At 36.5% G+C, this 266,909-nt stretch overlaps 13 protein-coding genes and 3 long non-coding RNA genes across 29 annotated transcripts; 8 read left to right on the top strand and 8 right to left on the bottom strand.

Annotated features, from left to right (window-relative positions):
* The first annotated feature begins 37,110 nt into the window (after positions 1 to 37,110).
* LOC577302 (speedy protein A-like) lies at positions 37,111 to 41,810 on the top strand. Its single transcript, XM_777538.5, has 6 exons — positions 37,111 to 37,658; positions 37,924 to 37,982; positions 38,775 to 38,860; positions 39,351 to 39,522; positions 39,789 to 40,092; positions 40,508 to 41,810. The coding sequence occupies exons 1-6, from the start codon at positions 37,412 to 37,414 to the stop codon at positions 40,561 to 40,563; spliced, it is 924 nt and encodes a 307-aa protein (XP_782631.5). The 5' UTR covers positions 37,111 to 37,411; the 3' UTR covers positions 40,564 to 41,810.
* A 94-nt stretch (positions 41,811 to 41,904) lies between these two features.
* On the bottom strand, positions 41,905 to 49,503 carry LOC100890528 (tRNA (adenine(58)-N(1))-methyltransferase, mitochondrial). The gene is made up of 8 exons (XM_011684445.2): positions 49,303 to 49,503; positions 46,754 to 47,558; positions 46,425 to 46,527; positions 45,410 to 45,600; positions 44,494 to 44,585; positions 43,449 to 43,645; positions 42,879 to 42,950; positions 41,905 to 42,406 (listed from the first exon to the last, which is right to left on the bottom strand). Exons 2-8 carry the CDS (start codon positions 47,537 to 47,539, stop codon positions 42,351 to 42,353), a joined length of 1,497 nt encoding a protein of 498 aa, XP_011682747.2. The 5' UTR covers positions 47,540 to 47,558; positions 49,303 to 49,503; the 3' UTR covers positions 41,905 to 42,350.
* A 304-nt stretch (positions 49,504 to 49,807) lies between these two features.
* On the top strand, positions 49,808 to 54,272 carry LOC100890657. Of its 2 annotated transcripts, none has more exons than XM_011684446.2 (5): positions 49,808 to 49,925; positions 50,379 to 50,786; positions 51,461 to 51,844; positions 52,280 to 52,452; positions 53,255 to 54,272. In XM_011684446.2, exons 2-5 carry the CDS (start codon positions 50,429 to 50,431, stop codon positions 53,456 to 53,458), a joined length of 1,119 nt encoding a protein of 372 aa, XP_011682748.2. In that variant the 5' UTR covers positions 49,808 to 49,925; positions 50,379 to 50,428; the 3' UTR covers positions 53,459 to 54,272. The 2 variants fall into 2 exon arrangements, with proteins under 2 accessions (XP_011682748.2, XP_003726940.2); XM_003726892.3 differs by having other exon boundaries at positions 49,809 to 49,925; positions 50,427 to 50,786.
* Positions 54,273 to 56,201: 1,929 nt separating this feature from the next.
* On the top strand, positions 56,202 to 64,148 carry LOC763340 (zinc finger FYVE domain-containing protein 21). Of its 2 annotated transcripts, none has more exons than XM_011684447.2 (7): positions 56,202 to 56,435; positions 57,517 to 57,567; positions 59,196 to 59,364; positions 59,890 to 59,962; positions 60,579 to 60,706; positions 62,348 to 62,457; positions 63,436 to 64,148. In XM_011684447.2, exons 1-7 carry the CDS (start codon positions 56,313 to 56,315, stop codon positions 63,487 to 63,489), a joined length of 708 nt encoding a protein of 235 aa, XP_011682749.2. In that variant the 5' UTR covers positions 56,202 to 56,312; the 3' UTR covers positions 63,490 to 64,148. The 2 variants fall into 2 exon arrangements, with proteins under 2 accessions (XP_011682749.2, XP_001199278.3); XM_001199278.4 differs by having other exon boundaries at positions 62,330 to 62,457.
* Positions 64,149 to 68,414: 4,266 nt separating this feature from the next.
* LOC763320 (probable ATP-dependent RNA helicase DDX28) lies at positions 68,415 to 88,748 on the bottom strand. Its single transcript, XM_030999533.1, has 14 exons — positions 88,614 to 88,748; positions 87,110 to 87,213; positions 86,189 to 86,476; positions 85,506 to 85,646; positions 84,650 to 84,853; positions 83,992 to 84,060; positions 83,280 to 83,361; positions 82,304 to 82,410; positions 81,396 to 81,506; positions 80,424 to 80,520; positions 79,911 to 80,062; positions 79,159 to 79,251; positions 78,055 to 78,207; positions 68,415 to 69,911 (listed from the first exon to the last, which is right to left on the bottom strand). Exons 2-14 carry the CDS (start codon positions 87,200 to 87,202, stop codon positions 69,795 to 69,797), a joined length of 1,707 nt encoding a protein of 568 aa, XP_030855393.1. The 5' UTR covers positions 87,203 to 87,213; positions 88,614 to 88,748; the 3' UTR covers positions 68,415 to 69,794.
* A 167-nt stretch (positions 88,749 to 88,915) lies between these two features.
* Positions 88,916 to 91,504, top strand: LOC753740. Of its 2 annotated transcripts, none has more exons than XR_973927.2 (3): positions 88,916 to 88,964; positions 89,705 to 89,830; positions 90,337 to 91,504. XR_973927.2 is itself a non-coding variant. In XM_001178344.4 (3 exons), the coding sequence occupies exons 1-3, from the start codon at positions 89,019 to 89,021 to the stop codon at positions 90,466 to 90,468; spliced, it is 330 nt and encodes a 109-aa protein (XP_001178344.1). In that variant the 5' UTR covers positions 88,971 to 89,018; the 3' UTR covers positions 90,469 to 91,504. The 2 variants fall into 2 exon arrangements, 1 of the variants encoding a protein (XP_001178344.1); XM_001178344.4 differs by lacking the exon at positions 88,916 to 88,964 and adding an exon at positions 88,971 to 89,090.
* Positions 91,505 to 94,234: 2,730 nt separating this feature from the next.
* Positions 94,235 to 128,730, top strand: LOC577114 (probable methyltransferase TARBP1). 2 transcript variants are annotated; one of them, XM_030998739.1, is made up of 27 exons: positions 94,235 to 94,265; positions 105,197 to 105,616; positions 106,012 to 106,753; positions 107,221 to 107,293; positions 108,346 to 108,494; positions 108,913 to 109,066; positions 110,500 to 110,632; positions 111,573 to 111,759; positions 112,611 to 112,843; positions 113,238 to 113,392; positions 113,835 to 113,929; positions 115,414 to 115,602; positions 116,013 to 116,199; positions 116,893 to 117,134; positions 117,472 to 117,654; positions 118,589 to 118,794; positions 119,283 to 119,360; positions 119,937 to 120,060; positions 120,813 to 120,923; positions 121,766 to 121,915; positions 122,438 to 122,521; positions 123,174 to 123,361; positions 123,731 to 123,999; positions 124,533 to 124,715; positions 125,165 to 125,289; positions 126,219 to 126,355; positions 126,744 to 128,730. In XM_030998739.1, exons 2-27 carry the CDS (start codon positions 105,222 to 105,224, stop codon positions 126,901 to 126,903), a joined length of 4,932 nt encoding a protein of 1,643 aa, XP_030854599.1. In that variant the 5' UTR covers positions 94,235 to 94,265; positions 105,197 to 105,221; the 3' UTR covers positions 126,904 to 128,730. The 2 variants fall into 2 exon arrangements, with proteins under 2 accessions (XP_030854599.1, XP_030854600.1); XM_030998740.1 differs by lacking the exon at positions 94,235 to 94,265 and adding an exon at positions 94,285 to 94,470.
* On the bottom strand, positions 95,239 to 97,101 carry LOC115929542. The gene is made up of 2 exons (XR_004066529.1): positions 95,699 to 97,101; positions 95,239 to 95,271 (listed from the first exon to the last, which is right to left on the bottom strand). It is a non-coding gene; the product is annotated as an uncharacterized LOC115929542 (long non-coding RNA).
* Positions 97,523 to 103,700, bottom strand: LOC105438744. The gene is made up of 2 exons (XM_030999122.1): positions 103,512 to 103,700; positions 97,523 to 103,084 (listed from the first exon to the last, which is right to left on the bottom strand). The coding sequence occupies exon 2, from the start codon at positions 102,941 to 102,943 to the stop codon at positions 97,523 to 97,525; it is 5,421 nt and encodes a 1,806-aa protein (XP_030854982.1). The 5' UTR covers positions 102,944 to 103,084; positions 103,512 to 103,700.
* Positions 128,731 to 137,007: 8,277 nt separating the features above from the next.
* LOC576995 (ubiquinone biosynthesis monooxygenase COQ6, mitochondrial) lies at positions 137,008 to 144,982 on the bottom strand. Its single transcript, XM_030999120.1, has 9 exons — positions 144,483 to 144,982; positions 143,906 to 144,043; positions 142,897 to 143,110; positions 141,999 to 142,206; positions 141,112 to 141,174; positions 140,505 to 140,612; positions 139,922 to 140,124; positions 139,230 to 139,345; positions 137,008 to 138,618 (listed from the first exon to the last, which is right to left on the bottom strand). Exons 1-9 carry the CDS (start codon positions 144,871 to 144,873, stop codon positions 138,422 to 138,424), a joined length of 1,638 nt encoding a protein of 545 aa, XP_030854980.1. The 5' UTR covers positions 144,874 to 144,982; the 3' UTR covers positions 137,008 to 138,421.
* Positions 144,983 to 145,201: 219 nt separating this feature from the next.
* LOC100890106 (COMM domain-containing protein 1) lies at positions 145,202 to 149,021 on the top strand. The gene is made up of 4 exons (XM_030999750.1): positions 145,202 to 145,407; positions 146,453 to 146,611; positions 147,503 to 147,637; positions 148,507 to 149,021. The coding sequence occupies exons 1-4, from the start codon at positions 145,231 to 145,233 to the stop codon at positions 148,606 to 148,608; spliced, it is 573 nt and encodes a 190-aa protein (XP_030855610.1). The 5' UTR covers positions 145,202 to 145,230; the 3' UTR covers positions 148,609 to 149,021.
* Positions 149,022 to 151,929: 2,908 nt separating this feature from the next.
* LOC576796 (nucleolar and spindle-associated protein 1-A) lies at positions 151,930 to 162,297 on the top strand. Of its 2 annotated transcripts, none has more exons than XM_011684453.2 (10): positions 151,930 to 152,135; positions 153,386 to 153,514; positions 154,116 to 154,292; positions 154,696 to 154,830; positions 155,277 to 155,410; positions 156,242 to 156,624; positions 157,445 to 157,614; positions 158,084 to 158,468; positions 158,857 to 158,964; positions 159,818 to 162,297. In XM_011684453.2, the coding sequence occupies exons 1-10, from the start codon at positions 152,040 to 152,042 to the stop codon at positions 159,997 to 159,999; spliced, it is 1,899 nt and encodes a 632-aa protein (XP_011682755.2). In that variant the 5' UTR covers positions 151,930 to 152,039; the 3' UTR covers positions 160,000 to 162,297. The 2 variants fall into 2 exon arrangements, with proteins under 2 accessions (XP_011682755.2, XP_782158.4); XM_777065.5 differs by having other exon boundaries at positions 156,239 to 156,624.
* A 2,090-nt stretch (positions 162,298 to 164,387) lies between these two features.
* LOC115929650 lies at positions 164,388 to 172,148 on the bottom strand. Its single transcript, XR_004066633.1, has 2 exons — positions 170,105 to 172,148; positions 164,388 to 168,716 (listed from the first exon to the last, which is right to left on the bottom strand). It is a non-coding gene; the product is annotated as an uncharacterized LOC115929650 (long non-coding RNA).
* A 1,160-nt stretch (positions 172,149 to 173,308) lies between these two features.
* LOC105446971 lies at positions 173,309 to 191,052 on the bottom strand. 3 transcript variants are annotated; one of them, XR_004066643.1, is made up of 3 exons: positions 190,967 to 191,052; positions 189,642 to 189,701; positions 173,309 to 175,422 (listed from the first exon to the last, which is right to left on the bottom strand). It is a non-coding gene; the product is annotated as an uncharacterized LOC105446971 (long non-coding RNA). The 3 variants fall into 3 exon arrangements; XR_973929.2 differs by lacking the exons at positions 189,642 to 189,701; positions 190,967 to 191,052 and adding an exon at positions 180,696 to 180,930; XR_004066644.1 differs by lacking the exons at positions 189,642 to 189,701; positions 190,967 to 191,052 and adding an exon at positions 180,607 to 180,689.
* A 1,500-nt stretch (positions 191,053 to 192,552) lies between these two features.
* On the top strand, positions 192,553 to 243,867 carry LOC576590 (serine/threonine-protein phosphatase 4 regulatory subunit 4). Of its 7 annotated transcripts, XM_011684454.2 has the most exons (30): positions 192,553 to 193,043; positions 196,034 to 196,107; positions 200,619 to 200,721; positions 202,283 to 202,430; positions 203,727 to 203,800; positions 205,351 to 205,457; positions 210,767 to 210,874; positions 211,674 to 211,795; positions 212,914 to 212,931; positions 218,348 to 218,470; positions 219,417 to 219,514; positions 221,056 to 221,094; positions 224,098 to 224,175; positions 224,608 to 224,727; positions 225,448 to 225,525; positions 226,255 to 226,347; positions 226,844 to 226,876; positions 228,647 to 228,829; positions 229,400 to 229,505; positions 229,903 to 230,050; positions 230,995 to 231,139; positions 231,754 to 231,795; positions 232,897 to 233,146; positions 234,335 to 234,787; positions 235,872 to 235,877; positions 237,420 to 237,555; positions 239,038 to 239,094; positions 240,794 to 240,885; positions 241,158 to 241,257; positions 242,001 to 243,867. In XM_011684454.2, the coding sequence occupies exons 1-30, from the start codon at positions 192,954 to 192,956 to the stop codon at positions 242,023 to 242,025; spliced, it is 3,249 nt and encodes a 1,082-aa protein (XP_011682756.2). In that variant the 5' UTR covers positions 192,553 to 192,953; the 3' UTR covers positions 242,026 to 243,867. The 7 variants fall into 7 exon arrangements, with proteins under 7 accessions (XP_011682756.2, XP_011682758.2, XP_011682760.2 ...); XM_011684456.2 differs by lacking the exon at positions 212,914 to 212,931; XM_011684458.2 differs by lacking the exon at positions 221,056 to 221,094.
* Positions 243,868 to 249,316: 5,449 nt separating this feature from the next.
* On the bottom strand, positions 249,317 to 257,945 carry LOC576430. The gene is made up of 8 exons (XM_776738.5): positions 257,803 to 257,945; positions 255,892 to 256,061; positions 255,091 to 255,438; positions 254,541 to 254,709; positions 253,886 to 253,933; positions 251,981 to 253,068; positions 251,499 to 251,628; positions 249,317 to 250,922 (listed from the first exon to the last, which is right to left on the bottom strand). The coding sequence occupies exons 1-8, from the start codon at positions 257,864 to 257,866 to the stop codon at positions 250,606 to 250,608; spliced, it is 2,334 nt and encodes a 777-aa protein (XP_781831.2). The 5' UTR covers positions 257,867 to 257,945; the 3' UTR covers positions 249,317 to 250,605.
* Positions 257,946 to 266,909: the final 8,964 nt, after the last annotated feature.

Below are 266,909 nucleotides of genomic sequence, written 5' to 3'. Positions count from 1 at the left end.
ACACAGGTTCTCGACCGGGGGCGGGTGGGGGCTATTGTTTCTTATACACAGTTTGTATTTTTCCTGTTTCTATACTTGATTTAAAAAAAAAAAAAACTTTGTAATAGTGACATTGTAATAATGTCTTTAAAATGCAATAGATAATAATCAAATGAAAACAATGGATCATCTCTCTACTCGAATATGAGGTAATAGTGAAATATGTCTTCAAAATACCGTAGATAATAATCATATAAGAACAATAGATCATCTCGCGGCCCGAATATGAGGTGATTATTTATGGTAATTTCAAAATTTTCGGGGCTGCGGTCCCAACCTCCACCACCTCATATATTTTATGATCAAAGGATTTGGCTGGAAGTTGTAGCCCCTGCAGATTTTGATTTCATTTTAATCTACAGAAACTTCAATTGGACCAGTTTCCCGCCCAGCAGTCAGACCTGTTAACTAAAGGCATGGGCATGGAATAGGTTTTAAAATCTAAATGGAATGATGACTGTGCAAGAAATTACAGGTCTATGTATTTAAGAGAAATTTCTAATTTTTTTCTGAACAACTTGACTCTCGATATCATAACAACATAAAGCTGCAGTTGTGGTTGTTGCTCAATGGACATAACCATTGCTGTCTGGTTTCGACATTTTCCCTTCATTATAATATTAGAACGCCTTCTCCAAACATTTGGTCAATTCAATACACACACATGCAACCATTCTCCCTCGGTCTAGAATCCGATCCGTATTTTCACTTGGCCGCATTATCCAGGTGATTCGAATTAGACAGTCCCGCGGTCGGTGACGAACATGTTCCAAACTTGAGTTCGCGGGGCATGCATCTGTGGAAGAGTTTGGCTGAAGACCAGGGATCGCGACCCCCCTTGTGATGCGGATTACACCCAAATTGATTCGATTAGCTTTGTTGAAGTCTAGATGCTTTTGTTGGCATTTACAGGGCCAATCAGGGCTAATTTAGGGGTACATGCCGAGGGGGCCAGGGTTAAGGCGTGGGCGTGGCACACTGGCACTACCCCATGAACTTGACGCGGAGAAAAGTTCACAGCTTTGGGCGGCAGAAGAAGAAGAAAAAAAACTTCATAATTTGTCAACGACGCAAAACGACGAACCAGGCAGTGAAAATACACTACTCCTAACCTTGAAAGACAGCGCAATCTTCATTAAAATACAGAGTATATTATATTGGAATTTTGCCATGATACGTATTTGTCAAGATATAGCTATTATTCAGATTAACCACCGGATCAGCGTAAGATATGAAACTACACCAGTCAAAGGTATAGTTGTGAATTTTGAGGGAAAGCAACTTTTAAAAAAAAGGGATAAACTGCAAAATGTGCAAAAGAATGAAGTCATTAGACTAGCATATATACGTTACATCATGGCCTCAATATCATAATGATATTATTATGTTTATTACACATTCTAATAGTATGACTATAGTGTTTGAATATAAAGCATTTTACTTTATTCCAGTTATGTTTCCAATATTATTCCCGACTATAAATAAATATGATTCCATGTACCTTTGTGATCAATATCATGTTATCATTCCAGTAAAAGAAAGAAAAATTTGCAAATTTGGCCAACACGCCGAGAAGGATTTTCTTATCAATTAATAAACCGTGTTGAATAATCAAGAAAGCCTTGCACATTATTCGGATAGTCACGAATAACGTTCGTGATTTCGCATTTTTGTTGTTGTTGATTGATTTATTTATTCATCAGGCATGGGTTGGATTGCCCGTGTAATTGTAAATAAATAAGTTTCTCTAAAAAAATGAGAGTCACTGGCGTGTCGAAGAAGCCAAGACTGATGGCCTTTCAAGTACCAACACAGACATCTTGTTGTATCCATACCTTGGTTCAACGTGCCAGGATCATCTCTAGCTTATACTGTATCCAGGCCTGCGGGTATCCGACGCCGCAGACAAGGGCAGATGGGACAGCTATTTACCGACATTATTTATTTCTTTGTGGGGTCATTTATCTGATTTTGGGATATTAATCAATACCGAGCTTTATTGGTACCAATCAGCTCTTACACGAAAATGATGTGAAAAAAGAACAAATTGATGTAAAATAATAGGCCTACTTGTAGTATTTAAAAAAAAAATGGATTGCAATCAAAGAACATATCGTGCAAATGACTGACCCAATTATAATTACATAATTATAAGAACGGCTACCCGTATAGTTTTCATCTTTTTTAATTTACGCAACTCAATTCAATTTCCATGGAAATCATACATAAGTACAAACATGAAAGTAGCCCACACATGAAGAAAGCTAATACTCCATGTATTGACCATGGCACGTCAATTTACTTTTTCCTCATTTTTTGAAATATAATATAAATCAGAAAACTATTCTAATCAAGACTTATAATATTATGACTCCAGTTGACGCCTACCATTTTTTCTTTATCATTTTTATTTCGTAAAGGAATCTTATTTATCAAAGACGCAAGCCCACAGAGAAAGAGTGACCACGGCATGCCCCATTTCTGGCATACCAGTAAACGACGGGACAGTGCGACATCATTGCACCCGACAGAGACCGTAGACGGATATTTATAGTTCCTGGTAATTTGTATGGATGGCTGGGGTTGAACCGAAAATAGAAATGATTAACCTCGTTAACTTCGACGAATAGTTCGTGCTTGATACAAATGTGTGGCGAGAGCCGATAAATCCAACATGCTCAAGCCGATTTTCCAAGATCGGAACAGATTGTCATAACACATAGATATATTATAAGGTGTAATGAACCCTAGAGTGATGTCCTTCTATTTATGACTGTTTTTATTTGGTATAATTTAGATAACCTCGTCATACGGGCCCCTTGGACCAACAGAGCTGTTTCAGAGAAAAGCCATCCAGCCGATATGATATTAATAGTAGGCTCATGAAATTTTGTTTTCTGCGAATAAGAACAAAACAGTTTGTGAAGGTGTCGTTTCTTTTCTAGTCCATTTTTCAATCCATTCATTTCTCATTTTCCTTGGTTGGCAAGCCGATGATAGGTTGTTTGCTGCCTTTCTTTAATTTTCAATTATCAAAGTATTAAAATATTTGATAAAAAATGGTGACAAGATATACAACTTGACGTGTTATCTTGAGAAAGCTGTCCTATTCTTTCCACTGATCAAATGGGTTTCTATCTAGACGTAGTGCGCTCCTTTCCCATTGTGATCAACGCAATGCTGATAAAGTAATTCGAGATTACCTTGGTCGTGAATTACATTTGCAGTTCTTTAGCGAACCACATCAATCGGCTAAATTGTTTTTACACACCTTCTTTCCTTATTGCGGTCGGTTCATAAGCTACAGTATTTTTCTCGTTCCATTTATATGATGCATGATATGATGGTAATCAAGTAAAAACTCAGCTGTAAAAAAAAAAAATTCCGAACGTAATATATAACCACAAACTGGCGGTAACCTCTGAAAACTATTATTAAACATTCACACCAATATCTTAACAAGTTTCCCGCCACGGAATTGCAAGCGATCATTTTATTTTTCCTTTCTCGACAATCGTTTGCAGGGCTGTATTTATCGTGATTGACTATCAATGTAACGATTAGTGATGGTTGCCGGATATTATTTTCGATTTTACGCTATACTATATGCTTTGACCTTTATTTCATCTCCCTTTGAGTGTTTATCTTAGTGAGAAAAATCTAATCATAAAACTTTCTGAACTGAATCCATTGGCGTATCCAGAGACCGATAAACAGATAAACGGCGGGGAGCGGCGGGGGGGGGGGGGGTGTCGTTGGAGGAGTAAGTGTATTTAAGTTATTATAACCAGAATTCCCTCTCTCCACCAGGGTGGGGGGGGGGGGGCGGGACGCAATGACGAAATCCACCTGGGCAGGGGCGGCGATTTCTCAAGTTCATAACCGGGGGGGGGGGGGGGGACAAAATGCGACGAAAAAAATCTGTATTCCGTTGGTCAGAGTTTCTACAATATTTACAACCGGGAGGTCGTGGGTTCGAACCCCGGCCGCGTCATACCAAAAGACGTTAAAAGACGGGGGTTGCTGCTACCTTGTTTGGCGTTCAACAATAAGGGATAGAGCAACGTCGATCTGGCGCTGCTCAGTGGCTGCCGGGCTCACGATCAATTGGGCAAAAAGAATTTCCATTTTCGGTTTAACTTAATAAGATTTGGAGTGCACTTTAAGAGATTATTATTAGTAGTAGTAGTAGTAGTACATTTCGAAGGATATTATGCGAGGGAGCGTAGCGACCGAACGAGAATTTTTTGCATTTTGATTAGTCTAAACGCTGCATTCTTGGGCCCTCCAGAGCCTAAAAGTGTGTTGCAGTCTTTAGTCAGTATTTGCTATACATTTTTGTTGTTGCACTTTTTCAAATTTTACGGGGGGGGGGGGGGATACGATCCCCCTAAAAAAAAGTTGAGGGGGACGTGACCCGTCCCTCCGTGATCGCCGCCCGTACACCTGGGCATCCCACGTGATGTAGACACACTGTAGTAATATATACTAATATCACAGACCCTATCCGTGCTCTCACAGTGGGGGGGGGGGGGGGGGGGGCTTCCATTACCGGCACTATATTTTGCAGGACACCTCACTGCGATTCACAAGTTCACAAAGAACCAATCCAAATTCCTTCGTTCTTTTATTGACTTGAGTGAAATAGAAAAACGGCCCCCGCTGAGAGGAATTCAATTTCCTGCTTGTTTTTAACTTCTGGAAAACAAAAGAAAATTTTGTCATTACATCAGCGGTGCCAACAAAAATATATTCAGCAGCGTCGGGGATGAAAAGCGAGAAAGTCAATAAGACATAATAAACCGGAATATATTGAGTGAAATGAGTGGTCTTTCTTTTCCTAAAATTTTAGTATTTTTCAACCGAGGGCTGTGTAAGGTAAGCATGCTAGTCGAGATAAAAAAAAATGCTTCATTACGAGGATCCTCCCATGTCTTCTTTACCGTCCTGTAACATCATATTATATATATAGAAAACATATCGCCATGTTTGACAGTGAAAGTGGGAATTTTAGGAGGTGGGGCATAACTGACCCCCTTCAGAAACCCCAATTATACAACAAAGAGTTACCAGCAGGAGCTACTTAAGTCTGGAATTAAAAATAAATAAATTAGTCTTTGTAATACATCTAATTTATGTTCTTGATATAAAAGCTTCAAAATATTGTAGCCAAAATTCAGAGTAGGCCTACGTCAGACCAACGTGATATTTTTAAAGAAAATGAAGAATTTGAAGACCATTTGGACAGCTTATCTAATCTTGTGTGGCGTCTGGTGCTTTTCAAAAGGGACTCTGTAAGTAGGATACGCAGTGCCTTAGTGGTAGACCACCGGCCTCTGGACTGAGGAGTCCTGGGTTCGAACCGAAGTCGAAACACTATAGACTTAGTGCCCTTTAGCATTTATGACTGTTCTTAGTTGACAAGTACCTCGGATAGGACTTAAACTATAGGTCCAGTGGTTGCTAATCTACAACCATTATTGTTTTCGGTGGAGTCAATTAAAGTTATTCATCATCAGATGATTCAAACTCCTCCTTATACCAGTGACGGCATTTAAACCACATCCCCTCATCTAAAACCGATCCTCTATTCCATGCCGACATGGAGTGGGCGGAGAATAATTGAGCAGGCTTGGTCGGGGAACGCAGGCACGCGCGACTCCTTTCCGGTTGTCGTTTATGCCTTACCCATCAAAACTCCATTGAGAGTTCTTTGATCTTCGAGTGGTGTAGATGGGGTGGTCACCATGAGAGAAGTAAGGTGTGTGTGTGAGTGTGTGGGTAGGGGGGGGGGGGGGGAGAGGTTTCGGTCGAACCGGTGTATGTTTCCTATCTTCAGAAGATAACACTGAAATGCTTAAAATCATGCTAAAGATGGCAGATGGCAGAGTTAATTGAAATTTTTGTTTAAATTTGAAACCTGAAACGATTGACTGAAGGTAGGCCAATGCTTGAAGAGGATATATATTTAATGCAAAATACCAGAAATAAAACAATGTAGACTGTATAAATGACGTATGATCTTGAATATGTATAGGCCTAACTGTGAGACCCCCCCCCCCCCCTCCGCGCGCCCACAGAGGCGTATCCTAGCTTGATAGACGAGAGGGGCAGAATACTCCACATGCAGATGGAGCCCCCTCCCCAAGTGCTGACTTTCAACAAAAGCTTCGTAAGAGCAGGGAGGTGAGACTTTAACTCACATGCCCTGGTAAGAGGTCTAATGACATCTCCAGCTTACGCTAGATACGACATTATGCCGCATGCTGAGGTGAGAGGGGGGGGGGGTGTAGTAAATATAGGTATCACATTAGAACATTCGAGTACCACACACGTTTATCAAAAACATTACGAAGACATGGAAATCATATTGAGTAATCAAATCCCAGGTGTTCTCTCAAGGAATTAGCACGATACCAACGGGAAGAAGTTGATTAGAAGTTGATCATACCACTCAAGACCGGAAGAAGCAGGGGAGGAGGAGGAAGAGGAGGGGATAAGAAGAAGAACAAGAACAAAAGTAGAAGAAAAAGAAGAAGAAAAAGGAGATGGTGATGAAGAAAAAAAAGAGGAAGGAGGAGAAGGGAAAAACGATTATGTTGATAATGAAGTAGAAGAAGAAAAATAGAGGACCATCTTAAAAAATATGTTTTTGTGTGCGGTTTTTAGCGTTGGGTCTCGGGGGCAATTTTTCTAGAAATGACGTCTGGTAGTGAATGAGTCGGGTCAAAAGGTTATATCAAGCACTAAACAGCCGTTATGTTGAGCCGCCGTCATTTATCCCGTTCATGTTCATGTTGGCGGATCCAAGAGGGAGGGGGGTAAGGGAACACCCCTCCCTTACAACAAATTTTGGAATGAAAACGTACATGAAATTACTGTGTCACCCTTTAATTTGTTTTTCTTTCTCGCTGCTTATTTGCTTGATTGTCAACGGTTTTTCCCTGACTTGTGCCACCATCCCCTCCCCCCCCCCTCCACGCTCCGTCTCTGCTGAAATTATCCACGAATTTCCTCTCAAAACGGGCCAATTTTACGCCACCTCAATCACGTATACTGTCATAAACACATATGCTCCGAAGTTGCTTCGTGAGAGAATGCAGAGCTCCTCCACACACCGCTTTCTTTCTTTGTTGATTGATGTGCATTTAAACATCGGAAATGAAACAGCCTCGTCAACAACATACCATAATGTTGATCTAAAGGCAGAGGCGGCTCCAGGATTTGTTGGTCAATGGGGGGGGGGGGGAGCATCCTGACGATTCGTTTATCTTCAGGATTTTGGATGTCTGCCCCCAAATCGTTGACTAGCAAGCAAGCAAGCAACAAAAAACAAATAAATACACAAAGAAAAGTAAGGTTCTTGACTCCTCTCTATACGTTCGAATCTACTGACAAATATAATATGAAATCATAAACATGATTTGACATAGCATTTAAAAAAGCGTAAAACAGGACAATTAATATCACGAAACAGTTTTCTCGTATTATCATGGGGACGAAAAATGTGAGTTTTGCGTTTCAAATATAGGCTAACATGCGCAGTTAAAAATAAATATCATTTTCATAAATCATTATCCAGTACAGGAAACCATGACTATTTTGGTTTAATGGTAAAAATATTGCATAATAAAAGAAACTGAATTTAAGGAATAAAGAATTCTGGCTTTACAAGTAGACAAATATAACTCTATTATTATACCGTAGAGTATCAAACCGAAATGACGACAAAAACAGACGTTCTGAAACGCCTACACAAAATGACGACCGCTTTGAATTAAAACCGCAATGAAAGGTCATGTGGAAAATTATCTAAGAACATTAATCATTCACTCCTACTTCAAAGTGAATGATTTCTCTATTTCTAATTTGACGGATAGATCAGAGTACCTGGATAAGTCATTATTTTTCTGATGTGGAACGCTACCACTGACTGAAATATAAAACTTTGTGAGTCATCTGCCTTCAAAAAATTGATGAGCAGCCGAGAGCTTGACTCATTAAGAAGTTGATATTTCTTTAAAAGTAACAAATATTCAAGGTCGTTAATCACTGAGCTTTGATCAAAGAAATATCAGATGATTAAGCTCAAAAGACAGTTGGAGAAATTTGCCTATGATGTGGATATTTTACCTTTACGTTTTCAGTGTATTCCATCAACAAACTTGGGGGGGGGGGTGGGCCTTCACACTATCACAGTACAGATATCTTAATCTTACTTACACCGCATCATTTTGGTGGACGTTGCTCTGCATGATGTAACTAAGTAATTTTGGCATACATTTGCTATGCAACGCATTGTAGCGTGCTTTGGCAAGACCCTAATCTACATTTGCTACTCTTCACCCAGGTACCAGCCGGACAATTTTCTTTCTATGCTGTGAGCACCGAAATCGGTAGCCTAGTTTTAGACGGAGCACCTTGCGTGCATGTAAGTATAATACGCTGTGCAAATGTCTAATAATCTACCTTCCAAGCCATGCCGAGTTTTAATACTTGAATGAATTAAAGTTGAATAAATGGTATAAATAGATTGATCATTCACATTAAGATGGACCGACCATCTTCTTTATGTACAAAATGACTTCATGGGCAGCTATTTCGTCTTACCAATACTTCCATTCTATAGAACGTGACCGCGCTCGCCACGCGTGTCACATATTGTTTACGTGTCGTCTGCATTCGATGGCTAACATTTTGCTTTGTTCCGCGGTCAACCTCCGCTCCGTCCTTCAAGTCATCAACGTGACAAGATACTTGAAGTCGACGATGAGAGAAGATGATGAGGAGGATGTTCGGTGTTTGGATGTGGTCTTGGACTATGCGACACGTGGGTGTTAAATGCCCTTAATGGTTTCCGGTGAAAGTGATTTGCGTTCACTTGGTGTCATGATGATCACGAAGTATGATCGAGACTCCGTCCTCCGAAAATTCTATTTCGGGTTCATGTGGATGATGTGGAAGTCTCCCATCGTAATAGTTAGTGGTATAACATTCACTGCGGTGCACATTTTCCCATCATGATGGTTACATGTGCATTAAAGGTAGTATTATAATTCTTTGGGCAATTACGCAATATCAATTCTATGTTTCATGAACAAGATCCTTCCTTTCAAATTAATGAGACGCAGAGTAAGATATTATATAAAAAGTCAATAGTTCCATTGTAATAAATATTGTAAGATGTATAACATTCAATTTGGTGTGCTTCCTCCCATCACTAAAGGTAGTATTAGAATATTATTCTTTGGGCAATTACGCAATATCAATTATACGCTTCATGAGCAGACCTTCCCATTCAAATTAATGAGACGCCGAGTAAGATATGATATTAAAAAAAAGGGAAATAGGTCCATATTATTCTTTATTATGAAACAAAATTAAGTCAAAATAGAAGTGCATTAACATTTTTAACTGACCATCATAATTATTTGGTAAAAACCTTCAAATCTGTTTTACCGTTCATTCAGGAATATTTATGTACAATTCAAAAGTTTTTTTATTTTTTTATCTATATGCCTGAAAGATGCAGATAAAATATGTCCTTCATATTCTCTGATGACGGACTGATAAAACAGAGAAAGCAAGAGGTTAAGTTTTGTGTGTCAAGTCTTATAATAACTCTTTAATTATTGTCTGCGCTTTGGTACTTTCTGTTGTTTATTACTCGAAAACAGAGCTAATGGTGGCGCCACTATCCAGAGCGTCATGAAATACAAGGCCACGCCAAAGCGTCTTTAATTTCCACGGCGACACTCACAACGAACTAATCATAACTTATCAAAAGGAAAATCACACTTTGCTTCGACACATTCAAACAAAGAATACATGTATATCATTTTTAGCAGTGGAAATAATCAACTAAATGGTGAAACGCATATTAAAGGAAAGGACGTCGTTTTGGGATTTCTAGTTTGACATTGATTTAACCCGTTGAATACTGGATTCTCACATTCACATAGGCTTAATACAGGAGCCACCCGGTTCCAGTAGGAAATGGGTTAAATGCAGGCGAAGACGATTCTGTGCCACTCAATCTAATGCATGCTAATGGTCTGTTTTCACTAAAACTTTCAGATTATCTTTAATTGTAAATGTACCATTAAAGTCACTACCATAGCACCATTTTCTCTCATCTGAACAATGATACCAAGTCCCTGTCACAAATGGTCTCTGTGATATCACTGATATACTATTTCCCATTAAAAATGACATTTTTTTCGTGATTTGAATTTTCAACTCCACTATTCTGAACTACTTCATTCTCATTCCATTAAACCATCTGGTATTCGTGATCTAAAAACGTAATTCATATCAACAGTCTTCTATGTATCGAAAAGACAGAGTATTGCAAAATACCATATTGCAAAGTGCGATATTGCATATGGCTTTTGTTCACGAGGTCAATGCCATAGGTCACTTGAACCACTCGTTCCATAAGGGAAAATGCAATTATTTTCACAGCTTGATTCTAATATGAACATTATTTCAGATCAACCTCAACAAAACTTTAAAGGTACTACTTTGCATTTGAATTCTGGATTGTGCAGCTTGTATGTATGGTGCGTCTTTTCTGTCTGGATACCGAAGCTAAATTACCGCGGATAAAATCAAAGCTGAAAGATTTAGTAAGGGATATAAGGAATATAAAATTATGTTATGTATCTTATAATATAATGTCAGCAAAACTGAAAACCTGAAATAATGAATTCATACACCACATTAATTCCCCCAAAAGTTAAAACAAAATTAATTATCACTGCACGTTTTATTTCGTGACTCTACGTGCAAAACATAAATGTCATTCTGAATATGTTAAAATAATCATTAATAATTATCATCATGCTTGTAACTCACTTTAAATGCCATTTTTCACTGTAAGATTTCATGAACGATAAAAGATCGCAAGGACCTTTAAAGAAATCAACCTAACACAATATGAATAGCCTTGTGCAACGCCATTTGAAATATGTGAACATGCCGATGTCATTTTTACGTATATATTCCGAACGAGAATTTTATAGACAATAATATTAATGATAATTGAAAATAGCCTTTGAGTTGATTTTTTTCTCGAAAGTATTCGTGTTAAACCACCGTCTGACCACTACACACTCCCTGATCTGATCATAGAACACTTAAATAATGTGAGTACCTTTAAAGGGAAAAGGGGAAAAAGGAGGGAATTCTACAACTGGCAGCAAGCCAATTGATATACATTGTGAAACCACTCAGCGCCAAGGCCAAGTTTATGTTCTCAGTCTCTCAAAATTTAAACATTACACACATTATTTTACTACACATTTATGTCATTATTACACATTTCTGATTTTTTGGGGAAAAAAAGAGTATTCGGACTAAGACGACCACCTTTCTCTGTTCATATAACTTCATACGCTATTGCATTTCAAATTTAAATCTCTTAAAATCAAATATATATGTCAAATGTAAAACCGCGATCACTAATCAATGAATTTGGTTACACATGTTTCACAATATGATTTGATTACAAACGCTTGCTAATTACCTTTACCAAAAGCCGAATGCATGTACTAATTTATCCTCATTTCCAAGTCCACCTTTCAATATAAAAAGCAGTATTGGTCAACAATGATGTATAGGCAAAGACAACAACGAAATCTGAAATCATGTATAATTATGCTTAGTATTTTACCATTGAAACGGAGCCATATTGTTTGGGCTCTTCAAGACAGATGCACCATAATATTTATAGATATGCCCGCTAAATCTTACTCCGCTTAAAGATTTACACATACTTTTTAAAAACTACGCCCTTCCTATATATCAAGCATGTTTCTTTTAGCATCTTTATTTTTCATCGCTTCTTAAAATTCCAGTTGATGTATTTCTAAACAAGTTGTAGAGTAATGCATAAACAATATCTACGTTGTGTAGGCTATCATGGTACAGTACCTACATTCATGTTCAAAACAGTACCTTTAAAATTCTAGAATGTTAGCTATGCTATTTATTCTCCCCACAGAGAGTTTGATCTCGTTGAGGGAATGCACGGCGTTGAAACATTCTGTATCAGAAAATTATATTCTAGTTTACATCTGTCTCTGGTTTGAATCTGGGACGTCGACTGACAGCGACATACTCTTACCTGCATTCCTAAAAAAAAAATGTACTGTCTTTTAAACTTTTCATTTTCAGTCTTTTCCCATTATAAGAATAAGGTATAGGAGTTATGGTAGGGGTCGTATCACTTTATTCTTCTTCTCATATTCATTTAACATTGTTATGTCTATCTGTCTGCATGTACATGTCTATCCGTCTCTCCCTGTCTCTCTCTCTCTCTCTCTCTGTCTCTCTCTGTCTCTCTCTGTCTTACACACATAAACACACACACACGCACCCCTTCCCCTCTCTTTTTCATTTTATAATTATTTGGGGATTCGAAATTCAAGGAGGGGGGGGGGGGGGTTCTCGGCACGTGTCAGGATGTTTTTAGACTTTTTCATTTTCTTTCTCTGCTTTTCGCTTTCTTCAATGTCTTCTCCCTCTCTTTCTTTCTCCTCTTTTCTCCATTTCACTCTCCCTATGAAACTACATCAAAGCGTCTCACTCTAATTCATGGTTGTTGATTCGGAAAGATCTATTGTAAGAGGCTGCCAAGTGATTTCATGGTGCATTTCATGCGTAAGTCTTTGCTATCCGACACTCTCTACCGTGTTCTGAGGGAGGTCTATGTGGTGAAGGTACAGGGGGCAAGGGGGCACATGTCCCACAAATCGAGCGGCTGAACAAAAAATAGGGGGAGAGAGGTGAAAATGGGGAAAGGGGGAAGATAAATTAAAAATGAAGGTGATACGACCCCCTCCCACCCCCACCCCGACTCGATGGCCTCGTTTTGTAAATGCATACATAATTATTTACAGAGTCATTTAGGGGTGCGCCCCTTAATGCCCCCGCTACGCCACATATTCTTGTTCAAGTTACTATAGGTTTACTTTTCTTACAATGGTATCGGTTGGCTATCATAATCCATTAATAAGCCTATAATATGGGGGGGGGGGGGGTAACTAAATTGAAATTATTTATACTTAAATTCAACATCTCGAATATCAAACCCATTATGCTGCTAGAGATGCGATCCATCTGAAACACCCTATTCTTCTAAAAAATTATGACCCATCATCATCGCTGTCTTCTTTGACACCAGGTGCCAATTAGATTTTATTATGATAAAGTGACCACGCCCTTCTACCCATCTCTGCATCCATCACTCGTCATGACCTTATAACTCGGAACCACTCAACTTCATCTCCTCCCACTACTTGGAAGGGCGTTAATCCCAAATAAAACCGAGTTTAATATAACTCTTCTAACTTTACTTACGTCACACTGAAACATCATATTGATGCTTGGTATTAATATAGAAAGGGCTAATAACAGCAACAGTGGTTACAATAATTAGGACGAGATGGAGGTATAATCATTATAGCGTAGCCAGTTTTTTGTTTTTAATGGAGGGGGGGGGGGGGCACCCCAATCAAATTTTTAACAGACATAAACTAAAATGTTCGCCCAAAAGTAATAAATACTGACGAAATACATGTAAATAATGTTTTTTTAATTCATTTTATGGAGTCGAATGCCCCTGTCCCTGGATACGCCAATGGTATAAGACCCATACATATACCTGTATGTGCATTTTTCTTAGTTTAACTCCCCCATACTTGTGCTAACCTGCACGTTGTGCTAATCTGCACGTACTGTTAAGAAACACTAACAAAGCCAATGAATGTTTTGCTTAAGATATTATTTTTCGATACTATTTTAAAAGATAAATAAATATAAAACGAAATAAATATATTTTAAAAAAATACAAAATTGAGAGATATAACACGTGCCGTAAAGTATTTTGGCGACAATAGTCAAATTACTGACTAATCGCCAATAAGCCAAAACACAACAACAACCCCAACATGTACATTTCACCGAACACTGAAAGTGTGATAGTTATTAATATAGATGAATATCAAAAAATAAGAAAATTAAAAGAATACGAAATTCATTTGAAGAAGTGAAATATGGGTCAGTCGGGAGAGGGGTTACCACCCACCCCCTCTCGCATTCAGCCCAGCCGATAAGTATTAGCACCACTAATTTTTCGAGTGCTATAAGGGTTGACAACATACATCAACTTTCTTCTGACTAAAATGAAATACAAAGGCCTATCAATAAAGCGCAACATCAGAATCACAAATCGAACTACGATGTAGCGTCACGAACATTAGGAACAATTGCAATGCACAAATCATTTCGCATTCCGAAGTAACATTTTCTATCAATCAGCCCGTGGTGCAAAGTGCGGGCCATCTATAAATCCGTCATCCATAGTTCCACGCTAAACAAACTATGCGTGAAAAATAAACTCATAAAATATTACCGCAAAGCAGAAAATAATGTTGCCATGTTTTTATGTTTCTACCCCCAAAAGACTCACAAAATCGGTCAACGTCCGACTTGCAGAAAGTTTCATAAAAGCATGCACGATTTCATGGCTCTGTTGTTCCCATTTGTCATAATGTGTCTTCTTATCGTCGTGTACATTCTTCTTTTATCGGTTTGCCTCGCTTCATGCAATGTAGAATTTATGACCCTACAAGTGCATCATTCACGAACTGACAAAACATGTTATTCTTTTCACCGGAAAGGCGACTAATTTCTGCTGTATAGACATGTTGATTTTGCAGTCATAATTTCTCCGGATAGGTGATTTCAACATTCATTGAGGTAAATTTTTATATTTGGGTAGGATAACATTCTACATGTCAAACGGAAATTTATTGGACATAAACCTCGAAGTTTCAGATGATGGATAAGGTGGCATCATCATTAACCACAAGCAAATCCTCTTTTCAGCTTAAGCCTCAGTAATCAGCTTTATCGACATGGGTCTCACAACACTGACGAAAACAGGATCAGTTCATTTGGCTGATATAACTTCGTTTGAAAAAATAAATGGTTTGATGGTTTATTTTACCTGACTGCTACATGTAGGAAGGCATGCGTGTGCTCGTAGCTGTCGTAGGTATAATAAGCAACCAGGGGACCGACGGCTCAAAGTTCTCTCCCTTACCAAAGGGCACTTGTGAACCTAATTGGTATCGAATCCGGGTCCTCTGAGCTACGATCTGTCACCACTGAGCAAAACTTTGTAAATTATAATGACTTATATAGTCAACCTTTCTCTGCAAACTGGATGCGTTTTCTTTTTCTACTGTAAGAGGAGGGGGGGGGGGGGTCGGGGCCTTGGATTTAGGGGGCATTAACACAGTGGTCATAAGGAAGCCTTAAAGAATTCCCGGTCCAAGGAAAGTCCCTCCTAGGATTAAGGCCAGGTGAGATTAGGACAGGTGAACAGAATGACGTGATGTGGAAAGTATTCCAAAAAATAAAACCGGATTTGCATACATAAACAGGATAAATTTCACTTCCGAAAGCTAGCTGTTTCAGCGTAGAAAGATTCGACGAGAGTAAGCAGAGAAAGTGCATTCCCACTCATGCACAATGATTGCACAGAAAAAGACGAACAAAATGGATAATATCTCTTAATTTAAATTAAACTAGAAATTCTAAATTCTTGTGTTGAAAACTGGTACCGTCAACTAATCAAGAAAAATATTGCATATCGCATAGTGAAAATTATCCTATTCCAATTTAACTCGGTCGTTTTCGGTAAATTCTTTAACGGAATATATTTTTGGACCATTCATTCCACAACAGTGCTCAAGTGTATCCGTGTTCATGACAGTTCATGACCCGGGTTCATGACTTTATGATATTTCCATTGACCTACCGAAGAAGGTTAGTGACACACAGACATACCTGACTAGCAATGGAATGTCGATATCACCTTCATGAACCGGTACTAGATAATAGACATATTGTCATCACAACAAGATGACAATGCATCAACCTGCGAATTCGATCCTTTTATAAATTCCAGCAAAAAAGGAAAGAAATTGATCGTAGATGGACTTTTGAACCTCACGAAATTCAGTACAGGTGCATTTTTTGAAAATTGTACTAAGTGCTTGAATATACATTCCATTCCATTGTTTACCGGGATTGTTTAGTATTTAGCGATTCTTAACCCTTTTCTGTCTATTCTTAATATCTCATAGTTCTGTAGCTCGAGACAAAGAAAGAAAGCAGAACCAGTTCAAGCGAACCATGATTTGAATGGAGAATGGAATGTGAGAATCATGCCGTGTTTTAGATTTGTGACAATAGAATACATTTTAACAACAAATAGACGATCAACTATCTACATTCGAAGAAGATATGTCGGTAATTGATAAGTTTAGATCTCTTTGTAAACCAACTTGCCTTAAACGACAACAATGGATGATACACAGTTGCCCATAAAGTTGGAATATTTGTTTATTACCTCTTTTCATGAAATGGTTGTGACAATAGTTGTCGTTTATTTTTGGTAGATACATTTTATCTCTTCTCAGGAACTTTATTGATCAATTTAAAGAGTCAACCAGATCGATCAATACAGTTCTTGAGAAGATAATATCATTATAAAAGTTATCTATCAATAACAAACCAGTCTTTCACAATCATTTCAAAAAGAAAAATAACTCAAAGAAAGCTGATCGGCTGTCGGCGGTTCAAAAAATTAAAACACATGCAAAAACAAGAGAGAGAAGTATATCGTGTTCATTATGCTGATTCGCACAAGCAACCTGCTTTTTGCAATGTCTTAGAATGGTGGCATTCCTCTAATACTTTTGATGGTTTTTTTTTTTCTTCCTGGGCTATGTAGTATGTTCTAATATGTTCTAATAGTTAGATACAAGCTCACCAGTAGCTATATAGTTTGTGGTATTTAACACTTGACAGAGACACGACGTACACAAAGAGAAATTGATATGTACAATGTATTTCTAAATAATATCATTGTGCCTACCCGGTAACAATAATAAGACAGCGATATCATGCAATAGTATCATATTGTGTACAGGCTACATCAATACATCGTTTCACCGACAAGGCATATAGGTAAATGGCAGGTGCACAAATTCTCAACATAATTATCCACATACCTGGGAGAGCGACCCCCTGATGACAAATGGAATAAGCTCACCAGATTGCAAATTAGCAATACACATGTAGATCTATACATGACTGTATAGGTTTAAAATCAGAGGGAATTTTTGTTTTTAAAATGTATGTAATGCACACCGTTTGATCCTGCAGCATTGCTATATAGATATAGACCCATACACATTAACTCCTTACACCCTTCTGTAATACAGAGATTATTTTGATACGCTATTGCTAATTACTCCCCCCCCCCCCCCCCCCCATCAACAAATTAATAAATGGTAGCCTATTTTATCCTTTCTGTTTAATATGGTCTCGTTTACTAAGAAAATACTGCATGCTTTCCCGAGGGTTCCATAGTTTTCATTACCCCACCATTGCTTGGTACGCATCTGATGATAGGCCAGGGACGACAGGGACAAATATGGGTTAAATACCTTGTCAAAGGATGTAAGCAGCACACAGAGATATAAAGCAGGACCTCTCCTATGAGAGTCAAAGGCAATTAGACCCCTATTACACTGGGAAAAGCCAGCCCAGCCCCCGGAACAACCCGAGCTAGTGGTAAGTGTAAACGCACAAAACGTGTTTCGGGCATGGGTCCCAGTTACGACGGAAACGGGAGCTCATCTCAAATATGTCATGAGGTCAAAATAATAATATTGATAACCAAAACAGCCCATCGCTGCAGGCAAACAATATATCTAAAATGTACATATTTCTAGTCTTTTTTTCTTTAAAAATTAACACTTTAAGTGAAGTCCAATAGTGGACCAGTGAATGAAACGTTCCACGGTCCAGCGAAGGTCTACAATGCAGATTCCACCGGACCGACCTCTGGATGCCCACCGTCTGGTGTCAACGCTTCCAACACAAATACAGACGTCGCCACAGATGTAGTTGAATATTGATGTGGCAATTGTATTATAGCAGACCCCAAATGGAATTTCCTCTGTTCCGTTCAAAAGAGACATAACTTGTGCACTGATTTCTCATTATATCCAATTTCAAAGACTTCTTCTTTCTTTATTTTTGTTTAAATATTGGATGGGCATGGTGGGAATGGATCTGGTTGATTGTCTACAAGCAATAATTACGACCAATTTGGAGGGGTGCATGGTCAATGGTGTGGGGGAAGGAAGTCAATGAAATATGGGGTCGATTGTTGATGGTGATACGAGTTTGTGAATTATAAATATGGACGTGAAATTAATCAGGAGTTTAGCCTTGAGCGGTGGGAATGCCTAAACAGGTTGAATGAATGGAACTCGGTAATGACATTGGGGCTCTTATTGTGCTTATGTTTTACATCCTGTAAACGAAACGGAAATAGTAGATATAGTAGAAGAAGTCGTAGAAGTCGTAGTTGTAGTTTTTTTGTAGTAGCAGTAGTAGAACCAGTGGTGGTAGTAGTAGTAGTAGTAGTAGTAGTAGTAGTAGTAGTAGAAGTAGTAGAAGAAGCAGTAGTAGAAGCAGTGGTAGTAGTAGCAGTGGTGGTAGTAGTGTAGTAGTTATAGTAGTACTAATAGTGGGGTGGTAGAAGAACGTGGAAGTAGTAAGTAGTAGTGGTGGTGGTGCTATAGTATAGAAAGAATTTGGTAAACGATAAGAAGTAGAAGTAACAGACTATTATAGTCCAAGAATACAAGAAGAAAAAGAAGAAGTCTATACAAGTCAAGTAGCACTATAGTAGTACACTGACCAAGGTGTCAGAAATAAGGTAGGAACAGCAATTAGACAAATTTAATATGGCTTCTTATCTAATAACTTATACCTTAGTCACACCGCCATTGCGACTCCATATCGACTCCAAAAGATTCTTTGCCATTGCAATTGGAGGTATAACGGAATCTTGTCCAGTCGGCATGGTCTGGTATAATTTTTTTTTTATTAGGGCTCTAAATGCGATATTACATTATTCTATGTGTCAAGCCTAATTACTTAGAACTACGTGGTAAAGTGATTTATTGACTTTTTTATATAGAATATTGGCCAAATTGTAATTTCATTTAACAAAGATATATTATCGTGTCGAGATGAGAAGAAACTGCGCTACCCCAGAATTACAAACTAATATACAAGGGTGACAAGTCGACGCATTCGTCACAACGCTAGTTTGCTATGTACACGACGACTCTTACGCGAATTATCTTCTGGAAGACAAAGAAAAAACCTCTCTGCATGATGCATTCCTTCCCGGCCTGTTCCAATGAAGATGAAGACGTGTCTCACTCGTGTATATCTCCTGGCCAAATTTGATTTACGTGTTGTTAAGCTGTGTGAACCCGCCGTGACATTGACCTAGAAAATCCTCCAGGGATGTTCAATGTCAGAGACCACCAAGACGATGGACACTACCCATGGAGCATCATGGTTAAGACCAGGGTCATTGTAAGGAATCAGGGGCCCGTTTTTCGAAACCGTCATTATGCCTAACTTCTTGGACAACTCATTGAAACGTGTGTTATAAGATTAACACGCGTATCTAAGGGATGTCTACGAACTTAGACTTATGGCAGTTTCGAGAAACGCGCCCCACGTCTACATCATATACCTTGAGATAACCTCCAGAATATAATATGTGTGTCTATATAATGTCCACAGACCAGTGACATCCATGACAAAGAGAGGTTACAAAATGAGAACGCTTTATTCCATAACTGTTGTAACGAACAACAATAACAGACCATTTTCAATGCGATCAAATTTAATGCATAAATCTTTGTTAAGAGCCATGCATGTTACAAAATATGATTTCATTCAGCTGTTATGAATAATTGCATTTCAATAGTCAGGATGCAAATTACATGCATAACGAGTTGAAAGGTGAGACGAGTCATAATCCTACCTACTGTAGCAACAATTAATTTATGCAATTCGCATTCTGACTATTCAAATACAATTATTCGAAACAGGTGAATTAATTAATTTGTAACGAGGCACTCAACACGAGCTCTGCATTAAAGGGACAGTTGGGTTCTTGTTTAAAACCACAAATGACTTCAAAGTGCATGGTTATTTCTAGTGCTCTTTTACGTTACCAATCACATCTCAGATTGGTGTATACAATTATCACAATTTCATCTTAAGACAATACTAGTATTTTAAGAGCTTAGATCAGACTTAATATGAGATGAAATGGCACTTTTTATATTTTATAAAGTAACACTATATCGTAACTACATTCGAAAACTCAACCCTAAGGTAATTTCAATGACAACGTGAAATAATATAGGAGCCGAATGGCTATCATCATGATCTTCACAAAACAAATGCCAACGAAAATATTTCGAAACGAATGCCTCTTGTCCATCAAACACACACTTTCAGTTTCGTTAATCCAAATATAAGAATAACAATCACAAGCGTTTGCTGTACCATAAAAGGGCATCACTACGGCATATAAGCAGTGACATTGACACGAAACATTGCGATTCAGAGAAATTTTGGAAATGTCTGAATTTTACAGCTTCGACTGTTCAATCTACATGATCTATCACCTGAGGGTCAGGGGTCATCCGCATTTTGCAAGGGGAATACGCAATTTGTTTGAGGTTGTTATTTTCATTTTTTCTTTTCTTCAAATGTTTCCGGTCTCATAAGTCATTAAGGGACACTTGATCACCGATGTGCAGCGTGCAAACTATGGATGCTTTTTAATGATAGAAATTTTCACATTGTTTGAATTGGTATGTCTCTGCCAAGCCTTTAAACGTATAATACTGAACCAAAATAATAAAACCAGAGTCGTCTAATGTTGCGATCTTCCACGATATTCCTACATCATCGTCGTCGTTGTCGCTGTCATTATCATCATCTTCATCACAATTGTAAATTTGTTTCTTCATCTTTACTATTTCTATCTCACTCTCAGAAGTTTCTTCTGTTTAGCCCCTCCCTTAGATTCCTTCTCAGGCTCCCGCCACGCCCTACCGTCTCCTTGGCACCCTCAACTCCCCAGGCAACCTCTCTCTCACCTACCCTCCCGAATTGCCTTGGTACTGCAGTCTCGTTTGCACTTGATATAAAAAAAAATGACCATGTTTCATGTCAAAATGAGCTTGTCCTGTCGGGTGACGGAGCCGCAGTATGGAGTACTATATCCAAAGCGAGCAAAGGCGAACCGAACTTTTTTTTTGTTAATCAGGCGGCGTCGGAATAAATGATACCATCTGGTGCTTACGTCTACTTGAAAACCATAATGAACAAAACATAGAATAGTGCAATCACTTTAATCGTTTGGCAGGTCTAACCCCCGTCTAACCATTCGTAGTAGGTCCATGGTCTAACCTTCTTGTTTAGACCACAAGTTCATAACCGCTGTTTAATTTTCCGCGGCTTTTACTGCATATCAGACATGCTGAGCTGACAATTCATTATTTTGTTCCACAGTCAAAATAATGTTCTGACGCCGATGATTAATGATTTCCGTCAATTTGAAAATGACAGAGTGTACTGGTAGTACTATCAGCTTCTCTCTATCTCTCTCTCTCTCTCTCTCTCTCTCTCTACATGTCCATTCTTACGCCACCTTCTCATATTTATCAATGACTTCTTACGAGATGAATGTTTAAGGATCATTTTTCGGGTCGATTTTACTAGTCTTGTCTTCAAGACGGCGTCGGCACACCCCAGCCAGGAGACCAACAATTCACGAGACCGATGGCCCACAAAACCTCATTAAAAATGTTGTTTCTGAAGGCCCACGAGGCCGACACACGACGCCCCCCCCCCCCCCCCCCCCCCCACCCAAGACGACATCACATAATACTTCGAAGAAGTTTCGCCTGTGGACAACTGCTACGAGATAATCATGAAAGTATTGCTCTTTCCTGAGGTCCTTACAACCATTATTACTCCAGAATAGCAAGATATCCATTTAATACATCCGGATCGAGAGGAAGGTGGGTAAAACATCTTGTCCAGAGATGTAAATACAGAGCAATGATCGAACCCGCATCCCTTAAACGGGGAGCAAAAGCTTTCTCTGCCAGTATTTCCGCTAACAAAGTTCTAACAAAGATAATCAAAGATGACATATACATTGTCATAAAACTGATAAAAGCCATGTCAATAATGTTCATGGTTGTTCATTGATACCGAAACATGATTGACAAACCTGGTCTATTTTTTATCGGGCATAGTGAACCTGAACAATACAGTTAAGTAAACATCGTCGGTGATAAATCAACGTCCATGTTCGTCAGTCGATTGTACGTCGTGTCAAAATAGCCAAAGAACCTTCATGTTGCAAAGCGAGAAAGAAGAAAGGGATGGGCGTGGCATTCGAGCGAGTTTTCCTTGTAAAAATATTTAGGGATGCAATAAAATAAAAATTCTAGTTAAAGGTAAAGAACGGTCGACGTTTCCAGGTTCCAGTATATTATATGCCTACAGATTCTCTTCATCTGTTTATCACCCTATACGTTCTCTGTCCCTGTCTCCCCAATACCCTTGACTTTTTTTCTCCCAAACCTCTCACTCAATTTTGAGATTGTTATTGAGTAAGAGTGAATTAATTATCCTTATTCATCAATAATCATCTATTCCTTTATATTTAAACCGACCATAATCCACTCAATCTAAGGTTTTATGTAAGCAAAGAGACATTTAAAATTTATTTTTCGTTTCAATAAATGATTGACAGATGGATTGCACTGGATAATTAAAAAAAAATGGATGTCGAACAGTGAACTTGAATTCAAGGCATTTATCATTCCTGATTTCTGCCATCAAAATGTATTCAACATATTTTACGTCAATCTTAATTTCAAATTTAATTTCCAATAATCCAGGTAACGACACGTTTTAGAATGACCTCTCGCTGACTCGCTCAAAAGGGGTACAAGGTTGTATTGAACGAATAAACCTTTCATACTTCATGATCATTGTAACAATTTACCATAAATATTGATCCCGATTCAAGGAATTTCAACACATTGGAACAAAAATGAAAATTAGTCGTCATGGTAACGTACTTTCTGCCACCACCAGTGCACAGCAGGACGCAGACGACACCGTGCTCCAATGTGGCGACCAGATTGCGATCGAAGGCATTGCGGTCGGTAGGGAGTAACGACACACAATTAGTGCGGTTAGCCCACAAGGGTCGAAACGAGGACCCCGTATAATGCAAACACATTCGTCGCAAATTGTATACCTGTTGATAATGAGGAATATTGCAGGTAGCCGATATATAAGGTGCGGTGCACAAGTGGATTTGGCAAAATACTGATGTTGAAAACAATAATAAACAAATGCACGTTCACACTTAAAGGCTCACTGCACTACTTGTAGCTACTTGCGCCCTCTATATAACAAACAATGCTTAATCGGTGACCATTGGTCCCCCATGATCCTCTTTTTCTTATGTTAACTGAGAGCTGAGTTGATGAGATAACCACATGTCCAGTGACCTTGTAGGGCGGTCTAATCCCTCTTGTAAACTATGGCAGATAAGCTTTAATTACGTGAATTATTTAATGCTCATCTCTGACTGCAAGATTACTGCACTATGATTTTTATTTTTTTGTGGAAATTAGGCAGAAGATTATTGTTTTTAAAAAACCAAGACACATCTTTTGAAAATGTGCAAAGTAAAATTGGTGGAATTCATTAATGAATTTCGCTGTTTGCTTGTGTTTTTTCCAGGCACATCCATGTAAACCGTATTCATGCAAACGGGCGTTTTGATCAAATTAATGTCCATTATATCGAAAGGATAACAACATCCAGCGTTATCCACAACATCCATTGATGAAAGAATTTAGGCCTAAATGGTAAAAAAAAAAAAAAAAGTGGCTACGATATCCTTATGCACTTATATTGGAGGTACCCAAAAATAACACTACATAAAAGACCATTTAGGAGACGATTTCGAAGACGTAAAGTGTGATTGGAAAAAGTGGAGTGTAAAAATTCGCATGTTAATAAAAAAAGAAGCGATGAGGCGACACGAAACCTCCGTGGTTTAATAAATCGGATAACGTGTTTTAAATTTTAAGCTGATCTGCATTGATTAACTGCGTGAACGGATTTCAATAATACTGAGGTCCTGCTTTGCTGGTCAATCCGTCTAGCCCAAAGCACCATTAATCTATCCTTGCGACTAAATTCCTTGTCATTATATCGAGTATCCTAACAAATTCTTAAAAAAGCATCAATCAATTTTGTTAATGCTAAGCATTATTGTATATGCGATGTTCGTATAAGAAGTAAAAACGTTTGCATCGCATTCATGGTACGCAGGCAGCGTACAGGTAACCTTTTAGCTTTATCATTTATAACATTGTTGACAGGTATTAATGAGAGTCTATTCTTCGATAATTGACTCGTTGTGCAGATGTTATTTCAAAATCATTCACTTTATAATGATTGCAAGCGTCAAAGAAATACGACAGAAAGGAAAAGGACCCACAAGTTGCTTTTCAAATTACGCTACAAACATTGTGCTGTCCCCCCCCCCCCTCCCGATAAAAGAATCCTGGATCTGCAATCGAGTCATGTTGCGATAATAATAATAATAACAATAATTTGGAAATGTTGGATTTATATAGCGCTTAATATACGGTATCGTCTCGAAGCGCAATACAAATATTATTACCCCGGTCATCGGATTCATTCATGCATAATAATATGGACCATCTCCGCTCCATGGGGAGTATTCCTACCATATTTGGTCACCGTGAGGGCATAGGTAAATTACTAACACAAACGCTGTCGTCATCCTACCGGGTCCCCATTTCTCTCTTGGGTATTGAGTGGCAAACGTAGAATAATGTCTTGCCAAAGGACATTAGTGCCGTGTCGGGGATCGAACCATGACCTTTGAATTTCAAGTCAGATGCTTAAAACACCCGACTACGACACTTCTACGATAATGGTCGATCGGTAAATTCCACTTATCCCTTTATCCACCTGGCTTAAGCGACCTTATGTTGGAGTCCATCAAACAAAAATAACTACGGGATCGGGTATAGCATGGCATTTTAATGCAAGCACGAATAGAAGCACAATAATATAAGGCGAGCAATGAATTTCAATCGCAGTTATGCTTTTGTCCCCGAAATTACCATGTTTGTCGTTGCGTCTCCCCTTCCCATCTCCATCCATACCACCACCACCACCACCAAAACCACCGGTGGCGGATTGTTAGTGTGAACCCAATTGAAATACGAAAATTATGCACCGTTTGCCCCCTTAGGCTTTTTTTTCTGGAATTGTGCCCCCTTTTATTCCACAAAATCCTGGATCCGCCCCTGAACACCACCCCCACCACCATCACCACCCCACTACAACCAACATAAGTTCAGTATTATGAATGCCCCATTCGCAGACTGCAGGTGTATGTATAAAATATAAATGTGTTTATTACAATGTTTTCTTAGCTCAGCTGGTCTATAGGATAATAATATAGAGGACAAGTTTTGGAAAACATTTCAAAAACATAAACACACATAATCACATGGGACTCGTGATTCGGGACCTACATGTAATGGGGGTGGAGGTCACACGCATCAATAAAGTAATATTTTCCCCGCTTTTGCTACAAAAGCGTCTTACTTTACTGTAACCTTGAACATTTTACAATCAATCCAGATGATTCTGTTAGAAATCAGTCGAATCATGGTCGACTTCTAAGTTCTTACGAGAGAAATCCAGCACAGCGACTACCAAAATTAAGTTTATCCAAGCTGAAAGTAATAAGCTCGTAAATATTATGAAAATTTCCTTTAAAATAAAAAACAATCCTTGTAAACAGAAAAGTATCCATGAGTCTTTCGTGGTTATTCCATGGTTATGTTTACATGGGAAGGGGACATTTACCAATTTGTGATTAATAAGAACATCTCTACTCCCTAGGCATAAACATAATTTAAAAATCAATACCAATTTTAGTATACATGTACATACCTTTGCACCTGCCATTGACACAATTTAATTCAAAACCGGCATCACACGGCCTTTTGGGAGTACTGCACATTTCACCAGCCTGTCTCATACACACTGTACAACATCCGCACGGGTCTGCTATGTTCCTCTCGCCCGGGCATCTCTCGGGCAAGTTCGGGCACTCCCAGTTACAACTCTGGTACTCCGCCGGGCAAGTGTCACTGGCCCATGCCTGTTGCCCAGAGCCCGCGAGTAGAGTGGTGAGGAGAACATACACCACCATCACTGACATTGTGTGCAATCTGTAATGACCCGAGAGTTTGGATTTTGATGGAAAATGTGATGGAAAATGTGATTGTTTTCTCCTAAAACTGCAAGGCGAGAAACAACAAAAGGAAGTCATCCTTGATGCGATATCAGTCTCCAACACATGCATTGTTTACACTCTGGCTCTTCAAAAATTCCTAGTTATTTGGAAGAAAAGTTGTCTATACTACACTCGGTCAGTAGCCTATTTTCCCGCTTCACACAAAATTTATCGAACTTGAAACAGAGATTGATGAGCGAGTCAACTTTTCCTCAAACTCTCTCCCATCATCATTGTCAATGGTATTCTCGGATCGCTCAGCGGCTCTTCAAAAGTGATTCCATTTGCTTATTGTCTCCAGGCGTGGTCGTGCCTATACCCACTTCCAAGTCCAAAATGGTTTACGAATGACGAGGACCGGTATATGCGAGAGCGAACGGAGCAGGCTCTCTCGTCGCTGGCTATCCCGTAGTATAATGACTCCACAATCCACACAATCTGACATGAGAGTCTGCAGACCGTAACCAGAGAAAGCTCAGTATCTCGACCGTCTCGCCTACCCGCTCAGCTATGTCAAGTGCGCCTGCGTGTTCAATTATTATACCCTGGCACTATAATCATATTTCTGCATCAAAATATCAACCAAACTTTCACGTGCGCTTAGCGGTCGTGTCGAGATAAATGAATTACCACTACAGTTCACAGCTGATCTGAATAGAGGCTCGTTTTGGTTCTCCGAGTAGACTTGCATGCTTGGCAGCACTGAAGTGTAAATCCTGGCTTCATGCATGCAAACTACATAAGAGAGGTTCTTTGAGCGATTTTGGGAGTCTAGCAGCGTTTGGATAAAAATGGGGACCTGTTCCGCTATTACATGTACAATTACCATAATGCTAACAACTCTTTTTGCCCCCCCCCCCCCATATTAGTTTAAGGCGGTTCATGTATTTTCATGTTTTTTTTACACGCCCTTTCTCCATTGGAATCGTAATCGTTCTGATTTGAGGCTCAATGTCCCTTCGATGGTTAGGGGGTCCCAATTAGAGGCGTAACCAGAAATTCATAAACAACGGGTTCGCTCCTTCTCCGGATAGGAGCCTTGATAAAGAAAGAGCACAATCCTCTTCAAACATGGAGGGGGTTAGAGTGGGGAACCTACAATATTATAGGTAGCCCCAATTCGTTCAGGAGACTCTGTATACACTGGTTTTCTTGTTTCGTTATGGATTTCCAAACGAGAGAGGAAGAGAGAGAGAGAGAGAGGTGGAAACAAAACTGGGGGTCGGGTCAGGAATATACAAAGGTAGCCCCAATTCGTTCAGAAGAATCTGTATACATTGGTTTTCTTTTTTCGGTATGGATTTCCAAACGAGAGAGGAAGAGAGAGAGAGAGAGGTGGAACCAAAAAGGGGGGGGGGGGCGCTGGGCGTCGCCCTTTACAATCTATGCTGGATGCGCCACTGCCAAATCGACATTGTGTGCGTTCGGATTGTGGTTTGAAATTTGATTATCATCTATATTTTACTAATACTATAGTGTGTTTCAATATTGTTTGGCTACATCGTTGTTTACCGAAGCACATGATCCCCCTATTTCTCTTTACGCCTTTCTCTCCCACCCTTCTCTCTCTCTCTCTCTCTCTCTCTCTCTCTCTCTCTCTCACATGTAGGCCCCCTCCCCCTTCCACTATCTCTTCCTCTCACCTGCCTCGGCACCCATCGGAATGGATCATTCTGATTTTTAAAGAATAGGTAAAAGAACATAAAGTTGTTTTTTTTTTTTTCGACAGGAAAGAAAAATCCACTAAAGCAAACAAATCCTACTGAAACTGGCTAAAACATTATAACGAGTAAAAATTATTCCCGCTTTAATGGTGACAGCTAGCCGTAATGGTGACAGCTAGCCATATAGTGGAGTAATCATTTTTTAATTGAAGCGTTTTATTTATTGTTTTATTTTGATTGAAGTGTATTATTAATTGTTTATATAAGGAGATAATCCCATGCGTAAACGATTGAATATTGGATAAGTTATTTTTTCGGGGGGGGGGGGGGGGGGCGGCCCGTCCCTGCCTCGTACGCAAACAAAATGTTTCCACTCACCGATTTATGATCATGAATGATGCCAAATAGTGAGTAGCAGGGGCGGCGAGCCCGGGGGGACACTTCCCCCCTCAATATTAATCGTCCCCCCCCCCCCGGAAAAAAGCAAATACTGAAAAATGCCTGAAACACAATTTTAGGCTCTGGAGGGCCCAGGAGTGCGGCGTTTAGACTATTTCGTCCCAACCCCCCCCCCCCCCCCCCCGGTCATGAAAAGAAATCGCCGCTCCTGTTGAGTAGTAGTTATCCCCCACAACCAGTCATTGATGGCGTCTGTTTCTACTTTCTACCAACGACAATCAGCATGCCGCTCATTGAACTGGTAGAGGGCGCCAATGCAGGTGACTTGCAGGTGACTGGACCGGTTCTGGCTTTGCTAGTACAATAAAAGAGCGCTCGGGTATATAGGAGGGGCAGAGGGTGGTAATAATAAAGCGGTATGCGGGAACATAAAAAAGAACAAAGTTTTCATTGTGGATCGTCGTGTTCTGGTAGCCCCGAAACAAAGAGAAAATCACAAAATATTGGCAAAAATGAATAAGAAGTGTGGGGCAGGTAAACCTCTCTTCACCTCTACCGATCTCGGCCAACATTTTTTACCTCGATTTACAATCAACGACCACATGGCACGTTACACAAAGGCGGCCCTCCGGGGAGGGGGGGGGGGCAGGGGGCACAGTGGGCCCACTTTTTCAAGCACTAAAAAATGCTCCTTTTTACATATAGTGCCCCTTTTACTTTGACAAGTGCCCCTATTTATTTGTATACGTGCCCCTTCCCCTTTTCAACTCTGATAAGTGCCCTTTTATTTGAATTGTAAAACTTCCCCTTTTCAACTCTGATAAGTGCCCTTTTATATGAACACATGCCCATTTTCCTTCGACAAGTTCTCTTTTTCCTTTGCTGAGTAAGTGTCCATTTTCCATTCTCATAAGTGCCCTTTTTAATCTCTGTTAAGTGCCCCATTTCATGTACAAGAAGTGCCTCTTTTCACTTTTGATTAGTGCACCCTTCACCTCTGATAATTGCCCTATTCAAATCTGAGAGGTGCCTCTTTTACTTTCGGACAAGTCCCTCTTTTCCTTTGAAATAAGTGCCCCTTCCCCTTTTAATAACATACCCTCATTTTAACGCGGATAAGCGCACCTTATATGTTCACATGTGCCCCTTTTCATTTTCTAATAAGTGCCCCTTTTCTTAATAATAAGTGCCCCATTAAAAAGAGCCCCTTCCCCTTCTCATAAGTGCACCTTCTCTGGTAAATGACCCTTTACAGGTACGATAAGTTACTTCTTTTCACTTCAGATAAGTGCCCCCTTAACCTCCGATAAATGCCCCTTTAAAATCTGATCGGTGCCCATTTTCTTTCAACTAATGCACATTTTCCTTTATTATAAGTGCCCCCTTTTCATTCACATAAGTGCTCCTTTTCATATCTGGTCATTACCCCTTTTCAGTTGCGATACTAACTGCCTCTTTTCTCAGTCTTCCGTTATGAGAATGTGCTTATAACCCCATCAGGATTGGGTTTTTTCTCTTTATAAGATGTAATTTTTCGCACAGCGATCTCACAAATATTAAAATGTTTCCTTGCTCGCTTCGCTCGCTTGCAAATAATTTTTCAGACCACCATACCCAACTGCAAAGCATGATGCTTAAGCAATATCTTGTATAGTGTATGAAGTGAAACAAATATTTAAATTATTCCTGATAATGTAATCACAATGTAGATATACTCCAATGTCTAAAAGATTGTATATTTTCGATTGGAAATTTCCTTTTGTATCTGCCCTTTTTTTCTTTCTAGAAAGTGCCCATTTTTATTGGTGCCCCCCACTTTGGAAGTCGCTCGGCCGCCCCTGATGTTACATCATGTCATGCACTTCTTCCTTTTCACAGCTGATCGATAACGAGTAGGCCTATAGCATCAGCATGTAACTTTATTTCTTGGAAAGGTATCTGGCGTGTAACTTTATTTCTTGGAAAGGTATCTGGCGTTCAGTTACCATTGTATAACATACGTAAGCGTCGTAACATTGAATTACCTAGGTTTGCAAGTAATCAAGCACGAAATTGCCGGGTGTCATCCGTTTTCTCACTTATAATGTACAAGGTTCGGGGGGGGGGGGCGTTTCATTCCTCTTTTCCGCTTTTTTTCCTCTTGGCCTAATTTCACATGACGAATCATGTAAAATGAAATGAAATAAAAATCAAATACGTAATGTGTTGAATGAGATACAATGTTATATTTATATATCTCGTTGGTTTTTTTTTTTTGGTTTTTTTTTTAAAGTGACGTGTACATAACGGGGACCGTAATTTGAATTCCACATTAGCCTACCGTCAAAGCCTCACTATTAGTATTAACTTCATATCGACATGATCGACATGGCTTGCATTAAGAAAAAGAAATATAATTGTCGAAAAGAAGGCTAGTTAATTGTAAAAACCGTAATCATATGCTTTCCAGCTTGTTCATCGATTACATCATCGACCGAATAAAGGGTTGACCACTTCAAGTTCGGTTATTATCATCGACGACAAGGACCAATATCATGTGTGGTCCTTGGCACTTGAGGATCCCCAAATTCTGCATTCCACCGGCGGCTGTCGATCCGCCCCATCTACTTCAGACTTCCGAGGACGAACCTCTGTGACACAAATAAAACCCAGTGATGTAGGTTGTAGTGACAGTAAGAATGAAAGGCCATACCCATCTCGCATGGGCAACATGGCAAGGCCTCGGACACCGATTGCTTTCTCAACAAGAAGGTACCTGAAGCCATCTATCAGCAACGAGTGCGAATTAGCCTCATGGTCCGATTCAGCAGTAGGTGCGATTCAGGATCATGTCAGAATTCCCGGTCGATTCGCACTGTAGCAGATGATTTTTGTCATAACAACACGAAGTGAGACCCTCAAAACTTTGTCAGCTGATCATGAACACCGATAGATAACTTGCTAAGCCAGCAGGTCGAAAAGGCTCTGGACCATGGCGAATCTACTCCCGATGCAGTCTGCGAGGAAAATTTCACAGAAATTCAAATAGGCAACAAGTTGGCCCAAGAGAAAGATATATCCAAAGAAAGTGACATTGACACAGTCGCTGGTGAAAGTTCGGTTACGTCTTCAAAAGGCGAGCTCCAGGATCCTGTCGACGTCTTCGTCAACACCCCCTCGCCTTCATCGTCTCCCGATAGCGACATTGGAAGCGATGTCGAAATCAGTATTAATGAGAATCGGGTGGAGTTCAAAGCAGATGAGTACATAATCACGACCAAGGCCATTCTCGAGGATGGGATGGGCAAGTGGGGAAGAGCAGATCCAAGAACAGGTGAAGAGAATTTCCCCGAATTAGAAACAAAGGACCTTATTAGCAAGCTCGATAGTAATTATGAAGAAGACATTCCCTGGGTCAAAAATGAAGAAACAACAGTGAAGAACGATCCTGAACTCGCAGAAGAGCTTGACCTTTATGAGAATAATGACAAAGAAGGCGATGACCATCTCGACATGGACACCATCTTGCGAAAGTGTCCACCAACGGAGGTCCTTCAGAATCTGAGAGACATGGTTCAGCTTTCAAAGAACATGAGCAGCCAACTAGAGAGGGCACTCCGACGAGCAGCACGTAACTCTTGTGGTCCTTTTCCTCGACTTCCAGGTTCTTGTCTGACAAAGACGGAGGTCATCAATGTCAAGTGTGAGAGGCTTGTGAATAAACAGAATATTTCCTCAGAGACATGAACAGCAACTTCCTGACCTGGTACACCGTTCTTGAGCAGATGGACAAAGTTAGCACTCAGCAGGACAGCTTTGTGTCCTCCATCTCATGGTGAAGAGAGAACCTCGATCGTGACTGGCGCAAGGGTCATGCTGCCATCTTCAGAAAGGTGAACACGCTTTGGAGCAAAGATTATCCCAAGGTGATCACTTGGAAGCCGAAGAGAAGCATATGGAAACCATTTATGAATTCGATGAAAAATGAAGACATTAAAAACTTCCAGTTCAACGGGAAAACCTGTGTAGTTAGGAGTCCTAATCATGCATGCAGTATAATAACAACCATAAAGACAATGTCGCATCACATGTTGTCTGACCAACAACGAACCAAAATAAGTTCCCTACACAACATTATTCATGGACTCATCTGACTGTTCGAGATGCCCAGAAAAAAAAATTCACTGAAACCATAGTTATACAAAAAATTGGGATGGATTTAAACTTTGAGGGATCATTAAAAAAGCAGTGACAGCCACAGATAACAAAATAGCTTTTCAACATGCATTCCCCACCGGAGCTTGTCATATTACATTTTCTTCTAATCAAACATAAGTTTGACCCTTTTCTCGGGTGGAGGTGCACCATGCAAGTAAAATAGAAAGGAGGGGGGGGGGGGGGTCTGTATATAGGCTCTATAATATTTCTGCAGGGGCACAGATATTTTTGGAGACACATTTATATTGTTTAGGATATGTACAATTCCCTATAGACCCGCAATTTTAAAGGGGAAGTCCACCCTGAAATTAAGTTAGTTTTAATAGTAGTAGAAAAATGAGAGAAACAAGTCAGTGAAAGTTTGAGCAAATTCCGATTAAAAATAAGGAAGTTAGGATTTTTGAAGTTGTGATCAATCAAACACAAATTGGCAACTCTATGACGTATCATGCGAGCTCAACTTCCATTTGCTCAGTACTAAAAAAATCTAAATATTTCATTTTCCCTCAAAAAAATTTCAACCATACATGCACCCTAAATATAATAATTGCAAATATGTTTCTACACTCCCCCTGCAAGGAACAAATATATATTCCGTCATCAATAACGAAGAAAACATGATTTTATGGAATATTATGCACCGTGGCAAATGAAGGAGAGCTCGTATAATAAGTCACAGAGTTGCCAATTTGTATTTCGGATTGATCACAACTTCAATAATTCATAACTTTCTTATTTTCATTCAGAATTTGCTCAAACTTTCACTCACCTGATTTTCTTATTATTCTGCCTCTATCGAAACAAACTTATTTTGGGGGTGGACTTTCCCTTTAAGACATTGGCTAGCAGGTGTCCGCATGATATAGCTGCTATCGAGTTGAACCCCCAGACGCCCCCCTAAAAAAATATTTAAAAAAAGAGGCAAGAGGTATATCAGGCCCCCAACAAAAATGAAGTGTCCTCTGAACAAACTTTGCCCACAAACTTGGTGCTCTGATTGTGCAGAAAGTGTATTTGTCTCATGTATTGCAATTTTCTTGACGGTGAAACTTTGTGTCAAATTACCATTTCGTTCATGAGTTATTTGAACAGAAACTATATATTGTAGAAACCTAAACATGTTAAAGACACTAGTAAAACAATAACCTTCACATATTCGTCGCTGTTTTTACGAAGTGACGGTAGTGAAAAAAAATTGCATTCACTTTGCGTTACGATTTTCCTCACTACCGTCACTTCGTGAAAACAAGGACGAATTATTGTGTGCAGACGACCATCTGTGTTTTGATTGTACTTGCTGAAATCTACTATCAATATGTTAACAAAAGAAATAGACACAACCTTTCTCTTTCTTTATCTAAGGCCTCAAAACCCCCCACCCCCCCCCCCCTCCAAAAAAAAAAAAAAAAAATCATCTAAAACTCTGACGAACTGACCGACCCTCCTGTTTAGTTTTTCACAGATTTTCGGAATGAATATAGTCAACAAATTAGCCTACTCCTTGAAGTCTGGTCTTGTGTGTTGTGGCCTAAGCTAAGCTGGTACATAATATTAACGACATTAACAACAGAAAATACAAAGAAAGAGGAAAACGCATTAAAAATTCCATGCAAGACAGAGAAAAGTTACACATCTTCAAAATTCGATGATGTAGTACTGCAAAAGGCGCGAAAACTCGAATGAAATAAAATTTTGAGCGAACAATACAAACTTATGACGTAATAAAGGGAGTGTCTTCGATTGATGATACGCGCGCGCTGTGGAGTTCAAAGCAGATGAGTACATAATCACGACCAAGGCCATTCTCGAGGATGGGATGGGCAAGTGGGGAAGAGCAGATCCAAGAACAGGTGAAGAGAATTTCCCCGAATTAGAAACAAAGGACCTTATTAGCAAGCTTGATAGTAATTATGAAGAAGACATTCCCTGGGTCAAAAATGAAGAAACAACAGTGAAGAACGATCCTGAACTCGCAGAAGAGCTTGACCTTTATGAGAATAATGACAAAGAAGGCGATGACCATCTCGACATGGACACCATCTTGCGAAAGTGTCCACCAACGGAGGTCCTTCAGAATCTGAGAGACATGGTTCAGCTTTCAAAGAACATGAGCAGCCAACTAGAGAGGGCACTCCGACGAGCAGCACGTAACTCTTGTGGTCCTTTTCCTCGACTTCCAGGTTCTTGTCTGACAAAGACGGAGGTCATCAATGTCAAGTGTGAGAGGCTTGTGAATAAACAGAATATTTCCTCAGAGACATGAACAGCAACTTCCTGACCTGGTACACCGTTCTTGAGCAGATGGACAAAGTTAGCACTCAGCAGGACAGCTTTGTGTCCTCCATCTCATGGTGAAGAGAGAACCTCGATCGTGACTGGCGCAAGGGTCATGCTGCCATCTTCAGAAAGGTGAACACGCTTTGGAGCAAAGATTATCCCAAGGTGATCACTTGGAAGCCGAAGAGAAGCATATGGAAACCATTTATGAATTCGATGAAAAATGAAGACATTAAAAACTTCCAGTTCAACGGGAAAACCTGTGTAGTTAGGAGTCCTAATCATGCATGCAGTATAATAACAACCATAAAGACAATGTCGCATCACATGTTGTCTGACCAACAACGAACCAAAATAAGTTCCCTACACAACATTATTCATGGACTCATCTGACTGTTCGAGATGCCCAGAAAAAAAAATTCACTGAAACCATAGTTATACAAAAAATTGGGATGGATTTAAACTTTGAGGGATCATTAAAAAGCAGTGACAGCCACAGATAACAAAATAGCTTTTCAACATGCATTCCCCACCGGAGCTTGTCATATTACATTTTCTTCTAATCAAACATAAGTTTGACCCTTTTCTCGGGTGGAGGTGCACCATGCAAGTAAAATAGAAAGGAGGGGGGGGGGGGGTCTGTATATAGGCTCTATAATATTTCTGCAGGGGCACAGATATTTTTGGAGACACATTTATATTGTTTAGGATATGTACAATTCCCTATAGACCCGCAATTTTAAAGGGGAAGTCCACCCTGAAATTAAGTTAGTTTTAATAGTAGTAGAAAAATGAGAGAAACAAGTCAGTGAAAGTTTGAGCAAATTCCGATTAAAAATAAGGAAGTTAGGATTTTTGAAGTTGTGATCAATCAAACACAAATTGGCAACTCTATGACGTATCATGCGAGCTCAACTTCCATTTGCTCAGTACTAAAAAAATCTAAATATTTCATTTTCCCTCAAAAAAATTTCAACCATACATGCACCCTAAATATAATAATTGCAAATATGTTTCTACACTCCCCCTGCAAGGAACAAATATATATTCCGTCATCAATAACGAAGAAAACATGATTTTATGGAATATTATGCACCGTGGCAAATGAAGGAGAGCTCGTATAATAAGTCACAGAGTTGCCAATTTGTATTTCGGATTGATCACAACTTCAATAATTCATAACTTTCTTATTTTCATTCAGAATTTGCTCAAACTTTCACTCACCTGATTTTCTTATTATTCTGCCTCTATCGAAACAAACTTATTTTGGGGGTGGACTTTCCCTTTAAGACATTGGCTAGCAGGTGTCCGCATGATATAGCTGCTATCGAGTTGAACCCCCAGACGCCCCCCTAAAAAAATATTTAAAAAAAGAGGCAAGAGGTATATCAGGCCCCCAACAAAAATGAAGTGTCCTCTGAACAAACTTTGCCCACAAACTTGGTGCTCTGATTGTGCAGAAAGTGTATTTGTCTCATGTATTGCAATTTTCTTGACGGTGAAACTTTGTGTCAAATTACCATTTCGTTCATGAGTTATTTGAACAGAAACTATATATTGTAGAAACCTAAACATGTTAAAGACACAAGTAAAACAATAACCTTCACATATTGTGTGCAGACGACCATCTGTGTTTTGATTGTACTTGCTGAAATCTACTATCAATATGTTAACAAAAGAAATAGACACAACCTTTCTCTTTCTTTATCTAAGGCCTCAAAACCCCCACCCCCCCCCCCCCCCTCCAAAAAAAAAAAAAAAATCATCTAAAACTCTGACGAACTGACCGACCCTCCTGTTTAGTTTTTCACAGATTTTCGGAATGAATATAGTCAACAAATTAGCCTACTCCTTGAAGTCTGGTCTTGTGTGTTGTGGCCTAAGCTAAGCTGGTACATAATATTAACGACATTAACAACAGAAAATACAAAGAAAGAGGAAAACGCATTAAAAATTCCATGCAAGACAGAGAAAAGTTACACATCTTCAAAATTCGATGATGTAGTACTGCAAAAGGCGCGAAAACTCGAATGAAATAAAATTTTGAGCGAACAATACAAACTTATGACGTAATAAAGGGAGTGTCTTCGATTGATGATACGCGCGCGCTGTTACGTACATTATATACTGCACGTACTAGCGCGTAGTATACGCGCATTTAAAATTCTACGCACAATTAGCTTCGACGTCACTGATCAGCTGCTGCGATTATGCATGCAACGCATACGAGTAATCGTGAGCCAGGGTACCTGGTTTGACTGTCCTGTGGCCCTAGCTAGCTAGCCCGGCCGCGCCCGCATCTAATCACCCGTCCGTGTGGTTGTTGACGTTGAGAAGCGACAGGATCCAGCTAGTACCTGCCTTGAAAACTGACAAGCCAAGTAACAAAGAAGGAGGAATATTATACAATATAGTGACATCCGGATCAAGCTAGAAGTTGTATGAGGTACCGAGGCATATTGTCGTGAACAGTGTCTCGTAAAGAAGCATGAAAGGCATTCAACAGCCAATTAAAGTACCAGGAATTCTGCAGAAAACTGCCAAAATGTTGTCAGTTCGCGGAGCTGGTGGAAGGTCAGGCACATCCAGAGAAACGGTCTTCCCCGATAAATTAACCGGAGCTGAGAATGATGAAATATCTGCACCTGTGCGTTTTAATTCCTGCTTCAGAAGGAAACAGCCACAAAAGATGATCGTCACATCGGAAGAAATAACTGCGTTTTTCCGGCTTTTTGGTGAGCTACTCGTCTTCGAAAAGGCAATTTCAGGGGTATTTACAGGAGTGGGGAACAAACTTAGATTATTAATATTAAAAATTCAAAGTCTGTAAATAATAGTCTAGATTCTAGTCTAGGCTAATGTTTACTTGTCTCTAGTTAGAGGAGTATTTTGTCCGGACATGTTGGTTATAATCCAGTCAGTTAATTTCAGAGGTCCAACAGTAAATTTGAAGAAATGTAAATGATCCATGCTAATTAATCAGCGTGTTTACAATTGCAGATGATGATGTTATTCAAGATTTTCTCTGGATGGACTGCTGTGCCAAAACAGCAGACAAGGTGGGACACATTTTTATTTACTTGACCATTGTACAATTTATTCTTGTTTTACATAGGTCTATGTAACATAATCATAGATCTACATTACATGAAATATAAAGCTAATTATTTTCAAAGGAGATCTAGGGTCTAGAGTAGACTCTAGATTCTAGAGCCAAGTCTCTGGGAATCCCTAACATATTAATACAAATTGAGACGCGGTACTCTTTGCATGCTTTGTGAACCTCAATATGTCAAGATCTACTGTAGATTTCCATAGCAATTAGCATTAGAATGAAGGGGGGAGGGCAAGAAATACATCAGTCATTGATTTCCGTTATTGATGACTTATGTATTTCTTGCCCTCCCCCTTCATTCTAATGCTAATTGCTATGGAAATCTACAGTAGATCTTGACATATTCTAAATTCACAAAGCACAATGAAGATTTAGAGCTTTCTCTGCACACCTCTTCATGATTGGGATTCAATTCTAAGATGGACATTGAACTGATTAGAAGAATAAGCTTGGACTGGATTATTTTTGTTGGGCCTCCTGCAGCATTGAGGGAATGTTCTGCTGAACCATCCTAACAAAATAAGTGAATGCACACCTTTATCTGTTGTCTGATCAAACAGTTGCAGCATTAATTTTGACTTTAGAAATGTTGAAAATACTTGTCAATATCTATTGAAAAAGAATCCTTCAAGAAATATTTTGAATCAAGTAGAACTTTAACAAGAAGTGTTTTTCCTCACAATGAAGAGCATTGCCCCGCCTAAATCAACTTAGTTTCATTTTGTTTTCATTACAGTATCTCTTGGCCATGGTCTTTGCTTACTTCAAGAGAGCACAGTACACTATCAAGCAATATACAAGAATGAACTTCTTTGTAGCACTGTAAGTATGTCATTTTAAGAGCGATACCATGACATTAATCAATAATATCCTGAAAGTAAAAGGAATGTGAATCTCAATGTGAAATTTACATTATTTTTTTTGAAATTTACATGATATAATTTATTAAAAAAATAATAGGTAATTTTCAAACATAAAGACATTTTTCCAATCCTGTATTAAAAAACAAGTCTCACTTAAGTTTTGATAATTGGGTGGCCAGCTGGGCAATTGCTTAACTTGCTAACCTCAGCTTACTATGGTTATTTACTGTATGTTGAACAGCGCACAATTCATGTGAGACAAGAATTACAGTGAGATTTTTCATTTAGCATCTTGGCAGCATGGGTAGACAGTAACTCACCCTAGGTTTTCCAGGGGGTGACTTGAGTGGCACACATGACACTGCTAATATTTGATTTCTTCATTACATACATATAAGTAGTTCACTATTTACAATGTACTGCTCTGTTCATATAAAACTATCCTTTAGGTATTTGGCAAGCGACATGGAAGAAGATGAAGAGGATGACAAGTACAACATTTTCCCGTGGGCACTGGGGAGAAACTGGAGAAATACTTATCCTGGCCTTCTTCGCAAGCGGGACAGGCTGCTAAGGACTATCCAATACAGAGCTGCAGTCAGTAGGAAGTGCTGTGAAGAGGTATATGAATAAATTATCTTAAAAGTCTTACAGCAGCCATTCCCTCTTTTTTTTTTAAAGCTTTTTTTTTCCCAACATGATCCATAACCCTACATAACTTTTTTGTTATTTTGAAAACAGAATGACATTAACTATAATTTTCATACAAACCAATTAAGCCATACAATATGGAATTATGATGTAATACAGTTGACATATTAGAGCTTGGGGATTAATTTCTAAAAGCTGTAGGTACTCATCATCTTGTTTATGTATTTTCAATGAAGGTCATGAGCTTGGTTCCAGACCACATCATCTGGAAGCGTGACCGTATGCCACACCATGCCGGAGCCGTCAGGAAGTACCCCGACTACGATGATGACAACGAGGCCATACCCATGGGTCCCGATGCAACACCCGTCCATTGCAGAGCGTGTGAGAAGGCAGGGAGCTTTTCCTTTGACGTTGACATCCAGCAGAGTCCAGATAGTGGCTTCCTTTACCTGTCGTCGTGCACAGATAGCTCCACAGAAAGCGTTGAAGAAATGGACAGCTCATCATATTCTAAATTGGAAGTGCTACCCACTAAAGGTACATTTTAAATTCCATTTCATCCTTGCGGAGTCACACATTTCTAACAGATTACCCTCAGTCAGTGATAAAGTGTGGGTCCTACCAAGGAGGGGTACTGGTATTATAAGGGGATAGGGTTGTCTCTTGACTAAATAGGTGGATAAAATGCACAAAATGGGGGTTAAGTAAGGGAATTATATGAAAGGGGGTCATATCATCTTCTTTATCATGCTTCCTTCCTTCCTTATACTTTGTCTTTCCGTCTTCAATCTTTTCCTGAGTGTGCATGTGGGGGATCGGGGACAGCACATGCCTTCCCCAATTTGCTAAAACCTTTCAAAATGTCAACTACATCAATAAGAATTTGTTCTATTGTCTCTAACTCAAGAATTATAAGCTTTTCATTACATGTACTTGTACTTGTTTCTTTCAGGTCTTGGGGGCTTCAACTTTGAGGAAGCTTCCATCTGGGCTGCCAGAGATGAATGACATGGATTACACCAAATCAGTCATCAGTCGGTGTATGGCTAAATTTGATGGAGTACATGTAGATTCAATACCATACTCGTTTTAGACCACAAAGAAAGTAGTCTAAGTTTTGACTACTTAATACAGTTTGTTTGATTAATAGTAAATTTTTGACCAAGGGCGGTATTCTGAAAGCTGTTCATCTTGCTCCATGTACAAACTAAGTACTTAATAATGAAATGGTATAAGATGTGATAGTTGCCAGGCGATGCCAGCTTGGTGACTGGTTGATAGCAAAAAGACTTGCATATGTGCCTATTTTATGTTTTGAATGAGGAGTATTTTTACTAAATGAAACAAAAGTCTTGTTTATATGGAGCTACTTTTGTTGAGCTGCAAGGTAATTTGTAGCCAAAGTCCCATGGAGCTACATAAGAATCCTAAGTGAGGTCACTTTGTGGCTAGCAGTTCTCTGTTCCACCACATTGGTCTTTGTACAATATACATATATGTATATGGTATCGCCTTTATAGCATGTATATTATACCCAAGTAACTTTGTACTTTCTATTTATTCATAGACGACCTAAGGTAGGTTACTGATAGGTACATTCCAAGATGTGGACAGAGATGCTTTTATTTATTGTTTTTGGAGTATCAGTTTGTAAATAAAATTCTAGCATTGACATTGACTGTACAAAAGCATGATATATCCTTAGAAGGAATTATGAAAAATTACATTCTGAATGGTGACATTTAAAAATACTTGCAACTGGAGTTATGTTTTGTAGTAGAGTGGGAATGAGATATTCCGTTTCCACACATTGTTATTTATTCTGTAGTAAGGAAAAGAACTTTTAAATATATTATACATGTACAAAACAATTTAAATTATATTTACTAAGTATTTATGACTTGTGGAGTAATATATTTATGAAATCTTATTTCATGGAACTATTTAAATATTGTTTTACTGAATATTGAAATATTTATATTGTTGTATTTATTATTCATATATATATATATATTGAATGAAGTAAACATGATTGGTTATTGCTTTACAGTGCATCTACATGTATGTGACTAGTCTGTTGTTAAAAAATAGTTTTGCTAAAACAAATACTAAAGTGATTTTGCCAAGACTCGGGTAAAAGAACAATCAGAAAAAATTGGTACATAAATAAATTTATTTTAAAAAGATTTTGATAATGTACATGTATTGTACATATAATGGCTGACCTTTGTTCTTTAGAAAAAAAAGTTTGAAGCTTTCCAAATATTACAAACTCTTTCCTTCAAGATGTATTTTCCATGCGTACATTGAGCTGAGACTTGTAAGAAACCAGAGTGAACAATGAATGAGTATGTTAGTCAAGTTTATTTACTTACAACTTCACAATTATCTTTGAATCCAAATCGTATAGAGAATTAAACTATTAATTACAAAAAAGGAGCTTAGAGATATTTGTAAAGATGATAAATAAAGCAGATAAAATGTTATGCCAAAGTGAATATTATTGTAACTACAAGTTTTTCTCCCTTTTTTAAAGGATTTTAAACTTCATTACTAACTTACCGTAAATTATTCCTCCTGGTAACAATTTTAGTTCATGCTCATAGTAATACATAGACTGTTTCTGTATATACCATTCAGAATGATGTACATTGTGTGCTACAATAATTTATCAAATTTATGAAAGTTTTTAATATTTCTATGTTTATTTATATCAAAGATTAAAATAGATTTATATCTGATATTACAAAATCCATCATAAGCTGCCTGATGTTAATTATTCTTCATCGTAAACATCAAACCTTGAACGTTGATGAAGATTTCCTGATTTTCCTTATTTTCACCAAGAATGCTGTAATGGGGAATAAGTTGTAAAACAAGAAAACAAAGTGTTTACCAGTAGGATTAATAATAATAGTGAACATTTATAATGGGCCATGTCTGTCAAAATTGATACTCCTGGCGTAGTTGTGTGAAAATTGTATAATTGTGGGCATACGACCATCAAGTGATTCAAGAAATAAAGTACAATACACATAATTTGATTGAAAAAAATGTTGTACACTCAGAAATGGGGAGAAACTGCAAGGGAGTAAGATATTCAATTTTAATCATTAGAGTTCAAACTGTTTGCACATGAATTGTCAACTTAAAAACTCCCAGAACAAAATTTAGCCACTCTTACATTCTTTGTGTTTTAAATAGTTGACCTCGGAGCAACCTAGCAGAGAGGCGAAGAAAGCTAACAAATCATAAATATCAAAACTGTCTAAGGGAGACAAGAAATGCAGTCTTTAGGGTCATGCTTCATTGTATTTTCTTACCAGTGTGAGATGACTGAATGTGGTGAGGCCTGGCAAGGTATTTGGGTATTTCATCTGCTATGTACTGCACACCTGGAAGAGTTAAAGGGGAGGAATGCAAAGTATAAAATTAGTCCCCAATGTCAAGTTTTTAGAGAAATACCTAAAAGTGTAATCAGCTAAACTAAAAATATATATATAAATATTCGGCTGGAATACACAAAAGCTTATTCAAGTTGAACATAGTCCACTGATTAATGGAGCAACAAGAGTGTTGAGCTCTTTACTCCATATAAGTGGCTATAATACTGTCACTCGACTAATAATGCAAATGAATCGAGTCAAGAAATCAAATACATTCATTTAGTTTTAAATTGATACTGATGTGATCAACAGGTCAACAATTGGCATTTCATGGATCAGTGCACTAAATATACCCAATTTTATTAATATACCGGTAACCCTTGATTGCACTCAAAATTATATAGTGGCAATACCTGTACTTTACTTTATAGTAAGTCATCAGCTAATACACAACAAAGCAACACTAGCTATTTTACATGTACATCAAGATTTATGCATGCCATGTACCTTTGCCCTTTCCTACCACCCCGTCATCGCCGAACTCCTCTCCGTCTGCTGTCTTGGACTCTTGAAGAACAATCCCAGCATGCCTCCTGGCTGGGTTGACGACCCATTCCTTGTGAGTGACTTCCAGGATGGTCTCCGTGACGAGCGGAAGTCTCTCTTTGCGAATGACCTCGGCTAGGTCAATCACCAGAGTTAGACTGAATGTAGATGAGAAATGACCAGCATTTACTTCATATAACTTGATGAATAAACTGCAGAGCACACATTGTCATCTAAATGCTACTTTTATTGAAGTATTCATGGATATATGTACCCTTCAGTACAAGTCTTTGGTTAATGACATATTTAAATAATGTCTCATGATGTTGCATTGAAGTTAAACAAGATAATCATCATTAATAGCCCAAAGATAAATCTTTAAGTGCAGATTATCAAATGAAAAACTTGTGACTAGACATATTGCCTTGAAGTTAAACAAGTTAATCATCATTAATACTTTATAGCCTAAAGATAATTCTTTGAGTGCAGATTATCAAATGAAAAACTTCTGACTAGACTGGTAAAATATGTAAGCTGATGAAAAATAACCAACATTTACTTCATATAACTTGATGAATAAACTGCAGAGCACACACTGTCATCTAAATGCTACATTTATTGGAAATATTCATGGATATATGTACCCTTCAGTACAAGTCTTCAGTTAATGACATAATTAATGTCTCATAATATTGCATTGAAGTTAAACAAGATAATCATTAATAGCCCAAAGATGAATCTTTAAGTGCAGATCATCCAATGAAAAACTTGTGACTAGACTCATTCTAGTATACACTGTACATTATGTAAGAAGGTGTGTTGCCGCCAGTAGGGGGAACGGGTTACAGCGAAAAGACCCCTCCTCCTTTTTTATTAAAGCTATTTTCGTGTTATAACAAATTTACATTTAAAACATGAACGGCTCCAACAAGCCAATTTAGAATTGGGTTAAAGGGACATTTTGAAGGGTTTGAACTTTTAAGGCATACCAACTAGCAGAACTTACTTTGCAACATATACAGCCATTGCCTTGCCTGACTTGAGTCTCTGAGACATAGTGGTCATCACTGTAGAAGGCGACTCCATGTCAATGATTGCCTGGTTTGAAAATGGATAAACAGCAAAAAGAGTGTTTATTTGGCGACATGTATACACAGAATTTGTTATGGCTCAACCGCAAAATAATAGTAGAGAGTATCTATCGACTTTCCTTAGTTTGTAATTGGCATGATGAAAAAAAAATATTACTTTAAAAATCATGTTTTTTTAATTGGCAAACCACATCTTATTTTGATATATGTTAACATTTGATTATAAAATAGGCTCAAATATCCATTCAAATTTTCCCTGTAATTTCACTACGAATACAGTGTACATTCACTGGTTAGGAAACCTTTTCTTTACAGCCTCATTCACTTTAAAGGCAGGCTTTACTACTTCAACCAGAAGGGATTACACCGCCCAGCGAGCCAGCGAGGTCACTGCAACAGGTGGCTATCTCATTATCTCATTAACTCAGCTCTCATTTAACATAAGAAAAGAGGATCATGGGGGACCAACAGGCACCGATTGGGGAAGTTTTCTATATAGAGGGAGCAAGTAGCTACAAGTAGGACAGTGTGCCTTTGAAAGAGACCTTTTATAATCAATTGAATTCAACCAAAACACAATGTTTTCCAAACTTTTGGCATGATTTGATATGAACATAGGCATAAGTAATAAGCAAGAAACTTCTGTTTTCCCTCTTACCGACGTGGGGAGGCAAGAGCGTATAGTGCTCGTCGCTGAAGTTCGGTGCTCTCCAAAAGTTAATAAAGATTATATGTTTACTAACATAGTTCTAAACACACGGCAGGTTAAATAGGAAAGTATTTATTTCTGTTTGAGCCTGCGAATTAGTAAATAACCATTTTCCCTCTTACCCCATCCACTTGAGCATCTTTGATGTACTCTCCACAGTCCTGTAATCTGCATGGGTAAAATGATACATTTTGAGGCCACTTGACTTGATTACTGATGTCATATGATGTCTGCCAGAGTTTTAAGTTCTTCTCTGCTCTCACCTGATGAGTCGGTAATTTATCAAAGGAGAGAACCTTGCCATGGTGTCCAACTTAAAAAAACAAAAGAAATAGCAATAAAATGTTGATTATTGACATGTCACATGTGTATCCCTTCCTCAAGAGGGGTGAGTATGAACATACCCTGGGGGTGTTTCACAAAGATCTCAAGTCCAACTTAACTCTAAGTTGGTCTTAAACATTATGGAGAGCCATTTGTAGCCTTAAAATAAATTATATTCAAAAGCTAAAATTCAAGTATTTTAGTGGAACACCCCCTGGACTGATATGAGGTACTAACATTGTACGAACACATTAAAGATAATGAATTATGTCAGATAAATCCTAATAGAGAAATAAGAATTATAACATCTAGTGCTCAGTTTAATATTTATGACTGGTAATTATAAACTAACAATGCACCAATAAATTTTCAATGAAGAAATAAGAATTGGAACATCTAGTGCTCAGTTTAATATTTACGACTGGTAATTATAAACTAACAATGTACCAATAATCTTTCAATGAAGAAATAAAAATTGGAACATCTAGTGTTAAGGTTAATATTTATGACTGGTATTTACAACCTAAAACAATGCACCAATAAACTTTTAATGCAAATGAGGTGGTTGTTTACATCCTTCATAAGATAAGCTTCAGTATGAAGAAAAAAAAGCTTTGTACAATAAAGAGCTAAAAAGCCATCATTCTGAATTACCTGATTAGTATTTTTCGGCTCTACAGAATACATACAAAATATATCTATATATTCTTAGGACACATTTATATTAAGATTTCTAATATTTTTAAATCAGCTAAATGTACGGTAATCCTGCATTTTCTTGATATCAGCCAGCATTAACTGAAGTAAACCTACCTGCTCGAGACAAAAACAATGTCATAGATCCGGACCCTGAACCTGCTTCTAGGACCACATCACCAGGACAAGCATCTATCATCATAAGCATCGTACAGCAATCCTATACGTACAAGAACAAGATAGATTTAGTCATTTAGAGTAGAACGTACCATAAACTGGTTAAAATGAAAATTCTAGGACAAAGTAAACAATGTTATGCAATGAAAAAAAAAGATAGAAAATTAGAAATGGCATAATATTGTTGGTCTGTTCAAAGCAATTTGATGTACATAGGTATACTCAGTTTATTATTCATCAACATAAATAATCCTTATGCATGCAATTACCTTTGGATATGCAATGACTGGATTCCTCTTCATGTAGAGCACAAACTCATCCAGACTTGGTCTCCTGATCAACAGCTCAATGTCCATATCAGTGGCAAAGACACTGCCCCCCTGGTGCCCTATGATGTCAGCATGCAGAAGGTTACCAAACTTGCACTTGAATTCCAGCCTGGCATCAAGCTTGATAAGGCGAACCAGTTTCTCCTGCCTCTTCAAGTTCTCTCTAGTGATGATGATGTATTCCCCATCCACAAGTGGTGGTCCCCGATGCTGGGTTTTATCAAAGTGGTTCCCTCCTGTGACACTATCACCATATACTGAGGTTTCAAAGCTTTCCTCATGGTTGTGGTCACTTATCCGAGATGAATCTGTTTCATCATCATCAACTTTTTCTACAACTTTAGCATCTCTGTTGCCAGAAGTTCTGAGATCCCTAGTAAGATCTTGGACTCCAAAATCTGTCTTGGTTTCTAGCATACCACCTACTCTTTCCATCGGGGAGAGTCTTCGTCGACCCATCAGGACACCCTTTCTCCTTGCTTCCAGATAACTCTCTCTTTTTGCAGATGCATCGCTTCTAGCTGCATCTTCCTCACCTGCAGAATCATCTGTAGTACTTTGTCCACGAGCAGTAAAATGGAACTGTCTTGTTCTCTTGCTCAAATCTGGTAATCTTTGATTGGTTTTGGAGAGTCTTGGAATTTGTTCTCCACAGCACATCTTCTGAAGTCTTCCATGATGGAGGGACAGATTCAGGAGACGCATCAAAAGATTTTTGGACTGCATCTTTGCAGATGTTGTTGGTCTGTGGTGTGAGAAAGACAAAGATGTTATTAATGTTAAATGTTATGAACAACTGATATTTCAACAAATATATTTTGTCTTTATAAATATTTAATATTCCAGCAATTTCTCTGCTCATGCTCACTTACCAGTTTATCACTTCATCTACATTGTAGCTACCATTATGATTACATATATGATTGCGGCATACGGGGTATTTTTTAGGAATTGGCCCATCAATTCACAATCAGTGTTAATACACAGGCCTGTGTAAACTGTAATAGTCTAATGGACAGAAATAAACATACAGGTCAAGCTTGCTATCAATGATAAGGACCGCTATTCAAAAGAACCATTATTCATAATGACCGCTATCCATAATGCGCGACACAATTATGAATAGCGATCCTTTATGAATATGGTAGCAGCCCTTATAATTTAAATAACCAGTAATTAAACCACCATAGACAATTTACCTCCCTAGTCATAAGGACCACTAAATGAATAGCAGCCTTTTATAAATAGCAGTCCTTGTGAATAGCGAGCAGATCACCCCCACCCCCCCCCCCCCCATACAGAGTCGGCTCAGTGGAGCCAGACGTAGTCATATCATAACATAAGTCATTATATAGACTGAAGCTTTCAATCTAAATAAATGCGTATTCAACTGTCAAAAAGATATGGACAATTATATTCCACATACTAAGAATCATGCTCTACGATTGGTCAAACGTAAATCATGTGATGAAAGATAATTCGCCCATTATTGATGGGGGAAGCAAAAAGTTTGTTACACTGTGTAGATAGTACTACTATCTACACAGTGCAACGCACTTTCACTGAAGAAAGAGGTACTATCTACAAAGGGCAACGCACTTTCACTGAAGATTATCCAAAAGCGCACTAAAACAGGCGTAATTAAGCGCGCATTACCAATGAGCGCAATTAAAGAAAACACATGCGCGCACCGTACCCTCAAGGGGTTGGATTAAACTTAAACTTTTTTTAATGTAGATCTAGATGCATACACGTCCTTTTTATTTGTGTAGTTAAATTGTTTTAGATGTGGAATATAAAGCAAATAATCACCTTTTGGTTTCAGGCGATGGCAAACTATCACTTCCTCAGCGATCTGAATGTATACGCTATGTCGCTATCTTTCCTCAGCTTCGCTTCGGAAAGATAGCCAGGCGCGTAGCCACGGGGGGGCACGGGGGGGCACGTGCCCCCCCTAAAATTTCCAGGATCGGTTGAAATTTTGTAGACCCCTTTTTTTGACCTCGATCGATTACATGTATGTGCCCCCCCAAACATCAAACTCTGGCTACGCGCCTGAAGATAGCTACATCTAGATCGCCTCGGAAGTGATAGTTTGTCCCATCACCTTCACCAACAGTAGTTATTTGCTTACTATTAAGGGTGGGGGGGGGGGGGGGGGGGGGGGAGGGGAGGTGGGGGGAGGGGGAGGGGAGGTGGGGGGAGGGGGAGGGGAGGTGGGGGGAGGGGGAGGGGAGGTGGGGGGAGGGGAGGTGGGGGGAGGGGAGGACTGTCAATATTGTATCTTTTCAATCATAATTTCATAAACAAAGGTCAGAAAAAAGAAATTGAGCGAAAACTAGCGAAAGCGCGAGGCTGAGCTCTAGCTGCCAGTCGATCATTTTGATAATGATTAGATCTAATGTATTATTGTCATTGATTTTTCAGACTTTATTTAAATCAGGTGCCTGGCCTGAACTAGCTAGATTGTTAGAATGAAAATCACTCACCGCGATAATGAACTTTAAACTGTTCACTTTCAACTTCGAATTCGTCAGTCAGGCAGTCCACGATTGTCTAATTGTCGTTGACATGCATTGTTGATATATATTCATGCCGCACACACGAGTCGTGTACGAATGAATGAAAATGCAGGAACACATGTTCTGTGATCACGTGATATTAGTTACTATGAGTATGCAATGATCACATGACTCATCACAGGCAGATTTCGTCTCTACTCTGTAGACGTAAACATTGGTTTCTTTCCATTTAGTTTATCAAAGCAAATTAAAAGGTTTCATCACAAGCCGGTGGTAATGTAATAGTTCAGGTATTAATCTTCTCAACAAATTTGGGAGACCTGAATGAAGTCAATCGACTAGGTCTAAATTAGTTTTGGTGACTTCGTTGATTATTCCTCAGCGAGCGGTTACCGCGTAGATCTATACCGTGATTCGTGACGGGCGTGTGGTGGGTGTGCTACTGGATGCACTGCACTGGTTGACCGGCTAGTTGAGTCGCTGTACAGCTAGCAAGTACGTTCACTGCGCTGGAGATTGGCAAGAAAGTTTTCTGACCTTTTGTTGTTGTTGTTGCTGTAATTGCTAATTGAGTCTTTGAAAGGCAGAAGGTAAGTTACTCTTAAATGTGTCTAATTTCTATCACTCACTAGTCAACAGAAATTTTATTCATTATTTCATTATATTACTTAAACTAAGTCAAGAATAAAAATTCAAAGCCCAAAAAAATGTGAAATTGTGCATTCAGACTGTAACTTAGTTTAATTATTATGATTTCCATATTGATTTTTTTTGTATAAAACAAGATGTAGGGGTCTAAAATGAGTTCACTTATTTTGTTGAAAAGGAGTAAGATTTATATTTTATACACTTCAAATGACCTCGTCTTTAATTTAATCAAGCAATTAGCCTCATTTTCCTTTTTAGAGTTGTACCCTTAAGTTTTAGACTTTTAGACTATAACCTTTACTTTTGGCAAGAACTTAGATTCAAGAATTTTAAAAATGTTTTCATGATTTATAAATTAATCCAAACACATCACATGTCTCCTTCTTCTTCTTCAGTACGTGTCTCATCTGACTACCTACTTCTCTTCTCAACCCTTCCTCTAGACATGCTTCAATACATCAATCCTCTTCAAATTGCCCTGTTGCTCCTGGCAGTGACGACGGCAAAAGAGTTCACCTCCGAGGAGAAGGGACAGAATGTTGAACTTCAGTCGTTCACCACCAACTCTCCGGAAAGCATCAGTGCAATCTTCAAGTCTGGAGGCTTACTCTTCAACATCAGTTCCTATGTCCAGGATGAAGCACTATCGACATTGTGGAAAGCGGGAGATGAGGAAGCAGGGAACGTTGTTTCACTGATCTCTTTGATTGATTTAGAAGATAGAATTGTAAAGAATGAGCTGCCCTTAGTTCTTTCTAAGCTTGTGATTCCAAAGAAGTACTTGTATGGGCGAAAAATTCCAGGTGATTATTTTTTTTAACTATCATCATTCAAGGAGAGGCCATGCTTTTTTTCAGATAACATTTAAACTTAGACATGTGATATTAAGGGGACTTTGAGAAATAGACGTTAAAAAGTATTCTCTGTAATATTATTGGGAAATAGTCTTGTAAAGATATTCCTGTGAAATATTGGGAGGTGAATAAAAGTTTGTTTACCTCCCTGAATGTGTAAGTTCAGTACCCAAATTCCTTTAAACATATTCCTTTTTTTAAATACAACTTCTGAAGTATTTTACAAAGGACTTTTTCCCCCCATTTAATGTTTGAAAAATCTGCATTGGTTACTTTTTGACCAGTAAAAAAAAAAAGAAGAAGTTCATTGGAGCAGAAAGTAATGTAGCTCTTAAACAGTACCAAAAGAACTTTGAAACATTAAAAAGAAGTCAGGAAAATTTGAAGAAACACATTAATTGCAGGGTGGAAATCTGATGTTTTTTATGATAAGTCCCAAAAGAGCTATTATGAACAAAAAGTTATTTTATATTTGTTATATTTTTGTTTGTATCTGTTTTGTTTTTTACCTCTAAGATACTGTAGTTACGAAATCAAGAAAATTATCTAGGACTTTGCCCTAGTGATAACTGACAAGGTACATTTACATAACAGCAAGTTTGTTTTTATTTTGTTTGTTCAAGATATGGAAGGGAGGATAACCTCTGCAGCAAAGGACATGTTAAAGGCCTCTCAGAAGGTGTCAACATTTACAGTACTTGACCTCTCTGACCTAGTCCACCTTTATGATGTCATGATCAGCTCTCTGGTTCCAATCGCTGATGTGCAACACAAATTCAACCAGGGGAGGGCAGGGTTCATCTACCACGACTCCATCGCCAGGACGGCCCTCCGTCTCTCGAAGGGAGTCTCACCAGAGGGCGCGTGTCCGGCTCACCAAGCTTATGACTTCCAGGGGTTGTTTGCGTGTCAGCAGGAATACAGCCACCATGCAAAGAAGGTCCTTTCATCACAACTCTTCGATTGCAAGGATGTGGAATGTATAAAGAAGATAAAGTGGTATCTAGGTATGTCATAACAAGAGGCTTTAAATGACTTCCCCCATTACAGTTTGCAGTTTTATTCAAATATATGAGAAATTTATGTAAAAGTAGCATTGATCAGCAAAAATCTTGGGTTAGGTGAACATACATGTAATGTAAGATAAGAATTGGATGAGAGAAATGATTATCATAGCTATGAATGTATTATGTAATTACTCTATGAATGTATTACATAATTACTCTATGAATCTTGGTATGTTAATGGTAGCAAGCTTGAGGATTATGTCTTCCTTGATTCTTTCACTGACCTTCCCATTACAGTTTGCAGTTGTATGTTTACAGTTTGAGTATGTACAGTGTAATATATTTTTGTTATTTAAATATATGAGAAATTATGTCAAAATAGTACTTTACATTCTCATTAATAGCTTTCTGTCTTGTATCGTTGCATGGTCTCAGTCCATTTGCTGGACAAGGATACCAGTGGTCTTGATCTGGAGGAAACAACAGAGCTTGTGGAAGATGTCCTAGGTCTAGGGGCTGGAAACAACTCCAAGTTAGCTGAGGAAATAGCAAGACTGATCGCATGTGGCAACATCAGCTGTTTTCAACCAGGATGCAACTCATGGATTGTGAGTGAAATTCTATTTGTAAAGAATTCATTTTCAATGTTGTTTGAAGTATAAAGTGAAGTTTAAAATGAAACTGAAAGTCTTTTTCTTTGTATTGTGACGTAAGGAAATTCCTTTTTTTTAAAAATAATTATTTGATTCATTTACATTATTAAGATATCAAAAGAACACTGGTAAAAAATAAATTAAAGAATTTTAAAAAAATGTGTGACGTCATACTGGCCAAGTTGTCATGGTTGCTGGTTCCAAACAATGGTGATCTCGCGAGCCCCAAACACTGAATTTGCCCTGCTTGTTGCTTGAATGATTTCCCAGTGAACATTGTGCGCAAGCTCCTTAGTTTAGAACCAGTAACCTAGACGATGAGCTAATATGATGCTAGCACCTCTGCATTCTATTCTACCGGAGAAACTTGAGGGTTTATAGTGATTCGATTTGCTTTTCTTCTTCCAGCCACAGATGATACCAAATCATTTATAATTAAGGCCTAAAAAAAAGATGTTGTATTGCTCTTTAGGTGACATAACATGGGTCGGTTGGTCGGAAATCTTTTTTTTAAATAATTTTTTCTTCTTTTTTCTCCCTCTTTGGGCTGATATTTCTCAGTTTTGAATGCTTTAAAAAAAAAATTCAAAAAGAAACAGTAAAAAAAAAAAAAGAAAAGAAAAAATAAAGCTGACCGTAGATTTCAGGATTTTAGGTTCAGTCACAAAGGGCAATACAAAATCTCTTTTTTTTTTTAAGCCTAATGATAAAAAATACTTATCTTTTTTCAAATTCCTATTATCAATACCTCATGCAGTACACTGATGGCTGGTTCATCGATGGGGCTGACTGGGGATGCTGTGGGGACTACAGGGGATGCTGTTTCCTAGCAACGGAAGTGTGTCTCGTCCATGATGCCATCTGTACCTGCTGTTCCTTCCCTGGCTTCTGCTTGGATCCGTTCTGTAAACCCGACGCATGGTGCAGCAATATGACCACGCCTGCCCCACCGTTCCCGTAATGCTCTGTGAGATGCTACTCCAGCTAGCTAATAAGTACCGGTATATTGATTTTACCAGTCAAGGATAATTTTTTTCGGGATTTTGTCTTGATTTATTTCACTTTCAGATGCATTATGTATTCTCCATTTAGAAGACACAGTGATTGTACACTGAAAATAAGTGCAAGTGCAATCACTCTGTTGTTTTCTCTCTATCTCTCTTCTTTCACTCACAATGGTTCTTTATCATGGGCATCTTATGCACTTCAGTTGGTATTAAATTATTCATGCATATTTGCACTAAAAGAATATTCCTCATACCACGGGCCCAGCCCTAGCTCTTTTTTAATCACTATAGGTTGGGTAGCTGTTAGACAGGAGATGATGCCCCGGTGGGGGTGGCATTTGCTCCAGGACTTATTTTGTCATTATTTGAAAAATTGTGATTGTGATTTAGGGTTTAATAGCTTTGTATGACATTTGGTGTTAATTGTGGTGTTGGGTCCTATGATGAAGTTAGGAATTTGACTACCTGGCTAGAACTCTACCTTCGTCTCTGAAACAGCTTTCCTTCCAGGGCATTAAAATAATCATTTTCGTTTGATAATTTAGATCCAAAAAAGATACTGGTGCACAATTTTTGTAAAATCATTTTATTTTGAAAAATTAACCTCACCAGAACAATGACAGCTCAATATATGATTAAGTAAATATCACAGAATATTATAGAAAAACATCATTAAATACCTGTAGACCTGAGAAAAGCTAATGTTAAAGAGGATTGATTGGAACAACAATAATTTGAAATGTTTTTGACTTTGTATTTTCTTCCAGTTGTTCCTATCAACCATGTTTTAATGTATGTTGCATTTTGTGTAATGTAAACTATCTGTGTGTGTAATTTTGCAGTACATTTTTGAATGTGTTTTATTTACTTTGAACAATGAAAAAAAAAAGACTATTTGTCCATAGTTTTAAACATATTAATTTCTGTTAATTAATGAATTATATATGTGCATGTATGATTTAGTTGTAAATGCCCTTAAAAAGGACAATGTAGATTTTAGAATAATGTTTATAAATATAATTTTTTTTTTTTGTGGTGAAAAAAAAAAATTATAGTTAAGTAGTAGCATACTTAAAGTTTAGGATAATTTGTTGTTTGAATATAATTTTTGAGACATGAAAAAGAGTACATATATAAACATTCCAAAATGGAATTATTGTTATCATTGTAATATTGTGCACATTAGTGCCTTGCTGTTCGGGATCAAAGATACCCATTTTTGTTTGATGCATTTCTTTTTGTAATGGTTTCATCATCGTGACTGTCATTATTGTTAAAACAATATTTTGTTCAACTATATACTTTTCTTCCTTTGCAATATGATTCAAATGTGCATTAAAAAAAAAACTGATTAGAAAATTCAATGTAATTGAACATTTGTAAGACAGTTATAGTTAGTTGATACCATTATCTGCCTCATTACATAGTAATGTCTTGTCTTTGTCATCAGAATTATGGTATGCTGAAGCAAATTAAAGATTGTCTAAAATTTAAATATTCTGAATTATGATGGAATTGTATGATTAATTGTGAATGTACCACTGAATAGCGCACTTGGTGCATCTGTGAAATGAGATTGTATATATATTTAACACTGGGATATATTGTTATTTCTAATACACTTGTATTACTATTTGAAAGAATGAATAATAGGAGACATATTTGTATAAATGCAAATTTGATTTATAGACATCAAATGCTATATCAGGGGGTTGTGCATGATAAAATGTGCATAATGTTAAGTTAAGGAATCTGTTTGCCATTTGATAGGGATTATACATCATATCAATTAGCATTGGGGATACAAGATGGTGTATAAAATAAAAGTGAGAAATGAAATTTTGTGTGATGTATATTTCAGAAGAAAATGGCATGGGATTCATATCTATAATACAAGTAAATTGTTATATAAATGATGTACTAATGGGATGAGAGTTTTCATTGCACAACTAAATGTACAGTTATCAAAAATTTGCACTGGGAAGAAAGTGTATGGACTAAAATTAAGGCTAAAGAAAAAAACATTAATTTGTGTTGAATTATTTTTGTAATATGTCATTTGATCTCTCTTTCTCGTTTGTGATATGACTTTTGCAAAGTATATTTTGATTAAAATCTTTTTCATTTTAATCAGAAAACATTTTGATTTAGTGTATGTTTCTCTCTTGCTCTCCCCCCTCTTTATCAGTGGCTATCAGTATCTCTGGAATGGTTTGATATATGTAAGAATTAAGTGATTTGATGAAACATGGATATAAAGCAGGGAGAAATAGTGACAGGTCATAGGATCCATTGAGTGAGTGATGAGTAAGAGAAAAGAGAGAGAGAGAGAGAGAGAGAGAGAGGGAGAGATAGAGGGTGGGGTTTGGGAGAGAATGAAAAAGAGGGGGTGGTATGAAATAAAAATTACTAAGATTTTTTACTAGAAATGGAAAGCCTCTTCAGAAGAAAAAAAATTGGCTACAAGATAAGACAATTTTTTTTTTGGTATAGGGGGCCTTCTTCAATTTTTTTATTGTTGGGGTTAGCCGACTGAAGCAAATGATATATCCAATCTTTTTTTTTCCTTGTTCACATTACAAAAACTAAAGACTGAAAGATCATTAGATGTCTTATCATGAGTGGTTGTACCGTGGACCTATGATTGCACTGTTCTTTTCTGGGTGAAAATCTCGGGACGCGACGCGGCGAGAGAGGGCGACAAATAGAAAAGTAGGAGGTGCAGAAAAATACATCGAGTGCAGTGCGATCATAATCCAAGGTTGTGATTATTTATAAATCTATCTTGAAAGTTGAAATGCCTCTAAAATGATGGCTACGTCAGGCAAACAGTTAATGAGGAGTAAAAGTGGGCTTCGCATGGTCAGTGTGGAGGAGAAAGATACGAGTCCTTTCCAGTTACAAGAGCCTCCTTGGATTCCAGACGAACAGGTAAGTGCAGTGGCCAGTGCCTGGCACAGTGGCAGTGCAAGATCAGTATCTTGTACTTGTGTGTGTAATCAATGCATAATGTCAATAAGACATTTAGCAAAGCCAAAGCCTTGGAAAGGCCCACCCCACCCCCCCCCCCCCCAAAAAAAAAAAACATTGTTAATTTTTCTAAGCCAAGCTAATCAGGCCAGTATAAGTCAATGTCGAGTCATTAACTTTAATTCAATGACAATCATTCGTAACCTTATATTGATTAAATTTAAAGGGCAAGTGACAACGGGCGGATCCAGCCGGCGCCAGGGGAGGGGGCCCAATTCGTGAGAAAATATTTAGCGGCGTAGCAGCCGGCCAATAATTCGCTCAGTGAGGGGAGGGGGGGGGGGGGGTAGTGAGCACTAAATGTTTTTTGGGGGGCCTTTCTGCTCTGTAGTTTTGAAATGTACGTGTAAAATCACCATATTACTGTAACTTATTGCAATGTCCTACGTACTCCATAGTAACAACATTTTTATGCTAAGTGATATTATCACTGTGTCATGATATTGTGTGAATCTTTAAATTTCTATAACTTTCTGTTTTTTAATGAAACTTTTACTGATTTGTTGAATCTTTCTCTAATTGTACAATTCAATTTGTAAATGGGTCAGACGTGCCCTTTGAATTTTTCTACTTATCAGAGTTATCAGACATGCCAGAGTTTTGATAGACCAAAAAGATTTTGTGTGGGGATGGATCTACAGTAGGGTCAAGTCTTTTATGTCTTTGTTCTGCAGAGATTTACGGTACTTCATCTGGTTGCACCAAATTTTGGAGGAGAGCGTCAAAAGATCCTCCCCCCCCCCATAAAGTTTAAAAACTCCTTCCAGCAGACAGACTTTTCTGTCTAGCGCTGTATATTTTTTTTTTATAGTGCTTGTAAATCACTATTATTATTATTATAGATCTATGATATTTTGCTATTTTGTATATTTTATTTGAAGTTAATAAATCATTTATTCTAGAACCTTTTGAGTAACTGATCGCTCAAATTTAAAAAAAATTTGATAACCATATTTGTTATTCTTTAAATTTACATTTACAGTGTCATTATTGCATGAAATGCCAAGCCAAATACGACCTGGTGAAGAGAAGGGTAAGTAAAACAAGAAAATGTTTACTTAGAAGAAATTTAACATAGATTGTATGATTATCTATATGCTAACAAATCATTTCTTACAATTTTGTATGAACAATAAATATTGCAGGGATAGTGACCGATGATTTTAATCAGTGTTGTTTCTAATAATGTTATTGCATTTATTGATAGTATGATTGGATAGTGCATGTTAAATTGTCTGCTAAGTTGGGGGAGTTTATTTATTGTAGGATTCATGTGTGAGTTTACTTAAGAGAATGTACAAATAACAGAATATCTGTGTAATCCTTGCATAAATGTTGCATCTCCACAGAATAAAAGGGAATGTCCAGTTTTTAGTGAATTAAAGTTTGAATTTGAATCTGTATTATACTGCACATGTACATGTTTGTTTGTTTGTTTTGTTTTGTTTTATTTATTCACCATGTAAAATAACTGTTTACAGATAATAAAATACAGTGGGTTACATTGAGATATAATACATAGTAGGAACAATGCATTAACAAAAAATGTTAACATGTAGACATGCTTTTGGGTAATACATTTTTTTTTGTGAGGGGGGGGGGGGGTGGGACATGATGTGTATGACTTGCATTAAAACATATATAGTATACACATTAGCATTAAAAGTGAAAAATATTTAAATACAGCTTTTATTTCTTGTACTGTTTATATCAGTGATTTTGTTTTGATGCAAAGAGCTGTAAGTAAATGTACATCGTGTGTTCACAATTTAAATCATATTTTTCTACCATGTGGATGTGGAATTAGGTCTCATTTCCTATATATTTTTTTTACCCAGAGCTCATGTTGTGTCTTCACAAAAGGGAAGGAAAACATGTCATACTTTCATATCACTAAAGCATAATACTTTCATATCACTAAAGCAACTTGATATGGCATGATTTGCTGCATACTTCCCAATTTTGGACTTTGGACCTGAATCTACAGGCTTCTCAATTTTGATTTGATAAGTGTACTTACATACAAGTACATATATGAAGAAATAAACAAAGGCCACTCATGAACTTGATTTACCAGCAGGTCAAGGCGTTATATATTATTTGCACAATGATATCAGGTGATTTATTAACAGGCTTAACTGTTTCAAGTTCAGTTGACAGTTGACATTTTGGCTTTTTTTTTTGGACTAAAGAACAAATATTTTTAATATTATTATCATAGGTCTGTTTTGAAAAAAGATTGTATTGGCATTACTTAATGTCCATCTCATTTCCAGAAATACTTCTACCTTTATTTTAGATAGCAAAATTTCAACATAACATATTATTGATGATTCTTTTGAATTCAAATTGAAATTTTGACATGTATCATATCATATATCTTAATCTCTGATTTAAATTTATGATTTTAAATTTGTAACAGCTATCGCTGTAATTTGAAATTCACTCATTATGTTGTTTCTAGGCTTTTGTACAGAGAGAGGATGTGTTAGGGTAAAGATATACAAGTGCAGAGAAAAGAAGAGGAAAGCTTCTTATTTGAATACAAATAGTCATCACTTCCTTCATCACTTCCTTATAAGTATTTACAAATATTGTACATGATCATTTTGAAGACAAAAAAATGATGTCCTTTTTACTTGTTATCTCCATCTTCCACAGCATCACTGTCGACGATGCGGTAAATGTTTCTGTGGGCCGTGCTGCTCGACCAAAGTTCTTCTCCCTCGAATGAACTTTGTAGATCCTGTCAGACTATGCGAGGAGTGTGCAACCTTCACAAAGAAAGAAAACGAGTTCTTCAACAAGCACTTAAAAGCACTTATGAATGGTAAGTTGAAAGTTATTTCCTTGTTCCCATTCAGACTATTCAAATATATTGTATAGCTTTATGTATATGAAAACCACAGTTTACTTTGAAAAGACTTGACCTTACATTTCGAAACATTGTGTAGTGAAATAGATCATGTTACAGCATGTTCAGATTGAAAACTTGAAAAGCAATCAAGGTCAATTAATAAGTGAACATTGTCTTAATAAAAAAACATCTAGATAGGCTTTACCATGAGGGAACACTGATTTGATCGTTTTGTACCTTTGAACAATGCACATGATGCAAGTTGACACTAAACATAGTGTAAGCTGACCTCATTAAACCTGACCTCATCAAACCCGATGTCTGTATAGAGTATTCCCACCATTGGTGTGAGTTTTCTTTTATTTCATTTATTAGAATAAAAAAATTGTATGGAAAGGATTTGTAAGATTGAACTTCATGCATTGCATGAATATGTGATACATTTTTATGTGATTTCTGACTCTACTTGTATGTATGTGTATTATCTTTGTATTTCAGGCTGTAATTTCTCAGTTGAGACCCTAGAAGAGGGACAAACCAACAGTTACTGCAAGCTGACATCAAACCACAGGTACAGCATAGGGATTCAAAGTAAAAATTTAATGCTTGTCTCCACTAGGCAACCATTTGACCTTGATTTCCCCAAGTTATATACCTCTAGAATAGATAAGAATTACAGAAGATTGCTTTGCTTGCTCAAGTGAGTAAGAGCATTAATTTTGTGTGCCAAAATATACTTTGCTTTAAAAGTAGCTTACAATGTTTATTTTAAAGCCCCCTCTAAAGTGTTGGGAGCTCTCAAATGACATCCTCTTTCACATTATGATACAATTAAAGTGAAATTTTGCCGTCAAACTTTTGGCGTTTTGGGGGTTTCCAACACTTAAGAGGGGCTTATAATAGGGTTATAATGGCTAGTAAAGTGTGTACAAAAATCCCTGAATTTAACTACCGGTAGTAATAATACTAATGGTAATAGTGATATTATGTAGGATACTATCCAATCCACTCCAATCTGGGAATTATGTAGCGACAATATCTTGTTGCCTAATCAAAGGAGTTGATAAGACTGCAAAACTAATAAATGTAACAAATTTAACTCCCAGAAATGAATCATGAATAGGATATTAATACTGCCATGTGCCACATAGCAAAGTCATTCTCATGATTTTATTCCCGTTTTCTAGGAATATCTTGTTCAACGATGAGAAGCCTGATAAAGACAACACCAAAACAACCATGTGGGTTCATGATCCTGTAGCACTACTCAGTATCCAGAACCTACAGATGATGACCTCTGAAGCAAACGTCAATGGTAAGAGTTAAGCCTCTTTCCAATATGACAGGGCAAAACTGCTGTGGATTTTAAATGATGACGTAAAGTGTAACATGTTTCATATTTTTCTGTATAAGTATAGTTCATAAGTATCAGAACTCAGTGAATACCATACACGCAGGACACTTGTTGTGCACAGTTACCATTCATTTTACACGCAATAAACCTCACATCACCAGCCTGACCGCGCCCGTCATATCTGAATGAGCCTTTATACATGTTTATTTAAAACAGCACCGCAACTGATAAAGTCTAATTCAAGCTTCTACTAAAGCAGTTCATGAAGCTCACAAAAGTAGACTGAAATGTTGTGTTTGTCACTAATTAAAGACTGAAATAAATCACTGTGCACAAAGATATCTGACGTGAAGTGTCTATCTTTATTCACTTGTCTGTCGCCCTCTATCTAAATAGGCAGTACAGTGTTATAAAACAAGATATTGTCATATGATATATACCGGTATATATATATATATATATATATATATTTTTTTTTTTTTTTTTAAGAGAGAGCAGTGGGTTCTTAACCTACACGGGGCCTCCATTTAATGTCGTTTCCGAGGGATGGAGTGTTTTCCACCGTTACATAGCCTGCATCTATGAAACGGGGGAGGGACAAATTTAACTCACAACGCAGGCTTCAGTCATCCACCTGGATTAGAACCCATATTGAATATGTGGAAGCTGTTTACAGGGGCAGATTCGTTGCAAAGTTTTGTCTAATTTGGGGGTCTAGATCTCTTTTTAATTGCATATGTGAATACAATTCAATTTAATTTAAATATATAAAAGTAGATGTATTTACACAAATGTACTGTTAGCACAGTTTCACACAACTAATGCTTTCACATTATTTTCCTCTGCACTCATTGTGAATGACTTCACTGGACATGTGGTGAGTGGAGGAGATGAGTTGATAAGGGTGCATCATATGTTCATAACCTCGGTGTTTGCTGCATTGTGATCTGTCATGCCACCCCCTTGCTTGTTTATATGCCTTGCCTTTGCATTTTATCTCACATACATTGTCACCCTTAGTAAAATCAAATGCTTCTAACATGTATGTTGATTTTTCGATTATTTAGTCTTTTTAAAAATGTAGAAAAAAGACAATCCTCTTTAAAAAAAAAAAAAATTATAGAAAAGAGGAATTGTATTTTATTCATTTGATATTTAGGAATCCATCTTTTCTTGCCATGCCAAATACATGTATCTACTTAAAATTAAATTTGTAAAGAAACAAGAATGGTTGAATGGTCTACTGTAGGATTTCAGAGCCCTCATTTTGATTTGATGTTTCTGTATGTTTTATGTTCATTTATTACATTAACAACAAAATAGTGTTATAAATGTTACTTCCAGTTTTCATGTTATTTTATTTCCCTAGTGTGAATTGTGTTGGTGTTGTCAGTGCATGCAGGGACTTGGGAGTCCCTGGTGCATGTTTTTACCAGTACTGTTTGTATCTTTTCTTGCATTTCACTTGCCCAAGCAACTTTACTTTTTTTAAAATATTAAATAAAAACCGATTTAGCATGATTTTTTAAACATTTTCTCCCTGTATATTAGTCATAATCCAGAAGAATTTAATCTTTTTTGCAGGTCATGTCATCCCTAAAGCTGTGACCATTCTCTACAAGTACATTGATGAGATGAGAGAGGTTACAATGACAGTCCCAGACGATTCATCCAGGAAACAGTCCATCGCTTGGATTGTTGCCTTACAGAAGGTAAATACTTTGTTTATGTTTATACATGTGTTCTTACGTATTCTTTGTCTTTGTTGCTGTTAAGAGTTTATGTTCATGATTTTGTTATTATTATTATTATTATTATTATTTATTTATTTTTTAACTATTGTTCCTTATTATGTGTAACAGGGCCTCATGGAAGACCACCATTATTGGTGATAATATCGTATCGTCTAAATATCAGAAATAAATAAATAAATACGGTACTTGCAGTTTTATGATAAATGCTCCGGCGACAATCGCTCTGCAGTCAGTTCTAGTACTAATTGCATTTGTATCTTCAACCTTTGATTCAAAATTTGTATTGAACAAACTCATGGGATGGTTTAAATTACTAGGGATAAGTTCTATGACACATCCGAAAGGAATTTACATGTACGTGCAAGAGTTTTGATGTCTATGTTTGTGACACCTTTCTCAGACGTGTACTAGCAGTTAAAGGTATAGACCAGTTCTGGTCATGGGACTGCATTGTGAAAGAAACGTGGAATCGATCAGAAAAAAAGGATGATCATCTAGCATATAAGTATCGTTATGTACTGCTAGGTTATGGAGTCATCAAAATCATTATAAATTTGGCCCAGTCTTGGTAAAGTAACAAGAACTGTACACAGAAAGATGTTTATGGGACTACACAAATGGTGTCGGGCCTATTTACCTTGATTTCCTTATCTTTCTGTCCTTGTTACTCAGCCAGTATACATTTTCTACCAAAATTGTTTGGCAAATGACATTTATTTTTAATCTTGAACATTCAGTGTAAGTTTCGTTTGATTCTGTGAGGATTCATTTTCTTTTTTTTAACTTCTTTCTGCCAGTATAATCTGAAAAAGGTGTCTGAACCATAGCCATTGAATTATATCACAGGTAAAAAACCTTTTGGATGTATCGTAGAACTTATTCGGAATACAGTATTGAACGTTTATTTTTTGACTGAATTTGATTTTTGATCAACAGGCTTACAAACTTCTGAATGAAGCCAAGGATCGCCAAGAGCTCCCAAGCCCTTAAGAAGACCAATGGCCGTCGTCCCCAAGTACAGGAACGTTTGTGCCACTCATCCCTGCAAAAACATCAACTGTAAATATAAACTCTATAGATTATTGCAGAGCATTAAGAGGGAGCAGAGAGACATTCTTCATTTTGTAGACCATGTTCACCCCGTGTCATTTTCAGAAACAGAGACCTACGTCAGGAGAATTATTGGACACAGTTCATTGAATGGTGAACCTTTGTTGTACACAGATAGCGGATACTGCAGAGCTGCAAATATGATGATGGTTGTTTGAGAAGTGATTGGACACCATTCCATTCCTGTCTTGCATCATATCCCGATATCCATGTTTCTGAATGGTGAACCCTTTACAAAACACTGATATGGGATATTGCAAAGAGCTGTTCTATTATGATGCAGTTTAGATAAGTGATTGGAAACCATTCTGTTCTTGTTTTTGTCATGAAGGCTTGTGCCTAGTGGGAAGGTAAATATTGACATGGAATATTATTTTGATATCTATACTGTCGATATGTTTTTCTCGATATTCGTCAAAGATAGTAGGATCAAGGTTTTCATTTTGTTCAGGACTCTTTGACACTTGTTGATTCTTGGCACTCAGTAAAAACTGCCAATTATCAGTGTAAACAAAGAGTGAAGAAAATAAATATTTAGGTTAAAGGAAACCAAAACCTTCATACTAAGTTACTTTTATTGTAAATTTTAAAAGATTTGAATAAAATCAGTGAAAATTTGAACAAAATCGGGCAAGGAATAAGGAATTAAGAGCTTTTTGAAATGACTAGTCACTAGAGGGCGGTATTCAATTTGATGACATCATCTGTGAACAACTCTCCATGCCTTTTGTACATCAAATTTCACAATTTTTTTGTTTTCTTCGTATTTATTTGTGTTCTTGATCCGACTTCATAACATGTGAAGTAGAATATCATTTTGCATTCTATATCTTGCTTTCGGGGGAGTACATTATCTCAATCACAAGAAAGAAAGAAAAACATGAAATTTGATGTACAAAAGGCATAGAGAGTTGTTCACAGATGATGTCATCAAATTGAATACCGCCCTCTAGTGACTAGTCATTTCAAAAAGCTCTTACTTCCTTATTCCTTGCCCGTTTTTGTTCAAATTGTCACTGTTATATCAAATATCTTAAACTTTACAATAAAAGTAACTTAGTATGAAGGTTTTGGTTTCCTTTAAACATTGTTACATTAAACAACTCAGTAGATATTTATATATAAGATACCAATGTTACACGACTGAAAGACATAACCGGTACTGGATTGGTGATAAATTGATAAATGTAATTTCCATGTTAATGTAGTACATGTTAATTTTGTCCAACTTTGGCCAGATCTAACAATGCGTATGAATTTGAATGTGAAAGCTCAATGTCCCAGCTTTTTGTAGAGTTCATAAAACAAACAGAATTTATGTTTGTGGCTTTTTATAGGTTTTTGTGCAGTACTTCATGCGATACAGTCCTGATATTAGAGAGAGAGAGAGAGAGGACCTATAGTATACCGGTATTCTAAATTTCATAGTTAAGTACTTTAAATAATACAAGAAGCTGGTTGCTATCGTCTAATCAATATTCTGTGAACAAATACAACGAGTGTAAAATCAAAAGAATTACTTTCTTGACATACTTGTACCTGTGAATCTCTAGTGTAAAATGTAGATTAATATTTAGGCTCTTTCATTTTACATCGGTTGTGAGCAGACTTGATTTTGTTTGTGTAACCTGTGATAGGAGCTTCATACAATCCAAGCTTTTTTAACAGTAAGCCTGTCATGATTATATTTTTCTTTGAATATATTAAAGATGAATTATGATGAACAGGAGCTCTATCGAATCAGAAAAAATGGATTGACTACCATACCATAAGTCTAGGTTTTTTATGACTGAAAATTTGTGATAAGTTGAGTTTCATCACAGTTTTGAAATAGAGATGAAAAGTGGCCGTAGGATTCATCGGTTTGGTAGTCATGTTTCATGTTGATAGATGTCCATGGGTCAGTCATAGCTTTAAGATTTTTCACATTCTTTACTATGCTACTCTCACTTGTTGGTATTAAAAATGATCAAAAGATTATCACACTTTCTTACATTATTAGGGAAGATCATTATGTTACTGAAATTTTATTTGTATACAGATCATCTATGTTATGATACGTATTATAAAGAATATATAATGTAAATAAGAAATATATTATACGGCCTGCTCAGAGTAGAATATGTCTCGTTCTAAAATGCGTCTACCCGTAAAATGTGGACATGATCTTGTCCTACTTTCATGGCATGATTTTCCTTGCAACGAAAGAACACAATGTATTGGATAAATACTTGTTATTGTATGAAATCACTTCATCCTATGGTAAAACAATGTTCCCTTTATATTGATTAAAATAGGCAACCATATGCAGGGTCCTTGGCAGGTGGAATGCACTGACTATGCACAACTCAAGGGATTACTAACAGAAATATGTTTCAGTTTACTGGAATGGTTAATAAAAATTAATTGAAATTGTCATGGACTCAATCAAGAACAAGTTACAATAACTGTTGTAAGCTACTGAAATTGTGGCATCTGATTGGTTGAGAGCTAATTTTTCATAGAATTTTAGCATTTACAAGTTTTGTGAAACAGGGCCCTGATCCGGTAAACTCAGGTTAATACATGTAAATGGGAATAAAAATGTTGATTTTTTATTTTTGACTTCTCCAAGCCTCCCAGCAGAAATAGTTTTGTAGGACCAAATCTTTTTGTAGTGAGAAGTTTGTATTAACATCTTTATTTCCCTTGATGATGAGAAGTTTACTTTAGGTATTTCCTAAATTCCCCCGTTCGTTGCAAGATCAACAACTATACACTGCCAATTGCCCTGTGTAGATCTACCAATTCCGAAAGAACTTGAAATACCGTTTTTTAAAGGAATTATGAAGTCTAGGAAGTTCTAGTTTATTTCCTTTCTCATATTGCTTTTTTAGATACCCTGTAGTTGTATATGTATCTGGCTAAAATGTGTTGTCTTGAATATCACTATTAGTTAAATGTAAATACATGTACATGTAGGTTATAAATATGACTATGAAATATCTGTACATACAATTTATGATATAATTATTATATGCTATTTTGAATGTTTTCAAATTGTCATTATTTTGGTAATGTTTTGAAAAATAGAGCATGCTTTATCACAAAAAGGAAGAAGATGGTGCACAATAATGCCTTATTTTTCAGTTTATTTTGTTCAATCGTGGCAATGTTTCTGTGTGCCTTTATAGAAATCTATAAAGTATAATTTGAATAGTAATCCCACATTTCTAGTTTCTTATTGTATTCACCAATCTATGTGACAACGATGAACTGCTGAATTTCCATTTTAGCTGCTATGCATTTGTTTTTTATATTCCCTGTAAACTGTTAAATGCTGTATCTTGTAAACACAGTGGTTTATATATATGTACACAGTAGTTTTCTTTAAATTTTTTTATTCAAGCTCAGATTGATTTCTGTTTTTAACTTTGTAGTACATGTACATGTAAGATCAAATCAAACACCAGATGGTAAAGGGCAATACATGTATAAGACAAACTCTCTATTATACCGTGCGAGTCAAAAAAAAGTTTACACCTAGAAAATTGCTAATTATTTTAAAAATCATCTATGAACAGTAGAGTATTATACATCTTATGAAAGAGTGTTTTGTCCCAAATCAGTTGGTATAATTTTTGTGTTGTATGTGTTCACGCTTGGATGAACATGAGGCATTGTTTGCGAGAGTGCAAAAATAGACTTGCTCCAAAGTGATGCCTACTTCATGTATTATGTTGGGATTAGTGGAGTGAGAGAATGAATAGAATGTATCAAATGAAATGCATTGGATAGGCTTTTTGCAGAAGCAAATTCACACACACGCACAAAATGTACGTCGATACTTGATATACGATATTTGATTTGTGTCGCATGATTAAATTTGTTAGGGATGTTATTTGGATCTGCAAAGACCAAATTAATACCCAAATCCCAATTGTTTTATTCAAACATCACACCAGCATTCACACCGATTTTGGCACTCTAGCAAACAATGCCTCATGTTTATCCAAGCGTGAACACATAACACACAAAAATGATATCAAATGATTTGGGATAAAACACTCTTTCATAAAATGTATAATCATTTACTGTTCATAGATGATTTTTTTTAAATAAGTAGCAATTTTCTAGATGTAATCTTTTTTTTGACTCACACTGTATATTGGTTTGAAGCTATCATGTATGGAAGTACATGTACATGGATTGGTAAATATTTGAAGCATTGTGACTGCTTGATTGCAGTGTTTGCTGTGTGGTAAACTGATCATCTGATTTGAAATGAGGGTGTTATTGCCTTGGTGTTTTGCCTGAGGAAGCACAAGCGTTTGCCAAGAGATGTTGACAATGTCACCACAACAATGCATTGGTAAACTTCATTTTATATGGATATGGGTAATACATTTTCATAGTCTTGGTTCTTGATGGAAGGAATAGACTGGTTAGAACATATGTGCAATGATTATATCTTGGGTTCATGTATGATTGGAAATTTTCTTTCGAGAAAATAGAAATTTAGTACAGCTCACATGAACTTCTTGTGTTAAATCAACTGCAGCATCAAATTTCACTACTTTCATATATACATGTATAATTGGACTTTGCTCAAACTTTCTGTTTCTCTAATGTTCTGCTTCTACTAAACCTACTTAATGTCAAGGGGGACTTCCCCTTTAAAATATTGAATAGTAATTTTAACTTCGCTAATCCCTTCAAGATGTTACCTGGTACTCGCCTGTTTAAGAAGTGCCATAGACATCAATGTATAATCATTAAAACTCTTGTGTTCATATCAGTAGTATTATTCATGTTTTTATCCACGCTCTAATTGCAATCAAATTGTTGATAGAATGTGTTCATCTCTGGAACCCATATCTTGTGGCTGTAATATAGTCATCATGCAAATTGTAATGTCTCATAGTACTTTAATGTGAAAAATAAAAGTATTGATTGCCAAGCTAAATTAAATGTTGTGTACAGTGTTTTACTTTCTTGATCAGAATGATCATACACAATCTCACATATGTGTTTTTTCAGTCAAAAACTGTCCTAGGTTAATACATTTAAGCCGTTGACTGCTGCATTTTTCAAAGTTCCATAGGCTTAATACAGGGACAACCAGGTTCCAGTAGGCAAGGGTTAATTGGTTGGGATTTGTTCAATTCAGTTGTTGTGTTTGACAACAACTCCATGAATGGAATCCAGCTTACTATATAGTTATTGCTATGTTGGGCAGGTGCTGGGCAAGCTAATGGATTTTAAAGAAAATTTTTCAGATGAACTGATAGCTAATCAGGCTAGTGCACATGCCATCAAGGCCTCTCAAGGAAGTGACAGAAATAAAAAAATACATGTAGATAAAACCAATTCTGCAATACATTGAATTGTATTAAATATTCGATTTAAATCCAGCACATATATACAAGAATAGATGGATCTTTGATAGAGTGATCTTACAAACCAAAACAGGAGCAAAATTCAAGTTTGATTGTAATCCATTAATAGGTTCTCAAAAATATCATGATTACAAGCTATTTTTCATATACATTTATGACCCTTTGATCTTTGGTCTCATGATCCTCAAATCTAATCAATTCATTGGCTCTGCAAGATACATACGGGTACACGACCCAGGTTTGGCAGGAATCCGTCAATCAGTTCTTGAGATAACAAAATCTTGAGAATGGGAAGGACGGACAGACAACCCGAAAAGATACCGCCTCCGGCTACTTCTTTGCGGAGGCATAGAAATGGCAGATACTACTAATTTTCCATTCTCTCCATTACAAAAAGAAATGGTTATGTCCAATGATTAAAGCTATTTTAGAAACGTTACAATTTTTTCGGAGAAATACACTGTCTTCACTCTTTATTTTAACCAAATTCTCAAAATGGCTATACAAAAGAAAAGGTAGAGGGGATCAAATATCAGTAGCGTAGCACAAGAGATTGCGTCTGGTTGATGGAGAGATCCAGAAAGTGGGGGCAGTATAAAACGACATCGGCCTTTAATCTTCAGAAGATATTGTCGATTATAACCTTTTCTTGCCCAAAACATAACATTCATCATGGACAGGATTTTCCGCTTACAGCATGAAAAGGGTTAATGTCTACCAGAATGATGGTATCTCCTAGCCGACATGATTCCGGCATTGTGATCCAGAGGCCTGTAATAGACCAGACAGATCCCTGTTTGACAATCTTCAGCCTTTTAGGGCCTGGTCCGCATCTTGCAGGTCTTGGTCTTCCAGTCTCTTGACATGCTTCTGTTTGATGTTTGCATCCACCCTTGGAAGATCCTCTCTGGTCCTTACTGCTCTCTGTAATGGAAAAAAACAGAACAAAAGTCCTTTTAATTTCCATCCCATCCAAACTTTCTGTTGTGAAATTTCAAATATCATAAATCAGATTTTGTTTGGAAGGGGGCCGTGCTGCTCAAACCTCATAACCCCTTCCCATTTTTTAGGGTCATTTTGGCGGAAAAGGGTACCAATTTTAGGGACTTTTCTTGATGCAAACACCTGAAAATTTTGGAAAAACAAACCTGTGTTTAGTGTTATTTTTGTAAAAATGGGACCCATGTTTAGGGATTTTTTGGTGAAAAAGCGACCCATTAGAGCACATCCCTGTATGTCTTAATATGTGAGTACCCCCCCCCCCCCCCCGGAAGAGAACATGTTGTTTGCTGAGAGCTGAATGGGCATATTTACATAGAGCTAACTTCCTTCTGGCTCTAAACAGACAATACATTAGACTAGTAAGAAGGAAATGGAGGTTTATAAAAAAAAAAATTAAAAAAAATTAAAAAAAAACTTTAAAAAAAAAATCATTTCCCATATGCCTACAAGGCTCTGCCTATTAATAGCCTTCGACCCCTGCCCATGGCAAAGTTTCACCGAATTGGTTCAAACATGTCTGTACATTATTCAACCTTTCAAAACATGTTAACTGAAATTACTATGCCAACATTTTTCTCTTTTCATTCATCACAATTAATTGGTAAGTCAATAAAACATGTGGCACCAACAAGACTGCATGGATGGCTAAATTTGTTAACAATAACAAAAATGAATTGTAATTCTGTAAACAAGAGAACATATTTAACATGATGACATCATCGTTATTGCCTCGCTTGCGTAGCTCTGATTCAAATATCAATATACAAAACCAGGCTACATGGCCTGGGGGTGTTTCATAAAGCTGTTTGTAAGTTACGCACGACTTTACGCACGACTGGTGATATGTTCTTGTGCTACATGTAAATGATTGAGAATCTGTTTAGCACCCAAGAACATGTTCCAGTCGTGCGTAAAGTCGTGCGTAACTTACGAACAGCTTTATGAAACACCCCTAAAAAAAACCTAAAATTAATGACCATGCAACAGATCACTTTAGCACATTGATATACTGTAGATCAAGAAAAAAAAAGGTGTGATTCAGTATTTTGTGATAACTACATGTTATCATTAAGCTTATTAGGTAGAAGAAAAGCAAAAACCCTCACTATATGCCTACAAATTACCATTATATCAACATGCATGGTGTATACTCAAAACAAGGACCTATATTTGCTCTTTACTGTTATGGTGAATTTGTCCTCGAAAAAAAGAAAAATATTTACCAACATCATTTTAGTGGCTAATTGCTTTGTATGATTTTGAAGGCAAAATTTAGCAGTCATTCAGTTTTCAAAGATACATCAATTTAGGTATTTTTTTTTTGGTAATCAAGCAAGTATGATTTCTTTAGAGATAGAATTGATGGGCATTTATATCCAGTAGCATGTATGATAAATTGTCCCTTTGCAGTTCCCATCTGTTCCTGTCTTTTTAAATTAAACGATATGTAGAAATTTAAAAAAAAGTACACTGAGATAACTGTAGCTTTAATTTTCTTGAATAGCCAAAAGCAGGAAATAAGAGCCAGTGTCAATAGAGTCAATAATCACTAACCTAATGTAAACTAAATAAAAACTGGAATGCTAATTGCTAACATTACAAATAAAAAGTATGGTTAACCAAATTGTGTTAAATATTATTTTTTGGGTTAAACTTCACATTGAGAATTTGGAGTTCACTGAACAAACAATTTAAAGTGTTTGCTTTTACACGGACCAGTTCCTTTGCATACTTAAGCATCTCTAAAAAAGTAACTAACAATTCACTGACTCAGCAACCACTTTTGTCAGATTCTAGCAGGATAAAAGCAGCACCTGGTGTGTCACCTCTGTTACCTCTAAAAGTACATCAGTAAAAATTGGTATGTCATCATTCTTTTGTTAATCATTATTGGGTACTTTGAAGAAGTTTTTATACAACCCACATATGTAAACAAATCTATTCCATCACCAATAACTAAGAAAATGACAGTTTATGAAATTGTCTGTAAAGAACAAATTGGAGAGGACCTCTCAGATATCTCACAATGTTGCTAATTTGTGTTTCATTGATATACATATTTTTTTAATGCAAAAAATTAAAAACTTCCTATTTTGTATTGGATATTGCTCAAACTTTCACTTATTTTTTTCTCTTATTTTTCTTCTTTTATCAATACCAGCAAATGAACACGGTGGACTTCCCATTTAATTCACTGTGGCAGGCAACTTGCCGCAACACAGATCTTTTTCAACGAAAGAGACCAGGAGAGCATTTGAAAGAACCCAGAAACTCAAAAACATTTATTTGGATAAATAGCTGAGGGTGATCAACTACTTCTTGCTAAAGACATGAAATAACATCAACAAAAAACATGCATTCTAAGCTTGGAATTTAATATAACACTGAGGTGCTATCTAGACTTTGCTCATATTGTGCACGATTCTGGGCTGTGTGGAAATCTGAGTGTCCATACTATTTGGCAACAGACTTCATCAAGATATGGTTACAGATCAGACAGCGACTCAGCGAGTACACCAGGGATGTTTGCTGTATGTACCAAGCATTTACAAGCAGACTGTTCCAGTAAACGCTTCTTTTTCTGAAACAGCAAATCAAGATTTTTTTTCAGAAAAACTAGCTACCACTTAAACTGGGAGTGATATCTACTCTACTCTACAAGTCCAAGGAGAAGGCAAAAAAGAAGTGATTTTGGTTTCAGGAGGAACATCACAATTTCCATATGAGAAGAGAGCAGAAGTCTTGAAAACATCATAACAGAGCATGAACGAGAACCAACAACATGATCAAAGCTGTAATTCACTCAATAAAGCAGCTAATAACATACCGGTATTAGTTTTGTCTAATTCAAACTACAATAGTTGTTATATGTACCTCTTTTAAAGCTTTTCAGTAGATGATGAGTTGTATGTATTTTTCAACTTGTAAATAGGAAAGGCCACATACAATAGTTTCCCAGTTTCCTGTTCAGATCTGTTTGAAAAGGAGGAGGGGCCCTTTCAATTTATTTTTATTTTGCGTTACACTTATTGGCACATATTTTATTTTAATTTTTTCCCCTCTAATAAAATCAGCAAGATTGAAAATGTGCTCGTTAATCAGCAAGTTACAAGAGCTTTTTTATGAATGTATAAAGGCTAGCACTTTCCTCCTTCTGATTACATTGATTGCATTATCAAAATGTAATTCTACAATACTGCATGTCATGGAGGGGGAAGGGGCTCAATTAAATTTCCCATATCCTTGTGACAGCACAAAAATTACACTGCAACATGGATATACAGCTCCATTTTATACTAATCCAGGAGCCGTGTCGCTCGCTCAGAATCAGCTCCTCGTAAATCAAAACAAGACTGACAATAAAAACTATTCCATCCATCTCACGATTGATCCAGTCTCGAGACATGATCAAGGTACATATATTCTTACTGCTTACAAGAATGGTGATATGATACCAGAGTATCCAAGAATCGGGTTGCGCGTTGACTATCCTCCCGGGAAGCCATCGTGCCACTCGAGTACTGAGTACATTGTCAGGGATTGGGCCACGCTGCAATGTGCAGCTTCAGCAGGTACGCTGCCAGGGCAGATTGTGTGTTACCAAAATGGCAGCAGAGTCCCCCCTTTGACTGTACCCTCGGTAAATACCGGGACGCTGTATCAGAGTATGTTGGTTAAGTTAGCAGGCAGTGTGGTCTGTTGTTCTTCTCTTGCTGAACACACTGTAGATAGGTGTGCGTGCATGGATTGTGGGTGGGACCCAGTTTTTAATGAGGCATTGGTCGACATCCCAGAACCTTGTCCAGTTGGTACACCAACAACAACAACAACACCAACAACAACACCAACACCAACCCATGACCATAAAGAGGAAAATGAAACTCCTATTCCAACATCCAATCTGATTTATACAGAGCCTCAACAGGTCAGTCATTATTATTCAGGGATCTGGGAGCATGTTTTTCTTGATATTATAATTCTAATAAATATTTTTTTCAGTGTACTGAATTTTTGGAAATTTAGGCATGTGAGAATATACTCTCCCTCCAAAAGATTGAATAATGAACAAAATCAGGAAGAATGGCATGGTATGACAGTTTAGAAAGGTTATCACTGATCTGCATTTTGTTGATGAGAAAAAAGGGAGAGAAAAAAGGATGGAAGAGGAGGTTAAGGTCAATGTGAAGACGGCCCTTTTTCACTTGACCTTAACCAACTTTAACCTTGTTCACTGGAATTTCATCCATTAAATAAGAAAGTTTCCCATGCTACATCTCTAGTGTGTGTCATAAATATTACATTTTTGTATCCAGTTCCAATCACATTGTCTCAACTAATACCTCATTCCATTGTTCAGGGAGCTGGGAACTTGTTGTCAATAGGAACTCCTCGTAATAATTTTATTTTGTTATCCTGTCTATTAGCAAGATTACAAAACTGAAACGAGACAGATCCATGTCGATTTAAGTTTGAATAAATGAGCAAGATGCTCAGGCCTAATAATAAAATAGTGATGAGGAAAAGTAATGATGAAGCCATTCTCTCACATATAATGTAGTTCATTATAGCAAAGTTGAGAAATGTAATTATGTGATTTCATCATTTCAGTGATCCACTCATATATGGATTATGATGTGGCTATCCCATGGCAGTTAGGTGGTGTAAAAATCACATAACTCCCACATAAAAACAAATAAATTATGTATTTATTTTAAATAAAAACTAATAGTGTCAGCCCTCTCCATTACTGTGGCATCCTTGTGTCACTATGTGGTGCCAAGTGGCTATCACCTGGAAATAACTTGGTTTTACATAGGGAGTACACAACCATGCTTTTATGAGGTTCAAAAGAGAAATAAAGTGAATAGCTAAACCCTGCTCTACAGGGCAGCTCCATGGCTCCTACCAGAATTTGTCATGCTGACAATTTCATTTATTTATTCATTTATTTATATATTCAAAAGTAGCCTTACATGACACAGAAAGGCTTTAAAGGCAGTGTATGAAATGTAGGAAATCTGTGTGAATATCATTATATGCCAGAGGTTATAGCTTCACGGGTATTTGGCCTGCAATGCCTACCGACCAGACATAATGTATACCGGTATCTTAAAATCTTTGTTAAATATTTACCTAGTAGATTTGAAGTACTAGACTCATTTTATATATTAAAGTTGCCCACAAAAAAAAAGAATTTTCATTAATATTAAACTCGCCATTCACTGTATCTAAGCGGGTATTAGATTTTGCAATATTTTATGTTTGTTGCTAGGTACCATGAGAATGATTAAACCCTATTCAGACAAGATTTAGGAGGATTTGTAACTTTCCGTTTAGGGGGACCATTTTACTCGTTCCCAAGATATTAGTTGTAAACTTAGTCCTGTTTCATAAAACTTTTTATCAATAGCAAGTGTCACATTTCTATAACAAATTTCACAACCAATCAAATGTAAACATTTCAGTAGCTCATAATTAAAGGTAATACAAAGTTTTGGTAAATTTTGAAGATTGGGTGGATAGTGATTCTTTACAATTTTTATATATTTGGATGCCCCTGTGGATGAATTATAAGCACAACAATGTTTAGCCCCTAAAACGCTTCTGCTTTTGAGGAAAATGGAATATAAAAATTTACCGGTGCTCCCGGTAAATTTTAATAAATTTCAAATAGCGCTTACGGCCGTACAATAATAGCTGCGACCATGAAAATCTCAGAATATGTAGTTGTGATATATAATTTCCAAACGGGAATAGCTAATCGGTTGATTTTAGTCAAGAAATATTGTTTTATAGGTTAATTAATATCTTGACCTTGAGAGGGAGCTATACAGCATAAAGAGTTGATTATTGACATTTTCATAACTTTAGACTCGATTGCAACCGCGACAATTATCACTAAATATTGTCGGATCGCACATGCTTCCAATATTTTTATTTGAACCAAATTCATGACCTCATACCAAAACTTTGTATTACCTTTAATATTGTAACTTGTTATTTATAACAATTTTTTGAAACAGGGCAGTGGTAGTGCAATTGGGCATATGTGTATTATTTTCATATTCTATTTTTAAATAGCTATTTCTATATTACTGTTAGTTTATATTAGCTATTTGTTATATTAAAGTTTATAGAGCTAATCATAATCAGTGTACATTGTGATCTTTCAAAAGTCGAGACAGGCAAATTTATGTTCAAGAAATATTCATTAATACTACATTTAAAAAAAAGGAAAAGAAAGCGTATATTAACAGAACCTATCAGCATTAAAAAAGAATGCAATCCATGTACATTGTGAAAGCATTGAAAATGCCCCATAAAATTCTCACCTTTTAATTTATCATTAATATATTAAAAGAACAACATTTTCCTCTTCACATTGCATAATAAAACTACAACTATTATTATGCGATTAGGTTATGCAAATTTTGTTCGGCATATGTCAAATGTATAGATGCTGAAACAAAATATTTGTTGAGAGTCAAGGCGCATGAATTCATTTGGATAGAGTAAATGTCTTTCCGGCTCTTACCATTAATACTTTTCTATTACCAGTACCAAGCACACTATGCAAATAAGGATCTAACTGCAAACCAAAATAAGACATTGTTTTATGATTAAATACAAATATATAAACAAGGAAACCTGACTGAAGTTCTTAAAGGCCCACTGCACTACTTGTAGCTACTTGCGCCCTCTATATAACAAACCATGCCTAATCGGTGACCATTGGTCCCCCATGATCCTCTTTTTCTTATGTTAACTGAGAGCTGAGTTGATGAGATAACCACCTGTCCAGTGACCTTGCAGGGCAGTCTAATCCCTCCTGTAAACTATGGCAGATACGCTTTAAAGGCAATGTGAGTAGTTTGCTTGAAACTGTAGGATATAGTACAGGGCTTTCAGTCATAGAAAAGGCAGAGTCTGCTTAAAATCAGGGACAATCTTGCAGCTGGTCTGACATCATAACCATTAGATAGAAGCCAATCAGCTATGACATTAACAATCAACAAACCCATCAATCTAGAACCTTGTTGATTGGGAATCATTTCTGTCATGTAAATAATATGCATGGTTCATTGGTCCATTGCACATCATGTGATGATTCATGACGGCCTAATGCAAATATGCAAAGTCCCATTAGGGGTAACGTATGACATCATGATCCATGTACAGAGGTTACTAGTCATGAACACTGTATATGGTGTATGACATCACACACAAGTGCGTACATAGATCTAACCAGAGTTACCAGACCCTCTCATGGCAGTATATTATACAGTTATTATTGACTGGCAGGAGGTGTAATTTAACATTTTTGGACCGCTGAAGGGAGTTATATTTCCCAAGTGGTTATATTTTCCCGAAGCGCGCAGCGCTGAGAGAAAATATGGTCACGAGGGGAAATTTAACTCCCTTCAGGTCCAAAGAATGTTATATACCCCCTGCCAGTCAATAACTGTTATATTAGATAGCCTTGGTTTTTTTGTGTGGGGGGGGGGGGGGGCTATATTTTTTTTTGCCCGAAAAAATGTTTCCCCTTTTTTTTCGGGGACAATCAAAATTATGGAAAAAATAATCTGTCGAGATAGTTCAAGAAAGAAAAAAAACCTTACAAAAAAAAAAATATATAAAAAAATTTGGGGAAAAAAAAATTCTTACCCAATAAAGCATTTTTCGGGAAAAAACATATTTAAAAAAAAAAAAAAAAAAAAAATGTGAATAAAATAATTTCAAGGAAAAAAAAAAATTCATGAAAAAAAAATATTGAAGAAATAAAATGACCCTCGGTAACGGTGTAATGTGTGTAATTGGTGACATAGAGTCCTCAAGAGGGCGACATGCATTGATTAAAAATATATTCATTTTCCCAGCCGGTAAAATATAACCAACCAGGAAAATATAACAATTTGGATCTTCGCAATTGATATCACGTGACGAGCTCTGGACCAATCACATCTCGGTATCTGTCTAAGCTATCTAATATATTTGTATACTAACCATCACTTTAGATCACATCAGATAACTCAAACTTGTTTTATGATTTCAGTATGTAACTCACCTCTATCTTATTGACCAGCTCCACATCCCACTTGTGTACCACAAAGTTGGTGACATGACCGCTCCCCTGGCTCCCTACACGCCCCACCCTCCCTGCTCGATGGATGTAGTCCGACATGAAGGGAGGGAAGTCAAAGTTCACCACATGCTGGACCTGTGGGTAAACAAACAACATCAGGGGGGTGTTTCACAAAGATCCTAAGTTAAACTTAACTCTAAGTTGGACTTAATCGTTAAGGAGAGCCACTTGTAGCCTTAAAATAAAATATATTCAAAAGCAAAAACTCTTTAGACTTTTTTTTATAAATTCCACACCAAGAATATGAAATCTCCTCGATAATAGAGTGATTTGAATCACCATTTTATGCCTTTTAAAATAACTTTTACAAAATATTTTCATAGATGCTAACGGCTTTCCATAATTGTTAAGTCCAACTTAGAGATATATTTGGTCTTAGGATCTTTGTGAAACACCCCCCTGTATATGTAAAACAAAGTCATCTTCTGTGAATTAGTATGGAGATTTACTTGTACAGTACAACATGGTTGTCCCATCAAAACAGCCTGAAAGTTTGGAAGTTCCAGAGCTGTTTTTTTTTTTTGGGGGGGGGGGGCAAAGGTCACATAAATCTCTGACAAGTTGGAAAAAGAGAACACTAGCCTAACTTCGCAGATTTTTTTTTAACCAAAAAAATGGATTAGGTCATGGAAATGAAAATGAGAAAAAAATAAGAAATGTGTGTATTTTCATTGTGGTGATTTGTACAGATTAAAGAAGTTGATATTTGGCAGCACATAAGTTGGTGGACAAAATGTATGCACAAAGGCAGTGTTCAGGTTTAACTACACCTTGCCCAAAGCTAGGCAGATTTCAGCATGGCATATCTGCTCACACGAGGCATACATTGCATACAGTTAACTCTGCATAAGTCAAATCTGTTGGGGCCACTAAAGATAGGCTTTAAAATTTGACTTAGCAGTGTAAATAACACACATTTTGCATATAGTTTGGTAAAAAACTTTGATTTGAAAATTTGGCTTGTGCGACTTCAACTTATGCGAAGTTTACCTGCAAAGTTGAATGTGTTTGATTGCCGTGACATACCTGAACTGTATCCACTCCTCTTGAAGCTATATCTGAACAGACCAAGATGTGGGCTTCACCTGATTTGAATGCTTCCATTACTCCACTACGAGACTGGATGAATGATTTAAGAAAATAAAAGACGATTGTAAATTTTTTTAATCAAATCAGTCACTTGGTAGTCCCTGTTCACAGATACTATTCACTCAATGATTTTCATAGTGACTTATCAAATGTTAAAACAACAAAAACATACAAAACAGAGCAAAATTAATGTAAATGTATTCTTCAGTCAGAGTAGCTTCAATAAACACTATATCATGTACTATGACTAACAGAGAATTATGTTTGCAACAGAGTCACTTGGATAGAAAATAAATTGAAGTTCGTATGCAGTTGACATTATTACAAAATGTGTGTTTTGAAGCAGGTCTGTCCCTAAAAATCCGAAATATATTTTGTCATAACCTCTTCATCTATTTCCAGTTAGTGTTTCTGTATATGCATGTGATTTCCCCTATACAGTTGTATTTCCAGATAAAGATGGTTAATGAGATCTATCAATTTGATCTATGAATATATTTATTGTAGATTTAAAATATTTAAAAAAGAGGAAAATATATCAATTTATCAATAAAGACCCTTACTGCAAAAGAACACACTTTGAAATATTCCACCATTTTTCATTGTTCAGGATGAAGTTATATCACAAGGTTAAACTAAAAATGCCTTAGGCACCATCTATGTTGGTCATAAAGTATCGATAACCATACCTTGCCACCCATTTTAGAGTGTAGTCTGAGGGCTGGTATGCCATTCTCTGTGAGGATGTGAGCAAGCCAATCACAAGTGGATGCCATGTTACAGAAAACCATGGTAGGTACACGTCTCTTCTGTTCTCTCTTCACCAGCTCAAGAATCTTGACTGCAGGAATTATGATAAAGAGATAAAAGTATAATCCACTTTTAGCATACATCAGGAATCACATTATGATATATTGCCTCAAATCACTTCCAAAGAGCTTTTAAAATTGATATCCTGGTTTAAGCATCAGTAACTGCAATGGACACAGAGAAAGAGAGAGAGAGAGAGAGAGAGAGAGAGAGAGAGAGAGAGAGAGAGAAAGAGAGAGAGAGAAAATAAAATTGAAAAGAAAAATAAGAATTTAAAAATAATATATTTTTTTCTTCCTTTACTTCAACCCCAAAAAAGTAAATAAATCAAATTCAAACTAAAACTAAAAAAAAATAAAAAATAAATAAATAAAATAAAATCAATGACATACGTGCTTTGTCCTCTGAGTGTAGCCTAAGGAACTTCTGATGTACATGAGGCATGATACGATGAACATGAGGGGTAGAAATCACCTCTAGATTCTCAGGCTATAATAAAAGCATGTTCAATAAATAATATAATCAAATAATCAATATAGTAAATATCAAAATTATATACACAGAAACGAGAATGTATGGCAAAAATATGAAAACAGGAGTTATAGTTAGTTTATAAACACATCTTTCCGCAACTGATGTTTCACAACATTTTATTCAGCTGTTTTATTATAATATTCAGCACAACCAAAATATCTTTTTTTAATTAAACAACATCTGATCTGACACTCTATAAAACTCTACCATGGTATTGTAGTGGTTACACACTGTTTCAACATTCACCAGATTGGAGAAAAACACATATATATATATATATATATTCATTTCAATACCTGGGCACCATCTTACAAAGAGTTGTGATTGATCCAAATCAATCTCAAGTTTACAGTCTCCTATCTCTTTTGTACATAGTTGCGATTGATATCAACTCTTTGTAAGACGGGGCCCTCATCTCCACCCCATTCCCCCCCCCCCCAACATACAAACATTTTTGTAAAAGTTATGTAAAGTCATTAAATAATCATATATTTTAGGGATAGACAGTCACTGGAACAGAGTAAAAACTTCACCAGTGGAGCTATATTCTTTCACAGACTCTGAAAGTGTTTATCATCCTTACTTTGCAACAGCAAGGAATTTAAATTCAATTTCTACCATCACAGAATACAGTAGTGTGAATAATTCCATACAATATTGTCACTTCATCAAACTCAAAGCACATTTTATATTTCAGACCATATCATCTGATATTAAAGAGTCAGAAAGGCATGAACTCAAATCACTTCACACAGAGTCAATGCCCTTCTAGCTCTCCACAAACATTATGTTATGATTTTATCAGCAGACGGATAGAAGTGTCAACTCACAGGAATGATTTCAGCCAGGATGTTGGTAGCCTTGCGTGGCATGGTGGCTCCTACCATCGTCAGTTGAGCCTCTCCTGGAGCCGTCACCTTACAAGCTTTCCCTTCTCCAACCTGACAGTGGGGAGAAGGGGGGGGGGGGAAGAATTTGTAAATTAATAACTCATTAATTAGCGTTTTAACGACAGACATTCATTCATGCTTTCATTTTTGTATTGCTTTCTTTTTTATGTAAATATACACGATTCCTTTGTATTGATGTAATGTGTTCCTTAATATTTTGAAGCCGCTTCAAGCGCCTTGAGCATTTGATTAGAATGGATAATGGCGCTATATAAATCTCAATTATTAATATTATTGACAGTTCTTTGTAGATGCAAAATAAATGCTTTTTAACAGTGGAAGGAAAACAAATGTTTCTGTACACAAAAAGGATCAACCATTATATTAAACAGGCATCATTGGCTAATTTAGGGGAGGGGGGGGGCAGATCCAGCCCATGTCCCTCCCTTTTAAACGAATGAAGCATACCACAAGTACACAACAACAAATGCGCCTTGGACCTGCTCTTGACTCATATTAACCTGTCTGAGAATCTGGAGTATCTGGTGTATTAAGCTATCATTATAAAAGAATAACAATAATTAGATTATAGCGCTTTTCTAGAGGATACAAGGTGTTGTCCCTTACTTTCAGGACGAATTAAGAAGAATCTTACAGGTAATTGTTCAGATTTTTGTAAAAGAAGTAAAATGAAGTATCTAATTCATCAATCACTATGTGAGAAACAGATTCCAGGCTGCTATAACTTGGTACCAAATAGTCATGGAGGAGTCCCGTCCCCCACCCCCACCCATCTTTCAACCTGTCCTACAGAAAATTGAATCAACGACTACTTCATTTACACTCACATTGACCCTTTTGAGAATCTTGAGGGTCTGTTGTATGAAGCTATCATCCAGCATGGTGTCTGATTCATCGATCACTATATGAGATACACAGTCCAAGCTGCCATAACCTAGTGAAGAAACATAATTAAGAACAAAGGTCGTGAATTCACCATCAGTAAACATACCATTCAAAGAGGTGCCTGATTTGGCATAACACACATTTTACAAGCACCCAAACATCACTTTTTTTTTCAATTCAAAATGGTTTTTTTCAAATAAAACTTTCATTGAGGCGTTTAGCCGAATTGCAAAAGTTTATGAACAAAATTAATAACACATAATGTAATATATAACATAACATAACATGATATATTGTGAAAGAAAACTGTCTACAAGATATGAGAAAAGTTAATTGTGTAGTGTATAATACAATTTGGTGATTGTTAGGGCTTGGAACAACCAAATATGAACAAATCATGTTCAAAATTACATACAGTGAAAAGCTCTGCACATGGACCTAAAGCCGTCGGCCGTCTGGTTGCTTACTTACAAGCATTTATGCTTTCTTAGCAGTCAGATAAAATAACTGCCAACACCACCACCACCAATATGGGATTGTACAAACTTTTGGCATGGAAATTTGGCCCAAAGTCAGACCTCTTTCTAGATATATTTGAAAAATATGAATTGCACTTCTTCTTGTTAGTGCAATATTCTTTCACTTGCAAATGAAATGAATGAAAATTCCACTACTTATTATTCATCTTCACAAAGACAGCCTTCTCTTTTACTTGACACATAGTATTCAACAGGCTAATATGTCTTCACAAAAACATATAACGTACAGATATACAAACAGGTATCTTTAGTACATTTTTTTGATGACAAACACTGGAAAATCTACTAAAGGGAAATTGAAGATGTGGTCAGTAAAGACAGGTGGTTTTTCTATTCAGGTGGTGGCTAAAACAGCATGTTTCACTCTTAATGTATTTACCTTGTCTCACAGCATTTATAATGGGTCCAGGCGTAGATATGATGATGTCGGTGGATATACTCAATCTCTTTTCCAGGCTTTTCTGAGGGGAATTAGTATGAGAATCATAAAAAGAATTCAATAGGCTACTCAGTATCAATCATCTAATGGTGAGAGGACAATTGTGTTATTCTCTTGAAAATAACTGCATTTCTTTGTTTAGCTGAGACAATTTAGGCAACTATAGTTGGAAGATAAAAGAATTTATGATTTGTGACTAAGACATAGTCAAGGTAAATCATTGCATGAGGATGTTGAGAATGAAGTTTGATGTATACTTGCTTGACAAGCTTAAGATTGATTTATTGTTACTGATATATACGGATGTTTTAAGATATTTTAAAGTGGAAAAAATTGTATGTAGGCGGCAAATATAGTTATTACAGCATGATACTGGTTTTGCTTTAATAAAATTGAGCAAACAGGCGAATATAGCAATACTGCAACTCAGGGGCTGGTCAAGAAGGTTTTGTAAAATCCAAAATCTGCTCCTGAAAGCACAATTAAAGGGGCTATTTTTGTGTGTTTTCAACTTTAATAACATATAGCTATTGGGGCTCACAGGGGGGGGGGGGGGGGGGGCATGGGCTAGGTGTGCTCCCCTACTATATATTATAAATAAATTGAAAGGAGGTAGATTCAGCTTTTGATCTGTATCTCTATGAATACCTACCAAGCTAGTCTCTCCATCAATGTACTGGACTGATAACCCCACAGAGTCTGCAAGAATCTTGGCAACCTCCTGGTAACACAAGAGAAAGAAAGAGACTGGGTAAAGGCAAGGTTAAGTATGGGTTTCTGATACATTTTGGAGTAAATATTTCAAATTAGGTTCATAGTTTGGTGACCTCTAATGCTACAATGAGCTTTCCCGTGTAGCAATCCAACAACTCAATACTCAAGACTTGGCCACTTAGTGACAAATATTAGGAAAAAATATGGAGTGCCTAGAAAAAAAATCCCTTTATTACTGCAGCCTACATAGAGTAATCTCAAATAGATAGAAATAATGAGTGAGTTAACTCTGGAAAGCTTCATAAGAGCTCTAATAATTCTAAAAGTAGTTCTGAATTTTTTTTTAAAGAGCTCTTGGTATGGACAAAAAAATTGTTTAAAAAATACTGCAGGAAGTTTTTGGCCCCTACATGTGTAACTCTAAAAAAAAAAACTGCTTTTATATACAGGTCCACATCTAGATCTTTAATTGTTACTCTCTTCTAAGAATATGAAGAAAAAAAGTTGAAATGGGTGTGGAGTGTCAATTCTTTCAGCTCTCCTAACTCCTGTCTCTTAAACTCTTAAAACGTGAGATGGCATCATGAGATCCTTACCCAAACTTGATGGACAAGCTCCCCGACAGGCACAAGCACAACACACCTAGGCAGACCAGGCTCTGCAGTGAAGGTGTCTGTCTGCTTAGACTCCTCAACCAGTCTCTGCATCAATGGCAGTAGGTATGTCAGTGTCTTCCCACTACCGGTCTCTGCAGCACATAGTGTGTTCTTACCCCGAAGGATGACTGGTATTGCAGACAACTAAATGGAAAAGGAAGGGAGGGAGAAAAAATTATTGTAAAATCAAATGCTACATGGCAGCCAACTCACTTAAGTTCCATACATGCGTGTGCATGTAATTGTATGTATACTGGGGGTTGTTTCACAAAGCTCCCAGGTTGAACATATATCTAAGTTGGACTTAACAATCATGGAAAGCCGTTAGCATCTTTAAAAATATTTGGTAAAAGTTATTTTAAAATGCATAAAATGTTGATTAAAATCTATTCATATTTTCTTATATCAAGGAGATTTCATGTTCTTGATGTGGAATTTATGACAAATCTAAAATACTTGAATTTTTGCTTTTTATTTTCATTTTATTTTAGAGTTAAATTCGACTGAGGATCTTTGTGAAACACTCCCCTGGTCTACTTTTAGGTTGCAGTATCTCTTATAAACAGAAGTAACATTGAAAGTTGCTATGTAATGTACTATACTGACATGGATATCATGAATGAAAACATTTTGGGGCGACTAGTCCCCTTAAAGTCACTTACAGAAGGTAGAGTCTAAAAAGGCTTTATGATGCAGATGATGACAGTGTGCAGTGAAATTATTGTGATTTGAAATTTCAAGCAGTTTATCACTTGCATATATTACTAGTAAATTATTTGTTTCGAATGGGGGGTACCTGTATACTTGTAGGTGTAACTATATCCATAACATCCAATCCTTTAATGATGGAAGGGTGAAGTTTCAGGTCTTGAAAGGTCTGGGCTTTCGTATCTTGCGTCTCTGCTTCACTGTCTCCTTTCTTGGCAATTGATGGATTCTGAAACAGGGGAAAGGGTGAAGGAAAGAGAATAAGAGGGAAAGAGATAGGGAGAGAGAGAGAGAGAGAGAGAGAGAGAGAGCGAGAGAAAGGGGTAAGAGTCAACAAGAAAACATTTAATCAAATTAGAGACAGAGAAATAAAGGATTGAAGAATGGGAAACAATATTTCTTCCATATTACCTAACTAAACGATGAAAGAAGACCTGTTTTTAACATAAATATTTAGGAACGCTCTGATCCCTATCCTGAATCATCTCACCAAGCGACTGACAAATACACAAGAGGTCAAGAGTGGTAAGCAATTTAGCTCTGGAAAGCTCTGCAAAATAAAAATTGCTGATTCATTGATTTATTTTCTTTACTTGCATGACTGCTTAAATTTAAAAGGAAATTACTGGTATACATTTGTAAATAAGCAACCAGTGGATCAGGTCCATGACATTTTAACCGAGGGATGTTGTAACTGAAGATGATTAAAAGCTTATTATTGCAAACCTAGAAAAAGCTGCATGAACAAAGATACAAAAAATAACCACTCACCCCTTTGTACGCTAAAATTGTGAAGTAGTCCCCCCTAGATCTACTAGACTTCCAGCCCTGCGATGTGAGCTTTGGAGGAGATAACTTCTCATAGGTCTGGTTGAGATAATGGTTGTACTCTTTATTCTTGGAGGAGATGATCTCAGTGCCAGGTCTAGCGGTGAAGATCCTCCCCTTCAACTTTACTGGACCTCTCTTCTGGCCCTGCTGGATAGTTTGGACCTTATTCTGTAAGGCTTTTGGAACCCTGATCACAGGGATGTCGGAGTCGGGGCTTGGCCTTGAACTCTTTGGTGATAAGAATGAAATTTAATTTAAAAGATATTTATTAAAATCAACATAACGGTCCAATGGACGAGTCATATGGATAGAAGCACACAAAAAAAACACATTGGAACATGATATTTGCATTACAGTAACATAGAAACAGGGTGGAGAAGAAGAGAGGAATAGTGAGAGAGGGATAGTGAGAAGAGAGAGGGAGACATGGAGATAGAGGGATGGAGAAAACTGAAAGGGACATGGAAAGTTGAGGGAAGAATTTATGGAGAAATATAATCAAGCAAAGATTCAAGTTTTCAAAAACCACTGAAGACATTAATCAGTGGTAATTCCTTAACTCTAAAATAAAAGGATGATTACAAGGAGCTGATATTGAAACAAGAATGGTTTTGGTAAGTAACTTTAAACTATTATAGGTAACTCCTATCAAATACTCAGCAGGGGTATATATAAAGAGGGAATTCATATTCATATTAAACTTGTTTTTAATATCTTTAGAAGACTACACAGGCAAATCTGGAGAAGAAACTAAACTTACTTGGCCTCAATGCAACTTTTTAGTTTAAGGAAAGAAAAAAAAAACCATGGTTGTTTTTCTATTCAGACCTTTTCATCAATCACAGTGAGTGTTATACTTACCGCGTATCTAATTGGGTAATAGCCTGCATTGTACAGGGCTGGATGGCAAATTAAATTGTGGAATCTCAGAACACATCTATGACACATCTCCATGATGCAAATTCCTGGAAAGATGCAAAAGTACCAAAATATGTCATTTGCACACTTATAGCTACCTTCATGCAGGGAGCTGAGAAATGTCTGAAATATTATATCACATTATTGTTGAGATCCATGACCATGACTAGGTCTAAGGTGGTAAATGCACACTTGAGTGAATGAGCAGCGACTTATTTCAGGAGAAAGCCTTGTTTTACATTGTAGCCAGTGGCTAGCCACACATGACACATGGATCTGGGCTAACTCGGGGACAACTCTGCCCCGCTGCAAATACGAGGCCGAATTGTCCCAGCATACCCTGACATAATGCTAGACCCTACCCTAACCCCAACAACAACGAAGACGAAAGACTTCGTAATCAAGGCTGATCGTCAACGAAACAAAGTTTGTTGTTTGTTGCTACGGCAGGCAGCCAGAGAAAATGAATTTATTTAATACAATTATGGAAATGCAAGCATTACTTAAATTTAAACAAACAGAACTTTGTTATTCCTGGCTCTTTTTTCCTGATTGAGATGTCATATGAAAGGGCAGAAAAAGAACTTTCTGGAAATGTCATTTTCTATTTGAAATTCAGATACCCCTTTGCCAAATGACTTTTTGGTAATTGGTACCCTTTCTTCAAATTGTTTTTAATCTCTCATGCGAGAAATATGGATGATACGAGTTGCAGCAAATGAAAGAGGAGGATCTTCGCTTTACAAATAGTCTATCTGTCATTTAATGATTATAATTGTGATTAAATTATGATAAAACATATATAAAACATAGAGAGTTCTCAGTTTCGTTTTTTCTGGGACACGCTGCATGGCTCCCATGATCTGATTTACATTGTTTTTTTACTGGAAAATGGATATTACCTTGACTTGATCATGACGTTTGTGACAGATTCCCCGCATAGTTACCTGCGGTATAATGCAACACCAACACCAATGCCAAACTTGAATTCATAAATTTCCCTGATGTTGGTGAAAATCGCGATACTCGCCTCGGTTCGACCTGCAGACGACATTTAACACCAGCCCTCAACAAAGATTACCGCCTTACCGGAAATGTGTCATATTTCCAAGGTCAACCTCAACACCAGCATGACTTTAGAGTTCAGGTTCGGTGTTGTATTTGTAGTTGGTGTTGATGTTCTCACAACACCAACATCAGCTTTCAACACCGAACTTCAATCACTCAGTGTGCGTGTAAATATTGCATGCAGTGCAATGCCAATACAGTACAGCCAGTAGGCTAACTCCAGGGAGCTCCGACGCCGACGCGGCCCGCGTCGGAGCTCCCTGGTTAGGCACTACCTCTGCAGAGTAGGCGGTATAGATAATTAAAGACATTTTTAATGATTTCTACGTTTCTATCACCAAAAATTTTGTCTTTCCTAGAATAAAATCATGTGGCGTACCTGTATCTAAAAATTCTGAAGGATCTCCGGGATAAATGTAGCTGTAGCTACCCGTAAACAGTAAGTATATGGTCGATGTAAATACGCATGTGGTTAGAAAATAACTTGCTCATGGGCGCTGCCATGTTGTACTCGCTCATTCATATTTAAAGATTTGTGTCTTTTATCGACGAGTGAATAACATTTTTAATAGTTTGAGTAATAATTAGTATAATATTTTTTATTTAAAAAATAATTAAATTAGATGATGGTATATTCAAGAAGAAATATTGATTAAATTGTTTTTCTTTATGTATGATGTACCGACTCACAAATCTTGATGGAGCTCGAATACTCGCGTATTGATATCGAGTGAGTATTGAATAGAGTCTTTGATTTCTGTCGTCAGAAAATAGTTTGTAAACAATGGCTTACAAACATAATTCAGCCAGTGGAAAAGTGACAAGTGCTGATCCATTATCTGCATATAATCCAGGGGTAAAAATAGCTATCTGTACATTTATTGAAATCTTCAGCAACTCCTTTTTTGTTGTTGTTTTTAATTTGAAATTGTTTTGTTATGGTTGTTGATGTCGACGTGCGCGAGCAGCTAACCAGTGCACATGAATATGCCACAGGCATACCATTCAGGTACAGGTCCGCGCCCCTCGATCTGCTGAGCTGAGCGGGAGCTGAGCTGCTACCTGGCCTGGCCCCAAAATTAAGACAAATATTTTTGGTCTTAAACTCAAAGTATAAGCAAGCTGTTGTTGAATTTGAATACGATGAGCAGATTCCTTGTGAAAAATACCTCATTTTACTGTCTACTTAAAATATTCACCATCTACTTTTGTTTTCATAACTGTTTTTGTTACTATCCATGCATAAAACCAATTGGCCTCCTGACCTCAGCTCATAGAGGCAAAAAGTTGGCTTGGAAATATAGCCTAGTTGTTGGTGTTGTTTCTTTTGTCCTTTTGTTAGCTAAATCTCCAATATGGGAGACAGTTTCTTGAGAAGAAAAGATTCTCCCAAATCGGACATTAGCCTCTACTGATTTAAAGTGTGAATGTTTAAATGTCTGATGATTCTGATCTGTCTTTAAAATTCAGGGCTTGACACAAACCAAAGTCAAAGAGGCATCCCCTATTCAGTTTGCACAGAAACCAACACCTGCAGGAGCTATGGAGAAAACTTTGAAGGATAAGAAGATTGCCCTCAACCAGTTAAGGTTTGGGGTAAGTTGCCTCCATCAGACTCATGCTGTGTGTTTATTGAGAGATGGCTAAAGACGGTGCTAATCAAACCAACTACCAATGGCAAATATATCACTGCAGTATAACATTCCAAAAATCTTAAAATATTGCAGCAAGTAAATGAGAGTGTGCATTGTACAATCACATGTAGGTCAATATCTGTTTGCTTTTCTGAAAAATAAAGCAGCCAATGTAAATAGGATGGATCAAAAGTGTTGCTTAGTTTAAAAATGTTAGTTCAAAAGCATAAAGAAGATTTTAGCTTGTGAAGAACATGACGATGTTGGTGTTGACAATGATATTAGTACATGTAGTTTTGCAGCTGATATATTTTTTTAAACCAGTAGATGCTTAGTAATGATGTTCAAAGAATCATTTGCATATAATTGAGTTAAGAAGTGAAGAAAATAGAATACTTATTATTATTTAAGAAGCTGTTATGATGAAATTAAGAAAACAAATTATGGTGTTTTTTTGTCTTTCCCTAGGCTGCTGATGGATTACCAGTTCACCTTAAGCTTGGACGTGACAGGATAAGCTTCGTCTTCGCTATGGGTCTCACAACTGTAGGGACCATCTGGAGTTGTTACTCGCTTTATAAGCTTTCCTTCAAGGAGTAATAGATTCTATTGCTTTGGCTTTATAGCCTCGATACTGTTCATGATGATAGCAAGTAAAACTTGAAATTGAAATCTAGCATGCTTGTCATGAAATTAAGCTACTGGGTTCTATGGGAAATATATGTTTGATTCAGTCTTATTTTCTGCTGTTTGTCAAAATGCTGCTATCAGATAGGTAGGGTTATAAATGATTTATTGCAAGTTATTGGAAGAATGAACTGATTCAGGCTTTGAGGATGGACTTATCCTAAAGCAGGAGGCGATCCAGCAGTGTGATGTGTTACAAACTGATCCTCTTTCTTTTTTACATAATGGTTTATCTTGATTTAATTTCCCATTGAAACGTTGATGCCTCAATTTATGTGTTTCATCTAATGAACGGGTAAAAAAGTTTGCAACTCACTGTCATAGACATTAAATCCTAACTGTCTTTAATACCATTATATACTAAAGAAAACGTGTATCATTTACTCTTATGGGGCCCAATGACTTACGAATCTCCCTCATTGATGCACTTCATACAAGATGTTGACCAATGTACTTCCCACCTATGGCATTGCATTGATCTCCTCTTTGGTTGACTATTAAATGGAACAAATAGTAGACTGCTGCAAGGGGGAAGTAAATTCTTGTCAATTGAACAAAACTTTACCTGGCAAATATTTGATGCAGTCCTTTTATCTGGGTCAGAAGTCTTTCTTCTTCTTGTTTTAATATTACATACCGGTACCTTCACCAGCATGAAAGTTATCACATTGTGTATAAGATTTATTTGAAAAAATATAATGTAAGACCTGAAATAATAAGTATCACATTATGTATAAAATTTATTTGAAAAAAATGTAACGTAAGACCTGAAATAATAATTTGGCTTTCCTGGTACATTGTAAAACATGGAAGAATATAACGGATTGTTATTTTGATATGTACATTCATAGCAACATCAGTCTGTTTAGTTTATTATTATTTTTATTTTGAACATTTAAATTTTTTACTGATACTTGAAATAAATTACAACAATTTGCCAAATGATTGACGTTTTGTGTTTACGAGTTCATGTATTGTATTTTGAGTTTTATGTTAAACCAGACTTCAATAAATGGAAAAACTCACTTTTTAACAACTTTGAAAGAAAAAAACATAGTAATAACATGTGCTTTGATACAAATTATCTCTTCATGAAAGACTTATGCAGGCAGCTTGTCAGTGAGTGCATTGTTTTGTAGAATAGGTTACTTTCATGTGCTACTTGGGCTGTTGTGCATCTTGTTTGAAATGCCTAATGGAACGGTTTCCTAACGTTCAAATATTATGCATACTTTTAGGTTTATCCTGACAACCTGAAAGATTGTAATGTATGCAGAGTGGATTCCAAGTACCGGTACAGTGGAAACTTGTTCTAACAACGTCATTGGGACCAAGGAAATTACCTTGTTCTATTAGGAATCTTGTTATATCAGGGTAAAAAAAACAAAATAATATAAAGAGCTGGGACCAGCAAAACCATCTTGTTATAACAGATACCTCATAATATCTGAGCTCTTTAAATTGAGTTTCCACTGTGTTGTACTTCATTCATTAATAACAGGTTAATGGAATAACTCGTCACTAGGTCCCCCGGAAAGAAACGTCCATAAATTTGATTATGTTGGTAAACTGGTCTGTTGAGCATTACATTGAATTGAATGTTACCTGTGAATGGGTCATTTCAAATGAAAACAAATTATACATATCATTGCGTTTTTTAAAATTATTTAAAAAACCTTGAATAACATTGCGATTTTATGCTTTGCCATAAAATTCGTAATGTGCACACTGGTATGTGAGGATGAAGGGTGTTTATGAAACGGATGAAGTGAGTTTGACTTTGAAGAGCACCGAACGGATTTGAGGCATGGTTATAAGTCGGTAAGAGACCGTTTTGTAGTAAAAATGTATAAGTCCCAACACCCCTATCTATGTTCACATGTTTTTTTTCTCAGTATATCTCTCCATTGATTATGTTTTCTGTTTTCTTACTAAATACCTCTCTTTATCTTTGTGTACGTCTCGTTTTATTTCCCTCGATGTATTGTCTGTAGATCTCTTCTATTCTCGATATGTCTTGGGTCTTAGTCTTTATATCTCCTTCTGTCTCTTCATCTTTCTCTTTATGATCGTTCTCTGTTTGTCTGTTTCTCTATCTCTCTCTCTCTCTTCTCTCTGTTCATCTTCCATCCCGCCCTATCTCTCTCCTCCCCTTGTCTCTCACCATCTCTAGTTCTTGATTCGTTGCCGTCTTTGCCTCCTCTCTGTTTTTATTTTATTATCTCACTCTCCCCCCCCCCCCCCCACCCCCTCTCTCTCTCTCTCTCTCCCAACCCCCCTCTCTCTCTCTCTCTCTCTCTCTCTCTCCCTCTCTGTATGTATATCTTCCTATCTCCCGATCTTTTTAGAAGAAAAAAGCGTGGTTTATATATATATAGGCCTATATTTATCAAAACTAAATATGATTATGCATACCGAAGTACGTCTTTCCACAATTATTTATCAATAAGGAAAGTATTGAATCATGTTGTGAGAAGGATAAGGAAGAGATATTTGGAGAAATCTACTCGGGGAAACGGAGAGAGAAAAAAATAGGGAGCGCAGAAGACTATAAGTGGGTCATAGGGAGATACAATGGCGAAGCGTGGGCTCAGCCCTGAGGGGGGGGGGGGGGGGGGGGGGAACCAATCTTTAGTTTCCTAGATCAGCGTGTCTGTGTGTGTGTGTTTGTGGGGGGGGGGGGGGTAGCATTAATTGTCGGACCAACTTGACCATCAGGTCCAGCGATTCTGTTATTAAAATGGGGGATCATATTACAGGAAAAATAACGACAAAAAGTGAAGACCCCCTCCCCCTCCCCTATAAAACAAAACAAAACAAAAATGATATAATAATAAATAAATAATAATAGTGTAAACTTATAGAGCGCACACACCTAACAAATAAAAAACAAAAATAACAGAAATATCAAAAAAGCTGAAAATACCCTCATTCGGTGAGAGGCTGAGAGTGCTAATTAAGTATACATTTGTTTTTCAATCATCGTATATGAGGGACGTTTTTTTTAATCCCATGCCAGCATGGATGTCTAGACTCTAGAATATAAAATGAATATACAATGTAGATATTTGGCTATGCTTTTGACGTTACGTATGTTTAAAAGCGCCCATCGGGAGTAGATGTAGACTCATCGAGCAATATATCGGCGTTGAGTCCCCCAAATCATGGACCTATTACGTAATAGGTCCATGCCATGGGTGTCGATCCGTAACTGATACCTATTCATCAGGGGGGGGGATGATCTATTCATTCATCCCCCCTGATGAATAGGTATTACGTAAGTATCGACACCCATGGTCCATGCCCAAATCAAACCAAATCCGCTTTTAGGGGGTGGAGGGGGGGGGGGGGGGGGGGGGGGGGGGGGGGGGAGGAGGAGTTGTCCCGTCATCAATTTTGTTTAGTCTGGTTTCTAGCTAAATTATATTTTAAATACTGGGTAGACTACCTCGCTCGGTCGTTCCTAATGTAAATAGTACCGATTTAGAAATTTATGTCACATAAAATATTCTTAAAATAAAGATTATGATGTTTATTGATGACAATAATGAAAAAATGAAAATCGGAGGCGTAAAAATAATTTATCGCGATAACATTACACTAAAGCGGCTGAACAAATTTCTATGAACTTGTTCACATGTGTTTACGTTTCTTGTCATCTTGACCGCGACCGTCTACGATCTTTTGTTTTAGACACCATCCTCAGCCAGGTAATATCAGAATACTAATCCTTCCCAAGCATTCGCCACCACTATGATTAATAATTATTGTCTATAATATATTCCAGGAGAGATTATAAATAATACACCGATCGTGATCTCCGCTACCGGTATTCGAGTTACCAATACCAGACTCTAGACTCGTGTCCGCCGAATACCCGGGCGGCCAGCGGGGCACGTACGGCCTACGCTACGGGTAAGCATATTGGCAGGTGGAGCTGCAGGTGGCTGATGTTGTTGTCTCCCTGTCGTACAAAATATTATTGGTAAACATTTGAAAATCTGATACCACCAATAGAAAGTTGAACTTTTTTAGTTGCACCAATTTGAATTTTTGTCAAAAACTTGAATGTCCATTTGATTTGTTGATAATGAAACAAGGTCTAAATAATTTTGTGTAGAATAGACCCTCTATGAGAAATCATGGCTCGATCTTGATTGATCGAAAAGCCCATTTCCTAATATTTAAAAAAATCTCTGTAAACTTTGGTCACCCTATATACATGTATCATGTATGTATCTTGTGTTTTTAGCAGGGCTCAAATTAATTGTTTGTCCACGGGGGCTTTCCCCCCCCCCCCCAAAAAAAAAGAGCCCCCATGAGCCTGCTCACGGGTGCTCTTTTATTACTGGTGAAAAGCATTGCTTATTCAAAAAAAATCCTTGCATCAATTTGAATCACAATGATTATTTGTCGCATGGTCCTTTTATTAAATAACCTTGTTTTCTGTTTTGTTTGCAGAGGGAGAAGAAGCTATGTCACGTTAAAAAATCATAAAGATCAGTTGTATTATGCGTATATTATGATACCAGAACAAATGTTGATTATCAGAATGTCATTTTGGAATACCTCTATACAAATACCACATTGTCTTTAGCCCGTATCAGTATTAGTATTGTGGTGGACGATTTGGTGAACTAACTAGTTGCCCAAGACCCATAGTAATGACACCATGCACTGTAATTTGGTTATAGACTGTAGCAGGCAAGGTTCAATCTGCGATTTAATAAAAGGATAAACAATAATAAGTCAACTTGCATAAACAGACATGAAAATAACATATCATGTATCAAATCCTAATAACTATCTGTTATCATAACAAAGGAAAACAAACAATGCTTTCTTCACTATATATCTGACTACGGCAAATACATGCAACAATTAATGACGCACCGACGGTGACTTTGTCATTCTTCAAGGTCATAACATTATACTACTACGTACATGTACATTTAGACGCACTACCGTGCACGACAATTACGTAACCTACATACACGTGTACAATCTTTCACTTGAACGACTCATTCATGTCATATTTCATCATCTCAAAATAGTGTCATAAACATCATATTTCATTAAGCTATCTAGCTGTAAAGACAATATAACTCATAAACTTCAAGATAACATATTCATTTCTACTTACATCATTGGGCTTGTATCACAAAATTAAACGAAAACTTAGGCAACTCTGGGAGGCAACTATCCCATGACGTGGAAAATCAGTAACACACAAAATCCAGTACGCCCTCAAGCGACCTAATCCATACACTTTCTACAAAGCGACGCCTGTGACATCACAAGCATCGGCTTCAAGCCAAAACGTCATCCTGTACTCCACATTCCGGCCCTCTTAAATGAGAAGCATTTCTGAACATTTAACAATACTTTGTTCATTTGAAACATTTCAAAATTAAGTCTATCCACAATTGCTACTTGCAATGAATCATTGTTCCTTTAAATTCTTAAACTTCTTATACTGTTCAAGTGACCTTTTTTTCTTCACACCTTTAAATAACTAATCACCTTTAACTTATTTAATGATCTTGACCATTAATATCAACATAAAATATCTGAAGAGTTTCTTTTCAGCAAACAACTAAGTAATTTCAAAAGCTTTGACATTTGCATAAAATGCACTAAGTCTATATCAAATGCACTACATAAAGCAAATATCCTTCTCAACATCACCATGACAACCATATCAGAACTCCCAACATTCCTTGTCAGAATTTAGAATCATTTTGGAAAACATCGACTCCAAAGATAACTGTAAGCAACCACGCTGCTTCCTCACTATAATTCCAACACCAGGAATGACACTAAAAATGTTTTAATCCAAAACTAAATCCTCCTACTGACTCAGACGATGGGAGATCTGAAAGAGAAGTGTCAAGTTAAACATACAACCAACAACTTGACTGTACCGTAAACACACATTTTATGTTTGTAAGTAACTTTCTACTCGAGCTTCACATGAAGAGCTGAACTCTTGACCTTTCCTATTTTAATACCCTTTGTATTTGTAACACTGTACTAAAAGGCAAACTACATGTATACTACATGTGCCTTGACATGAGGAATGATAAATTTCCAAATATGCTTAATTCCTGATAATCAGGCATACTTTCAAATAAAATTTGCATATATTGCATTAATCAACATGACAACTAGTAGAACCTTTCTACACACAACTCACATTTTCTGTGTCAGAATATGGAACATTCTTTTACCACTTTACCACTATACTTACAAGAAAATGATATGCAAACCAATTCTGAAATAAATTTCATCTTAAATCAGAATGTTAAATGAAGCAATACATTTACATAATTGTATATACAGTAATCTGATAATCACTGAAGCTACAACTGCACATTTACTGCAACTTAAATGCTGCTAAATGCCATGTTTACATTTTACACTGGAAAAATAACAAATCGTGTGAAAATTTGCAAATTACTCCATAATTTCAAGTGTAATACAGTAATGTTTATTAGTTCATGAGTCTTTGAATTGCAAACAGTCATTTTTCTATAAATGTATCAGTTTATGTTTTCTTCTTGTAAGCCGTTCAGTTTCTCAATTCTCAGTTATCAGTTACTGTTGAGTTGCTATGGCGACTAAATCTGAATCGTCGGAGAGTTCCAGATCACTAGACGATTCATAACTCAACAAAAATTCTATCCTCGCGTTGAATACAAATTGTCACATTTTGACACTTTCATGTAAAATAAATGTTGGCGATATCATGACATCACATTTCATGATAATAACATTTCTGCTCTAATTGGATCCTTCTGATTTCCAATCAAAAATCACTGACAAACGATCTTCATATGATCATATCTCTGCGACGACATCCTCTGAGACGCAAATTCTCCTTGATCATGAAATTTATATATCTCAAAAATTTCTCTTTCTTATATGATTAAACATCACGTGATCCATGAATTCCAAATGAGGGCAATTAACAATCTCCTTCCAAAATCAGGCACAATTTCGAGATAGGACGAACAATTACGCTATTCTTTGTCTTGATGTTCGCACTACGGGTGAAGCCTTTCTTGTCTGGGAAAGTTTGAAGTACTCTTCCCAGCAGCCACGAATTCCGCGGAGTGTTTGCATCGGCAACCAGCACCAAGTCACCAATCTGAAGATTGCGATGCGATGGTACCCATCTTTCTCTTCTTTGCAACTGCGGTAAGTACTCTCTAGACCAGCGCCTCCAGAATACGTCGGCGAGATACTGTATTTGACGCCACCTCCTTCTCGAGTAGACATCTGATCTGTCCGTCACTGTTGGTGGCAGTTGCGGCTTCCTGTTCAGCAGAAGTAGGTGATTGGGAGTCAAGGCCTCAAGATCATTGACATCATCTGATACACTTGTTAGAGGCCTGTTGTTGACGATGCTCTCAATTTCGCAGAAGAGAGTTGTCAGACTTTCACCTGAGAGCACCTGTTGCTTAGTTACTGCCAGTATGAGCTTTCTCACAGTCCCAATCTGCCTTTCCCAGACTCCTCCAAAATGGGAAGCAGTGGGTGGGTTGAAAGTCCATTTGATGCCTTTCTGGAGCAGGTCTGCGCTGATTTGAGCTTTGTTCCATCCATCTATTTCTCTTTTCAGCTCTCTCTCAGCGCCCACAAGATTAGTGCCATTATCTGAGAGCATCTCCTTGATATTGCCCCTGCGAGCGATGAAACGACGAATGGCACTGATACAAGAGTCCGTATCCAAAGAATGAGCGACTTCCAAATGAATGGCGCGTGTGGTAAGACATGTAAACATGACTCCATATCTCTTCTCCATGCTGCGACCCCTTTTAACCTCAAAGGGGCCGAAATAGTCAATGCCAACCTTGGAAAATGGAGGCTCGTCAGGTAACAGTCTATTCTCAGGCAGGTCAGCCATCTTCTGACTCATCATCTTCCCTCTTTGCCGCCTGCACATGACACATCTGCTAATCATGCTCCTGATAGCTGCTCCTGCTCCAAGCATCCAATACTTCTCACGAAGCACAGAAAGGACATAATTTCTTCCACTATGCCCTGCCTTTACATGAACATCTCTCAAGATCAGATCTGACACGTGACTTCCCTTGGGTAAGACGACTGGGTGTTTAGCTTCTAATGGTAGAGCTGATCTCTCCAATCTTCCTCCAACTCTAAGAAGATCCTCGTCTATCTTAGGGTCCAGCTTGTAGAGTTGACTTGTCTTTGTCACTTTACCATCTGAATCGGTCAATGATTCAATCTCCTTCTGGAAGAAACATTTTTGCACGTAATGCAAAATTCTCTTCTCTGCTTTCTGCATGTCGTCGTAACTGATCCTTTTGAAGTCCCTCAGCTCTTGCTCTGTCTGGGTTTTTCCTTTGAGTTTCAACCACTGCATGAACTTCAATAGCCAGCTCACTCCCCTCCTCAGCTTATACCAGGAGGAATATGTGTTGATTAGCCTTTCCAATGACTTCTCCTCTGACTGAGTTGTGAATGCACTGGCATTTTCTGTAGGTGGTTTGATTTCTGGATCACTTGGTGGCACTTGCAGATCAGCTGGAGCGATAGGCCATTCCATCTCATCAGCACATAGGAAGGATGGTCCCTTGAGCCATCTGCCATTGAGCTTGTCTGGCGTTAGACCTCTTGATACATCATCAGCTGGATTCTTTTCTGTGTTGACATATCTCCACTGCCTGGGCTCCGAGGCATCACGGATGGTAGATATCCTGTTAGCCACAAATGTCCGAAAGCGCTTGTTGTCACTGCGGATGTAATGGAGGTCTATTGTGCTATCTGTCCAAAAGACAGACTCATTCAAGGGAAAGTCCAGCTCCTTTCTGATCTTTCTATCCATTGTGACTGCAAGTGCTGCCGCCATGAGCTCTAAGCGAGGTATTGTCATCTTCTTCAGAGGTGCTAATTTTGCTTTAGCCAGAATTATGTTGCAATGGACTTGTCCTCCTTCACTGGTCATGCGCAGGTAAGACACTACACCGTACGCCGACTCAGATGCATCACAGAAATGATGCAGTTGGTACTCGTTCACATCATCAAACGGTCTGAAACACCTGCTCACTCTGAAGTTGCTCATTAAGGGAAGCCATTCTTTCCATTTTAGCCATCTGGAATGGTGTTCATCTGGAACTGGGTCATCAAATCCAAGCTTCAGAGCAGTTAGATCCTGGAGGATTCTCTTGGCAACCAAGACGAATGGACTGGCATATCCATAGGGGTCATATATTGATGCTATCTCACTCAGAATTCCCCTCCTCGTTACTGGTTTGCCCTTGGGGGTGATCTTATAGGTGATGCAGTCCAGTTCTACATCCCATGTTACTCCAAGTGCCCTTTCTGCTGGTAAGGCATCCCGATTCAAATCAAGTCCCACAATGTTTTTAGCTCGATCTTCCAAAGGTACAGACTTGATCACAGCTGGGCTGTTGCTTATCCACTTGGTCACTTCGAATCCACCCCTCTTGAGCAGCGTCATGAGTTCAGCTACAAGCTTGATTGCATAATCTTCTGTTTTGCATGAGACGAGACAGTCATCTACATAGAAGTTACGACCGACAGCATCCACTGCTTCTGGAGAATATTCGGTCTTGAATTCTTCAGCTGTATGTCTAAGAGCAAAACTACAAACACTTGGGCTCCATGTCCCACCGAATAGGTGAACACACATCCTGTAAGCCTTAGGATGTTGGATAAGATCTCCTTCTGGCCACCACAGGAAGCGAAGAAAGTCTCTCTGCTCTGGTGGGACTCTAACTTGGTGAAACATTGCCCTTATGTCTCCCATAATGGCTATAGGTTCTTGGCGAAATCTGAGCAAAACACCAAGAAGGTTGTTCGTCAAGTCTGGACCTTGAAGTACCGCATTGTTCAAAGAAGTTCCATTGTACTTGGAAGCACAATCGAAGACAATTCTTGTCTTTTCTGGTTTATTTGGATTGAATACCGGGTGATGCGGTAAGTACCAGACTCCTTCATCCTTCCCAAGATCCTGGTCCTTAACCTCTTCAGCATACCCTTCATCCAACAAAGACCTCATTCCTTCACTGTACTTAGCATGTAGACAATCATCCTTTACCAGTCTTCTCTTCAGTGACTCTAGTCTGGTTAGTGCAACTTGGATGTTATTCGGCAGATCTTCAGGCCTCTTCCGAAATGGAATGGGAAGTTGATAGTGATCACCATCTCTGCAAACTCCTTCCTGCCAGGTCTTCAAGGCTTTCTGATCATTGATGGACATGCTCTTTTCATCATCATGAAGGTATTCTGTCCCTTCTAGCTTCCAAAATTTGTGAACTTGTTCTTCCAGGAGCATGTTACCATCATCAGAGATGAAGCTAGACGAGGCTTGGAAACTCTGCAAACTACTTCCATTTCCAAGTGGACCATTTAACGTCCATCCAAGTATTGTCTTGACAGCATAAACTTCACCAGGTTTACCTGCTTTGATTTCAAGTGGCATCAGGGCTTCAGGCACATCTTGTCCAATCAGTATGGTTACTTGGTTCTTCCCTGTGACTGGAAGATCAATACCACAAAGATGTTGATATTTCGAAATATCTTCCTCCTTGGCCATGTTTGCAGTACTGATGTTAAGGCTCGGACGAGTTAGAAATTCAGCCTCTATCTTCTTGTCTGCAGTGGAACCTTTAACCCTCAACTTCACAGCTTCACATTCCATTGCTCTTTTAGGGCTTTCCAGTGTTGAGACCTGAATGACTTTCTTTTTCCCCTTTGTCTGGAGCACATCTATTAATTCTTGCAGACAGAATGAGTTCGTAGATCCAGGGTCCAGCAAAGCTAAGGTCTCAATGCTTTCTCCACCATCTGCAGCACTGACAGTAACCGGAATTATTGGAAGGGCTACTCTGCAACCTCCGGCCCTCGTGGCATTGGAACTAGCATGAGATGCTACATCATAGTCAGTTTGAGTTGATGAGTCATTCGATTCCCTTCTTGTTCTCCAAGGTGTAGGATTTCCTGAAGATGGTCTCATCCTTCTCCCGGTATGGAGGAACTTGGTATGCCTTTGATTGCACCCCTTGACTGAGCAGGTCCTATTAAGGATGCACTTTGAGGATACATGACCAGGTAACAAGCAATTGAAACAAAGCCTGTTCTTGAAGGCAAAATCAAAGCGTTCATCAGGCTCCATGGCTTTAAATTCCTGGCAACCGAAAAGGTCATGGCTGTCCTGACACATGATGCAGTTCTTGGTCGATGAATTCACAGAGGTAGTAAACATGCTTGCCTGACCTCTACCTGACACAGATCTTTCCTTTACACTCCTTGCATTTCCTAGACTCTTTGGTCCACCCATAAGTAAGGCTCCAAATACAGGATCATTGAGTTCATCAGCTGCACCGGTGATGAATTCAACTGCATGCTGGATGTTAGGCTGTCTGCCACTATCCCTGATGGTCTTTACGAAACGCAACCACCGGCTCTTCAGATGGAATGGCAAACGTTCAATGACCTTCACTAGCTCACTTCTGCTGCTCATCTCGTGAAGCATTCCAAGGGCCATCAAAGTTTCAGCACAGGTCTTTAGCTGATCAGCAAAATCCCTCAGATGTTTAGGATTGCTCTGAATAACTGGACCTTCCGTGACCTTCCTAATCCAGGCGTCACTGATCTTATGGTCACTTCCAAAGCGATCCATCAGAAGCGTTCTGGCATGAAAGTACCCATCATCTTGATGCATCATGAGACAACATTGGATTATGTCTTTGGCAGCTCCAGTACAAAGATGATACAACTTGAGCAGCTTGGCGTTATTGTCCAATGACGAATTTCCAATGACACTATCAAATGATCGTATGAACTCAAAGAAATTCAACGGGTTACCATCAAAAGACATAATGTTGGTACTTGAAATTGTGATGGCTTCCAACAGCTGTTGATGTTGTCTCTGTCCTTGCTGTAGATGATGTAAGATGTCAGAGTCCATCTTTCCAGTTATCTTATCATCTTGACTGGTCAGTATCTGGTTTTCACTTGCTGGCTTCATTCTAGCAGGAGTTGATGAACCTTGTTGTGAAGGTTCAGACTTGGAAGGCTCAGTCTTCTGTTCTATGGACCGAGTACCTCTATATACGGTTTCCTCCGCTTCAGCGATCTTTAATCTAGTCTTCAGAAGAAGCTCAGCTTTCCGTTGTTTAAGCTTCATTTCTTCTATCTCAAGTTCTTGTTGGTCTTTAAGAGCTGCTACTTCTGCGGCTAAGGCAGCTCTCTTAGCCTTCGCCCGTATCCTCCAACTCGCCGAGGTGGTGCTACTCCCCCTTTGGCTAGCTGAGTCCTCAGGTCTAATACTGTCCGACTTGTGGTCCTTGAAGGTAACCTCTGGATCTGTGCTCATATCCATGCCGGTTACACTCATGATGGAGGATATGACAGTCACACAAGTTGATATTGAACTGTTGTGGTGGACGATTTGGCGAACTAACTAGTTGCCCAAGACCCATAGTAATGACACCATGCACTGTAATTTGGTTATAGACTGTAGCAGGCAAGGTTCAATCTGCGATTTAATATAAGGATAAACAATAATAAGTCAACTTGCATAAACAGACATGAAAATAACATATCATGTATCAAATCCTAATAACTATCTGTTATCATAACAAAGGAAAACAAACAATGCTTTCTTCACTATATATCTGACTACGGCAAATACATGCAACAATTAATGACGCACCGACGGTGACTTTGTCATTCTTCAAGGTCATAACATTATACTACTACGTACATGTACATTTAGACGCACTACCGTGCACGACAATTACGTAACCTACATACACGTGTACAATCTTTCACTTGAACGACTCATTCATGTCATATTTCATCATCTCAAAATAGTGTCATAAACATCATATTTCATTAAGCTATCTAGCTGTAAAGACAATATAACTCATAAACTTCAAGATAACATATTCATTTCTACTTACATCATTGGGCTTGTATCACAAAATTAAACGAAAACTTAGGCAACTCTGGGAGGCAACTATCCCATGACGTGGAAAATCAGTAACACACAAAATCCAGTACGCCCTCAAGCGACCTAATCCATACACTTTCTACAAAGCGACGCCTGTGACATCACAAGCATCGGCTTCAAGCCAAAACGTCATCCTGTACTCCACAAGTATGATCCAATATAAAGCTATTATTCTTTATTGAATTCAGTATAATGCTTTTTCTCAAAAATAGTTTTGCTATTTTTTTAGGGTTGAGACGCTAAGAAATGGTTTCAAATGTACATTACACGAACCCTGAACCATTGCAAAATGATTGTGGTTCTCTCTCTCTCTCTATTTTAATCATGCATTATCAACTATTATACAACACCTACATGAATCCCTGTCATTTGATTGGAGGATTGTTGGTCACATGATATTCAATAGATGGTATATTGCACGGTCGTGCATTTTTGGTTATATGCGCCGTGCATTTTTGGTTATATGCAGACTGCGTACCTCTCTGCCGTGCGCGCGCGCGTATCCCTGCGTGTATCTGACGCGAAGGCAATCTGAATGTAATCGAGAAGGCTTGAATCCAACTTTAATTTATCTTTTATAAGGAGTAAAGCATAATTTGTTGATTGACGTTCTATTAGATCTTCTTCGATGTTGTATAAAACAAATAATGAATGTTATTCATTCGTTCAATGGTGCGAATATTTTCATTCGTTGAAAGATTAACATTAATTCTATTCAACTCGGCTGATGCCTCGTTGAATAGAATGTTAATCTTTCAACTCATGAAAATATTCGCACTATTGAACTCATAACCATTCATTATTTGTATACTACATATGAAGCAGCAACCAAAAACTAAGGGTTATCTGAGATAGGTGAAAGTAAGAGTTAAAAAGAAAGTCATGCTAAAACGGCGCTTCGCCCCCTGAAAAAAATAAAATAGATTAGTAGTCCTCCTCTCCAGCATCCCCCCCCCCCCCCCGCTTTAATATCACATTTTCACTTGGCAGCCCAAGGGGGCCGGGGGGGGGGGGGGGGGGGGGGGGTAGGGGGTAAACCCCCTACCCCCCCCCCCCCCCCCCCCCCCCCCCCCCCCCCCCCCCCCCCCCCCCCCCCCCCCCCCCCCCCGTAGATCTGCCCATGTTACCATATCATTCCACAACATTTTGGTCTTCCTCTTCTCCTCAAAAGGGACTTTTAGACTTGCGTGGACGTGGACGTGGACGTGTTACGTCCTTTTAAGGCACTGGCAGTCACACGTGACGTCCTTTTAAGCACTGGCAGTGCCTTAACTCTTAAGATGCCCCCATGCAATTCACCCAGTGCCACAGTGCTAATCCCTATTGTGCCAGCCACTAATCCCCTGTGTGCCAAGTTAATTTAGGGTAGGTTCAATTAGCGTGTGTGCTTATGCACGAAAATGTGTACGTGGCACGCGAGCGAATGAGAGCAAGCAGCTAGTAGAACAATTTCATTATTGTAAAATTGTCGCTTCCTGTTTCTGATTATTTTTCAGGGATTTAAATTTAGTCGGATGAGTAATCTATTATTATTTTTTGTCTGAATATATTAACAACTTACAAGTAGAATTATATTTAACGTGTTATTCTAAATAATTTTGTAATTACTGGTATTTCTTCATATACATAAACCAGATGCAGATCTCGGATTAGTATCATCATGTCATCAAAAATTCTTCGCCTTTTAGAAGGTTTTGGGGATGATGCCCAAGTGGGTGCAATCCTAAGGAAAGCGGTTGCCCAAGCCCAGACAGCACTGGCTTCAAAGGACCATGCACACGCAGTCGACCTCATTGCCTTCTGCTCAGAGAATCTACAGAGCAACCCACATCTCCTGCAGACGGAGGAGGTGGAAGACATCGTCCAACGTCTATGCTTCCCAGTGGCAGCAGCAAGGATGATGGGTGGTAAGGAGGAGGAGACGCAGGGAAGGGAGATCCTCCAGAGAGTTTGTGAGTTTCTTGCAGGTACCATGTCCTCTTCGTTCAGGAAACACCATCCAAAGCCTTGTGAGATTGTAATGAAAGCCTGCACACAGAGCCTCCTCACCTACAGGTATGTGCCACCCTCAGACGAAACAAAGAATCAGAGTATTGAATCTTAAATTGATAGGGATGGTCCAGAGTTTAAAAAACAAAGAATTCTAGATTGTTAGTTTAGAATTAAATCTTATGGTACTTTTTTTAAAAGTTTGTGACCTTAGAAAAACAGTATGGTGTTCTTGTGATATCAAGTTTTTCAAAGTCAATCTGTAATTTCTTAAAGTATGCATTCAGGATGCAGGTATGTTTACAAACTTTTGAAAGGACATTGATAGATCACTTTATAGATGTTCTACTATTTTTCACTATTTCCAGCCTTACTAGATATTTAGGAAAATAGAAAGAATAAGAGAAAGGAAAAAAACATTTTTGAATATACTATATGTATATTTTCATTATTATTGGTAGAGATGAAGTTTACACCAGGGACCAAGGATGCAATGAGTTTGATGAGGATGAAGAACGAAAGAAAGGTGACCTCAGTATATCATCTTCCATAACTGTCCTAAGCATCTATACAAAGAAGCTCAAACAGTCTCCAGAAAAACCTGATAGAAGCGATGAAGCCGAAGATTTGTGGTGGCGTGAACTCACAGAGATAGTGTTGGACATCCTGGAGACGGGTGAAGCCCTCGTTTGTGTGCAACTAGCCCAAATCATGGTCCCCAAAGACAAGGACTTACCCCTGGGTGGAAGAACTAGGAGTGAGATGCTTGAAATGATTTGGGGACGACTAGTAGCGATGCATGAGAGAGGTGTAGTGCGTTTGGAAGGGGTGAATGAGAACATCTACCTCATTCTCTGCGCCCTGTCTGATGCATACTTCCCAACTTCTACAGAGGAGTCAACCGTCAAAGCAAATGATACAGGACTGGATTGTTCTAGAGGCTTGAATCTCCTGGAGCTGGAGTTGTTTTGGAAACTGATTCAGCAAGGGCTTATCCACACCAATCCCCTGACACGCAAGCGTTGCAGCTATCTGATGAAGAGGGCGGTTGATGTGGCTGCAACTTCTGGAAGATCTATAGGTCAGGGGTCACATGGGCTGGACGAGCAGCCATTGTTCTCATGGAATCCAGCGGAGAAAGAGAAATTGCTACGTCTCTGGTTTGAATTTTTCCTCATTTATGAGACTCTGGAGGAAGTTCAGGTGAGTCATGCTTCCTTTTTGTTGTCATTGTACTTTTTTAATGGGAGTTGAGATATACTATTTGTTGTATTCTAGATATTACATTTTAAAAAAAAACATTATTGAAGCTATATCCAAAGAAAGGTTTCCATTAAGTTTTTAGTAATCACACTTACAATGTATCATAATGAGATTGTTGAAAGATGAAGGTCAGATATTTCTATAGCTTACAATTACAATTTGTATCATATTTAGATACAAGTAACCTCTTCCCATCTCTCTCTCTCTCTCTCTCTCTCTCTCTCTCTCTCTCTCTCTCTCTTGAATTTGTGTGTGATCCATCTTCTCATGCTTCCCTGATTGTTTTTACACCTTTCCTCTTAAAATCCTTTTTTTCCCTCTTCTTCTGTCTCCCTTTTTATTTATGATTTTGATTTTACAAGATGACAAATCACATTTTATTCTTTTAATATTTTCTTTCTTTATAGATCCATGTAGTTACTCCTGCAATGCCTCGTCTTGCCCAGCTGACAAAGGCTACATATAGATTGGATGGGGCAGGTATGTATAGTATTTCAATAACTTGTGTTTTAATGATGCCTTTTTTTTGTCCTGCGTAGATTTTTTGTTTACGGATGTTACAGGTACTTTTTAGATGTTTGTTTTATTATTTAACAAAAGAATCAGTTAATTGTCATGTCACTTTTTTTTGTCATGTCTTCTTTAAAATATAGAAGATTTTTATGAATATTTGTATTCTTATACATGTATGTGTTTCTCCATATACTATTTTTCTTTGGTGTAAAGTTTGTTTGCATGATTGGGATTTAGAATGTTTTTTTGGGGGGTTTGTAATCGCTTGATATTGTGCCCAAGATGCACATCTTATCTAGAATATGAATCAAGATAATACTGCAATTATTTACAAGCCAATTCAAAATGAATAGAATTAGATGCAATTAGTTTTTCCACTAAATTAACCATTTCATGATTCTATACCAGGTCAAAATTAATCTTTAAAAAAATATCATGTATTGTTTTTTTTTCATTCATGGTTTTATACATATCGTAATTAGCAGCCAATAGCTGAATTGTGCACAATTTACAAACACATTCAAAAATACATAAAGTACAATGAAGCAAATGGTATACAGAAGTATCATGCTATGTTTTTTAATGTTACACTGAAATGTGACACCACAAGATTGTAAGTGTGAAACAATATGATTATTCATTATTTTTCTGCAAAACAATGTAACACATATTTTGTAAATCATTGTGTTTTCTGACCAATAAAACTTATCAAGATAAAAAAAAATTTAAAAAAGCAAATGGTAAAGATATACAGACAAAACGGTAAATAAATGATAATCAGGGTTCATAGACGATATGCAGGTTAATTATTTCATATTTATTTGAATATCATTTATTCCATTAATAATTTTATTTTTCCATGATAATTGATTGTATAAGTTGAACAATGATTTTACTTGGTAACTTATAACTATAAATAGAAAATGTATTAATGTAAGTATTATTGACTGCATATATTGCATGATAATTATCCATGTACGTTGAGTAATTTATGATTTTACTTTGTTGACTTGTATTAGGTATACCTATAATGCATTCCAGTTGGCTGTGTATACTGTATCAGCGTTGCTTTGTTCACGAGAGTAAGACAATCACAAGACTTGGTGTAACTCAGTGTTTGAATCTTGACCTGGACAAGAGTTCATTTCTTCATCAGAGTGGGCCGAGGGTAAGTCGTTACTTTCTGTAGATTTTGATAATTTAACACTTAATTTGTTGGTAGCCATGTTGTTATTGGTACTGCTCTTCCTGTATATATGTATATTCCTTGTATAGGAAATGTTTGATACAGGAAAAAGAAAAAGAAACATTTTAAATTCCATAAACAAAATATATAGGGAATAATGATGTTACGACATCGGCTTGCTCATTTGCATACAGTCTATTTGATATATATCACTGTATCATAAAAATTATGCGAAACTTTAAGACTTTCTTATTTTCTCGTCCAAGTTTATTTGTTTAATTTTTCTCTATGTATTCAATTCAACTTGAGAATTGGTCAGGCTTGCCCTTTTAGTGTCGATCAGTTGTATGCCAAACCTGTGTTAATGTCATCTTTTTATTTAATTTTTTTTTATTCCTAGTTCATCTTTGGTCCCTTACTGACTGCTCTGCATGAGGAGTATCTGTACACCAAGCCACCTGAGACACCACCCGGCTCACAACCACCCATCGGTCTGGCCTTGAAGAAGTTTATGGTCTTCTGTGTGTCACAACTCAATGATGATACAAGGAAAAGTAAGTTGAGAATATCCACAATAGAGCTTCTTCTACACATGCCATGGTAAATTGCCTGAAAAGAAGTTGTTGCAAGATAATAAAATGACATTTAAAGGTAAAACAAAGTTTTGGTATCGGGTCATGAATTTGGTTCAAATGAACATATTGGAAGCATACGCGATCCTACAATATTCAGTGACCATTGTCGCGGTCGAAATTGAGTCTTCAGTTATTAAATTGTAAATAACATGGTCTTCTTTCTTTATGTTGTATAGTTCCCTCTCAAGGTCAAGATATTAATTAAGCTATGAAACAATGTTTCTTGACTAAAATCAGCCGATTGGCTATTTCCGTTTGGAAATTATATATCACAACTACATATTCTGAGATTTTAATGGTCGCAACTGCAATTGTATGGACATAAGCGCTATTTGAAATTTATCAAAATTTACCGGGAGCACCGGTAATTTTTAATTCAATTTTACTCGAAAGCAGAAATGTGTTAGGGGCTAAATTTTCAAGTGCTTTTAATACATCTACAGGGGCATCCAAAAGTATCAAAATTGTAAAGAATCACTATCCAGTCAATTTTCAAAATTTCCCCAAACTTTGTATTACCTTTAAGCTTTGTATGTATCACAAATCTGTAACCTTGAGCACACAGATGAGTGAGTTTGCCTTAGGGCATGCATTGGTTGCACACAGCTACTGTTTTTTCTGCCTCCACTTCCCAGTCATTCAGACATACAGCAATTTAAGTTTACCGTCGCTTTTTCAAATCTGTATGCTTCTGACAATTTTCCTTGTATAAATTTTGTGTAAAATGTTGGTTATGGGTATGAAAGATTTGTCACAAACTTTCCTATCGTGTTATCACTATCAATATTCCATGGGTGTTTTGTTTAGAGTAATATTGAAAGTTCTTTTAAATGACGTGTTAGGAACAATGCATTACTTTCAAAGCTTTCACCTACACAAACCCACTGCAAACAAATGTTTGGCAGTTACCTCTTTTACCTCATTGTTATCAACACACTACTGTGCACATGTCTAGGCCCCATAGGTTTAGCCTTTTATTACAAAGAAATGAAGGAAGTAAGGAAAGAAAAAGGAAACCATGAAATTGAATACTAATGTTCAAATTAAGATAGAAAAAGAAATGGAGAAAGAAAGGATTACAGTATCTGAGAGAGAAGGAAGGACCTGAAAGAGATGCAAAAGATGGAACTCCCAAATTTGTTTAGCTTTAAGAGCTACAGAGCAATAAGAGTAAATGCAAAAATAAAACAGATCATAACAAATTCCCTCCTCCTCAAACAAAGTATTAAAAAATACAAGGGCATCTTATCATTATCAACAAATTAAGAACTAATCAGAACGACCATGTCAAATTAAAGTATTCCTGTGAAAAATCAAATGTTTCTACTTGTCTCTTTCTACTTGGTAATTAGCATTCTTATCTGATTTGCTGGCATTGATCTGTGAGCAGGCATGGGGACCAGTCACTATCTCCTTTGTCGCTGAGGCCTTGGCGAGTATCCCAGCATTCCCTGCATGGGGGCGTTCATCCTTGTTCCTGCTGAGGTTAGTGTTACATTTGATTGCAGAGTCACATTGCAGACATGTGGTAGCATTGTGTTATCACACTAATGTTTCTTTTCATGCATTGGTATTCATTTTAAAAAATACATGTACATGTGTGTGTGTGGACTGATAAGGATTTGAAAGCTGTCTTTTAAGATAATTCTATACCCTTGCTCTTTTTGTTTGTTAAGGGGGTATTTTGTTGTATTTTCCTTTTGTTTCATCTCTACTATTTGATCATTGCCTTCTCAATCTACTGAGTGGACATGGATAATACATGTGATGGTATTATTTGCCTCTAAATTCTCTCTAAAATCAGAAACATCATTATAATCAGCATCAGTGCCACTACCCCGCACCCCACCACCAATTACCAACATCATGGATATCATTACCCAAACCATCATTACCGAAACCACAGCTACTCACCTCCGTTATTATCATTGCAACCACCATCACCATCACCACAATCATCAACCATCACTATCATCACTATGACCAGGACTACCAACACCCACACACACACACCACCACCACCACCACCACCACCACCATATAACATCTCTATCAGGTTATCATCAACCTCATCTTGATCAACATCATCAACATGAGAGCTACTATCAACTGCATCACAAATCTTGCAATATTGCTCCAATCACCTTGCCCGACTTTGAATAGAGTTTTGATCAATATCATCCTTATCAATATTTTTCTGACTGATTATTGACACCATTGTCAGTGTTCTATTCATATTAATTTGAATTAATATTAATCCTGTCCTATTATGTATTTTGTATTTATGATTTTTAATTTTGTTTAGGATGCCAAATTAACTGAATTCTTTAAAATTACTTCTCATCACACACACAAAAATCTACTACTGTATATAACATGTATATAATGCAAAGTAACATCATGATGTTATTCCTGAAACCTTTAGGGACAAGCTTTCATCTGGTTTCGTGACCTGCCCTCCCGGCTACCGGTCCACCATCCAGTGCTTCTTCCTTAGGGCAGCCCTCCATCTTCTAGACTGGAGTAGTATCTCACTGCACCAGCTCTCCAGTCTTCTGGGTGTGTGCAATGCTGCTGAGGTTCTCAAGAGGGGATCATCACTCTGGGAAGAGGTATGTACCACAATAGACCAGTTCACGGTTAGCACATGTCCCAAATGACCCAGACTATCCACAGATCTTCATAACATATGAAGAGATCCCACTTTGTACGTTTTGAAATAATCAATCCTACAGCAATGGAGGTGCTACATAAATAGCCTTTGTTTCCCCCTTTTCAAAGAATACTTCCACCTGTGTATCATGGAGTGCATTGCTTGTGCATAAATGAATAATGATTACATAACTTTCATGAGCACGAGTACCAGTATTTTGTCTCCGTGTATTTCTCAATTTGGTCTGCAATGACAATTATCTGCTCGTGCTCAGACTGCAACTATGAACTGGCTTATTGTGTACTCTACCTATACAAAAACTCAATAGTTGATATATACACTGCACTGAAGTTTAATGATAATTTTCTGTAGAAAAAACAACTATTAAGGCTTGTTCAGATATGGCTTGGAATATAACCGCCAGAAAGCTTGTCACATTTTTTTTTAACGTGTAAAATGAATGGCAACTGCATGCAACTAAGGACTTGCACATATTCACTGAGCTCTGTATTATAAGATAGAGAAATGTAAAGCATATTACACCTTACGTCATCATTTAAAAAAAGATGATGTTGTGGTTTTGCTGCTTCTTATGTGAACGAGTCTGAAGTTCTTTGATTACCACCTTTTTCTCACTTCCAGAGTATGCATTTTAAAATTTTCATCTGAATTTAAGATTTTCATCTAATTGAATGAAGTTGATTGAAATTGAATAATTCAATCTTTCATGATTAATATAAATTTACCTCATATCTGTTCATATCATTTCAGTTCAGTTAATTGTCTCTTTTCTCATTTTTTGCCCTCCAGGTATGCCAAGCTTTCCATGACAACATGCTCAATCCCACCTCATCAGATCCAGACATCCAGCCCCGGTCACCATGGCAGACATGCATCCAGGAGATCAAAGGTTATCTGCACGTTGACCCGACCAAAGAGGCTCTAGAGAGGGATGATCTACCCAATAGAGAGGAGGCCCAAAGGGTCGTCATAACCATGCTTATGGTGGCTGACTCGCAAGCTCTGGATCATCCTCAAGATAGGTAAACAGGAAGGTTCTGAATAAAAATGTCCATCATTCAAGAAAGCAGACTTAAATTAATGAAACCTTAGTCTGATGCAGATGTGCTCTCAGTAAATGATAGTGCATATGTCATAGGTCGGTGGTCAAAGGTCAAATGTGTATTAAAGGGTTGCAGATAGATACACTGTTAAGTAATCAAGACTTCATCCCAAACTAAATGTTATCTACATTTGAGCTCATCTGTCTATTCTTGATAATTTTAATTTATGCTATTATACTTTTAATTTATTATATATATATTGTGTAAATGTTAACCCTGTGTACTTGTATATTACTGTGTATCTGTGTATTGTACACTCAAATTATTATCTTATCTATTTATTTACTGAACCACTATTGATATTCTTTCTCAGCCATATATCAGACCTGCTGCAACCCCTACATGAGGTGCTAGGTAGAGCAGGGAGCCATGTGTATCTACCTACTCAGAAGGCTGATAAGGCACTGCAGATTCTTTACGCTTTGCTCCAAGAATCACAGACATCATCTCAGGATCAGCGTTACTCAGGTAAATAAAAAGAGAAAATTAAGGGCTTGGTAGTAATAGATGCCGAGTGCACATGATGCCCAAAGATTCAATCAGTTTAAATTTGGCCATTACAAGAAGTGGGTTATTGATGTAGACAAATGCTCATGTACCCTTTACAGCTCATTTTATGTAAGTTATTACCAAAGATGAAAAAAGCCAGTCAGTCACTCAATAGTGTCTGACAGTGAAGTCTAGCAAGTAAACAGGTTTCCTGGCATAATTTGAATATTAGGACACTGCTAACGTTTAAATTTCACATATAGGCATTACATGACATATTTATAATTCCTGCAAAGTTCTACAGAATTTGATGTTGGCTGCAAAAGGGACATAAAAGGTTACTTGTGGACCTGTGCAAAGAGGCATGTACAGTGTAACAGAAGTTTATTCATTTTGACACTAAATTCTTTCTTTCTTAAAGAATTTTGCACATCTCTAACGATCCTGCTCTGCGAGACCCTGGGTGAAATCTTCCAGTACCTCATCCGTCAGTTACTAGGCAACAGGGATGTTCAAGTGAGACCCGGCAAGATTTCTTTAATTTTTATACTGTCATTGTAAATCTTTGTGTTGACTTAATATGCGAAAACCAATGGCAACCGTACCATTTACCCTGCATCTTTAATGAAACAAAACCCTGGGTCAAAGGTCAGCTCATTGTTCCTTCGTGTTCCATTATGTGTTCCTTGGAATAAATATACAGTGATTCTGGTTTCCAGACGTATCGGCATAGGCCAGCTGTATCTTTGCGTAATGTAAAGTAGAAAGTCTGTGAGTTCGTGTCAATGAACAGTTGTTATTTTATTCATGATCAATGATTCAAGGCATTGAAAAATCGATTATTTGGGAATTACATAGCTAGCTAATATCAAATTGTGATTTCTATATACCGTAAATCTCCGTGTATAAGGCGCACTTTTTTGCCGCCGACCAAAATAGGGGTGCGCCTTATACACAGGTGCGCCTTATACACAGAGATTTACGGTACTGATTATATTATATGTATCATTTATGTTTAATTTGAGTTGATATTTTAGACGGTACTGATTATATTATATGTATCATTTATGTTTAATTTGAGTTGATATTTTAGATTGATGCATGTACAATTAAATCAATTTAGAAGATTATGCTGATAAGCAAGCAACATTTTGCTCCATAAAATCGCGTAATGTGAAATGTTAATAGGAATAAGACTTTTAAAAAATTAGTGATGTAATTTTACCCCAGGAACAATGCCGACCCCCTATTCATTGTTTTCTTTATCATGAATACATAGTTGTGATCCAAAAGGATGTACCTCCTGTACTAACTTTAAAGGTACTATGTCCCTTTTGCAGCCAACCTCAAATTCTGTAGAACTTTGCAGGAATTATGAATGTCATGTATGTCCTATCTGAAATTTAAATGTTAGCAGTGTCCTCATATTCAAATTATGCAAGGAAACCCGTTTACTTGCTAGACTTCACTGTCAGACACTATTGAGTAACTGACTGGCATTTTTTCTTCTTTGGTAATAACATACATGAAAAGAGTTGTAAAGGGTACATGAGCATTTGTCTACATCAATAACCCACTTCATGTGATGGCCAAGATTAAACTGATTGAATCTTTGCGCAGCATAAAACGTATGACCATTCGGTACAATTGTCTGAAAATCAAGACTAGTACTTTTGGGCTCTATAGCCCTAAAGTCGATTTGACAACTAATAGTCGTTATTTTCCCACTTGAAGACATTTTCAAGCTCCACCTTTTTTAGGGAAGTTCTAAATTAGTATTATCTTTCAAATGCAGTTGGAATTTAACTTTTTCATTTTTTTGGCCTGCAAATGGGACATAGTACCTTTAAAGTTAATGGCTTTCTGGCTCTCAGCAGAAAAATTAGAATAGTCTGCATCACTGGTGTTAAAAAAAGTTTCTAGATGCCCCTATTCAACACTTAAAAATGATTTTAATACAATTTCATGAACTTTTGCTCCTTTTAACTATCCCATTTAAGGTGCATGATGTGAACAGCATCACCCTGTACCGGTCATTCTTGGATGCCTTACTATCCCATGCAGGGAGAGAGCATGAGGGTCAAGGCAGGAGTTTTCAGGGTCAAGGCTTGACCCTCAAGATCATCGAGGGTAGGAAGCAGCTTCTGAAAGGTTGCGAAGCTCTCATGAACTCACAGCTTCAGAATGAGGTATGTGGGATTAAGAGTTTAGAGGTGAAGAGGGATTAAGAGTTACTGGATAAAAAGGGATTGAATATTTAGGGATTTTTAAAAATGGATGAGGTAGAGCTTGCTCCCTGCAGAGTCACATGTCCTACCAAAGCTGAAGCTGGTTTATACCACCAACATTTTGTATTTCATCTTGAAATTTAGAATTGGTTCATAAATCGTGAAGTTATATAATGCGTTATATAGGTTAGACAAACTATGATTGTCCAACCTAGCAACAACCTGTAAACTGTTATGATCTCTTTCTCCCCCCACCCTCTATCTCTCTCTCTCTCTCACCCACCCTCTCTCTCTCTCTCCCTCTCTATCCCCTCATCCCTCCCCTTCTCTCTCTTTCCTTAATACTCCATCATCTATTCTCATCCCTGCAGCATTATGTAAAAGAAATGCATCACTGTTACACAATGACGTCCATCCTGACCTGGATTTTATCATCGGAGGCTTTCAGTCCTGGTGCAATGCTGCCCTCTACATCCAATATGTTGACATCTCTTCTGAGAGTAGAAGCCTCGGCCTCTGCAAGATTGAAAGAGGTTGCTGAAGCAGGAGATATGAGGGGTAATTGATCTCAGTGATTCTCAAGCTTTAGTATGAAAGTAAAACTTCACTCTAATATTTAGTTGGTTTTAACAAAAGCACATAAACGAGAGAAACGGAACGTGCAAGTTTGTACAAAAATCCAATCAAAAATATGAAAGTTAATGAATTTTTCAAGTTGTAATCAGGAAAACACGAATTTGCAAGTCTGTGACATAACTTTTGAGGTCCTCTCCCTTCGAAATGAAATGAGTTAAAGTGACTTGGTAACTTTGCCTCAGATTCTAAAACAAAATCCTGGATTTAGCTCATGCTGCAATCATAATTATAAACATTAAGGTCAGTCAGGAATCCCATGAGTTTTTAGAAGCCAATCGCCTGTCTGATTTTCAAGATATTTATGATTGGAAATGGAAATTTCATTTTTCGTTTTCCTAACGGTTTTTATAATACTACAGTCTATTGGAGAATATGAGTATTGAGTATGGTAAAACCGGTCATTCAAAGATGATAACTTTTTTGAAGCACTTCGTGATCATGTTGAAGTGCAATTTTTTAGGGCTTCAATATTACACCATATCACAGACACTGACATCACGTAGGGCCATGCATCTCAGATTTAATATGGTTAAACGATGCCTCTAAGGCTATTTACGTATTTCAAATGTTGTAATCAGCTGTACATTGTATAAGTTTCTATCTACTTTTTCCTAGGGCTTGATGGTTCAAACAGAGGGCGACTGCAGTCAGATGTGATCAGGACCAAATGGGAAGCCATCTTGGCCGTTATCCAACATTGGGACAGACATAGAGGCAAGGCAGGCAGTGGATTGACCCAGGAAGATGACCCTGTTGCTTGGCAACCGGTGCTGTCTGCTTGCCTGTCTGACACGAGTCTGGTATCTGCCTTGCATACCAGGCCATTGTTGAAGTGTACTGCTTTGCTCATTGACAAGGTAAATAAAGTTGTGTTCATTAAAATAGAGACATATTGAAACTAAATTATGCTTCATCATGTTATGAAGAATATTTAATCTTCTACAACATACAGTGATTTGACATACTACATTAAGCTTCGCCATTGAAAACAAGAAAAGAATTACAACCAAATAACATTTGTAACATATCTAATCAAAGTTTAGGAGCTTTTTCTCTATTTATTTGATATATGTAGTATTACTTTAACAGAAAGTGGCATACATGTATGCTTACTTAAGTAGAAATATACTGTCACTCTATAATGAGTACCCAGCACATTCTATTCACAAAGTCTTGGTTTCATCATCTGTAAAGGTGGCTGATGAGAACATTCCATTATGCTTGGAGGGGCTGTCAGCGTGCTGGTGCGCTGTACTGGATGGTTGGAGGGCAAACTCAACATTCTGGAATCTGTACGAGGCCTTTATCGCTGTAGCCTACCAACCGACTTTATTACAACTTGGGGAAGGCACTGAAGTCTATGAAGCTCTTCAGAAGGTAAGATCTATCACTTTCTTTGATATCAAAACATTACAGTTACAAGACTTTCCCTCTGTACATTGATTGATTATTAAATTACAGAAATGTAATAAATATCCTGGGGGCTGGCTCAAAGTCCTGTGGCAGACCTCGTTAATCTTGAAAGGAGACATTTGAGGATGGTATGAGAGTATCCGGGCCCTGTCTAACAAAGAGTTGATATCAATCCCAACTTATTTGGGATTGATATCAATCCCAACTATGTACATAACAGATAGGAGACTGCAAACTTGCGATTGATTAGAGGACTTGCCCGCAACTCTTTGTAAGACAGAGCCCTGGTCTCATCCAGTTGGATGCTGAAGACCAGGGGGGTGTTTCACAAAGATCCTAAGATAAACTTATCTCTAAGTTGGACTTAAAAATTATGGGAAGCCATTAGCCTCCTTAAAAATATTTTGTAATTTTTTTTTTAGAAGGCATAAAATGTTGATTCAAATCATTCATATTTTCTGTTATCATGGGAGATTTCATGTTCTTGATGTGGAATTGATGAAAAGTCTAAAATACTCCCAATTTTTGCTTTTGAATATATTTCATTTTAAGGCTCCAATGGCTGTCCATAATGTTTAAGTCCAACTTAGAGTTAAGTTCTACTTAGGATCTTTGTGAAACACCCCCCAGAAGGCCTAGAGAAGTGCTATTGATGAAATGAAACCTCCAACCCCAGTGTGTGTAAAACAAAATTTAAACAATGATGATGACAATGCTACAGTATGTGTTAAAAGAAATGACTATGCGATACAATGATTTTTTTTCTGCATAATTCCTTTTTAATTCCTCCAACATTGTTGTTACGATGTTAAGAGCTTTAATGCTTGCTGTTCTTGCCTTTTCCCCCCATTGTTAATAATGAAGATATCAATTTATAACCTCCATCTTTCATCTTCAGTACACATCAAAGATCCTTTCCCAGGGAGAGACTAGACTGGGCATGCTCAATACCTTGATGTGTCACCTAGACAAGGTCTTATCGGAGCACTTCTTCCTTCAACCCCCTGAGAATCATCGCCATGACGCCATGACGGTCATCAGAAATCTTTCGGGTATCCTTCAGGAAGCTGCCCTCTTCGGTCCCTGTGTATCAAAATCAGTCAGGTATATCAACAACAACAGGCCCCAAAATACTATTTTAAAAAATATTTTAAAAATTCAGATAATGATAATATATAAGATTTGTAAGATATGCTCAAGACATACCAGCGCAAAAAGTGAAATCACATATAAGCACTTCAAAAAGATACAACATGTGTATAGAAAGAACTTTTAAAAAGAAAGATTTGTTTAAATAACAATTTAACCAATCTGCTATTTTGAACCTCTCTTTATATTCAATTAGGAAGAACTCAGGTACTTGTGGAGTGAAAAAGAATTGGGTCATACACTTCAATAGGTTAAGTAGGTTAAAAATTAATCATGATAATATGATGCATTTATGTTACACCATCCATCTAATGAAACTATACAGATGTAGATGGGCTATGTATGCTTGTATATCCAATGTCTGTATACTTTATGTGGTTAATGTACTGTAACATATATTGATTTATTACTATTCTCTTTCAATTGCTTCTGTACTTTTAAAGACTGATGGAAGACATATCAGCCTACCTTGTGAGACATGAAGAGCTTCTAACAGTGAGACCCATCCTACAAAACAACAGGTACACCTCACATATACAGTCAAACCTGTCTTAGTGGCCACCTCTCTGTTAAGGCCACCCCTCTATAGTGGCCAAGTAATTTGTCTCCCTTGAGAAAGAAATGTGTGTTGTAGAATCTGGCGAGAGAGGCCAACTGTCTACAGTGGCCAATTTTTCCCTTGAGTGTCCTTTATAAACAGGTTTGACTGTATTGTCTATTTGGAATGAGAACGGCATGAGCCTAGTGGAGAATTATACATGTTAACTAAGCGCCATTCTGGTTCCAAACAGAGGATATGTCGGTGATGATTTTTAAAAGATACTGCCCTCCTCATAAATCATCTTCATCTAGACTTTGTAACAATTGTTATGAGACATGATAAGTTTAGAATGTGAATTCTGTATGATCAAGGTCTCGATGCTATTTGATGAGTAATGGGTTGGTCTATCACAAGCCTACCAGTCAGAGAAAAGGCCAGATCGGGTGCAATGCAAATCACTTTACTATTGTGGTCTATAACGATTGAGACTAATTCATTGCAGTCCGATGTATTATGAAAATTACCTAGATATTTGTAATGTGCTTTAATCCCGTAGCAATGCCACCAATCCCTGTCATCCCAGAGTCCTTGTAATTAGTATCTTGATGAAGATAGGAGCAAGCAACTTTCAAGGAAAAGAAGAATTCTTTGAAGACTTCCTCAGCAGCCTTCTAGACAAGGTAAAGTAGAAACTTTTTTTTTGTGCCCGGTTTGAAGAATTTTTTTTCAAGACATCTTTAAAGCATGATGAAAAATATTGTTCTTGTCTGTGTGTTGTTTGTTTTTAAAGATAGATAAAGAAAGAGTCATTAATTAATAATCTTCTTTTCACATGCATATTTCATGTTTTTAGAATAGATGCATAACTCTTTTAATACTCCTGTGCAAGCTTATCAACAATATGAGTGGCACTCCAACGTATGCACCGATGTCCATTGTTTCAGGCTTTATTTCGTCAAAGATACAGGGTTCTAGTTAGGGTTGATATTGGGTTTTAGGATAGGCAAAGGTATAATGTTCGGTCCCATGTTGAAGATAAGCGTTGGGTTTGTGTAAGAAACTGACCACGGAGCTATTATCGCTAGATCAAATGTCATTTTAAAGAAAATGTGTAAGTCTTCCATGGCCACCATGAACCAGTGGAATTTTCTGTGGAATGCTCTCCCTCGAGAGAGATTCGTAATAGCAGATCAGTTGAAGCATTTATAAAAATCTTGAAACTTATCTGTTTAAATCAGAATATAATTCATTGTTCTGTCATTTTTGTATGTTCTATATTGCCTCTGTTCCTTTGTTTATAATGCAGATGCTTTTATGTGATCTCTTTTCTGTTTTTTTGTTTCACAAGTGCACCTTGAGCATTTGATTTCAAGTGGCTTTGGTGCCATCCAGATCTCATATTTTATTATAATTATTTACCCATAATCCCCAGGATCAGGAGATAATTCCCAAGAAGCGAAGCTACATCATCAACTCAGTAGTCCATCGTCTCAAGCTTCGTATATGGCAGGCAGCTATCATCATTCTCAACTTTCTGTCTCCGGTAAAGCGCTTATAACACAATCGCAAAGACTTCCAATCAGTTTGAGTGCAGTTTCCATAGACTATTGTATTACCTGCAGAAAAAAAAACTCTATTAGAATTACTTAATTGGTATTGTTATTTTTGCTCATTCAATAGGGGATGCACAAGTTGAAAGAAATTGCCTCGGATTCATTTTTTGAAAGTCTGTTTGATCATGTTTTTAAGCTTAAAAATGTGCTTTCTGTTTGATGAAAATGCACAGTTTTTATCAGTATGGTCCTCTCCTCACATTCTGGTAGAGAGTTGACTCTTTAAATCAAAAGTTTTGGACTGTTACTTTCAGTATTTATTTTGTAGTGTAAGAGATGGGATGGACAATTGACACACAATAGCTCTTCTGAACAGCTAAGGAAATCTATCTCTTATATAAGAGTACTGTTATAGTCTAATAAATGATTGACTTATTCAAACAAAATATTTTGTCCTAATGTAATTTTACCAACAATGGATTGTATTAGAAAAGGAACTGGATTCACAAGGACTATGCAACAATCCAGTTAACAGACCTGAATCTTTATCATAGCTGCCAACCATTCCTATTTTGGAGGAATGGAGGTGATTTTTTGGCCTTCAAGCTGTTGTTTTGAACCCTAGATTCCTCTTTCATGTTGAAATATTCTGTGTGAAAAATTTACAAAATAGACTGTATTCCCAATTTTGCCTTGAGAGATTCCTAATATTTGCTGTGAAAGGTTGGCAGATATGGTCTAATATATCAGCCTAGTAAGTACATGTGATATTCATTTGGATATATGCTGTTTGATTTATTATGGTAAACATTCTCTTGGAATACACATGTAGGATGCTGCTCCACGAATCCTAGCCAGGGTGTTGCGTTCTATGAGAGCAGAGAATCAGACTTCAGTACGTCATCTGATGGAGGTCTTTGTTGTGAGGATGATCCATCTTCATCCCCATCTACTACAGCAGTTCTGGCAGTATGCTTCAGAGGTGAGATAGATACACGTCAGTGTTTAATAAAATTGTTGAATGTATGTCCTTGTTTGTTTGTTTGTTTGTTTTTTGTTTTTTTTTGTTGTAGCAAGTATGTGAAGACAGTAAGTCTGCTGTCCCATGCAGCCAGTGTTAATGTGCACTTTTCTCCAAAACAGTCCTACGAAATAGAGGCAACTAGAAAAATGGAGTGTTTTTATGGGGTTTTTACAGATGTGTATCAATCAAATATGATTATTTACATCTGGGGACCAACCTTTAAACGTCACCATCCGAAAGACATGACTCAGTTTCGAACCTGCATCCTCAAATATTACACATGGTCCTTTTAAATGGATCTCAGAGCAAAAAAACAAATTGTGGTTTGTACAGTAGTTTTATATGCAATATGTGCAGATAAAAATGTATGAGATTAGTATTGCGAGGATTAAATTCTTTTGAATAATTTGTGCATTTATGTTGGCTGACGTATTGTCCTCAATTTTCAAATCTTGTGATATACTTTATTTTCATTTGCAGGTAGCAAATTGTCAAGATGTAAGTTTCTCACCATTGCTGATGATCATTGCACACCTTGGTACTGTACAGCCCAAGGACCAACAGGTATGTATCATAATATCTCTGTTTATAAGCATCACAAACATCAGAAGTGTATCTAGTTTTGTATTCAGTGGAACTATTATATGTTTAATTTGTTCATTATTTTGTTTTAATTTGATCATTGTATTTTTGTGATAGTTGCAAGATTGCTTGCTGAAAATGTTGGCATAACCTATCAATCATCAAAATCAAGTATTACTACTGAAAAGAGGCATACCGATGAGTGCAAGACGAACTGTTCTAGCATGTCTCTCTTCAATACTTTTCTTCTATTTTAGTACCAATCATCGTTTTAATCAAAAAGATTTATTACACCCATGAGTGTAGAGATTTTATCTATTCAGAGATACTTGAGAAGTCTGATTTCCAATTTTGTTAATTCTTAAGAACAAAAATGTTATGATATTTTCCTGTATCAATTTATTTTTTATTAAGAAACATTTGGTGAAAAGGTTAATACGATATACATCTTTTTGAAGAGATGATTTCATTTAGCAGACAGTATCACTCAATTCCAATAAGGTCCTGACTAATTAATACCTAAACTGCTCAGTTAATTAACTACTCATTAGGTAGTTAAGAAACATTTTCCTTCATCATTATAACAAAAAATCATATAATGAGAATTTTTTCATTTTTTAAATTTTTTTTTTAGGAGTCTTTCTACCTTCAAGCGATCCCAACAGTCCTTCCATGGACATTTGTTCCTTCCATGGCATTACGCGTCCAGTCACAGGTGGCGCTCTTCAAGATGTGGAAGGATTGCAAAGAGGCGGGGCTTATCACCTTGATGGACAGGTTTCCGGGGGTTGCTGTTTGTATGGATTTCACACAGAATAACAGGTGGGCCTTGCAAATAAAATTGGATTTTAATATGATTCCTAACTTTGTAATATCTGCCCTAAATGAATAGAATAGCAAGTAACCTAACTAGATGTATGAAACAACAAAATATCAAGTGGAGTAAGAAGCAAATTAAAGCTGTAGACAAAATCACCTGGCTTCTGAATAAATCAGCATTTGTTATTTTCTTACTTTTATAACTCCTCTCAAATCTTATTTGACTTTATTTACATGAATTTCTTTATGCAAGGTGTTTTTTCCTGAAAGAACAAAGATTAAAATCACTTTATGTTTCTGTCTGATAGAACCCTTTGCTGAGTGAAAGTTTCTCTACATTAGTGGTGATATCATTGTTTTTATTCAATCCAGTGCACTCCACTCGCTGAGAGAGAGAATGGAGGGGAGCTTCTTCCTCAGTTACTTCCATCCCATTCAACATTTCAGTGTTGAAACCATCTTCTACATCATGCCTAAGCTGACCCTGGTCACCGAGGATGAGCTCGTCCATCCAGAGCTCTTCCTCGTATCAGACACGTCACCATGGAAACAGAACAGCAACCATCCCATTGTACCCCTTTACAGCGAGACGGATACACTCAGGACATGTCAAGTCAAAGAGAAGCAGAAAAATAAATCAGGTATGTTATGAAGACTGTTTTTTTTTTTTTGGGGGGGGGGGTGAAAAAGTGGCAAGGAACTGACCTTCATGCCAAGACAGAGCTGCCAACTAGTACGGATTTCCCGTAATTGGTACAGAAATAAACGATCATTACGGATTAAAAAAAAAAAAAAAAAAGTATGACGGTATTCTCTTAATAAAAGCCAATTTTTCATGGAAAACTGATGTGTTGTCATGACCCACTATGGCACTAATCAATATTGAGCAACTTATTGTGAGTAACATCACCAAAATTTGCGCATGCGTCTGCGCAGTGTTGGCATGCCGTTTATTTTTAGATTCATAGCGCCGCTTAGGAAATTACTGATTTTGAGCCTTGTGATTGCTGATTTTCTGTTCTGGCGCTTGGCAGCTCTGCCAAGAGAATATGTCACACTCTCAAGAAATATAAATTAGGACAGATTGAATTTTCACATACTTACAAAATGAAAAGCTTGGTAAGGGTATGAATAATTTAGTTGTTAACCATATGTAATATTTTTTGTATAACAGTGAAAGATGCAGAGATTCGGGAAGAGCTGTGGACGGAGGATGGATCAGGAGATATCCAGAAGAAGATTACACCGTGGAAGGAATCCCACATACCTGGCTTTGAATCCTCCGAAGGTCAGAAGTCACCTAGGGGTCACCTTGTGGTCGTGGCTTCACTCATCAGTAGAGTGCCAAATCTTGGAGGTTCGTTGATACTACAATTTTTTTATGCTGAGTATAGAAAGTGTGAAGCTACATATGTGCGACTATTCATGGACTAATAATCTGTGATTACTGTATACCATGATGAATTTAAATTCATAACAATTTGTGAGCAGATTGAATTGAGAGATGGCCGTTTAAGATTTTGTGTAAGAGGTGAGAAGTGATGTACATTTTACATGTCTGTAACACGTTAAACTGATGTGAAATCAAGAATGAGTTTATTTCAGAATGATTGATTTGTGAATTGTGATCTTAGCGCTGATGGTGACGATGACATTGATGATTACCATCATCATCAATTTTGCTAAACAGATTGAATTGAAAATGGTACATGTTAAGATAAGTTGACAAATTATAAAGTTTTTCAGGATCCTGTGGTGAAAGATCTCTTCAATTCCCCCCCCCCCCCCCCCCCTCCCCCTCCCCAGGTCTATGTCGGACCTGTGAGATTTTTGGAGCGTCCTGTCTTGTACTTGGTAACCTGGCTTTGAAAGACCACCAAGACTTCCTGAGTCTCAGTGTATCAGCAGAAAGATGGCTGCCACTAAGAGAGGTAAATTTCAAGAATCCTGTATGAAAATTTTACCCAGCTGTTCATGCATGCTTTAAAGGCTCACAGTAGTGGGGTTTTATGAGGAATTTACACCAATTGTGTGTTTCCCCAATAACAGGCATTGTTAGTCACCAAGAGTAGACTTCATTTTTACAACCATCATGTCTTCTGTAATGTAATGTGCCCTAGCCTATAGCCATAATGAATTCTCATCATAATACCAAATTTCCCTCACCCTTGAGATATGGAGGCAAGATGGAGTATTTTCTGGTGGGACCACAGACACCCTGCTACTGTGCAAATTAATTGGTAATTCAACCAAATGTGGTGTATGCAATTATGATGCAATACACATGGACACTGACTACTATGTGGCTTCAAAGAGCCATTTCTTATTTGTCTACATGGGATTGCAATTAAAAAGAATGATTTTTTATTTGCTAAAAAAAGGACACCTACATAATTCAATCCACAAAGTTCATTTGGTTTGTGTATTCATGTTTCAAATATTTTGACAATTTCAGAGTAACTTTTTGACAAATTAAAGAACAGTCTAAATATAAGCTCCAACCAACCAACCAATAGACTGCTATTTAACCGACAAAAGCTTTGCCAACATATCACATTCAGAACAAGAGTTGTTCTCTATTATTATAGGATTTACCTCTAAATCGTTTTCCAAGTCCTCCAATCAGTTGTAATTATACAATCCCCTATCTCTGAAGCACACAGCTATGATTGTTATCAAGTTGTGACAAGCTTGGATCAATCACAACTCTCAAAAAGTCATGGCCCAGGCTTCTGAAAGAAATACAAATCATTTTTATCCCATTTTTACACAATCAACGGAGTATTTTTTAAGTTTCATCATTACTTGTGACCTGGTTTAAATTATGTGTTTTTCCTGTTTGTTTGTTTGTTAATAATAGGTGAAGCCTTCTGATTTGAAAGACTACATGATAGAGATGAAGAAACATGGGTATACCCTGGTAGGAGTGGAGCAGACGGCCAACAGCCAATCTCTGACAGACTTCAAGTTTCCCCAGCGAACCATGCTCCTTTTAGGGTAGGTAACAAGCTTCCAGGAAGAAACTAGGGATGAATAGCTTGTGTCGTTTGCAGAAACAATGATGAATTTATAGTTTAATAGAGTTTTAAGGGGATAAATTAATTGTCTGTATTGATACTATCTTTATGATATTAGAGCTCTTATTTTTGGAGAGATTTTGAGAGAATTAATTGTGAAAAGAAAATCTATGTTGTTGATGAGGAGGAATAATCCTTACATCTTTGAACTTGAACTTTATTTTGAACATTGCATTTTCTTTACAATATTAAAACAACTTTGTAATGGCATTAGCCGTTTAAATAAAAAAGACAACAAATAATTCTTTGCCCTTCTTGTACTTGTATGGTCCCTTAAGAATTTGTTTGAATATTTTGTTTTTGAACAGGAAAGAGAGAGAAGGCATCCCGGTGGAGTTGATCCAGTTTCTTGATGTATGCGTAGAGATCCCTCAGCTTGGTTTCATCAGATCACTCAACGTACATGTCAGCGGAGCACTGATGATATGGGAATACACCAGACAGAAGCTTCTTGGACTCAAGAACTAACTCAAAAAGTGACTCAGCTTATGATTTCATCAGATCACTCAATGTACATGTCAGCAGAGCACTAATGATATGGGAATACACCAGACAGAAGTTTCTTGGACTCAAGAACTGACTCAAGAAGTGACTCAGCATATGATTTCATCAGATCACTCAATGTACATGTCAGCAGAGCACTAATGATATGGGAATACACCAGACAGAAGCTTCTTGGACTCAAGAACTAACTCAAGAAGTGACTCAGCATATGATTTCATCAGATCACTCAATGTACATGTCAGCAGAGCACTAATGATATGGGAATACACCAGACAGAAGTTTCTTGGACTCAAGAACTGACTCAAGAAGTGACTCAGCATATGACTTCATCAGATCACTCAATGTACATGTCAGCAGAGCACTAATGATATGGGAATACACCAGACAGAAGTTTCTTGGACTCAAGAACTGACTCAAGAAGTGACTCAGCATATGATTTCATCAGATCACTCAATGTACATGTCAGCAGAGCACTAATGATATGGGAATACACCAGACAGAAGCTTCTTGGACTCAAGAACTGACTCAGCTAATGATTTCATCAGACCACTCAACGTACATGTATTAAAGCAGAGTTGAATGCGAAACTTACCCATCTCAACCACAAGATTCCTGTCAATTCAAGCTCTTTGTTCAGTGTGTTCAAGATGTTAACTGCAGTGGAACACCACTACATTCCTACACTGAAAACAGGTAGACTGCCACTTGCCCTACACTATTGTCAAATGCTTTCACCAGGACTGGATAAAGCATTAAATCACCCATATTTTGACAAAGTGTTATACACTATGATCAGCAACATATCTTGCAACGTGATGTTTTTGACAGAGAAAATCTGAAAACATACCTGCAGCTTTTATAACACTAAGGTCTTCTGACTGAGGCAACAACTACTAGTATAACACTTAGAGACTAACTCTGCTCGGTTTCGTATCTTTTGAAGTACATATATGTGAACAGAGCAGGAATGACATAGGACTATACACCAGACAGAAACTTCTAGGACTATGGAATTCAGGGTTGTCGTGACTTGGTTTTGTGAGATCTCTTGATTTCTCTGCGAGTGGAGCACTGAGTGTAATATAATTATCAAGAGTATATGAGGCAGAGGCATGTAGGTTTATAGCACTCAGGGACTTACTCTGCTAGATTTTATTATAAGCAGAGCACTGAACATCAAATTGCTCAATGTCCAAGTAAGTGGAGCATGGAATGAATAATCCTTAGCCTTTGATAAAAGGTCATCAAATGTCCATTGTTATGGGATTCCCCGTAGGGATGCAATATCCGAAATTAGGTTAAAATATGAACTGTTATTTATGTTGAATAATGAGCAATGTTACCTTTGTTAGGTAATTGTAACCACATGGTGAGTTGGGTAATGATATGACATACAGAATCCCATCTGAATGATAGGATTTTCAGATAAATGACTTGGGTATACCGGTAAGTGAAAAAAAAAAAACTTTGTGATCTGCCTTTTAACAGTCCATTGTTTTTCAATCTATTTATTTAATTATTCGTTTTTGTGTGGGGCTCCTTAGACTTGGTTACAATGGGACTTCTGTATATAATTTAGTGAAAGAAAGATCATGTTAGTACGTACGGAGCCCGGGAAGGGACGTATGAGAAATATGTTTATCTCATTAAAACAACATAATTTTCTCATTAAAAAGAGATATATCTCATGAAAACGACATAATTATCTCATTAAAACAAGATATATCTCATTAAAATGATGTAATCTTTCAGAAACAGGTCTACACAGGGGCGGCACCAAGGTATTTTCTTCGGGGGGGGGGGGGGCGAAAGTGTAGACGCTGAGGGCGTGAAGAGCCCAAGCGAAGGTGAAGGAGGGGTGTCCCCCCTCCCACACCAACTTCCTTCTGTATGCACAGTGTCATTTTTATTTTTGTTTTTTGGGGGGCAATATCGCGTCATGGCACAATGATAAAAACAAATATGTTTGGAGGGCTAACAAGTGTGCAAGCCACAATCATATAGGGTGAGTTTATTGTTAGGAATGTCTTCGTATCAGTATCTAAAAAATTAAGCTTGATTTTCATTGGGAAGTTTGAACTCACCCCCCCCCCCCCCCAAAAAAAAAAAAAAAAAAATTGGACCTTTTTGAAGAGGCAAATAATATACAATCATCCGATGTCAAATATTGTATGAGCGAGCAAGCTTGAAAACATTTGCATTTTTCACATTCAAAAACTGCCTTTTCTTTCGATATTTTTGTATGGGTATATATTTGTTAGGTCGACGGTACTGCAAACTTTGTTTTCCTGCGTAATATATTCAGTCTCAAAACCTCCCTTAGCCATCGTCCCTGTCATGTAGGAATCAATTTTCAGGCTGACCAGCACGTGGTTGAGACTCGGTCAAATCGGGAACAAACTGACTCCCAATAATGGTAGCAGCTCCCGGGAGAGCATCTACAACGCGAGAGAACATGGCTTCCAGTTTCTCATATATTCTCGAATGAGAATTAAAGCTGTCGAAGCTGTCTTGCTCTCGCTCCCTTTGTCTTCTAGAAGTACATCTAGTTGTATTTGCTCTTACGAAACTATCAGACTTTTTCCTGAGCACTTCTACCTCTTCCTTTGGCAGAGCATAACTATCCCCATTCCATGTCAGATTCACTTGAGTAAAAATATCAACAAAGGCAATAGTGTTTTAATACATCACTTACTTCTATGTAGTTCTTTGAATCATCTTCATTGGAGTCGACTAGCTGATATGGAGAAATAATAACACTAAGGGATGTCCTTTTCTCATTATTGTAATCCACAGGTATACTGTAGTCTTTGCGTCCATGTTGCCCTGACAAAATAATGTGATTTACCTTACCCAAGTGAAAAGATTTAGAAGTTTGGTCAAAATATGCATAGTCACTGTAAAGGTACACTCTGTTGAATGACGTTCCCTCTGGTACCTGCCTTGTATCATATTCGTGCCGCTGCCCGTACAAGGGCTCTTAAGCATCGACTATATAGCTCCCTGCTTGAGCCTTTGAGCCCCGCTGCTGCCCGGCTGCTGGGCAGAGGGTACAGGTAGGGTATAGCAGCCGATCATATCATTTTTAGCGCACAGAACGCTACAAGTTCCTGGGGGTACTACCCCCATACGGGTGGATACCATACCTAGCGCGCATTATGCCATATGAGTACCCGGTATTGGGCCCATGGGGTCCTGATATATGTGGTACCCCGGGGTCTAGTTGAGTTTACGAGCTACGTACACCTCGTACATGGGAAATGCAATCACCGAAGAATACCCCAATATTGTTTAGGCCCCAGATTTATTTAGAGATGGGAGAGATTTAGGCATTTACAATTTAGGCTCAAGTATTTAGGAGCCTCACTATTGGCTTGATGCTTTTTTGTCTTGATATGCTTCTCCATGTCATTGAGTCCACCGTGACTGATGCAGAATCACTGGAACAGCATTTGCAAAATGCATAGTGATCTCCAAGTTTGGAGATTGTCAATACAGGAAACCTTTGAGAGTAATCAGCCCGATATTTCTGCGTACCCTGGTAGACTTCTTGGTAGATTTGCTCATTTAGCCATTTCAAGTTACTGGTAGCGATCAAAATCATGGGCAAATCATGGCTGCTCCACTGCGAAATCTATGTGCTGAATGCAATCACGGTCAGAACAAAAATCACTCATATGTTTTGACATAACATATTGGCATTATGACGGATAATATAGAAATACCCGACGGCGTGAAAATGATATATGTGTGTATGCGAGCAAGCAGGCTCAATTTTTTTTCTTCACATTTTCACTCCCCAAAAGCAATTCTCAGACCTGTGAGTCTTGCCTGATAACTATATTTCCCTTCTTCGTAGAAACATGTTTCACAGACGAAGACCTTTTTGCTGCCCTCAGGACTGCATATCACACCAGAGTGAGGTCCTCATTGATGTAGACTCCCTCACATCCATCTTTTCCTTCCAGTGTGAAGCGGGCGTCTTAAAAACTATCACGCTGCCTCCTGTTGCTCTGACAAACAAACGTCTGACAAGTTTTGTCAGGGGATCTCTTTCCAAGGCGATGGCAAGATGAAATGTTGACCTCTTTCAGATCTACCCCTGCCTGCATTGCCACTTCGCAAACTTTGTTTGCAAGCTGCTCCTCAGATTCTTCCTCTCTTCCCTCTTCTACAATGCCTGTTATTCTTAGGTTGTCTCTCCTTCCAGGCGGTCAGTCTTGTACTGCAGACGGAGGAGATGGGGATTGACCTCCTCCTTCACTACAGTGAGACATATATCTTTTACTGCCTTGATGATGGTTGGAACAGCTGCCTCCACCGTGGCCCTAACTACTCTCTCCACAATATCTCCCGTCCTCTCCTTTTCACGTGTTTGCAAATCTTGCAAGTGTTCACTGATATCAAAATTGACAAACATCCCCTTTTCCGTGACATGGGCCGCAGCCGCCATTCCTTGTTGGACAGCGACCTTGCAGTTAGTGTCCATATCAGGAGCAAATGGGCGACTGGGGGATGCTTGCTGTTTTGTTGGACTTTCTCTTCGTGATGAGGGGAGATATTTCCCTGCTTTGCTGGCTTTGCTTGAACGCTTGCGATATTGTGGTCAATGAAGTAGTTTGTCATCAGAGTTTCTGATCTTATCACTGACAAATCCGTCTTTTCTTTGATGAAAGTTACGATGCTAGGTGACTTTTCAGATGCACTTGATGCATTTATGTGTTTTTTTGTCTTTAGATGCGCTACTATTTGATTGCTGCCTCCATTAGCGATGGTGAATTCAGCTCCACAGTACTTGCAACAGGCACTAAAGTCATTACGTTTCGAAGCAGTTATACAACTCCAGTTTGCTGCGTACTTAGGTTTAAATCTTTGCTTCCTTCCTTTTCCCGTAGATTTCGATGATGATGCCATGATTATTCTTCAATAATAATAATAATCCATGATATAATCCAAGAAAATCTGTACAAAGACATCAACGGTATAAAACACAGAGATCAATCAAGTATTGCACATGCACAGTACACACACTGATCAACATCAACAACTTCGAACATCGCATGTATAACACACACAAACACACACTAGCATCCATCCACATCGGGCAAAGAGACTGTACCCTGATTTTGTCGACAGACAAGACAGATGAGGCTGTGAGAAATCTGAGTAGAAGAACCAAACCCCCATTACTTTGAGCACTGATGAACTGGTTGAGAAACCGCAATGAATTAAGATTCCTCAATTGTTTTGGGCTCTGCTTGTAACAAACTGCATACCTTCTTTGCTGCTGGTGTGAGTGAAATGGAGAGGTTTTTTTTTATTGACTCTACATCAGGGAATGCCAAATTACCATGAACTGCTTTTTTAATACCTTCCAGGGCATACATACTTTTCTGTATAATGCATTTGTGAGCAATCTGTTTTATGAAAGGGCAATTATTTTCACTCGAGTGGAGCACATGGCTCCCCTCAAGATCTAGAAGCTCTTCTAAGATTTCTTGGTTGTCCTCTGTTAGTGGGTGCTCTCCAAGAACTTGTTTCACAGCTTCTCTCTCCATGGGAGTCAGGTACATAAAAAATGAATCGATAAGCTCTGATGATGCAGCCTCCTCATAAAAAATGATAGCAATAAAGAAAGCTGAAGCTAACTGCAAAGGAAAAACAAAGTGATCTTGATATCCTTTTGACAATATTCTTCCTATCGCATTCCACTCTTCTAATCCGTAATCTGGGTTGAGCGATGGCACTTAAGATGGTCTTCTTTATCTGCAAACCTTCTAAAGAAGGTCTTCAAAAACAGAGTATAGGCCTCTCTTGACAGACCCCTAACATCCTCACCAGCCTCACCGACAAATGTGACATGTAATTTCATTGTCAAAATCTTGGGCGTCCTAAAAAGAGACAACATTTCTGATACAACATTTACTCTGGAATCAGACATGCAAAGCATCAGCTTGAGGTGTGTTATATCTTGAGGTTTAATAGGACATTGTAAAAACAAACACAACTTCACACTTCCAAATTATGTGATCAAACTTTATTCATGCCATATTTTGCATAACTTGCCATAGTCTTTTCTCCATACTTTTCTCATCCAATCATAGTCTTACTTCAGACTCTTACGCATACATGTAGGAAATGTGTATCAATACAACAAGGTGCAGCTTCAACTTAGGTAAAATCTGTATGGTCTCCCCTCACACACACAAAACCATCTATTTCAGTATCCGCTGTAGTATCTTTGGATGAGAACCAAGTTTCAGTAAAGCACATTAAACAGCTTTCACGGTATTCGTAACGATAATTCACACACACCTTCAACTCATCCATTTTATTTCATAAACTTCGCCTTCTGAGTCGGGCTCTTACTCCTCCCTTGAGTCCACGCTTACGACGTTTCACCTCCACTGAAATGTCATAGTTCAGCTTTGAGTCACACCTGGCTGCACGTATTGCTAGCCAGGGAAGAGTGTCTCGGTCGTACGTCATGCGGCTGATCGGTAATATCGTCCCGTTGTGTAGTAATTCATGTTGTACAGGGCTTGCTCTCAGCTCACAGATGAATCCACCGACCAATATGGCTAGAAGTAGGATTCCACCACATGAAGTCAGCCCACACTTTCCCATTTTGCCTGCGTAATGTCCAATATGTGTACAGATGAAAAATGTTGATACCAAAATAAAGGACAAATGGTAAAAAAGAAAGAAAAAAACGAATCTTTGTTCAGGTGCAAAAATAGTCCATGGTTGCCGCAGTGCAGCTCCCTCATACAACCTTAGCATTTTGGATTTTGCATGTTCATACAGTTCACCTACTGTACTTTCTCCCATTACACAACCTCTGAAGTCTTGGATGGCAAAGTCAATTCTTCCATACTTCCCTTCTTTGTTTTCCATTGGGGAAAAAATAATCCTTTTGATGTGTTAATCAGATCGTCCTGCTTCTCATGTTTGCCAACCTTAATAGCTCTTGTTCCCCCGCCATTTTGACTCCTAACCTGTCGAAACTCCCCCTTTGCAAAGTCAAAGTCTAACCATCCAAACTTTAATGTTCTCTGAGTCTTTTCAGCGTTTTTCTTTCTTTCCTTGGATTGGTTGCCATTATCCAGTGATTTTCTTTTCTGTTCTAATTTGCTTCGGATGTTGGCTAGGAGACTTGATTGTGGTTTTTCTGCTTTTCCAGCGCACTCCAACCTACAAACCACCTTTGCAGCTAGACGACCTCCAAATGCTGGTAGGTATGCCTTTTAGGTTTTACCCCTTTTTTCCCCTTGGGGCTGAATTGCTGTCTTGCTTGCCACCTGATCAACATTTTCACATCTTTTCACTAAAATCATTCTTTCACAATCTCTTCTCCCTAACAATGGTTTCGCATCACCACCAACCACCTGAAAAGTAAGAAGGTATTCTCGCTTTAATACCGTCCAGTACTTTGCATCTCTTTTTTCCCACAGGTTTCATAACGTGTCACTAGTAGGAACGTAGGGTCACAGGGCTCTTATTAAGGCGTAAGTTAGTGTTCTTAACAAATGTTTTCAAGAAGAATGTTCACTTGAGCTCCCGAGTCCAGTTTAAAGTTGACACAAACATCATCAATCATGATCTCTTGATACCAGTCATCGTCACTGTCTACATTAACCACAACTAAGTCAATGTAGATTTCATTCATATCATTGTCACTGTCGTGGCTTGGCATGTTTGGCTTGCTCTTGTCACCGTAATCACGATACGACCTGTTTCTGTGTTCATATGTGCAGTTTGGGCATCCCGGGCACTTTTTTCGTTCTCCTCCACGTCACAGTTGTCGTACTGTCATCCATGTGGTCGTCGCTGCTCGCCATTTTCCATCAGGGGGGTATAATTTTGTCGCCAATGTCATTGGCTTTGTAGATAATCAACTTTCTCATTGCTCTGTTGTGGGCTTGCATTTAGTTGCATCATCTGTTTGGCGCTGTTCTCTGTTAGAGTGCAGATGTTTATGCATTTAGTTAGGTTTAACTCTTCTGTCTGCAATTTAACTCTTCTGTCTGCAATAACTTCTCTCGCAAGGCGTGGTCGTGGATGCCGCACACAATTCGGTCTTTTAGGAGATCATCCTCCAGTTGTGGAATTCAGTTTTTCACGAGGGCCTTTAAAATCAGTTATAAAGATTTTTTTGAAGCCTGCTTTATGTCTTATTTTCATGGAAAAAAGGTCGGGAAAATTCAAAAATCGGTTGGGACAATTTACTGTAAGAGGGTGTCGCACAGTGACACCTTCAAAGAAAACAATAAATATCTTTATGGTTTGAGAATTTTTTCAGGATTTTTTGCATGTTTGAGTGTATGTACAGTAAAAGGAATATTATAAGTAACATTTCATACCAAAATTAAGAATATCCACACACTTTTTAAAAACTGTTACCAACACATACTGGCTTTGGAATGATAGTAACTTATTTTAAATTTCATTTTAAAAGACTCCACATAGTTTTTTTTTGGTGTGTAAAGAGTGAAATTGTACCCCTAATTTGTTTGTGCTTGTCAGTATGAATTGATTTAATGATTGATATTTAAATATTTGATATATAAATCCAAGCTATTTGAACCGGTCCAGGATCACCTCTGAACTGCACTGCCACCGTGGCATTGCACTGTGCACTGGTAGGCACTATCACGAGGTGTGAGAGGGGTGACACCCCCCTCCAACACCCTCGCCCTGCACGGTTGCTTTGCTCCCTCGCTCGCGCCTCAGCGTCTACACTTTAGCCCCCTTAAAAAATACCCTGGCGTTGCCCTTGTGTAGAGCCATTTGTGAAAGATTATCTCTAGATAATTTTGTTGATTTAATGAGATATATCTTGTTTGAATGAGATAATCTTGTTTTAAGGAGATAATTCTCTTCCCGAGCTCTGTATTAAAGTACATGTTCTTGGACACAGTATTTATAATGATAATCTTATTAACCCATGCAGGAAAGCCTAGTCAACATTATGCCCTTCCTGAGTAACATGCAGTATGTATCAAACATCAAACTAGATGTGCTTGATCAGCAGTTAGAATTAATGGCATGTCTTTTGTACTCTTTCTTTTTATCAAAAGTAATACATTCGTTGTATTACTAGATAATGCAGACATGTGTAACTGATGTAACAATGTTTGTTTTACCGATATGTCACAATATGTACTTTGTTCAAATCTATCGTTTTGTTCTTGCTCAAGAATGATTGAATACAAATTTTCTCTGAAAAAAATATGTATATATACCGGTATGTGTGATCTTGTAACCATCATAATGCTACATTGTCATGTTCTAACCTTCCAGAGTATAGACCAAACTTATTAAACATCATTCATTCTGATTTTTATCAATGTTGTTGACGAGAGAGATAAACCAAGGTTCATTTAAAATTTTTATTGCAGTTGTATAATCTAGATTGATATCTTCTACTCTCCGAGTAATCATTCTGTGTGTTGCTTCATGCCTCACATCAAATCAGAGAAGTCTTCCTCTATAGGAATTTTATCATGTATTTGTATGAATAGGCAGTTGGGCACAATGTGTATTCTTCATTTTATTGTAATGTATTGTAAGAATTATATTTAAGAGATGCCAACCTATACTAGTATGTAAAATGCTGTCCTTTTTATTCTATGACAATAAAAATGCCAAGTGAAAAATAATTTTCCTGGATTATTCTTGGTCAGAAGTTGTTTGCTTATTATATTGCATCCATATCTTATGTTTATGCATATTTTATGTAAACATATACATGTATATGTTTGCTTATTAAATAGTGCATGCTTATTATAAATTGGAATGGTCCAAACACTGTACCAGTCGTAGCAATTAAGAAATTCTGAATTTAGTAGTAGAGTAAGAAAAATAAAATGAAAAATACTGAGGAACAACATATAAAAACCCATTCAGACAGTGGAAATTAATTGTGTCATATATAGAAGTGTGTTGAACATGTATAAGCAAAAGAAACATGAGTTATCTGTTCGATTTATGAGGTTCCACTGCAATGTACTTCCCGAAATGTCACAATTTTGAAAGAAATGAAGTTCACACTAGCAGAGTGCATTATATCTGATTTCATTCATTTATTTAAAAAAAAATGAATACCGGTATATGCATGGAACACAGTAATACTAACATATAACACTGTTATGCACACCAATCGATGAAGACAATGGATCTGTTGACAACAGCAAAACAAATGTCATTAATAACCCATAACTCTTTTTATCTAAAATCCAATTATTTGATCTTCTCATAGTTATATAATATAAAGAGGACAATGCTAAATTCAAAGTATTATATACAGTTATATCAAGTTGAATTTTTTTCACTTGGGATGCTTTATCAGAGGAACATGATTATAACACATTACCCAAATGATCCTTGGAGGTTAATTTTGTATGATGGTGTAAATATCATTTAATAGGTTTGTGGTTCAGAAAATAAGGTTGTCCTAAAAAGGAATGTTGGGTTCGGAAGGGAATATACAGAGAAGAGAGAAGGAGGGAGAAGTATTTTATCGTGTTCTATCCCATTGAGGACTAACTTGAGATAGTTGTTAGGTCCTGAAAAGGACAAATGAACCAAGAGAGAAAGAAAGAGAGACCAAGTCTCTTCCTTGGCATTCGTAGCTTGGTTCATCAGTTCTCAGGACTTTACACACGACAGAATACAACTTTCTCTACTACCCAGTTTCTCTACTTTACTCTCAACAATCTCAAGTAGTCCTCCATAGGACACAAAACAAAAAAAATACTCCGCCTTCATTCTCTCTTTACTTTCAATCCTCTTTCACACCCAACAGTCTTTTTTAGGAATACCCTACAAACATGGAAAAAAGGCAAACCTAATGTTGAATTTCTCAAAGTTTGAACAATCATCTAGTTGTCGTAACTTCAGGGCAAACAATGGTGTGACTGAATATATGACCTTGAAAGTTAGATCTTCACATTGAATGATTTTGAGCTCTAATCAGTTTATACATGCATCTCTATTTAAGACAGTGCATGTGGCCATCAAGTTTTATATATATCTATATATATATATATCTATATACCACATCAACAGGAAATGTAAGAGGAATCAATGACCCAAATGCATATTACATCAGACACAACCGTGGCATCAGAGATATCAAAACACTTTGGTATAGAATCAAAACAATATTGCTGTAATTCACACATGATAGTATTAAATCGCTCATTTGCTCTAACAGAATTTATTAACAGTGCAGGCTGGCACTTCACAGCTCCAAGAAAATGTCCTTTCACATTCAAATGTCAACTCCTTGCATTGGTTTGGAATCTGCATCAAACTATCACATGATCACCTGATTTGCAATCATGAAGTTATTCTGAGATGCAGTGAACCACTTGATTGGCTCACCTCTCGGTGAGAGTCTGCTCTTTCTGCTCATTTTGTGAAATGTTCGATGAAGCTATTGTTCACATTTTACAACTTATATTTCAAAATCAATATCTCATGTGGCAGCTGAAGCAATGATGCGATCTTTGATAGGTCCCAGAGCATTGGTGGCCTGTAACCCCAGACTCCTGATGAGTACTGCTGCAGGGTTATCGGTAGAGTAGAGTCTCTTGAGAGCATCTATGGTACCCATGACGGGGAGAATGTGACGCTGTCGCTGTGTCTCGTACTCCTCCAGATGAGATACGGAACCTATGATGTGAGAGACCAGATGATTCCATTCTTAGCATTTCACTTTGTCACTATCTCAAATAATAATACTAATATTCCACTTTTATATAGCGCTTAATATAAATGTCTCTAAGCACTTTACAGATACAGATACAAGCAGGGCCTGTTTATTTAAAACAATACAATACTTCATAGCTTGAACAGAATTACAAAGCAAAAATATTGCTGCGAAGCCATTTGCTGGAGTATCAGGTACTAAAAAATAAAAAAAAATCAGCATTAACATAAACCCATATATCCCCATTATAGATGGTAATAATGGGTTGTTCTGGGATCACCAACTTATAGTGCTCAGCTGCACCAATTATATCTTATTTCGTACAGAACATAACATCCTTTCTGTTTTCATGGCTCCTACTTCTACCCCAGATAACTAGGGGAATTCCCCCTTTATCATTTTATAGAAAAATATATATATATATTTATAGAAAAAATGTGATTTTGAAGTCTTAATGCACTAAAAAAAAGCACCAAAAAGTTTGAGGAAACATACATTGAGGCAAAACAAAAGTTACTAGATGGATATGATCAAGCCAGGGCCATGGACAGAAGGAATATCTTTATCATCTTACCTAGATCTTTTCCCATTGAGGCTGCCTCTGATAAGACCTGTGTAAGGGATGTGACATCACCAAAACCCAGGTTGATACCTTGACCTGCTAGTGGGTGTACTCTGTGGGCTGCATCTCTGGAAAATAAGAAAAAAACATTTCAGTGTTCATGTACTTTTAATTGTAAATGTACTTCATGAGAAATATAATCAAAAGGAAGAACCCAATATTTTGGATATTAATCAGAGGTGTGGTCAGTTTTGCCTCACCCTTATCGCTTCACACAATGTGCTTTAGAACTGTCTTCCTCTCTTTCATTGCGACTACAATGACATGTAGGTTAAAGTTTTCCATGTCACAACTGGATGTTACATATTTCCTTAGCACAGATGGAGAAAGGATGGGAGAGGGAGAAGGAGAGAAAGATAGCTAGAAATTAAAATACCTTGTTTAATGGCATAAAAGAAAACACCATAAAATAAAATTCAAACCCATAATATTATTTCAAAAGGTCAAGACAAAGAGGCTTTTTCCTAAAGTGCTCCTAACAAATCACCAAAGTGGAATCTTCCCAATAATAATAATTGCAATGCACATCCAAGGGGTGAAGGGCTCTATGGCTTGATGCCCCTCCCCCTCCCGCCCCCTCCCGCCCCATCTGCACCTCCAAGATATGCAGGAAGGCCCCTTGCAAGCCATAATATGCTACCTACCCAATAAGAGCCACCCTGTCTGTGATGTATCTCGGTGCATGGCACAATCCAAGGGGGAAGGAGGCTCGACTGCTCGCACCAACCCCTGCGATACTGGGAGGGAGCTGACGGATAGATGACCCGTCAGGTTTGATGACTGACAGCAAACCTTCAAAGAGCTGAGTGGCAGCATCTACAGACTGATTGTGGTGGCTATCATCCCACTGGAGGGAAAATGACATGAACAATAACTTTATTAGACTATTATGTGACTTCGATCAAATAGACTGTCTGCAGAATATGAGCTGCAAGGATTTTATGATCTAGATCAACCCTTTTCCAACCCTATATTGAATATTGATGTGATTTTATGATATTGAATTTCATTGGGTAAAACTTAATACTCACCGGTAACTTTATTCCTACGTATAGATTGTATTGTTTAAACAGTTGTCAAACTAAACGGAAAAAAATAAATGTTAATTTGAATTTTAATTGAATTGAATTGCAAAGTTGAAACAAATACTGTAACTCATAAGAGATTTAATTGATTTTTTGTATAAAAGATACTTGATGCAGAAAACAAATAAAGGTGTCCACTTACAAAAGCATTGTTGACAGCTTCTGTGAAGTCCTGTTCGTCCATGTTGACTAGTTCCTTGGAATGTTCCTTACTGGTTGACCACACTAAAGAACTCTGATCATCGGTCAACTGTGGGTTTATACACCATAATCACATAAAAGAAAAAAATAACATTTCACCACGAAAAGATACACAAACTATGAAGAAATATTGTCCCTAAAGAGAGTGATCCTTGTGTTATGTATTCTAATAAACAAAACTGGAGATCTTCGTTTCTGAATACTTCACTGATACCAATTATTCAGTCTCAGATGACTAAAATGATAAGACAAATGATTAGAAATATGACATTCACTATTTTGAAAATGTAATGAGGCAAATAATTGTTTAATAAACAAAACTGGAGATCTTTGTTTCTGTATACTTCACTGATACCAATCATTGGCATTCTCAGCCGACATCTTACTGTACAGCCACATAATAAATGTAAATGTCCTGTGTAGAAATTTGTTTGCAGAAAAAAGAAAAAACATCTTCTCTCATTAACCCCCCCCCCCCCACCCACATCGCCAACAACAAAAGATTTACAGTGTATGTATAATGGGGGTAGTATAAACATAATACTCACTGGCAGCAATGCAATAGGCCCTGAAGGGAGAAATCTCTGCCATGCTACAATGTTCTCAGTTGGCTGTAAAGAAAATGTGGAATATATTAAATCAGTTGGATTTATTGAATCTGCATCAGTATAATTCATGAATTCAATATGATACATTCAATTAGAGAATATCTATACATTAAACAAAGTATACCTTTTAAAAATCCAATTTCTGTATATCATATCATATATTTGAGAAGTACAACCTCAATACATAAAACAGAAATTTTCAAAGATGGAATTAAAACAATGCACACCAAATATGATGGTAAAATTTAGAAAATGTATATCAGCACCCTTTTGTCCTTCAGGGAGAGAAGAAAAAAGCTATTTTAGTCCCAAAACGTCATGCACCAAATTAAGGGTCTGGAAGCCTCTAATTTCTCCTCCGAAAGCCACACATTCAATATGTTCATTATGTTAGCTCTACCAGCTGTAGAGAAGCCACCATATCCCACTGATCATAATCACATCCTAGAACCCTTCCACACACACTCTGCCTTCATTCAGTGGCAGCCTCATTCTCTTGCATTTCATTCCTTCATTTATGAAGTAAATAAATTGACCCCCCCCCCCCACCCCCATCAAACCAGTGCCACCTCCATGTCTGTATCCACTCTGTACCACTGAGAAGACAATAGGCAATTTTTTAATTTTGTTTTCCCCATGGGGGAGTTAGGGGAGGGGGTGGACTTTATTCCAAGACCCTTAGCTTTACAGTTCTGGACTGGACACACGTATTGACTGACAGTGGATTCATTTTCTATGTTCTTGTGACAGCACTTATGGTTACAACCTGTAACACTTTTGTTAAAGTCAATCTAGTATCTTCTCCCAACATTCAATTCCGTAATTACCTCTGCCAGCTGTAGAGTAGCCACCACGCCCCACTGATCATAGTCCCATCCTATCTCCTTAAGTCCAGCTAGCTTCCTCACCCCAGACCTGGCTCCATCTGCTCCTATGATCAGCCTGGTCTTAATGATGCTATCATCATCCAGATGGAGTTGAGCCCAGCTCTCCTCTTCAAATAACCCCTGCGGTGGGATCTGGATGGAGGTCAGTCTGCATGGGAGAAAAAGCAATAAATCTTGAAACTTCGGCACACAGTGTATTCATTCTTTAAACAAATTATATTCATCATTTTTTACTTCTAAGTGGATTTTTATATTTTTGTATTACCATACTCTTTCTCGTAATTCTTTCCTATCTATTTAAAGCGTATAGGGACATGATTTCCTGTTATGTGTTATGCACTATAAAAGAACTGAGTATTATTATTATTATTATGTGATCTCAAGTTCAAAAATGTAAGCGGAACAAAAAGTCTCTTTCACAGGTTTTTTTCAGTAGTTTTGATAATGTAACCATGAATGAAACAAGCAGAGTGGTATGATATAATTCTTCTAGCAATTTAAAAAAAGTGAATCACGACCTGCTTAAAAATCAATAAACATTTAAAGAAGTGACTTTCTTCTCAACATACCGGTATAGTGAATTACTTTGTTGAAAACAGAATTCAAAGAATATACATAGGGTGGTGCAACATACTGTACATGGTTCAGATATTACAGATTTCTTCAAGGTATATTAAATACCTGTGACCGAACACATGGTAAAAATCTATCCTGTATATCTGTCCTGTATGCTATCAAATACAGAAATTGAGTTCATTTTCATTTTCACCCAAAGCTGGGTTTAATTTAACCTCAGTTAAAGTCATAGTCTAACAAATCAAAGTAATTAGCAAATTACCTCTTTTCATACTGCACTTCAATATTTCCTCTCTCCCCGAGCTGCCTGGAGAGGGCAGCATTGGTGACGTCGTTTTCCACAATGTAAGCCATGTCTTCTGAGAGGTCAGCTGACTTGTTGAATGCGATGAGGGCATCGGAGCAGGCATCCCAAACCTGCATCCTCCTGAATGGTTTGACTCGCATCTCAGCCATGTGATGCCATGCTCCCACATCTGGATCCATGCAGAATAAGAAATAAATAATAATAATAAAAAACGGTGCTTACAAGACTCTTTAGTAATCGGCTTATTACATCAGTTTAATAATATTTAAGAAAAAAATGTTTAGGGATAAATAATGTAAAACATTAAATAATATATTAAGACATTTTCGAATACTATTACTTTGCAATTTAACAAAGAAATTTTTGACTAGAAATAGAAACGGGAAAATTGTACACACATTTTTTTATATCTATGAATACACCTGGCTGTGTTAATTTTGACAATTGTGTATTATTTGTTTTCATTTCAGTTGTTGTTGTTGTAAACTATAACATTAAAAGAAGTATTTCCAAGTTTGTATCTTAAGTTGATAAAATATATCATATAAACTAAAGTGAAACTGAAAACTGAATACAATTACAAACAATACCGAGATAAACATAAAACAAAAATGATTAAGGAGTGACAATATTCTCTTGTCAATTGGGCAGGGCTCATTACCAACAGTTGCCAGGGATACATAATATTAATAATGATAAAAGTGGCTTCTTGTATAGCGCCCAATCTAAGTTCAGGACCTCAAATGTCGAAATACAAGAATTTTTTAAGTAGGGCTTGTGCATATTATTATTACAGACTCTGAAATGTTGAATCCAGACCCCCTCCCCCAAAAGTTAAGTGTGGAGCCCTAAATGGAGGGGGGGGGGGAATAATACCACCACCTCATCCCTGCTACCTACAATGTATACCATACATAGGATGGCGACAAGTTGGTAAGAGATAGGGGGGGGAGAGAAGTCTTACCTGTGAGAAGTTTGACCGAGTTATGGTTGAGGGAACAAACTCTGTTGCTATACTTTGATGGAAGCTCGTTCAACTGCATAGGTCTCTTACCCTGCTCCAACAATAGGATTCTATGATCACCAAGAGATGGTTCAAAACCTTAAAGAAACAAAAAAAAAGGAAAGAAATTAATATGACAATATAAATAACACATGAATATTATCACAGATTGAAAGGAAGCCCTAGATCTATACCAATTTTAAAAAAATCAATGTTGTAGTAGTAGTACTACCACAGTCTGAATTAATTAGGTAATGATCAGGACTTGGAGTGCGCCGTATAGACTTTATGTGGCATACCAAGGTATCCTAGACATTATGACATGGAGCAATTCTTTTAGTTTTGTTAATTCTTTTCTTTACAACTAATAATTTTTGTCAGCATTTCAACATAAATTTCAGCTCATATAGAGATCTAGACTCCAAGTCATAAAGGCATTTTTGTTTATATTTTCTGTTTGTTGATTTAATTGAAGCAGACAAGATTAAGCACAACATTAACCGAACACTCTCCCAATCTCAGCTTCTGTAATATTTACCCAAAGCACAAGCCATTGCCTGGCCCGCCATTCCTCCTCCAACGATAACAACATCGTACAGCTCATCTTCAGACGTCGTCTGCCAGCTTCCAACGACAGGTCTCGTCTTCTTCGGCACAGAGTCGACTTTGTTCATGGTCACCATCATTGCCCTGCTCTGTCGAGAATGAACAGCCCCAGATCTAAGATGGCTGCCTCCTGAGTATTTTTGTCCATTGTGATTTGCAGCACTGGATTTGCTTCCATAACATCTGCAACACCTTTTCTTCAGAATTGGAGATGATGATGATGATGGCAATGCCAAAGCAGGCAGAGCAAAACGGTTCTGACAAATTCCTCCCCTGGATATTTGTGCAAGGATTTGAAGAACAGGCCTGTGCATTTTGTTCATTTCTTTCTATAGACTGATGCAAGGAATCGGATAAATCAGTAATATTTGTGAGCCAACTTTGCCTTTGAAGGGGAGTTACATCAAATGATGTCACAGGTTGTACACAGGCTAGAAGTGAGAACAGCTAGGGATCATCTTCCACTCTCAAATTTAAGGTATACAGAGACGATATAAAATAAGATATATTCGTTATTTTTGCCTATAACTTGCAAATGTTAATATTTAAAAAGTTCGTATCAAACATTTACTGGAAAAATAAACACCACTTTGTAATGCTTATCCAGAAATATTCAATTGATACATTTGAAGTCCTTCACAGTTTGAGATGTACCCGTAATATCACATGACTTCATCAAGATGGCAGACGACGAAGCGACCACGACAAAAGTGTTTGGACTCCTCAATGGCATTGCAAAGCGAGATTATCTTGGGATAGGAGATATAACTGATGAATATATGAAAGAAGAGCTATTTGCAGATCGTTCAGATGAAGAATTTACGGCTTTGGTCACCAAATGCAAGAGCCTGATCAAGGTTAGTTTACTGTGTAGTCCAACCCGTTCGAATAAATGTTGGACTAGTAGTAGTAGGACTCGGCCTCGGAGAAGGACGAGATTTGCCATGTGCAGTGATATGATGTGATTGTGAATGGTGAAGGTCAGAGTCAAGAGTGAGAGTCTATAAAACTAACCACCATTACATGTAGATCTAGAATCTACATTTATTTTGTTTGCAAAAGAAATCATACTTCATCATCTCTTGTCAAACTATTCCAAACTAGAACCAAAGCACTCCAATTATCAATTCACTAGCAGTAGCAGTTGGACTTGAATTGAAGCTAGCTCGATCCTTTACCCTAAAGACTCTCAGCTTTAAAAACCAATACTACTTCTGGGTTGGCCAAAAAATAATTTCTGATGTAAATCGTGATTTTTGTTCTTTCTTTTATTTGAATAGACTTATTAATATTAGACTAGATCTAGACTAGGTCTACTACATCTAGAGTCTAGGTCTTCCAACTCTAATATGAATTCAAACAATAGTGTCGATATCATGTCTTCTGAAGGTGATGGAAAGCTCTGAAATCACACAGACTGAAAGAGGTTTAATTGCAGTCAGATAAATCAGACTTATTTGCTTCAAAAGTTTATTTGTGTATTTGTTTCTCATGCCGTTTCATAATAAAGGAAGTGTTTTGTTTCTTACTTTTAATTCAGAGGTATTTCTTCTTCTTCATCCTCCTCCTCCTCCTCCTCCTCCTCCTCCTCCTCCTCCCCCCTCCTCCTCCTCCTCCTCCTTCTTCTTCTCCTTCTCCTCCTTCTCCTCTTCCTCCCCCTCCTCCTCCCTCCTCCTCCTCCTCCTCCTCCTCCTCCTTCTTCTCTTCCTCCTCCTCCCAGGTTCCTTGTGTGTGTTGTGCATGCATCAGAGGAAGTGTATTGTGCATTCATTTTGTACAAGTGATTTTTTTTGTGCAAGTAAAACACCACATCATAATTAAAAGATATGAAACTAGACTGCAAAAGAAGTAACTTGGTTGTCACTCACTTAACTACCATTTTATCTTTGTTATTGTTCACAGAATGTTGTCTCTATTGATATGGATTTCAACCAACTGGAAGCTTTTTTAACTTCACAAATGAGAAAGAGAGAAGGTGCAATATCTCAGGCACAAGCAACAGCTTTCACAAAGTTCTGGAGGAGTAATAGGTCTAAAATACATGAAAAAGTGGTTTCACAGGTAACATTCGGGCAATTCCACGGTAACGGAAGGACACTCAGACAAGATTTTTGAACTTCAGGTTCATACTAAAAGAAATGTTTTATTAGTATGTATTAAACTATGGGGAACAAAATGTGTTTCAGTCAAGTGGAAAGCTTCATCAACTTCACAAAGTTTGGATAAACACTAATTAACTGGAAAAACCATGTCCATTTTTATGTCCTTCCGTTAATTAATATGCACATTCTTAAACTACTTAACTATAATGACAATTTTTTGGGGGAGAATTAAAGGCACTTATATAGATATTATATCTGTACTGTTTCACATCTTATACTAATAAAACAGTTCTTTTAGTATGAACCTGAAGTTCAAAAATCTTGTCTGAGTGTCCTTCCGTTACCGTGGAATTGCCCATTCTTTAAATTTTAATTTACTTATTTCAAAAAAATATGTAATTATTGTGTTGCCATAGACCATTTAGATTTGATGCATTTGGTGTATTAATATTCAATCAAGATTAAATTTTATTTGTTGGTGTTCTGAAATAACTGCTAGTAATTTTGTTTGTTCTTCTTCTTCTTCTTCTTCTTCTTCTTCCTCCGCTCTATTGGGGATAAGTAAAAGAAACACTACAAAATATTGTTATCGTAACATATAATACAACATCATACATATGGTCAAAAATATTTGTTTTAAAATGTCATGTTCAGTTGGTTTTACCATTTGGAAAATCAAGCATGCATGATTATGCATTATCTTCATTCTTCATAGAGTAAAAGATAGATCATTCTTTGTATAATGATTGAAAATGATTGCCTTGTATATATTCGATATGGCCGTCAAGGAAATTTCACTTTAATAAATCAGTCATTAACCATCTATTCATTTGTTGCTCTATCAATAAAGTCAACGTTTGGAAATACGCTGAAGGATGTGAGCTGGAGAATTGATATTAAGAGCCAAGCCAAACACATAGACCAAATCAACATGCCAACAGCTATTGTAGAACTCAAACTGGCAGACAGTAGTCATTTAAATAAGGTACAGTATAATATGTCGCAGTGATATTAGATTGTATCTCTTGTGCCAGGGAAAGGATTTTAATTGTCATAACAAACTAAAAATTGGCAGAACTAACACTTACCATTATTGCTTGTTCAGATATGTCTTTCAATTTTATGCATATGCAGCCTGCTTTGCACAGAAATTTACCAATGACTTGTCATAACTTTGAATTGTATGACAATTATAACTGAACATCATTTCATAAAGATAAAATTGTTTTCAGAATACCACCCACGTCAGCTGTGTAAATAGTTCAAGTTTCCTCAGATACTTTTGCTCTTGTCTTCCAAGACTGTGTATAAATAATGTACAAGAAACACACATTTCCAATGCGACAATGGCCACCTGATTGTACTTTTGTTGAATGTTAATTTATGTTTCCTTAGACAACCATATTTAGATTAACCTCATCATTTCTATGATGGCATTAGTCCAGTGGCTTTATATTGATAACTGATACCCATGTTTCTTAAAAGATAGTGTGTATTTTTAAAAAATTTCTTTATGTATATATTTTGTTATATTCAAGTCTGTAATTTTCCCCCATTTTCCAAGACATTCATTTTTACTTTCTTGCAGCTCTTTAGTGATTGTGTAAGTCTGTTGAATATTCTGAAAGAACTAGATAACATGTTCAATGTCATTCTTCACCAAATAAGCATTTCTGATAAGTTTAATCCCATGGTACATTGGTATCCCAGTCTTAGTGTGCAAGGGATTCACAAAATAGAAAAATGCATGTTCAGTTTTACAAATCAAATATATTTTATTAATTTTTTTTCTAATGTTGACAATGCTGGAAAACCTTTTCTCATTTTTCAAATGTTTTCTCTCCTCTTTCATAGGATCCTGAGCATCTACGGTTTGAAATGGATGAGAATCAACTCAACCAAGTTATTGGAAATTTGGAGGAGATAGAGAAACAAATCATTGCTCACTGTCAGTAGATGTCAGTCTTGCCAGTTCCTAACAATATGAACATTGTATTATTTGAAGACTTATTTTATATGCTTCAACTGTATCATGGGTAATTATATGTTTTATTGAACAAAATAACAATGGTATCATGTATAGTCTTACAATTGAGCATAAGTGATTAGTAAGGAGCATGGAAATGCCTTGAATACTTTATATTCTAATCTAATAAGTTCCAACTAGCTAGTATTTTATATATATATAAAATATGAAATTCAGTTTTTATTCAGGAGTGAAGCAGTATAATAAACCAAGGCATGAGCCATGAACCAACTTTCAGCCTTTGTAAATCTGGTCATTTTGTAAATTGCAACAGGACTGCATTTACCCTAGAATGCTACAAATCTGAGCAAATGCATTAAAGGTAAAGACCCGTTTTGGAAACGCCCCCCTCTCAAAAAATTATCATGTGAAAGAATATGTTTTGACTAATATGTCCCGGTAATGATGATACAGATTTTACCAAGAAACTGCCTTCTAATTGATATATTTGGTAAAATATTATATCTATTTGGACCTGATAGATATCGCGCACAAGTCGTGCATGTGTCACGTAGTCCCATATACATCTTTCTGTGTACAGTGCTTGTAACTTTACCAAGACTGGGCCAAACTTCTTATCATTTTGATGATTCCAGAACCTTGCAGTATAGTACACACCAATATGCTAGATGATCAACCTTTTCTGATCGATTCCACAACGTTTCTTTCACAATGCAATCGCATGACCATAACTGGTCTTTATCTTTAAGAATGCTCTGAATTTTCTTGAAATGTAACAGGAGCTTTACATTTAAGAAAATTTTCTATCATTAGGTCATCTTATTGTACAATCAATCTTTTGTTTCCATCATCTGTGAGGTATCAGGTTTCAGTCACTTTCAGCCAGACTCTTCATTTTCATCATGTGAAATGTCTACATGTATTCTGTTTCCATCTCAGAATCGATTTAGTATCTTTTCTATAAGAAAGAGGAGGATATGTGGGGAACTTGAAAAGAAGAGAACAAAAGCATCTGTATCCTAGACTAGTGTCTTTAAGTCTTTGAAAAATGATAGCATTGTTGTTACTTTTGGTAGGATCCTGGATGCAACGGGTACAGTCCCACTAATCCACTTTGAATAGATTTCCTGCCACTCTTCTTATTTACCATCGCTACTATTAGGTGTGTTGGCATTTTATTCATTTCAAAGTGTGCATACTGAATGTTGAAGGGAACATCCAGAAATAAGAGTTGAATATATCCATAGCTGTTATGAGAAGGCAAACAATTCTCCTTCATATATGTAGTAGTTATACATTTTTATATCACAGAACATCTATGATTATTCCAATTAAGAAAGGTAAAATAAATGTGAGATAACTTTTCTGTCTCACTGTTGTTCATATATATTTTATTTTAGTTGTGTTCTTAAAGAATCAATTGGGATAAGGGAGAACACTGATGCATGTGAATCATAGAATAAAGTGAGTTATCAGATCAGATTATTTGAAAACAGCTTTGATCCATAAAGCAAGGTATAATTCTACTCATTTTCCTGTTTTTTCCCAACCATTATGTAATAGATTATATAACATTCTATATACTTTTATGACAGTCAAGACTGGTATGTTGTTGTAAATACACTGTATACATAAAGTCTTATGATTATTATTAAAATTGCATATTTCTAAATTAGGTGTGTGTAGTCACTTATTCCTGATGTGTGAGTTCAATCTATAGAACTATAGCTGGTTATACTGTCACTTTGTGGAATTAGAACAGAGAGAGAGGGATACGAAGGGTGATTTGACATATATGATGAACATGTATGATGATAGATAATTAAGAATGTATGGATAGTATTTTTTGTAATATTATTTTATAGAGAAGAGAGGGACACACACACATACACTTTAATGGAAGATGCAGCAAAACTAAAGTTTGGGAGAAAAGAAGGAAATGGTCTTCTTTTTCTTTGGTTGATATAGGCTATATATATTTTTTTGGTCTCATCTTTCATCCCTTAATTGCTCATTAAAGGGCCATCCAACCCATGTGATAAATTCATGTGTATGAAAAGATAAACAGAATGGCGAAAGTTTAATAAATAATAAATAAGAAAGTTATAAATGTTTAGAATATGAGATCACTAAATCTATGAAAATCTCAAATTTGCAGTTTGGTAGATGATGCTGAGCAGTGAATAACTTTGTCATGTACAAATACAATTTTTTCTTTTTCTCCGAAGTGCCTCAGGAGAAAAATGCCTTCTCCCTTGGGGCATGCTATACTCAAAATATATGCCCTGAGGAGAATAATAATAATAATAATAAAAACGTTACTTATAAAGCGCTTACCACCGAAGTCTCTAAGCGCTAAAAAAAGAAAAGACCTTCCTGAGTCATAAATTGTTTAAATTTGAAATTTAGGTAATTTTGTGTGTTGGAGAAAACTGGAAAGTTTTCCACCACTACATTACAGAGTCATTACAGATTTAAGCAATTTGAAGAGCCTATCTTGGTGATAATCACTTATAAAGATCCATAACTTTTTCAATTCCTTGTCCAATTTCATTCATACATTCACTAGTCTTATACTTCTCTGATTTTTTCTGCTTTCCTCTATAGTTTGCTTTCAAGGTTGGATTTTCCTTCAACAGATATTCATATTCCTCCTTATTATACCCTGTAAAAGGAAAAACCATGTTAGCTTCCTTCAAGTTTCTCTGTAATATGTTGATTTGATCAGATCTGAATCGGGATACCTATTTAGAATTGTTAACTGCTCCTCTACTATATATAACAGAGATATATCGGGCTAAAAAGAAATTCAGATCAAAGTTGTATATATCTATAGTAAAATCAAATATTTTAGTCTTTCACAATAATATTGGTGCAACTATTTGCTTCGTGAAAATAGGGTATATCAAAGAAGAGACAGAGAAAGAGAGAGAGAAAAAGGGCGAAAGGGGGTGGGGGGAATGGTTTAAGTCGGAATAGAGAAATAGAAAAGGGTATAGATAACGGATAACACATTAATTACTTGCTTATTTATGTCTAAAAAAACATGTATACGCTGGAAATGTTTATGATCTACTAGTTTTTGAAAGTGTTGTTGCATAAAGAAAGAAGAACTGAATTAATAATCTCTTTAATTTGTAAATTATTTTTCTTCTTACTTTACGGATCGCTTTCGCTTTTTGAGTACCGCAGGGCAACTCCTTTTTCATCCTGGTAAATCTTGCGAATAGACCACACTTTGACCAATCACAATAAGGCTCATCTGTCTATTTGACCAATCACTGGCTTTCCCGGTTTCGAGCGTTCGCTTTTGAACACCAGCTGTGTTTACGTTCGCACGCGAAGATCACCGCCCAAACTGTATGTTTTTCAAGGATCAGCGCGAATTTTTATCATAAAAATGTCAAATTCATATGAAATGGAAGAGTTAGCAAGGATGAAGCGGTCAGAGTTACAAAAATTGGCCAAACAACATGGTATCAAAGCTAACATGAAGGTATGTTTATCACTTAACACGTTTTTTAAAGTGGGTCGGTCCCACATGATTGTATTTACGTATGTTATCACTGTTATACTGTTTCAAGAAAAAGTGCAGCTAGCCTGTACTGTATGAAGGGGTGACCAAAGTTCGCGCACATTTTAGAACATATTACAAAATGTGATTTTCGATCTATGATTTCTCACATTCTACACAACTTTATTTATTTCAATTATTACCAAATGGACGGCAAAGTTTTTTACTACAGATTGGTTCAACTAGAAAAATTTACCGTCGAAGGATTTCGGAGATATCGCGATCTAAAAATTCGATGTCCGATCGTGCGTGCGCGCTGCATCTAAAAAAGTCATAAAAACAATGATACCTAACTTCGCGCACGGTGGTTTACAGTTGATTTATCAAAAAATGCGATCCATCAAAAATAAGGTAATATCATAATTTGCAAGACAAGATATCGTACAATCAGTTAGTACCACTCTTTACTTACAATTTTGAGGATTTCTGATCTCAAAATGAAAATTTCCAGACCCTTATCGGTAAGTTGATAATTTTTCGGAACGGACGCAAATAACTGCAAAATTTGCCGATCTTTTGTCAATATTTTCACAATTTCGCACCCAATTCTAAAGAAAATTTTGTTTCTGGGTAATTTTATGACCCTCTTTCCATTGGTGATATCAGATTTTCGAAATCTTACCGATTTTTTGAGAAAGCGAACTTTGGTCACGCGCGAACTTTGGTCACACCGCCATACGTAGATCTAACTGTTAGATCTATAGCAGTTAAGTAAAGGTTTGCATAATATGGCATTGATCGAGTATTGTGATGATGTGAGTTATTGAGTGAAAAGCAAGAAGAAAAAGAAAACGTTCAGACGCTCATTAATTCAATGCCCAAATTTCTGGAATTCTGAGGATGTTGATTAACGTCTAACTTGTTAGACTTTGTCTTTGACTTAAGTTTGAGTTTGACTCTGAGTTCGACTTCTACTTCTAGTTTGTCTTTCTGTCTTTATTGTGTCACATTGCATTGTTTACAGTTACAGAGCTACAAGTTACGAGTGTCGTGCATTTCGATGGTCTGAAAACACTCTCATGCACGACTCGCATGAAAACATTAGTATAATTTAACCAAATATCATCTTCCATTACTAACTCCGGGAAGCTCCAGCCTGCGGCGCCGGTGTTGGAGCTTCTCGGAGTTACTTCCATTACATTCCTTACATTTTACCTTTTTTCTTTATCCAGACTGATGGTTTGATCAAGGCCTTAGCAGCAGTAGTAGTGGGCTCAAACATGGAAGGAAACAACATTGTGCCAGCAGCATCATCGGAAGAAGAAGCAACTACCACCTCGGCCTCCTCCACAGAAGATCAGGTAAAGTACTTAATGCATACAGATGAATATACATCCAACTTATCAAGCAGTGAAACTAGTACTGTACAGCTTTTGATTATTAGCAATTATCATAGCCAATGTTATTGGGGTTCCTGTAGAGGAAACTATTGCAGGCTGGTCCACATCGTGAAAAACACATGACAGTGCATTTTTCAATTTTGGAATGAGTGACGTCACTATGGCAGGCTTGAAAATCAATGACAGGTTATAATTTTTTAATGACAACTTATGAAAAAATAAATGACACAATGGTTTGAAAATGCTTCAAAATATGGCCCAGATTGCATCAAAGAGCATCTCAGAAACTTAGAGCTCCCTCACCCTATAACCCAGATCAGATGCGAGGAACTCTGAACTTCAATACTGTACATGATATTTATACTCCTAACTCCTTCCAAGTTTGAATTTGGGTATGTATCTCTAGTCAACATGTGGTTGCACTTTTTGTTATGAAGAAATTGACAATGGATGGTTAATATGCTGTTTCTCTGTCTTAATCATTTGGTTGTAATAATCTTTCCTAGTGACAGTGTACTCTAATATTTCATCTTCATCCTTTTTCTTCGTTTTATAATTCCAGTCTGAGGTTGAAGCATCCGAGGAAAAACCTAAAGCTAGACGGGGGAGAGGACGCAAACAGAAAAATGTAAAACAAACTATCAAGGAATCACCAGTGAAGGAAACAAAGACAGATGTGGTTGCTGGTGGTGACAATGCTGTTGTCACAACTTTCCCAACTCCAGAATCAGAAAGCCAGGTAATTACGGATAAGTTATATTTGCACAGTCTGAACAGGGGGGTTGTGGGAATAGCCTGAAGATGCAATACACTGAGGGGAAAGACAGGGCCCCCGAGATATTGAACCTCCCTTAAGCTGTGATATGCTGTGTGAAACGTGCACCATAAAATATTGAATAGGGGCCAAGATACTACCAAAATTAGCACCCAATTGGCAGAAAGTTGCGAAAATGATAGAGAATGACATTTGTTCAATTCTTTGCTTCTCCAAATCATAAGTTTAGAAGTGACATTTTCTGTGTTATCACTTTCTTTTGGATTTTCTTGACGGTGGTATGTTTTATTAATGTGATATAGAACTTTAGTTGTAAACATTTAACTTGAATGTTCTCAATATAATCGTTTCCTTGAACTTTACACAGACGTCGAGTGTTACAGAGGATGAGGTGTCCCCAGTAGCCAAGAAATCCAAAGCCAAATCTAAAGGGAGAGGACGGGGCAGGCGTGGAAGACAGACTAAGGAGGAACCTGTGGAGGAGAAGAAGACGGAACAAGAGGTAGGTGCAATGCTTTAGAATATCCCACCAGCCAGATTTCGTCTTATTTCAAATTTGTGTATACCTCCCTCACACTTGATCGAAAAGACCTGCCTACATCATGTAGCAGTGTTTTCTCTTGATTTCAGTTTGTTAGTGAATCAGCCAAAATCAGCAAAACCCCCTGTTTAATAAATTTATGTTTTCTCAACACAGTTTAGGGTTGCTTATAAGTAAAGGAAAGATTTGTCTTTTGTAATGTAAATTCCATTCAATAATCAATGATGTTAATAAATCAAAGGATTGTACGGTCTTCAATGACCTGAGCTACCTTTTTAATGACCTGTTCGATTTTGAATTTGTCAACATTTTGAAAATGGAGTTCATTAAATATATATAAGAATTTAACTACATTGTGACTACTATGATGTACAATGTTCCACTTTAAAAAAAAAAATATTTTACAGGTTGCTCCAGTAGCAGCAGTAATTTCCTCTCCAGCAAAAATCCCAGCAGTCCCAGGCAGGCGATCTCGTAGCTTACAAAGAACATCTGCTGTCAATGAACCAACGCTACCCACACCACCAAACTCAGGCTCCAGGTAAATGAACAAAGTTCAATGTATATACCTTATTTCCTTTGTAAAAAAGCACCCGTATAAGAAAACAAGGATATTTCCATTTTCAGATACATGTATCAAGATCATATTCAGGTAATTGATTAAAGGAGAATACAATACACAGATTTGTTTTATTTTTTCCCCTAGAGTAAAATAGTCCTTGTAAAAAAAATGTTACCAATATGTCATACCTGCCAACCACCCCGATTTAGGCGGAGTTCCTCCGCTTTTTACATACCAACTCCGAATTCCGAATGCATGCCTCAAAACTCCGATTTTTAATTTTTTTTTTTTTTTTTTTTTTTTTTTAGAGTGTAATGCACTTGGAGAGTATATAACTATTATGTTTGTATTTTGAAATGTAAAGCACCTTGAGCATGTTCATGTAAAGGCGCTCAATAAATACCAATATGTATGTATGTATAAGACTAAAGCATAACACAGCACTGATAACCAGATCACGCCGACATCCGCGCTCGCGCTCATAGAAGATGTACACAGCGCAGCCCGAACGTGATCGTTAGTTCCGCAGTCACCCCCTGTGTACCCCCCCCCCCCAATCTACGGGCTACTACCCCAATCCTTCGGTGGTTCGCGACCTCGTAGTCCATCCAGAAAAATTTACTCCTAATTTCTCTTGTCTCAGGTTGGCAGGTATGATATGTTAACAGAAGTCAACTATATCTGGAGAATATATTGACATTTGTCAGTGTTCAACACCCTGTTCTCTGTTTCTTATTCCTTTATTCAGACTAAACTCTTAAACTCACATAATTATGTGATTCCTTTTCTTATCAAATAATTTCATAGTAGAAAAACCAAGAGAGCAATCAGACGCACCACCCATACACCTCAACCAGCAGCCCCTGCTCAGCCAACTCCATCCACACAGACCCCCAATGACGCCCCATCTTCCAACAAAAGATCATCCAGGGGGGCAAACAAAACCCCCCTCACGGCCACACCCAAGACCACACCCACTGCGATCAAGACAACGACAGAACCAAAGCCCAGAGGGTCAACGGGAAAGAGGTCAGCAAGCGGGTCAGCTGGGGGAAAGGCCAAGAAGGTACGAAGGGGGACGTTCGACAAGTCGCCGGCGAAGGAAGTCGCTGTGGAGGCAGCAAAGAGCGGCAGTACCCTGAAAGATGAAATCATGGCAGAGATTGACAGGAAGGTCCAGATCCAAGTTGCTAGTAAGTGTTCACATAAAATTACTGTTACCACGGTAACTTGTACTTCCTTATTAGAAAGTGTTCACACTAAAAAAGCATTTTGTAATGGGGGTAGGTTAGGACAGACATAAATGCTAATGATAATGATTTTTTTTTTAATGTAGTGCCTAAATAACCAAAGTTTATAACAGTGTAATATTTCCAAATTTGATTAAGCTATCTTGATTATATAATTAGCACTGCTGTATCATTACAACCAAAAACAAAAGAAAGAACATAGGAAAACAGATGAGGAGAGAGGAGAAATAGTAAAGCGTTGGTCACATCCCACCGTGCGTGTTTTTAGTCCGTACGGTTTATGGTGAGGCCACGGCCGCCACGTTTTTCTGAAACGTAGGGAGGGATTGGCAAAGGCAGGGAGGGAGTACCGGCAACGCGCGTCACACGCACTGTGGTGAATCGGTAGCCCGAACGCAGCCCGAACGCAGCGAAAGTTCCTCGTGCACTAAAAGTGCTACAGTGTGTCTGCGTGCTCGCAAATCCGTACGGAGGCGGTACTCATCACGTACGGATACCCACATTTTGCCCACGTTTTTGCACGTAGACAGCACGCACTTGCAAGTACGGCGGGATGTGACCACCGCATAAATGAGTATGATCACCCTGATGTGATATATGTAATGCACAACTAGGGTAGTATGTGTCTATATTTAACAAACATAAATTTGCTGTACATACAAATATAGTAACTAGTTGATCACTGAAGAACACAGAAATTGTCGCACATGACTTGAAGTAAATAAGTCTACCAATCATTCCCTCCATTCTCTTTTACCTACAGAATCCAAGAGTTGTATCCCCACCAGAGTTCAGGCAACAAAGAAGAAGACTCCGGGCAAGAACTGGTCCAAGACTCACCATGGAGCCCTGGACAAGATGGAATCCATTGATTCCTATCTGGAGAGGAAACAGAGGAGGGCTGAAGCGATCTCTGCCTCCAAGAAGCCCAGGGTAAGAGAACACGTTCTACATCAATTTTATCAGATAGTAATAGCATGCAGTAAGGCTGCGACGAGTACTTAAATACTCAAGTACTCAAACTGTTGACAACTACTCGAGTACGATCGAATACGCTGCCGCCATTCAGTTATGTAGCTATGGAGAGGTTGGGGTGACACTTACCCTCCCCCATCCCCAGTCAAATGATGGATAGAGAAAGGGGGAAAGAGGAAAAGAAAAGAAGGGAGAGTGAACTTATGACCCCTTACATACCTGTAAGATACGACTTGAAATTGCTGTGTGTTAAATTATTTATTTTTGTCATTAGCTTCGTAGCAATATGTGTATCCATGGGCATATGGTACAGTCTTTTAATCTGAATGTCATTTGCACTGTATCAAATTTTTCATTTTTTCCTGAACAATCTAGATATTGCCAAGTCGTTAACGAATATGTTTCTGTCATTTTGTTCCCTCTACAGATTCCAGCCAAAACAAAGCCTGTCCTTAAAGCAGCAAAGAGCTTCAACTTTGCCTCCCCCAAGCCAGGTACAACCAAGTCCCAGACCTTCAACTTTGCTTCTCCCAAGCCCACCAAGGCAACCATGCCCATCAACCCCAAGTCAGTCAACCCAAAGACTGTCTCCTTCAAGGTGTCCAAGCTCAAGACACCCAAGAAGGTCATCCTGCCCAGTAGCGTTCCCGCTCCGGCCATCGACAAGCGCAAGGCCACTCCTGGAGTCCGCAAGTCGATCTCAGCGCTGACTCCAGGATCTGGGGTGAGGAAATCAATTGGAGGAGCGACTCCAGTCAATGACAGGAAGTCCTTCGGAGCTGCAAGGACACCCTCCAGGAAATCAGTTGGTGGTAAGGATGAAAGAAAGAAAAAAAATCACTCTCTTTGTTTTCCCTTTGTTTTGTTTTCTCTCCCTCCTTCCTTTGCTCTCTTTCTTTCTCTCTCTCTATCTATCTCTTCTCTCCTCTCCTCTTCTCTCTCTACCATAATCTTTATATTTACAATTGATGAATAACAAATATGTAGTGATCATTCCTTTGTGCAGGTTAGTTTTACTTCAGTATTGTAGTATATGATTAAAATAAAGCTTGTAAATCATGTATCCTTATCACCTGATGTCTGTGCGGTGTCATATTATTTCCCTGTTATGGTATGATCTAGGAATAGATATAGAAAATATATAACAAAACAGATGAAACTCTATAATGAAATATAATGATCAATATTCTACTGTTTCAGGTGCAGTGACTCCATTTGGAAAGACAGCAGCATCAGCAACCAAACCTAACAATATTTTTGACATTAAAGCATCGTTATCCAAGCCCCTGGCGTATAAACCCCACACAGGTAAGCAATCCTTTAGTTTTTGTGTGACTGCAAGGTTATTTGATGAAACCCTGTATCAGAGATCACCCCAGGGCCCGGTCTTATAAAGAGTTGCGATTGAGCTGAATCAATTGCAAGTTTACAGTCTCCTAACTCTTATGTATATATTTGCAATTGATATTAATCGCAAATAAGTTGCGATTAATATCAACTCTTTAAAAGATGGTCCCTGATGCTGTCTATTGTACTAGACAAAACAATATTAGCACCGATATTGCTCTTGCCCATTACTTGCATCAGTTGCATGCACATCAGTGATATATATAAAGTTGTTGCCACATATCTTTTGATGACCCTATATGCTGTCACCTAACTTGAACAACTTTCGTCAAGTCTAGAGCTTGTAAAACTTTAAGAGCGTTTTTTCATCATGATAATGATGAATTTGATTTGTTTTGTTGTTCAGGAGCCTCATTTATATGAACATAAACATAAATGTTTTTAAACGTTTTAGGAAATCAGAGCCCCATTTCATATAAAAGTTGTTATCAATAACAAGTTACAATAAGCTACTGAAATAGTGCAATTTGATAGGCTGAGAGCAGGGTTGTCATAGAAAATGAGCATTTGTTATTGGTATCAAGTTTTATGAAACAGGTAAGCATTTCACGAAAACCATAAACACACATTTCAATGGAAATGCTCTGGAAAACAAAAAAAAGGCTACCGGTATATATTTTATTGTTTGAATATTCCTATTTGCTACTGCTTTTTACAAAAATATCCAATTTGATGACATTGATCTGTTCATGTATTCTACCCTAACATTCTAAAAAACTGTCTATTCATTGTTCACCTCCTTTTGAACATGCAGGAAAGCTAAAGCCTTTTGGCGAGACCCAACAGAACAGTCCCTCTAACCTGTCCAAGGCCAAGGCATTGATCAAGAAGCCTCAGCTGAAGGGACGCGATATCAGGAGGGCGGGGAACAGGATGAATCGCGCTCAGAAGAGGAACGATAGCTACATGGCCAACAGAGGGATCGCAGGCTGCTAAAAAAAAATTGTATTTATTCCTTCCTCTTAAAACTAATCTGCACTAGTTTGGCCAGGAGGGATTAGACCTCCCAGCATGGTCACTGACAGGTGATTATTTCATCAAATTAGCTCTCAATTAACATAAGAAAAAGGGGATCATGGGGGACCAACGGGTACCGCAAAGGCATTGTTTGCTATATAGTAGTGCAGTGGGTCTTTTAAAGATATTTACGATAATAAAGAATGAACTAAAATTAATTGCTGGTTTCGCTAGTGAAATACACATTTAGGATTAGGTACATTATATTGATGCATTTATATTGAATGGCATCATATCTTCTAAAAGGGAACAGTGCGAACAAATTACTCCAAGATCTTATTGTTGAGCCTTGCAAGATGTCTCAAGGAAGTATGTCAGGAATGTAGAAAAGTAGAACAACTAAGATTGTCATTTACATATTTCAATGTTTTGGGGGTTTTTTTCTCAGTATTTTAACAAGTACCGTTCTTTTAACAGCAACTCAGTGATGGGATTTTTAAACCATTCTGGCTTTATTTTATCATCTTTAGTTTTTATACAATATCTGTCTCGCCTTTTGTGCCTGATTGTCGATACCAATTTCTGTTGAACCAGTTTTTAAACCATGTTTAATTACAACACCATTTATGCCAAATATTTGATATAATTATTCAAATTTTAAGATGCAGTTAATGATGTAAATTTCCTCCAACTGCCCAAACCTTGCTTTAAAATTGATCTCTGTCTCTGATGTATGGAGTGATTTTTTTTTTTTTAAACTGTTCCTTTTATTTTCATTCAAAGCATTTTAAATTTGTTAAGCTATTTCTAAGGTATGCACTAACTAGAAACTTTCCAGGTACATGTATATAAAAGTTTCATCCTACAAAGTACAACGTCATTGAATCACAACCCTGGCCTTTTTTTCTATACATTTCATACATTTCGCCACCTGGAACTGGAAATTGGCACTTATTGTCCTTTCATGAATGTTACAGGTCTCATAAATTTCAGGTTTAAATGTATATAGTATGTACAGTACTTTAGAATCGAGAGAAATATTGTTTTAAAATGCTCCTGCTGTCGATAATGAAGTTGACTTGTCAGGAGTGTGATTGACAGCCTTTTCACACATGGGTAAAATTCTTGAAAGCTGATTAGTTTAAAGAGTTTCAAACTAATCAGCTTTAGATACAACAGCGGTCCTTCGAGATTCACTGCTCGTAAATGCGCAATGGCCCTACTGAGCGTTTACAGACCAGTTTAAACACATATATCCGTTCACACACAAAATGTCTTGCTCTCTAGATACAGACTTCGTATCTGTAGCCTGCTTTGAACGGCGTATGAATCGTGACTTCGTATCCGAACATTGTATAAATGACGTTCACACAGAAAATTTACTTAAAAGCTCTAGATATGATGAATTTTAACCGTGTGTGAAAAGGCTGCTAGAGGTTTACAAATATGCACTACTGATTGGTAAGATTTGAATTGCTATCATTGGGGGATTATCCTTAGTTCACCCTCCCTTCTCTCGCTCTCTCTCTCTCTCTCTCTCTCTCTCTTCTACTGTGTGAATGGAATAAATGTATGAATAATCATATGTACATTCATAGTTAATTATCTATACTTACAAATGTAGATGTGCTCACTTTTGACTATAGAAATTCATGTAAATATTTTTATTCTATTATTATAAACATGAAACTTAAAATTGTAAGTGATGTTTGGGCTATATTGGTTTCACAAATGATTGTCAAATGTTTTAACTTCCTTTCTAACTTACAATGAACAAAATATTGATGTATATAGTTTTATACCGTTTGTTGGATTGGAATGTAGAATCCGAATTGCAGGTGTTGTTCTTAAAATGTATGTTTACATTACGTATTTGTAATATCTAATGTTTTACTACATTTTACTGCATTTTAACTATAACCAGTACTTTAATTAATTAATTTTAGAAGGTAATAGCTGTTCCTTTGTAAATCAATGTATGGACAAGGTTTTTTCTATGGTGTTTGATGGAACAGTACAGTATTTTCTTGCTCATGCCTAATCCCATAACTTTTCAAATCATGTACCATATAACACTCTAGTCTGAATTGTAATGTATTTACCGGTGTATACCTATGAAAAACCTAACCCATTATTTTGTTGAAATATCTGATAAAATGCATGTAAATATGTAGAAATGCACATAGATCAAATGCAAAACAGCATTTGTGGCTTTGTAAATAATAAAATAAAGGCCTTTCTTGTACATGTACATTACATGCCTCCTAGTAACATTAATTTTAGTTTCTTCAGTGTTTTCTTTTGTGTGTTGATGCTGGTGAAATCTGATGAGGTTAAACTCTACTTCTTATACGTGCCTGCATGTTTGATAAATGGCATCATGTTTATGCTCATTTTTTTAATGGATATCTGTGCATTAGAGATGTTGCTATTATTATCTGAGACTACAATTTAAAGATTAGGTTTTACTGCTAGTTTATTGACTTGAAATATGTAGAATGTATAATGGGGAAAATATGATTCGGTCTGGCATGTATTACAAATACATGTGAGACATAAACTGTGTACAAGCAATATCTATACCTCTTCATTTTGTTGTTAAAGTATGATGTGACTAAGATATGGAATTGCTTAAAATTTCTTGTCTCTTAGGTCATGATAGCTATAATGGAAAAGATGTTTTTTTATATTGGTGCTAATGGAGCTCATTTGATTCCAATTGAAAATAAGCCTTTATCTTTCCCTTACTAAAACATTGGTCAGTATTCTTGCAGCTTTCAAAGTATTTTTTTCCTTCAAGAGATAACATCAGCAAGTTTATTTTTAAATGTGTACATTTATGGCAACTGTGCATCAAAGATCTTGCATGTATTTACCGAGCTCTGTTATAAGATACAGAAAAGTGATCGAAGCATACAACAGATACATCATTATATGAAAACAATGCGGTTTACCGTGTCATATCTGAACGAGGCTTTACACAAAGCTTCAATACGTTATGATCCTCTGTTCTCTTCTTCTCCTTTTATATTCTTTGTCCCTGTCACCCTTTTCTCTGTGTCCCCTTGTGCCCCCTCACATTTCTTCGCCCTTCTTACCTCATCTAGTCTCCTTCCTCCCGTTCCCTCTTTCCCTCTCTTTCCCTCCCATCTTGCTTTCCTCTTAATCTCTGTCTCCTTCCCCTTCCCCCCTCCCCCTCTCTCTCTCTCTCTCTCTCTCTCTCTCTCTCTCTCTCACTCTTTCTCATTTCTTCCCTTTCTCCCCTCTCCACTTTCTATCCCACTCCGGCTCTCTGTCTCTTTATCCAATCTTTCTCTATCTTAATTTCTCTCATGCCACAGACCCTTTACAAGAATGCTAATGGATAGTATATCATGCCAATGGAATGCTTTACTGATCACTTTAGCATGCAAACTAAACATCAAATCAAACATAAATCATGCACAGTATATGGACATCAATTTTACAGCTGCAAAATATTTATATGTATTTATTAATACATGCTGAACTGCTGTTCCGCGAATGGCAATTAAACACCTTTCTTTTCCTTTTTTTTGTGTTCCTTTAAAAAAAAAAGGTAATGATGGACATCTATGCTTATAATGATAAAAATAGGAAGATATGTAACAGAAAAATGTATTTCCGCTCAGCCTTTAGATATTATAATAGTTCACATAAGATTTAAAAATAAAGCTTTGTTTCAGATCACATTATCCTCATAATGACATATAAATAGGTTACATCAGGGAGAGTGTTGGTTACATACAATATTTGACACACAGCCATGCAATCTACTAGCTGTGTGTGGCAAGACAATCAATCAAATAATGGAGTCTGTGACTACAAGACTATATAGCATTAACAAGCAGACAGACATAGCATGCTGAACAGAGAGATAATGAGGGGTGAAGATAACCATATATGGGTATACATCTTAGAGCAGTACATGTCTTCTGGTTTGTAACTATCAATGACATGACTTTTGTTATGAGGTTAATGATGATGACGATCATCATTATCATTATTACTGGTTATATTTTTCTTTAGACTCTTCAATATTATTACTGGCAGCAGAGAGATCTCCCAGTTGACATTGATCTGGTCATACAGCCATATTTTATAGATCTGAGCTACACAAAAGATAGCAAGAAGAATTGCGATGGACATGCACTACATGCAAACCAAATTTAACCACATCATGCAGAATTTGTAAGGCAATATGGATACAAGTGTAATATACACACATTTAATTATTTGGTGGAATTCATCTCCTGAAAAAAAATTAGAGTGAACCTTCTTGACCATTTAACTTTTTGAAATGAAAATAGCCTTGTAAAAAAAGTTCTCCAATTACCAAGACCATAATATTATTGAGTCATTCATTTATTGACATTACAAATGAAATAGATACAGAAATGTTACAATATATAACTACTGGTCCATCTAAAGGACATAAACTGTGTATGTAACTAATTCATATAAATGGCAAATAGACAGAAAGTTACAACAATGTAATATAGATAACCATGTCATGGACATATCTTGCTTTCATGATTTTGTTTCTTCTTGTGGTTGTTTGGACAAGCTGATAAAATGATTTTGTCATTTTTTTACATTTACTAACAATACCATACTTCTGAATTTCATTTTCTTTTATACATGTATGCATGAAGCAAATATCTCTATCCTCACTTTGAAAATGAAGCTCAAAGTTCCCATAGTTTTACAAAACAAAGTATGTCAAGAGAAATTGCAACACTATGAGTGGAAACCATTAATTTTGTACTTTCAAACTAGTGAAAACAATTTGATTCTGAAACTACAGTTGCCAAAATAGCCAATCAAATTAGTCTTATCTCCACAAACATTCCACGCAATGTGGAAATGACCACATTTTGTTGACAAATGCTTGATCTAAACCCAAATCCAGTGTAGAGCAATCCCATATTATAGATAGTCTATCATTTCCTCGGCTTCATTTAATTGAACTAAATTATAATGAAACCATTTCATTAAATATGGCCACTCTCGTCTGTATCTTTAAAAATGCTCAATGATGTACAAATGAACTCGGCTTCAAATTATCAGTTACCTGTAAGTATAGAAGTCAACATTAACAATAGCCAATTACAATCATAATAGCTATGCTTAGGTTCATTCATAAATTGAAACTAATGTTGTATTTCTTAAACTCAAAAGTCTTCATAACGCTAATATCTTCCCAATTCTATTTTCACAACCATTTCATTTTCATCCAAACAATATGTTTCACACTTCAAAAGTTTCCTTGTCAGGATGTCGTGACTGCCATATTTAATGTGGCTGACTACACACACATCTGGCAGTCTCCCTTTTGAGTAACTCACTTCTGTGCAAAATTTAAATCTACAGCAATTGTATAAAGAGATGAATTAACATATTTCAATAATTCTAACTCCCAAAATGGGTTTCTTGAATGAAAGATCAGGTAGAGAAAGAAAAGTGTGAGGCACCAAGCAGAAGTGAAAAGATACAAAATATTGTAAACCCGCAGATTAAGTTTATTTTGCTGTAATGAAATCATTTTCAACAGTTAGATCTCATTATGACCTTTGTGGTCAGTAATATTTTTATTTTAACAATCAATATTCCAAGTGCAAGTAGATAAATAAAGTAAATGTCTTAACAAAAAATATGATACAGTGTGCACTTCAGAATTTCAATGTGATATAGTTTCTACAAGAATAATAAATGCTCTGATCAAATCAAAAGTTGGAAGTCTTAAGAGTTGTCTTAAAACTTAAGGCAGTACTGATGGCACAATGCATTTAATTGGCCCTTCATCTAATTTCTTTATTCATCGAACATTTTTGAACATTTTAGTTACAAACATATATGATCCCTGATTCATATTCCAAGTTACTTTATAATTACCCAATACAAGTATACATTTTCAATTTCATATCATAAGTTTTTTTAAATAATTTCATTCCATTAACATCTATACCAGTGTAGCAGAATAACTTTGTATATATATATTTCAATGTGAAAATGATCTTCTAATGTTTACAATAAATTGTTCGAAAACACTGACTCAAGTTAAACTACTTTTACATGATTTAACATAACAGTGTATGGACATTCATATAGTATGTTTAAGCACAAAAATGCGTTAAAAAATTGCGTAGTAATTGTTTACAGCTGGAAGAATAATCAAATTCATTGAAATACTATAATTTGACACCTTATATGCACAAAAACATCTAAGCAGATTCAATGACTTGTAATAATGAAGTGCATGACGAGTAGCGGACATCCTCTGCTACATATCAATATCAACCACTCCCAGACAGCCTCATATCTTTTCTATGTTCAGCCTTATATGTGGTGGAGGAAATAAATGTATGCAGTGTCAATAGGATGTATAGTGTACACCCCCGTATAGGTCAGCCATGCAGGAAGTTTGCTTCAAGAACCTCACGGGAAGAGATGGAGGAAGATGCAAGCATGAGGATTGATTTATGAATGGTTGTCTGATTGTGCAAATCAGTGTGTTTTCATTAGTATACCGGGTGAGGAATGAATGAAGCTTATGATTGCTTGCTTGTTCGACAAAGAAATTATGAGAGGAGAAATGTACAAGTGTCTGATTAGAATACCAGATGTGAAGTTTGGTTCCATTTAAAGTGCAATACAAGGGAACTGACAGGCAAGAGTTGGTTTAAGGCCTGAACAGTCTCCCTATATTTCACTTAAATTAACATAGGTATGCCTTTTGCATCTGTTTGCAAAATTATACTGGTTTACTGCAATTGGCTTCGTTTTCTCTCAAAACACAGAAAAACGACCCTAAAATGTACTTAAACGAGAGATGATAGAATCATAGAACTATTTGAATTAACCTCATTTTCTTTCATCACTCCTCTCCACCCCTTGATACTCATTCACAGACTTTGTTTGCGAAAATGACCTGTAACATCCCTGAGGATCAAGAGCAGGGAGGAAGAAGCAATTATTGGAATGGCATGGCTGGCTGTCTGTCTGGATGTATTAACTCCCCCTGAACCCATGTATCACCCATGCATGTAAGATGATAGCTCAATCCCATCCTCTTATTTACATCCATCATCCAGACAGGTGATAGCTTAACCTTTCTAGGTTCTTCAGATGAACAAGACACAATGGATAAGTGGCAATGATAATGAAACCTATTTTCAGAATTCAAAGGGAATAATTAGGACAGATCTAGTTGCCCCCAAAACAACTGAGAAAGAATACTCCATTGATTTAATACTTGCAGAGTTGCAGTCATTTTCAATGTGGAAGCCTTAATTAATCTGTAGAGAGCACCAACATTATATTTGTTTTCTATCTATAATTACTTTGATCTTATAACACCACACATTTTAAATGGCTACATTTTAGCTCTCAATTTGTGAATCAAGGTACTTTCAGCACTTTCAGACCATACCTAAATGTGGACACTGACTAAAACTGTTTATGTATAAGTCTGACAACTATTTATAAAAAAAGATGTTTGAGTAATGTTTGTAACAAGACAGTGCATAAATATATTACACAGAAACATTCATGATAAAAAAGATTTATAAGTTTGATGGAAGAAGGTATACAGTCTGTTAGAAAACAAATAAGTTACTATACCATAGCAAGTAGCAAGGAAAATCATCTTTATCTTATAAAATGATTATATGGTAATGACTTATATAAACTAAAATATATTGAGTTGAAGACTTTTGACTTTAGACATTTCAGTAATGGTACAATTGACAGCCTCATTGAAAAACATATCTAATATACCTGCAGTATATACTTACAAGATATATAATATAGGCAGCTAAATTATCTATCTACTATCATACTAATTTCTACCAAACACATTCAATATATACACCCCCATCCTCAGCTGGTTATATCATAACAGTGTTAATGTTTGATTGTTTTTTTGTACATGGGAACAAAAATCAGAACCTTCTGCATCACAACTCATCTTTTGTTGTAAACAGCGAAATAAATACAAATGAAAAATTATGTTGAAGGGAAGATACCTAGACAGGCATTCTAACCACAGTATATAAAGTTGCAATTAGTAGTGTGATGCACAACTTAAGTCTGGCACATATCCTGAAGTACTTGTACGGTATATGAATATGTATGTAAGTTTTTATTTATTAACTTTTATCAGAGGTTGGAAGATTACAAATAGCCTCGATCAAAAAATGTTGACATGATAAATGTGTGTCCAAAATATAGGCAGCCTCTCTCCTTGGTGAGAAAAATCCAAAGAGGGGTGACAAGAGAACCCCAGTTCCAGCTCATCCTCTGCTTATAATTATCCAATCGTGCCTGGATCGCTAACCAACTACACCCAACCACGCCCTTAGCTACACCCCTTCTCAGCACCCTGATCGCTGGGCCACCATGTTGGTGGCACAGGTACGGGGGAGGTCCAAGCCCCGGTGTATAAAGTTCACCAGATCGTTACAACCAGGACAGCAGGGTGGGAACGCACAGAAGATGGCATAGAGGATGCCACAGAGGAGACCGATGGGCCATCCGATCACGAGCAGGAGGATGATCCAGATGATGCTCCACAACCAGCCGCAGTTTGCCATGGTAACGAGATGGGGTTGATGTCAATGAAGGAAAAGGAGGCAGACAATAGCACGATTCAGCCTGTCGTTACTCTGGAATGTTATCTGGGATGCATAGAAATAATAAATGTGAAAAAGAAAAAAGACTGTTATAGGCCTACATTATAGAGTATCGTTAACAGCACCACCCCACCTCCCCAATTCATATTCCCAGGGAAATGACATCAGATTGCAGTATAGGCATTTTGAACAAAATAAATATCATATCTTCTACTCCTACCCTTCCCCTCCCTCTCTCTCTCTCTCTCTCCCTCTCTCTCTCTCTATCTCCCTCTCTCTCTCTCGCTCTATTTTCTCTCCGCATACACATTACATTCACACACACACACACACACACACACACACATGTATTTCTCTCATCTCCATCACATTAACATAATATATATTCAATTTTCCTATAATGCACAGAAGTACATATAAATATGTTTTGTCTGTCTTCTAATTCATAATACAAAAATCCTCAGCTGAAACCAAAACTACTTGACTAAATTGCTCTCACCACCAGACCCTGTCATATTATAGTCTCCAGTTTTAAGGTCAGGAGATGACTCACATACTCAAGTACCATCAATACAAGTGATGCATGCAGTAGAGCAGCATATATATACCATTCTATAAACATATAGCTTATGCTTTTGTTTCCAATTCATCTCATTATGGAAGCAGAATCAGTATCTGTATATGTGATTTCTCTCATTCATAAATGACTGGAGCTAGAATGTTATGTTTTATCTTAATTTTGCTTCAAGTTGATACATAATTCCTGAATATATGATGTTAATAATTATTACTAAAAATATAATAATGTCTGAGACATATCTCAAAATGAAAAATACAGCTAGAAATATGCAAAATCTTAAAAAGTGCACAAGAAGCATATACCGGTATATAGTTGAAACCTCCATCCATCTCATGCTGCATGTATCTTTTAAAAAAAAATTATCAGCTAAACAAATATCTCTCTCATACAGAAGAAAAATGTATAAGTGAAATATTCTCTAAGATATCAATACACATTTTATATTTTGTATTTTGAGGATAGAAATACTGAAACAGAAATCTTACAGAGTAGATATCATATGGCTCTCTCTCTATATATATCTTTCTGCATACAAATTAAACCTTACTTCAAGAATGAGATGCCTCTCCTGCATAAATATTGATCCAAACTATACTCCTTAAAAATATCACAAATATCAATCACTTCAAAGAAGATAAGGTTTAGCTATTTCTAAGCACGTAGTATATATGTTCTTGGTATAGTTATGAACACACCAGCAGCAGCAACTGGTCTGAGTGAAAAAATGGGTGTGGCGCATGCTATGATAGCTGCACCACATGGAAGCCGATCAAGGAATCCATTCATGTCATGTCTAGCTAGCAGCGCTGGAAGCAAACATCACACACTCCAACGAAGCGTAAAAGAGACTTACCGTATACAAAGCTCTTGACTGAAATAATCCAAATAAATTCTTTCCTGCTTTCCCAATAAACTCAAAGAAACAATATTCCAACTGTGATAGAATTCAGAGCTTGTGTGTCTAGTCTGGGATGCTGAAAGTGAGTGGATATGTTTGACTGGTGATGGCACAGGACAATAAAGCAATTAACCCTAGACGCACTTGTTCGGCCAGATGCTGCCTCTCTCGAATGCTCAGCTCGTCTGTTCGGAGCGGTTCTAATATACAGCTGATCTGTCAGATCGGTTTAGAGATTAAAGGGAAGTAGTTGGCTTGCTATATAGTTTGGCTTTAGAGGTCTGGGAATTGGGACAAGAAGTTAATGTAGTGATATCCTTTGATGATTTGAGTTCTGATGGAGGGGGTGGGGCCATGGAGTGCAACTCATACCATATTCTATAGGAAGGGTAACTTTTAAGAAGTTTCAAAATTCAAGTTTTTACTATTATATTTTCCACAGAGATAATCACCTATAAAGCATAGTATGACAGGTATATAAAGAGAAGCTTTTAATAAGCACCTAATATGTTTTGTTGAAGGCTACTTGACAGAAAATTAATTATCAAACGTCCCAGATAAATTTTGCATTTTTGAAGAAAAAAACAGGTGCATATGAGGTATTGAGTTTTCTGAATCCAGAAAACATGTAATATGTTTTGATGAGATATAACTGTTTCTGACACAGATATATCTGAAACAACCAATGTTGACACCTTGAGGCTGTTAGGTCAACAGGGGTCAAAGTGTCCCGTTTTATCACAAACACCACATTTTGTGATGTATGTGAACAAGATAAAAAGCGTGGGCACATTGTACTGTTGTTTCATCACTCCAAACTAAAACTTCTCGCCTAGACTGTAGTTTCCTCCACTTGTTCCTTCTCATAATAGAACAAATGTCCTTGAAAGGGGTTACTACTATTGGCTCACACACTTCACACTCATATATGATGAGATGATTGGAAATTTGTCATTATTTAGATGGGAGCCAGAAAGAGAAAATAAGCACTGAAAAGACGGAGACAGCTGAGAGACAATTGATACTGACAAAAAAGGAGGTATGATTCACTTCAAATCATTACCTAATCATTACAAACATAATCCAAAGAAGTTGCTTATTAGATTTTCATCCTCCCTCCCTCCCTAAAACTCCTGCAATTGAAGAAAAAAAAAATAAACTTCACAAACTAGTACCAAACATGCAGTTGTTGTAACAACAATTAAAACAAGAAAAATACCTGCATCCTTCTCAGGGCGCCTGGCCTGATCACGTTCAATCCTTCCCTATATACTGATCCCCAAGTGTTGTATGGTTACTTTAAAATTCATAGAATATGAGATGACTCTTGTCCACTTCCTTGACAATTTCTGTTTATTTTACTTACGATTTTCTCCCTTAGGACACAGGATATTGTGGTAGACTATTAAGTTGTCATGGGAACAAAATTGTTAGAATTGTGGAAATTCAATTATAATTGGAGGACAGAAGGAAATTTAATTTTTGCAACATGTAACATCCTATAAACTTCACTATCATGGGAGGTTTTCTCACATGATGATAACATGAATTTAATAGATCATGACATATTATGACATTTATGACACTTTATCAATTTATAATCTCTGCACTCTCTGGTATCAAAGTAAAGTAAACCCCTATGAATCATTCCAGTTTCTTAGATTATGTTAATAAAAAGAGAGTTATGAAATTAACTATCAGCTATAACTTCTTATTTTACTTTGCTATGCTTTATTTTATTTGAGGCACAAGACATGAAAGGTGAATACACCCAATTCATTTTGCCCAACTTTTTAAAGCTCCAGTTTCATTGCTATATTTATACAAACAAAGTGATCAGGAGCTCACTTTTTTATTTCTAATTGTGATACATCTACTTGTGATAGTGTTAAAGTTTAAAGTTTTGTTTTCAGCTAGAGCTCTTGAACTTTAGGAATTTCTCTAGAAAGAAACCATCAGAAGCAATCTTAACACACATTCCCCAGAGCTATCCCATATCTCCCCCTCTCCCCCTCTTTCTCTCTCAATATCTGTCTGTCTGTCTCGTGACTTTCTTTCTCTTCCTTCTCTCTCTCTCTATCTCTCTCACTCTCTCTCTCTCTCAATATCTGTCTGTCTGTCTGTCTTTCTTTCTCTCCTCCACTTCCTTCTCTCTCTCTCTCTCTCTCTCTCTCTCTCTCTCTCTCGTTCTTTATCAAAAGTTTATCTGACCTTTTTTTAAATTTGATACTTCAATACTGTAGGCTCAGCTTCTGCTCTCTGCTCTTGTTGTATACATATTTTCACCGGCAGGGTAGTAGTGGAGGGAGAAGAAAAAAAACAGACGATTTTGGTATCAAATTCTGAAAAAAAATTCTGTTCTGGCATATTTCCCATGACCTTCTGATGTGATGATGAACATGTATCAGGCAACAATTTGTATCAGATTGCTGTTGAGGTGTATTGTTTTAGTTTGCAAACTGATCATTATGAAGGGTCTGTACCATAGACTAATATCAAGAGTAACGTGAAGCTGGACAGCCATTGGTTCAACAGCTCAAGATGGGTTCAAAATCTTAAAAAGTTTCAAAAAAGTTGTAGTCTACATTCTAGACCATCTCCCCGATTAGACCACGCCCACATCCACCATGATCAGCTTCAATACAAGGTCTGATTAGTCTCTATGCCCTATACACTTTACTACAATTCACAGAGGTTTTTGTCTGTATACTAAAAGGATAGGAATCCTGCAATCTAATATGCTCCTGCGGCAATTCGTCCTTGTTTTCACGAAGTGACGGTAGTGAGGAAAATCGTAACGCAAAGTGAATGCAATTTTTTTTCACTACCGTCACTTCGTGAAAACAGCGACGAATTGCTTCACTGTAATTTCCAACACTAACTTAATTCTCAACTTCAACCCTGGACCCAATACTATACCTTTACCCTAATGCGAAACCTAAATTAAAAACTAATTGAAACCCTAAACCTAATTCTTTACTTTCTACAAAATAAAGCCTGGAGCAATGGTCGCCAATGTAAATGTCAGATCACCATCTAATACATGTATAGTTACATCCAAACTCTTTTAAAATCAATTGTTAAAAGTGATTAATTGTGTATTCATTAAAATTTCTTGACTCAGTCACAATTATAACAAAAAATCACAATACACTTGCATAACTATACAAATCAATCATTCTGTTTATTCAAAATTAAATCAATTAATGAAAAACAAACATTATTACTTATCTCATACAAAGATATATTGGCACAGCAGTGTTGGACGTACATGTTTGAAGCCGCACTTGGGTACATAATAATATGCTGTTGAGGTCTTGTGCCTACCAGCTACTACATGGCATGTTTGATAGAGAACATCATTTTACGGTAAACAACAAAATAACTGAATATTCATTGTCTACAAAATGGCATGTTTTGTCTTTTGACAGAATCAACATGCCGTGTATTGTCTACAAAATGGCATGTTTTGAAAGAAAACAATAACAGTAAACTGAATATATATATTTTTTTTCTTCTTAAATACACATTAAAAAGCCAGAGATTAAAAAATGTCAATATTCTATTCCTTTCCTTTGACTGGGAATTATGTAGAAAGGATAGACACAAGATAACTGCAGCAGCATATTGTATGTTATCAGGCATTCATCCTTGGGTTTAAATGTTTGCTATGTACATGAGGAACATCTACATATCCAGTCCTTTGGGGCAATATCAGTCACATAAAAGAATGATAAGCTTATAAGGTCCATATTTCGTTCTTGTTTTAAACAGTACCGGTACACTAGGTAGTCATTAAAGTATATTAATACTCAAACAAGCGATATATTTCATATAATGAAACTGAAGTTTTACTATGTAGAGCCTAGGTAAATTTACTGAGATGAAATGCATGCATAGCATTATGTAGAAAACATCATAAAACAAAAATGAGGTATATATAAATGTATAACAACTCTAAAGAAGATAACATTTTTACTTACTGCCAATATCTCCTTAATTGCTTAAGTAATTAACAGGTGCATAATGCCTGGCCTGTTTACCTTCAAAATTTTATATGATTTGAAATGAAAGAAGTAATCATAAAAATGATACCTAACATATAAATTTGGTGTGATTTGCAATGAATACGGTAGTTAAAATAAAATATACCCTGATTTCATGCCCAATTATGTAATATCGACTAGAAGTCAATCTATCAATCATAAAAATACTCTATTAATTTGATTCATTCATTGGTTTATGTACACCTTGAAATCTATGCCATTTGATTCTTTCATTACACAAGCATACAGTGCTGCTTCATACCAGGAATATTATCTTTTGCATACTGGAATAATTAAGCTTTCTTTCGAGCAATACATACGCATGGTAATGAATATGCATCTGTTCATGCATATAGTCGTAACTAGGCCTGCATAAACGTATACCTGCAATACCTGCAAAAGTATATGCATGGTCGATCCTTGTATATAGAAATAGAATGTATAGAAAACTTTGAACCTGTATTTACAAACTGCATGCATTAGGAAGCTTTTTCTATACCAGTAATTAGAAGCAACTACACTTATAATGTTGTTAAAAATAGTTTTAGTTGATTTGATTTGATTTTATTTTATTTATTGGTTTCTGCATCTTTTTTTTTCTTTTTTTCATCATACATTTTCATGAACATAATATGGTTTGATACAATATTTTAAGTGTATATAATTTTATACAGATAATAAATGAAATTAAACAAATATATTGAATGCATAATTAACATACATTAGATTAGATGCAGGAGGGCTAATATGGAACATAATTATAATAAATATGATTGTGTAATTACAAATTATATAAAATCACTGGAAGCAATCTTCCGAAAGCATATTGGGACATCAAATGGCAGCAGCTAGCGTCACTGAGAGCCTGGAAAATGTGGAAAATTGTAAGTTTCTTTGCGCAATGAAGTTGCATCTCTGAAAGTTTAGCCGCACACTGGCTTCTGGCCAACCATGCCCTCTGCACAGGTCTGCGGCAACATAACCAGTTTTTGTAAGAGTTCCATGATGTCTTTACAGAAGCTTATACAGACTGCAAACGGCATGATGCATACCCAGAGCCAGGCCACGAAGAAACCGATCGGCCAGCCGAAGAAGATGAGAATGACGCACCAAATGATCGCCCAGAGAATACCTGCTCCTCCTCCAGCCATTGTTATACAGCAAAGATTCCTTTTAGAGATAGACCACAAAGATCAATGCTTGTAGAGGTCACAGATTACTTGTTATCTGTAAGAGAGAAAAAGTAATTTGACATTAGCTGTATTCCAGAAACTTCAAAGTAAATGAAGACTGTATATAGAAATATATATATATATATATATATATATATATATTGAATGTATTTTTAATGATTAAATGTGTTTTTCTTTCACCATCCTACAAGACGATCATAAACAACTTTAGTAAGGAAGATGGCATTTGGTTAGGTGCAATTGCCCAGGGTTGTAAAGGCGATAATTATTCAAGACTGAAAATATTAATTTGTCTAAATTCAGTTTTATGCATTCTGTTATATCTCAAAACTAAATAAAGGAGTGACTAAAAAAAGAAAGTCAGTCAGTCGGTCGGCTGAGCTGGATGGGTATGAGCTGGGTATGAAATATATCAATCCTTTAACTATTTAGGTGCAAAATGGATTCAAACACTGTTATGAAGTCCATTATTAAACTCATTGACATCTGAGCACCCCACCCACCCCCTCCCACACAGACACACACAAAAAAAAACATTGAGCTACCAACACACTGGAAATACCAGTTTAAATTAAAATAAATCAGCCTCCAAAGGGTTTTAAAATTAACCCTCCTACCCACACCAATATTGGACTAATAGGCCCTCCTCATTGGCCTAATTATTTATGTCAATATCCCTAGCTGGGGTTCCCTAAGCAACTATGTCAACTTTCTCTATTGTTATTAATCTGAAAGGTTCATTTCAATAGGCAATGATATACTGAAAGAATACATCTCTCAATAAAAGAGGATATTAATTAGACCACATAATGATAAAAGTCATTAAAAAATAAAACCACATCAAAGCATATGCACTGATTACCGAGTAATGGATGGAATGTCCAATATATCTTGCTTGAATGAAGAGATGTCTGTGCCTTAGTTAATCATTTATCTCAAGTGTACATCAGGAGTACACTAAACAGTGTAAAATACAGCCTACTATCCTCTCACATAACAGGGAGCCTAAATGGACGATCACAAATTTATAGTACTGGTTAAGTACAAAGAACCCACCCCCCCCCCCCACCCGACAAAAAATCTACTAATAGCTGAAAAGTCTTATTGAATCCTTGCTCTTCACTGCAAGCATATGAGTGCATTATGCTTTCTTTACAATATATGGAACCCCCAGTAAGCTATTATTGTCCTTTCAATATTTCTTAGGTTCCATACTCTTTTCTATCATATAATCAATGTCAAAACCACATCTGACTCATGTGTCATAACCAGGTTACTGAACCTGCATGCATTACAGGATATACAACAAATAATATTTATCATGTATATATCAGATGTTTCTGCTCAAGGCATTACACAAAACACACAAATTCCTTGATATTTTTAATAATAATATAAAAAGCTTACCTCTATACCCCTTTGATTAATTCTGCACAAAACACACTACCTCCATCCAAAGCAAAACCATAGCACTCAAATGAATTAAACATCCAATGCTACACTCTATCCCCTTTGATTAATAACTACATATCAATGAACACATTCAAGATGAGTATAATCACCAATGAATAGATTATGTTTGAATTGGCAGTGGCCAACACATATGGCCTGATGCTATCGATGCATAGAAACTCCATGGTTACGTATCAACATGTACACAGCCAAGGTTATCGTCATGGAGTCCATCTAGGGTACTAACACTGAAATCAATTCAATGGATCTTTAATTGGTGGGATGATTTTGCGGCATATATGAAATCAAATATTCTCACCTCAGTGGCCATATTGAAAGTACGACCCCCTACATGCCAATAGATCGAAGATTACCTGACCAATTCTATAACAATGAACATGGATGGCCTATAAAAAAAGGCTTGGTTACAAAATTCTTCTTACAAAATGCATTCGCTATTCAGGGTAACTGATATTGATTCACTACTCAGAATCTATCGTCATATGATTTATATTCCCTATTCGCTACCATAAAATTGATACATCAATAAGGAATTCTATAAGTGTATGCTCTGTCTTGTTTTCCACTTTTCCATAATACTAAATTATGCTCCTTTTCTTTCCATGTCTGCTTCTGTAGATGTCTAACCTGAAATAAGCAGGATAAACATTTCTAGAACACTGTTTCTCTGCCCTGTGGATTTTCTATATTCATACACTATTTTTCTTTCTCTTTTGTTGTTGCTGTTGTTGAATGAGTAGCATGTTGTGTAGGTCGTCAGAAACTATACCCAAGGTCTCAATTTTGTTCCCACTATTTCATACTAATATACCACTTGAAATTATTTATTATGTCGCAAGGGACCAGCACCACACAAGACTTAATTGTTCTTTCTTGCTGGTTCCTCATTCGTATATATATTTGTATTTTATGTTTATCTTTTGTTATGTTATTTGTTTGTTCTTTAGTTATCTGTAAATATCAATGTTATAATCATGTATATGACGAACGAAATAAAATGAAAATGAAAATGAAATCACATTACCAGACACCGTGCCAATGTATAATTTAAATATTTCTTTACCAAACTCAATATGTACATGAGACGTCTGGTTTCTATACTCAGAGATGATACTGATACTGATGGAGACCCTGGCAATGATTAACTAGCTCCCATAGACATGTACATGTATCTTCACACCCACATAACATGGTATGCTATGCCAAAGATGACCATGATAGCTGAACAAGTCAACACACCCTTATAGAATTTATTGATTCTGTTCTCTTTCTAGAGGTTTGCGAAACTGTGAATGAAAAACGAGAGGGTCACACAATACCACCAAAATATCTTGCTTTTAATCCAAACCTGAAAACGTTCTATTTTTTCTGGGGGTCGTTTCTGAATTCTGAATTTCGAACAAAAAGTTTGTTGCACTCTTGAAAAAGGGCACCTGATTCAATTCCCAGGTCTGGAGGAACATGCATATTGCCCTTTTTGTAACATAGTTCATCTACACGACAGTAAAATCATTTCCCCCCTATTCACCATGACTGTTTATATGAACACCTATCCACTTTAAACCTCCTTCATCACTGTTTGCAGCACACAGGTTAATGCAGTTGTTGCTACTATACAATGTGCTCATGAAGTGTGAAATTACAAATTCTCAACCATTTTTCAAAATTATGCACTGAGCCTATAGATGATCAGTGCATCTCCATCACATTTCCTTAGCATGTTTCTGCACATCTATTATTTGCTGTACGCTACATTGTGCAAGCCACATTGTGCAAGCCTAAATAATCTGAGTCCAATATATAAAGGCAATTATAAAAACATGATGACTATCTCAATATACATTTGGAAAAACATTAAGGCAGCTGTTCACCAAATACATAAGTCTGCTTAAAGCCAGAGGGGCATTAACTTTTTGCATAATAGTATAAGTTAGAAGATTCTTCTGGCTCTCTGCACAGCCCTGCAGACAATATTTTTTAAGGTGTTTTTTCAATGAAAGGTATTTATTCGCTTTCAACTACAAACAGGATTCAAAGGTCATGGATTCTTTCCTCTACAGCTACAAGACCAAACAATAATCAATGTCATGTGAGACCTGTGACAGGAACTATATACATAACATGGTAGCTTGCACAGGATGGTATTAACTCCATTGCATCATCTATATACTGAGAGCCATAAGGGCATTAAATCTATTGTCTATGTGAAGTGATATCTGGTTATGCCCCTTTGGCTCTGAGCATGATATAAGAACTACAAATAACATCAGGTGATAATTTGCTATTTCACTCCCAATTAATTATATGTAACTTCTTCTCTTATTTTCCAGAATCATCAGGTAATTAAAGGTAAAGACCAGTATTGGAAACACCCCAATTTCAAAAAATGAAATGGAAGCTCTTATTACCAATCATGGGAAAGAATATGTTTTGACTAATACATGATGATATAAAATCTGCCGGGAAACCGTCTACTAATTGATATATTTGGTAAACTAGTTTATCTACATGGTCTGTGAGAGATAAACGCATGTGTCGTGCACGATAGTCCCATATTCATCTTTCTGTGTACAGCGCTTGTAACTTTACGAAGACTGGGCCATATTTCTTATCATTTTGATGATTCCAGAACCTTGCAGTACATACCAATACTTATATGCTAGATGATCAACCTTTTCTGATCGATTCCACAACGTTTCTTTCACAATGCAATCGCATGACCATAACTGGTCTTTACCTTTAAGAACCAAAAGGACATTACTCATGGCACATTCCATTTAAAGGTAATATACCCTTCTGGCTCTAAACGGATTTTCTGTTGAGAACAAGCAGGATGTTGACTCGTTATCATGTAAAAAAAGGTTAACGCCCTTTTGATTCTTGGCAAATGAAATGTTAAACAAGAAATAGGTCACATGATATGATATGATAGAAAACCAATTTGTGCAGTATATATTTACTTCTGCAGCTGCAATACAGGAAATGTATGCATATCCTTCCATGATCAGTTCTTTAAGCTAAAAAAGCACACTAAATAATCAATGTCTTACTCACTACTTTAAAAAGCTAAAGAAGATGAGCTATTCGGTAAACAGAGACACAGATGGCTTTAGAATGACTAGCTATCTGGGAGGGAAGGAAGTGATTAAGCTATATTCAGAAACTAGACCTTTCAAGGTGCCCTTTAGAGAGTAAAGTGCATTCTAAATCAAGAAATAAAGTCAGACAGAAGCAACAGATGCAGATTGTCCATCCAGAAAGAGCTCAGTCATTTTACTACTATATTACCAGATGATATATCCACATCAAAGTACAAACATATACCTCTCTACCTTTCTAAATAAAGATCTATCTCCATCAATGAAATGGTCGAGAAACATCACCATATCCACTAAAGATGATTTCATGAGGGTTTGGCATAAAGGACTTAAAGGTATACATAATACTATTAATAGAATGAGATAATTTTTCCTCTTCTTGGAGTCCTTTCAGAAAGATCCTCTTTAAAACAAAATCACAGTAGCAAAAGTTTGTTATTAAATTTTGAAAACATGGTACCCAAAACAAATCTGTTATAACCAGTAAAAAGGCATGAACCATTGAAGCTCATTCTGAAACCAGGAAATTGCAGTAATTAATTACTTACTGTAATAAATGAAAATTAAACTCAAAGTCTTACCTTTCTTGGGAATCCTTACATATTACAATAAAAATTTGCTAAAGAATTCAACTTTGATTAACTTACCAACACCAGTTACAAGGGAAGACACACTTAATGCATTACATGAAATATAAAATGCTTATGCTTCACAAAATGCAAACTGGCTTACATACCTGTAGTATTTGATGTGTTTGTGAATTTCCTAAATCCTATCCTTTGATCAAGAGAACCACCCAGGGCAATGATTAGTTATCTGAAAAGATGAGCACTCTGCTTTGTCACAAAGTTCAGGAGTGATTCCATACAACCAGTTGCTAGGTAAGAACACATACATACAGGCACTCAATGATAGAGTCTGGGAGGGTGGGCGGGGCTTACAGTTGATCAAACATAGGGTTGAACTTTGTTTGGTTAGAGCAGGGAGTTGGTTAGAGTTAGACTTGAAAAACAGCCTTTCCTTTGATCTTATATAGTTAGATACCCCTACAATTTGATATTTTGAAACATATACCTCTAATTTTGTGGATATATTTGATTAGTCTAATAAAAATGAAGTCAAAAGTGGTATGTGGAAGTATTATAGTTGTACACAATTTGGATACATTTTATTTTTATATAAAATGTATTTTCTGGCACCCTACAAAAAAATTTGTTTCCCTCTGAAGTGAGAAAAATAGAGTGCATCATTATGTAGCAGTAATACATTTAGCAATAAAATAAATCTTAGCTTATACTTCTTTTTATGATGATTTTTAAAAGTAATTTAGAAGCTCCAAAGATCTCGTGTTTTGGGGGGGTTTGGGGGGGGGGGGGGTTATTCTTCTCAATAATTGATCGACCAGAATATTGTATGACTGATCCTATAATACCTGCAATCAAATTTGCTTAACAATGTAAACCATGTCTGTAAATTTGGAGTTGCAAAGGTCAAAAGATCAGTTGAAATAAGTTTCCACACCATATCTTTGAACGAGCAGATAACACAAGAAGTAACATGGTCTTGTCAATTGATAACTACAGATAAAGATTATGTAACAGTTCATACATGGCATGATATATATATTTAGGATCTAAATGAACATCACAAAGAAAAAGGACAAGGGTTCTGAAAGCCAGACAAATATGAACTAGTCTTGAGACACAGACTCTACTCTAGAATATAAAGGTACTATGTTCCATTTGCAACCAACATCAAATTATGTACGACTTGCAGAAGTTATGAATATGTCACGTATGTCCTATCTGTGAAATTTAATTGAAATTATTTCTAAAATTGCACTGGAAACTGCTAAAGTAAAAATTGAATTTACCAGACATTCAATAAAACAATTTGCAGGTATAACACCAATACAAATTTTAAAAAACCTGACATATCTTGTCTTTACACCACCCCCCCCCCCCCCTCCCATGAAAGATAGACATTTTCCAAATTTAAAGTTCAAGGATGCTTGATTGGAGCTAATTGTGAATGGAATATTTCAGTATGTGTCTTTGTATTGATACATGTGGGAATATAATATGCACACACATAGCCCAACGTCAAATCTCACATAGTCTTGCTTTGCCTCCAGCCTGAAAATAAATGCCCCCCCCCCCTTGCCCTCTCTCAATAAATATAAGCTCAACTGAGTCTGAAGGAAATACATGAAGACTATCCTCATGGGCACAGCAGAGCAAGCTAGAGCTTTGATGAAAAGGGGGTAGTTTAAAATATTCCAGTATCCATAAAATAATCTGTTTAAATAATTTAGATTTTGCAAGTGGAGGAGTTTGTTCTGCCTGGCATGCTAGGCTACATGTACTTGAAAGTTGAAGGCTATTTGCCTGTGCATCGCTCCTAGAAAATCAATATCTTGCTCTTGATTAGAATATGGAGCAGCTTATTTATGATTCATCAACATCTTCTTCCATCTCCAGCAAAACAGTGATCAGGGATGCTGAACCCTTAAAGGGATAGTGTACCTTACCCGATTGAAGCTTTGCCATTATTGAAATTAAGGTGATTTTTTTTTGGTGGGGGGGGGGGGGGGGGTGAATCCTCTAAAATATAGGCCGAAAAAGGAATCACATCTGATGAAGTACAAGATAGTTTGGGTTTTTTTATGGTTTGGTCAGGACTAAACAATCTATAGAGCAAAATATGACATACTTTTTCTATATATATAGAGAAAAAACTATAACGTTCATATATATTTCCTATTCTATTCTTTACATTGAAATTCATCCCTATTTAATTACACTCCTGGAATTTATGGTAAAAAGTCAGATTGAGAGCTTCTACTTATAAATACCCAGACATATTACAAATCCATTGGGGTTTTCTTTTCATTGTATACCCTTTTTAGAATTCAGATCTTTTCTTCACTCAACAGATCTGTTTTCCGTTCATTTTCCTTTAGTTGAAACAGGTTGCCTACTGCATTCAGTATGATTGAAAGACACTCATGACGATCATGCTTCGATCTGCATACAACTCATACAAGTCCAATATTGTATTACTCTGTATGTCAACTATTATACTCACAGATTACATAAATAAAGAATCACTATACAAAGGAACCAGTGTACGATGATCAATAGAATATCATTATTCATCTGTAATTCCATCAGACACACACAATAATCATTTGTAGATGTGTGAAAATCCTTTTCGCATCATGGCACCTGAATAAACATAAAAAATCAATGGCAGCTAGTCACAGCCAACACAAAAGTAATTGGGGCATTGATTTGGAAAGCAATATACAAAATAGTACAAGGCTTTGATCTTGGCTATGATATTTAGTAGTGCTGATCTGAGAGCAGATTAAATCTACAACTTGAATGCATGGAAATAATGGCTTCTAAATTTACAGTTATATTCCACATACAGCTACATTAATGCTAGGAATTGTGTTTCAAAAAGTCAAGATGGTTCTAGGAAAACATCAACAAAACAAAAGAAAAATACAACATCACTCATAAAACACAAGAAGGAGGCACTACAAATCAGGTGCATAACTAAAAAGACATAGAATGAATAGAGGTGTTACAAGAGTGGTGCGGGGGCTTGACACCCCCTCCCCCTCCCCCAAAAAAACTCACTTGCCTGCAAATTTCAGAAAAATATTCTGTCCTTGTTTACAAATCACTATTAAAATCATTGCATAATTTAAAAACATATATTAAGCTGTAACTTGTTGGCAAATTTGGTCGAAAAGTAGCAATTCAAAAAGGTCTAGCAATGCCCCCGGCCTGAGAGATAAAGATAAAGAGTGGGTGTTTAGTGGGAGATGGGGGTGAGGGAGACAGATGGAGAAAATGGGGGAGATAGAGAGTGAGGGGGGGGAGATTAAGAAACTTCACAGATTGATTCTAAGTTTCTAACAGTGTATCCGTGCCAAGCTTGCACCTTTATTGGAGCAGGGAGGTGGCGAAATGCCAGTAGGCAAGCCCATGTCTTTCAGTATGTGGTTTGAATTTACTCATCGGATCATATGGTCTTCACATTACTTGAACTTGGGGTCAAATGTAACAGAAAACACTATCACTGCGCACAGTCTTTCTCTCAGACTCTCTGATTGTCGGCTTCTCCACAGAGTGTCATACCGAAATATCCTTCCATGATTCATTCTGGCAATAAATTAAAAGTGGGTTTGGGTTGTTTTTTTAAACAAACGTTACAAATGTCAACTTCCACATAGACAAAATTAGCAGATTTCATTGAAACGTTTAATAAATTATTTTTTTAATATGATGCTTGGTATCAGACTACATAAAAAATGAAGATAGAGTAATGAGCATGTGCATCAAGCAAGCTGGACACACCCTTAATTATCAGCTGATATTGGCTACCTATTCTTGACATCAGACTCTGACAAATTCCTGTATCCTTACCAGTGGAAAACCTTTATCTAAAGTCTTGAAGGAAAACTGGAGAAACCTCTTCCTTTATTTCTATCATGACAATACTAGTCATTAGTTTTTGTATCATACAGATATAAAGCCCCAGATATTTAGGCCTCTTTTTATTGAATCTTCCATCTCCAGTCACTATATGCTACCTCCTTGGTCTAATCAAAGGCAATCATTGAAGTAATATCATTGTGATGGTAACACTGTGTTTCAAATTAAAAAGTAGTTGTGTAATATCATTATTCATTTTATAATATGAAGTTTCAACAATTTTACTAGACAAGCATTCCACTTGCTTTATTTTGAAGTACGGTAACAACACATGAAATAAGTAAACTTCAAGCCTTTGCATGGATGTAATTCAGATAAATAAATCAAATCTTCCTATCTATCTAATGACCAACTATTTGTTTGTCTTTGTTTGATCAGTTCATAAACTCTATAGACACTCCCTCTCCTTGAAGCTTCATCAGGTATGCTAATTGCCTTGGCACTGGTATGCAGTGTATGGGGTCATTCACACACACAAACACACACACCAAAAGGTCAAGAGATAACTTGTTTGACTTTGGCCTCTTTTACACCAGAGGAAATACTTCTTAAAGGAACACCGCAGAAACAAATAAACATGTAAGACTACACAAAGTGAAGGAAACAGACATGATACATATACAAATATCATAAAGAGAAACACAACATATCAATAAAAGTTGCTATAAATCATTTCCCATTTCGGAGAGAAATGTTGATCCAACTACAGTGTTGATATGTTTCAATATCAATATCAGCAAGATGGCAACATCTATCTAAATTGCTGAGGGTATTAGCAGTAAGGATGCATATATGGACATGATCTTTGAGCTCATCAATTTAATAGTAGGGCCTGTAATAATAAAAGTAAACACAGTTAACACCTTTTGGGAAGGTAGGGTAACCTAACCTTATCTTGATAATATCATCATGGAAATATTTTTCATATCATATTTCACAGTACCTCAACACATATGGAGTGTTTGGACAATCTTGATCTGTAGAAAGATATTTTGTCCTTTATCTTTTCTCTGTATTTTGAGTATGCATATAGTTTGATAGCAAACAAATCATTGGCAGAGCTAAACCAACAAATGGAGCAATTAAAGTTGGTACATTTTCACTAAATTTTCATTTGAATACCAAAATTATACTCATGTCCTAGAAATGAATAATTTTCTAGTAATGGATAACAATTTGTTTCCAATGCATAGTATGCAAACACACTTTTGTAAATTCTAAAAGTTTTCAATGTATTTCCCCAAACTCCTGCATTCTATCATTTGAAGTAATGTTCTTTCTTTAATTGGTGAAAAAATCTCTAGAACTTGTAGTGCAATAAATTCAAAGTTCAAACTCAATTTTCTCCATCTACACTATATTTGTACTATGCATGTACACTGCAGAGCTCTATTATTGTTATGCTAAAACATGACAAAAAGCAGCAAACGCTTCTAGCAATGGTTATGTGAAATTTCACACTCTAAAACCTTGACTTCAACACAGAAGCATCAAGAGTTATTGAACCATAGGTGGGCCATGCAACACAAACTCATTGATGAATTACTCTTGGGTCACTTGCCTTTAGTTCACGCTATTACTCTTCGCAGAGCCAGCGTAAACAGGTTTCATTTTGACAGACACATTTTTTTTCTCTCTCTCATATTATACCTGTACCCTAGAACCAATATAGAATCTATTCATCAGTCCCATATGGTGAGAATAAACTCTGCTTGGCAAAATACTCAAAGAATTTGAAAATGTGATGTATTATATGGTCAATCTGAGGGAAATTATATTTGTTCATGAATGGAATTGGGATGGAATTGGGATGGATAAAGGATAACCCTAGTTTCACTAAAAAATCATTTTAATAATAACTGCAGTGCCACCAGGAAAAGCAGTATATGGTAAATACACAGGAGAGGTTAAATGGGACCATACTAGTAGTATAGTAACAGGAGTATATATAATAGTAGTAGTAGTAGTATCGTTATTATTATTTTATTTAACGTCTGATCTGTATAGTGATTCATCCCAATTAAAGTGTAAGAATACACATGCCGAGGCTAAATCAAGAACTATACCACGGTACAACATATGTGTCTGGGGCAGAGAGAGAAAGGAACCATCTGGGAAGGTAATCAGAGCGGTCCAATAAAGTTGGTATAGTTATCCTCTAGCTTGTCATCATCTCAGCTTCATTGAGCAGTGATTAACAATGATAGCAATCTTCTCCTCATACCCCATTCAGACTATATAGCTGTACAATTCCGTGTAGCTATACAAATAATTGATAAATTTTCTCCTCGTCTGAATGACGTTTGAAGAAACGTTGTATAGTGTCTTAGTGAAACACACATTTGAGCATCGTTTCTAAAGGAAGCTCATAAAAGAATCAGGGTCCTGCTCTATCTTGTCTGAACGTTGCAATCGCATAAAAAGCATGTAACTAGATGGGGACGCACGGAGCTTATCATGAGTGCGCAATAATTATTGGCCAGCTGTCTGTCAATTGACCTCTTCCAAATTGGTTTCTTTCAAAGAGTTTCTTGATACGACGTTGTTTTCCCAGTCCGTGCGCTCCGTTTGCAATATAATGATTCTTTATAAGTTTCTTCATACAAGTTTCACAGTTTCGTATAAATTTCCATTAGTATGAATGGGCTCATAGTCAAGCTAGACCAGGCATGATCATATAGGAGAGGAGTACCCTATAACCTTCGGTGTCTGACAGAAGGATGTTATTAGGAATGCCCCAGCTAACACCCTTCTACTATGCAAATCAAAATTAACTCAATATTTCCTCTGTTTGGAGCCAATAGGGCATTGACTCGTGTACCGGTACTGTTACATAAAGTTGATTCTCTTAATTATGTCTCTTTTGACAATTTACCCATTATATATATATATATATATATATATATATATATATATATATATATATATATATATATATATATATATATATATATATTGGAGTCTACCATTTTTTGTCTCTTTGGAGCAATTAACACCCTTCTGGTTCCACACAGATGATTTACTTCACATATAATTGTGGGTGTTTGAAGGGTATCAAAGATGAAGGTAGGCTACTTTGCCATGCTATAATTTCATTTGTGTAATTCTATCTTCTAAGCATAGTACAGTATTCATACCTTTGAGGTACTTTGGGTGAACCTGTGTGTTACATAGATTTTTATTGATGGGTATATTTGTGTCAAATGGTAAGATCTAATAAAAGCTTGGCACCCTCATGCATTAGGCCTTCATCACAGTGCATCCATCCTCTCCACTTTTCCATTTGAAAAGGTATAATTCTTTAACAAAACATGGATAAAAATCCCTGATCCTACCATTAATTTTAAATGATCAGAAAACAACAAAAAATGTATCTGTTAGAAAAAGTTAATCCCTGATTATATTGATTTTTTGGCCTGACTTGGCCTGAATTTCTGTATATTTTAGGTCTATAAAATATATATCTAATATAAGATCTAATATACATGTATTTATGCAACTTTTAAACTTCCAAAACAAGATCCTAAATGATAACAAAAAATGATAATGCTTACCACACATGAAGTTGTAGTCTCAACCATGATGATGATAATAATGACAATAGCGATGACGATGATAACGCTGATGATGACGATGATGATGATGACAGACAATAAGGGTGATCATGTGGTCCTCACAATGGCAGGTTGTCAATCACAATATATATTTTTATATGTAAGTCACATCATCCACTTTTTAGCCAACCGCCCCCCCCCCCCCCCGGCCCCCCCCCCCCAAAAAAAAAAAAAAAAAATTGTCCAGAGAGCCAGAAGGGCATAACTCTATATGTAGAAAGGTATAGTTAGTGTTTTTTCAGGCTTTCGGCAGACGATACCTTCAAATGTCTGCCATGTAGTACCTCAAAATCAAATTCTTCCTTCATTTATCAACATAGTTATACAGATGTATATTCCTAAATAATCAAAGTCAATTTCATTTCAAATAAAACTTATGCAACTATCTTTCGTTGACGCTTGTGAATTCAAATAGTATGTCCATTGCTTTTCGTTTATAATTGAGTAATAATTGAGCAACAACAATAAAAATGTTGAAAGTTTCATATAGTTTTGTGTAAAGTAAACCATCAGAATGAAAGAGGCAGTAATAATAATAATACTCAAAATAGCACTTATTACAATCACTAAGTGCTTCCAAACTTAGAGATTATTACCCCGGCTTCGGCTGTGCTGCCATTTCGGCGCTCTAGCATTTCAAAGAATGAATTCCTGCCAGGTACCCATTTACATCACCTGGGTTGAGTGTGGCAAATGTAGATCAATGTCTTGTCAAAGGACATTAGTGCCGCGGCAGGTCTCGAACCGCTGACCTTGTGATCGACAGTCCGGCGACTTAACCACTCGACCATGACAACTCTGGAGAGTCTTGGGGGCTCAAAGCTCAAGCACCCCCCTCCCTCCCCATTTTTCTTGATTATAAATGAATTTAAGTTAGGCTCATTTTAAAAAATACAACCAAAACTCCCAAGCCCCCCTCTTAAAGAATAAAAACAAATAAAAATCACCCCTAAAAAATACATCTTCCAGTATACTGCGCATGGGAATAGGGATACTTTCAATTTTTACATTATATATCTTTTCATGAAATATTGAGGAAGAAGAAAGGCCTTGCAGTTGCATACAGATATCAGCTCAGACCTTGAAGCCCTCACACTGACAGACACGTATCCAGGAAAGACTATGGCACTGAGTCAATGATTTCCTCCCATCCTTCAGGGATCATTATTCATCCATCACTCCAATCAAATCCATTCCTCTCAAAAGTGTTAGAAGAAGATAATTATAAAATCCATTGTTTTCCTTCCTACTGGGTAGTTTGTATTAAATGCCTTAGGATGCAAGAATGTAATGCGCTTTGACGGGAAAAATCATGTCACCGTTGAAGGTTTTTCCCAGAGTTTGTTTTACAGATTGTATGCTTGCAGCTGTTGTCTATTGCATTAAAATGGCAATTGAATCATCAGTCTGGCATAGATATTTATATCGAGGCCTCTAAAATAAAGCCTGCTTGACCTAGTTTTCTTACAAAGGGCGATCTCTCAATCTTAAAGACAAATTATTTAGTAAGTTTATTGATTTATAAGGTGGGTATAGTTAAGAAATATAATGAAAACTCACCAATTTCAAAGAACAGTTGATCGGACTTGCGTTGGGATGTACAAGAATTCCAAAACCAAACTGCACGAGAGGAAGAAAATTCAAACTATTCTTTTTCATTTTTGGTTTTTATTCACTGATTTCCAATTTTATATTTTTCAATGAACTACACATTAATTGATTTTCTGGCCGATATAATAATAATTATAATGACAATGATAATAATAAACAATATAAATAACTATCACAACAATAATAGTAATAATAACAATATCTAATAATAACAACAATAATAATATTAGTGACAATAACAATAATAAAAATAATTAAAAAAATTATCATTAATAATAACTATCTATATAACTTTTCCAGTCTTGCTCATATCCACAATAGATTAAGTATTTGTCGCATTTTTCATTGTTACCATTGTATTGAATAATCTTATATGAATGATATAACAGAAAAGGAGAATACAATTTTAGTATCAAAATCCTAATCATATCCAGGGTGGGGTTGTTTGTTTGTTTTTAGTTTTTTTCTTTCACATAAAAAGTCTTTATTATCATACTATAGGTTATTTTGTGGAAATTTAGCACTCAACCTTCAAACTCCTTCCCTCTTTCTGATTTCTATTTTTCTTTCTCTCCCCCCCCCCCCCCCCCCCCCCTCTCACCTATCCTCTCCATCTCACTTTATCTACATTTGTTTCAAAATTGGGGGATATTCCCCCTTATAATTAAACAAAAGTAACAAACCATAACTTCCTTTGTCTTGAAGATTGCATCAAATGCATCAAAATGTGTTTGATCCAGGCCCCTACCAGTTACAAAAACACAGCTCTACTACCACTGCATGAGCCACTGAGCTGTGTCTCACTTGTCAGTTCATGAGTTTACAGATGCATATCATTATAATTATATTCTACCATAAATAGTTAAATACTTTCATTTTCTATTTGACTTATTATCAGATCACTCTCATTCAGGGAATTCTTGATATAAGGAAACATGTTAATCTCATACAATGGCAAACTGCACAGTATAGCAGTATAGCCTCTCTAATATATCTCTACATACAGCTTCCATGCTTCTCGATGGCAACGAATTGCTGAGTGCTGACAATCCCACTACCCATGCCGAGCCCATGGTAAATTTTTACATAAGGCTTCATCTGCATTCGTAGCTCGAGCAGCTATAGCGCTAGAGAACCTTTGCCATTCACGATTCACACAGTAAATCTGATTGGATTAGTTCTTCAAAGGAAATGAAACGGTAAACAACCACATTCCATATTTCTAAAAGTTATCACTGCACATCTATACATCGCATTTAGCAAAAAATATTTACCTTTCAATTTCCTGATCAATTTCCTTCACTTTAATTGCTTGCGCGTCGATCGAGAAATCGGCTGTTGTACAGCGTGTCGTCTGCTACTTGTATCAGCAATAACTTTAGATAATGTCTTTGTTCTCACAGTTTTGAATATTGATAGAATAAGCGTTTCACTTTGTTATCATATAATTTCACGATTCATATTAAGATATTAAAATGAAAATCATAAGGTGTAACTCGGGTTAGATAAAAGAATATATATAAAATAAAACAACATCTCTTAGCATTTTCTCTCATGTTTTGTGTGAATAGGCAGTTTTGGGCATGAATCGCTATGGTTTTGTGCAATGTCGCCATCTTGCGTTTTAATCATTATAATCTTAACGGTAGTTTGACTGGATGATAAGGTATTTATTTTAGTGTTACATACAGTATATGAAAGTACCAGAATTAGGAGTGATGTTGGGTAGCATATTCCCATTTAATGTTTGCTAAAAATCTTTGGATAAAATTACCTAGCTTTTTTTTTCTTCAAATATTTCCTTGCTTGTCTCAAGTTTTGAGCCAATATTAGGCAAATTTAAATATGGTGTAGAAACGCCCCTGCAAAAATATTTCGGGTAAATAAACTATAGTAAATGCAATGTACAGCAGTTAAATTCACGCATGGAATCATTCTCCAAAAATGTCTACTTCACATTAAATCAAGTAACAATAACCCCAATTATTTTGCAACATCAGAAATAAATAATATAATAACTATCTTTTTTCACGATAGGCTAAATTAGTATTTCCCTCTTTTCTGTTTGTCTCTTTGAAATAATATAAATTTGATTTGCAACTATTTATTTTTCAATTTTCACAAGGGCCCCAACTTTTTTTAATTTGCTCCGTTTTCTATTTTCATAATATTTTGCATTATTTTATTGAACATAACATTTATGTAATATGTAATATATAATTATATTAGATTATGGCTCTGCTTCAAAGTATAATTATTCCCTCTAAATCTTTACACTCATTTATACTTGACTTGTTATATTCTGAAGTAAAAACAACCGTTTATCATGGAAGGCCTAAATTGACGTTGTGAAGCGCTTTCCCTATGTGATTATAATTTTGTTTTTAAATCTATAGACTGTATCTGTTTGGTTTGGGCTATACTTGTCTTAATCTTAATTGATATGTTATATTTATGTGTATATGATTTCTTATTTGGACTCGTGCACCTTTCCCATTGCTTTTAAGGGTAATTGGTGCCTTATAAATCTTATAATTAATAACAACGAACTGACAGTCGATACCACCTTGGCTTATCTCTTTCGAATTTCATTTTGGGAAGATGGGGGAATCAGTTTTTATTTGTTACTTTTATATTTTTTGGAAGGATTAGCAGTACCTGCCACCTTAATGACAAATGAAATTGTAAAGGGCCTGTAAATACAAAGATTTACATGACTGAGAAGTTTCAGGAACTTGCAGCTCTAGCATTCACCGCGCTTACTCACGAGTGTCACTCAAATATATCAGAGTTTGTTGACAAGTGAACGAAGCAAACGCTAGCTGTGTTTGCGCTTTTAATTTTGCATGCACGCTGAAAAGTTGTTTTTCGTAGTCAGGAAAATCGAAGTGCGAAGCGCCAACTCTCCTGCGACGCTCGTCCGAAAATGTTAATTTTTGTACAAAATTAACCACAGGAAGTGTTGTCTATCTCCTCTTTTCATCGAAGATATTATTGGAATAATTTTTCAGTTTGAAAGTAATGGTGACAAGTCTTGACGAGAAATATTTTTACTTTAATTTGGGGATTTCTACAGACCAGCTAGACGAGTTTCGAGTCTGCCTCCGGAGTTTGTCGTCAGTGCAGTGAAGCTCCTCTCCCGCTGCACCGCTGGCTCGAAGGCTCACCGTTGGCCGCTGGTGAGGTCAACCACGAGTTGAATACAATTTTGTACAAAGTCAAAGACAAAATAAAGTGAGCTGAAGTCACTTCACAATAACAATGGATTGGGGTGAGAGTGGACAAGTAGATGAGCTGGAAAGCGGCTTCAGTGAACTTGGATTGGAAAAGTCAATCACAAGTGGATTGAAGGTAAGCAGTCAGAAATTAATTTTGAACTCTGTTGCCAAAAATGGCAAAATGTGAATGTGGGAATCACATGCAGTAAATATATAATTGTAACATTATCATGAATTAGTCCATCTATTTCAATCTAAGCATCTTTATTGTGTAAATAAATGGTAATGAATTGATATGTTTGAATCATTGAATGAGGGATTCTGTTCTGTCTCTTTTTTATTTCAGTGAAAATAGATTTTAATTGTCAAACAAATGACACTCGACTAACTAACACTAGAGTCTAGATGTAGCTGTAGTGACTAACAGATGACCGTTAATGTTGATAAATCTTAACTTAAACATAATTATATTGCATCGCCGTTGGTGATTTTGATGATTATGTTTAGAATTGAGATGTGTTGATCAGTTTAAATATTAGTCTACCTGAATTTAAATTAGCGTAGATCTAGTCACATAATATATATTTCAGGACTTTTGATTTTGCTGAAAATTAAATGTAAATAACAGGCCTTAAATTAATCGACGGCCATCGACGGCCAGGCCGTCGATGCCCCTATGACTGGCCGTGGTGCCCTCCCCAAAAAAGATAAATTCACGGCCAAAAAGGCCGTGCCCTTTTTTTCAAACTGGCCGACGTGCCTTTTTTTCCAACTGGACGTGCCCTTTTTTTGAAATTTGCGCTCATAAAACCACCAATTGCGCCCATAATCATCTAAAACTAGACGGCAAGGCGCAAGTGTTTTCCGTAAAAATGCGCCCATAAATTATTAGAACAGTAAAAATACACGAATCACGAACAGTTTGCCGCCCACGAGCTCTCTTCTAGCTTCGTATTTAGTGCTTTAATAAGGCGCAAGTGCCTTGAAAATGCGCCCTTTGTTATTATATAGGCAATGCGCTATATAGCGCACGTACGTACGTTCATGCGATCGCTTGATATGGCGCATGCTGTTGACGCACGCACGCACGTACGTACAAATCGAAGGCCAGGATCAAGAAAACAAATCGTCAAATGGAGAAATAAACAAGCATTCAAATAGTCATTAGAGATCTGTCGAGGTTTGTTTGTAGGTCTAGTTTATTATTTTATCTCAAATAGAATTTAGAATTATCTTATTATTAAGTTAAGAACACCTACGATGTTCTCGATAGTAGTTACTCTCATTTTGCCACCAGCCGACCTAGCTTCAAAAAGCTACCCCGCCAGCTTCCCAAGACGAACGTTTCGAGTCCCGGTAAAATTACGCGCTGCGAATCTCCGAGGGTGCATTGGTTTCGCTGGCAAACTTCCAGCCCGACAGCTTCCCACCAAAAGTGGCGAGAGTGTGTGTGCGAGGAACGATTTTGGTTTCGTGAACTCACGTTACGCAACTGAGCTGAGCGTGTCACTTTCAGCTGTCGAATGTTTCAGGACATTTGTACATCTTATTGCATTAGTTAGGCGTATCTAGACCTTTCTATACAACAGTTAAAAAGATAATTTCTTCAAATTTGCTCCTACTACCGAGAGAGTGTGGCGGAAGGTTTGTGTGTGAGGTGCGATTTCGATTTGGGATACCCGGCCCGGTAAACTTGCCAAGTCCTTCTGACTTTCGATGTTTGTGAAATTGACAATTTATTTATTCATTTGCTCATCAATATTTTTAGTTGCTTTAAAATACTGTTTAATGTGCAAGTTTGATGTTCTTAATCAATCTTTCCTGTTCATATTGTTAAGATTAAGAAGTTATTAAATTGATCGTTCTATTCACATTATTTATTAAATTAACATTGTAGACTCTCTTTGAACTTATGATTAGATAAGCATTAAGGCAATAAGGGGCCTATCTGTTTTTGGAAAATTGCCCCTTGCTCTGCTAAATTCCCGTGGGCAAGGGGCAACTTTAAAAAAAAATTGCCCCTTGCTCCTGGCTGCTAAATCTAAGGCTTGCGGGCCGCCGCCTTGTTTGTATGTACCGTAGACCTCTATACATTCTGTGAAGAAGCTGGTGCTAAAAGTCATGGGAAATTGATCCCTCACAAGTTTCATAAAATACACATGACATCTAACAAAAATAGAATCAATTTTTTTGGCCTCATACTCGATGCCCTTTTTGTAAAATATTTTGGCCTCGATGCCCTTTTTGTAAAAATATTTTGGCCTTGGTGCCCTTAAAAATATGAGGTACTCAAGGCCAAACTGGCCTTGCCCTAAAAATGACGAAATTTAAGGCCTGAAATAATCAAACAATTAGTCTGAATGTCATCTCCGTATTGCTGGAATTGACCATGTAAATCTACATCAAGGGCAGGACAGGACAGGACCTTAACCTTTGTGAAACATCCCCCCCAGACCCCCAAGTTTTAACCTATTCGCTATATATAGCGTATACACATTTCATTCACTCTCTTATTCTTAAGGCAATCCATTCTTTGTAATATTTTAATTTGTATGAAAGCAGAAAAACAAGAGAAACAGAAAAGCAAGAATTTAAAATAAATTGGACCAATTATATTAGAGTGTTATTTGAAAAATGAAATCACTAAATCCAAGTAAACCTTAAATTGGCAATTTAGTAAGTTGTGTGCCAATATACAGTGTATAATTGATTTTTTTTCCTTCTCCTATGAGCCTCCTGTGGGGCATACATTTCTGAAAAATTGTCACTTTAATCACTTGTGTTTTGAAACAAATTTGGGAAGTTGTCCGCACTACATGTATGTCACACTGAGATTACTGATGCCCATACGTGTTATTCATTCAGTGCTTACAATTTTAAACAATTCATGGCTACCTTCTTTGTGTCTTACTATCATTCAAACTTTCACATGTCTGCTTCTCAGATTTTTCTTCTTTCATTTAGGACAGTTGTCTTTTTGCCTGCAATCCTGCATACATACTGTACATGTACATTTGTGAGGATGCTTAAATTATTTGTAGTAAATTTTTAAAAATTTATATATCAGTCTTGAGATTTGTTAGATTTTAATTGATTTCATTTTCAATTGTGTTTTTCCCTTAGACTGCTGAAGAAATAGAAAGCTTGACAGTTGATGAACATTTGGGAGATATTGATAGAGCAGTCTTCTTACTGAGGTAAGTATTTATGTGCAATTTATCTTCTTTAAATTATTTCAATTGGACATTAGTATTTCTTTGACAAAACTGCAGATCTTCAGAAGATGCAATACAGGTATTTTTTGAAATATTTTTATTCATTCATTTATTTATTTATTATTATTATTATTTATTTATTTATTTATTTATTAATTTGTGTATTTTTAAATATATATATATATATTTTTTTTTTTTTGGGGGGGGGGGGGGTTGTAAGTTTGTTTTGTTTCGTTTTATACACTTTTTTCCCCAAAAAATTGCTGTTTCCTCTTTTTTTTTTTTTTTTTTTTTTTTGGGGGGGGGGGGGTTCAATTTTTGAAGTGTTCACATTATCAACATCAACATGGGTAGGAGTGATCTGCGTATTAAATGTTTACAAGGTACATTATACCTGTAAATATGAATACAAGTTTTGCTTGTTATTTTGCTAATGAAAAGTTGCAATTATTTTCTCAGTACCCACTCACTTAATGGGAGAGAGAAATATTAAATGGGAAAGGGGGGGGGGGGGGGGGGGGGGGGGGTTTCTTTGCATCACGTTATGTTGTTGTAATTACAAACACCAAGTCCAGACTCAATCAAATACACTTTCCTCAAGGCAAGATCGGTCATGACAAGTAGCATACAAGAAAGGTCAGAGGAATCATGATGTTGATCAAACTTTGTGACTTCACCTCTCAATCTTCTTAATAAGGGAGTTTACAGATAGCACATGGTACAAATGACCCCAAATATCCACAGATCTTTTACACATGGAGAAGTTCCACTTTAAGCATTTTAGAATAATACCTTTTGTTTGACCTCTTGAAAAGAATGCTTCCACCTGCGTATCATAGAATGTACCGTTGGTGCATAAATGAATTATGTTACATAACTTTCATGAGCGCATATCCAGTATTCGTCTCTTGTGGGTTTTACCATTTTGGTACAAATGACCTTTATCTGCCCATGCGCAGATTGTATCTGTAAACTCCCTTATACAATGCAAATACATGCCTACAATGTACGTGTAGGCTATGTGCATAGTCATGAACTTTTCAACTCTTGTAATATTCAATTTTCACATGAAATCATATTGTCTGTTGATAGTGTGAACAGAGTACAACCTGTGTATTAAAAATTGTGTTCTGAATTAATGCCCTTTTTGACCTGAGTATCCTATGTTATGACTGAAGAGGATAGCATGTCTTCTTGGAAAACTTGATGAAGAATATGGTTAGACAGATTGATGACTGACTGATGAACAAGAGACATCATAATTGGATACTGGAATGGTGCTTAAAAGGTCAACATTATGTATCTTGTACAGTTGTATACTGTTGACTACTGGTAGTGTCCATATGAAAGCCCTTTATTTTACACAGTATAAATGAAGAGTACGGACGATAATTTCGTACAAATCTCCGTCTTCCATTGTCTGAAAATCGTTCGTACGGCGTTCGTACGGCGTTCGTAGCAGTTCGTAAAGGCATTTGTGACCGAGGCTTTACAAAGACTCTTTTAGAAAAACTTGCCGACAAAGCAATCTGGCAAACTTTTACCAGGACTTCTTTTTCAGGCCTCCACTTTCAGTATGCAACTTTGTGAACACTTGAATATAAAAATTAAAAAGTCTAAAAATGTTTTGCTTGAAAAAAGGTCTTTATGAGATGGACTTTCAATCTAAACAATGTTTCAAGTTTCAAGTTTTATTTCAATTCAAATCCATAAAAAACACATAAGATACAGTTTATATACAATATAGAGAACAGAGAACACACACAAAATGGAAATATGTCTACAAATATACCGGAATAATACAAAGTTAATCAGCAATAGAAATAAATTGGGGAAACTGCAAATAAAACCCTAAGGTTCTGTCGAGGCAGTCCCTGTTATTAAATGTGTAAATCAAACTCAAAGTTGACGCACATGTGAGAAGAATGTAAAGTCACTATAGTGTGTACCATGTTGCAGCCTCTTGTGTATCAGTAAACTTGCATGTATAGATTTCTTATTTCTTTTGTCCAAGAAATGAAAGGATGATATGTTTGAAGGGTAGCCAGTATACCACAAGTTCTATTTTTAGTGACCAAAATAGAAAGTCTTAAAGTGAGTCGGTATTGGTAACATTGCCTCAGGTTCTTAATAAATATGCTGCAATCATAATTTTAAACCTTTAGGTCAGTCAGGAATCCCATGACTTTTACAAGTCAATCTTCTGTCTGATTATCGAGATATTTATGATTGGAAATCAGAATTAAATTTTTCGTTTTCGTAACGGTTTTTATAACACTACAGTCTACTGAGGGGAAATGGGTATGGTAAAACGGGTCACTCAAAGATTTTTACTTTTTTGAGTCACATCATGATCATTTTAAAGCCATTTTGTTTTAGGGCTTCAATATTACACCATATCACAAACACTGATAACATGTACATGTAGAGCCATGCATCTCAGATTTAACATTGTTAAACGATGCCTTTAAATCTGGGGGATTTACTTTTTGTAGTTGGTCATCGCAAAACACTCACAATGTCATTATGTTGATCATCCCACTAGATATCAACAAGTGGTAGGCATTTCTGTGATTGAGAATTGGACCTCTCTTTGAGGTTGCACCATATGCAAAGATACATACATGCTTACAAACAACCCCTCTGCCTCTTTAGCATGCACATTTTTGTTGGTTATAAACAATCTTTGTAATCAATAAGACCATTGACCCTTTGGGACCAACACCTTATGGTGAGTGGTATTGATCTCTCCAACTGTCAGCTCATGTTTCAAGGGCGAGTTCTTTCAAGTGAGACAATCAATTTGCATAATCGTCCTACGGTCGACCTGTGGACAAAAAGATGGAAAAGAGAAGAAAAGGTGCTAATACAAAAGCCTGGCACACTTGTTTGATTGTGCAGGCTACATGTGCGCATTGAAGTAAAATTGACTAAAATGTCATGTCAATTTGAATCATATTAAAGGCACTACACAAAATGATGTAAAGCTATATTTGTGCATAAAAAACCCTTTATCCAAAGTAGTGTCAAAACCATTTGATAACTTAGATGAAATGACTTGTCAACGTGTCCATTGGAATATTTTGCGTTCGTTTAGTCACAGTTGTTTTCTCTTGTTATTTCAATATTGAACTGTCATCTCAATGTCTTTCCTGTATGTTCATGTTCAATGAACATCTCTGTTTAGACAAGAGGCCTTGAAATGAACTAGGGTAAATCTTGTCCAGAAAAACTGCCACGGATTTGCGACCGTCATATCTGAGGCGTTTGAGAGTTTTACCATTCAGAATACTTTTATCATACCATTACATGTACATGAAGCAAAACCCTGTGTGTTATAAACTGACCCCTACCAAACATTGGTATAAAGTCCTTTTATTTAGTCTATGAATAACTTTGGAACAACTCTTCATTGTGCCATTAAAACCAGGGGGTAAGAAGTGAGCTCCATAACCTGTATAATTATCTTGTTTTTGTAAACTGGCTGAATAGTAGCTGCTCCATCTGAAACGCATACTCTTTTCTAAAAGCTTCATTAACATGTACAACATGTATTTGAAAACATTGTTAAAACGCTACTTTATAAAGTACAAGCAATGAATGATTCAGATGAATGCTAAATGTGGATTGGGGTTCAATCAGAACTGAAGAAAACGACTTGTAAAGCTGCGTGATGTTTGGTTTAACGGTAAGGATTTAGCATTGAGATTGCAAGCTTATCCACACTGAACAAGCTTGTAGGGAGCTGGTGCGGGGCTTTCTCCTACTTCGTTGGAGCGTCAAACCCGCCTTTGAAATGACAGCTCCATTGAGAATAGGTCTTCTTATTGTTCACACTGGCTCCAATAATCAATACCATCCCATTTCACCTGTAGGCATATAAGATGACACAATGGTACTTGACTCTATTGGGGTTCTTCTGAGTGTATCAGATATCAGATACATGTAATACCTAACCCTGTATATTAAAGTGTGTCAACCTCACACAAATACCTGATATGAGCCTACAATGTAAATAATATGGCCCATTAAAAAAAAAAAATGAGATGGATATTTGGCCCCATGCTTTAACTTTATATTTGAATCAAAATGTCAATCTTTTTGTTTTAAATATTTTTATCACACTGTATTAATGTGTATAATACATCTTGCAAACATTATACACAATTTTCATGTAATGTGACATGTATCATTTGAGGGAGGGGGAAATGTCCTCTTGTTTTAAATGTTTTTTATCACATTTTGCTAACTTCATACACATTTTTCATGTAATGTAATGTGACATGTGGGGGAGGGGGTGGTTCTTTGGCAGGTCATTTTGGAGGTTTTAGGGGCATTACTACAAGATATGTATGTTTTATATATGAATCGGATCAGCTGGTAACAGACCTTAGTACGTGTTTATGTCCGCCATTTCAAGTTCAAATTTTACAAATGATAATGTTACAAATTTATTACCATGTTAATGGCTATAATCTCTGATCAAATTACAGCTCTGGGCAAGAAGTTCAGCGGATAAGTGTCATTCAGAATCTACCCAACCTACTAAGGGACAACAATGTCGATGCTATGCGCAGAGTAGTGCCCAAAGTCAGGGTAAGTTACAATGTTTGTTTACTTACAAGTATTGGGGGTGGGGCATGGACAATGTTGTCAATTTGGAGTTTGTCCGATCAGTGCATGAAGTAAATAAAGGAAATGCAATTTCACATCAAGCTCAAACATAACATTATGATAACTCACCCCCCCCCCCCTCTGAAATCCCAGTTAAAAAAACATTCTCTTACATGTATCTAGATATGGATAAAAAACAAAGAAAAACCTTTCATGAATGCAAATATATTTGGTGTGAATATTTGTGTACTAGCTCTTAATTAATCTTCAAGGTGCAGAGTACACACAAAAGTGTGCACAATCCAAACTTTTGGAATTAAAGAACATTTATGCACTATACATGTAGATGAAGTTGATGAATAGTGTTTACATGAATTACCTGTACATGTATAGCAATGTGAGCTTTGGTATTTAGTGTTTGTGAAGAATGTGAGGAATGTTAAGTCCGATTACATGGTCAAGCAGGAAACAAATTTTGCTGAAGGCCCGCTATTAAACCGTTATAAAATACCTGCACCCATTAAAACTTCCGGAGCTGCACCTCTGCATACTACATATTCTAGGTATATGGAAGTATATGGAAACTTATTTGAGAGGTACTATGTCCATGTTTGTGCTAACGTCCTTATCAGAGACAACCAATGTTGAAAAGCAAATATTGGCATGCCATAGAGATATGAGAGATATGGTAAGTGTCAAGTGAATGTGATAACAGTTATGATTGTGCCTGTACGGGTAGTTCAATGTCTGTAGATAGATTTACAGTTAGTGACAAGACTTTGATTGAAGTGAAGCAGTCATGTTTTGAAATGATGGATATGAATTCTTGATCGAAGCCATGTGAAATCAAAAGCTTTTGTAAACAGTTGAAGGCTCAGACAGTCGATATTGTAAAACCTGCATTCACATCTATACTGAGTTAACAAGTTAGACATCCATTTATATGATTTAGATCTTGATGGTACATGTACAGTATGTCAGCATTATCTCAGCATTATGAGTAGGATATACAGTTTATAGTGTAGTGTAAATCCACATTGACTTTTACACTTTGCCTTTTTCAATTGAGCCTGGTGCTGATCAGATGCAAAAACTGAAATAACTCGCAATGACCACAAGTTTGACACATTAAACAAATTAAGCATTAGGCCACTGACTGCTACTGTTTAAAAAATGGTTTCCTTCAGCAGACCTCTTGAGTGCTTGGTACTATGGTAGAACCAAGCAGTAACCAGTGACAGAATAGAGAAGGACAGAGAAGGACTGAGAACGACATGGTTCTTAAATTGAAGCATTCCTCATGTCTGAGCCATGAAATATTTACAAAAGCTGTTGATTTCACATGGCCTAATCTAATATGAATACTAGAGTGAAAAAAAGTTATCCTTGAACTTGAAGTTATTTTGTTGTTGTTGTTGTTTGTTACATTTGCAATGCATCTAGTAAGCTTTTTTTTTCCTTTAATCAAATTTATGTATCCGTTATCCGAATATCCGGTCTACATGTATGTTTAATTTCCCCTGAATGGTTTACCTTTCCCTAGGATGTACTTCATTTAGCCAACCAAGACTTGCAGGAGGCAGCGGCAGCAGCCTTTGTGAAGATAGCGGAGGAACAATCAGTGCCACACCTCACCTATGCACAGACATTCCTACAGACCATCCTGCAGAATGCCGATAATAGAGACCCAGGTCCGTTGATAGCACTTGGCCTTATGCTCAGTCACACCTTTGCGTTTGTTGCTGGGTATTGCTGCGCTATGAGGAGTATATCACTACACAGCAATACCCGGCAAATTTAAAGAAAGCAGTCACACTATTGCATATCTAGCTCGTAGGTACAGTTGTAGCTCGTATGCTGCTCGTACAAAGACTTGAGTACCTAGTGAGCACGATTCATTGCGCTTTATTGGGTATGACTGCCTACAGTGTATGTCTGCATTTGGGCAATATGCAGCAATACGCAAGCCAAATACGCAAATGTGACCGAGGCATTACAGCATCTGCTGAAAGTTAGAAGGGCATTGACTCAACGTTACAATTCATGTTTTGATAGAACCCGTCTGGTTCTCAGCAGATATTTGATGGGAGTCAAATGAAGTTAAATGTTATCTTCAGAAATTTTCAAGCAAAGCTATCAAAATAATAAAATTCTGAAATACAATGTGTTTTGAAAAAGAAAAAAAAACTTACTAAAAACTATGTTCTGGTAAAACAGAAAATGTTTCGTGTTCTGTTGTTATCAAGGTAACCCTCAATTCTTTTGCTTGGCATTATCAAATTCCCATACACTTTGTGTAGTTTTGTTTGACTTGTCAACTTTTTTTTTCATGTTCACAAGAACCCAATATATGTACTACAGTGCATTTCTATAGACTTTGTTTACTGCAAAAGCTTAAAATGTTATGGTTAACATGCATGGAGTTTGATGTATTAGGTATAGTGTAGATACAGAAAGTAAAGTAACAGATTTAAAGGATGAGATCGAGTAATGACCATGTTTAACACCAGCTCCAAGGAGAGTCACATGGATTTTGTCACAGATATGTATTATAAACGATGATTCATTCATGATGTGATTATTGATTGCTGGTCTGAATAGATGTCTTTTATCTTCCCGAGACCCTATACTGTATAAGCTTGTTGCTGTGTACTGAATTACACAACAGATCAATACTAACATTGTCTACATACTCCTATAACCAACCGAATGTCTGAGGGTGGCTTCTATTTGCATAGTACACCTGTAATATCATGCAAACCCTATTGATTCTTTAATTCATGTTGAATAAAACATAAAATACGGTCTGCATCATTTTTGGGGATAGAGAAATAAAAAGCATCCCACCCCCAATTTTTCTAATTTATTTTAAACCTTAACCTTGATATCCCTATTTACTACATTTTAGGGTGACAGCAATTTCACTGTTTTCCTCCTTCTTTATGAAAATAATGACTGGATATTTTCTTTAAAAAAAAATTGTGTAGATATCTCAGATGCCTGGTTAGACGTTTTACTCAAAGTCATCGCACATCTTCCAAAAGATGTCCTCAAGAAAGATGTAAGTACATCTTATTTCATGTCTACTAACTCCCTAAAATTCCATTTTCTTATTGCAAGAAGTTGCTTTGCATTTATCTTTATCATGCATCAAATTAAAATTGCAATGTTACCTCTTGCTTGGACCAAAGTATAGATGGGCCTTATTGTTACAAACTTGTAATGTTATCAAGTTGTATAGTAGTTGTTAGTTAGTGATATGTTGTTAGTTAGTTAGTTTGTTAGTTACCTTGTAACCCTATCAGGACCTTAGACCTCAGACCTCAGACTTATCTTCTTCTTCTTCTTTTTTTTTGGGGGGGGGGATATTCTGTGTCCCATGTCTGTATGCATGTGGAGAATGTGTTGACGACAACTATCTAGAAACCATATCACACTATATCATTGTCTGCATTGATTCCTTACAATTTCATGCAACACATGGCTTCCAAAAATGTCACCTTGTCTTGATCAACATGTTTATTTGCAAAATTCACCACTGTACTTCTTGTCCAAAATGTCAATGCAAACAAGAATTTGTAGGTCTTGTGAATGAGTTGTGTAGGTGTATTGTTAGAAGTGATATCTTTTTTTCCTTATTTTCATTGCAATTGTAATTTGATTCTTAAACAGCAATGAAATGAAACACCTGTGAAGTTGGATTTAAAAATAGAAGAGAAATGCGGAAATGGGGGTAGACCGCTACATGCAATGTAGTGGGCTTATATGTGTATAAAATTGTGCTAATGTATTTGTTTATTTAGATATTCCAACAGTTTTAAAGGAGATCAATTTATAGGTGTAGAGCAAGATAAATATTGGTAATCTTTGGAAAGCGTCAAATATGACATTTGACAACAAATATGGGCTCTTTTTTGGAATCAAGCATGACCGAAATACCAATGTAATCAACAGGTATTTATTTACATTTCAATCACAATGCAGAGCACTTTCTGAATTCACGACCTCTTTGATTTTCTGTTTTGGTCCATATATTATTCAATCTAAATAAACAAATGTCACAGCCGTAGTGCTTACTACAATAGTGGAGCGACTGTGCATTGAATTACGAGTTGGTTCAGAGATTTTTATGAATTAAGTGGTACATTCCTCCGCGCTCTGGAACAAAGCCATTCTAAACCACAATAACAGCTGATGCCTAGATTTTGACATTTAAAAGTGCTGGCTTTTCACACGCAGTACTTTTTTTGGTTCTGTTTTTGTTCTTTTGACAATAGTTAAATATTTAAAAAAAACTGGGGTGTGAGGGGTGGGGGATTGCAGCAATGTGTAAAAAGGTATGATTTCTTTCATACTGTACCTAATGTACAGGTGTAGGTCAATTTAAAGTTATCATCATTTATTTTAGTTTTAAATGTAAAGGTCTAGAAAGAATTCAAGACCTACATGTAAATGTACTTTATTAGTATACTTGATACCTGTGAGCTTATAAAAATGTCTATTTGTTGTTAATGAAGAAGTAATTCCATGATGAAAATATATATCAAAGGCGGGAACTTTGATTTATAAATGGAATTCTCATTACCATTTCTGATGTCTCAATCTTTCTAGATCTTACCCGTTGCACTATCCAAGGGCCAGTTGGCCCAGTCTGTTCAGTCTCGTCTGGCTAGCTGTAGACTGCTGGGAAAGATTGCCACACGTTTTGACACCTTCATGTAAGTCTTTTACCTGCTTCATTTCAATGAGTTTGTATCTATTGTATGGAAGAAATAACACCGATTGCATTGTACCACGGTGTGAGTCTGTTTACTCTGGTGGCTGTCGGGAGCTACCAGTCGGCGTAGAAGTCAAGGTGGACTGAGAAATGAATTTTATCGGCGGTGTGAAAGATGGAATGCGAAATAGCAACATCAGGAAATTAATTTCACACAGAGCTCTAGATACAGTGATATCCACAAATGCCATCAATTTAAAGTTTGTGAGCAAATAATTTTTTACATCATCCTAAGGCTCTTAGATCAATTGCCATTTTCAATTGCACTATCCAGAAAAGGTGGAAAATATTCTGATTGTTGTCAAAATAGCAGATCGATTTATGCTATTGAGAGAGAGAGAGAGAGAGAGAGAAAAATTTCATCTTGTGTATTTTCCTACCATCAAGGGGATGGGGGAATGATATTCAGCCTGTACATTTTGTGCATTATCGCTATAGCTGTCTTAAAGCATTACTCTATTTTTTTAATGTCATATAACCAAATATATTTTTAGTCTAGGTTTATGTGTTATTTTGCTGCATACACTACACATGTATGACATTTTATCTGGGTTGAAATTGAAAAAGTTAGTTGTCTGAGATTTGTATTATTACGATATCATTGTATGATCTGTACTCTCTTTATCAAGTGTGCACAATAACTTCCCCTACTTCCCTATCACGTCTTTTTCTTTGAAGAACGTTTCTTTGTACGAGTTTCCCTCTTGTGTGAACAGGATGAAAGTCTATTCCTCTATGAGGTGTCTGTAGGCCTCACATACCAGACATTGTTACATTAAAGGTAATACAAAGTTTTGGTATGGGGTCATGAATTCGGTTCAAATTAAAATATTGGAAGCATATGCGTTCCTACAATATTCATTGATCGTTGTCGCGGTTGAAATCGAGTCTGAAGTTATGAAATTATAAATAATAAACTCTTTATGTTGTATAGCTCCCTCTCAAGGTCAATATAATAATTTAGCTTTGAAACAATGTTTCTTGACTAAAATCGACCGATTAGCTATTCCCGTTTGGAAATTATATATCACAACTACATAGTCTGAGATTTTCATGGTCGCAGCTACCATTGTACGGCCATAGGCGCTATTTGAAATTTATCAAAATTTACCGGGAGCACCGGTAAATTTTTATATTCAATTTTTCTCGAAAACAGAAGTGTTTTAGGGGCTAATTTTTGTAGTGCTTATAATACATCCAAAGAGGCTTCCAAACATATGAAAATTGTAAAAATTCACTATCCACCCAATTTTCAAAATTTCCCAAAACTTTGTATTACCTTTAAGGCTAGTATGAATAGAGCTCTCTTTCCACAGATCGTGACCATGCTAAAGTTCAAGCCATGCAGCTGTTGATACCTTATACCGTGGAATATCAAACAAACTTTCGAATCTCCAGATAAACCTGATCACCTGCGTGATATAGTACATGTAGCAAGTGAAGGGGAATGAGATGACTGTTTGCTTGTTCGGAGTAAAATGTACTTTTTCACTGAAGTTTGATTTGTTAAAACCAAATGTGTAGCTTTGTTGAAAATGAAGTGTTATACTGAAGAACATTGAAAGTTTATTAAAGTGATTCAGAAGTTTATGAAAAATTTGAGTCATCGATACATACCCAAAAACTATTCATGCCCCGAATGCACTAACGTTTACATACTGTATATCTTTCCCTACCCTAGCTATAAATTCATGTTCAATTGTTCATAGTTCACATTAATGTGTCATCCCATTCCCTATAACCTTTAGAGTTTGTATCTAATAAAAATAAATGTTTGAGTCAAACTAATAAATACACTTAATACATATTGACTTTAGATCAACTTGAAAATGTATTGCTGTTGATTGCCCCTATATTGAGTGTATTGCATTGATGTACATCAATATTGACTTTACATGTATGTGCAATTATGGAAATTGCAGGATATATTGGCTGTTTGTGCTGTGCAATGTAGATTGTATGTTTTGGTGCTTATTGGTCATTACATATAAAACTCATGTATAGGTAGGCGCATTTGGTAGTTGTTGTCATTTTGCATGACGTTTATTTAACGTTGCTGTTGAAATCTCTACATTTATTTGAAAATTGCTATTTAATTTTTCAGATTTCAAATCAGGAAGTTAGGAGGCAGACAAAATATCAACACCTTTTGAATGCCATTACAATCAAGGTCCTGCTAGCATATTATTGTACTGCTCACAATAGCATACATGAATATGGTTTAATACATCCGAGTTTTTACATCAGGAGAACTCAATATTTGTGTGACTATTTAAAGTACTGTTGCCTTTATGGTACTTGTTCTTGGTATTACTGTATTACCCTCCGGGAAGTTGATTGAAATTATTCACAACTTACTCATTATGTCTGTGCAGGTTTTTGTTGCCTAGACATGTCATAAACTCTTTACAAAGAAACCCATGCTTTGCAGTGCAATGAAATTAAATACAACTATGTTTATTGTATTTGTCCTAATTGTTCCATATACTATTGACACTGTTTTCTGAAGAATGGTAATCTGTTGGGTATATAGATAAGATCAGTTTAAACAAGTTTGATCTTTGTAACTCATTCTTATTGCTTTGATAAGATACTAGAAGGTTATAATGAAATTGACTGGTGTACATAATACTACTGATACAGCAAAGCAAAACATTACTGTTAAACTAGAAACTCTCTCAAGTTGATAACAACAGCCATTTTTGTGTTAAGAAGCTTCTGTGAATTGCAAATATTCAATATTACAATTTCATCAGTTTAACCATATGTGCCAATAGACCTATCATGAAATTTTGCAAGAGTTGCATGCATACAAAGCTTTGTGATTTGACAGTCAGTTGTAAACAAAATACTTTCATATTTGGTATTCAGTATTAATTAACAGAGTTTAAAGCATGTTTCCTTTCAAAAAATCCCAATTGAGGGAAGGTTGATCTCAAGGGATCTTGTATATCCTCATTAGAGGTGCTAGCAGGCTTTTAATGAGTTGTTATGCTTGGGGATGATGTTGCCTTCATAAAACATCTTCATTACTCATAACAATGCTGTCACAACACATACTCTACCATGGGAGTCTGTAGTGCTGAGAGTGAAGGGATGATGGGGAGGGGGGCAAGAAAGGGGGAAGGAAGGAAGAAAGGATGGACATAAAACTAAAAGAAAGCGAGAAAGAAAGGAATGAAAATGAAACTGTTGATAGAATGGGAAGAGTACTAGTTTCTATTACTATTTCCATTACTCGGGCTAAAGCTGGAGTAAGAATAGTGTACAGGTAGTGACTAAACATTACATATATGTATATTAGGTGCTACTTACATGTACATGTAGATGTCAATGACTCACTGTCTGAATTTTTGTTATCATAGTACATGGATATATACAGGATTGACAAATACGAGGTAAAGCACAAAAGGGAAATATATTATAATTTAGAAAGAGAAACTAAATTGCAATTCAGTGAAGAATGCAGGCAAAGGAAAGCAAAATATGATAGAGAGAAAGAGAGAGAGAGAGCGAGAGAGAGAGAGAGAGATTTTAGCTAGGATAAATACTAGACATAAGGAATGGAAATCAACAAAAAAATGTGAAGGAAACTTGATAGATTCATGCGCATGCCCTTTGGTATGGAGCCAGCGATTGAGTGAGATTTCCCCTTAGACCATCTTACCTTCCTTTCAAAAGTGGGTCAGAGTACACTAGGAATGTAGTTTTATAGGGTACATGGTACATGAATGTATCAGACCCGTGTGAGAGATTTATGTGCCAGTGTATTCACCACCACCATGCTTGACAAATAGTTACATTTATGTAAACAGTACAGTATTTGTTCCTTCTATTTTGTATTTATTTGTATGAGATTGAGATGTACAGAGATGATTTACTCTCTCTCCGTTGTTGTGATAATACTTGAATACCATATATTTCAAATCTGACAAAATGATAATAATGTTTTGACAGTATGAGTGTCTGTAAAATGATTGATTAATGAGAGAATAAAAGAAAGTGAAGTTTAGAGGGTTGAGAGCACTTGTAGTTTGACCTGTAGAGGCTGTAGGTCTATGCATGGGGCTATTATGGTCGATGGAAATGGGGGAAAGGAAAGGAAATATTCCTTCCTGGTTTCATGTTTCAAGGCCAAAGTTGTTTGCATTTAAGCCATATATATAGGCCTGTAGTATATATTTGTGCGCCCTTACTAGTATGATTTTCCTGGAAGAAAATTGTATTATTCCCATATTTCTAACAAAAGAGTGAGAAGTGAATTACTAATGGAAGGAGAATATAAATGAAGAGAATTAGACCTTACAAGCAGCCCCTGATGAAAGATTGGGAGAGGAAGGGATTAAAAAACAAAACCTGACTTGGTATTCATAGGTGTAAGGTCAAGTTTGCTCATATGTTTCCATGAGGGCAATATTGTTTGCAAGACATATTTGTGCTCCCATGAAAGAAGGAAATGCAAGACATTGAGTTCTGTTTAAGAAATCAATTTTGTATGAGGATCAAGTAAATAAAATTCACTTCATACTTGCTCCAAACCCAACCTTAAATATGAACTTGGTATGAAGAAGCCAAGTAGCAACCAGTCACCGTCTCGTATGGTGCGACCTTTCTCACTGCTGCGATGAATTAATTGACTCATTTATCAAGAATGGCTTGAGTGATAGAGACTTCCCAGCATGACCCTTGCCTGACTGACTGGCCCCTGACTGGCCAGGCTGGGGCTAGGGGAGAGGTTCTGTCTGGCTTCTGTTCTGTTTTAAAGAGGCTGATCAATCATGTTTCATACTTTGGAATTTTCATATCTTGATTGATTGATTTTGAAATTACAGGAGGTTCCATAGCAGTAATTGAATTGAAATTCACTCCTATCATTTCATGGAATAAAATTTTAACATACATGTATATGAATCTATCAAAGGAAATTGTACACCTATCAATGTTCCATGTAGTAACAATTACATGATGATAATTGTTTACAATATACATGGCAGCATTATATCGAAGCCCATGACAGTTGGATGGGGATAGCCTCACCCTTTCATTTTTATCAACAACTAAATTGTAAATTTCTATGTGCATGTATAAGTAAATGACTAATACACAGAGGTATAAATGTAATTAAACTGAAATGAGGTTAAGAACTATTATTGAAACTTTTTATCTTTGAGTCATGGGTCACAAGCTTGTGGTTTACATTTGCAGTATTTATAAATTATTTTATTTTTCCATTTTTTAACAATCTTTCAGGATCAAGAAGGAAATTTTACCTTTGGTGACATCTCTGTGTCAGGATGTGGATTATGAAGTCAGAGCCTGCATGTGTAAACAGCTAGATCGTGTGGCCAGAGGATTGGGGTAAGTTCACATCAGGTTATGATATTGCTATCCTTTAAACATGTGTGAACAGCTTGATAGTGTGTCCAGAGGACTTGGGGTAAGTTCACATCAGGTTATGATATCGCTATCCTTTATACATGTGTGAACAGCTTGATAGTGTGGCCAGAGGACTTTGGGAAAGTTTACATCGAGGTACAGTATGATATTGCTATCCTAAATGTATGTAAACAGCTAAATCATTTAGCTGGAAGACTAAGTTCATATCAGGATATGACATCAATATCATTACATGTGTCAACAGGTAGATAAAATGACCGTAAGACAGGGACATCGGGTATGACTATGATTTCCTTACATTTGTAGATGGCTCGTCAGTGTGGTTCGTAGATGGGGGAAAGTTCACGCCAGGGTATGATGTCGCCATTCCCTGCAGCTACACGTAGATAGGCCTTGCATCATTTCATATGTAGAATGATGTAAAATGTAAAATGATAATATCTCATATTTGTTGAAAGATTTTAGACTTTGGTAACTTTGTTTGCTTGAATTTTATTGGCAGAATTTAGAATATGCTTGCAGCCTGAAATATGAAGGAAAAAAAGTATCTAAATTAAGTTTGAATAAGAATATCTGCTTTTGTAAAACCTTTTTGGAGAAAAGCTACAACTTTGCATTTGCGTAAGAACACATAGAAATAGATTACAAGTAAAACATGTATACTTCCATTTTTCTTGAGCTCAATTGATTGTCTGCATAGTACTTCTTGATAAACTACTGATATGGCATTAACATTTTATTCTTAACTTTCATCTTGCAGCCTGGAGCCTACAAGAAGTGCAATACTACCCGAGCTGGTTGAGCTGGGCAAGGATGAGGAGAGCTGCGTCAGACTAGCGGCGTTAGAAACCATAGTTAGCTTACTCAGTCTTCTAGACGATGGTAAGTCACATTGTCTTTGTATTGTCTCCTTAGAGCCTTAAAGGCGTTAATTCATATACTTTTACGCAGAGTTAATGCCCTACTGGCTCTCTAGGGACGATATTTCCTTTGTTTGTTGGGTGACGTGGTTCTCTTTTCTTTACCTTTTCACATGTGGGTAGACAGTAGACATGTTCATAGTCTCATAAATCATAACAGAAGTGCAAAAAGAGATTTGTTATTAGAGCAGCATTTTGTGTGACATCTTTCTTTTCTTTTCTTTTCTGAAAGCACATGAATTTTCATGCCTGAAAGCAGGGTTGGACAAAAAAAGCAGCAACAACAAAATATCACTAAGCCGTTTTTCATTACTGATGTCGTATAATGAAATTTGAAAGAAAAGAACATCAGCGATTTTTAATTGATTTCTTGGATTAAATTGATTTAAATTGGTGAATAATTTTTGCATTTTTAAACAAGAAATATGACTTATTTTGGCGTAAAGGAATGTGTGAGTGATGGAATGACTGATAGTTGACTTTGCCTAACAGAAGTTTGAATTGAACTGCATTTTGATTGCACAAACTAATAGTTTTTTTGAAGAAAAAAAGAAACAAACAATGAATTCATTAAATGACATGTCTGCCAGTCAGATGAATTAGACAAAGATTGAAGAAGAAAGATTTGCCATTTTCATCTTTCTTTAACTTTCTTTAGCTTTGTTTATTTTACTATTATATGGTACAGATGTAATCTGTGGCCCTTAATATCTACTCTTATCATAGGAGCTTATCATAGAAGCATAAAGTCAAGGCCATTTTGTACAATAATGTTTACAATGACATACCTATTGCAAATGTTGAATAGATTTTACCTTGAATGTGATGATTTAATCATCAAACTGCCATAATCTCTATTTGTTTGTGAAAAGGGTATATGACCAAATGCATACGTTAGAGTGGAGCTTATTGATTGAGACATTAGGAATTAGAAACGATATGCTGTCAACTGGTTGTATTAAAAGTGTCTAAATTCAGTTGTTTAACAGAATATTAATCATGATGTCCGTAGCATTCGATAATAGTAGCTCACCTAACCTATCTTTTTCAAATAACTCTCTCCTTCTGCATGGCTCACAGTGAATTTCATACCACCAGGTACTGATTCTCCCATTTTGTTTCCTAACACTGTTTGATATGAATCATTTAGTTTGACGTATGCACATACTATATATGAGTTCTGTCCCCCCCCCCCCCAAAAAAAAAGGCAGTAAGTGCTATTAAAGATAAACTTGAGTTCTGGTAATGCGATTGCATTGTGAAAGAAAAGGTGTGGAATGGATCAGAAAAGTTGATCATATAGCATGTAAGTAATGGTGTGTAATGCAAGGTTCTGGAGTCATCAAAATCATCATAAATGTGGCAGAGTCTTGGTAAAGTAACAATCACTTACACAGAAAGATGTATATGGGAGAACACACATGGTGTCGGGGCTAGTACTACCCTGATTTCCTTATCTTTCTATGCTCATTACTCAGCCAGTATACATTTTCTTCCAAAATTGTTTGGCACATGACATTTATTTGTAATCTTGAACATTCAGTGTAAGTTTCGTTAGATTCTGTGAGAATTCATTTTCTTTTTTTTCCAGAACTCAAGTTTATCTTTAAGTACATGTACATGCACCATCATCAAGACAACCATGACACATCCATGCTTCATTGATATTACACTCAGTCATCACAATAATATGTAAACCAGCTCCATCAATACGTGACCTTTCTTCGCACAATGGGTCAGCCACCTTCTACCTAAGAAAACATTGCAATGAGCAATGTAAGATGAATGTCATAGATAGGATCTGTTTCCCCGCAGAAGCAACATGATAGTGATACATCCTGTATGTATCTTTTGACTCACCGTTTAATGAGTCGATGAAACATGGACATTAACCGTTGAAGCTCTTGTGTAATGAACATTTGCTTTTGTCAATGTACATAATCATAACTCATTAAAATGAAGACATATCATCCAATATACATGAAACTATGTTACCACATTGTTATCATAATCATTACATACCATTCTAATGGATAATGGCATGATGCAAAGTTTTGAGCCAAGACACTTATCACTCAGTTTTGTTTTGACAAATTGATTGTCGCTTTGCCCTGTATTTACTTTACTTATTAATTTTGTTTGTAGGATTGATGTGAATTGTTTTCTTTTTCAATGTCAAGATTTTATTCGTGATTGCTTCATTTTGTGGTAATTCATATGTCATTGTTTTACATTTTGATACTCATTTGTTTTTTATTGGTTTTGATTTGTTAGGGTTTGTTTTTATTTTCTTCATCATGAGGTCAATAAGAACACTTTTTATCATCAATGTTTGATATGGACATAAGTGTGTGCTCTTTTACTTTTATTATGTGTTTTTTGGGGGTCCATGTTTGTGTGTCCATGTTTGTGTGTCCAATGGTTTTTCTTGTATGTACTTGTAGTACGATGCTCAAATTATTTAACTTCACACTCAATGTGCATGTTAAATGCATAACAAATCATAAAAAGCATAAATGAACATCACCCTGTTATCATATTAGTAATGCCTTATGTCAAAAAGAAATATAAACACTAAGAGAGACAATTAAGGTAAACAATATTACAATATAGCAAGTAGAGTTCAGATAATAAAAATGAACAATGGCAAGAATAAAATAAACTGAAATATAGCTTTAGAAAAGAACGGATTCGATAGGATAACTGTAAACAGATGAGAAGCAGTGACAAAATTCATGACATTCTTGTTGGTTAGAGACACATGGTCTTCGTCACAGAACTTGGTCTTGTAAATTGAACCCTGGAGGGGAATATAACCATGTCTAATTGGGAGTAATGAGATGATGATGTCCTAGTCATAATATACAATTGGCTCGTTAAGATACAGGGTCTCTCTTAAGTTTATTGACACAAAGGTAGACGCATTGATTTGAAAACTTCTCTTTCCGAATTTCACCCATGTTCTAAGGGAAACTGAAAACTGCACTTTAAGATTTGTTCATTAATAATTTCTTGTCTAAAATATATAAATATGTGTTTCTTAAAAGCTGTTCAAATTGGTTATATAAGTCTGTGTCAATTTCAGTTATATTTTTAAAAACTTGTGTGCATCAATCAGGTTTTATTTCTTGTAATTCTTTTGGTTTACACAATTTGGTGTCAGTTTTGTGTATGTTTGTTTTGTATTGTGACATTTTGCTTTTAAAGTTATTGTTTATTTGCTGTTGGGTATTTTGGTGTTGTTTTTTTTTCTTCTTTTTAGTTATTTTATTTTGATATTGCTTTGAAATAATTTGATTGTCAAAATTAATTTATTGACCTTTTATTTTTTCATTTTAGTTTTGGTGCCTTAATCATGAGTGAGAAATTTGTTTATTATGTTATCATCAGCTCACTATGAATTCAATTTTTGTTTTAAATTTTTTAATCAACATCTTTCATGTCAGACATTATTTTTGAAAATATAAAAAAACAAGAAATGATCATGGACATTTCATGTTTGTTCCATGGAAAGCGGTAACATTTGAACCGTATGTGGAAAAGTCATAGCTTCCCAGACTCTGTTGAATTGCTATGCTTGAGCCTTCAATAGTTGAAACATACAATGTACATGTACATGGTGTACATGTATAAAATAATAACGTTCCCAGCGGGTCGTCCTGAGGTGTCCCAGACAACATCATTTTCAATGAGGCATTCTTCTCTGCTTTCCAAGTCACACTCCTTTACTGTTCAACAAATTATTTACACTGGCTTGGTTGACACAGCATCATAGTAGTCTGGCAGATTTAATTGTCTGCTACTGCTGCTGTGTTTGTTCATGTCCCCGAAACGCAAACATGCTTTCAATTGTGAACGCACTCCAGTATTGTACGTTAAGCCTCTTGTTAGTCTGATGCTGGTATCCAAAGCTTGCTAGAGGTGTCAACTTTGTAATAAAAACCACTCCATGCATGGTCAAATTTGTAGTGAGAAATTTGGCAAGAAGTAGCCCGGCAAGAAAGTAATCTTAGATTAAATCCTCTGTGTTCAAAATTTCTTCCATTAATTTTATTTTGATGAATTTTGAAGAATAAGGAGGATGGAAGTTATAAAATATTATAGCAGTATTATTTTTGAGGCATTCAACTCTCAAGATATTGATTGGTCTGAAAATGCATAAATCACATACCTTAAACTCTTGATACATTTCATTGCATCTATATTTATTGGATTTATATACAAATTTGGGTCTGTCAGACAAGTAGCTCTCATTGTTGTTCTTTAATTCCAACCAGGAGCTAAAAGATATGATAACCCCCCCCCCCCCCCACCTAGAATAGATAATGTTTCAAATCCTTAAAATTATTTGACCACAGAGTAACTGATGCTCTATTTCAAGGTTTAAAATGAATGTGTCTTGAAGTACGGGGTTTAAAATGCCTGTGTAGTGCGAATTGGGGTGATTTGCAAACACTGTACCCTTGATTGTATTCACTTTCACCAGCAGCAACCATATTACTTCACAGTCATGCAAGGATGCCATGGAGTTGCTAAGCATTCAAAGCAAACATTTGACAAGGGTAGTGTTTGACATCATTGTTCCCAATCGGTTGTTAAGAAGGAGAAATCTCAATGCTCTCGTGAAGGGAATGGGGTATTATAGGCGTAATGTCTAGCTGGCACAAAGCAGTGCTTGTGATTGATCTTTCTTAAAGGTCTAGTCCCACCGTACGGATGAATACAATAAATATATGTAAGATTGAAGATGGTTTTTGCACTTAAAACTTTTTGATGCAAAAGTGAAAGTAGTTCTATTATCTTTTTTTTCTTATAAACTACTTGCGAAAGATTCAGCACAAAATAAAAAATATATTCTTTTTTTGTTGTTGCTTAGTGCATCTTCAGTGGTAAGGGATACAAGCTAATGCCCTTTGCGGGCAATTTATGCAGTCATTTTATGCATCTTATTCCCTCAAAATGTTATAGTTGATTAATTGTCAAGGAGAAGTATAATTTAAAAGTGTAATTTACATATACCATGGGAGAACTTCTATGAAAATTTTCAATTTTCTGCCCTAATACCATGTTACTATTCAGTGGTTTAATTATAATTTGTAGTCTGTAATAATTATTTACATGACATTATCAGCAAGATTTCTTATATCAACTTTTATCAGTTAAGTTTTTAGCTTTCCAAAAGTTACGATTCCAAGTTACATATTTTCTTTACTGATAATATTTCAGACAAAATTTGAAAACTATTGGTCCAATTCCCGATACTTTCTTTTAGTTATGATTGTTGAATGTTTATGAAAATTTTCCTCTTTCTATTAAGTTGAATTTTAAATTATTTATAATAATAATTTTAGGGTCATATTTACCCAGGGTAGCCACGTCAGTATTAAAATTGTTCTTCCTGCGGGCCCTGCATTTATTATTACCCCAGCATTGCCAGGTACATGTACACCTAGGTAAACCTAGGTAGAGACTAGAGAGGCACAAATATGGGCCAAACACCTTGTCCAAGAATGTATTAAGCACCGAGTGAGAATCCAACCTAAAATCTCTTGTAGGAAAATCACAAGACTTCACCAATATACCACTACACACTCCCAATATTTTAATCACATATCTTCTATTTTCAATACTATCAGCATATCATATAGACATTTGCTTCTAGTCCATCATTATTTACAGTCACTTTTGATATTGGCAGTTGGTATATGAGAAAAATACACTTTCCTTTCATTCATTATATTTATTCAGACAATGGAAACCCAGGAGGTATTACAGAATGCAAATATGAACAAGGAATGTTAAACATAAAATGCCCTTTGTACCCGTACAATGGAACTAGATTGTGAAGCTGTAAAACAAAACAAAACCTGAAATTGAACCTTTATTTTAAAAGGACACAAAGTTGTTCAGACCTTGGGATAAATGGTACATGAAAAGACTGTATTTGCATTAATATTCAAAGCGTTTAAAACATACTTTGTAGAAGCTTTCTTTATCTTGAATTCAATTCATGATACTTTTAATTGGATCCATTTGAATATGATCATGCACATCAGTGTTCCGCTTTGCATGTCTTATTATTTATTGCTATATACAATATGTATGTAGTGTTATTGTTGAATGTTTGTTGTTATCATTTGATTAATGATGCATTTGTATTTCATGTTATTTGTATTAACATGCCAGACAACTCAACCTTTTGTCCTTCAGTAATGCATGCATTGTACGTTCACCTGTGTTCCGACTGTAATTGTACTACTTACCAAATCAGATAGAAAACAGAAAAGAATAGTTATAAAGTTCAAATGATTCCTGATAATTTAAAAAATATTCTCTAACTAAATTGAAAAGATATGAACACATTCTGAAAAATGTATGTTTTGATTACAGTTATGATAAACTTTGAGTGAGTTGAATCAAGGGAAAGAGGTATATGACACCCTAAGAAATCGACCAAACCATTTAAAATATTTATATTTCATTATTGGAATTTTAAATGTGTTTATCCCCTTAGATACCTGCACACAAACCATCATTCCCCTAGTTCGTAAGTTTTGTGAGAATGCCATGAACAACGAAGACTCCACATTACCTTCTGTCGCCAAACAGTTTGGAAGATTATGCCATGGTTTATCAGGTAAGTAATAGAGAGCTAAACTTCTAGTAAAGCTATCTTTATCCTCAGTTTTACACCTACAACTGTGTACATCTCTGGAAAAGCAAGCATTTTGTGAATATATTTGTATTAGTCTGACTCTGGAGTGAATTGCCAATTACTTGCGAGGAAGGATTGATTAAATTCTCTATTTTTGGCTGCCTTGAAGGCTTGATGTGCTCTAGGCGCATTTTCATCTCCCATATGACAGCAGATTCTTACAAATTGGGCAGTTTAAAGGAGCTTGATTGAGAGCTGAGGGATCAATAATTGTGATCCTTTGTCTAAAAATGATAGCAACCTTTTCCCCTTCTGTTTTAACAAAGACTTGGCTGTTTGCAATCTAGAATATGTATAGTAAGTCTATCTTCAGATTAAAATAGTCCAAGGCATACTCAAATCATTGCTTCAGATTTCAATTTGGCCCTAATACAAGTAAAGGCTTTCATGTTATCCGTATTTTCCCCATGTATGAGAACCAAAGGGTGTTACCTAATTGTGCTCTCAAAACCTATGTGGTGTGATGCAATTCTAGCTCTTAGCAAATGGTTTCTTCATAACAGCCCCAGTAAGGTTTTGTTATCCTCTCAAGTACACTTGAGTAAACGATGTTAGAATCATGGGGGAAATGAATATTATATAATCAATATTTTTTAGAAGAAATGGAAATATGTTTCATTCATTATCATTCATAAATCAAACACTTTGTCATTTCTATTGAATTTATAAGAATCAATAGATACATTGTGATATTCTCGAATGATGGACTACCTGTATTATTTTCTATTAGAAAGGCAAAGTTATCATTTTGAGGGGAAAATGGGTGAAATACCTTCCCTTTATTTTCCATCTTGCATTCCTAATGAGATGTTAGAAAATATTCCTATAAATTAGTACAAGTCATGTATTGTTTATATTGTTTCTTCAGTAAATCTAACAGAAGAATTGAAACTGTGGTTCTTGAAGTATTACTACCAGCTGTGTTCTGTAGGGCTGAATGAGAAAAGCATCAGTAATGACAGATTGGTAAGTGTTTTTTTCCTTCTTTTCATAACAACCTTTTATATTTTTGTTTCATCTGTCAGTAAGCCTTATGAGATTACACAAAATACATGTATATTTGTTATTACTGTATTCTATACATTAATCTTGTCTATACATTAATCTTAGTTACCCCCCCCCCCCCCTTCCCTTCAATCCTATCCATTACTTCAGACAAAACAATATTTCATAATGTAAAGATTGGACTCATTTGAGCAATTACTTGCTCCTTATGTTGAGACTGACCATTAATTAAATAAATCTGGTTTATGACTCCGGAACGCTACAAGTACCTAATGGACATTGAAAGTGCCCCTGAAATGTGCTTACTTTTATTAGATGAGAGTGGTGTGTAATTAACTTCATTCTTTGTGATGACGTTGGGTTGCTAACGGTGATGAAAGGACAGGAAATTGTTAGACTGAAGCAATCTCACACCACCGCACCATCCTCTCTTAACCTCCTTCATACCAATACCGGCTCAAGGCTCGTTATTAAAGGAATAGGAGATGGAGGAGGGTGACCTGAGGGGGGGGGGGGGGTGCTGATGATGGTATTGTTTGTTTTTTTCCACATGAGATTTTAGCATGGATCATCTAATGAATGGGAAGATTTGTGTGTCGTCTTTTTAGTAGAATAAATCATCTATGGTCGAGAGCCTGAAGGGTTTTAACTTGATATTATAGGAGATGAGTTGATGCCCTTTTTTGCTCTCAGCAGACAAAATGCCTTTTATCATCATTTTTACCTTCATACATATTTTTGCACTGGCCTTTGATGAGGTATCTATTTCAATTATTTGTAATGGATTTAGAGTAAACTTTTCATTGTGTCATTCTATTTTTGGCCCTGTCCATTCAAGTGATGACAAAAAAAAAATATAAATTACTATATATGTAACTACATGTATATATATAAAAGATATATGACCTAATACAGTCATCTATCATCCTTTCATTGAGTTGAAGGGATAAACTCATTAAAGAGAAGGTTGAGTTCTGGGAAGAGGTGAAACAAAATTTGTGAGTGTTATCATTGTTATTATGCAAGTGTGGAAGAACATCAGACAAAATGTGTTCCCTGAAAAGCATGGCTCTTCAAATGCCTGAATATTCTAAATATGGCATGTGACAGCATACAAATTGGGAAAGATGTTTATGCCACATGTTGGTGTAGTCTCATATACATATTTCTGTGTACATTGCTTGTAACTTTACCAAGACTGGGCCAAATTTCTTATCAGTTTAATGATTCCAGAACCTTGCAGTATACACACCAATACTTATATGCTACTGAGATGATCAACCTTTTCTGATCGATTCCACAACGTTTCTTTCACAATGCAATCGCATGAACAGAACTCAACTTTATCTTTAAGGGTCCATACTGTTATAAGCTACTGAAATCGTGGCATTTGATTGGCTGAGAGTAAATTTGTAATAGGATTTTAGCATTTGTTAATGATATACCTCAAGGTAGATGGTAGAAGATTCATATGTTTTGTTGATATGTTACATCTTGCTCAGGAGCAGTCAGGTGCATCATGTAATACTAGCTCCACCAAGGTGACTATCACGCATATATAGAGTGATTATAACAGGCTCTCTTTGCTGTGATAGTGTGCTCTGACAACATTCTAATTCTCTTTGTGTCTCTCTATCTCTCTCCTTTGCTTTCTCCGTGTTTTTTCTAACCCCAACTTCCCTTTATATAAGTGTAACCATACTTTTTTTAAATGTCTTTTAGGCTCTATCTTCCTTTGTTGCTTATTGTTGTAATCTTTCTGTATTTGCCTCCCAGTTTCTCTCTCTCTCTCTCTCTCTCTCTGTTTATCTCAGCTTCCTTCTAATATTTTGTCTGTTCTCCTGCTTTCTCTATATATTTGTTGTGATAATGTACTGATCTTACCGGTAATCATCTTCTCTCCCCCCCCCCCCCCATCCCTCACCACCCCCTCTCCCTCTCTCCCCTCTCCCCCTCCCCTCTCTCTCTCAGACTTTCTATGTTTCTTCTTGTCTTTACCCATTTATCTTCCAAATTTCATCAATGGATTTTAGAGGAAAACTGTTAAACTATTAGGCTATTGATCATTTATAAGTTGCAAGAGTTCAAGAAACACACTTTAAAAATAATTACCCCCCCCCCCCGAAAAAAAAAACAAAAACACAAAAACAACAACAACAATAAAGTCATAAAACAAAAAAAAGACAGAAGAGCCTTGCAGTTGCAGTTTAATAACTACATGTACGTATAACATTTATGCTTGAGTGCTCTACTAATTTGAGAATATGTTATTTCACTTTCTACTAATGGCATACCTAATTCAAACACTAATTCTATTTAAGAGCGTAATGACTCCAAGTATCTACAGGGGATGCATGGCAAGTAGATTCCTCTTTCAAATTCACATTCTATGTCTATTGACATAGTGAATCTTGTAACGGTACTTCGAAATCCATTTAGTTAGTTGACTTCGCTTGTTTCTTTGATTTGGCTCTATTATAAGATCTAGAGGAAAGCTCTGAGAGTTTGGAACATGTATGTCAGTTTTCCTTTCAATTCTTTGATCTGTAATGCCAAGTACGGAACTAAATGACAAAGAAACCAACATACCAAATAATGTCTTCTTTCTTCTCCGTCCTTCAACTGTAAGCAAATGCATGCCATGTTGCTGCACGGTTGCTTCTGTAGGCTGTTATTCACGGCTATGTTAGGTTCAATAAAAGGTATTTTGACACTACAAGGCCACTAGTATATAAGCTTTCAAGTTTCATAGAGTGTGCAAGTTCAGTCTGGCATTAATGTATATTGCTTGTCTATTAAAGGTAAAGACCAGTAATGGTCATGCGATTGCATTGTGAAAGAAACGTTGTGGAATCGATCAGAAAAGGTCGATCATCTAGCATCTAGCATCTGCAAGGTTCTGGAATCATCAAAATGATAAGAAATTTGGCTCATTCTTCGTAAAGTTACAAGCACTATACACAGAAAGATGTATATGGGACTACCCTATCTCTCTCACCAGACCATGAGAGAAATAAATTTACCAAATATATGAATTAGTAGGCGGTTTCCCGGCAAATTTTTTATCATCATGACTTTTTTTGTATTAGTCAAAACATATTCTTTCACATGATTGGTAATGAGAGCTTCCATTTCATTTTTTGAAATTGGGGCGTTGCCAATACTGGTCTTTACCTTTAAGAGCCAGGCTAGTTAGGATATGATTATAGTTATTCTTGTTTTTTCTGCATTTGCTTACCTTCATTAGAAACTGACAGTAGTAAATTATTGTAAATCTGTCTGTAAAGTTTTGAATTCCCTTGATTTGATTTTAAAATATCAGCTGATTTCCTTTTCTGATTAGTATTAGAATCAGTATCAAGATTATGAAGTTGTATTAGTTTACACGTACTGTAATAGTAGTTTTGTACATCATGTACTCTTTAGTTTTGATTTTATAAAAATTTAGCATTAATCACACCAACCTGTAATACTATGTGTACGGTACTTTGCTTAATGTTGATATTGTCGTTGTAAACTACTGTGTTTAACACTTCTGATAATGCAATATTATGCAGATTCATTTGTGTGAAAGCCAAAATATTTACATATAATTATAAGGGCACATTTTTACTTCATGATAACATCCTATTCTTCTAGATAAAAAAAGAATAAAATTTGAAATGTGTTAATTTCATTAATATATTGAAATTATCTTTTCGTATTTCAAACAAAGGTGACTTGAGGTATTATTGTATGTATGTATATTACATTGGGTCACCCTTACATCTCTCTGAATATTTTTTTGGTGACAACAATATTTATTTTTCAATGTCATTACTGCATGAGATTTGCTGTAGTAATTACAACACAAGAATAAGCTGTCGTCCAAGCCTTTTAATTGTCTTGTTTGAATAAAGCATTTGAACAACACAAAAATCATCAACATATAGAGTATCATGTTGTACTGTATATGAGCATGGAATAGGACAACGTTCCTAATTTGAAAAAACTTTTTTTTTTCCCGCTTATTCTTTTATTAACTTCATCTCCTTCCCTTTCAGCTGATATATTTCAGAGTGTTGTAACCTTTAACACTATAGTGCATGTTAAAAACAGTGTAATTTTGATTTTATAAAGGTGATATAAAAAGCAGTGAAATTTTTAATTATTCACTGCTATTAACAAACAAATATTCCTAAAGTAGTTAAGATATCGAGAAAAGCATACTGCACTGTATGTTCAGGATGAACATTTGGATAACATGACAAAATGTGATGTATGTGATTTTGAAAAAAATAAAAAAGAAGAGGAAGAATGAGGTAAGTTAATTGTAGAAAGGGAAACCGTCATGCATATCTAACAAATGTATCACTAAATCACATTATGTCATTTATATTAGGTCACACATTTCATGACTGAGGGGGTTTATTGTAAAGTGTGTGATATATAATGATGGAAAAGTAAGCTCTTCAAAAGACATGACCTTCAACCCATCAGGCATTCATTGATGAATGAAGAATAAAATGAAGCTTATAATCCCTTTTTTTGTCGTCGATTCACAGAATTCTCCAATGCTGTCTATGTATCGAGAGGAACACAGACTAACTGAATGCAGACAGTTCTCTGCCTTCAATTTCCCTGTAAGTATGATTAATTACATCCCATCAATGGTCTTTTCTTATCTCCTCCATGACCGGGGTAATAATATATTTGTAAAGCGCTTAAAGACATTTGTATTAAGCGCTATATAAAAATTAAATATTATTATTATTAATTGGGATCTCTTTGATACATGTGACAGTCTTTGATTCTTATGAAGGTTAATTATCTTTCATGAAAAATGTACTGGTCTTGTGATACAAATTTGAATTTCCTAATTACTTTTACTGCCATTTACTGTAAATTGTGAGGTTTGTGTTTTAGAAAGCCTTAAACATCTATTCATTGACCAATGCTTATAATCTACATTGCCTTGTAGATCCTTATAAGCCAGTTCCAATTATAAACATTTATTATCATTGTTACTAGTCTGACTTTACTTTTTGCTCCGCCCCCCTTATTTTACACCATAGTGTATGGTGCTATTTGCTGGTGCTCGTAAGTTCAAGGCCGAGCTTCATGGAACCTTTGCCAGTCTCTGCGACGATCCTCAGCCTCAAGTCAGAGCTACCTTAGCATGTGGTTTCCATGAGGTAAGCAGTGCTTTTGAAAATGATTTGCTAGTTTTTAGGTATCATACTTTGTTTCAAAACAAATTAAAAGAAAGAAGTTCCTAGATGGGAGTTGTATAATTTACATGTATTTCTATAAATTCCTCCAGTTATGTACATTATGCACAGAAACTATTTACCATAATTGTTTTAACCTGTTGACTGTTGAATTATCATATTCCTCATAGATTTAATGCTGGAACAACCAAAAGGCAATAGGTTAGGTTTATACTGCCATCTTAGCACAACAGCTAATATGCAGAAGCCCTTTTGTCAGTGTAACATGTACATAGACAGAGGAGACAGATAAGCAGGCCCTATACCTGTTGCCGGGTTTCCAGTCATTTTGGTATTGATAAAAGCATAATGTGGTCGTTATCAACAGGTAGTCTTTTATTTTAGGTTTGTCACCAAGGCAGGTTCGAATTTACAGTCAAACCTGTCTATAGCGACCACCCAAGGAAAACACAAACAAGTGGTCTTTGTAGACAGGTTCTTTTAATGCATGTTTCAATGAGAAACCATTTTCAGGGGAAACAAAAAATGTGGTTGTTGTAGACAGGTGGTCACTAAAGCAGGTTTGACTGTAGTATGATTAAAGCTTTGCCCTCGTAAAATTGTGTCATTCAAACCTGAAAAAGAATTTTACTCATTTAATTATTCTATAAGTAAACTTTGCTTTCTTCCATGTGTGATTGACAGGTCGCTCACCTTCTAGGTAACAATGTATCATGTATCCATGGAGAGCTGGTTAGTCTACTCAAGGATGAGAATCTACAGGTATGGTATTAAATGTTCTTTATAAAAACGTTATAGGTTTGCATGGTGAGGTATATAATAATAATAATCCGCTTTTATATAGCGCTTAATACATCTATGATGTCTCTAAGCGCTTACAGATATACTATAACCATGGTCATTGGATTTAAATACTTGTCTGCCCACACTGTGTGCACATTCTCCATTCCCTGGGGAGTGAGGAAAATGGATACATCATGTTTGTACACCATTCTCCTGAAGACGGACGGAGGACATTGTCCGAAACGTTGAGACAATCCCTTTCTTTGAAAGATATACAAGTTCTTGTCAGAACTACAAACCATAAAAAGAATTATGCAACAGTTTTTTTAAGAACTAACACATCTCTCCAAGAAATGATACCCCAATCCTTATAAGGACTACACACATATTTTACCTGTTTAAGTTTTCCTCACTCGGGTATAGTATCATCATCTGTCATGGGAGGGGGGGGGGGGATGTTAAATATATTTAGAATCAAATTTGATATTTAAATAAAGAGTTCAAACCTTTTATGACTGTTGTTTATAAACATTGTTGCTTAGAAAGGTAGAATTTCAAAAAATTCTGTAATAATATCTTCGAGGTAACATGAAATTAGCTCCACTTTTTGCACGACATATGTTTTGGAATATTTATATCCTTGTTCAAGCTAAAACAATTGAATAGATGTCACTGAATGTAAATGAATATTGTTCTTCCCACATGCAGGTTGTACAGGGTATTGTATCACACCTTCCAGAGACGTTGATAGCGTTCTCTAAAGGAGCTCCTAGCAGCAGTAGTCATCAAGTAGATAATAAGGTGAGAAAAATGACACACTCTCTTTTTGTTATCATTCTACCAATTTACCCCTAAAAGAAGCAATGATGTATCTGAGGCCATTTAAAATATTATGTATAAAAAAATTACAATGGCAGAAATCAGGTGTCATATATATTGTCCTTGCAGTATATCTATACAAATGGTTTACACACAAAAAAAAAAGGGTATTAGTTGACCTTTCATTGAAATAGGTATGGAATGTCGTTTCCACTGTGTTTGGAATTCAATGTCATACAATGTCCTTCACTAAAAAATTTGTTTTGTTCAACCTTCTGACAAGTCTGCACATAGTTATAGGAATGTGCAATGTATACCCCCTCCCCCTCACCTCCCCCTCACCCTTCCCCCCTCACCTCCCCAACTCATTATGAAGAGGTAGTTTAGTCTAGAAAGCTTGTTTATAGGTGTGTTCAGAAAATGGAGAAATCTTCTGTATTCTTACCTGACTGTCCTCACCCTTTTCTCACTTTCTTAGATGATAACGATAAGTCTATATCCCTATCGCAGGGTAAGAAATCTATGTGTTTTTGACCGCTGGTTACTAGCATGGTAGATGTAGCATGCATTTAGAACTCAAAGTGCTACATGTAGATTGTTGTACTACCATATATGCTGCTTTATTCATGTGTATGTTGGGCATAGAAGGATTGATGTTTACATTGGGGTCGTTATTCTGTCTGTATGATTAAATATATATATATATATATTGATATGGATTGTGTTGTTACACAAGACTTTGATTGGAGCATGTGGTAAACTGATATTTATATTTGCCGTTTGGTGAGACTTTAGAGGGAAACTTGTATGGATTAGGGAATTTTGAGAGGATGACTAAGTTGTTGAATGAGATTTAATTATTTAGGTTTGGTACCCTCTGCCCATGCTGATAAAAAATACACAATTATAAAAAATCTGCTGGAGGATTTCTTTATTCAGTGAAGTTCATCTCATAGTCGATCTAAGGAGACATGAACGAACGATCTCATAGTCACATGATGTAGCTGGCTGTGTTTATAGAGCAGTTTGGAGTATAGTTATCCCCATTTTCATCCTAACCAGAAGTCTTACTCGCATTGGGTTAGTAATGTTGTAATACAGGCAACCTGTATAGCATATACCATAGTTACAGACTCATTTCTGTAGGTGTCAACATTCATGAAGCTTTTAATTATTTAATAATAGCTTTCATGCCATAGAATATTAGATTAGATGATATATTGGCAAGTGAAATTAGTCCCGTTCATCAGTTAGAAGCCAAATAATTCAGAAGCCTTGATGAAATGATTATTCAAATATTTTTCTTTTTGAAATATTAGATGATTGTATGTCTATGACATCTTTAGCAATATCCGTTTTTAGCTCTCAGAGAGTATAAATTCATAATGCAGTGTACAAGATTATCAAAGGTAATATTAAAGAGACTATTTCCTGTTTGCAGCATTTTTTTTTAGGTTACATACATGTTTACCTCATGTATTCACATATATTTCCATAAGCATTTATAAATCACATAAATGAAAGTGTTTATATCCACTGTCGTGTAAATATTTTTCCCAGTGATGATTACAGCGTTGCAATTTATAATTTGGAGACAGAGTCTGCAGTGTGTTATGTGAAGCATCCCAGTATCTGTTTTTATTGTCAATTATAGAAGAGTGATTTGATTATTATTTCTATTTCAGTTGATTTCCCTTTTGAACGTGGCATACATCTTTCTGTTACATTGCAAGATTATTGATTTACTAAGTAGAGACCTACTAAAAGACTAAATAAAACAGGAGAAATGTTTCAATGAACTTCAAGAATGAACATGTAATTTCATTTGATGTGTACATTGTGAGGATTTTTCCTAATCATAAAGTGAGATTTCAATTATAATTGAAATTGTTAACTTTCATGATTGTAGAACTGAGGTGCCTGATATTAACCCAGATTCAGTGCTGTGTAACCCTATCTGTCATAAAATATATTGTTTGTAAAACACTTTTATTTGTAATAACATGGGATCAAAAGTTACGCAATACACAAATTTACTTAATAGTTCATTTCATTTCATTTTGTTCCATTTGTCATATAAAAACATACATAAATATAACATTGATATTTACAGATAAGTAAAGAACATACAAATAACATAACAAAAGATAAACACAAAATACAATTAAATAGACGAATGAGGAAACCGGCAAGAAACAATAAAGTCTTATGTGGTGCTGGTCCCTTGCGACATAATAACAAATTTTCTGTGCTTACATCTTCCAATTTTCTATCATGACAGGTATATGGTGTTGGTGATTTGATACCTGCCATCTTGGCTGCGGAGAGTATAGCAGCCAACTCCAGGAACTGGAGACTCCATGTTGACATTCTAGATAAGCTTGCCTGTCTTCCCAAGTGTTTGACCAGTGATCAGATCCATTCCAAGTTTGTTCCTCTCTTCTTCAAGCTTGTCACCACTCATGTGAGTCTTTATATATTGCCTCGGAATGAGTTTTGCGTTGTGTAGGGCCATTGTTTTAGCTGTGTCCTGAAAATTGTCAAAGAAGAATTTAGCAATTTTGTACTGTGATAAATGTATGTGAGAGTGTGCGCATGTGCATAACTGGTGGTCTTTCATATTTGTGGGTGGTTTGATTACTCATTCAATCATTTGCTTGAATATGGCCTGACCAAGCTGTTACCCTTATTGTAAGTGGCAAGTAAATTTGATTCATATTAAGTGGAAGTTTCATACATTAATATTAAAGCCAGTTCTTTTCTTTGTCGAGATGGCTAACTACCAGAAAGAATAGAATCACCTGTTCAACATTTCACAAATTAGGAATATGAGAGAAATTGTTTGAAGAATTGATACTTTTTGTACAATATCTGCATGAACACACAATGTTCGTTTTGATTATTGCTTATTAAAGGTTGGATGCATTTCACAATCTGAATTTTGTCTTAGTGTATTTCATAAGATAATAGAATTTTCTCACACAAATGAGATATTACATGTAAATGTGTAATTTTACTGTCGTGGTATTTTCAGAGAGCATTGCCGATCCAGCGTGCAGCATCTAGGACATTGTGTGCTCTGATGAGAAACTGTAGAAAGCTTGACCACAGACAAGACATGGTTGCCAAACTAATCCATGGTAAGTCTTGCACTATGTGCTCAAAAGTAAATTTTCTTTTCTTTTCAACAACTATTTTCACCATACATGTGCTTAATATGGGTGACAAAACTTTCATAGTCTGTGATATTTTCTTAAGAAATGGATCAGAATATTGCATCACCATGTATGATGTCCATTGATAAATCTGTTTTTGAAAAAGTAGAAATATGCAGGATTTTGTATAGTCTTATTGAAATTAAAACATTATTATCTTCTGCATTTGATAGTAGCCTCCATGTATTTGTGTTAATCGATATGATACCTATTTTTTTTTCTAAATTGAGAAGGTATTAAAAAAGATGTATTACTTATGTCAAGATCCATTACTAGTGAAAAAATATCTTAATTTTATCTTCTTTCCTTGTCTGTTTAACAGAGTGTTGTAGGAGTAAAAGCAGCCGCTACAGGAGGTTATACATAGACATCTCTGTCATCGTCATGGACATGTTCTCTAAATCATTCTTCAAGGAGAATTTCATGGAGCCGTTGATGGATCTCACAGCGGATCCTGTTCCTAACATCAGGTAGACAAGAGAGAAATCACGGAAGTTACTCTTTAAGTGTCCAAGAAAATATAAAGAGGTTGTTTGATATCAAAATTTTCCTCAAAGGACGTCAAATTCTCATCAAATACCCTTTAAAAATTGTTTCCATTTATCAAAGTATGTTGATTTAATGGATACCATCATCATATATTTTTATTTTATTAGCTTTATGTACCTACAATTTATGACTTTGTCATGTTTAGGTACCGTATTTGCCGGCTAAAGGCTGCAGTATTTTTGGAAGAGAAAATATTAAAAAGTCGGGGTGCGGCCTTTGCGGCGAAAGAGTAAAAAAAAAAGAAAGATTGCAAGTCAAAAACACAAATTTGAACATATGGGACAACAATGAAAGGTGATGGACATTTCTAGAATAACTGTCTAGAGTAACACATGTCTTACTGACATATATGTGTTATATTTTTTAAATGAAGGGCAAAGTTTTGTCAATCTCGTAAATAAAATTCATAACTTACCAACCAAACTCTACTGGTAGATCTAGATTTAAGTTTTTGCCATAGCTAAAGCAACCTCAATCCTCAGCTCGCGTGAGCAAAGCTATGGTGCAATGCAATACACAAGAGAAAGCTGCAAGACAAACTAACACGGTCGGGATGGCCGAGCGGTCTAAGGCGATGGTTGGGTGTCAAAGTCTACATTTTGAACGCAAGGGTTCATATCCCGCCTCTGACAAAAGTTTTTTTTTTTTTTTTAAATGTTAAAATCGGGTTGCGGCCTTATTGCCGGCAAATACGGTACGTTCATTTCAAAAGAGAATTTTTTGTTCTGGGTGCCTGAATGAACTAAAGAAAAGCATACGTTATGGTTGATTCTGTTAGTTTTTACTTTGTGCATGTGCAGTTGTGTTTCTCATCTTTTTTAAAGCACCTCTGATTTCTATGTGGTTGTGTTTATTTTACTACCAGGTTAAAAATGTGCTCTCTGCTACCTCGGATCAAGCATCAGATGAAGCTACCAGAGGACAGAGAGAACCTCCAAGCCTTGGAGATGGTCGTTAGGAGACTACTCTCATCAGAGAAAGATAAAGATGTAGACGCTGCCATTAGACAAGTAAGTATTAAAGGCATTGTGTAACAATGTTAAATCTGAGATGCATGGTCCTACGTGTTATCAGTGTCTGTGATATGGTGTAATATTGAAGTCCTAAAAAAATCAAAATCTCTGAGTGACTGGTTTTACCATACTCATTTTCCCCAATAGACTGTAGTGTTATAACAAAATGTTAGGAAAATGTTTTTTGAAATTTTGAATTCCAGTCATAAATATCTTGATAATCAGGGCTTGTAAAAGTCATGGGGTTCCTGATTGACCTAAAGGATTATAATTATCATTGCAGTGTGAGCTAAATCCAGGATTTTGGAATCTGTGGCAAAGAAACCCAAGCACTTAAAGCTGAACCTTTGAGGTTTACCTCTCTTATTTGTCTGATGCTTTGTAAGATTTCTTTTATCAGAAAAGTGCATAGGTAACAAAACATTGTGAATCTACATGTAAGTCTTCTTATCTGCAATGAGAAACAGTTATTTTTCGTAATCAGAAATATGAAGAGTATGGAATTATTATGGTCCGATTTCTTTGAAATGAGTCCTAAATGCTGAATAAATATTTTTCGCCTTCATACGCAGAGTTACTGAATGTACTCATTTCACTCTCTTTCTTTTCAGGCTGTATTTGAATTAGACAGAATACAAGTTCATGTAGACTCGGTAAGTTTACTGTCTTTCATTGTCAACATATAAATTTGGCAGTTCATTATTTTATCTAAAATATGATTCAAGAATATAAAGGCAATAAATGATCATCTGTTTGATACAATATTTGAATTATTCACTTGGTATTGTGTAATTTATTTCACATGGTTTGAAAAGTTACTCTAAAAATCATAGACAGTTGCAAACCTGCCAACCAGTATGATTTAGTTGTATTTCGTATGACTTTTAGAAGCAAATACGGCAGTACGATTTTTCCTTAATAAAATACGATTTAAAAAAAAAAAAAAAAAAACACAACAATTTTTAATTTTTTTTTTGTGTGTGTGTGTGTGTGTGTGATTTGCAATGATAAAATGTCCATTCTGCCCTGTTAAGTATCCTACAAGCTTCTCACATCGGCATTTTGGGGATCTTCATTGGTTCATCGAACACAGCAGTCGTGACGAAATCATGCATATTCAACATATGATCCATAAAAAAATTCTTCCTGTATGTACGAACTGTAAGAGGCATTGATTCGCGTAACAGTCCATGTTTTTTTTTTAAGAATACAACTTTTGGCAGTAAAATACAACTTTTGGGATTAAAGAATACAGTTTTTGAACTCCAGAATTTAGCAGGTCTGCAGTTGAAAATGAAAAACGGATCAAACACATCTAAATGGGATTACTTCAGAATAGTTTTAAAATTATCTCCTTAATTTTTTTGCTTTCGTTGTGTTACTTACTACATTTATTTTCATGTATTGCTATTAATACCAACAATTTAGCTAAAACTACTAAGTTTTGGAGTAGTAATGTGGTATAGCATTTCATTCACTTGACTCTCAATTCTAAGGTTGAGGGTTCGAATCCCAGTCTGGCGCCAACATCATTTGACAAAATTACTTATCCACATTTGCCACTCTCCACCCAGGTGTAAATGGATACCTGGCATTTGTTGGGATAATACTAATTACGGGGCCCTCAGGAAGAACAACATTGAAGCTGACAAGTCATTTTACCATTAGTATTATTATCATTAGCTCCTAGAGGACGATTTGTGGGCCATGTGAAGATCATGTTTTATCATTATTATTATCATCATCCTTCCCAGCTGAACATGTCACAGTATTACGAAGACGACATCCAGGACCGGAAGAAGGAGGCCGAGGAGCGAGCCATGCTGGAGATCGAGAGACGGAACATCGACGACGGAGCGGAGAAGGGAAGCAGGGAGAAAGGCCCGGCAAGACACACGGAGAAGAAGAAGGCGGGGGCGGAGAAGGAGAGCAAAGTGGAGAAGAACGTTCATGCTCACAGCCAATCAAATCCAGCCTCTGCTCCTTCAATATCTTCCAGAAAAGGTTTGTTAGGTCCTCATGGAGTCTTCCATCTGTTTGGACTCTTTTCCGAGTTTGGAGTGACTCTGCCGACCCTTGTCTCGTGTGTTTATGATATCCTTTGGTCTCCTTTTTTCCCCTTTATTTTCATTCTTTATACGATATGCTTTCTTCACAGACAGTAAGTAGTAAAGAGGATACCAAGAAACTTTCCAGATAGATAGAAATTTGAATAGAAATTGGTTAACACTGGAAGAAGTAGGAAAGAGATTCTAAATAGAGACTAGTTTTAATTATTAGCTGCTTCAAGAGTCAGGATCATCTTTTAGCGAGAAGTAGTATTAACAGTGATTCATTGCAGTTATTGCTAAAATATTAGTCCTTATAATATTGGTTTCTTGTTTGAGGAGTGGCTGGCTTTTGTGAGATGTTAAGCTTTCACTTTTTTGTTGTTCTTGAATTCCACTTGTACACTTGTTTAGCATGCATGTTTAGCTTGTAGTCTGTATTTATTCTAATACAGTATTTTAATATCAGAATATACCATAAAAATCTTCCAAAATTCTACTTAAATGAGTAGGTTTCAGTATGTTAGCAACATCAAAGCCTTGTAGATAAATAAAATGCACAATGGGAGCAATATTGTTTCAATTTGCATGACACCACCGAACTTTTATTAGGCAATGATAATATTTTTTGCACATATCTTATGGATTAGAAAAGAAAAGCAATGCATGATGCTTTGGTGGTACATGTAGATTTATGCATTGGTTTTTATATAAAGCATTTAATTTTGCCTATTCATATTACTCTTCTACTATTTTCCTTTGACTTTTTTGATATTTTGATAACAATTGCAAAAAATGTTGCAGTATTGTTGGAGGTTAGTTTCTCATTTCACAGAGTCTGGTCAGGATAAGTTTGCTAGGGTTGCTATAGATAAATCCTATTAACTTTAGTCGAGCAATAATCCCGTCACAGCTTATAAGGCGAATATATCACATCCAACGTGGAATCTCAAACAGACATACTTTCAAAACAAGTATGGAATTACATCTGTTCGCCTTGAAGCAGTCGAGCATTCATCCCAGGACCATTTGATTTTGAGAAACTAATCTCCTCTTTTTAACCACTGCATGAGTTTGCTGTGCCTGCTTTGTTCTATCTATCTACCTATCTTTCTCTCCACCCTATCTCTCTTTCTGTTTGCAGTGTCTAAAAGCAACAGCCACAAACACATAAGCACACCATCTGGGAGTAAGAGCTCTGTGTCTAACGGTCCCCCCACCGGCAAAAATATTACGGTGTCGTCTTCGAGCAAGAGTTCTGTGTCTAACGGTCCCCCCACCGGCAAAAATATTGCGGTGTCATCTTCGAGCAAGAGTTCTGTGTCTAACGGTCCCCCCACCGGCAAAAACAGTGCGGTGTCATCTTCGAGCAAGAGTTCTGTGTCTAATGGTCCCCCCACCGGCAAAAATAGTGCAGTGTCGTCTTCAAGCAAGAGTTCTGTGTCTAACGGTCCCCCCACTGGCAAAAATAGTGCAGTGTCATCTTCGAGCAAGAGTTCTGTGTCTAACGGTCCCCCCAGTGGCAAACATAATACCCCGTCGTCTTCCAGAAAGGTCTCCCCTCCCCAGGGGGCTCCTATGAACAGTGCTAATCGAGGTAGGAATCACATGGTCTGCAGAACCATGATAATCTTGAGTATTCTAAGATAGTGTTTCTTGAATGCATGCTTATTTAATGTGAAGGGGAAATAATTAGAATTTTGCTATACAAGGTAGGAAAATGTTGATTTTGTTCTTTGACAATATTTTACCATACTTATTTTTTAAATCTCCTAAGATATCAAGGTTTCATTGGATGCATATGAAATATATGTATTTAGAATCATGTGATAAATAATTCAGACACTACCGTTTGTGGGTGAAAAACATTTGTATACAATATTGATATTCCCTTCTTGTATAAAATAATTACCATAGGTATAGCTCTGGCCACCATGATCATTGCGCAATGGATCATTTGAGGAATAAATCCCAACAGGTACCCACTTACATGTACATGTACATGTACATGTACTACGCCTGGGTCAAGAGTGGCGAATGTGGATTAATACATGCATCTTGCCAGTAGACATCGGTGCTTTACTGAATAAGTTAATAAAATCATTCTTGAAGTTTTGTGAACTGTACATGAATGCAAAAGGGTCATTATACATCACTGCTGTCCACTTTTCTTTAATTCATAAATGAGATTAACTACTTTGCATGACAAAGATTCCCAAGCTTTTAAAAAAATTATTTTATCCCTGTTGGCTACAATCTTGTGAGAACTAGTTGACACAGAATATTTTCATCAGTTGAATCATGATTGCAATTTGATGTGTATAACTATATTCTTACCCTTCTTAAAAACTCACAATTGGATTACTTGCTACTTTTAAACATTCATTCTAATTTTAATAATGCCTATGCTCTACTATTATGTAGTTTAGATGTGAAAGATTTAGCTGTAGCATCTTGTGTGTAGTTCAACAATGAAAAAACGCAAACTTTGACTCACTGTAATATGCAGATTGTACATTTAAATATTCTAGAAATGTAGCACTGACATAGCTTTGTAGAGGAAGCTTTTATAAACTACTTTTGATGTATGATTTTGGAGCCAACTCTAAAGGTTACACGCTCATTATCATGCTCATGAATAAATCAACATTTTCCTTATGTCCCCCTTTCTTTTCAAACAGCAAAAAGTAAGTGCCCCTGTTTCTTGTTGTATTCGACAGTACATATTCTGTTGCTCATTTCATCCCATTATGTCTGTTGACTCTGTTACTGTTTCATTCCTAAAGGCAAAGATACATACGTGAAATTGAATATACAGTCAAACCTGTCTATAGCAACTGCTCAAGGGAAACACAGAAAGTGGTCTTTGTGGACAGGTTCCTTTAGTACATGTTTCAAGGAGAGACCATTTTCAAGGGAAACACGAGTTTGACTGTACAAGAATTTTTACAGTTTTATTTTACTCAATCTTTTAAACTCTGTAAAACTAAGTTTTTTATTGCCTTTTTTAATTGAACACATGACATTCTCATTTGACATGTAGTTCCACCCATTTCCACATTGCATTTTATTTGTTTGATTAGATGGTGTTTGAATGCATGAGGACACTTTACATATTTGCATGCTGCATGCTTCACAACATTATCTTGTTCACATGTATTCCCTTTTTATGCATAGATGAATGTATCCAGTATATGATGTGTGTTATGTTATAATGATTGTTTAATGCATGAACTATCAGAACTAAGTTTTGCTCTTTATTTCATTGACATACCAACTGAACATACCAGTCAAATGTAGTCTTAAGAAAGAGGACAATATTTCTTGATACCGTACATTCAATATGTTGAAATTTCATATACACACATTTCATTTGTGTAATATTAGAAAAATGTCATACTTTAAAAAAAAAAATGTAATTGATTATACAAAGGAAATTACCTTGAGAATATAAGCTGTTAAAAAAAGAAAGTTACATTGTTGTTAATATGTCACATGCCACCCAAACATGATTTTCAGTTAGTCGGCTTGAAATTTTTAATGTTTTAACGTTCTCATTGATTGTGTATTCTATGTTCGTTGTTTGAGGGTTGTGTTATGTTTTTTTTTTGGGGGGGGGGGGGGGAGTTAGAGAAGAAGGTTGATTCACTGTGCCTTGGTCTATGTAGTTATATGTTCTGGTATATGCATGGCCTATCTGAATATAAGTATCTTAGTTTGTAAAGCAAACTCCTATTTTTGTCAGTTCTGAATTTAAACTACAAATTGTTGAGATATTTTTGTGTGAAGGGCAGTAAGGTCATGTTGGATGTATCATGTATTTTGTTCACTTGTGCAAACTGTCATTTTCCCACAGTGAATTTGTTCATTACCATGTTTTTGGTTTGATACCATTTGCTTTGATATTTCTTCTCTGTAATAGCAATTGATTTTGTTTTATTGAGTGGAGTGTGTTGGGATGATCGCAACTATAACATTAAGAATAACATCAATGTACAAAGTATAAATACTAAGCTCTTGTTTAAGTATTAGCATAAATTCTCTCCATCCCCCTCTCTACTTTTTCTATGACAAATCTGAATTAGAGGTCAAAGGCATATTGAGATTTCATTTAACGTTTTAGAAGGATTCTTGTCAGTATAGAAAAGAGCATTTGTCACCTCATTCTCCATTGGTGCATAAATCAGCATTTCATTATTGGCTTATGTTGTTTCTCTCTGTCTCTACAGCGGCATCTAAAGCCCAGAAAGCATCCAAGACTGAGGTGGTGTCAGCACCCCTCTCAAGAACAGCCGCCAGGGCGGGGAAGAAGTCACCCTCAGCAACTCTCCTTGAACCTAACAATAATGTGAAGGCAACCACCAGGTTAGTTGAGAGAGAATAATGGAAACAACTTCTGGGCCCTACTTCATTATTATTATTATTACTATTATTATTATTACTTATACCGTGCTTTTCCCATAAGGCCCAAAGCGCTTACAGTGAATGAAAATAAAAATTACATAAATACATATAATTAGAAGAAAAAAAAAAAAAAACAGTCTTACAACTACAAATTGCAAAAAAGATGTGTTTTTAAGGCCTTTCTAAAACTCATTACAGTGAAACCTGCCTATAAAGACCACCAAAGGGAGACAAGAAAGGTTGTCTTTATAGGTCGTGCCTATAGTACATGTTTTAATGAGAAACCATTTTTAAGGGGGAAAAAAAATGTGGTCTTTGTAGTCAGGTGGTCACTAAAGCAGGTTTCACTGTATCAATGGAAATTTAAAATAACTGACATACAAGCTATTTTAAAAAAATCCTTCCTTTTGATTAGCTTAGCTTAAATCTGTTACAGACTTCAGCACTTATTGTTGATAACAAGTTTTATAAAATAGGCCCTGGAAAAGCCAAGATACATGTAGGTGACATGTATTGGTAAAGGAGAAAGAAGAGGAGATACATGGAAACAGAGATGCCAACCAGTACGATAATATGAGTGAAATACGATAATACGATATCACCTCTTAAAATACAATTTTTCAACCCCCACCCCCCCCCCCCCCCAAAAAAAAAAAATTAATTAAAAAAAAAAATTATATATTATTACCGCGGAATCGATAGAAACATGGACAGGTAAACCCCAGCAACCCCAACAAAAATTTTGCTTTACAATTTTCTCTTTAAATTTTTAATGAAAGAGCAAACATTTTACTGGCCCGAGGCCAACTGGCCATTGATTTAGAAATGAAGCAAGGAAAATGGAGGCATATAATGGGATTAAAAAAAGGGAATACACAGGGTGGAAATATCAATATGCGATACTAATATGAATTTCTTTTTCATTACTTTCTTACAAAGTATTCCTTCTTTTTTACTCTGGAGTTGGACTACAAATAATCTTACAGAGAATCTTTCTGATAATTTAATTTTCTATAACTGTTTTCTCATATGAAAGAAAAGCATTTTCCTGCTCTGACTTTCCAAATCTGATAAACCAGATATTTTTCCATATTTTAATGCAACATCTTTTTTTCCAATTAATTTTCTAAGCATTTTGATGTTGAAAGCCTTTTGTACTGAATGCCATCTGGTTTCTTTAGAAAGTTACTTGCTACACTTGATATGGTTATGGATGGCATGGGTATCTAAATTCTTTGATTTTTCATTGTTTTCTTACAAAGTCTTCCTTTTTTACTCTTTCAGAGAATCTTTTTGATAATATCATTTTCTATTACCGTTTTCTCATATGAAAGAAAAGCATTTTGTACTGAGCGCCTTCTGGTTTCTTTAGAACATTACTTGCTACTCTTAATATGGTTATGGGATGGCATGGATATTTAGACTCTTTCTTTGTTTGATCAGCCGGAATAGGTCTGGTTCTGACGGCTTGCTTGCTACGTCTATGATGCGGAATACAAGGTTTATCATATATCCATGGCTTCTAACTCTTGCTTAGAGTTTGCTTCTAAAACATTTTTCCCTCTATTCCTTTGGCTCTTTGGATATCACACTTTTGCCAGGAAAATGTGTGTGTTCCTCTCCTGCTTCTAAAGATTCTTTCACTCTCATTCTTGTGGCGCTTTTGACATTATATTTATGGCGGGTGATTGTGTGTGTTCCAATTTGAATAGCTTCATCCTAATATTGCTTTTTATTCATTTGAGAGGGTTTGATGTTCAGATAATACATTTTATAGGTGGGTTTCTACTTGGATTTCCCAGGCTTGATCATATCAAGTTAAAAAGTGTATGCTGATTTTGAAGTGGTTCTTCATGTTTATATTAGATAATAATCTGTGATCCTAATGTCATATGTTTCACTAAACAATAAGGTGTAACTTAGATGTCATATAAATACATTCTAAATTTGTTATGTGATTAATTGTCAACTACTGTGCTGTGATGTAGAGGTGTTGTTGACGAGTGGATATGTCACCGGACTGTGGATCACAAGGTCCGCGGTTCAAGTCCCGCCGCGGCACTAATGTCCTTTGGCAAGACATTGATCTACATTTGCCACTCTCCACCCAGGTGTTAAATGGGTACCCGGTAGGATGCGAAAGCTAATGTGGTTAGATTAGCAAGTGTGCGCTTGTAAAAATGACGCCTGGCTGGAATGCTCCCCAGGGAGTGGAGAATGTGCATACATTGTGTGCAGGAAAGCCTGAATCCAATGACCGGGGTAATAATATACTTATCTGTAAAGCGCTTTGAGAGTGCCTTCGGTCCTGAAGAACGAGCTATTATTATTATTATGATGTAGTTGTAACAATACAGTTAGTTCAGAATAGGCAGATGTTAAGACGTGATTAAAGTATTGTGAAGAGAGAGTTTTAATAATGATCAAGGAGCAACATAAATGAAACATTGGTAGTAATTGTATATCGTCCCAATGCAGTTTAACAGTTTCTTACCCAATAAGTATTGAATTCTATAATTTACATAAGCTAAATACATACAGGGACCACACTGCTTCTGTAGGTTAAGGATAGGCTTTTAAATGGCCTTCTCATATTAATAGTTTGATTGATATCAAACTCATATTGAGCTGTAATCGATCAAATCGTATCAATTCTTTTTAAACCAGGGTCCAAGTGTGATTTCTTTGTAAAAATAAGAGCATGCTTTACAGCTTTTAAAAGTTACCTCTTTGTGGGCTTGTGTTACCATATCCATGAAAATTATTGTTATAACCCAAATAAGTATAAAAAAAAATCAAACAAGAGTCAAATAGATCATAACTCCATTTTCATAAGTCGTTGAATTGCTGCATGCACTATTCAGCTCTCATGCAATGATGTAGCAGAAATGGGTGAGAGTCTGTAGACTCTTTGCTGTGGTTTATTAACAAAAAGAATTGTTGCTTTAAAAAAAAAAAAATATTATTGACCTATTTTCTTATCAAGTTAGTTTAGCAGTGCTATTTTGTAGTGGGGTGTGAGGTAACAATGTTTATGTGTATTTATAAAGCTTGGCATGCAATGCTGGTATTTCGGGGTTAAGTTGGTCATGTTCATTTTTTATTTAGTGTGCGGTGAGGAAAGGAATCCTAACAAGCCATTGGAAGTCAGAGATTGTAAGCGATATTAATGATGGTATATTATTTGTTTGATTGACAGGACTACTAGGGTAGTAGAATACAATAGTTCTTTATCATCACCCACGGCCAGTAGTGCAGCTAAAAGAACAACTAGTGGAACACATGTATCAGGTATGTATCGTCCAGTGTATGGTGGGGTTCTATTTTAAAAGTGTTGTAAGTAGCAAATATATGGATGGAAAGAAGGAGGAGGAAGAAGGGGAAAGGAGGAAGGGGAGATGAGAAGAGAACAGGATGAGGAGGGAGATTGGATGGGGTAGAAAGAGAGAGAGACAGAGAGACATAACAAAGAACCAAAGGAATTCATGATTTATCTCTGAAATTCCATGCATTGTTACTGCTCATTTGTTGATAATGTACCATATTTTGTTTCATGTTAACAGAATCCAGAAAGTCTTCGGCATCATCTGTTAGCTCAACCCGGTCAGGCACAGGCAATTCTTCATATAGTCATCTATCAACTTCATCATCTTCGACTAGAGTGTAAGACACGATACAATTTTGTGAATATAATAGTGTACTCATTGAGATGCTCTCAAAGATATGATAATTGTGTATAAGATACAGCTAAGATGAAATACACTTACTAGATCTTTATAAAGCAATCCAGATATCATGTGTAATTCATCATAATTATTCTAGAAAGTGATCCTATTTTTCTTCTCCTGTTTCATAGCATTAACCTTTAGATTTAATCTCATATTTTTCATGCCCATCAATTTTTTGTTTGACACTCCTGATATCACCAAGGCTTCAGCATGACTCAACTAGGGAACCTAAATCATAAGAAAGAAATCTACAAGCTTTTCATTTAATTCTTCTCTGAAGCAAGAGAAAACTGTATATAAAGTATTCTGTCTATATGGACATTTACAATTAATACGATTCAAATTATTACCCCCTTAACCCCTTAAGTGTCAACTAGTCAAGTGGGTTAAACACTTGACTGGAGATGCAATGACAGTTATTTCCTTTAGCAAGGCATGTTATCTACATTGATTATTATTACTATCCTCATTTTCTCCAAGTAATTATTCCACTCTGCCAGTGGACACATTTGTGACATTATGGTAATAATCAAGCATATTGATACATTGAATAAGGATATCAATTATCAATTAAATTAGAGTATAGATGATATCTACAATTTTGACTTATTCATGGAGAACAATTTCAAGTAGTTCCGTTTATAAAGTTCTTAAACCTTGCTCTTATGTTTCTTTCAGGAGAAAATCATCACACAAGACTTGATGGGGAATAAGGCGTACTTCTTATGTGCTACATCTCCCCTAGTCACCAGAGTGCTCCACATGAACAAATTGCCCCATGAAGAGAGTATCTGCGGATAAACAGTGCGAGCTTATGCGATACCACTCACCGATGAAGCCAGTCAAATGTGCCATATGAAAACTGAAATTGGGGTACATTAACAAAGCATCAACTAACAGACAGACAGAACTGAGGTTCACGTCACACTGGGCAGTCTGACTGACTGAGAGAGAGAAAGAGTGGCAGTCAGCGGTTATGCCCTATGTGTCCTGGAAGATGTGAGGATGCATCCGGCAAGAAGTGGTGCACCAGGAATGGTCTTTTTCTATGTGGACAAAGTGTTTACCAGTATGCTTCACATGAACAAATTGCACCGAGAAGAGTGTATCTGTGTGTGTGAGCTCATGTGACACCACTGATGAAGCCAGGCTAGTCAAATGTGCCATATCAAAACTGAAATTGGTGCATGTTAGTGGAACCAATGGTGGAGTCGATCACATCGCGTATTCTAGAGGAAACCTGATGAGTGTTGAACCGAACCAGTGCGGTACCCCTTAAAATAGCTTCATTCGTGCTAGCAGCATATTTTTTTTATTGGAGGAAAAATTAAAGGAATACAGTACAACGCTACATGTAGTGGTATATTCCAGAGCACAGAAAGTGCATGCGTGTTCAATAGTAATGGAATTTTGCGTAGAGAATATACTCTGAATTGGCTACATTACTAGATTAATGCTACATCATTATTTTGCACATCATTTTCATTATCTTTGTAATAGTTGAAAAGGAGTAGGAGAAACAGCTATGAGGACATTCATATGTTGATGTCTACGTTTAATTTTAAGATATTAATGTAGACATCTCCACAGCTTATATTGTTGTGGGGGGTCTGACCCTTGCATGTATTAAAAGTAAAGATACAGTCAAATTCATGCATTGGGTAAAATGCAAGTCAGCACCACATGAAATTTATGTAGTATTTGCTGTTGTATTCATGAGAGAGAGAAAGAAGAAAAGATTTATGATAATTTATAGTAGTTGGCTAGCATCAACCTTTAAGGCTGTTATTCAGACTGTGTGTGGTGTCAAAATCTTCTATCAATTCTTGCCATGTTAAATAGATATGCTAAAGATATTCATATTGCCTATTCGAAGGGCATTGGTCAGAAACCCAATACAATGCATTCAAACGTAATGAGTGACAGAGTATGATTTATCTATCTATACAATTTAAGTGTTGAATATAGCATGATGCCATATCAAAGGGAGGTTATTGATTATGGTTTTCCTCTCATAAAGCCTTCAAATTTCTTTCTATTTCAATTTGAGACATCATTGTTAGTGATTTCAATCTGATAAAAATCACCCTTTTTCATCAATTAAACAAATAACAGTTACATGATACTGTCAGTATGATGTAAAGCACTGTACTTTTGTGTCTTATGTTCCAAATGAAATCAAATGCTTTGTATTCTCAACAATAATTATACTCCTATTTTCTGTATGCCTTATATTCAATACAGACAAAGCTTTTCAGAGGCTGATTGTGCCATATACTTGTATCTCAGTAAAGTTTGGTAACACAGAATTACTAAAAAGAAAATCACATCCAGTTTGTAGAGATGAGTGTGTATTAGGTTTTTTTTAGGGGGATGAAAGTAAGATAGAATGGATGGAAATTTTGGACTTTGTCTTGGAGTAAACATAATGTACTGATGCCATTGGATTCAACAAGATTTATTGTCTATTGTGTCTCTAGCTTCTGTAAGTCATTTTTAAGGTTTTATATGGATGCAAAATGAGTTTTGAAAAAATATAATAGACCAGTTTGTAGATACAATCTGCACATGGGTAGATGAAGGTCAGTTGTACCAAAATTGTAAAAATCAGAGACCAATACTGGATCCGTGTTCATGAAAGTTATCATTATTCATTTAAATGCATGGATATGGATGTTCTATGATACACAGGTGGAAGTATTCTTCTCAAGAGGCAAACAAAATAAAAAGAAGAAAGTATTCCTGGGCACCTTAATCACATTAGCAGTGATTATTTTAAAAGCCCGTCTGCACTAGTTTGGCTAGGAGGATTAGACCTACCTGCAAGGTCACTGACATGTGGTTATCTCATCAAATCAGCTCTCAATTAACATAAGAAAAAGAGGATCATGGGGGACCAACAGGCACCGATTAGGCATTGTTTGCTATATAGAAGGCGCAAGTAGTGCAGTGGGGCTTAAAAATGCACAAAGTGGATGTTTCCGTGTGTACAAGATCTGTGGATGTTTGGGGGGTCATTTGTGCCAAGGCTGACTATGAACTGGTCTATTAACCTTTTGTAACATCTGACTGTCTTATATGTAGATCTCAACTACTTACTCCGTTAAATTTTTTCATTAAAGGGCATTTTGGAACTTTGTCCAAGTGTGATTTGGATGTATTCAGCTTGTCTTTCCCATTAAATATATTGAAATTGTGCCTTGACAAAAACCTGATATGTGTGACCTTGAATACAATAATTATTAAATGAATATTTTGGATATCTCATGTGCCTTGATATACCAGCCTTGTCTTCAACATTCAGAAGAAACAATGTACTAACTGTCTTGAATATAGAGATTACTATACAATCCTGGCAGTGTTTCACAAAGATTCTAAGTTGAACTTATCTCTAAGTTGGACTTAACAATTATGGAAAGCTGTTAGTATCTGTGAAAATATTTTGTAAAATTTATTTTAAAAGGCATAAAATGTTAATTCAAATCATTCATGATTTCTATTATCAAGGAGATTTCATGTTCTTGATGTAGAATTTATAAAAAATCCTAAATACTTGAATTTTCACTATTGAATATATTTTATTTGAAGGCTACTAATGGCTCTCTATAATGTTTAAGTCCAACTTAAAGTTAAGTTTGACTTAGGACCTTTGTGAAACACCCCCCAGCTTAGGGATTAAGAACCTTATCAAAATAGCCAGTATAGCGCTCAGCTGTACATGTTGCATATACCAAATATTTAATATCTACCACCAGTAGGGAGTCCATCCTGATAATTAGCTGGTATAAAAAAAGGAAGAAAAGAAGAGAAACAAATTAGTGAAAGCATGGGCAAAAACTGATTAAAAATGAGAAAGATAAGAAAAATTTTGAATTTCCGATCAAACACAAATTCTTTCTTCTTTTTCTGTCATAAGTAACTAACAAAAAGAGCAAATTGTGTTTCACTAATGACAACTAAATTTCCTCCTTTTAGTCGGATATTGCTGAAATTTTCACTGATTAGTTTCTCTTGTTTTTCTGCTTTTATTAATACCAGCGAATTATTATATGCTCATTTGTAATCTTATTGCTCAGCTATACAGTGTTTGTGTAGCCAAATCCACAACATAATGCTAGAAGTGTTCCATAGACATGCATACCATGAAGAGATAAGACCTTGTATCGAGTAATGCTAAAGGTCAGGTACTAGATGAAATATCAATACCAAGAGAAAATGAATTCCAACGAGAACAGAGGAGTAAAAAAAAAAATGACTTGAAAAGTTTAATACACCCTACAATATACACCAGTATTTGAGCAGTCGTGTGATTTATTTGTTCAATGATGGTATTTCTGATTAGTGGCATGTAATATCTTTGATAACTTGCAAGATTGCTGATAAGTTCTTATATTCCTCCTAAAATACAAATTTGTTTTCTTCCATGTGATAAACTGTGTTTTGATAGTATTCAGTTTCCTAATTTCTTCAATTTTTCTGTCAGTTAAGCGAGAAGAAAGAAAAAAAGTTATTAAAAATAAGACAGAGCAACTCAGAGGACTGAATAAGTGCCTTTAAAGAATAAAACTGACATAATAATACATAGACCTAAGATCAAGTGTGCTTAAAAATATTTTGTTGGGCTTTCAAACTACATATGTACTAATGGAGTGATAATTGTTTCCATAAGATTGTATTACATTGCTTTATGCAGTATCATGTATACATGGATGAGCTGTATGAAGCTGTGCTGGATTTTTTGTTCTTATTTTTTTTTAAATGAAAGTTTCGCAAATGCTATGAAAATAAAAGTAGGCATGTTTATTTACTCATGCTTTATGCTTGGAACTGCTGTGCCATGTTACAAAGTTTTGCATGTATAGAATCAGCCGAAATAGTGATTGGTTATGCTTCTGCAGTACTGCATCATGAGTACCGCATGGATTGCTAAAACTGTTGTCACGCCATACTTATGCTATGTACTTAAACAAGTGCAATATATTTGAGTGTATTCTCTTGGGAAATAAAGATGCCAGTTTGTTTTGAGAGAAGGATTCTAAGACGTATATAATAAGACATGTTCCTTTTCTTTTACTTATCTGTGTGTGTTAGTATGAATTGTGGTAGATTTCACTAAATTGTAATGGTGTTCTACCACAATAATTCCATACTAGAATATACTTATACAATTCAACAGTATATAATTATGATGGCATTAAAATGTCATGTAAACTATAACTGGCCTTGACAAATTGAACTTTACATAAATAGTATTCATTTTCTAGAATGATTGATATTCTGTCTTGGCCTTGTAACACAGATATAGTAGTATTTTCTGTACATAACGTTTTCAATAAATGCAACTCCTTTTGCACCTTTTGTATACATTTATACTTATGTCACCAGCAGGTTGCTTCAATGCTGGCAGAATGTAAATATTGTTAAGTAAAAGACAATAAAAAAATATTGTTTTCAGAACCAATAGATAATTCTGTTCCCATCCGTTTCTTTAGATTCTTTTTATTTTTACTCAATTTATATTTTTCTGTTCCAGATTTTTTTGTTAAGGGTTTAAGAAATGATATGTGAAAATAATCCATACATATAAACTACCGGTAGTCATACAAGAATATAAGGTAGAGAAAGAGAGAGAGAAAAGGGTGGAAGAATGAGGTTGGAGAGGGGTAAGGAAACGTGATAAGAGATGTAAATACATTATGATATCATAGTGATATCATAGTGATAGCAAATGTGAAAGAAAATGTATGCTGTGGTGAGGTGTGTGAAAGGAAGTGAGCAAAGGAAAGAATTGAGAGATGGAGAGAGAAGGGGGGGGGGGGTGAGTGTGCTGTGAATTTCATTAACACAAAAATTCTCTGATCAGTGAAAGTTTAAGAAGCATACCAATCAGAATTTTAACCAAAGTAGTAATTCATGACAGGCAGGCAGGCAGGAAAGTCGATTCCTGCATTTGTACCAAGTAATTCCAATATTCTCTCAGATCCCAAATCAAAACAATTATGCGAAGACTCGGTAGCAGTGTGTAGATTATTTATTTGCACTCCATGTAACGATACTGTACACTAATTTACAATAATAAATTGAATATAGTTTGGTCCAAATCGTATAAGTAGACACTAAGCTTAAGTCGTAGAATAGGAAACAAATGTTTAATACTTCATTACAGCTGAACTTAACATGACTTTTTTTCCTTTTCATACAGGAGCACAAAACGGGGCAAATCAGGACAGAATTGGAAAGATATTTTTTGGACATTAATTTTGTATCTTGTATTTATCATGAATGAAAAAAAAGAAGAGGATTTTACCCAAATAAAGACACATCCTTTTGAATGCCCGAAGATACTTGCCAAATAATCCACTGCAAAATTCTTCTTTTTTTTAATGTGCTAATTATTCAAGTGTAAAAACCGATAAATGGCCAATCACACAAAAATACATTGGGGTGGTCAAATTCCAGTATATATGAAAATATATGTGTATGATATTGATAAGCAGATTTGAAGTTAACTTATACATTACAGCTGGGGTATTTCAAGCACAAACTATCACTCCTTGCCACGGAAACCATAATAGGAGGGGAACCTTCCAAAATATATTCAATTCTTATTTCTTACCTCGTACAATTCAATATCAGTATAACAAATTATTTACACAAATTCCGGAAAAATATAATGTAGCACTATTATTAACAATATAACACACACAAAAAAAAAAACATGACAAAACAGAATTTCATTACTAAAAGTTAGAATAAGACATAGTTTTAAACAAGAAAATAGGTTACGGAAGACAGCTAAATTTCTGTATTATATCTCTAAATTTTCAAACAATTTCATAGTAATTTGCCTTCTGCGGCGGAATATATTACATACACGTTTCATGCCTCTTCTCAAAGTTAATCTTGAACATTTTTACATTGTCATGTATATTGTTTTTTTAATGTTTCTTAAGTACCGTAAAGAGAAATGGTCCTTGAAAGTTTGAGGACAAATTTGCAGTAGAGTAAAGTAAAGAAGTGGCATCCACAAAGTCACCTTGTTTTTCATGTTGAGAGTTTGTTTGAACAATGTTTTCTTGGTTCAACTGTTATTACCCTTGCCGATTTCTTTTGGTTCATACATTCAGTATACATATATATATATATGCTATTATCTTGATAATAATATAAACTTAAATAGGCTACTGACCCACTTGTAATAAAATATATTATATACCTCACTTAAGAAATCCAGCCATCTGATTGGTCGAATTGCATTCATAAACTTCAACTGTTCCTGTAAAATTCCCGGTAACCATGCATAAAACATTTAATATTTTTAATAACCATGGTTATTAAAAAAATAGGTCAGCCTCCATGGTTACCCCATAGGTTTACATGTTAAAAAATGGTTTGAGCGATCGAGGATACCGTATGTGTGCGAAGGATTGGTCGGTAATTTCAATACAATTGAATCTCGATCGATCTTACCGACAATTTTATCTTGCATTGTTGACATGAAGACGAAAATAAACTTCCAAAAACAAAAAAAACAACATCTGCCGATAGATCTTGATCTAAGTTCGTGCCAATATGCATTGCAAAAGTAAAAGAAGGGTGCTTTTGCGAAGCATTCATCACGCCGAAGCCGGTTTCAATCCATTTTAATGTATACATTGTACAAAACTGCCACGCATGTGAACAGCGCGCGATGGCCGAGTGGTGTAAGGCGTTGGTGTAATATTCATCACTCATTGTACGCAAGGGTTCGACTCTCACCTTCGACAAAAAAAAAAAAAAAAATATATTTTTTATTTTTTAGTCTATTTTTTTTCGGCATATAAAAGTATTAATGACTGCTTTAATATTCGAGAAATAGTTGTTTTCATACGCTCTCGGGAAGGTTACAATTGGGCTATTCCCCTCGGCAAGCCTCGGGGAATAGCACAATTCTAACCTTCCCTTGAGCGTAATAAAACAACTATTTCTCTCAAAGCAGTCATTAATACTATACAATATTCCATTCAATTCAATAATAAATAGACTAATACAGGCTTTTTGAAATAAGATGAACATCTCATTTTGAAATTATTAAGAAACAGAAAACTTTGAAGCAAATTGACAAAGCCAAATCCTAAAATCATCTGTATCGTACTGATACATATCCTGCCTAAATATAAATTTGGATGAATCGGAAACAAATCTTGAAATTCATTTACACAAAACAAACTATTACTCTTGAACAATATTCTTTGACAAAAATGAATCAACCACAAGTGAAATAGAGAAACAGCAGACAGAGAGAGAAAGTGAGAGGGAGGGAAAAAAAAGACTGACAGAAAGAAAGCAATGCAAATAATCTCTCACAGCAGTATAGTCTACTAATACGCAGCACAAGCTAAAGTTCATTACCGGTACTTGTTTCAGTACTCTATCAAAATTGCCCTTTTTTCTCTCAATTTCTTACATGTTGCTTACGATGCTCTCAAGATGTCTTTATATATAAGAGTGCACTGCTAACCTACTAAGGCATTATTATTGCTTCCCAAGATACACTACATCCACATGACAATCCCTGAATAAACGCTTCAAATATTGCAAAAGGAATTTGTTTTCATATGAACCTACTAATCCTGTACCTGTAGTTATTATCTTTAATATTATTATCAAAATATCTAGTAAAAGTTTTTGTTAACATAACTGGTCATATCAACTTATCATCTGGTACAATTTTCTTAATTCAATAAAATCATAATCTTAATTCTCCCAGAAAATATGTAAATAATGTATATTACAGTCAACCTTAAATGTTTGAAAAAGGTCAGACAAATAATATCTTGAGATATGTATTCGGGTGCACACTGCTATAAAATACTCGTACTGGATTTATTAGCTCAGATTATCTTTTCTTACTGATTAAGAATGAAATCGTACAACTGTGCCCGTTTACTAAAGAGTTGATAATAATCGCAACTTAGGAGACTGCAAACTTGCGATTGGAGGACTTGGATTTATTTGGATCAATTACAACTCTTTATAAGATGGGCCTTGATCTTCAATCTTGGATTCAAAATATAGATGCAGTGTTGGCACAGGTCATAAGATTGAAAGAACAAAAAGTTTGCTTCAATTTTCTAAGGGTTTAATACTCCTACGATTGTACAAGAGAGCATATTGAGATTGACATGTTCAAATAAATCACACACTCCATGTTAGATTTGTGGATTACAATGTGTACAATTTCTGAAAGTTCATCAACACATTCATTTTCGTTTCAGAGAGGACACCATGAACCAAGCGAGACTCAACATGGTGTGAGCAAGGCAGCAGGGGCTAGGTTGATCTTCCCGTCCTCGGCCACTATCTTACCGTGCTTGCTCCTGAGATGGCGCTTGTACGTGTTCCTGGTCTTAAAGCGCGCAGAGCAGTCGCTGCAGCCGAAGGGTTCCTCCCCGGTGTGGCGGCGCAGATGCTCGCGGTAGTGGCTGCTGTGGCGGAACTGTCGCTGGCAGTAGCTGCAGAGGAAGCGTGCCTCCTTGTTGTGGATCATGGTGTGGTACTTGAGGCTGTGGAGACGGGTGAACGTGGCCTGGCAGATCTCACACTGGTATGGCTTGATTCCTGGTGGGTTGAGATAAAGGATAATACAAGATGGATGAGACAACTATAACCCCAGTTTTAAAAAAAAGATTATTAAGCCAACACTCAGTCCAAAATTGAGTTGAATAGTTGAAGTTTGAGGACTTTACCCAGAGTCATATTTAAAGACGCATAGTAGCGAGCTCTCATGGGGAATTCGACACCATTTTTGGGTTTACCGAATAACAAGTATTGTCAATAACCAGGATTAGCCTTCATTTTTATGACCAACTGTCCTTATGCAATGCTTTGCATTGGAAAAAGTCATTATCTTGCATTCACTCACTTGACGACTCTCTTACAGACTAACGGATATTTCTTGATGGTACACGGTTTTGGACACCCATTAATGGTATTTCCACCAAGTCGGGAGTCAGCAAACTATGACCTTCTGCACATGGAAACTGACTACTATCTCCCTTTAACTCCATAAATGGGATTCAAACTAAATAACTTACACCTATACTAAGAACGCTTTCAAAACAAAACCGATGAAATCTCAGACTCCACCTTTGCCAAAATCAAACGTCACATTCAAAATGTGGTAATACTACTCACCTGCATGACTCCTGTAGTGCGCTCGGAGTGTACTGGCAGCAGTGAGGACCTTGTGACATATCTCACATGTGAAAGGTCCTTTACGCTTCCTCACCTTGGCCAGTGACTGCAGATGACGAAGAGCAGTTTGCTGCAAGGAGAGACAGAACATAGGAAGATAATTTACTGAGGGAAAGACAGTGTTGTACTAAGGGTACTTCGTTACTTTTTGCACTTGACAATTACAAACTCAGCAACAAAAAAACTATGAACTAGACAGAACAAGGAAATAGTCTCATTCTTTGAACTTGTGTACATCACGAGACACATGGCGACATTTGTTTTTGAAGACTAAAATGAAAATCCAGGTTTTTCAGGGATTGATTAAACCAATTTTGTTTTTAATTATTCAATTTTTGGGTGCATAGTGATATGTAATCTTATTTATAAATACAACGGCAGCTACAAATCAATAACAGTAACACATCAAGCTTCATGCATACCTTCACTTCTTCACTCTGAGCCACGACCTTGTTCTTTGATCTGCTTCTTGATTTCTTGGGCTTGCTGACCATCAGTTCCTCATGTTCCACAGTGACGTTAGCCCCCTCACCAATGATTGGCTCTTCATTCTCATTGGACACCCTGGCCATAGGAGCTGGAGCATCAATGTCTGCGATCAGTTTATTCAGCTGGTCGTTCATGGAGCTCACCAAGGGGTCTATATCCAACCCATCAGCCTCCCCCCATTCATCTATGCTTGGAGGCGAGTCCATAGGCTGCCCCTCGGAATCAAAATGCAGCGGGGCTCCATGATTCAGGTTATTTGTGAACGCATAGTTGTGGTCAGGACTGGGAACATCAACTGCATGCGGGATTACAGAGGGAATATGATTCGTTTTCTTCTTGGCTTTTTTGGAGATTTTGGAGACCTTTGAGAGTTTTTTCACTTTGATGTTAGACTTCGACAATCTTTCTGGCGATGACGACGATGACGTGGAAGAAGAAGAGGATCCGGAGGACGATGACGATGGTGGCGACACAGGTACTTTCTTGTACACTCGAAGTGGATATGCTCCTCCTCCTCCATGACCCTTGCCACCATGTCCTTCAAGATTAGCTGCTTTGGCCAAGGCCTCTGCAGCCTGAATATTCAATCCTTGACTCTCTTTATCCACCATGGCTTCCACTGCCTTAGCCAGAGACTCTATACTCAGCCCCGTCATGTCAGAACCAAGACTGGAGGGGCAAATACCCACTTTCGTAGCTGTTCCTTCCAAGATACCATCACCTTTCTTCACAACGACCCTCTCCTTCCTGGTATCCAAACCCAATGAACTATCATCCACGTCTATCAAGTGGTCTTCGCTGAAGTTCTTGGTGGGTGCATTCATGATCCCCAGGAGCCTGCCCTTGGGTAGGAGTACCACCTCGTTGATGCCCTTCTCAGACCCATCTGCAGACCGGATGACGGTGTAGCTGGAGCGTTTCATACGGGAGCTGACATTCTTGGGTAGCGTGACTCTCATAGGGCGAGGGGCACTGGGTAGGATGTACATGGTAGAGTTGGCACCGGTACCATCTTTCTTGGCTATCATGTGACAACAGTCAATATGAGAAGAAAAAAAAGTATTATACATTGTATAATCAATGATCATATAATACATGATCGTCTTGGGAGCATTATGGTGAGGATTCAATGGTACAAGATCATTGCACATATAACTGAAATATAATGCATGATTCTGCTTACTGGATTTGTTTTTATTTTTTAAACTTAGTACCATATCATATCATTAAAGACAGATGGACCAATGAGAGTTCAGTTTTATAACTGTTAGATTGTGTGAATCCTTAACAATGAATTATTATACAAATAATGAATGGTTATTAGTTCAATAGTGCGAATATTTTCATGAGTTGAAAGATTAACATTCTATTCAACGAGGCGTCAGCCGAGTTGAATAGAATTAACATTAATCTTTCAACGAATGAAAATATTCGCACTATTGAACGAATGAAAAACATTCATTATTTGTTTTACACAATATCAAAATTATGCTTTACTCCTTATATCAAAGATAAATTAAAGTTGGAGTCGAGCCTTCTCGATTACATTCAGATTACCTTAGCGTCAGATACATGCAGGGATAGGCGCACGGCAGAGAGGTACGCAGTCTGCATATACCCAAAAAGGCACGCCCGTGCAATATAACATCTATTGAATATCATGTGACCAACAATCCTCCAATCAAATGACAAGGATCCACATAGGTGTTGTATAAAATGGGATGTACAGTCAACTACAGATATTTTGGTGGTCACAAAAAGATACTAAATGTACTCTCAAAAATAAATTTCACTTGACAGCTTTAGTATTTTTGTCCTACATGTAACTGAATACTTACCTTCTTTCTTTTTTTGTTTCTTTGTGGTTGGTGTCATCATATTGATTCCTAGAATTTAAAAAAAGGCAAAAGAGGTGAAATATAGTGCAAGTATTTCCAATCATGACTGTAAGATTAGCAAAAAGAGTTTCTTTACTTCACTTTTAAGTAAAAGATTATACCATAGTGAATACAGGTAAATTGAAGTACTTTGGTAATCTCATCTCTGTCCATATTGCATTTATTGTAAAAAAGACTTAATTCATGCAACAGGGATGTTTATGTTCTAAAGGCACATATTTATATAATGCTGGATTTTTTTAGGTCCATCCATACCAAATTAAGGATAACTCATGCAAAGTATAGGACAAGGTGAAGAAAAGTTACCGGAGTAAATATTGTTTTCACATCAAGTTTCAAATACTAGTCAAAACCCTAACATTTACGCTTGAACGACACTTCATGGAATGATAAATCCAATTTGAAACCTTATTGCAATCAAAACCTGAACCCTCTATTTTTGATGAAATTTGCCCAGAGCAAACATCCGTTCAGAGTCAGAAGAGTATAAACTCAGTGTTAAACTATTTGGGTTAACATACTTCTACCACCAAACATACAAAATACTAATAGAGAATACTTTTTATGTATTTGTCACTGATGTTTAATAGTTTACCTCTGTTAGTGACAGTCAGTAGCTCCCCAACGTGTCTGAGTAGATGCTTGGTGATCTGTCTCTTGGTGTCTTCATCATTGCCATAGAACTTCTCTGTACAGTAGTGGGGTAGCATCTTACAGCTATACACATGCTGCTTCAATGGAGCTTTGTGTTCTTCAGTTGGGACCTGAAGCAGACAAAGAATAAGAAGACATTCCAGGGTGCAATTATATAACAGGTAATGCACCTTTTTTTTTTTCTTCAGGCAAGTTTATCATGAGCAATATCATAATGTTTGCCTTGCCACAATATTCAACAATATATGCATGCACTGATTATTAATTTTCATGTTAAAGTTTGACCAGGATGCAATTGTGTAATCCCTTTAGGGTAAAGGTTATGTATGGTTCAGTTCTTCATTTGAACTGAAATTTTGTAATAAAACACAAAAATATATGATTGTATGTTTTTCTTTCTAGAACTTGCATCATGTCAAGAATGAATTCTCAAAACTACACACACAGATTTTGGTGAGACTTAATAAGCTACATAGACTCTTGTTACATACCTTGAAACTTGTGTGTTTGGAGAATTTCTTGACCAACTCAGCTGCCGGCAGCATTCTAAGTAGGTCCACATCCAAGACATTCCTTGCTATATGCTTAGCCCTCTTCTTTGGGAGAGCTGGTCCAGGACTACTCATTGCGAGTCCTGTTCCTCCATCCTTTGCCTTGCTAGGTCTAGGTTCCGGTTCTCTTGGCACTCGATCGGCTGCAAGGATGGGAAACACAAAGGTCTTCTTCTTCCGCTTCCTCTTTTTGGGCTTGAGCGACGCTTTCTGATGTTTGCTCAGTTTAGGAGGTTTCATCTCACCTGGTTTGATGTGGACTGCATGTGTAGACATAATGTTCACAGACTGAAATAAAAGAAGAATGAAATGATGTTATGTTTGTCACATCATAATACAGCAATAGTATGATGCTTAAGAGCATAGCAAAAATAACTTGGAACATTGTTTTTTCTTTTGAATACCTAGCTTGTATTACATTTAAAATTGTAATTCTTATAAAAATAGTTTGTCTAGAACAACCAGCCCCATTTCCTGGGCTAAACCCCTGCAGGAAAGCGCTCTTGATGTCATGGTAAAGAGGGTACCATTACAAGGTAGTTGTCCTAAAAATTCAAAATATTATCAGAACCAAAAAAAATACTATACAAAACAACAACACAGATCTCTCTTTCAGCGATTAGTTTTCGATTTTTCACTAGGCAAATTTGATAAAGTAACAACTAAAACATCATTACAATTTCCCACAATAACCTGTATTTTTTTGTTTGGGGGAGGGGTTGGGGTTGGGGGTCAACATACTTTGGCTGGAGGGGCCTTCTTCTTTCTGCGCTTCTTCCTTCTGCTCGACAGCTCAACATCTGGAGATAATGGTCGCTTTGGTATGATCTTCCTTTGAGGCCTAGTCCTGGCCAAAGACGACTCGTCTGGTTCAGACTTTCCTGCATTCCTTGATGGCCTTGTAGCTCGCTCTGTACAGTTGGACAAAAAGAGTCATGATGTGACCTTCAAGTTACTTTCATTTATTGTTAAGCCATTAGAATTGAAATATTTTGAATTATCATTGAATGTGCTTTGCTATGAAATTTGATAATTCTAGAAATTATCATTGACATTCTTGTTGCTTTCACAGACAGATTGGCTGTATGTTTAATTTTGTTTCTTTGTTGTTTTTTAAAGCAAATTCTGCAGTGCTGATAAAATTTAGTATCAAGTCTTAAATTGTGATTCAATAGATGATATAACAATAAAATTACATCTTAAATGTTTTATTCTTGGATTACACTATCTTGAAAATTCTTGAATTTTTTGGCATGGCTTCCCAAACAATGACACAATCGTCTCCAATGATGAATCCTTAAGTTGGGTAGTTTTCAAAAAGTTAGATGAGGAGAGGGGGCAGATTGTGTGTTTGGATGTTTACCAAAAGCTGTCACTTTTTCCTTTGAATTAAACCAAAAAAAATGTATCATAATAGAGAGCACTCACCATTATAAATATTTGAATGTTGTTCAACATAAGTCTTAACTAATCAATAAAATATTGCATTTAATGGTCTTCAAATTAAGTTTGAATTTAATTGTGCATATAATCAACTTGCCTGGACACATGTTTTGGTATCGCTTTTTTGAATTCTATCTGAAATATATTGTTGAAAAAAAGTTCCTATTCATACTGTTGAACATTTTATTTAACTGAACTTTGTCAATAGTTGTGGTTTTGTTAAAACCGAGTGATTGTGGCATCATGCTTCAAAGTTCAATTCAATTCAGGATTTTCCTTTTTGGATTATGTATTGTTTTGATGGCAACATAAAAGTTAAAGATATTTCGTTCAGTCTCCAGTTACCTGAAGAATTTGTCTTGCTATAACATCATTACTAAAAATAAGTCAGTGTCTAAGCTTTTAAATTTGTAACTTGACTAAAGTAAATACAACTAACAACTAAATACAACGCTGGTCCGAGAATGTGGATCGTCCGCATAAACAAGGATATCCTCGTGAACGCGAGAAATCCACAGTTCTTTTTCTTTGGCGCTTTGCGGGTGTAGGGGTTCCCGATCCACGTGCTTGCAATGCGAAAAATGGATATCGCGTAATAATATACCCCCAGTTCACCGTCCACCTTCATGGGTTCTTCTTCTTCCAGGGCCCCCGAGGATTTATTGTTCATAATTTGAAAGTCTCTGTGCTGTGTCAATCAGAAATGCATCATGGAGCATCATCGTAGTCGCGGAATTCGTTTTTTACGCGAGGATCGTAAATGAAGATTGCCCACAAAAATTGCGGGCGATCCTCATTTTTAATTTAGGGTCTAGGACGTGATTTGCCCGCATTTACAAGGATATCCTTGTTTATGTGGACGATCTTTATTCTTGGACCAGGGCCCATACTGTTTATAATGAATTAGAAATGTGTACTTCATGACTGGTTTAAAAGTAAATGTCCGACACTGCAGAAATTCATACTTTCTTTTAGATTAATTGTAGTAGCTGACTCGGTCACATCAATCATTGCGCCACAGCAGCTCACAATAAACCGCTGCACTGTTGCGTTGCGCTTCCTCAAGCTATGCGCAATACATGCATTGTCCTGTTTGAACGCTACGCGACGAAAATCGGCATGAAAGCGATTACAATTAAGATAATAACAGCTTAAAATACGATTTTATTTTAACAAAAAACACGACAAAATAGTCAATACACAACTGACCCTTCTTCTTAGTGTCCGATGCTGACTTTGTTGGGTTATTTTGCTTTCTTCTCGTCGAAGACATTTTCAGGATTTTGTTGATAGTCGTCTGCTGTGCATTGAAATAGCAGAAGCATCATGGCTGTACATTATCCCACTGCACTTTAGCTCCTGAAAATTACCCAGCGTGCATTTGATTTTAGAATAAAAGTTTCATTCTCAAGTAATTTTTAACAATATCATGTACATCGCAGTCGAAATGAATGAATTATTTGGATATTTATGTACGTTGAAAATCTCATAAAAATTAACAAAATTATGTTTTTAGATCATTTTTGTAGCACCCAAAAAGTGAATGCTTGTTGGGTAATAGAAACTTGTGAAGAAGGTAATAGGTAAATACGAGATTTACGAACGTAATTTCACTATCTCGTGAATGACGAGATCATAACTGTATTTCATTTCCCGAGTATTTTTGTACGGAGAATTATCTGCGGTAAGTCCTTCTGAGATCAACCTAAACATACTTCTAATTTCATAAGCGGTTAATCATTGATGAGGTGTTGTATATGTTACATGAACTATGTGATACTAATTTCAGAATGAATAATTAGAACCTTGTCAAAATACAGAGCTAGAGTAGAGAGCGAGTGTTGCAGTTGAGCAGTGTTGGTTCAGCTGACTGTGTGTGTGTCTGAGTGCAAAATATATGGATGCAGCTAGCTGAGCTGAACTGGCTGAAACTGCCACTGCACTGTAGCTGTACTGCCATGGATATGGGCATGACTGTGCTGCGAAATAAGAATGCAGTGTAGTTAAAATAACTAATATAAGCTACTGAATGGTGGCATTTGATTAGCTTAGCTGTACAGTGAGTTATCAATATCACCAAAGATTATCTGTGCTCAATCCAATCTGACCTTGATGTACTAATAATATGGAGCAATTGCAAATGCACTTCAACACACAAAAGTGCAAAGTACTACACATAGGCACAGGAAACGTCAAAAACATCTATGCCCTTGGAGATGATGTCCTTGAAGCTACATCAGAGGAGAAACATCTCGGCATCCTCATTGATGACGAGCTAAAGTTCCATAACCATGTGGCATATGCTGTCAAGAAAGCTAACGGAGTACTCTCCTGCATCCGTCGCAGCTTTGAGTGCAGAGACAGGTCCACAATTCCAAAGCTGTACAAAGGCCTTGTCAGACCTCTCATAGATTACGGAGATTCCATATGGTACCCTCGCTTTAAGACAGACTCCAAAACCATAGAGAGGGTGCAGAAGAGAGCTACAAAAATGATTTATGACATCCGCAACCGTCCTTACATACAGACTTTGGGCGCTCAACCTTCCCTCCCTCAAATATCGCAGACGGCGAGGCGACATGATTCAGGTTTTCAAATTCATCCATAGACTTGAACGCATCCCAGTTGATACCTTCTTTGAACACTCGACTAGCAACACAAGAGGCCACAGTCTAAAGATCGTAAAACAAAGATGCTCAACGAAGATTAGTCAAGATGCATTCAGCCAACGAGTCATCAATGACTGGAACACACTTCATGAAGAGGTAGTCACTGCTACCACGGTGAATGCCTTTAAAGCCAGACTGGATCAAGTATGGAAGGACAAGCGTTTCTGCTCCCCATATGAGTAGAATACCCGACGCAGAACTGAGCCAGACAAACTTACCAGAAGACACCCAACTACGAGAAGGAAGAAAATGAAATTGAACTGGAAACCCGACTGCTGAGAACACAGCATTCTTCCAGAATCTTGGGTAAAGGTAAAGGGTAAATTGCCATTGGCAGATCCGCTTGACCTTGAGCGGTTTCGAATTTAGTGAGAGAGCGAGCGAGGACTCGTGCACTTAAAGGCAGAGCTACCAAGTGTCACGCAGTAGGCGTGACGTCGAGGGTCTGAAAATGCTCTCATGCACAACGCGCGGGTGCTAGATTTTGAAAAAACGCTATACCTTATACGTGAATTCCAGACAACTCGCCACAAAGACAACCCGCCCCAAGACAACCCGCCACAATACCCTGGACATCTCGCCACAATACCCTGGACAGCTCGCCACAGCGGAGTTGTCCAGGGTGGGGTGCCTTTTCGGACAACTCGCCACACTTTTTTCCCCCTCATGATTTCTAGATCTAAAATCCCTCATCTTAGATGAAATTGTCATTTTCATGATTTTCGTGCTTTTATAAACACAGTCATTACAAAGAATAAAGAATAAAGCTGATTTCCCTTGCAACAATAATATATTTTTGACAAACCAAAGGCGTACGATCGCCAGATCATTGGGATAACTTCTCGGTATTTAGATCTAGAGGTCTATAACAGCTGCATTTTCTGTCTCAGAAATTAATGGTAGGATACTTGAAGCACTGGCGTATTTATGGGGGGGGGGGGGGGGGAGTTGTTATTTGACCCGCGAAATAAAAATGAAATGTGGTTTATTTCTAGATTTTCCGGGTTAGTTTCGTCAGAGGCGGCATTCTTCACTGTGCCCCCACTTTTTCAGGTTCCCCTAAAGTGCCCCTTATCCTTTGTACATGTCCTTTGACCTTCTGATAAATTTCAATGGTAGGATTTCATGGAAGGGTACTGGAAGCACTGGCGTACTGATGGGGGAGGGGACAGTTGACCCACGATATAAAATTGAAATGTGGTTTATTTCTAGATTTTCTAGGTTAGTTTCGCACTTTTGGCCACAGAGGAGGTATTCTTGGTTGGGGGGGGGGGGGAACACTGTGCCTCTACTTTTTTAGGTTCCCCTAAAGTGCCCCCTTATCATTTGTACATGTCCTTTTCCCTTCTGATAAGTGCCTACTTTTCTTTCTCCATGATGTACCTCTATAATAATTCAAGGCATCTAAGAGCCCTTATAATTATAGTGCTTGCTTGCGCGTTTGATTATAGATGTTTTAATTATAGTGATACTCATAATTACATAAAAGAACTTTTCGGTCTTTTTTCATTAGATTGTGCTTAATATTCATCATGTAATTTTTCAAATGGGACCTTATACTTTTTGCTCGCTTGCTCGAAAAACCGATATTCAGTCCATCACACCAAATTGCGAAGTACGTTGCTTAACAATATGTAAAATCATCTTTAATCTTTAGAACAGCTCTCAAAATACTGTCATGACTGTGTTTATAAAAGAATAATGAATACATAAAATGACAATTTCATCTAAGATGAGGGATTTTAGATCTAGAAATCATGAGGGGTTTTGATGGGAATTTGAAGATTATATTATGTATTTATTATTGTCAATGTTCGGGCATTGTTAGATCCTGTTTAGCAAAGACGCAATGTACACATACAGGATTTCACTTTGTATGCCCTGTACATGTAACTACACTATTAATGTTCATGCAGACTTCCTATGACTGTATTATGTACGATTATTATACGCGCGTTACTCCGAAACCGCTCCGATGTACCCACTGAGTTTCCTTCACAAAATTATGGCGGTGTACGTATGCCTTTCTCTGTATACCCAAGCTTGAGCATCTTTAACCAGTATTTGCCAAGCTACACCCCCTTTAAGCAGAGAGTGCAATGGTGCTGACCATACAAAATCTTACCAGATCCCTCGGAGAGGATCTTAAGCCGTCGGCCGTCTGGTTGCTTACTTACAAGCATTTATGCTTTCTTAGCAGTCGGGTAAAATTAACACCACCATTCATTGTACGTAACACACTGACATGTCATGCTTTATACAAGCGACGCACTTCACACATACATGTAACTGACGCACACTTAGCATACAGTAGGTACATACATAAAATAGAAAAATCAACAAACATTTCAGTACGACTTGCAAGTTTGTACCTTTATAAAATATAGATATGTGAAAGCGATATCGACAGGTATCAAGCGTGCATTATTAATTTTTGATGGGAGATGTTTTGCATTGTGGGAAAAATAAATGCACGCTTTCAATTGACCGATTGGAATACTTCGAATCTAGAACCCGTCTTATAACAACCTACATGTATATTATCTGTAAATCCAATGCTGAAAAATCATGCAGACATGGTTCTACATATTCGGAAGAACTTATGTAGTAAGTAAAATATGTACATCAGGGAATAATTTTCCTCAAATTTTTTGATTAGCAATTTCAGCCGATGGATGAATATTTAAAATGAAATTCTGTACATTTCAATGGAAGAAAACTGCTACACAAAAGATATTTTGTATAGCAGTCATGCAAAAATGCATAGCAAATTGCGATGCGATACCAGGAAAATTATTCCCTGTACATGTACATGTACATGTATGTTAACTTTATTACCATGGATGAATGACAATGCATATTTTTAAGTTGATAGTGATACCCGTAATACCCATGATTTTATTTATTAATATATAATATTTCTTTGGGGGGGAGGGGGGAGGGGAGAGGGGGGGGGGACAAAATAATGGATTGTACTTTCTATGGTTCATTTTACCTTTTATTTCATGTTTCATTTGTTAGAGAGGTAAGATACCATGCATATGTATCTGTATTCTTAAACTTATTGTAGAGGCAACTTTAGAATTTCAGAACTCTTGAATTGTGCAAAAATCCATAGTATACACGTATGTAGCTTGAGAAATATTCTCAAGGCTCTAGTTTGTTATTGTTTATTTTGCCTGCATGACGAATAGCATCAGGGGCGTAATTAAAGGAGTGGCTAGAGTGTTTTGTTACACTTCCCATCCCCATCCCAAATTAATAGGTACACTGTAGATGTCTATAGAGGGGGTAGGTGCAGGGAGTGTAAAATCCTCTGCCCGTTACAAATTGTCTGTCTGCAAATTGCAACTGCACGAATTATGGAACTTCTTTATGCAAATATGAAGAAAAATAACAATTGTATTTGAATTGTTAGTGTTATATCTAATTTTTGCATAAAATGCTTCTTGAATTTGTTTTACCTTGCCTGTCAGCTAATTTGGTTCAGTGGTGATAGAGATTCAATCAAAAGAAGTGTTTTAAACTATTTTTTATTTCTACAATATCAAGACACAAACATTTTGTCATACATAGATTTTGTGAAATATTTATTGTAGTCAAAATATGTCTGTATATGAGAGGTTGATCATAGTCCTTGACAAAGCTCTACATAGTACAGTAATGTTTCCTTGAGTGAAATAATGTCAATAACAGTCAATTTAGTTGCAGCCCCACCCCTTCCCCCATGAATTTTGGAATTCCAAATATTCAGGTAAATGTTTCTTTATATTCAGGCAAAATGAGCTTGTTTGTTTACATGTGTGATGTAGGCCTATCCAGTATGTTTTTATGTGATATGACGAAAGGTTTATGATTTAATTAATATTTTGCCCCTGCCAGCATAAATCACTGACTCATTCTACATGTAATATTAAAATTATTGAGTGTTTGTATCTAATTCATATCAGAGATATACATTCAAACCTGCTTTAGTGTTTGTATGCATGGAAAGACAACCTGTCTACCATGAATCTCCGTGTATAAGACGCACCTCTATTTTTTTTATTTTTTTTTTTGGCGGCAAAAAAGTGCGTCTTATACACGGATATTTACGGTATAAGGACCACATTTTTAGTTTCCCTTGAAACATATCTCATTGAAATATATAAAGGGAACCTGTGTGTACATTATGTAGTAGGCTAACTGACTATAAAGATTGTTTGGGGGCAATCATTTCATGCAAATTTTAGCAGAAATTGGCATGTACCTTTCTGCAATATTTTGATCCCTAATATCACCGAGAGGCAGAGTCAACGCCTACAAATTTGCGCAATGCTTTTTTTCAAAGAAATGATTAAAAACACTTTTCCCTGTTAAAGGTAAAGACCAGTATTGGAAACGCCCCAATTTCAAAAAATGAAATGGAAGCATTTATTACCAATCATGTGAAAGAATATGTTTTGATAATACATGATGATATCATTTTTGCTAGGAAACCGCCTACTTATTGATATATTTGGTAAATTAGTTTAATCTATTGGACTGTGAGATATAAAAACGCATGTGTCGCGCACGTGTGCGTAGTCCCATATACATCTTTCTGTTGTGTACAGTGCTTGTAACTTTATGAAGACTGGGCCAAATTTCTTATAATTTTGATGATTCCAGAACCTTGCAGCACATCTACAGTATGCTAGATGATCAACCTTTTCCGATCGATTTCACATTGTTTCTTTCACATTGCAATCGCATGACCACAACTGGTCTTTTTCTTTAAAGGTAATGCAAAGTTTTGGTATGGAGTCATGAATTTGGTTCAAATGAACATTGGAAGTACATGTATATGCGATCCTACAATATTTAATGATCGTTGTAGCGGTTGAAATCGAGTCTTAGGTGATGAAATTGTAAATAATAAACTCTTTATATTGTATAGCTCCCTCTCAAGGTCAAGATATTAATTTAGCTGTAAAACAATGTTTCTTGACTAAAATGACCAATTGGCTATTCCTGTTTGGAAATTATTTATCACAACTACATATTCTTAGATTTTCATGGTCCCAACTACCATTGTATGGCCATAGGCGCTCTTTGAAATTTTGATATTCAATTTTTCTTGAAAGCAGAAGTGTTTTATGGGCTAAATTTTCAATTGCTTATAATACATCCACAGGGGCATCCAAATATATCAAAATTGTAAAGAATCACTAGCCAGCCAATTTTCAAAATTTCCAAAAACTTTGAATTACTGGTACCTTTAAACCAAACTATATTTTGGCTTCTTACATGTGTAGATCTTTGCCTTTCTCAAAAAGTCTGCTGGCACATTCAAAACCATAATTTACCCAACACTCTCAGCTCCTTTTACAGTAACAAAGAATATTCTCAAATTTTACACAACATTTCGTATAGATCTGCTGATTGTTTTATTGAATTATTAACCAGACATTGTCTTTTTTGATCTCCCACAAGAAATTTGCCAGAGTGTTTCTTTTGCAATGAATTCCAGTTTTGTCTGAGACACTCTAGTCTCCAGAGTCCATCTCTAATTGATCTTCCAGTCATGTCTGCCATAATGATCTATTATAAGGGCACTTTCCTCATGGCTCATTACAATGAAAACACTCGTCTTCGCTGAGGCTCCCAGCAGTGATCTCCCGTGCTTAGCCACTCCTCATCGCCCGCCCGCCCGCCTGCCTTACCATTGTTGAGATCTGTAGTCAAGTCACATGAATTCCGGGGGAAGGCATGATGGGATTCTTAATCAGCTTCTATTGACATTCATCCGTGGATGAACATTATGATATTATTAGAGCCTGTGTGGGGATGAGGGTTGGGTCATTTGTATTTCTTATAGAGGCCATGTTCATATCGCCATTCTGGATTGATCTCAGTATTTTGAAATCTAAGATTTAATGTAAATGTGCTTTGAAAATAGTCCTAAAAGAAGGCTGCAATTGTTAGAGGGGTTTTGAAAACAAAATGCAAGAACCATGTTGGAGGTTGAATTCTAGCAAGAAACTTTGCTGTTCTGGGCATCACATCACTGTACATGTACATGTGTGTAAATTGCAAGTATGGTCATCAACCACAGGTCTACTTTATTGTGTGATTAAATAATTATCAATAGTGTATTAGTATTATTGCTTTTGTGATGTTATATAAAACAGAGTGGCTCCTTACAGAAAATTTGCACGTGTATCATGGCGCATCCTATGGAATGTACCGGTACTGTTCCTTCAGGATTATAATTGTTTAAATTTATTTTGGTATACACATGGTTCATCTTCATTTTGATTAAGAGGGATAATAATTAATCCCACCTTGAAGCAATGCTAAATTTGTATCTGCTCATTAATTTAAAAACTTTTCTTGTTTTACTCTAAAATTGAGAAGGAAAAAAAACTTCCCATTTTAAAGCAATTTTTTTATTTGTGATATATAAATTTCTTTTTTTTCTTCAGAGAAACTAGTGATGGTTAGAGTTGAAGATGTGTGTGTTCAGTGGTGTTCGAACATGTATAGGGAGATCTTATCTGAGTAATTTATAACAACATTTTTTAACGACAAATTTTCAGTTTCACTATACTTGTACATTGTAGCATAATAATGCATAGTGATGCAAAAGCAACAATAAACCAAAATCAGAAGTTTAGAAGTGCTCACAAAATTTTTAAAATGATGACTTCCTAAACAAAATGACTTGCCAATTTATAAGTACTAGTATCAATAAGGAATAATTATACCATAGTATAAAAATATTTTGTATTTGTCAATGCCAATGTCAAATCTTAAGTGTACAGGCATCCATGTGAACGTATGCCCCACATGATGTTGATATTAGCATGAGATATGGTAATATGACTATAGTTCCTTGAAGTGAGCTGTGAAATATTCAGGAAATGACAATCATTCTCCTTGTCTGCACAGAAAAACACTCTGTATGAAAATGAATTCTCCTGGTATTGGTGATTCGCCAAACGTCGCGATGATGTACATACTGAGTGGGTCCTTGGGAAAGGTGTAGTTCAGCGTTATTTCCTGTTATTCCCCCACACAGCTATCCACCTACCACGTACGTACATGTCCCCAAAAATTCAGAGAAGCATGTGATTTTATAGTTGACTGAAAATTGGCTTTTGACTACTTTTTTTAATTCTTTTTTTCCCTACCCAGGCTGGAGTGCAGCTGTCACGTGCTCGATCAGGCACCGTCTAAAAAGGAAGGGGGCAATTTTCACTCTTGTTGGTGCTGATGCTGTGTTGTTGAGTAGCTCGTTTAGCGTATGCTGAAGGCTTGCTTCCCTGATCATTTGATCTGCACAGCTAGGACAGCCACTGTCGGACTATCCGGATATTTTCTGCTCCACTGTAGACAGCTGAATACCAGGCGATTGATATCGGATCCAAGAGGATCATGGGGAGTTAGTTCAGGTTTGTGGCTATATTATTCATAGGACGTGGAAACCTCTTTAGGCGAGATAAAATTGCAGTTTGTAAGTTAAGGTTTGTTAAATCTATTTAGATTACTAGCAGCATTGCACAATACAGCTTGGGTACTACAAAGTCTATTTCTTTTCATTAACAAAAATAACATATCTCCTCACTGTATATTGGATTTTTTACCAGCATATTTTTAAAGTAATGTTTGCAGAAGAGAACAAAC

Source organism: Strongylocentrotus purpuratus, unplaced genomic scaffold, assembly GCF_000002235.5.
Source record: "Strongylocentrotus purpuratus isolate Spur 01 unplaced genomic scaffold, Spur_5.0 spur5_scaffold_5, whole genome shotgun sequence".
Lineage (NCBI taxonomy): Eukaryota > Metazoa > Echinodermata > Echinoidea > Camarodonta > Strongylocentrotidae > Strongylocentrotus > Strongylocentrotus purpuratus.
The sequence above is the reverse complement of the archived record's forward strand: the minus strand, read 5'-3'. Positions and strand labels throughout refer to the sequence as shown.

Bases quoted from the DNA above. Each gene is read 5' to 3' on its own strand.
- LOC576430 (XM_776738.5), bottom strand. From the start codon at position 257,866: ATGTCTTCGACGAGAAGAAAGCAAAATAACCCAACAAAGTCAGCATCG. The intron at 256,062-257,802 runs GTCAGTTGTGTA...CCAACTGTACAG, and splicing joins ATCGGACACTAAGAAGAAGG to AGCGAGCTACAAGGCCATCA. The intron at 255,439-255,891 runs GTATGTTGACCC...CTTTTATTTCAG, and splicing joins AGAAGGCCCCTCCAGCCAAA to TCTGTGAACATTATGTCTAC.
- LOC576995 (XM_030999120.1), bottom strand. From the start codon at position 144,873: ATGAACAAAATGCACAGGCCTGTTCTTCAAATCCTTGCACAAATATCC. The intron at 144,044-144,482 runs GTAAATATTACA...TGTTTCTTTAAG, and splicing joins GGCAATGGCTTGTGCTTTGG to GTTTTGAACCATCTCTTGGT. The intron at 140,613-141,111 runs GTGAGTATTATG...ATAAACCCACAG, and splicing joins GGCCTATTGCATTGCTGCCA to TTGACCGATGATCAGAGTTC.
- LOC105438744 (XM_030999122.1), bottom strand. From the start codon at position 102,943: ATGAGTGTAACCGGCATGGATATGAGCACAGATCCAGAGGTTACCTTC.
- LOC577302 (XM_777538.5), top strand. From the start codon at position 37,412: ATGAAAGGCATTCAACAGCCAATTAAAGTACCAGGAATTCTGCAGAAA. The intron at 37,983-38,774 runs GTGGGACACATT...TTTTCATTACAG, and splicing joins GTGCCAAAACAGCAGACAAG to TATCTCTTGGCCATGGTCTT. The intron at 39,523-39,788 runs GTATATGAATAA...TTTTCAATGAAG, and splicing joins GTAGGAAGTGCTGTGAAGAG to GTCATGAGCTTGGTTCCAGA.
- LOC100890106 (XM_030999750.1), top strand. From the start codon at position 145,231: ATGGCAGACGACGAAGCGACCACGACAAAAGTGTTTGGACTCCTCAAT. The intron at 145,408-146,452 runs GTTAGTTTACTG...TATTGTTCACAG, and splicing joins AATGCAAGAGCCTGATCAAG to AATGTTGTCTCTATTGATAT. The intron at 146,612-147,502 runs GTAACATTCGGG...CTATCAATAAAG, and splicing joins ATGAAAAAGTGGTTTCACAG to TCAACGTTTGGAAATACGCT.
- LOC576590 (XM_011684454.2), top strand. From the start codon at position 192,954: ATGGATTGGGGTGAGAGTGGACAAGTAGATGAGCTGGAAAGCGGCTTC. The intron at 221,095-224,097 runs GTGACTATCACG...GTCGATTCACAG, and splicing joins GTAATACTAGCTCCACCAAG to AATTCTCCAATGCTGTCTAT. The intron at 228,830-229,399 runs GTGAGTCTTTAT...TGGTATTTTCAG, and splicing joins TCAAGCTTGTCACCACTCAT to AGAGCATTGCCGATCCAGCG.
- LOC753740 (XM_001178344.4), top strand. From the start codon at position 89,019: ATGGCTTACAAACATAATTCAGCCAGTGGAAAAGTGACAAGTGCTGAT. The intron at 89,091-89,704 runs GTAAAAATAGCT...TTTAAAATTCAG, and splicing joins TATCTGCATATAATCCAGGG to GGCTTGACACAAACCAAAGT. The intron at 89,831-90,336 runs GTAAGTTGCCTC...GTCTTTCCCTAG, and splicing joins TCAACCAGTTAAGGTTTGGG to GCTGCTGATGGATTACCAGT.
- LOC576796 (XM_777065.5), top strand. From the start codon at position 152,040: ATGTCAAATTCATATGAAATGGAAGAGTTAGCAAGGATGAAGCGGTCA. The intron at 153,515-154,115 runs GTAAAGTACTTA...TTATAATTCCAG, and splicing joins CCTCCTCCACAGAAGATCAG to TCTGAGGTTGAAGCATCCGA. The intron at 154,831-155,276 runs GTAGGTGCAATG...AATATTTTACAG, and splicing joins AGAAGAAGACGGAACAAGAG to GTTGCTCCAGTAGCAGCAGT.
- LOC100890528 (XM_011684445.2), bottom strand. From the start codon at position 47,539: ATGCAGTCCAAAAATCTTTTGATGCGTCTCCTGAATCTGTCCCTCCAT. The intron at 46,528-46,753 runs GTAATTGCATGC...TTGTACGTATAG, and splicing joins CAGTCATTGCATATCCAAAG to GATTGCTGTACGATGCTTAT. The intron at 43,646-44,493 runs GTAAGTTCTGCT...ATCTACATTCAG, and splicing joins ATGGCTGTATATGTTGCAAA to TCTAACTCTGGTGATTGACC.
- LOC577114 (XM_030998739.1), top strand. From the start codon at position 105,222: ATGTCATCAAAAATTCTTCGCCTTTTAGAAGGTTTTGGGGATGATGCC. The intron at 107,294-108,345 runs GTATGTATAGTA...GACTTGTATTAG, and splicing joins ATATAGATTGGATGGGGCAG to GTATACCTATAATGCATTCC. The intron at 117,135-117,471 runs GTAAATAAAGTT...TCATCTGTAAAG, and splicing joins CTGCTTTGCTCATTGACAAG to GTGGCTGATGAGAACATTCC.
- LOC763320 (XM_030999533.1), bottom strand. From the start codon at position 87,202: ATGGAGATGTGTCATAGATGTGTTCTGAGATTCCACAATTTAATTTGC. The intron at 80,063-80,423 runs GTATGTCATTGA...TAATTCCTGCAG, and splicing joins ACACTCAGAGGACAAAGCAC to TCAAGATTCTTGAGCTGGTG. The intron at 78,208-79,158 runs GTATGTCACGGC...GTTTACCCACAG, and splicing joins GAGGAGTGGATACAGTTCAG to GTCCAGCATGTGGTGAACTT.
- LOC100890657 (XM_011684446.2), top strand. From the start codon at position 50,429: ATGCTTCAATACATCAATCCTCTTCAAATTGCCCTGTTGCTCCTGGCA. The intron at 51,845-52,279 runs GTATGTCATAAC...GCATGGTCTCAG, and splicing joins GAAGATAAAGTGGTATCTAG to TCCATTTGCTGGACAAGGAT. The intron at 52,453-53,254 runs GTGAGTGAAATT...TACCTCATGCAG, and splicing joins CAGGATGCAACTCATGGATT to TACACTGATGGCTGGTTCAT.
- LOC763340 (XM_001199278.4), top strand. From the start codon at position 56,313: ATGATGGCTACGTCAGGCAAACAGTTAATGAGGAGTAAAAGTGGGCTT. The intron at 56,436-57,516 runs GTAAGTGCAGTG...TTACATTTACAG, and splicing joins CTTGGATTCCAGACGAACAG to TGTCATTATTGCATGAAATG. The intron at 59,963-60,578 runs GTACAGCATAGG...CCCGTTTTCTAG, and splicing joins AAGCTGACATCAAACCACAG to GAATATCTTGTTCAACGATG.